At 39.9% G+C, this 228727-nt stretch overlaps 3 protein-coding genes and 1 long non-coding RNA gene across 7 annotated transcripts; 2 read left to right on the forward strand and 2 right to left on the reverse strand.

Annotated features, from left to right (window-relative positions):
• Positions 1-6373: 6373 nt before the first annotated feature.
• On the reverse strand, positions 6374-20265 carry LOC140737098 (nmrA-like family domain-containing protein 1). Its single transcript, XM_073063274.1, has 5 exons — positions 20074-20265; positions 17975-18241; positions 16857-17112; positions 10104-10297; positions 6374-6700 (listed from the first exon to the last, which is right to left on the reverse strand). The coding sequence occupies exons 2-5, from the start codon at positions 18236-18238 to the stop codon at positions 6518-6520; spliced, it is 897 nt and encodes a 298-aa protein (XP_072919375.1). The 5' UTR covers positions 18239-18241; positions 20074-20265; the 3' UTR covers positions 6374-6517.
• A 145-nt stretch (positions 20266-20410) lies between these two features.
• ncf2 (neutrophil cytosolic factor 2) lies at positions 20411-52673 on the forward strand. The gene is made up of 15 exons (XM_073063273.1): positions 20411-20809; positions 23777-23859; positions 24425-24533; positions 26474-26608; positions 27487-27594; positions 29071-29130; positions 33042-33085; positions 35803-35944; positions 38218-38265; positions 39594-39669; positions 41675-41733; positions 43662-43813; positions 45425-45539; positions 47611-47695; positions 51623-52673. Exons 1-15 carry the CDS (start codon positions 20636-20638, stop codon positions 51691-51693), a joined length of 1461 nt encoding a protein of 486 aa, XP_072919374.1. The 5' UTR covers positions 20411-20635; the 3' UTR covers positions 51694-52673.
• A 7834-nt stretch (positions 52674-60507) lies between these two features.
• smg7 (SMG7 nonsense mediated mRNA decay factor) lies at positions 60508-180877 on the reverse strand. 4 transcript variants are annotated; one of them, XM_073063277.1, is made up of 24 exons: positions 180534-180877; positions 153033-153064; positions 150034-150151; positions 144842-144974; positions 144518-144689; positions 142491-142562; positions 136115-136265; positions 135320-135455; positions 133645-133807; positions 133240-133396; positions 132266-132336; positions 129217-129277; positions 125118-125237; positions 114621-115041; positions 102102-102246; positions 95712-96067; positions 94636-94891; positions 93215-93324; positions 88956-89105; positions 71241-71327; positions 68539-68698; positions 67849-68022; positions 67424-67491; positions 60508-62797 (listed from the first exon to the last, which is right to left on the reverse strand). In XM_073063277.1, exons 1-24 carry the CDS (start codon positions 180560-180562, stop codon positions 62684-62686), a joined length of 3456 nt encoding a protein of 1151 aa, XP_072919378.1. In that variant the 5' UTR covers positions 180563-180877; the 3' UTR covers positions 60508-62683. The 4 variants fall into 4 exon arrangements, with proteins under 4 accessions (XP_072919378.1, XP_072919377.1, XP_072919376.1 ...); XM_073063276.1 differs by having other exon boundaries at positions 67343-67491; positions 94636-94882; positions 180534-180876; XM_073063275.1 differs by having other exon boundaries at positions 67343-67491; positions 180534-180876.
• A 24-nt stretch (positions 180878-180901) lies between these two features.
• On the forward strand, positions 180902-220157 carry LOC140737100 (uncharacterized). The gene is made up of 4 exons (XR_012101056.1): positions 180902-181115; positions 195702-195812; positions 218066-218240; positions 219985-220157. It is a non-coding gene; the product is annotated as an uncharacterized lncRNA (long non-coding RNA).
• Positions 220158-228727: the final 8570 nt, after the last annotated feature.

Here is a 228727-nt window from a genome sequence, read left to right on the forward strand (position 1 = left end):
GTGAGTGTTTTGCAGGCTCTCAGTGTTTCTGTGCAGGAATGAAAAGGAACTAAGTGGGCTGATGGAAAACATTGTCGTTAGATGGCTGTAAATGCAAAGGGTAAAGTAATGAGGTGTTGGGGAATATTTTAGGATCAAGGTTTGTCAATTCTACAACTGCTTGGATTTCACCCAATGTACTACACTACGGCTCCCAAGTTGCATTTTTGTGTGCAGTTTATTTTTAATAATGTTTAACATTTCCAAATCTCCAATTGATAATTTCACCAATTATGATATTTTACATAGTGATAGTGTTACCAGTAGTCTCTAAATTATTTGGTTGCTTAAAATACTTTTTAAACTTCAACTGAACACACTCAGTGACTCAGAATTCAGATTGTTTTTTCCACTGGGCACATTTGTTACTTCCTTAACACTTCACTGATGTTTGAGAAATCATTTCACCACTGTGCAAGGGAAGGAACACTCGCACATTAAGGAACACAGCAAGTGCAAACTTCTGAAAGCCTGTGCTCACTGTCAGTGGATATGTATTGCTGTTTGTGGTATTCTTGTAGGGATAGTGTGGCAAAAGAGCTTTCCAGGTACCTTGCGTGGCATGCCAGGTTCACTGATTTTACGTTAGATATAGAAAGTGTTAAATAATCTTAGCCCTAGACCTGGAGGTTGTACAGATGACAATCCTTGTATTGTGAATCATTTTACAGCAGTTCAACAATATGCTCTAAAATTGTAATAATGAATCTTACTGATCTGCCCTTTTACAATAGACTATTCGGCTCCCCCATCCTTGAAAAACACATCTGTTCTGTAACATGTAATTTCTGTTGAATGATTTGCTGATTTTAAAAAATACGTAACAAAACTTATGGGAATGAAATGCATCCAGCTCGTGCCTTTAGGTAATTAAAATAAATTTGGACTAATCCCTTCACCTGGGTCTAGGCAGTCTCACTTCCTCAATGAGTCACCTTCAACCACCCTTTCACACCTTCACTGTTGGTGGGGCTAGTAGCAGGATTGAAATCCCTTTTAATCTTTCTACGCGTCACTAAAATCAGTGCCCCTAGATGGCATCTTGGCTAAAGGAAATGGGTGTTTCCTGTTTGCCGTGTCCTGGTCTCTTTAAATTCAAATCTTCCCTATTCCTGCTTTGTCTAAGAAAACAACCTAGCTTGTGTCCCTGTTCCCTGGCGGTGCACGTATAACTCTCTAAGTGTTGTCACGTACTTGTGCACGTTTAACTGGATGCTAAAATAATATTACAGCACAGAAACAGGCCCTTCATCCTGACTTGTCTATGTTGAAAAGTTACCTAACTGAGTTTGGCCCATTTGCCTGCACTTGGCCCATATCTTTCTGCCTTTCCTATCCAAATAACTACAAATGCCTTTGAAATGTCATAATTGTACCCACATCTCCCGCTCCCTCTGGCAGCTCCTTCCATAAACCTGCCACTGGCTATGTGAAAACATTGTCTGTGCTCTTTCTTTACACCTATGCCATTTGGTTTGGATTACAATACTCTGCGGAAGAAAATAAATTGAACCAATTCTTTGCCATTTTAGTATTTAGTCATATTTCCCATGCTAATGGTAAAAAAGGAATTTGAAAACTATAAATGTTTGAAGTACAAACAAGAGAAAATCTGCAGATGCTGGAAATTGAGCAACACACACAAAGTGCTGGAGGAACTCAACAGGCCTGGCAGCATCTATGGAAAAGAGTGCAGTGGACGTTTCAAGCCGAAACCTTTTGGGGGGGGGGGGGGGGGGGGGCTGGAGAAAAATTTTAAAAGTGGGGGTAGGGGTGGTAGGTGAAACCTTGAGTGGGAGGATGAAGTAAAGAGCTGAAAAGTTGATTGGTGAATGAGACAGAAGGCCGTGGAAAATGACTGGCTGCATCACAGCCTGGTATGGAATTACCAATGCCCTTGAGTGGAAAATCCTACAAAAAGTAGTGGATATGGCCCACATGTTCTTGATATTTATTGCTTATTTATTTATTGTTATTTCTTTCTTTTTGTACGTACACAGGTGGTTGTCTTTTTCACACTAGTTGAATGCCCAAGCTTGTGCAGTCTTTCATTGATTCTGCTATGGTTATTATTCTATTATGGATTTATTGACTGTGCCTGCAAGTAAATTAATCTCAGGGTTGTATGTGGTGACATAGGTACTTTGATACACATTTACTTTGAAATCTGTATGCAGAAGAACATATAAAATGGGAGAATGGGCAAAGAAGTGGCAGATAGAATACAGTGTAGGGAAGAGTATGGTCATGCACTTTGGTAGCAGGAATAAGGGTGTAAACTGTTTTCTAAATGGTGGGAAAATTCAAAAATCAAAGTTGCAAAAGTCCCCGTGCAGGATTCCCTAAAGATTAACTTGCAGGTTGAATTGGTGGACAATTGAAGACAAATGTAATGTTAGCATAAATTTCGAGAGGACTAAAATATAAGAGCAAGGATACAATGCTGAGGATTTATAACACATTGTTCAGACCAAACTTGAGTATCGTAAGCAGTTTTGGGCCTCTTATCTAAGAAAAGATATGCTGGTATTGGAGAGGGTCCAGAGGAGGTTCACGAGAATTTTCCCAGGAATGGAAGGGTTAACATGGGAGTGTTTGATGGCTCTGGATCTATACTCACTGGAGTTCAGAAAAATGAGTGGGGATCTCTTTGAAACCTATCGAATATTGAAAGGCCTAGATAGAGTGGATGTGGAGAGGATGTTAATTGAAAGGCCTAGATAGAGTGGATGTGGAGAGGATGTTAATTTTTGTGAGTGAGTCTAGGACTGCAGGGCACAGCCTCAGAATAGATTCATTTAGAAGAGAGATTAGCAGAAATTTCTTTAGCCAAAGGATGGTGAATCTGTTGAATTTGTCGCCACAGACAGCTGCGGAGGCCAAATCATTGGGTATATTTAAGGCTGATGTTGAAAGATTCTTGATTAATCAGGTGTTAAAGATTACAGGGAGAAGGCAGGAGAATGGAGTTGAGAGGGATAATAAATCAGCCATGATGGAATTTTGGAGCAAACTTGATGGACTGAAAGGCCTAATATTGCTCCTATATCTCATTGTCTTATGATCTTAATACATTGTTTAAGAACCTGTGAATAAACCACTCTCATGCTCAGTTCAAGCCACTGAGTGTTGTACAGCTTCAGCCATATATTGTCTGTAATACAAAATTCAATTATTTATTTTTTTCAGAAGTATTTTGGGTGAATTGTTTAATGCTAGAAGTGAAAGCAAAGAAATAAGCTGCTGGAGTATTTCTCCAGGGTCAGGCAGCACGTGTAGAATGGAACTCCAGGTCATTTGTTCTTACAGAATTGTGTTGAGAGGTGTGTAACTTGAAGTACTGAGTGAAAAGCAAAATGTTTACAGAAGTTACAGTGAAATGGTTGCAGAGGGAACTGGAACTCCCCCCTGGGAAGAGTGTCTTGACAGGAAAGTCAATTCTTTCTATTTGAGAAAGAGGCAAGAGTTCCCTTTTCTTGTTCCTATATAATTGTCAGTAACTGCACAGTGGATGGCCTCATTCAACCGTCCACACTCATTTCCAGCATGACCAGCTGCACCACTAGGAGTGAAAACATATTTTGAAAACTAAGAACTAACTTATTAGAAAATTGCTGAGTGCAAAAATGATGTGGCAACATGAAGGAAAACCAAACGGAAGAAGCCAAAATATCTTTCTACTACATAGCGGTATACAGGAAGGAAGTGCCTTTGCTTGAAACATTGGTCTTTTCTGTCTTTTCAAGTGTGGACAGCTGCCGTATGTTGCCAATGTTTCTTTTTCTCTAGCAATGACGCAGGATCAACCCTTTTAATTAATTTCAGCAAAGTTCTGAGATTGTAGAACAGTGTTGTGAGTCTATACATACTGCCTTGTGCCATACAGAGAAGATTGGATGGATGTAATTGTAACAAAAATACTCGGATTTCTCTGAAATGAGTCTGAGTTTGGTAAATAATGAATTCTGAGGGGCTTAGGAAGTACAACCATGCATCTGAAGGAAAATCTGGTGTAACTTAATCTGTATTTCATACATTCTAATTTGTAATGCTGCATCTCCAGCATTGATTAGAAACTAGGAAAGGCTCACAGTGAAAGCTGGTAAATCATTGTGGGTGAAATCTCAACTACCTCTGACCACACTGAAAGAGAATTACTTAAAGTCCAATACTGTATTTACAAATCTTCATTGTCCTTTTGGGAAATAGATCTGAATTAACTTTTTCTAGTTTGATAATTTCATCTTGTAAACAATTAATAAAAATCCTTAAAGCTGAAAGTTAAAAACAGATTACTGCTTGGAACCCAACATACTAATTTTCTTTATAAACTGTTAACCCTGTTACCTGGTGATGTTTAATTATTATGGCTATGGTGGTGGCACAAAAATCTGTAAAAGGACCTGGGTAAGATTACTCAAATTATTTTGCATTTCTGAACAATACAAAGCACTTTGCAGGTGACGTAGTTAATATAACAAAGGCAACAGCACCAAATCAGGACACAAGTTTCCCCCAAACAGGAATGTGGTCATTACATTGGCCAGGGCTCTGGGTAACTCTCCTTTTCCTCTTCAAAATGGCACAATGTTAATAGTTGAGTGAAAGCAAAAGGTCTCAACTGTAAGGTGGCAGAGCCAACAGTTCACTGAAAATTTGGGTGCTCAGATTTTTGGACTGAGATTTCATAATTAACATTCTGGCTTAGGGCCAGGAGCAATAACAACCACATAAGCAAAAGTTAAACAACTGTAGCAGGGAGGGGATGCATTCTTTCCTGTAAGGGAAAAAGCTCATTGTGAAATCCCACTCTGGAGATCTGAGCAGAAAAATTAAGACTGGCACTTCAGTGCAGTGTTGAGTGAGTACACTCTTCCCACTGAGACTTTTTGCTTCAAATGTCTACTAACTAGTCCATCAAACATGAGAAAATCTGCAGATGATGGAAATCCAAGCAACACACACACAATACTGGAGGAATGCAGCAGGCCAGTCAGCATCTGTGGAAAAGAGTAAACACGATGTTTTGAACCGAGACCCTTCACCAGGACTGAAGGGGAAAGAAGCTGGAAGGTGGGGAGAGGGGTGGAAGAAGTACAAGGTGGTAAGTGATGGGTGAAACTGGGAGGGGGGAGGCATGAAGTAAAGAGCTGCTAAGTTGACTGGTAAAAGAGACAAAGGGCTAGAGAAGGTGGAATCTGGAATCTGATAGGAGAGGACAGAAGACCATGGAAGGGGGAGAAGCACCAAAGGGAAGTGACGGGCAGGTAAGGAGATAAGGTAAGATAGGAAAGTGGGGATGGGGAAGGTGAAGGAAGGAGTGGGCAATTACTGGAAGTTCAAGAAATCGATATTCATGCCATCAGGTTGGAGGCCACCCAGATGGAATATAAGGTGCTGCTCTTCCAACCTGAGTGTGGCCTCATCATGACAGGAGAGGAGACCTTGGGTTGACATGTTGGAATGGGAAGTAGAATTGAAATAGTTTACCACCAAGAAATCCTGCTTTTTCTGGCAGGTGGAGCATAGGTGCTTGGCAAAGCTGTCTCAAATCTATATCAGGTCTCACTGATATACAGGAGACCAAACAGAATAGATAACCCAACAGATCTACAGGTGAAGTGTCACCTCATCTGGAAGGACTGTTAGGGGCCCTGAATGGTAGTGAGGGAGGAGGTGTAGGGGCAGGTGTGGCACTTGTTCCACTTGCAAAGTAAGTACCAGGAGGGAGATCAGTGGGGAGGGACGAATGGACAAGGAAGTCAAGTAGGGAGCGATATCTGTGGAAAGCAGAAAATAAGGGGGAAGGGGAGTGAACAATGTGCTTGCTGGTGGGATCCCATTGGAGATGGCAGAAGTTATGGAGAATTGTGTGCTCAACACAGAAGCTAGTGGGTGGTAGGTGAGGACGAGAGGAACCCTATCCTTGGGATGACGGGAGGATGGAGTGAGGGCAGAGGATGCAAAATGGAAGAGATATGGGTGAGTGCAGAGTTGATGTTGGAGGGAGGAAAGCCCCTTTCTTTGAAGGAGGAGGAAATCTTTCTGGTATGAAAAGCCTCATTCTAACAGCAGATGCGACAGATGCTCTGAGTTCCTCCAACATATTGTGTATGTTGAAGAACTAGTCCATAGTGCCATTTGGAAGGGGACCAGGTATCCTGGCCAACATTAATTTGTTAATGTGCCTAATAAATAGATTTCCTGGTCATAATTACACTGAGGACTATAATAGGTGCAAAGCCTAGAAGCAGTGTGTATGGCCTGCAGGTGGAATTTGAGTTAGCCTTGTACATGAGGGTTGTTAGACTGAGACAAAGTTGTAATGCAGCAATTTCAAAAGAGCCTAAAATATTAACTTTATTTTTGAGTATTTGCTATACAAGCTTAATGGAGACCCACATCATGTCTTGTGGAAACATTTCAGAAACATGCATTTTGTTCCATCCATAGGACTGGCTGCCATGGGTACTGCCAGTTAACTGTCCAGTGAAATGGTGTTTGCTGAAACCCACTGCTGGAATGTTTGTAACTCTGGATAGAGTTCGAAGCTCATAGTGCTATTCATTTTCTGTCCACCTCTCTTCCAAAATTCAAACATGTTCCCAAAGTCTTGAGCCCCTGGCCTTCCATAGGACTCCACAAACTCTCGGACAGAAATCTGTCACAATAAAATAAAAGTGAAAGTATCATTCTGATCACTACAATAATGTTGTCCTGATTGCATGCAGTACTTGTCCCAATACTTAAACAGCACAAATGTAATCCAGGAATATTGAATAGGTTATTATGAGCTGGGAGGATTTATCTTTATTGGCCTTTAATCTATTAGCAGATGTTTCAATCAGCATTCCCAGCATTACTTTAAAGGCCATGGTTTAAAATGGCATGGATGAAAAATTACAAAGTGAGGGGATCGACACTCCATGGTCAGGGTTCATGAATTTGCAGGTTTGAAAAGGAAGGGAAACCTGTTTAAATCTCAATGCAGGTGATGTGATCAATCATGCAAATTAAACAGAGGGCAAGAATGAGGAGGTGCACTAACTAGAATTCTAAAGATCAAGACAATAATGTAGATGCATAGTGATCACAGTATCATTAATGAAGGAGAAGACTGGAGGAGGATTTGCATCAAGGAATCAAGGAATCTTCAAACAAGTGCAGCCATCAATCCTGAGGAAATGGGTATTTTACAGTACATTTTTGTGTTTAATGCTTATTTTTAATTGTTTTATCCAACTTGAACATTTTGTAATGGCTCTGAATGTCACAGATTTTAAAAGTTCAAAATTGCTCAGAATAGTGAACCATCAGAGGTGTCGGCATACTCCCGGGTGGAGCTCGGTGGATGGCATGCCCTCCTTACTTGGCCCTCTATTTCTAATGCCCTTCCCTTGGACAACATCGGTGGCATGGACAGGGGAGACTTGCAGCTTGGGCAACTGCCGGTCTTCCCCAAAAAAAACCCTGGAAACTGTTCAAGGCACAAATCCATGGTCTATCGAGACTAATGGAGGCCTACTATATTTCTAGAGAAGGTTATTTTGGGTGGGTGAATGAGTGAACGCCAACCAAAATGTTGGCAGTCAGGCCCAATGTGATCTTGTTCACTGAATCAGGTCATATTGTGAGTAGTTGCCTGCCTGTGACTTGCATGAGATTATATGAAGTTTTTTTCTAAATATATCTCTGTGAAGGCTTTGCAACACTGGATGAGAATTTCATGTACCCTATTTAGATTCCTTTACCACTCAAGGATAAAGGAGATAAAACTTGCTTGGATACAGAGAATGTGAGTGAGGTACTTAGTGTGGACTTTGCTTCAGTATTTACCAAGGAAAATGATATGGAGGACCAGGAGATCAGTGCTGAGTGTATAAATATATCAGGGCATTTAGAGGTCAAGGAGAGGAAGTGTTGGGTGTCCTAAGGAGTGTTAAGGTGGATAAGTCCCCAGGTTATTGAAGGAGGCAAGCGACAAGATGGCTGGGCCCTCAGCCAGTATCTTTGAGTCCTCTCTAGCCACAGGCAAAGTCCTGGAAAACTGTTGAGTACTTTTATTTAAGAAGGAAACAAGGGGAAATCCTGGGAACTATAGACCAGTGAGTCTCACATCAGTTATAGGGAAATTTATGGAGAGAATTCTTAGGGATAAGATATATGAGCATTTAGAAACCCATGGCCTAACGAGGGAGAGCCAGCATGGTGTTGTGCATGGCAGGTCACGCCTTACCAACTTAAGATTGAGTTTTTTTGACAAGGTGACAAGAGAGATTGATGAGGGGAGGGCAGTGGAGGTTGTCTACATGAATTTTAGTGAGGTGTTTGACAAAGTCCCTCGTGGGAGGCTAATCCAGAAGATTAAGATGCATGGAATCTGCAGTGAATTGGCTGTTGGGATTCAGAACTGGCTTGTCTACAGAAGTCAGAGGGTAGTGGTTGAAGGGACTTATTTGAGCCGGAGATCTGCAATTAGTTGAGTTACATGGGGTTCAGTGCTGGGACCTCTGCTGTTTGCAATGCATATAAATGATCTGAACGAAAATGTAGATGGGTGGGTTAGTAAATATGCAGATGATACCAAGATTGGTGGAGTTGTGTCGCATAGAATAATGGCAAAGAATACAGAGCAATATAGACCAGTTGCAGATATGGGCTGAAACATGGTAGCTGGCATTTAACCCAGATAAGTGTGAGGTGTTGCACCTCAGTAGGGCAAATGCAAGAAGACAGTATGCTGATAATGGCAAGGTCTTTAACAGCGAGATCTTGGGATCCAAGTCCGTAGCTCCTTGAAAGTGGCTACACAGGTGGATAAGGTGGTTAAGAAGGCTTCTGGATTGAGTTCAAAAGTTAGGAGTTTGGGTTGCAACTTTATAAAACTCTGGTTAGGCCACATCTGGGGTATTGCACACAGTTCTGGGTGCCCCACTGTAGGAAGGATGTTGCCGTTTTGGAAAGGATACAGAAGAGGTTCGCCAGGATGCTGCCTGGTTTAGGGAACATGTGCTATCACGAGAGGCTGGATAAAATTAGGGTGGTTTCTCTGGAGCATCAGAGGCTGAGGTGAGATCTGTTAGAGGTTTACAAGATTATGAAAGGCATAGTTAGAATGGACAGGGAGTATCTATTTCCCAGGGTTGAAATGTCCAATATCAGAGGGAATGCATTGAAGGTGAGGGAGGTGGGTTCAAAGGAGATGTGAGGGGTAATTTTTTTTTACTCAGAGAGTGCTGGATGCTTGGTATGTGCTGCCTGGTATGGTGGTAGAGGCAAGTACATTAGAGGCTTTTAAGAGACATTTGGATAGGCACATGGATACAGGGAAGATGGAGGATATGGACATGGTGAAGGTAGGATGTATTAGTGTTTGGGTGTTTTTGATTTGATTTTTAGCTGATTTGGCGCGTTAGTGGGCCCAATGGCCTGTTCCTATGCTGTATTCTACTCTTCTATGTTCTAAGGGGAGCATCCATTATTTCCATGGCCACTTCTTTTGGTAGGCTAGATTCAGATGATCAGCTTTAGGATTTTATCAGCTTTTAGTCCAATTAATTTCTCCAGTAATGTATTATATTTATATAATTTTCCTTCAATTCCTCATTTTCATCACACTCTTAATTCTCTCACATTTCACCCTCTTCCACGAAGACCGAACCAAAATATTTGATTATTTGTTCTGTTATTTGTTTCCCATTATAAATCTTCACTCTACTCTTCCCGTTAATGTTCCTGGGTAAAATGTCAGTGTGTCCTATGCCTCAACCACAGTTATGTCACGTTGTTTTTATCCTGTATGACAATCACAATAAATGAAAATGAACTGCAGATGCTGAACATCTGTGGAAAGAACAAGTTAATGTTTGCAGCCCAGGACTTTGCATTAGATCCCTGCCTGGAGCTGAACCATCAACTGCTTCTCCCACCATAGATGTTGTCATGGATCACAGTAAACATAGATGCGAAATATTCATTTAAGATCTTGCTGAGGAAATAACTAAGTATATCAAGCATTTTCCGTTTGTAATATAATGACACTTGATTTCTTGATAAAATCATACCCGGGAATCTTTAAACTGTTTGGGACGCAGGTGATGAGTCAGGATTTGTGCATATTCCGGGACTGTCAGCCTGCCTGCAGATAGAAAGCAGCTCTTCCCCATCCAGCGCTCTGGGTTTTTAAATAAGACTGTCACGATTGGACCAATCTGTTTGATGCTCATTCCATCCATGGCAACCTCTCCCATTGGAATGGCTGAAAAGAACACACAAGGTCTAAAACCAAAGAAATATGACACTGGAATACTTCCATCTCTTGAAATAATTCAACACTTGTTAAGAAGTTTATAATAATACTGATTCTAAATTTAGCTTTACGTTAAAGCAATTTACATTTATTTTTGCTTCATACCCTTAAAAGGTTAAACTTTCTTTCTTTCGCAGATATATGAAGAATAAAACAGAGAGAATAGGTCTTATTAAGGATCAATATGGCTACCTATGTGTGGAGCCACAGAAGATAGGTGAGGTCCTAATAAATATTTTTCATCTGTGTTTACTATGGAGAAGGTCCTGCAAGCTAAACAAATACAGGAAATGAACAGTGATATTTTGGAACATATCCACACTATAAAAGAGGAAATGCTTATTGATTTACACTAATAGCATATTAAATTACATAGATCTCCTGTACCTCACCAAGTGCACCACAGGATATTGTAGGAAACCAGGGAAGAGATTACAAGGTTTCTAATAGAAGTATCTGCATGTTTTTATTGCGTTGTAGGTAATGCAGGGGAAGACTGCAGGGGGGAATGTCATGCCTTTATTTATATCTGAAATACCTCTTATGGAAATGTTTGTTTTATGATGAACTTCAATAAAAAATAAATTATAAAAGACTACAAGGAAAAGCCAAGAAATGACAGGCTGATGACTCAAAGATCATTAGTGGAAATGTTACTGGAGGATATTCTAAAGGATAGGATCTACCAGCTTTTAAAAAGGCAAGGGATGATTAGAGATAGTCAGCAAAGTTCAAAGTACATTTATTATCAAAGTATTTTATACTATATACAACCTTGAGATTTGTCACCTTACAGGCAGCCACAAAACAAAGAAACCAAATAGAAACTATTTTAAAAAAGACTGCCAAACACCCAATGAGGAGAAAAATATCAAATTGAACAAACAATAATAGCAAGCAAATAACATTCAGAACTGAAGCTCACGAAAGTGAGTCCACAGCCAGTCACAGCCAATCCAGGAGCTTGCTGGTTGCAGGTCGCAGCCTCAGTTCAGTGCAGTGACGAGTAAACCTTGCAAGCAGGCAGCTGAACACCGGCCCATCCCTCTCCTCCTACCCCAATACCCTGACCTTTCAAACTGGCCTGGTGCTTAAATCAGCCAAAGTGTGGGTCATTTCTTGCTCTTGGGCCTGGGCCCTGCCGGCTCACCTCACGTTGGTTCTACCACTCAAAATTGATGCAGTCTGCTCCCGCAATGGTCAAACATTGGCTCATTCCCCACTCTCAGGCCTGGGCCCTGCCTCAATTTGGTATGTATACGCCATGTGGCTACCATCCTGCACCTTCTAGACTTTAGTTCACAATGCAAAAATGCCAGGTTGCACAACTCCAAAAGGGAAGTTGCTGGATTTTGATTGCAGTGACCGTTTCAGAGAAAAAGTGTGATTAATAAGTAATTAGTAGATTTGATGGCTGCCAGTAAGCACAACTTGAATGTGGGAAATTAATTTCACAGACTTGACTGAGTTTTTTTTTTGAATGCAGACAAGTGCAAAGTGTTGCAATTCAGTAGGACCGACCAGGGTGGGTCTTACACAGTGAATGGTAGGGCCTTGAGGATTGCGGTAGAACAAGGAGATCTGGGAATACAGATCCATAATTCGATGGAAGTAGCATCAATGGTTGACGGGGTCATAAAGAAAGTTTTTGGCCCATTGGCCTTCATAAATCAATGTATTTAGTACAGGAGATGGGATGTTATGTTGAAGTTGTATATGACATTGGTGAGGGCTAATTTGGAGCATTGTGCGCAGCTTTGGCCACCTACCTATGGGAAAGATATAAGTAAGTTTGAAAGAGTACAGAGAATATTTACAAGGATGTTGCCAGGTCTGGAGGACCTGAGTAATATGGAAAAATTGAATAGGTTAGGACCTTATTCCTTGGAAGATTGAGAGGAGACTTAATAGAGGTATACAACATTATGAGGAGTATTAACAGGGTAAATGCAAGCAGGTTTTTTCCACTGAGGTTGAGTGGGATTACAAATAGAGGTCATGGGTTAAGGGTGAAAGGTGAAAAGTTTAAAGGGAACATGAGGTGAAACTTCTTCATTCAGAGGGTCATGAGAGTATGGAATGAGCTGCCAGCACGTGGACCATGTGAACTCAATTTAAACACTTAGGAGAAGTCTGGATAGATACATGAATGGTAGGGGTATGGACGACTATGGTCCTGGTGCAGGTCGATAGGAGCAGGCAGTTTAAAAGGCTTGGTAAAGACTAGATGGGCTGAAGAACCCATTTCTGTACTGTACTTTTCTATGACTTTATGACCAAACTGATCAAGAGAAATGATAAGAGCAGGACAGTCAATGTTGTCTTTATGGACTTTAGCAAGGCCTTTGAGAAGGTCCTGCAGATTAGATCACCTGGGGTCCATAGTGAACTAGTCAACTGGATTCAAAATTGATCAGTGGTAACAGACAGAGTGTGGTAGTGGAGGGTTGTTTTTCAGAGTAGAGACCTGTAACCAGTAGTGTCCATATGTGACCAGTGGTGAAGAGGGTTATTTACAATTACAACAGGAAAAAGATCATCTTGGGAAGTGGGTCAAAGAATAGCAATTTGAATAGGTAAATTGGTTCATTGTTGTCATATGTACAAGGTATAGTGATAATCTTTGCTCTGCATGCCATCCAGACAGTTCATTTCATTACAAAAGTATATTGAGGTAGTACAAGGGAAAGCAATAAAAAGTGTACAGTTTCAGAGAAAATGCAGCACAGGCAGACAGTAAGTTGCAAGGCCATAGTGAGGTAGATTGTGAGATCGAGTCCATACCTGGGGACAATAGCCTTACACAGCAGCATAGAAGCTGTCCTTGAACATGGTGGTAATTGCTTTCAAGCTTTAGTATCTTCATCGTGGGGGATAAGAGAGAATGCCTGGGGTGGGAGGGGTCTTTGATTATGCGGGCTGCTTTACCAAGGCAGTGAGAAGTGTGGATAGAGTTCATGGAGGGAAGGCTGGTTTCTGTGATGTGCTGAGCTGTGGCCACAATTTGACGTAGATTCATGTGGTCTCAGGCAGAGCGGTTGCTGTACAAGCTGTAAAGCATCCAAATAGAATTGATAAAGGAGTTGTGCCAGTTTTCTTTAGTCTCCTGAGGAACCATGGGCACTGCTGAGTTTTCCTGATCTACTACGTGGTTGGACCAGAACTGACTACCGGTGATCACAAACAAGAGAAAATCTGCAGATGCTGGAAATCAAAGTAATATGCACAAAATACTGGAGGAACTCAGCAGGCCAGTCTCATCTGTGTAAAAGTGTAAAGAGTCAACATTTTGACTGAGACCCTTCATCAGGACTGGAAAAAAAGTTGAGATGACTACAGGTGATGTTCACTTTTAGGAACGAAGCTCTTAATCTTCTGTAGCTCAGTATTGTAAACAGGAGCATGTGCACTGCCCTTTCCTATGATCAATGTCTTGCTGATATTGAGGGAAAGGCTGTTGTCATGATACCATGCCACTAAGCTCTCTAACTTCTTTGCGTACTCTGACTCATTGTTATATAGTTCTCTGAAAGTGATGTCAGGGGTAGAGAGAATTGTGAGGAACATGTTTGGCATCCTTGCTTCCATCAGTCAGGGCACTGAGTACAAGATTTGGGATGTCATATTACAAGATGCAGGTGAAACCACATTTGGTGTAATGCATGCAGTCTGCACGCCCAGCTATAGGACAGGGTACAGAAATGATTCACAAAGATGTTACTGGGACAGAAGGTGATTAAGTTATTAGCAGAGGCTGGATAGACTATGATTCTTTTCCCCCATGGAAAACAGAAAGCTAAGGAGTTACCTTATATAGATGTAAAAATGAAGAACATAGATAAGGTGACTGGTCATAGTCTTTTTCCTAGGGTAGGGGAATCTAAAACTACAGGGCATGAGGTTAAGATGAGAGGGGAAAGAATTCAAAGGGGACCTGAGGGGCAAACTTTTCAAACAGAGGGTGGTGGGAAAATTGAATAGGGAAACTGCAGAGCAGGGGTTCCCAACTTGGGATCCTTGGACTTCTTGCTTAATGCTAATGATCCATGTTATAAAAAAGGATCTTGACCCTGCTATAGAGGGCTCTGTTTCTGAATGCAGAAGTAATGATTTGGAACATCCTAAGGACAGACAATTCTAGCTACTGATAGACTTAACAGAATCAAATTGCTGCAGGATAAACGTTGATCTGGATACAGAGGGAATATATCTGGATTTCTTTGGAACTTTTACATCTACCTAGTCAGTCAGGGAGAGTGTGACTCAGAAGATCACATATTGGTGGTGCTGATCTCACAGGACATTGCTCTGCTCACTATCAGCTTTGGATGGACTGCATTCTGACGTTTGAAGTCCTCGCTCATTGATTTTTGGCAGTGATTGTCAGAGTGCTGCTACCATGTAAAACTGCAGCAAGTTCCTCGCAACTCGTCTGCCAGTTATCAGGAGCCCTAATTACACTTGCTAAGTTATTCCTTGCCCTGAAACCCATGACAGAAATAACAATCATACCAATCATTGAAAAATCTACTGCTTGAGAAAGCTATAGCACCTGCCAACCCAGCTGACTGACTGTACAGGTAACAGAGATGAACAATTTTGGTTTGGGCCTTCAGTGCATGAAGCAAACCATCAGATACTGAAATAGTGAACAGCCTAGTCTGATTCCCCAATCACGTTGAGCCATTGTTCACTGGCTTGTACCAGTTAGTGCCTCAATGTCAAATTAGCTGATCATCACAACAGTCCAAATGATAAGTGCCACTTGTGGACCAGCTTAAAAAATTACAAGTTCATGTACTCTGGACAGTGAAGAGGACTTGCGCAGTAAATGACAGGGCAGTGGAGACTGCTGTACAATAAAAGGACCTCAGAGAACAGGGATACAAATCACTGAAACTGGAGATCTAGATCCTACTGTAATCTTACATAACCCTTTTCCCTGTCCAGCTGAAAGGGTTTAAGAGATGATTTTCATGAACTTCCGAACCTGAGAGCAATTTCTGACGACTATCTCCCAGGTCGGAAGTGCTCAAAGTGGGTACATGACCAGGTAAGGTAATGTTGTGTCACTTCCCCCTACCACCTGATTCTTTTTCCCAGCCTCTCCCCTCTTCAATGGGGCATTTCTGAGCTTTCATGCAGCTCTTGTGGGTGGCTAGCTGAAATATAAGACCATAAGACATAGGAGCAGAATTAGCCCATTTGGCCCATCAAGATTGCTCTGCCATTCCATCATGGCTGATTTATTATCCCTCTCCTGCCTTCTCCCCATAACCTTTGACTCCCTGACTAACCAAGAATCAATCAGCATCTGCTTTAAATATGTTCAATGAGCTGGCCTCCACAGCCATATGTGGCTATGAATTCCAGATTCTCCACTCTCTGCCTAAAGAAACTTCTTCTCATCTCTGTTTTAAATGGATATCCCTCTATTCTGGGGGTTCCCAACATTTCTTGTGCCATGGACCAATGCCATTAAGCAAGGGGTCCATGGACTCCAGGTTGGGAACCTCTGCTCTACTTTGAGGTTGTGCCCTCTTGTCCTAGACCCACCCAATATAGAAACATCTTCTCCACATCTACTCTATCTAGGCCTTTCAATATTCAATAGGTTTCAATGAATGGCTACAGAGAACCCTACAGTGACTGCTTGCTCCCCTTACCTTTCCTGGTGATCATTCAGCCACTATCTGAAGTCTGCATGCTGGGTGTGACTACCTCAGCAGAAGTCTTATCTAAGAAGTTTTCAGCTTCCCAAATGGTCCTGAGTACATCCAACTTCAGCTCCAGTTTCTTGACCTCATCAGTCCGGAGCTGAGGTTGGGTGCATTTCCTGCAGATGTAGTCATCAGGGAGACTGTTAGGTATCCTGAAATCTCACAACTTAGAGGAGGAGCATTCTACTGCCTGAACTACTATGCTGACTACACTTGTTATATCTCTAACTTCTCAAATTTAGGTTCTAACCTGCACCTGTTCTCGCTGAAGCCTGTTGAGCTACAGCCTGCCCACTCTATCACTGTCCACTCCACTTAAACTTCTTCTCTTTTTATTGGCCCTTGCCAAGTTACTACTAACCCAAGCAATCTCCCACTTGGCAGACAAGTCCTAACAGGATTTGCTCACTTTTTTAAACTGGCACCTTATTTCCACCAAGAACTGTCTCCACTCACTCCGCAACCTCCTGCTCCGTAGAGAAGTCCTGACAGGCCCACCTCGCTTTTTCCAAAGGGTATGTCAGGTCTGCAAGGAACTGTCACCAACTCACTCTGTGATCTCCTGTATCACAGCATGTCTCAAAATATGGGCAACTAGATCAAAAATAAATCCACCTCCTTGCTATTGGTTGCCCACTGCATTTGGTTACAACTCATTGTAGCATGGCTATTAATGATGGGTTGAGGGATACATCATGAACTCTTTGGAATTACCTTCCTTGAAGATTGTAGTAAATAAAAGAGTTTATTCTATTAACAATTCACTAAATTTAAATTTCATTCCTTACCAATTTTGTAAGTATTATTTCCAACTGGCTTTGGTTTAAATTTTGTCAGAAAATGTTCAAAGTAAAATGGAACTATTATCTCGGTCTTGGGCAAATTTATTTCATTCATGTAATCATTAATGCAGGCTTTTGCATCCATGTGCCTGGCTGGGAGGCTGTACTTCCTGTGGACGTGATGAGCCCCACTCAGAACAATATGCCCGATGTTGTGCTTTTTGCATGCATCAGCTATCCTGTATCCCTGCTGAATTTCATCCTGTGGAAAGATGCAAGGGCTTTTGGTAAGAAAGTATGGCTGTTTCCAAACAATAGACATTCAATGACCCAAACTGCTTTTGTTTCCTTCAGAGGATTCTGCCTCATCATCCTAGATGTATGGGAGCACCTGTGATACAGTTTCTACCCAAATGGAAAGGTGATATGGGACATGGTAAAATTGCTAGAGTCACCAGTAACCCCAGAGCCTTTACATTCTGTGACAACATTTGGCTCCTGTAAACTTTCTTAAACTCATGAAGAACATGGACTTTATCTTTCAAAATGGTTAGTTTACTTAAGGGGGAAGGTGTATATTGGGTAGCTGATGTGGTCATTTATTGACTCGGTTATGGGATTGGCAGCTGGATCAATGAACAAGTAACTCTTTCCTGTCCAAGCTATAGTCCTGCTGTTTGTTCAGAGCTCTGCCTTCCCTATCCACTTCTGTCATCTCTGGATTTTAGTCAAAAATAACTTTGATTTTTTTTTTTGTTCTTTCACTTCTTTCTTTCTACTCCACTTGCTAACTTTAAGATCTCCAAAGCTAATAATTCCCAGTCTGTTTTGAAGGCCAGGGTTTCCCAATGCTTCTTCACCACTACCCCAGGACTCAAGGAATTATCACATAGCTATTCCCTGTGCCGACACCATGATGTGAATGTCCCTCTAGCGCCTCGGTAATGCATGCCATGCCTGGCTCTTCACTACAGAAAGGATACTCATTAATAATTCTTCCTTTACCCCCTTTTGTATATTCATTAACATCTCATTAATAAGCTTGTCTAGGCTGTGGTCCTGACTAAAACAACGGAGCTTGCACTCTGTTGAGGTGTTTCACAGTGAACGACAGTCTAACCAACCTGCAGCGGATCCCCGTTGTTAAAGTCAGTGTGTGTGACAGCAAAGCACTTCTGTGCACCGAGCAGAGCAGAGTCCATGCCTGCTGGGTCATTAACGTCAGCCAGTGTGATGTGTGCCCCATCTGCCCGGAGCAGCTGAGCTGTGGGAGAGGTTAACTCTCGCACTACTGCACGCACAGTGAAAGCACCATCCACCAGCAAGGCAGTGGCAACAGCATTCCCCTGCTGCCTGTCAGCACCAAAAACAGTCACAGTCTCTGTCATTCTCTGGAAAGCAAGGTTTCAAAGGTTTAGTTGGGGATATTCAATTCTTCCGGTTATTAACTGTACAGAAAATCACAAAAATGTTCTGCAATCCATTTAAAATATTTTCACCAAAATTACTTATTGTAATTTTTTCAAATATATGCTTCAGAGTACAGATCAAATTCTGTAGCTGCTACCTTAGAGTGTAGTAACTGGGAGCTGGCTGCCTGAGATGGAAATGGGCTTTGGATTGGTGCTGTTGAGCACAGAGATAGAGCTTAAAATGACCAGGCCTGACCCAAGGATGAAGGTGGGGATTGTGGAAGTGCGAATTAGTAAAATTCTTTCATTCTAGATGGTAAATGTCCTTAAGAAAGAGCTGGGTGAGCATTTTACTGAGCAAGGAGACGGCCGGGGCAATGTTTAGGGGGGACAGTGGCTGATCAGTTTGGCTTCCTTCACTGACTGTGTGATGAACGTTGCACAGTGGACACACTGGGTACTGGCTGTGCAAACTGTCAAGCACGGCCGTATATTGGTTGCAGCTTGTGTGCTTTTATTTACCCACCCCAGACATGGATTTGTCTCTCCATGACCCCTGCATTAATGAACGTCTTGTGCCACTCTCGAACTCCACCAATTCAGTCTTTGTCTTTCTTTCTCTTCCCTAATCCCCCTCTTCCATCTGCTCACCAGCTTCCTCGCCTCGCCCTCGGCATCACACTTTCACCACTCCGTCTTTGCCTTCCCCTGTTCTGTGCCAGAACTGGGGAACATGCGCCCCTTTCTCTTGCTGTGAGGTTGTCTGTCTGTCTCTCTCACCACCACTCTGAGCCCCATTTTCCCCCCTGCACTTTGAACTTATTTTCCCTCTCTTTCCTTCAGCAGCAGCTCATTCGCTCTTTCCACCTTCATCTTTGGTTCCTTAAGGTTGTTGTAGGTGGGCGTGGCAATGGGATAAGCTCCCACTACCTATTAAATGCTCCCAATGGTGTGCATCTCAGATAGCCTCTGACAACCAAATCCAGCTCCTGGCTTTCATTTGTGGCTGAAGCACTAAGCCAGCAGACCCATTTCTACAGACAGGAGAGGGCAAAGGCGGGTTACTGGTGCTTTACAGTCACTTTTGTGGTTGAGAGCTCATCAAGGACAAGGAAAGGTCTGATCTCAGTGGCATCATCCGGAGATGGAGTCCCTAAGGCAGTCTTACGTTAAGTTCAGAAGTGAGGAGGAGCCTGCTACATGGGCAGTAGCTTGCTCTCCATATCGTACTGCCCTGGTCTGCGTATCACAAAGACAGGAGGAATGCGAGAGCCATGATCAATTCTGACCAATGGAGGGGCCTCTCTTGCTCTTTCCTCAGCCCCCAGCTCTGCCAGCTCCAAATCTCAGCCTTTTCCTTCCAAAATCTGCTCCTGCTCTCCTTTCCCTCTTCATCTTTGGCATAGAGAAAATAAGGATTGGGCCCACACCTTGGGCCTTGGGATGGTTGTCACCCACAGGGTCCTGAACTCAGGAAGCAAACCCTTCTGTAAATTCGAAGTCCACCTAGGAACTTCAGTGAGCCTCATTAATGAATGAATTCTTGGATCAAGCCTGGAGAGCTTGAGATCATACAGTAGGACCCTAACCATGAGCTAAAGAGCAACTCCAACAATATGTTGACTGTTATGGGAGAAAACAATCTCCTTCCCACCCGTTGCCCTTTTCCACCCGAGATACAGTGAAGTGGACTATCATAAAGTTTGACCTGTCACTTGGAAACATTGAACTATGCAAGTGACTAAACGGAGGCAGGCTCACGCAGCCCACAGTGTGGACGTGAAATGAGACACGTCCCTCAAAGAACTCACCAAATCTCAGCAGCGTCTGCCTCTGGTTCCAGACTCTGGTTGTTCTGGCTTCCGCAGCCGGCTCGGAAGGACTGGGAGGCAGAGTTGGTATTTTTGTTGCCGGGGAAACACGCACGCAGAGCGGTCAGGGTGGAGGCGCAGCCCCGCCGAACGGTGGCACGGCGCGCTCCTCCATGACAATTAGCAGAAGAAATTCAATGCATTGGTTATGAAGTGGAAAATCAAAACAAACAGAAAACGCGTAGGGAGGGGTGGGATTGGCCCACGTCTTTTTCACTTCCCCTCATCCACATTTTTACAATGTTTATATGTTTCGAGCAGTTTGCGGGTTCCCAAGTCTAGCAGACACACTCAGCGCTCTTGCCCATTCACGCTAGTGCACTGAGTCAAGTGGCCAAATCAGTGCTCTGATTTCCTGTGAAATTGGCCCAGTTACGCTTGTAGTTAGACTTGCGTTTGCATTTGATTTGCAACGTTTCAGTCGAGGAAACAGGGCAGAGGCGGCGGTGTCAGCAACCAGTGTAGGACACGCGGTTTCACACTCCTAAACCCCGAGGCCAGCATGTCTCTGACCGACACCATACGGCTGTGGGATGAAGCGATCACGGCAGCGGACAAGCGAGAATGGATAACGGCGCTGGATACTCTCGCTGCAATTCGGGAGCCCAGCTCCAAAATCTGCTTCAACATCGGCTCCCTGCACCTCTTACTGGGCCAGTTGAACGAGGCCGAGAAGGTGAGTGAGTGGCCACTCCGAAGGGCTAACCAGAGAGATTTTGTACAATATTATCCATTCGTTAAAAATAAGCCAAAATATTACACAATTACGTCAACACTGTAAATCTTAGTAGGAGACGGGGGGGGGGGGGGGGGAAGAGAGTGAATCTGAGAGAAAGTTTAATTTATCAAGAATTTAGGAGTCTGCGCTTCCAGGGGAAGGGCGTGGTTGATGTACAGAATTTAATAGATTCAGCTGATTTGATGGAAAGGGGAAATAAAACAGCTCTTGACGCAGATATAAATTTGCTTCAAAATATACCAAAATGCAAGGTGACGGGTCAGTGTTATAAACAAGTAAATTAAAGGAAGGCAAACACGAGGAAATCTGCAGATGCTGGAAATTCAAGCAACACACACAAAATGCTGCCTGGCCTGCTGCGTTCCACCAGCATTTTGTGTGTGTAAGTTAAAGGAAGGGTTATGATAACATCTTTGGAGTATTGCAAATGGCAGAACTGAGCTTGCAAGTGTGGGCAAAGTTCAGGCTTCGTTTATCATGCAACTCCATTTCAGCAATGACCATCTGCAGCAGAAAAGGCCTAAACACTCCTCCCACTCCTGAATCACTATTGCCAGCACTGTCAACAGGAGGTCAGTATTAAACAGAAAACCATCACCTCAAGTCATGTTGCAGATATATCAGCAATAGATAAACATGCTTTAACCTGGTATTCACCTCTTCCACCACCACTCCCTCTTCATTAAGTACTCAGAGATGTTAATCCACTACTGAAATGCCACTTGCAACCATTCGCTAACCCCGCAGCTTTTATTTTCTAATGTTGGCAAATGTTTTCCACAAATTATTTTTTAATTCTCATGCTTATTATAGTCACATGTTACCTAGATAGGTATAGTGAAAAGCTTGTCTTGCACCTGTTAGAGTGATTTTTGGTTTAGGACATATACATTTAACAATTGACTTTGGCTACCAGTCTTCACATCTGAAAATGTACCGTGCATTTAACTTGGAGTGCAGCACTTAACAGTGGGTTCCTAAAAGCTGTGAATCCCATTCCGGAGAATGCTGATTAAAGTTCATCTCTCTGTCTGTAGTGTGGATGTGAATCAGGAGGTGTGGTTGTATGTAGTTTCAAAGGAAGCATTGTAAGTGTGGAGCTGCCTTTTGATGTTGGGCATAGAAAATATGGAGCCTTACGTTGGGCCAGACAGACCTTTCCACCGAAAGTCTCTCCATGTGATGTCTGTTTTGTCGAATAAAGAAGCTGCTTTGTATCTACCAGTAATTTTCTATGGTGATTTCATTCACGCAACAGCAGTACACTGTTCATGCAGATCGTTCATTACACACTGCACTGAGGTAGAACAAGGTAAAACAATAACAATACAGATTAAAGTGTACAAGCTACACTGAAAGTGCAATGCAGGCAAACAAAGATGTATGATCATAAAGGGGTAGACTGTGAGGTGAAGAGTCTGTTTTATTGTACAGGAGGCCTGTTCCAGTGTATGGGGAAGAATATGTTCCACGGAATATTTAGTTAACTGTTACGGTCCTTTGCCCTGAGATCTAAATCACATTTCCAACTAGATACTTAAGATCATTTAATTAAAATAAATGGTCAATGTCACAAAAACAAAAGAGCTGGTTGTGGACTACAGGAGGAGTGGAGACAGACTAACCCCTGTAGACATCAATGGATCTGGGGTTGAGAGGGTGAACAGCTTTATGTTCTCTGCATTAACATCACCAAGGACCTCACTTGGTCTGTACACATCAGCTGTGTGGTGAAAAAGGCACTACAGTGTCTCTTTCACCTCAGACAATTGAAGAAGTTTGGTGTGGGGCCCCCAAATCCTAAGAATTTTCGACAGGGCGCAATTGAGAGCATCCTGACTGGCAGCATCACTGCCTGGTATGGGAACTGTACTTCCCTCAATCACAGGACTCTGCAGACAGTGGTGTGGACAGCCCAGCGCATCTGTAGATGTGAACTTCCTATGATTCAGGACATTTACAAAGACAGGTGTGTAAAAAGGACTCGAAAGATAATTGGGGACCCGAGTCACCCCAACCACAAACTGTTCCAGCTGCTACCATCTGGGAAATGGTGCGGCAGCATAAAAGCCAGGACCAACAGGACATCCGACTGCTTTACTCATGCTGACACAATTGTATCTCTATGTTATATTGACTATCCTGTTGGTCATACTATTTATTATAAATTCTATAAATTGCACATTTAGATGGAGAGGTAACATAGAGATTTTTACTCCTCGTGTATATGAAGGATAAAGTCAATTCAATTCAATACAGTTGCACGTCAGCTGCTTGTACAGTGGTGATTGACGGGGAAGGGATGGGAATTTGTGGCTTGAATTTTGAATCTATGCCCTCTAATCCTCTTTAAAGGATTGCCTTCTTCCTGCAGGCTAGTATATTAATTTAGCACTTCTGTGTTTTGGATCACAAGTTGGTAGGTTGCCGTCAGCAATCCTTGGCGTTGAAGTTGCGTGTTAACCGATGACAATTCAATGGGAGAGTCAAATTCCACAAATTGTAACAGTACTGACAGGGTAAACATTGGATTTATATAGCACTGCTCACAACCTTGTGAGGGCCCAAAGTTGTTCACAGTTAAGTACAGTGTAGAGAGTGCAATAGCCAGCTTCCAGACAGCTTCTAAATGCCGTATTTGAGGAGGGCTGGCAGGGAGAAGAGTGAGCAGCAAGCAAGGCAGAATCCTTTGCTTTTCAGGCTGTCTTTTAACTGCACTTAGAGGCAGATCATTGGTAGACAACCTCTAACAGTACAGTCAGTGTCAGCTATGGCTAAGTCATGTAATGGGAGTTTAATACACAGCCACATGGAAGTGGTACCACTGATGCATACGTGAACTGTAAGGAACCTCAGCCTACTCCGCTGGGAAAGGAAGATTAACTTGCACTCCTTGTTCTCCAGGCATTTGATCAGAGTATCTGCAGGGATGAGCATTTGGCAGTGGCTTTCTTTCAGCGAGGGATAACTTTGTACAAACATGAAAAGTAAGTTCTCTTCCTACATTTTTTTTTGGATTCAGCTCAGTACATTACATAGTGAAGTCGGTAGGTGCCCTAAGGTTTTCACAGTAGGCCAGACTTAGGGCTGCTTGGGAAAACTCTGAATTCAGTTTATCAGATTTTTTTGAAGCTGTATAATGTAGATGAGTACAGCACTAGATAGGCCATTCTACCCATGATCCTGTGCTGATATCAAAACCAGTTTATACAAAATGTCCTCCTCCCTTGTATCATCTATATCCCTTCATTCCCGTCATATGCATGTTCCTATCAAGATTTTTATACTCCACCAAACTGCCTGCTTCCATTACTACCCCGGTATCCTATTCCAGGCGCCTATCACTCCCTGCGTAAAGTACAATGTGTCCCTCACATCAGTCAGAACAAGCACTGCTTGCATTTTGTCATTTTCTTTTGGTTTCACTTGATGTGTGTTTGACAGAACTTGCGAGCCAAGGATCATTGATGGAAATTAAATTACTTGTGTGATGTCTTTTCAGAACTGTTTAATTTTATTGCATTTAATATTGCACCATATTGTGTTGTTCAGATATGAAGAGGCCTCAAGGGACTTTACAGAAGCTTTTAATCTACTGAGAGGCAACCAGTTAATTGACTACAAGCAGTTGGGCCTAAGGTACAAGCTGGGCGCTTGTCAAGTAAGTACAATTAAAGAACAAGTTTGCCTGTGCAAGACTGGCTCAGTTAGGGAAAGAAAGCCCATGAGGAAAGGGGTATCCTTTGGGGTGACAGGGACAGAAAAGAAGTCCAGTTGTTCAGTACATAACGGTAAGTTAGGAAACCAAGAAGATCCTACTACAGGCATTCCATGATAGGGAGGTAGGTTGCTGAGCAAGGGTCCAAACAGGGAAAATGGTGCTCACTCTGGAAATATTTTGGATTACAGAGGTATCCCCAAGCTTCATTCATGATGGCTTCTGCTTCTGGGACCACGGTGAAACCTTTACAGCTGGTCCTTCCGCTGAACAAATTTTAGATGATGGCAAATGAGGATCAAGGATCACACCCCCAAGAAGGCTTCTTGACCCGTCAGGGAGCTTCCGTGTGGGATTGCCGTGTCGGGAAGCCAAGCTTATCCCCCAAAATTCCATATGCTTTTGAAAGAGTCCCGGGTGTGGTGAATATTATGGTTGCTTCTTCTTGGCTAATGGCCTGAAATTCACCTGGTGACTTCTGCAACTGGATGTCACCTCAGTATTAATCCCCATCTATTTCACAATGTTAGTTGAAATGGAGGGTCCATGTTCTCAATACGTATGTTTGACTTTGTGGTAAACTATGTGTATACCCGTCTGGACATGCCCCTCTGCTGACTGCTCCTGTGGCTCCTCCCACAGACCCCTGTATAAAGGCGATTGGAGGCACTGCTCCTCCCTCAGTCTCGGAGATGTTGTGGTCACTTCTGCTGCTAATAAAAGCCTATCGTTTGCCTTCCGTCTCCGAGAGTTATTGATGGTGCATCAGGCTTGTAGTAAATGAAGACAGCAACTAAAAGGCAGAAAGTGTGCGTCATGCATTTTTGCTTCTGACCACAGGGAGACAATTGGCCCTGTGGCCTAATTAAGTTTCATTTATTCTTAGCATGGAGGAGTACACTGCAGTGCAGATAGCTCTGCCAGTTGTTTCAAGGTAGGTTGGAACAATCTAGTTTGAAGGAATACTAACACTATGGTAATGAAAGGAGCACAGACAGGCTTTCTTTGTCCTGACCAGGAACAGCTCCTGGGGTGATGATGCAACTAAAATATTTCGATTGGCTCAACTTGAATGATGAACTTCACCCAGAGATCACTTCTTCCTCGCTCTAGAAATGTTCATTTGATTGATGACAAAGCCTGGAATTTAGATGGGTGAGGAAGAAATATTGTGGGTAGAAAAGTAACTTACTATGTCACATCTGTGATCCTTCAAGCAGGGAGCAGAATTCAGTGAAGTGCATGTGAGAACGCAGATCCTCTCTCTCCACTTTTAAGTGGGTAACCTGAGTTACCTGTTGTTTTAAAGTTAGGCCGATGTTTTGGTGTAATATAGACTAAAGACTGTTGCTTCTAAGCTGTTCACTTAATTGGGTAACTATGGCCCATCTATGGCTGCCGGTGGGGAAAAATCAAACAGGAAGTGCTCAAGGACTCAGCAGGTCGGGCCACAACCGTGGGACAAGAAAGGAGTCAATGTTCCAGGTCAGACACACTTTCCCAGAACTTGGAAGAAGACAGAAGAGGCTGCAGGGTGAGGGGGGGGGGGGGGATGTCCCTGATAGGGTAAAACTGGGGTGGTCTTGAGAAAAGCAGTAACAAGGTTAACTGGTTAGTCAGTGAATGAGAGTAAATTAGGGGGTAATAACATAGATAAAGGAATGTGGGACTTGTGAAGTGCCCACCCATGGCTGTTGTAGTATCAGCTAGAAGTGATCCAAACCATTTGTTCTAAGAAGGTGCTGTAGGATCAGAGCACAGTGTGACAAAGATTTTAATGTTACTCCGTCTATAAGGCAATGCTTGTTTCTTCTTAAAGCCTGATGATTTAAACGTACAGACAATACCAGTTCTCTAACACTTCTGCTCTTCGATCCTCGCAGGTGCTTCACAATTTAGCGCTGGCACACGTTATGTTACAGGAATGGGACAAAGCTGAAAAGGTTATGAAGAAAGCCTTAACTTTTAAAACTGAAGCCAAGAGCAATTTTGTGGACCAGGCTCTGGAAGCTGTTTGGGTATTGTCTTCCTTCTGGTATTTCCCAGTTTATAGATCTTCTGTACTTTGCGTATCCACAAGCCCCTTGTGTGTTAACTGTGATTAGTTAGAGCATAGGAGAGAACACATCCAGTGAACTGTACATGGTTGGTCTCCTTACCCAGGGAGAGGTAATAATGCATTGCAAACAGTTCAGGGAAGGCTTACTTGAAATAGTCAGATTTTCTTAGGAGTGCAAGGACTGCTAGTTTCTTGGAAGGCCTGGGTTTGTAACTGCTGGAGTTTAATAGATTGAGAGGAGGCTTGATTGAAACATACAAAATCTTGAGGATGGCTTCCTCTACAGGAAAATTTAAAACTATAAGTCACTGTCAGTTTTTTTAAAGTTGTAACCAATATAAGACAAAGATGAGATAACTTTTTTTTCTAGGAATGGTACATCTTTGGAATTCTCCTGCTGATACTAAATACCTCAAACAATCACAAACATTAGTCACAATAAAAAAAATTCTTAAAGGTCTTAGATAAAAAATAGAAAACTTTCCAACCCATTGGTTAGTTCCAATGATTATTGCAGGGATAGCTTCTATCACTTTCCCTCCTGTGAAATATATGTGTACGGGCTCTCTGCTCCTCTGGCAGAGAGTTGCAGGATTTCCCATTATAGATGATGGAGAACTCCTGCAACAACCTGCCCCCACATTGATCTCGGCCAGAGATCAACGCCAGAATGCAGTCAGCAAAATGCCAACAAACTCCTGACAGCAAGTCTGGCATTTGTATGTTTTCACTGCTTGTGTTGACATCATGCAGCTGCTAACAGCTGTGCCAGGTTTGAGGTCTATTTGGTGATTCTCTGTCGTATTTGGCTTGTTAGTGACTAACCTGTCTCCACAGAAACGCGAGCCGTTTGACCTCCTGCCATTCCCAGAAGGGGAGTTCTTCAGACCGAAGAAAAAAGTGGTAGCTCAGCTGGAAAAGCAGGACTTCCTGGGAGAGGCCAAGGTAGTGACTCATCTCCATTTAACCAATCCGTATTTTGAATGATTGTCCAACTCAGTTGCCAAGGGATTTGGTTGGTAGGGCTTCAGCTTTCTGCTGCTGGCCTTGCTGCATTTCAGGGGGCCGTATCTCGTGATCAGATCTCTTTGTTAAATCTCCTGTTTGTGAGATTGTAGCCAAAGTTGTGGACAGGGCCAGAAAATTAAACCATATCAGAGGTGCTGTGAAGTGCCTGGTTCTGATTGGGGCGGAATTGATAAGGCCCAGTTCACTTCTATTTAACTCCACCATCCAGACCTTATTCTGAATATCCTTCAGCTGAGCTTTGACATACTCTGATGTTGAGAAGAAGTAGGTGAGTCTTCATCATTATACCCTCCTTTTCCAAAAGCACTTTTTATTTGAGGGAAAAAGGGGTTGTTTGATTATGCTTTAAGAAATATAGGCTAACTGAAAACCCATGGAGGGATAGCAACACAGAATGAAACATTTAGCAATGTTGGACAATTAGATATTACACAACGAAGGCTGATTGAGTGATTTTCGTCACATTTTTTTAAAATGAGTTCAACCTGGAGCAGTTTTGACTCCCATTTTTGTAGCTGGTGCCTTGCTACCTGCAGTAAATGGGGGCCCGACCTGTACCTGAGCCCTTGCCAATGTTGCTGTTCTTCAGGAAAGAAGACAGGTGACCCAGAGAGATAATTGCATCTTCGTAAATGGAAGACTGGTCCGTCTTGAAACGGCTGCTAGGGTAGAGCCTGGGTAGTGGGGTTAGTTTTTACTTTTGAAGCAGATATTGGCCCCCATGGCTGGAAATGTGGTTCCCTGGGAAGTGTTGTTCATAAGACACTTAACTTGAGGTGCTGTACAATGAGGATGCACAGTACAAAGTTTAGACATGATGGTAATAATGGCTTCCAAATTCCATACAGGGTAGGTTATTTTGACAACAGAGATCAGATAAAATGGATGACAGTGAATTCACAGCCCACTCTTTACTTCTCCTGATTTTATTTTTTTCTGATCAAGATCAATAGAGTTAGTGACGTTGAACATTGACAAGTCAATACCACAGCTTTTCTGTCCAGTCCTGCTGAAGGATTTCGGCCCGAAACATCGACTGTACTTCTTTCCATAGATGCTGCCTGGCCTGCTGAGTTCCTCCAGCATTTTGTGTGTGTTACCACAGCCTGTGCATCATCACACCAAATTGACATTTCCGGCTAGTTTCTGACTGTGCATCATTTATTTCTAGAGCAGTTTTAATGCAGTAAAATGTTTTGGCAGTGAGTATTCAAACAAAGCTTGATAGCAAGTCACATGGTGTAGGTATTAAGACTTTTCTACCAAAGCTCAGTCAAAGAGCTAAGGACATTTGAAAGGAGGAAATGATCACTGATGAATATCCTGTCAGGTTAGAAGCCTGTGAAGTCTCTACACACTGAATTCAGCTGCTCTCATTTGCTTGTGTTCTAGGTGGTTGCATCAATCATCGACAAAGATGAATTCTCTGGTTTCGCTCCCTTGCAGCCTCTGGTATGCTTCATTTTATGTATTTTTTTTTAAAAGCAAGAATGTATAACTTGAATCTTTGTTATTAAATGTTCACTGACTTAGATACTATCAACTTGATGCAAATGTTACTTCTGTTAGAATTGTGGGAAAGAATTGCACAGTTTGGGTGGAAGGGGAAGTGAACTTGGCACAGAGCTGGATCCACAGAGAATTCCCTATCTGACCATATCAGAAACTCTTTGAAATTCGAGATGTATAATAAATAGAAATGTCCCAAAAGGACCTAACTGTAATCCCTTCAAATGGAATAATGGGCCAGATTTTAATCTGGTTTTACAGTGCATTCCAGTTAATTGGGTCATCGGTTAATCGGGGCAGATGCTTATTTGGAACAACTCTTAAAGAACAAAAATTAATCGAGAAAATAGCCGGGATTCCCTTCATTTATTTAGGACACTATGCCACTTAATTGGGGCAAGAGACTGTTGCTGATCAGTTTCTAACTAGTGTCGGATGTGTGTACTTGTGTGACGCTACACTGTGCTTAGAGCGAATAGTTTTTAAATATCAGTTGCATGTGCTTGTGTTCAAAACCAGTGGGTTTTTTTCTCTGATAGTTGGTGAGAAATAAGCAGTGAGACAATTCAGAACTGTCTTTCTCACTGTGCTTCCAAGCATTCGGTCTTAGAGGTGACAGAAAAGGCCAGGAATGAATATAAAACAATTGCACTACTTCAGAAAACTTAGGAACTATGAAGAATTTCAAAGCTTCGACAATCCTCTTGAATATTGCAATGAAAATGAAGATTTGGAGGATGCAATCATCGATAGTGTTGTATAAAGGCAGTCCATTATCTGTAGTAGGAGCCTGCATTGATTAAATTTGTTAATTTGCAGTCATTCAAAAGAACATGGCAGCATACACTGAATGAATTCCTCCATTGATGATCATTAGGAACTAACACACAGTTTTGTAGTACTGTTGTAGTATTGATAATGTTCTTATTTGTTCTGTACTTTTAAATACCTATATAATTTGTTACTCAATTAAACAGAAGTTTGTCTTTTTTTTTAATACCTTTTTAACTATTTCAATGAAACTTGGACTAATTGTGGTAGTCGCTTCCTTGGGCCAAAATGTACTGGTCCTAATGTGTCCCAATTAACTGGAATCCACTGTGTATTCAACGTTAGAGTAAACATCTTTTCAAGGTGTTGCTGAAAGTGCAGTTGATGATTTAACAATGAGAGTATCCGATACTCCATATCTCAAAAATCCTGAGTGTAAAGAAGAAGCAACTGTCTGTCTCCTTAACCAATCAGATTGATAGTGTATGGAAGAGAACTGCAAATTAGGTTGGTGAATTTAGTATTGAATTTAGTACAGAAGTTACATTAGAGAAAAGGGAGAAGTGGACAGCAGAGATAGAGATGTTATGTTTTAAAACCAATTAAGATTGGAAAGAATAAGCATGCTTATTGTAAATGTTCAGTGCAGTGAAGGTGTTTGGTAGTTATTAACATGTGTAGGGTATTTCAACTTGCAATAACCTATCCTAATCTTTATTATGCTTGTTTGTATGAGCAACATGTAGTAACCTCAGGCTACTCGACACATTCCACTGATAAACTGGTTAATGATAAACTGTTTCCATGAAGCTAAGTAGCTCCGCCTGGACAAGAAAAAGGGTTTGAGTTTAATTACACATCTCTCCTTACCCGAAGCTACTAAACCGTGAGCCTAAATTACAGTGAATACCAACAGTGCTCCTGTTAATTTTGACTGAAAAGGCTGATATTGTCCAAGAAAGAGTGAAATTTAATTTTGAACTTGTACAGTTTTATTTTGTTTGGAAGCTCGGTTGCTTTGAATTTGTTTTGTAACTGGATTTAGGGAAGAAGTACTCAAACCAGTGCCTTAAGAGGCTTTATTAAAATGAGTGATTTATGTATCCTTTTTAAAAAACGAATGTATTTCCACTCTAAATTTTCTCTTGCTTTGTGGGCTGTGGATGTCACCAGCAATGCTAGCATGTCTATGCCCAGTTACCCCGAACTGAGAGGTGAGTTATTAATGAACCACTTCAGTGAGTCAGCAGTCAGGGAGGATAAATCCCTAGGGCCTGACAAGGTGTTCCCTCAGAACTTGTGGGAGGCAAATGCAGAAAACAGCAGCCTTAGCAGAGATATTTAAATCATCCTTAGGGACAGGTGAAGTACTGGAGGATTAGAGGATAGATAATGTTGTTCCGCTGTTTAATGAAGGCTCTAAAAATAAACAAGGAAATTATAGACCGATGAGCATGACATCAGTAGTGGGAAAGTTATTGGAAGGTAAACTAAGGGACCAGAAATGTAAGTATTTGGATAGACAGGGACCTATTAGGGATAGTGAGCATGGCTCTGTGCATGGTAGATTGTGCCAAAGTTGATGAAGACAAGGCAGTGGATGTTGTCTACATGGACTTTAGCAAGGCATTTGACAAAGTCCCACATGGGAGGTTGGTCAAGGAGATTCAGTCGCTCAGCATTCAAGATGTGATACTAAATTGGATTGGACATTGGCTGTGTGGGAGAAACCAGAGAGTGGTAGTAGATGGTTGCCTCTCTGAGTTGAGGCCTGTGACTAGTGGAGTGTTGCAGCAGTCGGTGCTGGGTCCTTTGTTGTTTATCATCCATATCAATGATCTCGATGATCGTGTGATTAACTGGATCAGCAAATTTGTGGATGACACCTAGATTCGGGTTGTAGTGGATGGTGAGGACGACAATCAAAACTTGCAGTGGGATTTGACCCAGCTGAGAAATGGCAGATTGAAGCGAATGAAAACAAGTGCGAGGTCTTGCAGTTCAGTATGAACAACTAGGACAGGTTTACACAGTGGATGGTAGGGCACCAAGGAGTGTGGTAAAATAAAGGCATCTGGGAATATAGGTCCATGATTAATTGAAAATGGTGACATAGGTGATAGGGTCATAAAGAAAACATTTGACACGTTGGCCTTCATAAATCAGTGTATTCAGTCCAGCAGATGGGATGTTACATTGAAATTGTATAAGATGTTGTGAGGCCTAATTTGGAGTATTGTGTGCAGTTTTGCTCACCTCCCTACGGGAAAGATGTAAATAAGGTTGAAAGAGTACAGTGAATATTTACAAGAATGCTGCTGGGTCTGGAGGACCTGAGTTATAAGGAAGGATTGAATAGGTTAGGACTTTATTCCTTGGAATGTAGAAGATTGAAGGGAGCTTTGATAGAGGGTTATCAAATTATGTGGGGTATAGATAGGGAAAATGCAAACAGGCTTTTTCCGCTGAGGTTGGGTGAGACTACAACTGAAGGTCATGAGTTAAAGGTGAAAGGTGAAGTGTTTAAGGGGGAACATGATGGGAAACTTCTTCACTTAGAGGGTTGTGAGAGTGTGGAATGAGCTGCCAGTGTAAGTGGTGCATTTGAGCTCAATTTGAACGTTTAATAGAAGTTTGGTTAGGTACATGAGTGCTAGAGGTATGGAGGGCTATAGTTCCAGTACCAGTCGATAGGACTAGGCAGTTTAAATGGTTCTGCACAGACTAGATGGGCCGAAGATGCTGTACTTTTCTATGACTTGAATTCTATTTAATGCTCAGTTGTTAGAAACTATGAATGGAAAGCGAGCCCAATATTTGTTTTTACTCTGTGTTTCGCAGCCACCTTCTCTAATAGTTGTTGTGCATCGCTGTGTAAACCTAGTTGTGGTTGGGAGAACATTCTGTGCCCTATTGAAGTCAATAAAATTAAATAACTAGCCACAAAACCTGGAGGCAATGTCAGTGTGGTTTACCTCCTCTGAGAATGTTATTATGCATCTTGAAGCCACCATTTTATTTAGAGCAAAACTTGGTGATTTCAAATATATGAATCAGATCTGTTATTCAAATTTCATTTACAGGCACCAGAACCCGTTCCTCAAAAGAAAGTACCAGAAAAATTCAAGTAAGTTTTTAAAATTTGAGCTCTGCCTGTATTTATATGGGATGCTGGTGAGCAGAGAACTCAGAGGAACTGATGTATGCATGTTTGCCTGTGGTTTCAGACTGCAGTGACTTATTCAGTCATTGGTACCCTTTAAACTGAGTACCAACTTCATAATCACATTCAGGTTTATTAACACTGTCATGTGTCATGAAATTTGTCACTTAGTGGCAGCAATGCAGTGCAGACTCAAAAATTACAATGAATTTGCAGAAGTAAATAGTGTGAAAGACAAGGTAGGTGTTCATAGACCATTGAGAAATCTGATAGTGGAGGCCGAGAGCTGTCCTTAAAACATTGAATGTGGCTCCTGTACCTCTTCCCGATGATGCTAATGCAAAGTGGACGTTTCCCAGATGGTGAGGGTCTTTAATATTGGACCCTGCCTCCATCTTGGAGCTGGCTGCGTCTACAACCGTCTGCAGCCTCTTGTAATTCAGTGCCGTGGAGGTTCCATGCCAGGATGTGGTGCACCCTGTCAGGGTGCTTTCCACCATACATCTTTAGGAATATGTTGGTGACATGCCAAATGACCTCAAGCTCCGAATGAAGTAAAGCTGTCTTTGTGATTGCATCAATGTGTTGGGCCCAGGATAGACACTGACATCAGGAACTTCAAGCCTTACACCACTGACCCCTCAAAGTTCAAAGTACATTTATTATCAAAATATATATACATTATACAACGAGAATTGTCACCTTACAGACAGCCATGAAACAAGAAACCCAAAAGAACCCATTTAAGAAAAATCAACAAACACCTAACGTGCAGAGAGGGGAAAAACACAAATCATGCAAACAATAAAAGTAAGCAAATAGCATTTAGAATGAAAGTGAGTCCTCAGACACAAAGCCGGGAGCAGTTGGTGTGTGCTTCTCCTTCCTGAAGTCCCTGGTCTTGCTGACTCTGTGTGGGAGCTTGTAGAGACACCACTACCAACCGATCCATTATACCTCCTTGTCGCAATCTGTGGCGTGGTTGACAGATTTATAGGAACACATACTAAATGTTAGAGGATCTCAGCAAGTCAGGCAGCATCAAAGGAGGGGGATAAACTATTGATGTTTCGGGCTGAAACCCTTCATCAGGACTGGAAAGGATGGCCATAGAAGCCAGCATGAAAAGGTGGGGGGGGGGGGGGGTGTTGGTAGGGAAACTAACAGGTAATAGGTAAGACCAGCTGAGGGGTAAGGCAGGTGGGTGGGGTAGGGATGAAATAAAAAGCTCCCTTTTCTCAATCTCTTTACTCCACCACTGGAGACAGTCAATCCACTGACTACTTTTACAAACCTATCAGCTCTCACAAATATCCTGACTATATCTCTTTCCACCCTGTCAATTGTAAAAATAGAACATTGAAGAGTACAGCACAGGAACAAGCAAATCAAAAACACCCAACACTAATCCTTCCTACCTACAGCATGTCCATATCCCCCCATCTTCTTACATCCATGTGCCTATCCAAATGTCTCTTAAAAGCCTCGAATATTATTTGCCTCTACCACCCTGCCAGGCAGTGCTTTTCAGGCATCCACTACTCTCTGAGTAAAAGGTTTACTCCTCACATCCCTCTTGAACCTATCCCCTCTCACCTTCAGTGCATGCCCTCTGGTATTAGACATTTCAACCCTGGGAAACAGATGCTCTCTGTCCACTCTAGCCCCTCGTAATCTTGTACACCTCTGTCAGATCTTTCCTCAGCCTCTGGCGCTCTAGGGAAAACAGCCCAAGTTTATCCAGCCTCTTGAGATAGCTCATTACTTCTGAACCAGACAGCATCCTGGTGAATCTCTTCTAAAACCCTCGCCAAAACCTCAGCATCTTTACAGTGGGGCAACCAGAACTGTATGCAACACTCCAGATGTGGCCTAACCAGAGTTTTATGAAGTTGCAACATAATCTCTTGACTTCTGAACTAAATGCCTCAACAAATACTATTCCTTTCTCACAGTTCCTCTGTCTCCGCTGCGTGGATTTGTGGGGGAGGGGGATGAAATCAGAAGCTGCAAAAGGAGTAGTTGCTCCCAGAGCTGAGCAGGGGTCCTGAGAATAAATTACTACAATTAAGCCGATGACACCGTTCACAGATTAACACCCTGCTGTTGTCTGCCTCCCACGCACAGGCGTACTTCTCCCTTTGTGGACTCTGTTTCATTTAGTGTCTCAGATCCCAAAAGGAATAAATCCAGACTTCACATAGTTACTGATGTTTGTGTCTCCGCCACAACCTTGATCTCTTCATTTCCATCAGTCAATTACTCTGTAATTTCACAAACAAGAGAAAATCCACAGACGCTGGAAATCCAAACAACACACACAAAGTGCTGGAGGAACTCAGCAGGCCAGGCAGCATCTGTGGAAAAGAGCACAGTTGATGTTTTGATCCAAAACCCTTTGGCAGGATTGATTCAAACTACACCCAACTAGGCTCATTTTCGAAAGAGTTATTCAGCTTAATCTCTTTGTAAGGGCTTATTCAGTTTCCTTCTTATGATTGAAATCTGTCCATCAGTTCATAGCCTATGAAGTTCGACAAATGATCAGTGGCATTATTTCTTTTTGTAGAGGTGGGCCAGCACATAAAATTATCTTGTTAACTCAGCCGTGATGTTTAAACATTGAAAAATGAACATATGGGGATATGACCAGGTTTAATAAAGTTTCTTTATCTCTGTAGAACACTGGAGGGGAAACCTTACCGTGTGTTATTTAACTTCATCCCTAATAATGAAAGGGAGCTGGAATTGCAGTCGGGAAATATCGTCTTCCTGCAGGAGCAAGGTCAGGACAACTGGGCCACAGTCATGTTCAACAACAAGGCAAGTTTCATGGAGCAGTTCTCAGCAGGGCACAGTGCACCCACTTTAGGAGATCATTGGATGTAGATCACAAACTCAGAACTGTATGACAATTTCTTTTATTCGGAGTACCATTCTGAAGGTTTGTGGTGAAATTATGGACATACGACGAATGGCATTTGAAACAACAAGCTAGCATGTCCATGATGGTTGGTTTGATGCATCCTTGTGTATGTAGAACTCAATGTTTTTAACATGTCAACATTGTCTGCAATAACAGATAGTAATTGAGGAAAAGCAACACAGTAACTGGTCTGAAATATCTACTAATGTAAAAATAATTTATCTTTGGCAGGTTGTTAGTGCCATACCTTGGGTCAGCCTTCACTCCTATGGGTTCTCCTTCAGAGAGTTGATGGGCTTATCCACACTGTCACAACCGGAATGTTAGGATCAAAATAGATTTGACTGTTGGGTCATTCTATGCCCTCAAACTGGCAAACATCCAAAAGTAAAGGATATCACCTCACAAATCTTCTAAACTAACACATCTAATACTGTATAAGCTACATGGTAATGGATGTGTGAATTAGGGGCCTTGAACAAAAGATTCTTCTTTTTTGGGTAACCAGGATGTTCTGTTGGATTCAGAAGATAACTTGGAGACATATTGAAGTGGACTTTAGCTTATTGACATGATGCTTGTTTCACCACAGAATCTGCTCCAGTTTCCACAATGCAGTTCTCAATAAATGTTCTGGTAATGAGTACTTACTCTACATCGTAGTGAACAATTGCACATATTGGAACTGGAATAAAGACCAGAAAATACTGGAAACACTCAGCAAATCAAGCAGCATTTGTGAAGAGAGGAACCATTGTTTCAAATCAGTAACTCTTCCTCCCTCCACAGGAGCTGCTTAACCTTATGAGGTCTCCACATTTTCTTTGATTTTGCCCTTCAGTAGTCATTGGAGAGCTCAGTGCCTGGACCTGTTTGTGCTTCATTTATTCGGTTGGTTCCTGCACCTGAGCATGGCTGACCAAGGGCCCTGATCACTTAGATTTCAGTAATCTGTTTGCTTCCCCAGAACAATTTGCCTCTCACTGTTCAGCTTTGGAGCAGCCTGCAGTTTGGCAATGTCATTGGCAGAGAGAGAGGTGTAAGGGAAGTGAACAAATGGGCTCTATTTCCTTGGTTAGCTGCACTCCCCACCTTTAGTTCCTTGTTCACATAGCTTTCCACCTGTTGTGACTTCACTCACAGAAGTTGCAGGTGCAAAGTTATAAAACCACCAGGGTGCAATTTATCAAAGGGAAATGGTCAGATACCATAAGACTACCGTATGGATACCATAATTGCCTGAATTTATATTTAAAAAATCAAACGTGAGAAATGCCTACAACTGGTGATGGCAACACTATCAAGTACAGATAGTACATCTGGGTGTGGATCTCCATTATCTTAATACATCAAAGGTGGAGGCTGAATCTCATCCTCATGGAAGTTTATTTTCTTATACAAGCATTAACACAGCTTTTGTAGATGACAATCAGCTCCAACTGCGAAGATCAAAATGTTCCCCAACCCCCAAAGATACTGTGACTATCAGTTCTGTATATAGAATATACATACGATTGCATACATTTCTGCAGTGGAAGTTACAGGGTAGAAGCAAGCCAGCTGCAATAAGATGAGCTGTCAATTTCCGGTGCATCTGAAACGGGAGGGAGTATTACCATTTAGAGTCACTGTTTTCTGTTCCTCTTCCTGTCTTCTCCACACTGCCCCATCTAGTGGGCTGGCTGAGAACTATCAAAACTCACCTGAACTGAAATTGAAATAAAAGACAGAAATACTTAAGCTCAAACAGTGTGTATGCAGAGAAACAAACTGGTGTCCTTTAATTGTACCAAAACCGGCTCTGGTTCCAATCCCTGTGCTGCCAGTATCATTTTGAACTTGGCAGGGGTGGTAACCTGACGTTAGCTCTTTGGCGCCTCAGGAAGGCTCACGTGACTGAGGAACGGTGGTGGATGTCGCAGTATCACTGAGGATCACCTCAACTTGAGTTTATTCATACCACTTTTAACTCTCGTAGTAGCATTAATTCTTGTCCAATTGTATAAAACAACATGATGGGTGTTCTTGCACTTTTTCAGCTCAATATTGTACATAAAATTTAATTTTAAAGATCTTCCCAGCAGCCGTTGTCACGTTTAGTTTGGTTGTGTTAACATGTGAAGTATGCTGCTTATAGACATTTGCTAACTCTTTGTTTCTTGTTTGTTAGACTGGGTTAGTTCCCTACAATTATTTGGAACCACTGGAGCCAGTGAAGGTAAAACTGTTTATGAAACAAATGACTCTTTGCTTGATGTTTAGAAACCTTTTATGGAGTTTCAAGTTTTCCCACAATGACTACAGAAATCACAGGGACGTGTAGTATTTGCTCCCTACTCTGTGGTCATCCCACTCAGAGGCAGCAAGCCAGTGTAGCTGGGTTTAGGGAACTCGTGTTGAGTGAACAGTAATCAGTCAGTCCCAATAACAACCTTGTGACAGCACATGAGTATTCTGGTGGTGGGGTGGGGGGGCTCCAAACATCAATTAGTTTTTCAGTGCCCAGGAGAATTGCAGATTGGGCCACCTATTGATGGTGACCTGTGATCGAAAGCAAGAGGCACACTTCAAGTGTCTGAATGCGAAGGTGCCACTGGTAAAACATGGTGACACTTTGCAGGTAGCTAACTACTGACAATTCTACTAAATTTCGGGACTATGATCACTTCAATCTGTGCCTGTAAGTTCCTGCCGGGAGGTATGCTTTTGCGGTGTCTGTACAATGGGCGTTTTTGTCGTATCCTGAAATATTTGGTGAGCTGGACTCTTGAGTATGCAGGTACGGCCATGACAGCCATTGCTGGAGCGGACTTGGGGCCAGACTGAAGGGGCGGGGCCCGGGACCACGAGTGGATAATGAACGATGTTTGACCAATTTCAGCGCTGAGCCTGACTAAACAGATTTAAGCTGAGGAAGAACTGGGATTCAGTTCACCGCTCCATGAGGCTTTATCTCGTCTCAGTGCTAAACTGACTCTCTGACTGTGGCCTGCAGCCTTCGCATTCACCTCAGTGGCTTTGTGGCTGTGGCCTGCTGCCTTCGGACGCCTGGACCAGCTGCAGTACTGAACTGGCTCCAAGGCTCTGGACTTGCTTCCAGGGAGTCTGTGGTTCACTTTCTGTGGATTGTTTGCTCTTTAAAAAAAATGGCTTGCATGATTCATTCTTACTTTTTTTTGCTCTTTTGATGAATGACTGTCTTTGTGGTGTGGGGTCTTTGTAAATTTTGTTGTGTTTCTTTGCTTTGTTGTTGCCTGCAAAGTGAATCGCGAAGTTGTATATGGTATACATACTTTAATAATAAATGTACTTTAAGCTGAATTCAGTTCCCTTCCAGCAGTGGGATGTTACTATAACCAAGTCAGAGAGAGAACTATTGATACTTTGCTAAATGGAATTATAAAGAACAATGCAAACCCACCCTAACTTTATCAGTGCAGAAAAAAGTTTGTAAATACTGTTTTGTGTAGTGTATTTTAAAGAAAACTCCAAGTTGAGCTTTTCTATAAAAGATAACAATTTATTTTGTGTGCACTTTCTGATCAGGCAGAAAGATCACCCCCTCCTGATATCCCTGCACCACCCGACACAACAGCTCCTGACAGACCGCCTGGTGTGAAAGGTGAGTAGTTTCACCGCACAGTGCGATTATAACTACAATTGTCCTAGCTAAAAAAATTTTAACACATTCAATAGGAGAAATTAATCACTTTTCATGAGGAATCGAATAAAATTGCAGGAAACACTCAGGGCACATCTGTGTAGAGAGAAATTATCTTTACAAGTCACAATTCTTAAATTGGTTCAAATAGAAAGTCCTGGATGCAAAACATAATTTTTTTCTTGTATCTCCACAGATGTAAATTGTTGAGTGTTTCCAGCAGTGTTTTTATTTCAGGTTTCTAGCATCTAATGCTGGTGTGGGAGCACAGGATCCACACTTGTTGAAAGGTTCTATAGCAGATTGGTGCCCTTTAATAAAAACCACACTAAGCCTTCCTGCAAAGCAGTGATGGTGTGCATGGCATCCTTGGAAAAACAAGAGAAATGTATGTCTTTTTCCCTTGGCCCTTCTGGCAAGTAAAGGTAATCCTTAATCTTTAATTATAAATGTTACAGTAATCAATTGCACGATTAAACACAAGATACAAGAGCAGAATTAGGTTATTTGGCCCATTGAGTCTGCTGCACCATTTGGTCATGACTGATCCATTTCCCTCTCAACCCCATTCTCCTGCCTTCTCCCTGTAACCTTTCATGCCCTGACTAATCAAGAATCTTTCAACCTATGTCTTAAATACACCCAATAACCTGGCTTCCACAGCCATCTGTGGCAACGAATGCCACAGATTCACCGCCCTCTGGCTAAAGAAATTCCTCCTCGTGTGTTCTAAATGGACATCCCTCTATTCTGAGGCTGTGCCCTCTAGTCCTAGACTCCTTCACTATAGGAAATAACCTCTCCACGTCCCCTCTATCTAGGCCTTTCAATGAGATCCCACCATATTCTTCTAAATTCCAGCAAGTAAAGGCCTAGAATCATCTCGCGCTTCTCATATGATAAGAATTTTCATGAATCTCCTTTGAACCCTCTCCAAAGTCAGCACATCCTTTTTTAGATAATGTACTTAAAACTGTTCACAATCCTCCAAGTGCGGCCTCACAAGTGCATTATAAAACCTCAGCATTACATCTTTGCTTTTATATTCTAGTCATCTTGAAATTAATGCTAACATTGCATTTTCCTTCCTCACTACTGACTCAACCTGCAAATTAACCTTTAGGGAATTTTTCACAAGGACTCCCAAATCCCTTTGCATCTCAGGTGTTTGTATTTTCTCCCCTTTAGAAAGTAGACTCTGCTTTTGTTCCTTCCGCCGAAGTACGCAACTATACATTTCCTGACACTGTATTCCATCTGCCACTTCTTTGCCCATTCTCCGCATCTATCCAAGTTCTTCTGCAGCTTCTGTCTTTCTCAACACTACCTACCCCTCCATCTATCTTCATATCAGCCGCAAACTTGGCCACAAAGCCATCAGTTCTGCCATCCAAATCAGACATTGAACATAAAAAGAAGCGGTCCCAACACTTAACTTGTTAAGCAGCCTCATGTTGTCAAAGGTCTTCTGAAAATCCAAGTAAACAACATCCACTGATTCTCCTTTATCTAGCCTACTTGTTATTCCTTCAAAGACCTCCAACAGATTTGTCAGCCAAGATTTTCCCTTGAGGAAACAATGCTGACTTTGGCCTATTTTACCAAGTGCCTCTGTGTCCCCAAACCTTACCTTTATCAATCGACTCCAGCACCTTCCCAATCACTGAGGTCAGGACAACTGGCCTATAATTTCCTTTCTTCTGCCTCCCTCCCTTCTTGAAGAGTGGAGTGACATTTGCAATGTTCCAGTCCTGCAGAACCAAGCCAGAATCTAGTGATTCTGGAAAGATCATTACTAATGCCTCCACAGTCTCTTCAGCTACCTCTTTCATACGTAGTCCATCTGGTCCAGATAACTTATGTACCTTCAGACCTTTCAGCTTCCCAAGCACCTTCTCTAATCAACCAATTGATTAAGTTAAATTCACAAAATGGTTTCTGAAAAAAAAATCAACTGTTTTTACAGATGAAAATTTACCCAGCATGCCCAGCCCACAGGTGATAGAACCTTCAAAGAAGATTCAGGTAAGAGACTCTATGCGTTAAGAGAAAAGAAAGCAAGTTATTGACTTTGTCCTTTGTCATCATTTTTAAATGTTTCATGCACAACAGGGAGTTAAGCTGTGACCATCATCACGTAGCAAAGGCAGCAGCTGTTACATGGATCACAAAGTTTAAACAACAGCAAAATATTAACTGGGTTTTGGTAGCATTGGGAATGCTGTCCGAACACCAGGTGCAAAATCAGTCGATAATCTCACTCTACTCTAAAAGTGGTAGGAGCCAGCAGAGACTTAGTTTAATGCCTCAGATGAAGAACCACACCTCACGCACTGCATCCTAATTATTGTAATGAAGATCACGAGCTCACGTTCTACAATACTGAACCCACAACTGCACATTACACATGTTGCTTCCTATTCCTGTTCCTATAAGACTGCAGGTACAAAGGATTTAATCTAATCTCGTCAGGGATTTCATTAACTACTAACAGACCTATGGGTACCTGCTCATCACTGGCCCCAGACACCAGATTTAGTTTGGTGATGTTGGTCCAGGAGTTACAACCGGTACAGGAATGGGTGCTGTGCAATTTTTTTTCTAACTAAGAACATGTGTCATGGTGGGAACCCAGGGCTAATCCCTCCACTGGTGCTCTCACACCACTGCATTGTCCAAGGCTTGCAGTGGAGAAGCTGCTGTGGCACTGGGAGTGGGCAGAATGTGGTTACTCTGCACTGAGGTGCGGTGCTCAAGGCTGCCGAGTACACTTTCAGAGGTTGTTTTGTTGATGACCACTCGGGTCCTCTCTCAGATGTGTTGGCAAATGTAGCCTCTCACTTGAACTTGTTACATTAGAGAAATGTATTGCTGTCCAGCCAGACAGAAGAAAGAAGACATTAACTTGCGTCACATTAGACAGGAGGTAATAAATGACATCTGAATATCTAGTGTGTCAATACCTGGAGAAGCTGAATACGATGTCGTATCTGAGCAATCACTTACCATGCTAACCAGAGTACAGGCCTGAACCCTAGACACCAGCATTCAGTGAGAACACCATTTGCCTCAGCCTCTCCACAGCAAAGCATGGAACAATTTAATGTTAGATTTGTGCCAGTTTTCCTGCACCCTGGTGTCTGGTACATATTGCTATATAACAACTCCACAAGTGTTCCTGGGTCTGTATTTTGGATGCTAAGTGCAGTAAGTTCTTTCATTGTTAAAGTTAGGGCTTCTTCCTAAAACTAAGAATTTGTGAATTTCTCCATTCTTCAACTATGATTTAACTCAATTTAAGCAAAATAGTGGAAAGTGATATGCGGAGAAAGGCTTGTGTTCTGTGATAATGTTTTGAATCTGATGTAACTGTAATTTCCTACGATGCTGCTGTCTCTAGCAAAGTCAGAATTTGTTGAACATTGACAGTTGTCTTTAAGGCAGCAGCAGTGAGTCATTTTCTTGAACAATTCAGTTCATCTACTGCTGTTAAGGAAGTATTTCCACAACTTAAGATTTTAGGGGGGTTCTTGGGGGTGATGTAATTCCCATTTGCCTTCTGTCCTTCCTGGTGTCATGTTGTAAACATAGCCTTTTCTAGGTAATGTCTAGGTCACCTCTCCAGGTAATGTCCTCTGTATCCTGATTTGCCTAATAATGGGTGAGAGCAGTGTAGTATAGATGTTTCATCATATTCCTCCTGGCACCTTGGAATATTATCCAGCAGACACAAACATTCAAACTCTACAAAGATTCAATAGAGTGGAACTGGGGCCTGTTGTATAAACTTGCTTTTAACCATTATCTCATTACTTACCACTAAGTTAAGAAATGTGATTATTCCAAACAGTGTGGGTGTTGGTTACTAACCTTAACTTTTCTTCACAAGCCAATCTGAGCTGTGTAATTTAAAATTACAATAATCTGAAATTCTTTTCTTCCTTGTGGAATAGCGCAAGAATCACACCATGCCAAAAGCATGTATAGTCAAAATACACTTCAACTATACGGTGGCTATACGTGCAAAACCAGGGTTGTTGCTCAGTGAGTTGCTGGCTGTCATCGGTCGGAAGTTCAATATATATGAAAAGATCATTGAGCTGAGGTAGGTGAAACTTATCATATATTCCCAATAGTATTGGATAGCCTACAGAGGTACACACATCTTTCTGTACCTACAAATCATGAGGTAGACATCTGATGGAATGAGCTCTGCCCACTGCCCTAGGCACAGAGGTGCCCCATCAGCCACCTAATGTATTATTTCCCCTCAGCAGCAGCACTCATGAATTAAATCCAGTACGGTCTTAGGAAACTCTGTCAACTCCTCCCAAGTCTGTGATCTGTAACAGCAAGGGGACGAGGGTAGATGGTACACTGGGTTTTGACCAGAAATAGCAAACCCACATTAAATACAGTCTGGACCAAGTCATGTTTGTGTGATAGTTTATTGGCACTGCTTCTAAATTGTGTTAATTTCTCCCCAGTAGCATTAAATACCTTCACCAGTAAGACTGCAGTAGTTAAAGGCAGCCCACCTCCATCAACAAGTCAAGGGTAATTAAAAAAGGCAATAAATGCGGCCCTGCCAGTTCCACCCATATCATAAAATAACTCAAAGGATGATGTGCTCACTAATTGCTAATAAAGCAAGTTATTTGAAGGATAAACGTGAGATGGTTGAACGTAAGGTCTGTCCAGTAAGATGGCGGCACACTCGGTTGCAGTGGCTTCTACAGGGCCTACCAAAGGTGGTATTCTTTTTTAAACAAATGTTATGAGTGTAAGACTCTGCTGGACATTAAGAAGTTAAAGCACTGCAAGTCTATCCATCAGTAAATTGCTCACTGGCAGAGAAACTGAAGGAGTAGGACTTGGTGCGGTCCGTGCTGCTGCCTGTGTCAGAGGAGTTGGTGTATGAAGCTGGTGTGCAGTCTAACAGAGAGTGATCGTCTTAATCGTTTTTCTTGTGATCTCAAGACCCTGTTGGATGTTGTTAATATGGAATGCTGCAAGTCTGATTCACTGATTTATTGTTGGACGGCAAGGGTGGATGGCGGGGGGAGCTGCGTAGCCTCGGTCACAGTGAGGACGAGGCCTTAAGCCACAGTGTCACCCGTTTACAGCCACCTGGGAGGGAGATGTGGTGACGGTGCACTGCACCGGAGTGCTGAGGGTGATATGGCAGTGTGTCCAAGCTGGAGTGGGTACTGCCTCACCCCTGCCCCAATATTTGCTTGGCAGAAGACAGGCCATATTGTGTTCGACTGCTGCAACATTTGTGGACGCTGGGTCTTGGGCTGTATTTTACTGATATATTTGTGCATGCTACCTTATAAGTGCTATATGTGCCTTTTGCTGTGTATGACTGTTGGTGTTTTTTGCACCTTGCTGTTTTGTTTGGTTGTATTAATGTTTATTGTATGGTTGAATGACGATTAAATTTGAACTTCTCCAACCAGTAATGTCAGAGATGTAATTGCATAGTAACTTGAGACTAAATCTTAGCATAAAATTTGTGAAGGTGTTGGCAATTTCACTATAGTTAGGCTCACATACATCTTTATGGCTGAGCAGAGATGTGCTTAATGTCTTTTCAAAATCATGGAAATTGGGGTAAAGATAACTAAAAATACAAACTATTTGCCTGAAGTGTTTAATTTACCAAATTTAAGTAAATAGCAAAGTGCTTTTCATCTGTGGTTCTTCTTACTAGTTACAAATCACAAGCGGAGGGTAAGCTTATTCCCATTACCAGTGAAAACAAAATGAAGCAAGTGTGGAGTGAAGTCAGAAATCTCCGTTTGGTCGTTTGGTGCAAGTTTCTGGAGGTATTTATTCTTACTGTGAACATCACGCTTTTCCACGTGCTTAAAGCTCTAAGTGTAACATTATAATGCTCTATGCTGCAGCTCGGAGTGGGAAAGTTTTTGCAGGATTTCTTTAGCAGGTTTAGCGGTGTTAAGCATTTGCAAAATAGGGGACTTCATGGGGAAATATTATCCGGAGCAAAGTTTACTTGACATATTACAGTTAGAAAATAATAAGGTGAATATTATTTTGGAATTCAAGAAGATAATGAAGGCTCAGAACTCACTAAGAGAAATGTAGAAGTTTCCAATTTTAACAATGGCTGGATAGTGGAGAACAAAGATTAAAACAGATTGTGGTAGGTTATCAACAGATAATGAAAGCTCAACCTAGCAAAAAGCCTTAAGGAAAGGGGTGAGATCAGAAGAGAAATTAATGTTAAGAGGATGTATGAAAATAAAGTGGCAAGTAAAATCAAGGAAAATGTTACAGTTTCTATAAAAATGTGAAGGGAAAGAGTGGATCCAGTTGGAGATCAGAACAGTAGTTGTGTACACTTTGAAGAAGTACTTTTTAATTGGCTTTACAAAACAGAAATAAGAGAATGAAATTAAGAAAAAGTGTGAAAAGTGTGAAGATAAACATGGAGGAGGGGAGGGAGAGAACGAGAGCAGGCGCTCACATTTGGGGGTGGGGGGCATGGGGAGAGGGAGGCAATGTTAAAGGGTCCAGCATCCTAAATGAAAGTAATTCACCAGGTTGGATATAAGAAGGAAGGAAATACTCTGAGCCCATGTAACAAGTTTCTTTTTCAAAAATTTTTGCTGGAGTTAATATTGATACTGCTTTTTTAAAAAAAAAGATTGGCTGGACTGAGTAATTACCAACAAGTTTGACCATGGGTAAAGGACATTTTATTGGTAAAATTAGCTGATCTCTCTCCCAGTCATAATTTCCTATTCAAGTGAGTAAAGTCATTAAACCTGGTGCAGTTTCCTGGGTAAATTATGCGAAACTGTAAATTGGTGAATTACCACTGAACTCCATGAAGAGTTAGAAAGTAAATTAGAGTACACAATTAAGGAATCACTTTGTTATTCTATGGACCTTTAGCGTGACCATGATATGAGAGTGCTGGTTACCCATTGGTCCCTTAAAGTTGTCATAGCCGGGAGAGGTAGCGGGGAGAAGCTCCCACTACCTATTAAATGTCCCCAGTGGTATACATCTCAAATAGCCTCTGACAACCAAGTCCAGCTCCTGGCCTTCATATGTGGCTTAGCTACTAAGCCCGGTGGAACCATTTCTGACAGGAGAAGGGGCAAAGGTGGGTTACCGGCATCTTATGACCAGTCAGTTTAAGCAGATGGGGCTTGTCAGTCATGGGTGGCAGCTCATATGGGAGAAGGAAACTCTGATCTCAAACCTCCACTGCCTTGTGGCTGTACCCACTCATGAGGAATCCTGAGGAGAAATCCAGAGCTGGAATCTCTAAGGCAGTCTTACATTGTGTTCAACGCTGACTGGCAGCTTCTGCGACACTGCTAGTGCCAAACTATCAGTCTCTGTTGGTCCTTTGGATTCATCAGCTTGCTTACCATATTGTACTGCCTTGATTTGCATATCATAGATAACTAGGACACAATATCCATGGTTGATTGGTTACCCATTGGATTACCTTGGAATTGTGCAGCCTATTTTCATTTGATGTCATCCTGGGAATAAATCTGATGAGGATGAGTTAAGAAGAACAACCTTATCTTCCGTGAGCTTGAAAAAAGTATGTTAGGTTATGAAAGAAATACCGTACAGAAAAGCTCTTTTCCTTTTGACCGATGAAGTGAGAATCTCAGATATTCTCAGGATAGGGGATGAAAGGATTTGGGAATTCTTCCATGGGTTTGCTAGGAGTCTTGAATATACTTTGGGTTCAACACAAAGTAGTAGATTTTTAAAAAAGTTATTCAAGGGAAAAGTGACTTGATATAGAAGTTCAGCAATGTCATTGTTGAATGGTGGTGTAGGCTCAGGGACATGAACAATTCAACATTTTATTGCAAGATTTGATATTAATTTGTTTTTCCATGATAGGTGGTAGCATTGTATGACTATAAGGTCTCATCTCCTGTTGATCTGAGTTTTCAAGAAGGGGATGTCATCCAAGTCTTAGCACAAGGTGAGAATTATATAACGTCACTGCCAATCACTTAAGATGAAATAGTTAATTTTGTTGGCATTGCCTCTTAATCTTGGGTCAATTGTTTTGTTAGTGATTTGTAAATATATATTGTATTATCAACCCAGCATGTGATATTTAAAGTACATACATCTGAAATGTTATGCGTGTAGTCACATTGGCCATTTAACTTCACAAAAGCCAAAATAAAATTCTGCCTATGTAAGATTAAACAGGTTGATTGGCAAAGTCAGCCATTCCATAAATAGGAACTGAGCATATGGCATCACGGGACAAGTCACAGAATGGATAGCAAGTAGGGTACAGAACAGTAAGGGTTGAAGGTAGTTACTTAGATGGGTAAAAGATGAAGTGCCCTTTCAAAGGAACTTGTATTGTTCACACTTTCATTCCATTCTGTGAAATTAGATGAATTTTTAAATCGGAATCATAGAAAACTAGAGCATGGATCCAGGCCCTTCGGCCCAACCAGTCCATGCTGACCGGCCAGATGCCTGTGTTTGGCCCATACCCTCCAAGTACTCATTAAATCATACTGTTGTATCAGTCATCTCTGGCAACTCATTCCACATACTCACTACCCTCTGCAAGTTGCCCTTCTCACCCTAATCCTATGCCCCTAGTTTTGGGCTCCTCTACCCTGGGTAAAAGACTATTAACAAATTCCTCATCTTTGCCTTTCTCTAAGGTGTCCCCTCTTTCTCCTCTGTTCCAAGGAATAAAGACCTAGCTTGGCCAACCTGCCCCTATAACACTGGCCCTCTAGTTCTGAGAACATCTTCATAAATCTTTTCTGCACTTTTCCCAGTTTAACCACATCTTTCCTCTGACAAATGACCTAAACTACACACAGAACTCCAAATGTGGCCTCACCAACTATTTATGCAAATCTAACAATGTCCCAACTCAATGCCGTGAATGATGAGACCATACTAAATTCTTTTTTTCATCACCATCACCCCACTTTCAACAAGGTCCTTCTGCTCCATTAAATCTTTGTGTCCTACCATTTATAATCCTACAGAAGTTTAACTTTCCAGAACTGCATCTTCACACACTCATCCACATTGAAGTCCATTTGCTGCTTTTTGGTCCACATCCCTAATTGATCAAGATCCCCTTGAACCCGCAATAACCTTCTTCACAATCCACACCTCCAAATCTTGTGTCAGCCATGTATTTACTAATCAAACCTTGTACATTTGCCAAATTATCTATATAAATAACAAATAAGACCCCTACAACACACAGCTAGTCACTACCCTCCATTCTGAGAAACAGCCTTCAACCACCCCCTCTGCTTCATAGCTCCACTTAAGGACATCAAATAGATCAGTGTAATCCAAAAGATGATTAAAAATGCAGATTGTTTATTTAACAGATTAAAATGTAAATAAAAGGTGAGGGAATCCACTTCATTAAGAATAAATAAATCATATACTACTTTGATAACGAGACTCTCGACAGACTGGATTAACAGTGGTATGTCTGTGGGAACAGAATCAGAATCAGATTTAACAACCCGGCATATGTTCTGAAATTTGTCAGCTGAAGTTGAAAAGGCCATCAAAGAAAACATTTCCGAAGTAATTGAGATGGAAAAACCATTGAGCTACATGAAACATATTAAACCTTACAAAGGTAAAATCACTTGCCGATTCTGAAAATCTGAAAACCCAAAAAATTGAGATGGTGTATTGGAAAAACTGTGAAAAGGGAGAGGATTATGTTTAAATTAGTGACTTTACATTGAACCCTTAATTATAACACATTATCGAGACCTATGCAGTGTTTTAATCTTAATACCTTAGTATCTGAACACTTTACTATGAAGCGGAGCTATATGGCCATAAATGTCATACTGAAATGGATACCCTGCTCACAGTGCTACTAAGGAACTTGGTGCAGAGGCCTGCCATAGCCTGCAGCTGTGCCAGGTACAGTACTGTGCAGAAGTGTTAGGCTCATACAGTACATATAGCAAGGGAGCCTAGTACTTTTGCAAAGTACTGTAATTTTATGCATTACACTATTCTGCCGCAAAAAACAAATTCCATGACATATGTAAGTGATGATAAACCTAATTCTGATCTGGGTCTCTATTGTAGATTTGTGGGTAGGAGGCAGGGAGAGGGGGATCATGGTTGGGAAAAGGGGAAGGAAAGAGAAGGGAGCGGCAAGCACCAGAGAGACATTCTGTAATGATAAATAAACCAGTTGTTTGGAAGCAAAGCTTGTCTGGTTTTTTAGGGCTGGGTGCATATGCACCCGTGCCCTCCCCCCCAGCACTCCTTCTCTGCCACCTGTCCCACACTCCTCCCACAGTGCTCCACCCTCACCACTCCCAACATCCTTTACTCACGCCAAATTTACAAACTCGCTCTCCGCTCTACGTTGACAAATACAGTACTGTGCAAAAATCTTAGAAATCCTGGTTACATATATGTGCCTAAGACTTCTGCACAGTCTTGTGCATGCTTGAGAATTCAGCCCACGAATGGCATTCTTTAAACAATGAACAGTTAAAAGTTAAACAAATCTCATTGTCAGGGGCTCTGGATTGAATCACAAAATCAACACCAGGTGTTGGGCGAGCTTTAGTGAGCAAGTGGTACTGAGTACGTGCCTCAGCTGTTCCTTGCCTGCATCTTACATTCTTTCCCATCAACTCTTACTGGATGTAATGAATGTTACCGTTTGTAGTTGCTTTTCATAATCCTTGAGATTGCTTTTTGTTCTTCAACACTAACACCACAGTCTGCTTAGGTTTCTCCATCCTTCCATAATGTTCCTGTAAATTCCAACTCCTACAAAAAACAGTTCAAATTCGTCTTTTTTTCTATTTTTTGCTCAGTTAAAAAATCATTGTGGAGAATATGAGTAATTTCCTTTCAAAGCTTTAATTCTTTATCCTAAATAAAGCACTGTACTCCAATTAACACATATTAACCATAAAATTGCAGTAGTTCTTTTTAAAAATAAAATAATAACATCTTTATCAATGAAGATGGTGCTTTTAGCACACATTAAAAAATCTAACAAATCTTTCATTCCTGAGACCTTTATGATATAATTTCATAAAACAGCAATCCTACTAGCAGAGAATGAATTTCATTTTGCTCAACCACCATATCCTCTTTAGTAACTTTTTTTCCCAGGATTGGACATTAATCATTGATAGTAAGCCACTGCTATCCTACAATGGCAGGATAAATAAATCTTCCTCTTCCAAATTTCTAATCAGCTTCTGTTGTTCACAACTAATCTTCCTCAAGATTACTCCCTGGCATTTTGCATCATTTTAGCTTAACTAAAATTTCCTATAACAGGAAATGCTGCAAGTGTTTAGCAGGTAAGTTGTATCCATGAAGGTCACTCTTTCTTCTTCCAAAGATGCTCTCTGCTGCGCATCTTAAAACTTATTTCATACCGAGAACATCAGTAATATTTTGCTTATTTGCCATAATGATTCACTGTACACCATCAATTATTTCTGAGTTACTCTCTTCAGTAATTCCAGTACAAATACTTTCCAGATCTCTCTATTATCTTTGAGAATCTACAAATTATATTTATTGCCTCTCTGGAATTCAACGTGCTTCTACCTAATCAATGCTTTTCCTTTCAGTGATTTTTTTTTTGTTAAATGTTTGTCATGGACCTTCTCAAATTAACAGAATTTTAAATTGAGATTCAAGGTTCCACCTTTTAAAAAGGAACAATTGTAAATATCTCTTTTCCTGTTAATATTTAGCAGTAGATCTTTTAAATTATGAAAACAATTCTAATTACATCCATAGTCACAGATTTACTTTCACATCAAGCGTAGAAATCTAAATTTATAGAAATGCCTTATCTCCATTCAGTTCTAAACATACTTGAACTGCTTTGTTTTTGTCTTCACAGTGAACAACAACTGGCTGGAAGGGCAATGTAAAGGAAACACTGGAATTTTCCCAGTAACCTTCATCAAATAATTAAGCGTGGCTAAACTTGAGAATCCATGAATCTAGCATGCAAGCAATTGATTTTAAGCCCCTTGAATTTGCACTTCCTTGCTCAAAAAAATGGAAATAAGTTTCCTCCTTTTGTGAGTGCTAAGCTCAAGAAGGGGCTACTTAGTATCAGTAGTTTCTCTAAATTACACTGATCTTTTAGCAATCCCTCAGGATTGAAAATGATACACTTTTCCTCCAGTTCTGGAGGCAACAAAGTGCCTGATCTGAACCAAAGACCCTGCCAAAGGTGAGATTATTGGAGCTATTTCAGATAGTCGGGTACAACTCTGCCATTTTCATTGGCCTTTCACATGCTTCTGAACACACAACTTGTCAGCGTTATCCCAAACCCCTTCATTTTTCAGCCATCTCGTTTTGCACATGTGAATGATGCGGCCCAACACTTGGAGATGGCTGAGTGTAATTAGAACCTCAGTGCTGATGGAAAAGGACATCAACTTTAGTTCACTTGCACCCCAGTAAGTATGGACAATTTTGCAACAGTACCTCTCAAGTTCTTTGAGGGCCCTGTTGCAGATTGTCTCTACATTGATATCATCAGAATCATCACAGACATAGGCTCTATGACTCACAATACCCGTCTACTCCTATTTATCAACATTTGATCCACAGCCTCTATACCTTGGTAATTCAAGAATTCATCTGAATACAACTAAAATGTACCAATACTTGCCACTGTGACCAACTCAGCCAATGTGTTCTGTATTCCAATGACCTTCTGGTGAAAAAGTTCTTTGGACTTGTTTTGGCTTTTTTCTCTTAAAGTGCCTGTACAAGTATGGTGGTAAAAGCAATATATGGCATAGTAAGGAAGCGCCAATTTGATTTAATTTGGCATCATTTTCAGCACAGGCATGGTGTGCCAAAGGGCCTTTTACTGTGCTGTACTGTATGTTCAGTATCCTACCTGTTACAATAAAGCCTCATTTTAGATACTACTGAAATACGTTTCCTACTGTTTACCCAGTCTGTGTCCTTCATAATTTTGTACCCCTCGCCAAGTCCTCCCTCAGCTTCATCTGCTTGGAAAAAAACAAATCCAACCTCATTTCAAATCTTGATAAAACTCCATGCCAGGCAATGTCCTTGTAACACACACAAAATGCTGGAGGAACTCAGCAAGTCAGGCCGCATCTATGGAAATGAATAAACAATCGACATTTCGGGCTGATGTGCTTCTTCAAGACTGAGAAGGAAGGGGAAGATGGCAGAATAAAAAAAGGTGGAGGAAGGGAAAGGAGGCTAAACCTCCTTCATACAGTTACATTGAAATTTTCACCAGATAGAAAACAAGGTGATAGGTTACTATAAATAGGCAGGAATGGGCAACTGATTGTACAAACACCCCACAATGTCCCTATTAAATGGCCAACACCAGGCTTCAGATATGTACACCTACTGCCATTTCTGTAAAATCCTCCACTTCCTTGGGAAGAGTAAGTGATCAACATCTTTCAAGTTTCCCAGGGCAATACCCCCAGCAGAGTGGTAAAATTGAATATATAATCTGTAGCTTGAATACTTAAGATTAGGTTATCCAACTCCATTATGGCATGGCATCTATAGCACTAATACCAGGCCCCCAAAACAGCCTGTTACTCAGAGCTCTATTCATGGAAAGAGATTACTAGGCAGACAGAGGAAAATATGTCCTCAAAACTACCTCTATAATAATGGAGTATCACCAACGACTCCTAGAAAACCTGGTCCATGATTGTTTAAAGTGGGAGAACAGCAATTGGGATGGTATTAGGAACTAAGTCCAAATATCAGGAGCACAAAGCATTGCTTAAAATAGTAAAAGCAGCACACCACTTCACAAACAAATGATTTCACCAGTCTCCTCAGGCACCTTCTACTCCTTCTGTGGGAGTATTGAGTTCAAATTCAATTAATTATCATTCAACCATACATAAATACTCATGAATTCAGCCAAATTAAACAGCATTCCTCTGGGGCCAAGATGCAAAACACAATACCAACATCATACACAGCATTAGGTACATACAGCACATATAAGGTAGCAGTAAACAGTGACAAAAAAAAAATTTCCTAAGCGAAATGTCCTGTAAATCGATGGTGCATGGGTGTTGTCGGAGTGAACACTGGCGCACTGCCAGGAGGGGCCAGCCCCCAATGCGGCGTGCATGCTACATTACACCTCTTACGGCATCTCTCCTCCAGGACTGCTGCAATAGGCACAAGGCCTAGTCCTTGCTACAAATGGGTCCATGTAACTCCCCTGCCGTCAGTCTCACCAATAAACTGGTGAACTGGACTTGCAGTATTTACACTAGCAGTGAACAAAAATGCCCAAGACAACCACTCTCAGTTAGTCTGCACACCACCTCCGTGCATCCATTCAGGCACCTTTCTGTAGCAGGCAGCCACAGGGTTTGCACTGAGTTCAGCTCCTCCGCCAACAAGCAACTCGCTGATGGGGTAGATTGCAATACTTGGAAGTTCTTAATGTCCTGCATTGCCTTATGATTGGAAAAAAAAGATGTTTAAGACAACAAAAAGTCAGAGTTCTCCCCTGAGCCACCTTATACTCCCTAACTGGAGTGGAAGCAGATCATCCTCCATCCCAAAAAACTGTCCAAGCCAGGAATCATAAAGGAAGTTTCAGGGCCTACACCTGCTTCCAATTCTAATGTATGTTAAGAATGATAAACTTAATAAACTCAGTGAATTAATTGCCTTTGCTCTCCTTAACAAGTCTTTAATTGCTTGCTTTATTAAAGTATTTTTCATACTAAACCAACAACTACAGAATCACATGGTCTTAGGGACGACTTGGATGGTACTGTCCATTTTATCTACCTCAAATGGCAGATGAGTTACCTTTCATTAAGATTCTTATTTTAGGTAGCAGGTGCGTAACACATTTTTATAAGTCCTCCAAACACAGGTGAGATAGAATACTTGAGATTTTTTTTCTTCTGTTGATTAAGAACACCAGGATACTCTATTGGAAAGGAATTTAGCAAGCCCACGTCAACAACCATCCAGATGAGCAAAACAACATGATGAAATTTAGCAGTGGCAACTCAACTAGTTTCAGATGTGGGATCGGTTTTATAACATTCAATTTGTTTGATACAGGCAGTGCCATTTCTTCAAATGCGACTTCCCCTCCATTAGACCTTCTCAACTTCATCTGGCCTTCTGGCACTTGACAAAAGCTACTATTACAGTAAATATTTTGGTTCTGTCAGACATCTGGATGAAAGGTGATGACATTTGCCTCTAAATAGTTGTCCAAAGGAAATCATTTTGTTTTAGAGGAAGGAATATGTTGGCAAAATGGGAGAAAACAGGGAGTGGGTGTCCTGCCCAGATCTAATAATAGTGATCTAACAGCATCAGGTATCATAGGAGTCAGCCAGACTTTGCTGCATCTCTGCTCTTTCCTTCCCATCTACCCAATAATAGAGCCACATCCTGTCCTGCTGCCTACTCTATCCCGTGGAGTTTGTATCAGCAGACTCCACATCACCAACAAAGTCCAAAAATCTGACTCCTCAGGATGAAATCCTATTGCCATCCATTTCACTTAGATTCTCATGCTCAGTGTTGTCATCTGACCCAGGGACTTGGCATTGGTTCTGACCATGAGCTTCTCTGCTGAGTGCTCCACTTTCCTCCCAAATCCTGAAGTTATTCTGGTAAGTTAACTGGCGGCTGCAAGTTTTCCTCTTAGTATAACCAGATGGCAAAAACGGGTATTGATGGGTGTGCATGACATAAGTTGCAGGGTTATAGAAATGGATGTTGGGGTGGGGGAATGGGACTGCTCTGCAAGGAGTCAGAGTAGATTGGAATGGCCTCATTAAATGCATAAGACACAGGAGCAGAATTAGGCCATTCAGCCCACTGAGTCTACTCCACCAATACATTATAGCTTGCTTACCCCTCTCAACCCCATTCTCCTAGTAATCTTTGATACCCTGATTAATCAATTATACTCAATGACTGCCTCCGTAGCCAGCTGTGGCAATGATTTCCAGATTCACTACCCTCCAGCTAAAGAAATTCCTCATCTCTGTTCCAAATCGGCTCACAATACACCTAAATGCAGTCTGACTAATCCTGATAAAGCCTCAGCATGATATCCTTGCTTTTGTATTCTAGTCCTCTCAAAATGAATGCTAGAATTGCATTTACCTGACTCAATCTGCAAGTTAAGCATTAGGAATCCTGCACAAGGACTCCCATTCCCTTTGCACCCCTGATTTTTGAATTTTCTCCCCATCTAGAAAGTAGCCCACATCTTTATTATTTCTACCAAAGTGCGTGAGCATGCACTTCCTTACACTATATTCCATCTGCAACTTTGCTCATTCTCCCAATCTCAGAATCAGGTTATGATCACCGGCGTGTGACGTGAAATTTGTTAACTTAGCAGCAGCAGTTCAATGCAATGCATAATCTAGAAGAGAAAAAAATAATAAAAAAATAAGTAAATCAATTACAGTATATGTATATTGAATAGGTTAAAAACATGCAAGAAACCAGAAATACTGTATATTTAAAAAATGAGGTAGTGTCTATGGATTCAATGTCCATTTAGGAATCAGATGGCAGAGGGGAAGAAGCTGTTCCTGAATTACTGAGTGTGTGCCTTCAGGCTTCTGTACCTCTTACCTGATGGTAACCGTGAGAGAAGATCATGCCCTGGGTGCTGGAGGTCCTTAATAATGGACTCTGCCTTTCTGAGACACCGCTCCCTGAAGACGTCCTGGGTTCTTTGTAGGCTAGTACCCAAGATGGAGCTGACTAGATTTACAACCCTCTGCAGCTTCTTTCGGTCCTGTACAGTAGCCCCTCCATACCAGACAGTGATGCAGCCTGTCTGAATGCTCTCCATGGTACATCTATACAAGTTTTTGAGTGTATTTATTGACATGCCGAATCTCTTCAAACTCCTAATGAAGTATAGCCGCTGTCTTGCCTTCTTTATAACTACATCGATATGTTGGGACCAGGTTACATCCTCAGAGATCTTGACACCCAGGAACTTGAAGCTGCTCACTCTCTCTCTCTGCTTCTGATCCCTCTATGAGGATTGGTATGTGTTCCTTCGTCTTACCCTTCCTGAAGTCCACAATCAGCTCTTTCACCTTACTGACAGTAAGTGCCAGGTTGATGCTGCAGTACCACTCCACTAGTTGGCATACCTCACTCTGTATGCCCTCTTGTCACCACCTAAGATTCTACCAACAATGGTTGTATCGTCAGCAAATTTATAGATGGTATTTGTGCTATGCCTAGCCACACAGTCGTGTATATAGAGAGTAGAGCAGTGGGCTAAGCACACACCCCTGATGCGCCACTGTTGATCATCAGCGAGAAGGATATATTATCACCAATCTGCACAGATTGTGGTCTTCCGGTTAGGTAGTGATCTGTCCAAATCCTTCTGCCCCCCACCTATCTTTATATTGTCCGCAAACTTGGCCACAAAGCCAGCAATTCCTTCATCCAAATGGTTGACATACAACATGAAAAGAAGTGATCCCAACACCAACCACTGCAGAACATCACTAGTTACCAGCAGCCAACCAGATAAAGGCTCCTCTTGTCTCCTGCCAGTCAGCAAATCTTCAATCCATACGAGTATCTCTCCAGTAATACCATAGGCTCATTTTACCTCATCAAAGACCTTCTAAAAATCCAAATAAACATTATCCACTGCCTCTCCTCGACTCTGACAAGCCTTTTTTTTTCTCAAAAAATTTCAACAGATTTATCAGGCAAAATTTCCCCTTAAGGAAACCATGCTGAATTTGGCCTATTTTGCCATGTGCCTCCAACCTCATCCTTAATAATGATTCCAACATCTTTCTAACCACTGAAATCAGGCTAACTGGCCTATAATTTCCTTTCTTCTGCTCCCCCTGCCTTCTTAAAGAATAGAGTAACATTTGCAATTTAATGATCCAAATGATCTAATGATTCTTGGAAGATTATTACTAATGCCTTCACAATCTTCAGCTACCTCTTACAGAACCCTGAGGTGCAGTCCTTCCAAATTTTCAGCTTCCGAACCACCTTCTCCTTAGTAATAAGGACACTCACTTCTGCCCTCTGACACTCTTGTATTCCTGGCGTTCTGCTAGTGTCTTCCACAGTGAAGACTGAAATAAAGTTCTTATTAAGTTTATTCGCCAATTCTTTGTTACTACCTCTCCAGCATCATTTCCCAGCAGCCCAATATCCACTCTCAAATCTTACTCTTTATATATCTGAAATAACATTTTATATCCTCTTTTATACTGTTGGCTAGCTTATCTTCATATTTCATCTTTTCTCTCTTTATAGCATTTTTAGTTGCCCTCAGTTGATTTTTGAAAGCTTCCCAATTCTCTACCTTTCCACTGATTTTTGTTATATGTCCTCTGTTTTGCTTTATGCTGTCTTTGGACCTCCCTTGTCAGCCACGGTTGCCTTATGCTCCCTTTAGAATACTATTTCTTCTTTGGGATGTAGATTCCCTGCGCCTTCTGAATTGACCCAGCAACTCCAACCAATGATGTTCTGCCATCATTCCTGCTAGTGTCCCATTCCAGTCAACTTTGCCAGCTCCTCTCTCTTGCCTATGTAGTTGCATTTACTCCATTGTAATACTGATACATCTCATTTTATCTTCTCCCTCTCAAACTGCAGAGTGAATTCTATCATACTATGATCAGTCTCTTCAGGGTTCCTTTACCTTAAGCTCCCTAGTCAAATCTGGTTCATTACACAACACCCAATCCAGAATTGCCTTTTCCTTAGGGGTCTCAACCATTTTGATCTTGGCATCTGAGAGACAACATGTCTCTTTCATGTCCACAAACTCTGCTGTCTGCTTCTCTAACTACAGAATCCCCTATCACTACTGCCCTCTCTTCTCCCCCTTTCCCTTCTGAGCCAGAGACAAATTCAGTTCCAGTGCCCCAGTAAGTCGCTCAACATCCCCGTATCAAAAGTGGAGTGCTGATTATTGAGGGGAATGACCACAGCAGCATTCTGCACTGGCTGACTATTCCCTTTTCCTCTCCTGACAGTCACCTAGTTACCTACCTTCTGCAACTTAGGAGTGACTACCTCCCTGTAGTTTCTATTACCTCCTCATTCTCAGACATGAGCCCAAGGTCACTCAGTTGCAGCTCCAGTTCCCTGCACTTCAAAATTTTTCATACAGCTTTCCATATCATAACTGCACTCTCAAGTCCAGCTAAACAAAGCAATAACCACTAAAAGTATAAGTTTAACAACTGCAGTCCAAGTTTTAAACATATTTATTCAAAGACTGCAAACCTCATGACATTTTTCAAAATGGACTCTTTCAGTATAAAAGTTGCTCCGTTAAAAGAGAAGCTTACAGTAATATAGCATCTTTCCTGACCGCGACATCTGCCAGTCTATACAGTGTATGAAAGCTATGTGTAAAAGCTCCATGAATAGCAATATGATTATAATAAGAACTATTTACTTTTACTCATGTTTATCAAGGGACAATATTGGTCAGACATCAGGGAAAATTTTTCTGCCATTCATCAGTCCAGCGCAACAAGTTCTTTCAAGATCACCTGAAAAGGCAGACAAAACTTCCTCTGAAATAAAACACCTCCCAAAAACATGGCATTTTGAACAGCACTGCAAAGGTGTGTATTTTCAGTTTCTGGTACTCTAGTCTGTGGAAGGGAATTTGGAATACTCAACCTGCCACTCCAGGGATGAGTACACAACATTCCTAAATACAATTCCATGGGAAGCTGTATTATTTCAACCAGGTGGTTCTTTTTATATTCTAACGCAGAACATTGTATAATTTTATTTAATAATAGGGCATTTAAACCAAGCCCAATCCTACTCTTTCATTTGGAGTAGAGATCACCGCATAATGGCCAGGAATTTTTACAGATACAGTGGACTCTGGTTTTTGTTCTTTGTGTTGTCCCAAGTAAGTGGCTATTCTGATTAACCTATGGCCCAATTAACCAATCAACTAAACAGCTGGTATTCCCTTCATTTATTTGGGATTCTAAGATGCTTAATTGGGGACTGTTGCCAAACAGGTTCTAACCAGCGTCAGTTGTGTACTTGTGTGACCATTAGACACTACACCTTAGAGCAAACTGACGCTATTTTTAAATAACATCAGTTGCGTGTGTTTGTGTTCAAGAAGCAGTGATTTTGTCACCGATAGCTGTCAAGAAACAAGCAGTAAGACAATTTGGAACTGTTTTCCTCACTGATTCTTTGAGACTTGAAGATGCCAGAAATATCCAGGAGTGAAAATGAAACCATTTCACTTCAACAAGATAGGAAATATGGAAGAATTTGAAGGTATTGACAATCATTTTGAATGTTAAAATGAAAATGAAGATTTGGTGCATGTAATTGTCAAAAAGATTGTATGAAGGCAGTCCACTATCTATACTAGGTGTCTGTGCTGATTTTTTTCATTTACAGTCAATCAAAAGAACACTGTAGCGTACAATGGATTAATTCCTCCCTCGATTACAATTAGGAAATAATAGTTTTATAGAGTTGATGGTGTTCTAATTTGTTCCATTTTTCCAGTTAAATGGTAGCTTGCCCTTTTTATATCTTTTTAACTATTCACATTAAACTTTGGGCAATGGGGCAGACGCTTAATTGGCCCAACATGTACTGGTCCCGATGTGTCCCATTTAACCAGAACTACTGTATTTCTAACCGGCATGACTTAAAAGATTTAAAAGTTAGAATTTATGAAAAGTTAAACAGCACACAACACGATTTATCTTGCATCTTTAACAATGTTTAATGTAAGTTTAGCACCACACCCATGTTTGTAGGTTTTTCCTTCAAGGATCACCCTTAAAAGGAAAACATCGTGTGAAGAACAAGTGATTAAACATAAACTTTTATTCAGAACATTGTTTCATTTATTGAAGGCAAAGCTGATTCCAGCAATTGCTGCACAAGTTCTTACACAAAAAAGACATGAACACAAAAGCTCAGAACAGAAATGTTTTTGTCCCCAAGGGCCCTATAACCTTTCTTGCAGTGCTCCTGTTCCCCAGAAATTTAATTATTCTGAACAGCATACGTACATGCATGCAGGTTGTGAATTCATGCCCTGGTACTTCTGCTAACCTTCTGGGATTTGTCAGCTCAGTGAGTACACCTGAGAGCAAGGTGATTCAATAGCAGAATTGCTTTGATTTATGTGACCAGAGCAGAATGGTGGAATGTTTCAGTGGGTTGACCGTGGAGCTATACCTCTAACTGGCTGCCAGATTCTTTTTTTTAAAAGAAAAACAGGGAGTGGAAGTTGTCTTAGTTGCTTTTAAGTCTTCATACTGTGAAGTCATTAAATATCATTTCTAAAAAAACACAAGACTTTTTCAACACCTCTCCTTTCTAGTGTTGCACTTCTTAGCAAGCTGACCGGAACAGTCATACCCCCACCTGAGCTCTGTACTTCTCCTCCACAAGCATGAGATTTTAGATTTTGAACAACTCTCAGTAACTCTGACAATGTAACTCTTCAACTGCAAAATAAGAACAGAAAACAGTGATTTCCTGTAATTACATCAGCTTTTGCCACCAGAAGTTCAACTGAAATAGTTTTTACTGTAAGTACTTTTTCATTACTGAAGAATGATTTAACAGACAGTTTTGTGTGAGTCTGCGAACAGTACATTCAGATCTTTCCACAAAGCTCATAAAGGACATATGTTTGTTACATTCAAGAGCCTGAAGCTTACTGATAAGATGACCACAGTGTATGACCCATGCTTTTCATATATTTTTTTCTTTTAAATTGGAGTAGCAGGTGGCCACATGCAGTAACAGACACCCACAAGTACAAGTGGCCCACTTACTCACTCACATACCTGCTTTGTGCCCCGTTTTGCTGAACCAGCAGCATTGCTGGACCCTTTTTCTACTTTGAAAGACACTGCCAAATCAGGAATAAAAATTACCATCAGACAGAAGCTGACAAAAGCTGTTTTTATCTAATAATTAAAAGAAGCCTGAACTAGAACTAAATAGATAAATTAACCCCTTTCAAGGTTGGTATGCTATAGTAAAATTTATAGCTACTGTTATGATCAAAAACCACTAATTTAAAATCCTTAGCAATTACTGCTTTTTTCTTCTTTTAAGCAGAGCTCTCTGCTGCACGTCTTATCAACATTTTAGCTAGGATTGCTACAGAACAGTATCACAAGTATTTAATATTGTAATTACTACTGCAGCTATTGACATTAACAACTAGTTTTTCCTTTTTAAAAAATCTATTAGCTAAAGGTGCAGAGATGTGAAGCTGCTTTCAAACACACAAAACCCTTGCCTGTCTGAAAAGTTGCCTTCATATAAATTTACTAACAGAATGCCTCCACATCCTTATGTAATAGGTTTGAGGAAAGCTGACAAATGGGCCAGTGTCACTACATTTAGAGATTACAAGAACACCTGTTCCTTAACAGAGCAGAAAATGATCACTCTCAAAAACCAAGATGATAGAGGATTTACAAAACTTAACCACATCCTCACTAGCTGATTCATTAGCTGATTCTCCTTTTATTTAACACTACCTCTGCCCACTTGGGATTTCTTTCCCATTTCATCTCCTTCCATTGCTCAACCATATTAGAGATGTATAAAATAGAGAAGAACATAGGACATCGTTCAGTAGGATCGAGTGGTTAGGAGATAACTGAGTGAGGTGGGTGATGGATCTTCCTCTGGAAGTGACAGGAAGCATGTAATGTTCTTTTTTTTGTTTTTTCCTCAGTAGCAGCTTTGTGCACACGCAGCACTGGTGGAGTGCTTACGCCCTCTCTACAGCAAGAAAACACAGAGAAGAGAGGGCTGCCACCTGCAGGGGACCGTGGGTTGTAATGCAAACCCAACATGCCTTGAGTTGTGTAACCTGGATTCACCGGTCATGCCATTGTGCCTCTCAGTGTGGTGGGTTCAGTGTGCCGAGTCCTCGCTGTTGCTTCTGTTTCTGCTGCATTAGCAACTGCTCCAGTGCAGAAGGTCCAGGATGCATCATTGAACTAGACCAGATTGACTGAAGAGTGGGGCAGGGAAAGAAACAAAAAAAAATCCACATGTTATGGTAATTCAACAGTCTTCAACGAATAGTAGTGTACACATGGACACCTCTAGCCAAATCCTACCCCCTGAAACAGCAATTATCCTTCAAGACAACACTCAAGCTATGTCTATGCTTTTCTACTAATGTTATAGCTCAAGATTGAAAAGGTAGAGAGTCAAGTATGATTCATCAAGGCAGCATCATAATGAATTATTCAAAAGTATGACTGTTATTTAAAATGGCAAAACAAGAAACATGACTTTACCATTCAGAATGAGTAAAGGATTGAATGGAAACACACGTCTGAAAGCATTCAAAGGGCAGTTTCACACTTTTAAATGATAAAATTGGCTCCAAAATAACCACTGTGTACAGGAATGTTCTTAATTGTGCATATACAATACAATTACATAATAGGGTGTTAGCTATCAGACTCAATACCCAGAGCCTGGAATGACACCTTGCCCTATTGTCCTGTTTACTATTTATTGTAATGCCTGTTTTTGTGCACTTTTACACAGTCCTGTGTAGGTCTGTAGTCTGGTGTAGCTTTCTCTGTGTTGTTTTTTTACGTAGTTGTCTTGTTTTTGTACTGTGTCATGTAACACCATGGTCCTGAAAAAAGTCTCATTTTTACTATGTACTGTACCAGCAGTTATGGTTGAAATGACAATAAAAGTGACTTGACATGACTATTAGTTTGCAAGACTGCAAACTAATATTAAAATATCAAGTCATATTTCCAACCACTTTCTCTAATATTTTACTGTATGATTTACTGTAGGACTTCAAATAAAAAAAAAAAAAAAATTAACATTAGTTTTTATAGCTATAGACACAATTTAGAATTCTTGCCAATTACTTTTATGAAAAGGAATCACTTAGGGCTTGAAAGTGTAACAATTTCACAGTCTGCGGACATCCAAAAGAAAGTTGTAGCAGTTTCCTGCTCTGGTGCTATGATGAATGAATGAATATCAGTGGGGAATTACATCATAATCAAATCGTTTGTCAAACTCAATATGATAAAAATAAAATCTCTGCTTAATGACCACACGAACTCCCTTAATCCACACTGCCTTTTGCATTTGTCCTTATACAGCTGCAAGAAAATGCAGTTGCAATTACCTGGTTTTCTGCATTAATTACTCATAAAGTGTGATCCAATCTTCATCTAAGTCACAATAATAGATCAACATAATCTGCCTAAACTAATAACACAAACAATTGTACTTTTCATTGTACTCGAAGAGTCAATGGTTAATCTGTTCTGTACCTGACAATATTTAACATTAATGCACTTTAGTTTATTACTTCTGTGTCATTCATCTGTAGAATTTATCCTTACCTTCCTAAGTTATGGTCTGTTATGTACTTTACATCCTAGTTCGAAGAACAACCATCTCATTTCCATATACATTATATACATGCATGTAGTTAAATGACAATAAACTTGACTCTATTGAGCACATTGTTTAATCATTCACAATCCAGGCTGGAAAAACTATCTGAACTCTTGTATTTAGTAACTGGTAGAACCTCCTACAGCAGCAGTCACCTCCACCAAAAGTTTCCTGCAGCTGCTGATCACAATGGCGAGGAGGAATTTTAGACCATTCCTACATTAAAAAAACTGTTTCAGTTCATCAATGCTTCTGGGATACCTTGCATGAACAACCCTCTTCAGGTCATGCCACAGCATTTCAATTGGATTAAGGTCCGGACTCTGACTTGGCCATTCCAAAGTACGAATTTTCCTTTTAAACCATTCCATTCTGTTGTTGATTTATTCTTGTGTTTTGTATCATTGTCTTGTTGCATCATCCAACTTCTATTAAGCTTCAGGTTTTGGAATGCTACCCTGACAGTCTCCTGTAAAATAACTTGTTACAATTTTGTAATACATTGTTCCTCATTGACTGTAAGCTGTCTAGGCCCTGAAGTAGCAAAGCAGCTTGAACCCATGATGTTCCTTCCACCATGCTCAGCATGAGGTTTTGGTGTTGGTGTACAGTGCCCTTTTCTCTCCAAACATAGTAGTGTGCATTTCCGCCAAAAAGTTAAACTTTTGTTTCATCTGTCCACAGAACATTGTGCCAGAGGTATTGTGGAACATCCAGATGGTCTTCTGCAAACTTGTGATGTGCAGCAAAGTTTTTTTTTGGAGAGCACTGGTTTCCTCCATGGTGTCCTTCCATGAACACCATTCTTGTTCAGTGTTTTTCTTATAGTGGACACATCAACAGAGACTTTAGCAAGTTCTAGAGATTTCTGCAGGTCTTCTGCTGTTATGCTTGGGTTCTTCTTCCACGTTCTTTAGCATTACGCATTGTGTTCGGTGTGATCTTTTCAGGACACCCACCCGTAGGCAGAGTAGCAATAGTACTGAATTTTCTTCATTTGGAGACAATTTCTCTTACTGTGGACTGACGAACACTCTTGTCTTTAGAAATGCTTGTTGCCTTTCCTAGCTTCATGCATCTCTACATTTCTTCTAAGGTCCTCTGAAAGTTGTTTTGATTGAGGCACAGTGCATATAAACAAATCTTTCTTGAGAAATGCAGGTTCCGTCAGTAACCTGACTTTGTGTGTCTTCTTTTTAAAAATAGGGCAGAGTACCTCTACAACCCACACCTCCAATCTCATCTCATTGATTAGACCAGCTGACTCCAAATAGCTTTTGTAGAAAGGCACTACCCCAGAGCTTCACATACTTTTTTGAACTTAAGACTGTGACTGTTCAAATGGTGTATTCAGTATTGACAACAATTATGTACAATTGTTTGTGTACTATTAGTTTAAGCAGCTTGTGTTTGTCTATTATTGTGACTTAGATGAAGATCAGACCACATTTTATGAGTAATTAATGCAGAAAACCAGATAATTGCAAACTGTTCACAAATTTCTCCTTGCGACTATATGTTCCCCAAGGCTTTTACAGTAGAGCTTACAAGAAACAATCTATCATTTGGCCTGCCATTCACAATCACATTCATTGTTGTCAACTTCTTCACATTTGAGCATATTGACCAAAGGAAAATCTTCTTTCTGCCCATGCCATAGCATATGTCAGAATAACTTTGTTCCATGTTTAAGGGCTAAGTCTCAAGCATTTATTGCAGCTGCTGTTCACTAGATCTGGCTATATTAGATAAAGTGTTGTTAGGACTGGTAAAACCTGTCAATAGTTTAGGACTATCCTGGAAAAAGGTAAGAACTCTGAAATGTCCATATGAATAGTCTCCTAAAAACACTGGTATGACATTGGCAGTGTGACCGTTGGGTGTTGTGTACGTACGCACACAGAGTCAGCTCTCCTTATCCGTGGGTTCTGCATGTGGGGATTCAACCAACTGCGGATCAGGAAAACCCGGAAGTTCCCTCTCAGCACTTGTTACTTGAGCATGTACAGGCTTTTTTTGTCATTATTTCCTAAACAATACAGTATAACAACTATTTACACAGCATTTACACTGTATTGGGTATTATAAGTAATCTTGAGATGATATAAAGTATACAGGAGGATGTGCATAGGTTACCGCAGATCAGGAATAAAAAAAACCATAAGTTCTCTACGTTGGAACAGGTACATCCGGTATTATTTAGCGTCAGTTAGTCAAATGTTTGTCTTAGTAAATATTTTACTTTTCTATGCATAAAAAACACTTAAGAAACGTTAGTATTTCAATAATTAAACCACTGTGTTGCTTAGTTATAATTGTAGCTTTCATTGGGGCAGGGCCTTCACATGCTCCATTATTCTCACTTTATCCTTTAAAATTGTTCCAATTGTTGACCGACTGTAGCCTAACGCTTTTCCAATGACTGATGGTGTTCCACCTCTTTCCGATCACTTTATTTCCACTATATTTTCAATTGTGATCGTTTTCCGGAACAAAAACACTGCGGGTGGCAGGTCCCAAGCTCCCCCACGTCCTAAATTCCACCGCGCTGAGACAGGTTAAATAAGGTCTGGAACTCCACCGGTGGGGGGGGGGGGGGGGGAGAGAGAGAGAGTCCGGAACAAATCCCCCGCGGATAAGAAGGGCCGACTGTATGTATACACACACACTGTTGGAAGTATGAAAAAAGCACAGGGGCCTAAGTGCATAACTATTCAGTTGGTCAGGCAACTTATAAGTGCTTTAATTTTTTTGTTTTAATTTCATATTCCTTTGAGCTTTAATCTCCTAATTTAATGTCAGAGGAGTTTGATTTCCTGTCACTAACTTCAACATCCTTATATCAAGAAAGATTTGAACAACTGTAGGTAATTGCCCTCCTACTTGCTGTTCAACGACCCATTCTGGAAATGAGTCTCTGAACATAAAGGGCTCCCACTAAATTATGAGGTCAGAAATTCCTGATTAAGTTTCAGGAATAACTGCTTCAGTAACTGTGTTATTTCCTTCTTTGGAACCACATGCCAGCACTAATCATCATCTGGAGAACAAATGAAGGGAAGAAGTTAGAAACTGGACATTGGTGGGAATAGAGAAATCCAATGAAATATCATACCTTGAAACTGTCCATGAGCAGTGTGGATGACTCATCCAGTGTGGTGTTTGGGGCAGCCCAGGTGTTGCTGGGAGTACTGACCTGATGCCAAGTGATGTCTGAAGAGGAAGATGCAGCAGGTAGATAGTCCAGGCCAAATCCACTCATTACTGGGTTCATTTTCCAAAAGAAAAACAGATTGATTTTAATCCATATTTTTAAAAGATGTACATCTTTTTGCTATTTATGTGGTAGAAGATACAATTACATTTTTCATAATTGCTGCAGTCAAGAACAGATAAATGTTGCTTTTTGTTTTCATCTATAGGACATTCAAATTTGTGAAAGTTTGTCAAAATAAGGAACACATTGCCTGAATGATTTCACATTTCTCAACTTATGGTTCAGACAGAAAGAACTGTTACAAAAAATAAATCATGAATGCTGGACATGTACTTCTCTTTAAAGCTGAACAATTTTTGAAACAGGAAACAGAAACCAATACATGAGGATATTAGGTACTCTACCTGATTTATCTGTACGTTTCATGTTCCACCGATCAGTCAGCCTCCTCTCACTGTTGTCAGGAGTTCCAATAGGTCCAAAGCCAGCAAATGAGTTTTGGTTGTGAGTTGGTGGAGAACTTGGCAAACTGCTGGGATTAGAGGAGTGAGGAGACTGGCTTGCTGGTGTTGAGTGGTCTAATCCATGTGAAGGAGGAATAACATTTCAAGTGAGGTTCTTTATTTCAGTATTAGTTCAAAAGAATAGCTGTCATCCCTTCAGTTTAGCCTATCAAGGTAGCGACTTGAACCAAATACCGCAGCTAAAAAGCCACTGTGAAATCTATATTGGTGGCTTCAAATGTGATGTTATGCGATACAAAGTGCAAATCAGTGGCTTTAATTACATTATGATAGGTGATTATCCAAGTCTTTCCACTAATGCCACAGAAGAAACAAAATTCATTCCTGCTGTCCAACTTCCTATGACTTATTTGTTGAATTGAGTAATTTAAAAAAGTAGATAAAAACATTTGAAAAAGTGTTTCCATAACAGCTGAAATAATCCAAAGCACATTTGTGTGCTGAAAAGTAAAATTTATACTGGAAACTCTACTTCATGTGCAACTACCCAGAACCACAAAAGAATGCTTCCACTGACGGAATGTTCTGGTCAAACAGCTTTTATTAAAGTTGGAATTCAAAAATACTAACCTGAGCTGGCAGGAAGAGATGGGGACCAAGGGTTTCCATCAAATAATGAATAACAGGAGGTCTCATGGAATGCTTGTGGTAGCGCATTCTCTGATTTGCCACTTGGTGCTAGATTCTTGCCATAAACCTCACTGAAAATGCTGTTATTCTGAGAGTTTTCCTGAAAAGTAAAGGATAACATACTGACAGATCTACATTTAAGCTAAAGTGTTTCTCTAACGATATGTTTGGTAACTTTTGCAAGATCTATCTATATTTTGTTGAAGCAAAGCATGATCATAACAATAAAAAGCACTTGCAAATATACCTTTACCATTCCAAATTAGGACTGTGACTAGAGCTAAACAGCAGCAAAACACTTTTTTCTTTTAGCCAAAGTTTTTTGACAGGAACTAAAAAGAATTTAGTTGAAAATGAGTTAAAGAGCTGTCAGCCTTGAGCCACTTCATTCAATGGGGTCAGGAAACCTGGCTTCTAAAATATAGAATAACAGAATAGTTACAGTAGGCAAAGAACCCTTACAGCCTGTGAAGTCAGTAATTGCTCTGTGCAAGAGTAATTCAGCTTGTCCTGCTTCCTTACTTTCTCTCCACAGCCCAGCAAATTCTGAGATGCATGTGCAGCTCCCTTGCCAACTTTACAACAGAATCTGTCCTGTTTCACTAGCAGCGCATTAAAAAATGTAACCATCCACTCTGTAATCTCTGAAGCATTGAATTAATTCTAAAGTACAGTGGATTCCAGCTAATTGGGACACAATGGAACAAGTATATTTTGGCCCAAATAAATGAATGACCTAATTACCCAAAGTTTCATGGCAACATATAAAAAAGTATAAAAAAAGGAGAAATTATCGCTCAACTATGTAACAAACTACGTATTTAAATGAAATCAAAAATAAATTAGAACACTACCAAAACTACTACAAACACTATAAAATAGTATTTTCAATACAAGCACATGCAAGAGACGCTATTTAAAAACTGTTTGCTGTAAGCGTGGTGTACTGTCTAACTGCCACATTGATGTAGTTAGAAGCTGTTCAGCAACAGTCTCCTGTCCCAGTTAAATGGCATAGTGTCCCAAATAAATGAAGAGAAACTCAGCTATTTTCTCAATTTGTTTTTACTTTTTTAAAGATTTGTCTGAAATAAGTGGCTGCTGCGATTAACCGTTGGCCCATTGTCTATTGCACACTGCATGTAATTACAATTTGAATTTTTCCCCCAACACATTCAATTTGTGTTTCAAGCGAAATAGTAACTTCTACTAGTCAAAAAGAGTAAAACAAGTCAATTGATTGTTAACATGCCACAGGGTTAACAATAACCTTTTTATAAAGTCAGTATAATGCACCAGTTAAGATACAAATTAACTCAGTGAAGCACAAATACTGAAGGGCTTAAAGCAACAAATATCGGGTTCTGATGAAGGGTCTCAGCCCAAACATCGACTATTTACTCTTTTCCACAGATGCTTCCTGTCCTGCTGAGTTCCTTCAGCTTTTTGTGCATGTTGCTTGGATTTCCAGCATCTGCAGATTTTCTCTTGTTTGAAATATGTTGTTAGTCATAGTCATATATTTAGGGCTATAAAGCATTTCAAATTTCGAAAGCACTTCTTTGGTGCAATTTCTCTCATCATCGATACTGCCTAACCTGCTCAGTATTCCCATCATGAGTTGATTTTTAAACGGACAATCCTTGTAGGCAAGCTCAGCATCCAATTTGCAGACAGCACGGTCTCAAAAATACTAAGTGATAGTAATGATGGGATTTTTAAAAAATAAGTGTTGATGAGAGATGAATGCAGAAACACAGAAAGTGCACAGAAACATGCCCTTTGGCCCATTATATCTGACCATTAATTTACACTAATCTGATATTGATCCCACTTTAAAAAAATTCTCCACTCATCAATTCTTCCCAGATTCTACCTTCTCACCTCCATGCTAGTCAATTTACAGTGATCTACCAATTCACATACAGTTTCCTTGAAAGTAATATGAAAAATATGTTTTCAATCCAAATTAATTGGCTTGATACATCATCTGAAAGCTAACTGCATTCTTGAAATATAATTCCTAATACTTCACTGAGGAACAATCTCAATTACTGACTTAAATCTAGAAAGCAAGTTTGAATCAAATAGCTCAATTACTAGTAACTGTATGCGAACACTTCCAAAACAATTTAAGGAAAAAAGTAGTGTTAAAATATTTCCCAGAAGGCTATCATGGGACAAGATTTCTGTAATATTTGTTTATGCTTGTGTCTCTTTTTTTGTCAACACTGAGATCAAATGACAATAGTAAGAACAGAATAAGCTAGTTGGGCACTGAACAATGAAGTTGAGTGGAGTCTGCTGGGTACAGCACAGACAAGCTGTTATTAGTATTGTCTTTCCACAGAAGCAACCACAGAAACAAAACTAACATAAAAGAAAAAATGGAATGGTATTTGCCCATGCAGTCAGCTTTTTACTCTAGCAGAAGCTGATGATTAGTATTATCTAAACAATACTCTATATCTGGAATTAACATCTTAAACAATACAAAATATATGAAGTAGAATTCGATGTGTCTAAGTATATTTTTGCATTACTTAAGATACTGATCTTAATAGTCGCTGTCCTGTATGTTCCAATAAAAATGCAACTACCAAAAAGCACTTAATTTCCAGAAATAATTTTATTAAACATACCTGATTAAGTGGAAAAGGTGGCAAGGACAATAAGGATGAAGAGGTAATCAGCTCAGAAGGCCTCTCCAGTCGAGATCGATTTGGCATCTACATTGATAGAAGGAAAATGTCACTGAAGTACTATAAAACTTTTTTAAATAAAATAAGATGTTACTGCACATCTTACTCCTGCTCCTATTTCTTATTTCTTATCAAATAGAATTATTCATTTAATGGGTGCTAGCTGTGGCACATTTGATAGGAATCTCATGGTTGTGAGTTCAAATTCTACTCTGAAGTCATGATCAAAATTAAAGTTGAAATCCAGGATTGAGGGAGTACTATACCACTTAAGATCCTATCTCCAATTGAGTTGTTAATCTGAGGCACCATCTGCTCTCTTGGATGGTTTTGAAAGATCCCATAGCATCACTTCAAAGGTATCTCAGATTAGACAACACAGGTTTAAGGCAAAGACTGAGTGGTTTAATGAGGATCTGAGGAATAGTTATTTTTAACTCAGAGGGTAGTTGCAATTTGAAATGAACAACTTGAGAAGGTGGTAGGGGCATGCACTCTCACAACACTTAGCATGTGAACAAGCACTTGAATTACCAAGTGGGATACTTGATGGTGAGCAAGGGCACTGTGGTTCTGTTTCTGTGCTGTGACTCAATCAATCAAAGGAGAATTAGTCCTGGTGCCTTGGGCAATCTTCATTCCTCAGCCAATATCAGTAAAACAAATTATCTGGTAACTATTACACACTATAGTAATATCACACACATCTATAGTGTGTGAATTTTACCATTAACAAATTAGTTGCTGTACCTTTTGCATTAGAACAAGGTACAAGAGATGGAGCAACTCAATGTGGTACCTGTCAGAGTGACAGTGGGGACAGTAGCTTTGATGGCTCGGGTTGAGGAATAAGAGTGGAGAGAGAATGTATAGAGGAGCTGGGGTAGTGAGGCAGGGGCCAGTAGATGGTGGTGGACTGAGAAGGGGTGAAGGATGATGAGCAGATAAAGCTAGTAAGGGAGAGAGTTGGAGTTGGAATACAGAGGCAAGTTGTTGATACGTGGAGTCAGACAGAACAGAGGCAGATGAAGCCAGGTGGGTGGAGGGAAGGCAAAGATAGAGTCCGCTAGGAGGGCGACCAGCAGGTATATGAAGATTACCAGTGCTGATAAGAATGAAAGGTGATAAAAAGAAACATTAAGTAAAGGATAAATGGAACCATATAGGAATGGAGGAGATCCAATAGGTATAATGTACAGGCAGTAGTAGATGATTGAAACCAGGAGTGGCAGTGAGTGGGACAAAGATGGGAGAACAGGAGGCAAGTTGGAGAGGGAAGATAAAGGTTACCTGAAATTGGAAAACTTAACATTCATACCATTGAGCTGGATATTATTAGGCAGAATATAAAATGTTCTCCTTCAAGTTTATGTTGGGATTCATCCTGGCAGTGGAGAAGGGCAGGTATAGACAGGTAGGCATGAAAATGGATGGACGTGTAGAATTGAAAAGGCATTCAACTGCTTTGTGTCCATTTTTTAAGAATGCAACCCCTTCCCTTCCCTCCCATCCCATCCCACTCCTCAAATGTGGGGATTAGCATATCATGCTTAACCTTACAATGTCAGTCCACTGTTGTGGTGGAAGCCATGAAATACAAAGATGCTTATGTAACAAATCTGAACAATGTTTACCAGCTATATATAAAAGAATTCAATATACCATCGTCCCACTTGGTGACGCAATAATATCAACGCTGGACTCTGGAGCCAAAGCTCCCGAGTTCGAATCAAAGTCAGGCTGAGCGTCAAGCTAGCAACTCGGCCTCGTAAAAACAAGAATAGCTTGCTACAGAAACACCGTCAAAAGACGGTGCCCCGATGACTCTACTGCCGAGTTAAGGGCTATTCTTCTTCTTCAATATACCATCGCATTCATGTAACTTGTCCCCCGATTTTGCACTTGCAACCCAAAAAGACCCATTTCATATTGGCTAAATTGGAAATAAATTTAGTAGCCATTCTGATTAAAAACTTAACAATGGCCACACACAAAGAGTACACATGACTACACTTAAGCAGTATTTCAACTGGTTGGAAATGCTCTGGGAAGGGCATTAACAGGGAGAGAAAAATGCAATTTTCCCTTTCTTGAGGGAAGCATAGCAAAATGTATGTAAAATATATATTTGAAATACCTAACATTCAGAGGAATAATGAAAAATATGGTATTAAAATCTTGAACTGAAGTTTCAGGAAAGAGTTGCAAGATAGCAGTGAAAGTTTACAAAATGCCAGAATGGTAGCCTGAGTATTCACCAGCTACAAACTTAAAAATAGATTTGTGCACAAGCAATTGAACCATTGTACATTGTACATTGAACATTGTAGGGCAACTTCAATACAAACAGTTCAATTCATCAAAATCATGCCCACTGAATATACATGAAAACAAACCTACAAATTAGGAGCAAAAGTAGACCACTTATCTCCTCTGCCATTTAATAAGATCAAGACAGATCTAATTGCAAACTTAATCCATGTTCCTATCAACACTTGATAAATTTTCATTCCCTTGCTACTCATGGATCCATTTACTCCACTGTCTTAAAAATATTCAACAACTCTAGTGACACCACCCTTTGCGGAAAAGGGTTCCAAAAATTCATAGCCTTCCAAAATTAAAAAAAAAGTGCATTTCAGCTATCTCTTATTTTTAAAACAGCCAAACGGAGTACCAGATTCTCACACAAGAAAAATTTTCTCTGTATTCATCCTGCAAAATGGGATGGGAACCGGAGTGAAGGGACTCAGGGTAGGATGGATGGTTAAAAAGTAAAGTTAATATGCAGTTAGACTGTTAGGAAGAGCAGGCAGATGATAGGACAAAATTGTAGCCAGCAGCGTGAACATCAGTGCATTATGGCATCAGAATCAAAAAGGGTAGCAAATACAGTACTCAAAGTTATATCTCAATAAGGTGGATAATCTTGTACTTTTACAGATAGTTGGGTATGTTGAATGTCTAAGATTACAAGTTGTATCAGAGGGATTAGAAGGTAGGCAGAAGGGGTGGGGTGGCTCTGCTGGTAAAGAATGGCATCAAATCATTAGAAAGATGTGACATAGGATCAGAAGATGTTGAATCCTTGTGGGTTGAGGTAAGAAAGTGCAAGAGTAAAAGGACCGTGATGGCAGTAATATACAGGCCTCCAAACTGGGATGTTATCTACAAAATGCAACAGGAAATAGAAGAGCTGTGTCAAAAGGGCAATGTTATCATAGTCATGGGAGATTTTAACATGCAGGTAGATTTGGAAAATCAGGTTGGTAATGGATCTCAAAAGAGTGAATTTGTTGAATGCCTACGAGATGGCTTTTTAGAGCAGCTTGTCATTGAGCCTACTAGGGGATCAGCTATACTGGATTGGATGTCATGTAATGAACCAGAGGTGATCAGGGAGCTTAAATAAAGGAATCATTAGAAGGTAGTGTTCACAATAGATTGAGTTCAACTTGAAATTTAATTGGGAGACAGTAAAGTCTGATGTAGCAGTATTTCAATAAAGTAAAGGAAATTACAGTGGTATGAGAGGAGTTGGTCAAAGTACTTTGGAAGGAGATGCTGGCAGGGATGACAGTACAGCAGCAATGGCTTGAGTTTCTGGGAAAATTAAGAAAGGTGTAAGATGGATGTATTCCAAACACAAAGAAATACTCAAATAGCAAAATGCCTGATGAACCTGTTGTAATTTTTTGAGATTACAAATAGAATAGATAAAGGGGATGCAGAGGATATAGTATATTTGGACTTTCAGAAGGCCTTTGACAAGGTGCCACACTTGAGGCTGCTTACCAAGTTAAGAGCCCATGGTGTTACAGTAAAGTTACTAGCATGGCTAACCATTGGCTGACTGGCAGGAGGCAGCGAGTAGGAATAAAAGGATCCTTTTCTGGCAGCTGCCAGTAACTAGTGGCGTTCTGCAGCGGTTGGTGTTGGAACCGCTTCCTTTGCTTAGACGTTGGAATAGATGGCTTTGTTGCCAAGTTTGCAGATGATACGAAGATTGGTGGAGGGGTAGATGGTGTTGAGGAAACAGGAAGGCTCCAGAAGGACTTAGACAAATTAGGAGAAAGGGCAAGAAAGTGGCAAATTAAATACAATTGGAAAATGCATAGTCATGCATTTTGGTAGAAGAAATACATGTGGAAACTATTTTCTAAATGGGGAGAAAATCCAAAATTCTGAGAAGCAAAGGGACTTGGGAGTCCTTGTGCAGAACATCCTAAAGGTTAACTTGCAGGCTGAATCAGTGGTGAGGAAAGCAACTGCAATGTTAGCATTCATTTCAAGAGGTGTAGCATTTAAGAGCTGGGATGTTATGCTGAGGCTTTATAAGGCACTGGTGAAGCCGCATCTTGAGTACTGTGAAGTTTTGGGCTCCTTATCTAATAAAAGATGTGCTGCCATTGGAGAGGGTTCAGAGGAGGTTCACAAGGATGATTCCAGGAACGAAAGGGGTATCATACGAGGTATGTTTGATAGATCTGGGCCTGTACTCACTAGAATTTAGAATGGGGGGGGATCGCAATGAAACCTTTCAAATGTTGAAAGGCCTAGACAGAGTAGATGTGGAAAGAACATTTCCCATAGTGTGGGAGTCTATGACAAGAGGGCACAGCTTAGGATAGAAGGACAACCATTTGAAACAGAGATAAGGAGAAATTTCTTCAGCCAGAGGGTGATGAATTTGTGGAATTTGTTACCGCAGGCAGCAGTGGAGGCAAGGTCGTTGGGTACATTTAAGGTGGAGATTGATACGTTCCTGATCGGCCACGGCATCCAAGGTACAAGGAGGCGGCTGGGGAAGAAAGGATCAACCATGATTGAATAACAGAGCAGACTCAATGGGCCAAATGGCCTAATTCTATTCCTATGTCGTATGGTCAAACAGTCTTAGGAACCTTGTATGCTTCAATGAAGCCACTGCTCATTCTTTTAAACTCCCATTTAAACTACAAACTTGTCCTTCCCCACTAATCTCCCTCCTGGCAACTACCCCTGCAAGCAGAAGTGCTATACCTAACCAGTCACCGCCTCCACACTTTCATTCAGGGCCCCAAAAAGTCCTTCCAGGTGAGGCAACACTGTACCCGCAGATCTGTTGGGGCGCCTACTGTATCCGGCGCTCCCGATGAGTCCTCTTCTACATTGGCGAGAATCGCCGTAGACTGGGAGACCACTTTGTTAAGCACCTTCATTCCATCCGCGAAAAGTAGGATTTCCCAGTGGCAAACCATTTCAATTCTAATCCCTATTCCTACATGATCAATGGCCTCCTTCAGTCAAGCTGAGGCCATTCTCAGGTTGGAGGAGCAGCACCTCATATTCCATCTAAGTAGCCTCCAACCTGAGGGCATGAACATTAAGTTCCCCAAACATCTGGTCCACTCTCCTCTCCTATCAGATTCCTTTTTCTTCTCCAGTCCTTGCCTTTCCAATGTATCACCTCTCAGCTTCTTACTTCATCCCCCTCACCTGCCCACCTTGCTTCACCTATCACCTTCTAGCTTCTACTCCCTCTCTTCCCCCATCTTCTTATTCTGGCTTCTTCCTCCTCTCCTTTCCAGTCCCAATGAAGGGACTCAGCACAAAACATAGTCTGCTTATTCACTTCCATAGATGCGACCTGACCTGCTGAGTTCCTCCAGCATTTTTTGTGTGCTGCTCTTCATTTTCAGCATCTGCAGAACCTCTTGCACTTACATCTTGATTAAATCTTCATTGCTTCCAATAAATTTGTAACTTTTTATATTGAGAATGTAAACAGAACTTCTGATGTGGTCTCACTGATGCCATGTATATAGAAGTCTAATTTCCATTTCTAATTTTCAATTCCCCTGGCTTTCCTAATTAATTACTTTTGTGGATCATGAGCAGCTGAATTGGGTACTCTTGCATGCCAGACCAATCTCTTACCACGTAGCTAAAATACTCATTTTCTGCAGCCAAAATGGCAAATTATACATTTTTCCACATTACATCTTTGATCAACATTTATCTACTCACTTTTTCTATCAATATGCTTTTGCAATATCCTTATGCTGTCTTCACAACTTAAGTTTTTTACCGATGTGGTTTAATATTCATCTTCGCTTATCTTTTTTGCATTGATTTTGTTCAAACCAGTTCACTCAAAACATGTGATCATATTAGTCTGTCAGAGGAGTTGATAGATAGAGATAGATAGATAGATACTTTATTCATCCCCATGGGGAAATTCAACTTTTTTTCCAATGTCCCATACACTTGTTGTAGCAAAACTAATTACATACAATACTTAACTCAGTAAAAAAAAAATATGATATGCATCTAAATCACCATCTCAAAAAGCATTAATAATAGCTTTTAAAAAGTTCTTAAGTCCTGGCGGTAGAATTGTAAAGCCTAATGGCATTGGGGAGTATTGACCTCTTCATCCTGTCTGAGGAGCATTGCATCGATAGTAACCTGTCGCTGAAACTGCTTCTCTGTCTCTGGATGGTGCTATGTAGAGGATGTTCAGAGTTATCCATAATTGACCGTAGCCTACTCAGCGCCCTTCGCTCAGCTACTGATGTTAAACTCTCCAGTACTTTGCCCACGACAGAGCCCGCCTTCCTTACCAGCTTATTAAGACGTGAGGCGTCCCTCTTCTTAATGCTTCCTCCTCAACACGCCACCACAAAGAAGAGGGCGCTCTCCACAACTGACCTATAGAACATCTTCAGCATCTCACTACAGACATTGAATGACGCCAACCTTCTTAGGAAGTACATTCGACTCTGTGCCTTCCTGCACAAGGCATCTGTGTTGGCAGTCCAGTCAAGCTTCTCGTCTAACTGTACTCCCAGATACTTGTAGGTCTTAACCTGCTCCACACATTCTCCATTAATGATCACTGGCTCCATATGAGGCCTAGATCTCCTAAAGTCCACCACCATCTCCTTGGTCTTGGTGATATTGAGACGCAGGTAGTTTGAGTTGCACCATATCACAAAGTCCTGTATCAGTTTCCTATACTCCTCCTCCTGTCCATTCCTGACACACCCCACTATGGCCGTGTCATCAGCGAACTTCTGCACATGGCAGGACTCCGAGTTATATTGGAAGTCTGATGTGTACAGGGTGAACAGGACCGGAGAGAGTACGGTTCCCTGCGGCGCCCCTGTGCTGCTGACCACCGTGTCAGACCTACAGTCTCCCAACCGCACATACTGAGGTCTATCTGTCAAGTAGTCCACTATCCAATCCACCATGTGAGAGTCTACTCCCATCTCCGTTAGTTATAAATATCCCTATTCTCTTTAGTCTAATGCATACTTGTACTTAAAGTTGGTTGTTTTGTAAGTGGGGGTACAGTTTGCATAAGTACAAAGGAAAAGCAAGAAATAGGATGGTTGGAAATGTATAAAATTGACTGAAGACATCAAATGACTTTGCCCATTTGAGAAAAACGGATCTGTGCATGTCAAACCCAAAATCTAATAAAGGCCTTGGGCAAAAGGCATCATGGTCAACTTACTGTCACAAACTGTTTGTGACATTTACAGCGTAAGGAGACGAAGGAAAAGAAAAGAAATTCCAGGCTCAGAGCTGAGTTGTGTTGTATAGGTAACCCACATTTTACAACCACAGTAAGGACAGAATGACATAATTAATGTCTGATAAGACTTACAAAGATACTAAGAAACAGTACTTAAACAGAACTATGAGGCTTCTTCCTCAATTTATGGTCACTAGCCATTAGGGATCACTGACAAGTATTTTGTTCAGTATCAGGATGGTACTACATGTATAACATTAATGTAAATAGCAACTATTATGATTCTTAATTTTACTGCACATTTAGATTCTACTTGCAGCAAGCAAACCACAAACTGGATTGCTGTTATGTCCTCATTTGGACATATCTTGTGCAACTAAGGATGCAGAATTTGCACGACATATAACTGTTATCAATGATCCTAATCATAGAAGTGCAGGGTTTTAACACCATCAAAAAAAGGTGAACTGAGTTCAAATTCATACATTCAGAGGATTTGTTACTTCGACTTATTTTCTTTCCACATATTTCAAATGGACAATGTATGAAAATATAGCCAAGTTATGTACAATAACTTACTAGGTAAAGATAAAAACAGGAAGAATATCCCAATGAAGAGAGCGCATTCCATTATTAGGTTTTCTTTTAAACATTAATCTTCCAACCTCCATATGCAAATAGTACAATCAATATAGTGTAATCAAGAGCACAGTACAATTTCATTTGGAAGTATACTGTTCCTTTAAAGACATTATATGTGTTCATTGCATGCACGCTGGATGATTCAGGTATTTTTCAAATTATGCAATCAGAATGTCACTTCATTCCAACAGCTTAGAGCAGATATTTTGTTGCTTAAATGATTTTTTTTTAGAACTACTACAAAATTTTGATTGCAGTCATTAATATCTTAATCCAATAAAGAAATAATACTTAATTTGCCATGATCAAGCTTCCCCAGGAGTAAAGCATCCTATTTTAAGATAGCTCTCAAACCTGATTATGAGAATTGTCTTAGAACAGAAAACAGAACAGTACAACACAGGAACAGGATATTGAACCCACAATTTTGTGCCGACCAATTAAATTAGTAACTATATAGCCATCTAAATTAATCTCTTCCGCGTACACAAGGTCCATATCCTTCCATTTTACTCAAATTCATGTGCCTATCTATAGGTAGTTGTCAATAATTGACAATAATTTCTTAACTACTCATTGTAAGCTTGCATCTAAATTTACTATCAAATCATGTCTAATATTTAAAACGAATATTCAAAACATGCAACTTCAAGTAGTTTAGGTGGAAAGCAAAGATAAAAAGCTCCAGAATGATGTTTTTTTGTGGGCTTTTTGCATCTTCTGCATCTCACTTTTGTGATATTCTCCTCAATATGCTGCTGAGGAACTGGAGAGACATATTAGACCGTAAGACCATAAGCAATAGGAGCAGAATTAGGCCAGTTCGCCCATCAAGTCTGCTCCACCATTTCATCATGGCTGATTCAATTTTCCTCTCAGCCCCAATTTCCTGCCTTCCCCACGTATCCCTTCATGCCATGACCAATCAAGAAACTATCAATTTGCTTTAAATATGCATGAAAACTTGGCCTCCACAGCTGCATGTGGCAAAAACAATTCCACAGGTTTACCACTCTCTGGCTGAAGAAATTCTTCCTCATCTCTGTTCTAAAAGGATACTCCTCCATTCTGAGGCTGTGTCTTCTGGTTTCAGACTCTCCCACCATAGGAAGCATCCTCTCCCCATCCACCCTATCAAGGTCGTTCATTCGATAGGTTTCAATAAGGTCACCCCTCATTCTTCTGAATTCTAGTGAATACGGGCCCAGAGCCAAAAGCGGATCCACGACCTTCCTCTTCATTTGACAAGTTGTTCAAACTTGGAATCATTTTTGTGAATCTCCTTTGAACCCCCTCCAGGTTCGGCAATCCTTTCTAAGATAAGGGGCTCAAAAGTGCTCATAATACTCAAAGTGAGACCTTACCAGTGCTTTATAAAGTCTCAATATTACATCCTTGCTTTCATATTCTAGTCTTCTTGAAATGAATGCTAACATCACATTTGCCTTCCTTGCTGCAGACTCAACCTGCAAATTCAGCTTTAGGGAATTTTGCATAAGGATTCCCTTTGTGCTCAAGTTTTTGTTTTTTCTCTCCATTTAGAGAATGTCAACCCTCTCATTTTTTCTACCAAAAGTGCAGGACCGTAACTTCCTGACTTTGTATTCCATCTGCCATTTCTTTGTCCATTCTCCTAATCCAAGTTCTTCTGCAGCCTCTTTACTTCCTCAAAACTACCTACCCCTCCACCTGTCTTCATATCGTCGGCAAACTTTGCAACAAAGTCATCAATTCCATCATCCAAATCACTGACATACAACTTTAAAAAGAATCAGTCCCAACATAGATCCATGTGGTACACCACTTGTCACTAGAAAATTCTTTCCTATCAATGGAGAAATAAGTCTATTTTAGAGAGCACGAGCCTAAATACTCAGTACAAGAATTATTTTACTGAATTTGTATACAATTTAGTACATCAACTTGTACCTTCATTTCTTCTGACATGCTCTTGGACATCAAGTAACCACTTCTCCAGATACACCATTTCCTGTGCACTTACCAACATCTCCATTTACATTGACCTTCAACAGAAATGGCATGGTTAGCACACTGCTTTACAGTACCAGCAACCCAGGTCCAATTCCTGCCGCTGTCCGTAAGGAGCTTGTACGCTCTTCCCATGACTGTATGGGTTTCTTCTGGGTGCTCCGGTTTCCTCCCACGGTCCAAAGAAGTGCCAATTGGTAAGTTAATTGGTCATTGTAAATTGTCCCATGATTAGGCTAGGATAAAATCGGGGGATTGCTGGGCAGCATGGCTCGAAGGGCCAGAAGGACCTACTCCGCACCATACGTCAATAAATTGGACAATACTCGTTCTCCCCCTCAACAAATATTGTCCTCAGATAAACATTTGCCATCATATTCATTTGTAAGTCATTTCATGAAAGATAAACAGGTATAGACATATCAAGGAGAAAGAACCAGAAGAACCAGATGACCTGGAAAGGGAAAGGGAATATGCAGCCACTGTCAAGTATTCCTCTGGCTGTTCCTCTCAATAATAAGTATATCACTTTGGATGCTGTTGGGGGGGGGGGTGAATGATCTACCTGAGAACCGGCAGCGAACAAGTCTCTGACACTGAGTCCGGCTCTGTGGCTCAGAAAGGAAGGGGGGAGAAAAGGTGAGCTGCAGTGATAGAGGAAAAAAAAAAGGAGGTTCTGTGGATGAGAAAGAGATTTCAGGGTGGTTTGTTGCCTCCCCAGGGTCAGGAAAATCATGGATCGAGTCCACAGCATTCTTAGGTGGGAGAGTGAGCAGCCAGAGGTTGTAGTCCACGTTGGTACCAATGACATGGGTAGAAGTCACAATGACATGGGTCCTGTCACAATTAAAAAGACAAGGATAACAGTTAATGGAACCTTGGTTTTCAAGAGATATTGAGGCCCTGGTTAAGAAAAAGGAAGTGGTGCATAGCAGGTATAGGCAGGCAGGAACAAATGAAGTACTTGAAGAATATAAGAAATGCAAAAGGAGACTTAAGGAGGAAATCAGGAGGGCTAAAAGAAAGACATGATTGCTCGAGAAGACAAGGTGAAAGAGATCCTAAGGGCATCTAAGGTATATTAAGAGCAGATATATTAAGAAAAAAAGCATTTCAGAATTGCATATGGATACATGCTTTGATAATAAATGAACTTTTGAATTTTTAGATATATGAGCAAAAAGGATGGCAAGCAACAAAATATATCCTCTGGAATATCAGTGTGGTAGTCTATGTGTGAAACCGAAAGAAAGGAGGGAGAAACCTCAAATGGAATTTTGCATCTGTATTGAATCAGGAGATGGACAAACAGCCTATGAGAAAATGCAGCAGTGAGGTCATGGACCTGATACAGATTAGACAGGAGAAAGTGTTCACTGTCTTGAGGCAAATTAGGGTGGATAAATCCCTAGGGCCTGAAAAGGTGTTTCCTCTGATCTTTTGGGAGGCTAGTGCAGAAATTGCAGGGGTCCTAGCAGTTACCAAGAAAGTTGATGAAGGCAAGGCAGTGGATGTTGTCTATATGGACTTTAGAAAGGCCCTTGACAAGATCCTGCATGGGAGGTGGTCAAAAAGGTTCAGTTGCATGGCGTTCAAGATGAGGGAGCAAACTGGAGCAGACATTCAATTCAAACCTTCCATCTGCCACAATACCTTTAGCAACAGCAGCTGGTGTAAGTCACTGACAACTACTTATTTGTCAGAGTCAAGCTCTTCAAGGTGCACTGTTACAGAAGATGCATCAGCCCAGTTGTAACTTTAAACACATACATACACACACATAAGAAAAAGTGTGAGAACACTTTACAATTACCAGGCTTTCTGCATTAACTACTTATCAATGTGGTCACAATAATAGATAAACACAATCTGCTTAAACTAATAACACACGAACAATTATACTTCTCATCAATATTGAGTACATCATTTAAACAATCAGTTTAGGTTCAAAAAGTAATGTGAACCTCTGGGGTAATGCCTTGAACAAAAGCTATTTGGAGTCAGGTGGTCCAATCAATGAGATGGGATGATTTTGGAGGTGTGGGTTGTAGAGGTTCCTTGCTCTAATAAAAGGACACACCAAGTCAAGTTACAGCCAGAGCCTGCTCTTCTCAAAAGAGCACCATGCCTCGATCAAAACAACTTCTAGAGGACCTAAGAAGAATTGTAGAGAGGCAGGAAGCTGGTAAAGGCTATAAAACCATTTCTAAAGACCTGAGTGTTCATTAGTCCACAGTAAGAGAAGGACACCAAAGTGGAAACCACTGCTCTCCCAAAAAAACAAAATTGCTGCACATCTCAAGTTTGCAGAAGATCACCTGGATGGTTCCACAGCACTTCTGGGTAATGTTCTGTAGACAGATGAGACAAAAGTTGAACTTTTGGCAGAAATGCACACCACTATGTTTGGAAGGAAAAGGCCACTATACACCAGCACCAAAACCTTATCCCAACTGTGAAGCATGGTGGAAGGAGCATCAAGTTTGGGGCGGCTTCGCTGCCTCTGGGCCTGGACAGCTTTCAACCATTGAGGGAATAATGAATTCAAAATTGTATCAAGACATTTTACAGGAGAATGTCAGGGTAGCAGTCTATCAACTGAAGTTTAAATAGTTGGATGATGCAACAAAACACAAGTGTAAATCAACAACAGAATGGGATATTTAAAAAAAAAGATATCCTGTAGTATATCTTTGTTGGTTCATGCAAGGTATCCCAGAAATATTGATGAACTGAAACAATTTTGTATCAAGGAATGGCCTAAAATTCCTTCACGCTGTTATGCTAGTCTGATCAGCAGCCACAGAAAACACTTGGTGGAGGTTATTGTTGTTAAAGGAGGTTCTACCAATTATTCAATACAAGGGTTCACAACTTTTTCCAGCCTGGACTGCGGATGATTAAGCAATATGTTTAATAAAGACATGTAATTTATAATTTGGGTAAATTAATGGGAAGTATTCTTAGAGATAGTATTTATAATTATCTGGATAGACAGGATCTGATTAGGAGTAGCCAGCATGGATTTGTGCGTGGAAGGTCATGTTTGACAAACCTTATTGAATTTTTTGAAGTAGTTATGGGGAATGTTGACGAGGGTAAGGCAGTGGATGTAGTCTATATGGACTTCAGCAAGGCCTTTGACAAAGTTCCACATGGAAGGTTAGTTAAGAAGGTTCAGTCGTTAGGTATTAATGCTGGAGTAATAAAATGGATTCAACAGTGGCTAGATGGGAGATGCCAGAGAGTAGTGGTGGATAATTGTTTATCGGGATGGAGGCCGGTGACTAGCGGGGTGCCTCAGGGATCTGTTTTGGGCCCAATGTTGTTTGTAATATACATAAATGATCTGGATGATGGGGTGGTAAATTGGATTAGTAAGTATGCTGATGATACTAAGGTAGGAGGTGTTGTGGATAATGAGGTGGGTTTTCAAAGCTTGCAGGGAGATTTATGCCAGTTAGAAGAATGGGCTGAACATTGGCAGATGGAGTTTAATGCTGAGAAGTGTGAGGTTCTACATTTTGGCAGGAATAATCCAAATAGAACATACAGGGTAAATGGTAGGGCATTGAGGAATGCAGTGGAACAGAGAGATCTAGGAATAACAGTGCATAGTTCCCTGAAGGTGGAGTCTCATGTAGATAGGGTGGTGAAGAAGGCTTTTGGAACGCTGGCCTTTATAAATCAGAGCATTGAGTACAGAAGTTGGGATGTAATGTTAAAATTGTACAAGGCATTGGTAAGGCCAAATTTGGAATATTGTGTACAGTTCTGGTCACCGAATTATAGGAAAGATATCAATAAATTAGAGAGAGTGCAGAGACGATTTACTAGGATGTTACCTGGGTTTCAGCACTTAAGTTACAGAGAAAGGTTGAACAAGTTAGGTCTCTATTCATTGGAGCATAGAAGGTTGAGGGGGGATTTGATCGAGGTATTTAAAATGTTGAGAGGGATAGATAGAGTTGACGTGAATAGGCTGTTTCCATTGAGAGTAGGGGAGATTCAAACGAGAGGACATGATTTGAGAGTTAGGGGGCAAAAGTTTAAGGGAAACACGAGGGGGTATTTCTTTACTCAGAGAGTGATAGCTGTGTGGAATGAGCTTCCTGTAGAAGTAGTAGAGGCCAGTTCAGTTGTGTCATTTAAGGTAAAATTGGATAGGTATATGGACAGGAAAGGAGTGGAGGGTTATGGGCTGAGTGCGGGTAGGTGGGACTAGGTGAGATTAAGAGTTCGGCACAGACTAGGAGGGCCAGAATGGCCTGTTTCCATGCTGTGATTGTTATATGGTTATATGTAAAGTACAATTGCTCGCGTATTATTAGTTTAGGTAGATTATGTTTGTCAATTATTGTGACTTTGATGAAGATCAGACCACATTTTATGAGTAATTAATGCAGAAAGCCGGGTAATTGCAAATTTCATGACATGTATAAACCTGATTCTGATATGGATCTCTATTGTGGACTAAGAGCTTGAAGGAGGCAGGGGGAGGGGAGAATGTGGGAAGCACCAAAGAGACATTTTGTAATGATCAATAAACCAATTGTTTGGAATCAAATGACCTTGCCTGGTGTCTCAAGGCTAGGTGTGTCTGCACTTGCCCCACACCCCTCCCACAGCTTTCCACCCTCGCCATTCCCAACATCCTTTTCTCCCGCTAGATCTATAAACACGCTCTCTGCTCCACGTTGATGAATACAGCACCGTGCAAAAGTCTTAGGCATACTAACTATGTATAGGTGCCCAATACTTTTGCACAGTACTAAAAATTCTGCAGTAGGAAGCCTGCAGCACTGGTGAGGACACAGTCATCTCAAAGCTTCGATCAATTAGCAGCTTAAGCTATATCTTAAGAGCTAATGATCAAAAGGATTGGGCTTTGGGTAAAAGCAGACCAAAGACTACCACTATCTGTAAGTTAGTATTGATAATGCATGAAGAGACACTCAGTTAATTAGATAACTGTTTTATGTTAGTAGTATTATTTGGTTCGTTGTTGGGGAAGAGTGTCCATTGTAGTCTCTGGTCATATAAAGGTATTAGTGCAACAAAGTGAGCTTTGCATGTGGACATTCTTGGAATCCTAGAGCAGACATGTGAACAGCTGGAGATGCATTGCCCTTACTTTCTCATCATCTGTATATTTCTCCACTGGCAGGTATGAAAACAAATGTATATATTGAGTATTCAAGATTATAGATGGAGTAAAACACAGAATTGTCATAAACTTGATATTTTAGGAGTAAACACATAATAATGTACATGTTTTGTTAAGACAGAGGTCATTCATTACTTGGAAGATGTGAGACTAGATACAACAGCAACAAGGGAATATTAGAATTAACCATAGAATGTAATTCACATTAGCCAAGCCATTATTAAAAAACAAACCGAGCACTAGGATTTATCTCGAGGGACAGAATTGAGAAGACAAGTTATGCAAAATCAGTTTAAAACCTTTGTTTAAAGTACCACATATAGTTCATGCAGGTATTTTAAAAGGATGCAGAGGCTCTAGAGAAAGTGTAGAGATTTACAGAGGTGAGATGAGAAATGCAAAACTATACATATCAAGAAAGGATGAACAGATTGGGTTTCACTTTGCTTGAAAAACAAACGGCAGTTGATTGCTTCTAATTTAACTGAGGTCTTTGAGGGTTTTGATAGAGTGAATGCAAAAACCATGATTCAATTTCTAGGGAACAATATATTTACAGGTCATGATTACAATATAATCACCAGGAAATACAATATAGGAAATTCTGCAGAAATTTGTTTAACCGAAGAAAGATGAAAATATCATGGAGTTGAAAACATTAAAGGACAGGCTAGATAAGCATGAGCGAGAAGGGAATAGAGGGTTATGTGATAAGATTTAAATGAGACCATATGGGAGAGGGCTCGAGTAGAATATAAATGGTGGCATGTATTAGGGAGGCTAAATAGCCTGCGTAATCATCTGGAGTGAAAAATGATGGAATCAAAAACAGTATTCATTCTGTACTAAAGGCAGTATTACTACTAAGAGTGAAATTTTCAATTTTGAAGGCTAGATACACCATAATGGATAAGATTTAAAATGGCAGGGTTTACAATGACCTTCCGTACTTTCAAAGTGAAAACAATTCTTTCAAATAGTTTCTCTAATCTACCTTTACACATCCAGCCAATTTTGCTGAGCACTAATTCTCTTGCTCAATTCTTACCACTGATATTTAATATTTATACTATGTGCAGTAATATTTTAATGACAAACCAATCCACAATGGCATAATGGCATTATCTCATGGCAATAAACTGATTTACATCATATAGAGATGATATTAAACTAACAATTCAGTATAGATTAATAAAAACACCATTTTCATTCTAAAAAGAGATTTGAAATATATCATTTATTTCAGCAAAATTTACGAAAAGTGTAGTATAACTGGTATTTATTTATTTTAAACAGTAAATATGCAATCAGAATAATGTTTTAGTTCCTTCTCACTGAACAGACATAAATATAACCCTAGGAAAATTGAGGATTTTTGTACAAATTTTCTTAAAATATTTTCTAAAAATGAATGGAACTCCAAGCTGGAGAAACAATTTACTCATGTATCTAATGAAATTAATAAAGAAATGGATCTGGCTGTCAAGAAAGGAGAGATGCAAAGGCTAGGATAAGGGATAAAAGGGGAAGTAGATGTGAAAAATTACAAGCATAAAGATTAGTGATGCAGATGATAATAGTAATACAAAAGGCATTTACTAACAAATAAATTTATTTCCTGTTGCCCTAACCATCAACAATTAAAAATAAAATCCAAATATTTTTTAAAAAAATATTCAACTGAGTAGGCCTTCAGGATAAAAGGAGTGCAACAATAAAAATACCACGAGAAAGCTGGACAGATATGGACTCGACACTTGTTCTGTAATGCAGCTAACAACAATTCACATCCCAACGTTATTTCAGAAATAGTGAGTTACTGACTTCTACTTCCTTGACTTTTTGTTTACAAATGCACTATTTGGTATCTGTTTTATAATATTAATCTATTTCCTTCCTTATCCTTTTGTTCTAAGTACACTTGTTATCCTTTCCAGTTAACCTCTCATCTTAATTCTTACATTTCTGACTTTGTGGTGGTGTTCGGCTTCCTTCCCTTGAGATTTACCTGGCCTTTTCTCTCAGTTGGCAAGTTTAACTGTTGAAACAAATTCTTGATGACATCAATCTTAAGAACACACTCCTGCAAGTAAACGTGCAGGTTTGCGTTGGGGACTTGAATCACAATGCCATTATGTGCATTATGTCCTGAAGTTTATTGCCCATAAACTCACTTGAATGGAATATTATCTCTAATAAAAAAACAGTAGAGGAGTCAGAATACAGTAATTTACTACCAGTGTAGTTTGAATAACTACAACACTAACAACTATATGCACTTACTCAGAACAGAAATGTAAGAAAGAAAACAGAAGATCAAAGAAGTACATACAAAGAAACCACGCCCCGAAGAACTGCCAAGAGGGCCAGCCAAGGCCTGGTAGAAATCATGGGGTTTGGAAAAAGCCAGCTCTTCCTCCTCCTCAAAGTCAGCAATACTTTTTAACAAATCAGGAGGCAACAGAGGTGAGCTCTTGGCATCCTATAGGCAGAAGAAGAACAGAGGAAGAAAGCATACTCAGAGGGGAATCAAAAATAAACAGTTTTAGATCTGGCCTTAGACCTCCAAATACCGGAAATGCATTCATTCACAAAGATTCCTGGAAAAGCATAAGAATCTTATAATGCATGATTTAACCCATAGAATTACTGGAGGAAAATAGAATATTTAAATGTATTGAAGACTGAATTTAACAAGTAAAAAACAGAATTAGTTTAGGTGAATTTAAATGAACTCTTTAATACAGTTTTTACATCATCTGTTGTCTATAGTTTTTAACCTTAACCAACTACACATGGAAATAGTTTTGTTTTTGTAATGAAGTACATTTAAAGCCAATGAAATCTTTTAAATAGAATTGGTGCTGGAATGACATGCAAAAATTAACAGGATTAGCAAGTGTATTATATTTGTGATTTGAAGTAACTAAAAATTGCAATGTGCAGATCAAAAATTTAACATGATTAACAGATTACTGAACATGAAAGTTCAATGAAATTGCACAAAATTAATCAAACAGAACAGGTACTGAATGAGTTGAGGATATGTAAGGAAGCTGCCTTAAGATTACTCTGCATTAAAAAAAATGTTCATGAACATCTGCAATGAGGTACCAACTCAATGTTTTTTTCTTAATAGGATGTGCAAATTAACTGTAAAGCAAGCATTTATTAGCCAACTCCAACTGGGCTTGGTTATGAGCCACCTTCAAAAATTGAAGCTCTTTGAGGGTTACTGACACAGGGATACCCACGATCTAGAACCATGACATTAAATAAATGTTTTCTTCCAAGTGAAATTCCTGTGCATCTTGGAGAGGAACCTGCAGAGAGTAGCATTCTCATGCATCTGTTACCATTTTCTTTCTGGATAGTAGAGATTGCAGATTCGGGAAATACTTTCGGAACAGACCTTACAAGAGGTCCGATTTTAGACAGTAATCATTACATCTGTGGTGTTTTAAAAGTGGGGACAATGAACATTTAAAGTAGTGTATAGGTAATAATTAAAAGCTTCGTTCACCAACTATGAGGATGTGCCATGTTTCAGTGGAAGGTTCGGGAAATTACGTGATGACTCACAAGTCACAGAATACGTAGCCTCTGGTTGTTCTAAAAGCAATAGTACTTATAGGATTATTTTTCTTTCCTCCACCCACTTTCCTCCTCCCTCATTTTTAATGCTCTAAGCCTTGCTAGCAAGGAAAACATTAATTACACTACCTTAAGTACCCGTAAAGTGAACTATTACAGTGGTAAGGCTACTCCCATAGCATTTTTAGGTAGGGAGAATCAGGATTTAGACTCAACAATGAAGGGTGGAGTGCAACATATAACAAAACAAAAGATGATCACTCTGTGTTTCAGCTCCATTCTGGTTCCTAGCAGATCAATCCCATTAGCCTAATTTTGCTTTATATTATTTCCCCATACCCCTGCTATGTACACACATTCATCAAGTCCCTTTGATTCTTCCAACATTTAACAAACAAAGGGTAACTTACAGTACAAAAGTACCATACCATGGCTGCGGTAGAAACATGCAGGTGGGAGTTCTCCCATACGCTTGTTACTTTTGTCTCCCTTACTATCAGAGGCCGTTTGCTTGGAAGATGATGTTGGATCTATGTAGAGCTGTGCACTGAGTACATGTTACAAACTAAAACAATTGTTCAGTAAAGGTTGAAGGAATGAACATCTAGTGCAGTTAATGGGGTGTTTTGTCCTGGTTGGAGCTTCTTGAGAATTACTGGAGCTGCATTCATCCAGACAATTGAATCACACTCCCAACTTGTGCCCTGTGCACAATGAAAGACTATGGAGCATTAGGGTAGTGGTTCGTTTGCTACAGAATACCCAATCTCTGACCTGCTCATGTAATTATGTGGCTGATCCAGTTAAATTCCTGGTTAAAACTGACCTCCTGAAAGTTAATGCAAACAATTCAAAAATGTAATGCCAGTGAATGTCAAAGGTAAGTTGTGGAACTCTTTTTGTTGGAGAAACTTATTGCCTGCCACCTTAATGGCACTAATATTGTCATTTAGACCATTTTATTGAGGTCTTGCTGCATGCAGGTATTGATTGTTCCATTTATCAAGAAGCTTCAAATGGAACTAAAGATGTGCTGCCATCAACAAACATCCCCACTTATGACTACAGTGGAAGGTCGATGAAGAACCAGAAAATGGTTGGTGCTAAGACAGCCTTGGAGGCTTCAAATCCACTATCATAACCATCTTGTAAATATGCTATGGCTTGCACCACTGCACTGCTTTCCCTGAGGATTATGACTTCACTTTTACCAGGTTGCTTTGCTGTGTTGATGTCACGGGAAGTCATTCTTCCCTCACCTGCAGATTTTAGATCTAACACTCATACTTTCACAACAGCTTTGAGATGTTCTGGAGGCAAGTGGCTCTGGTTAATCGCAAACAGAATACCAATGTGCAGGTAATTACAACTAAATGCTGCTTGTCAGCATTGCTGATGACACTTTACTGATGACTGATTGGGCATTAATTAAGATGGATTATATCTGAACTGCTTTTTGTGAACAGGACATGGCTGAGGAATTTTCTACATTATCAAACGGATGTCAGTGTTGAATTATACTGGAACAGTTTGGCTAGTTGCTCATCTAGTTTAAAATGCTGGTCTTTAGAACTACAACTTTAGTGTAATACCTTGGCTGTATTCTGTACCCTCTAGAGATGGCTGCTCCAGTTAACAATGAACCCAAGATGCTGATGGTGATAAAATCCTGTATGGCAATGTCAATGGTAGATCGTCAGACTCCCTCATTATATCATTATTATGACTCTCTAATTGCATGGCTCTTCTACAAGTGAGACCTAGCTTGCTAGCCATTGCCTACATGATCCTTGTTGCATTCACATACAGATTGCTTAATTAAATAAAGAACTGAAAATGATGACTGAAACTGAGCAGCGCATTATCACTGTTAAATATCCCACTTCTGATACTTTCATGGAGGGAATGTCATTAATAAAAGAGTAGAAGGCTGGGTTTCCTGCAGTGATGTTCCAAATTTCAGGTGACTGATCTCCAGCCACAACCAATTTTCACTGCACATGGCATAGCTCCAGCAAATGAAGTGTTTTCCCTTAGTTACTACTGATGTTAATTTCAACAAAATGTCCTTTTCCAAAAGCCACATGTTAGTAAAATGACCTAAAGCAAAATATACTAAAATAGAAAATCAATTACACATTGGATTAATTTAAAGAGACAAGTTAATAAATGCAATCTGCATTTTCTGCTCACATCTTCTAATACTTTACTTTCATGCACAAAGTTTTCTTACACTGGACAGGTTACCCACAAAAAGCTGTTAAACAAGATGGATTTAAAATCTCAAACTAAATACAGTTTGAGTATCCCTTATCCGAAATCCAAATTTTTTAAGCGATAACACGCCATCACAAATGGAGATTTCCACAAGATGTTGGGAAGGCTCGCAGGCAACGTGCAGGTCTCTGCGCACCACAAATAATTCTGAGAAGTAACTACACATATGTAATGAACAGAAGTTATTGGAAAAAAAAAGAAAACCACTGAGAAAAGCAAAAAAATGAAGATCTCAATTGTGTAATGAAAAAGTGGATTCGTCACCGGAGTGAACATCTGCCACTTAATGACATGCTGATTATGAAGCAAACAAATATCTATCACGATGAACTGAAAATTGAAGGCAATTGTGAATATTCAGCAGGCTCATTGCAGAAAATTAAGAAAAGCACAACATTAAATTTTTAAAGGTTGTGATGATAAACTGTCTGATCACAAAGTAGCAGAAGAATTCATTGTTGACTTTGCCAAGATTGTCGCTAATGAAAATCTAGCACACTAAACAGCTACATCAGTACACACGTGTGGTGAAGAAGTACAAGACAAAGAATGTTTACCCATGCATTTCGGATAAGGGGTACTCAACCTGTACTGAAATTAATCTTTTCTTCTGACAAAAATATAAAGAAACAAACCCAAGACTGAAATACAACTTTATATATACACAGACTTTATTGTGCATAGGGCACTAAATGCTATTTTAAATTATTTACAGCTTACCTCATATGACTGCATTCTAGTCATATTATCTTGGTCTGTTCGGAAAACCCCTGGATGCCGTTTCACCATATGATCATTATTCAGCTGATGTCCCATCATATGTCGCATGTCTGACAGAAGAAACATTTTTAATGACATGAAATCACATGGGCTGTGCTATTTCAGATTATTTACCTACCATCTCAAATTTTCCTTTCAACAATATCAACTTCCCATGCCCTTCTTGATATCCATTAATTTACTATACAGTAATCAAGATGAGAAACATCTTGATGAGGAACTTGAGTTCTTCCTTTCAAAGTTCATATTGTTTCATAATGGTTAATAGAAAATCACTGGATCAACAATTCCCTTTGAAATTTTCCAGAGGGCTCATTTTAAGTATTAGGGATTAAAGCTGTTCACATATAAAATTAGGAAAGCTATGGGGAAAATGAAACATATTTGTACTAAAGTCAGTGTAGCACTGTTTTTTAAAATTCAGTATAAGTAGACAATGTGCTCAAGTGTTATTCTTTAGTTCAACTATTGTAATAAGCCCTATACAAGACAGTATCCTAATAAAGTTACAGTTAGCAGGATAAAACAGAAACTTAAGGAAGTCAATTGGGACATAACAGTGATCAAGAAATAAACAGAATAAGTATTTAAAATGTAATCAAACTTCAGCTCTGCTGCAGAGACAGCAAACACCAATCAGGGCTCTATTTCCACTCTTCATTCTTTCACGACTGTGTGCGTTTCCTCCGGATGCTCTGGTTTTTTCTCATGTTCCAAAGATGTACGGTTAAGGTTAGTGAGTTGTGGTGTGCCTTGTTGGCATTGGAAGCACGGCAACAGTTGCGGGCTGTCCCAGCAATCATCAGGCTGTGTTGGTCATTGACACTAAATGACGCATTTCTTTGTATGCTTCAAAGTATATGTGACAAATAAAATAATCTTTATTCAAACCTGATTAAATAGAGATAAACTAAGCTCTCATTATCTACTGACTTATTATATGCACATTCATATATTAAGTCAACCATGTGCTACTATAAAGGTTGGTAAATATAGGGCACAGCTTGGGATCATTTTCCTATGGTACTCAGTGAATTCTGTTTGCTGTCAGATGGATTGTGCTAAATAGTAAAATATCAATAGCTGGAGCACGGTTGAATTTAGGGTCAGGAATGGTGGCTTCATTTGTGGCTACCAGAGTAAGGTCCCGGTTGATAGCAAACTGAAACATACAATGTGAAACGTGGGATCACGAATAAAGGCCTTGATGGGTTGTGGTTATGAATTAACAACCAAGTAGAAACTGGCCTCCGTAACAACCAGTTTACACATTAATTATGATAAGCTATAGACTTTAATATATTAATCAGAATTGTTCTTGAGGCTCATTGCACAAGGATACCTATATGCATTTAACTTACCATAGTCCCATGCAAAGTCCTGCAATTTTTGCACATCGGAAGGATTCTGGGTAAAAGGCTCCATAGCAAAACTCTTCAGATTCTTTTCCATCTGGACTTGTGATTGTTGAAGTGACTTTTCAAATAGCTTCAGAGGGTCCTGATGCATGTAATAGGGCTGATGTTTCAGAGACATCTGTATAGAATTCTTCTGATGCTGAGAGGAGACTGGATGATGCTGATTCCAAAGCTGGTTGGTCTGATCAGCCTGCAGATACTCATTGAGAGAAAATATAGGACTTTAATTGCAAGGACGCAAAAATTGATCACCCATAACAAGGCCTTTAATCCTTTTATTAGACAAGCATTCTCCAAGTATTGTCTGATAAAAGATCACAACAAAAATCCATTTATCCATCTTATATTGCTGAGCCACAATCTCTCAAATATATTTAATATAAATAAGGTACAAGTAGTAAGCTATTTTCTCAGTTTTTCAAGTCCAAAAAAAACCTCCCAATTGCCAACATCAGAAAGACAAAAACCATTACACTGAGGCCACCTTCTGCAGAATGAGGACACAACTAATCTCAATGCCCATATTGAGATGCCACAAACCATAGGAGTATGGTTAAATAAAAGTGCACAAGGATAGTGAAACAAACATTTATTTTTAATACTTAGATATAAAGGCAGATTTATAAACAACTATTGAGCTTAAAAGCAAATAGTACAAACGTTGTTTATTTCATTATTTATAAATTTCAAATGCATAGATTTCAAACATTCCCAAAGAAGCATTAATATTCATAACCTTGAATCGATGTAACCAAATCTAATCAATGGATAATACCTTTTAAAAATATATAGTAGGACAACAGATTAACAAATAGAAGAACCACATACTACTGCAGATCATTTTCAACACTATCATACAATAGCTTTATGTTGGTATTATCTCAGAGACTGACGATTCTCTGCTCACAAGATAAAGAAATAACTAGTTTTAAAAATTGGATTATTTATAAACCTATAATATTTTTGTACCTACTTGCAGTGCTTTTCATTAATACTTGGATCTACCACACTTGCCTTACCTGCTGAGGTCCGAGATGGTGTTGATTCTTTCCCAATGGCTGCACTGCCTTGGTGGGCGACTGCTGGTTCACAACCTGAACCTGAAGCTGTGACTGGGATGGAGTGACCTGCTGATGTTGCTGAGATTGCTGCTGCTGTTGCTGGGGTCCTTGGTTTATTGGCCCTTGTCCTGAAGGGCGCTGCTGGCTATAGGGGACATGGGATTGCTTTCCGCCTGGTACCTGGTTTCCTGACTGTGGGTGGCCAGTGGCTTGGATGAAAGGTCCTGGTATGGAGACTCCAGGTGGAAATGTATAGCCAGGAGTCATTTGGAAAGTAACTGGTGGCGACACCAGATAAGGAGGTGGAGGAAACCCTGCAATTAAAACAAAGACACTAATACTGATTTTATCAGATATGCCAGTCTATTGGTATTGTAACCAATTCCAAATCCAGCTTTACAGAAATATCTCCTATTAAACCAAAGCAGCTCCATTACTAGAAAATACTGGTAAAACATGAATTGTTTAATAAGAAAGAATTAATCACCATCTATCCAATGAACTGCAGTAAAATTGAGAAAACAGTTATCCAAAATAAAGTTTACACATTCTTCACAAGAACAGATTATGTGAAAGAAAAAACAGAATAGGTAGTAATTGCAGGTTCATTTCATCCAAAATAGCAGGAGGATTTGGGCAAATGAAAAAGGCAAAAAATTGTAAAATTAAGGTGTTAGGTAAAGACTGACAAGGCAGAATAGGGTAATTAGGTTATTGATTCCAAGGGGGAACAACTGAGATCCTCAAGGCCCTCTTTTGTGAACAATAGAATATTCATAGGGCAAGCTCTAATCTTCAGTAAGTTGTAAATCAAGCCAATACTATAGACTGCAAAAGTAATGCAGATGGAAAATAGTTCAAACAAAAAACAATTTCTGTTTTAAAAAAAGTGTTAGGAAAAGAACTCCAAAGAAAAATACATGAGAAGAGGGAATAAAGGTAGAATGATTAGGTAATAGAAGGCCAATGACACAAGAACAACAAACGGAATTGAGGAAAGAAAAAGTTAAAAGAAAGCATCCAGGTTCAAAGCAAACACTAAAATGCCAAGTGAATAACAAAGGAATTTGCATTATGTAGGCACTAAGTTTGTCAAGGAATGGCTTGGTCATAAAAGGGAATAAAGTAAAAGAAATAATGAAGGTGGTCAAATTAAAACCAAAAAGCGCTGCTCAGATGTCCAGTGATTTACCACAAGATTGGCCTTATGTACACCTCTTCATATGCATGGTCATTTCTTCTTAGAAAATTGCTCTTTGTAAAGAGGATTTAAAAGAATGCAAACATTGGTAAAAAAAAATTACCACTTGATGCACATCAGACCATAAGATATAGGAACAGAATTACGCCATTTAGCCCATCAAGTCAACTCTGCCATTTCATCATCATTTTTTCTCTCAGCCCCAATCTCCTGCCTCTCTCCCCCGCCCCCCGCATATCCCTTCACGCCCTGACCAATAAGGAATCTAACAACCTTTGCCTTAAATATACATGGTCTCCACAGCTGTCTGTGGCAACAAGTTCTACAGATTCACCACTCTCTGGCTAAAGAAACTCCTCCTCACCTCCATTCTAACAAGACACCCCTCTATTCTGAGGCTCTGTCCTCTAATTTTAGACTTTACCACCATCAAATACCAAACTGGGTATCAGATGAACAGCTAAAAGAATAGGATGGAGAAAAGGTCCCCTTGTGTTACCTTAGAAGTCATATAGAGTACTGGGTAACTTTAACGATGGCAAAGGAAGGATTAATGTTGGTGTAGTACTTTACGTTCTCCAACACGGAACTAACTTAACCTACCCTTTAAAAAAAGGGTCACAATGTGGGCAATTATCATAAGGTACTTAGATATCCTTAAGTAGCCCACTAACACACGATATTGTTACGACTGGTACTGGGAAAGGGACAGATTTATCAAGTTGCCACAGGGAGGGGGTGAGGGAGACCACTGGGCTTACCCAGAAGTAATGACAAGAAACTTAAAAATTGTGGTTTCAGTACTTATGAAAAGTTTTGACAGTGAATCATCAGTCTTTCTTGTGATATGCAGTGGTGGGACAGACATATTATATAGTCACAGCAGCCCCAGGTTATACCCAGGGTTGGAAACAGTGCCCTATGGAAATTCACAAAGTCGCCACTGGAAACCTGACTTCAAACCTGGCTACTGGAGAGTGAACTTTGCCTCAGCCAGCAGTAGATGTAGTAACAAAGGAGAACCTCACAATACAACACATTGATATGGATCAATACTTGTCGGACTATGTTGTTACCGAGTTACCACTGATTCCTAATTTGACAGCAGATTGGACACAAGTTGTGGAGGATGCAAGAGAGATAATCCATCAATGGTCTAAACAAACTAAAGTAATTAAAACACCCGATGATAAAGCAAATGAAGTATTGGGCAGCTTCGATTTTTGGAGCAAATTTTAGAATTAGGGATCAAATGTTTAAATACATCCATGATGAGAATAGTATTGCATGCTGCTCTAATACTAATTTTATGTATGTTGATAATTATAATGCTTAATGTTTATCAACTTAGAAGGTGGAAGGAAAAAAATTATGTGAAAATTAGATGATGACCCTCTTAGAAAACAGAAGATTACTGTCCATAGAGAAAGTGTGTGAATTCAGTAAGTAAATGTTACTTTTACCTTTAATTTTACTAGTAATCATTTATTTACTAAATTCACACTTTCTATACTGACAGTCATCTTTTCTGTTTTATTTCAGGGTCATCCTCTAATTCTCACACAATTTCAGCTTACACTTTCTAAGTTAATGGGGCTGGGCTATGATGGCACTAGACAGTAGCTTCTTTGAGCTCATCTGTGGAAACAGTTTAGTATCTCTCATTTTCCAGTTCAAAGTGGATGGGGTTCTGTTTAAGACCCTGATCTACAGCTGCACTCAAACTTCGATTCTTTATGATGTTGTTTCCTGTTCTCGGGGTTTGCTGACTGGCCGCTTTTTGATATCCCAAGTTTGCGGTCTAGATGACAAGAGCACATTTGGGGTTCCGAGGCTTTGCAGACCTGGAGACAACCTGATTCTATGCTGGAGACGCTGACTGAAGTGTCGCGAGAAAACGGAATATCAGGAACAATGTATCATCTGTCAGAGGGCTCTGTACTATGGTCACACTCTCTCTGTCATTGGTGGGGGAAAGTTGGTTGTCGATTCTCAAGTCAGGAGAACTTTGGGGGGGGGGGAGAAAAGTGACTTGGCAGACTTTAACACCACAAATCAGCAAGTGTTTTTTTGTCTTGTTAGTGTCCCCTCTTGCTGTGTGACACCTCACTGCCCCTTTATTAGGGAAAGAGAGACAGAGAGAAAGAGAGCCTGTAGCATGTTGGATACACGATTAGTTTTTGTTGTACTGTAGATCATGGTCTTTCTAAGGAGGCTTTGCTGTGCTTGCTTGGGGGGTGGAGGGGGTTGAACCTTTTTTTGCTCAAGTAAGTAGGAGAGGGGGAGGGTCAATTACTGCCGCTTTTGCGTGGGATGTGGGGGAACGGGGGGCTTTGGGGTTCTAATGTTTCTACTGTCGCTCATTCTTTGGGGTATCCTGTTTTCATGGATGTCTGCAAAGAACAAGAATTTCACGCTGTATATTGTATACATACTCCAATATTAAATGGAACTATTGAACTATATAACGTGAGTGCAACACACCTACTGGGGATCCATAGCTGTCCCATGGATAGTCAACAGAATGAGAAGTGAATAATGATCCTAAGATAAATACCTTTGGATCAAGTGGAGGAAGATGTTGGCCAGAAAAAACTCCAATCTACTAATCAGTGAACAGGAATGAGGCAAGTGTAGTGGAAACAGACAAAACAAAAGTCTTTGTTCTTGCCATGTGGTTGCAGGAATGGAGGCTGTCTTTTTGTGAACTAATTTTTGCACTGGGATAACTTAAACAGAGCAGTTGAACATGGACACAAGGAGTTTCTGTTAATGATCTGCTAAACCCGAGACCATTCTCAGATAAGAAACAGTTTATTTCATAAAATGACAATTTTGCAGAAGAAACGGCCTAAGATCTGGTCACCTAGGTGCAGCGTTTGGCTGACTTGGTCAGAGTTGGACAGAGCAAAAGACATTACTTGGGTCACAAGGCTGAAGGGAGAGGCATAAAGCAAGGGAGAGCCATACTGTTTGTAGCCTTGGGCCACATCCAAAGAGAAACTGACACAGGTCGGTTAGATTACCTTGAGTCAACAAAATTGAAACATCATAGTTTGATCTGATATGGAAACGAATAAAACTGGAGGATTTTGGGAGGACAGGCAGCAACGCCTCTGGAGACCAGCCATTTGGGATATGGAAGACCCTATGTCAGCCACATGGAGAATAAATCAGGACCACGAGGAATGCCTGGCCAGCACAGACTCCTTTTCTCAGGTATTACCTTTTATATTCTTTGACTGCTCATGGAGAATCAGGGAAACCTAGTTGATGTGTGCACATTTAGTTCATTTGTAAATTCATGTGCCTATTAGTTCAGACAATAAAGATATCTGTAGTAAATACAGATCTTCTCTGTGCCAAACTGATAATTATTGTTGAGGGTTAATCCTTGTAACAATCCCCTCACCCAAATCACTGGCATAGTTTGAAAAAAAGCTCAGGCCTGCAACAGTCCAATGGTCACAGCCTTCTAACCTGAAAATAATCTATTTACAGGCAGTCCCCGGGTTACATACAAGGTCCGTTCCTGAGTCCGTCTTTAAGTCGGATTTGTACGTAGGTCGGAACAAGTATATCCGGTATTATTTAGCATCAGTCAGTCAAACGTTTGTCTTAGTATATAGTATATATTTTACCTTTCTATGCATATAAAACACTTAAGAAACGTAGTTATTCCAATAATTAAACCACTGCATTGCTTAGTAACAATTGTAGCTTTCATCGGGGCAGGGCATTTCACATGCTCCATTATTCTCACTTTATCCGTTATCCTTTAAAATTGTTCCGATCGTTGACTGACTGTAGCCTAATGCTTTTCCAATGACCGATGGCGTTTCACCTCTTTCCAAACACTTTATTATTTCCACTTTATTTTGAATCGCGATTGCTTCCCGTCAATGGAGCAGAAACACTGCGGGCGGCAGGTCCTGACCTGTGCCAGCTCCCGAGGTCCGCTGGGTCCAGGACCACAGCACTGATTCCTTGGGTGCTAAACTGCACCACACTGAGACAGGTTAAATGGGACAAGTGGGGGCTGTGCTGGGTTTGGGTAATTGATCCTCCACAATATTCCACATGGGAATTTAAACTGGAGGTGGCAGTGTTTTTTTTTTACGAGGTCGAGTTGCAAGCTCGACATCAACCTGGCACAGATGGTACGGGAGTCACTGGATCGATAATCAACCTGGCACAGGACCGGTCTGTCACTAAATTGAACTCGGGAACCTCCGTTCTCTAGCCCGGTGCTGATCTGACTGTGTCACCAGCCGACCGGAATGGGGGGTGGGGGGTGGTCAGGGTGAATCTTACTAAGAAAAATTTAAGCCAAATACAAAATTATATACAGTTACAACGGCAACGACTTAAAATGGCAGACGGTGTTCTCCTTCCTCGGTTCGTAAGTACGAGTTGTCCGTAAGTCGGACGTTCGTAACTCGGGGACTGCCTGTATTCCTATTTTCTGCTCATGAACCAATCCTCAAGTGATTGTGCATGATTTTCTTAGTTAAGATCCCTCCTCCTTAATAACATTCTCTGAAAGTCAGGCTGATTCCACCTCCTTTTCCAATCTGCCAATCTCTTAGAAGTATCCTGGAACATTTAATCCCCAATTTTGTCATTGGCAACCTTATCTATATAATGGCTATAAGATTACACCCATTAATTTCTATATGTGCATTCTGTTCAACAACCTTGATATAATTTACTCTAAAGCAAAATACTGTATAAAATATTTATAAAATACTGAAAGCAAATGAATCTATTATTCCCAAAGGAAGCCACATGAATTTACAGAATATACAATTTAAGTATGGGGTGAGGAGCTGCTTATACATAATTTGGTTTCACTTAACCCTGGACAAACTCTAACAGCCAGACTGAATTTGATATGTGAACTTAACTACGTATGTAAATAAATTCAACTCAGCAAAATCAGCTTCAGGCAGAGTATTGCACAGAACTTAGTAAGTTGAAACATATGGACATCTCTGATTAACACCTAATTGAAATCCACCATTAAATCTGCATACAAACATCAAAGCTCCTTTTGTATCATTTTAAAACATAATCAATAGGGTAAGTTCTCAAATTAACATGCTGAGTGGTGGTTCAGTTTATAATACATCCAACTGCTCACTTACCTGGCCGGCTAGGAAGAGGAGGAAATGCTCCTGGATGGTGAATGGGGATGAACTGTGAATTGCTGGTTTGGTTTGGTGACTGCGTCACTGGTGTCTTCCTTGCCTCTGATACGGGTGTCTTTCGTAATTCAGACTGAGCTTTTACCTGATAAACAAATTTTATATCAGATACTACAAACTTCAATTTTTTCCTTGACCTGTTAAGTTTGAGATAGATTAAGCTAACAGCATAGCCAAAATTCAGATCTCTTGCTAGATAATTCCAAACCAAATGTCCATCAAGGCTCTTTTTAATTGAAAAACAAAGTACGTCCACGAGTTTCAGAAATTATCTTTCATTGTGTCCCAGACAAATCTAATCATGAACTGATTTGAAGTGTAAATGTGTTGGTCGATAAGAATAAGTAGACTCAATTATTCTGTCTGACATCTTATTTTGCTGGCATTCTGGCTACTAGAATTGACAGCTTCAGATACACTTTTAAATTCAAATTCTCTTGTAGATAGTGCAGTAAAAGCTTCTTCAGCCAAAGGTGGCTACAATGTAGTATCCACACATGGAGGTGGTGGTGCTTGACCACGCAGATTGTCTAAAGCTCAATCACTCTTACATTTTATATGGCATGGACTTGAGTTGATAATTAGTGAGGACGTTAAATGTTTTCAAGGACACTCTGGGCCATCTTTAAGCATTTTCGATCCTCCTAGAAATCTCATGTCCTGACAGAGGAATCTTATTGGGAAGGCATGATAGTGTACCAGTTAGCAACGCTTTACAGCACAGGTGCTCCGGGTTCAATTCCACCATTTTCTTTAAAGAGTTTGCGTGTTCTTCTTGTGACTGCTTCGGTTTCCTCCCACATTCCGAAGATGTATGGGCTTGGTTTACTTAGCCGAGGTCATACTATGTTGGTATGAAAAGCATGGTGACACTTGCAGACTGCCTCCGGCAGATCCCCCCACCGTTAGTCGATGATGCAAATGACCTACACCAGTGTATGTTTTGATGTACATGTGACGAATAAAGTTAATCTAAAGTTTAGAATCTCATGTCAGGCATATGAACAATGCAGCTCACCTAACTAGAACCACAATCATGGGGTTGCTGATTCAGCTATTTGATCAATGGACTTGGAGAACTGCACAGATGGTATTGGTTACACTCCCTCATAGTGTCTTGTGATGCCTGCTGTATTGTACCCATCTTTTCAAAGCTTACTGGAGGGCAGGGATCATTTCTGCTCAGTATATTAAATGTTTTCTGTTGAGCTTTGAGGTCCTGATGTCTAAAAATTCTTTTCCTCAGTCAGCCAAAGGCAAGGTAAATTCTATCAATGGTTTCCCATGTCTAACTGTTGAACATGATTGTCAGAGGCATAGCACGTAGTGGAAACTGATTGTGAGAGGAGCTTTGCCCCTTAATGTATAATGTAAGCTCCATCCTCTCATACAATTAAGTCCAGGAGTCAATGCCATCTTGGAGCTTGGCTTTTTAATATGGGCTTGGCACATGCTGCCTGCTTACTGTAAATCAGTACCAAGATTAGGGTGCTCTCGTTTCAGGAATGGAGGCAATGAAGGTTGAACAGTTTCCTGCTCATCCAGTAGGTTCACTCTTCTGCAGCAAGAAGCCTGTTGAAGACAAACTGCAATATTGGAACGATATTGGTTGTTGCAGCGATGACATATACATTAGGTGAAATATTTAAATCAAGACCCACCCACCTGTTCAGGCCAAAGTTGATTTACTAAAATAAGTTCCTGATTTTATTGTTAATCAAACAATAGTTCACTTCATGATCTGAACAACAGACATTTCTAGAATTTTAGTTTATGTGATGGGGTGAGACATATTCAGTAGCCAGATATCAAAAGAAAACACTTTACATTACTATTAGAGATTACTAGTGCATTCCAAGTAAACACTGAATTTGGTAGTTAATGATGATGAGCAGGTAGCTACACTGCAAGTACACTTCCTTCTACAGAAAGATGATTTAATAGTTTTCCATGTTTTCTCACTATTTAAAGCTTATGCTGAAATGGTTTCTTCACAACTGTGTGAAGCTGAATCTTATTTACACTGCAGTCTGTATAATGGATTTTTAAACAAATTAAATGTTTAATCAATTATCTATATGCTTATTGGCCCTTGATTGCTCGAAGGAATATTTTGCGTCAAAAGAGGACAATTATTTTGGGGGGGTAGCATTCCTCACCTTATTACAAAAATCCACTATGTGGATGCACATGCTGAAAATAAAAAACTATTAAAGGCAGGGGAAAAGATGAGAGGTGTAAAAATGAGGCTGAGTTTGAGACAAAGACTGTCTGGGGGCGTCAAGTCAACCATGCAAAAACATGAAGAGGTAAGAGAATTGGTACAACAGGGGCTTATTGATAGAAGAATTTGTAAGTTTAGACATTGAAGAATCGGGAGTCAATATAGATGACTCAGCACTGAAATGCCCGATTAACATAAAAGAATATGGGTAACGGTGGTTAAGATAACCCAGTCAATAGGTAGATTTCTAACTCTGTGGTTGAGGTTTTATTTAAAGTTCAAAGACTGTACACCTTTACCAGTAAATGAGTATCTTCCTAGTGTTTAATTAACTTGCCTCAGACTTCAGTTCAGCATGAACAGAATACCAAAATTTAAATAATCTGGTTAACCTGAGCCATGAACAATTGACAGAAATTCTGGCTTATGCTATACTGGATGGTCAACAAACAATGAGACAATAAAATACAGTACAGAGGACGAGAGAGAGAGGGATACCAGTGTTCATTTACATGTTGACACCACATCAACAGCAGACATACAGAGAGCAATGACTAAAGATGAACCAATGGTGGTCATGAATGTAATGATTCAGATTGTTGGAGATAATCTGGTTAAATAAGGGCACCCCCACCAAGCTGGGCAATGAAAGAAAGGCACTGAGTAAGAAGCTACAGTGAACATCACAGAACTACAAGAAACATTCAGAAGAAATGGTGCATTAGTCTTTTAAATGGTGCATGACTTCTTGGTGTTATTACTACAGAGGAAGTTCAAGAGACACCTTAAAGATGAGACCAACTTTTGAGAAATGCCAAGACATTCAAGTTGTAGAGAGATCTTGCCAAGTATCAGAAAGAAAGTAAACTTGCAATTATTGGATAGAAGAGGCAAGCAAAACTGGTACAGGAGCATGAAGACACAAACTCAATGTTTTAGAAACAGCTTCCTCCCCTCTACCATCAGATTTTTGAATGGATAATGAATCAACCCATGTACACTACCTCATCTCTTTTTGCACTACTTATTTACGATACACTATATTTCTTATTGTAATCTAGTTTTTTATGTATGAACTGTACTGCTACTGCAAAACAACAAATTTCATGACATATGCCAGTGATACTACATCTGATTCTGACTGGTTCTAAATTTGGTTGGTAAAAACAGCCTGGTCAACTAAATATTTTCAAAATGATTGTAGTATAAAAGTAGACATTACCAAATTTGAAATTAATGAAACAATTTCTGCAAAAGTTTCACAGATTCTGGAGATAGAGTGGGGTATGCTTAAGATAAAGGAGGCAGTGTTGTGTCTCTACAAGAAATTCAAGGTGGATAGGACATATCATGGGTTGTTAAGAGAAAAAAGACAAGAAATTTCTGGGATCTTGACCAAGGTCTTTATGTCCTCTCTAGCCACAGGCAAGGTTGCAGAGGACTGGCGAGTAGCTAATGTTGTTCTATTATTCAAGAATGGAAATAGGGATAATCCTGGTAACTTTAGACTGGTGAGTCACGTCAGTCATCCACTGGAAAGTATTCTGAAGCGTAAGATTTTTTGAGAATTTGATAAACCACACCACGGCTTATGCAGGCAATCGTGCCTCACTAACTTGATTGAATTTTTCCAGAGGTGGCACTGAAGGCAATTGATGAGAGCGGAGCTGTAAATGTTGTCTATTCAGATATTACCAAAGTGTTTGACAAGAACTTTCATGGTACATCTTTAACAGTCAAGGAATTGAGTCAGGAAGTTACGTTAGAGCTTCATAAAACTCTGGTTAGGTCTCATCTGGAATATGCATTCAATTCTGATTGTTCCATTATAGGAAGGATATCGAGTCCTTGGGAAGGTTTACCAGGATGCTGGCTAGATTAGAGGACATGTGCTAGGAGGACAGGTTGGATGAACTTGGGTTGTTTTGTCTGGAGCAGCGGAATCTGGTAAGATCTGAGAGAGGTCAAAAAGATTATAAGAGGCATTGATAGGGTAGAGAGCTGCTATATTTTTTCCAGGGTTGAAAAATTTAATAGTAGAAGGCATGCATTTAATGTGAGAGGGAGTGTTTAGAGGATATATGTAGGGTAAGTACTTTTAAAAAAAAAAGAACATGGTGGGTGCCTGAAATGAGTTGCCAGGAGTGGTGGTGGAGGCAAATACAGCATTGTCATTGCATTCAAGAACCTTTTAGATAAGCACATGAATGTGCAAAGAATGAAGAGATACGGACCTTGTGTAGGCAGCAAGGTTTAGTTTAATTAGGCATGTAACTACCAGTTTAATTAGTTTGGTACATCTTTGTGGACCAAAGGGCCTGTTCCTGTATTGCACTGTACTCTGTTCTATGTTATGTTGGTACCAATGACATAGGTAGAAAAAGGGAGGAGGTCCTTAAGAGAGAATTCAGGGAGCTGGGGAGGAAGCTGAAAAGCAGGATCTCCAGAGTAGTAATCTCAGGATTGCTGCCTCTGCCACGTGTTGACGAGCGCAAGAATAGCATGATCAGGCATATTAATGTGTGGCTGAGAGACTGGTGTAGGGGGCAGGGCTTCAGGTTCCTGGATCATTGGGGCCTCTTCTGGGGGAGATACAACCTGTACAAAAAGGACGGGTTACACCTGAACCCAAAGAGGTCCAATATCCAAGCAGGCAGGTTTAACAGCTGTTCGGGAGTGGGACGGGAACAGGAGTGATAAGGCTAAGGAAGGGGAAAACAGAAATAAATCAAAGATAGTGTGCACCAGAGATGACAGAAAGGGCAGGCAGGTGATGAGGCATAATCACAGCCAGTGGGATGAGTTACAGGGCAATAGAGGTGTGGTGCAATTAAAACAGAAAGCAACAAATACTGGACTGAAAATGTTATATTTGAATGCATGCATCATAAGAAATAAAATGGGCTATCTTGAAATTGGAAAGTATGACGTTGTGGCCATCTCTGAAATTTGGCTGAAGGATGACTGCCATTGGGAGCTGAACTTCCAAGGATATACAGTGCATCAGAAAGATAGGTGAGTAGGCAGAGGGGGTGGTGTGGCCCTGTATATAAGAAATAATAGTAAATCATTAGAAATGGATGACATAGGATTGGAAGGTGTAGAGTCTCTATGGGTTAAGTTAAGAATGGCAAGGGTAAAAGGATCCTAATGGCAGTTGTATCCAGGCCTCCAAACAGCTGCCGGGACGTGGATTACAAATTACAGCAAGAGATAGAAAAGGCCGTGTCAAAAGGGCAATGTCATGATAATCATTGGGGATTTTAATATGAAAGTGGATTGGCAAAACCAGTCCAGGACTGGAGCTCAATAGAGAGAATTCATTGGAGGTCTAAGGGATGGCTTTTTAGATCAGCTTGTTGTTGAGACCACTAGGGGATCAGCTGTGCTGGATTGGGTGTTGTGCAATGATCCGGAGGTGATAAGAGAGCTTAAAGTTAAGGCTTTAAAGCTTAAAGAGAACAGTGATTACTATATGATCAAGTTCAATTTGAAATTTGAGAAGGAGAAACTAATTTCCAATGTGTCGGTATTTCAGTGGAATAAAGGAAATTACAATGGCATGAGAGGGGAACTGGCCAAGGTTGACTGGAAAGGGACATTAACAGGAAGGACATCAGAACAGATGGAGTTTCTGCGAAAAATGAGGAAAATGCAAGACGGATATATTCCAAATAAGAAGAAATTTTTGAATGGAAGAGGGACACTACCTTGGCTGACAAGTGAAGTCAGTGCCAAAGTAAAAGCAAAAGAGAAGGCATACAAGGAAGCCAAAGCTAGTGGGAAGATAGAAGACTGGGAAGCTTTTACAAGCTTGCAGAAGGAAACTAAGATCATTAGGAAGGAAAAGATAAATTATGAAAGGAAGCTGGTGATTAATATCAAAGAAGATACTAAAAGCTTTTTTAAGTATATGGGTAACTATAAGACCAATAGAAAATGACTCTGGAGATAGAGACGCAAAGATGTCAGTGGAGCTGAATGCATATTTTGCATCAGTCTTCACAATGGAAGATATCTGCAGTATACCAGACATTCAAGAGTGTCAGGAAAGTGAAGTATATGCAGTGAAAATAACGACTGAGAAGGTGCTCAGGAAGTTTAATGGTCTGAGGGTGGATAAATCTCCTGGACCTGATGGAATGCACCTTCGAGTTCTGAAGGAAGTAGCTATAGAGATCGTGAAGGCATTAACAATGATCTTTCAAGAATTGGTAGATTTTGGCATTGTACTAGATGACTGGATAATTGCAAATGTTACTCCGCTATTTAAGAAGGGTGGGAGGCAGCAGAAAGGAAACTATCGACCTGTTAGCTTGACATCAGTGGTTGGGAAGTTGTTGGAATTGATTGTTAGGGATGAGATTACGGAGTACCTGGATGCACATGACAAGATAGGCTAGCTAATGCCAGCACAGTTTCCTGAAAGGAAAAATCCTGCCTGACTAACCTACTGCAACTTTTGAGGAAACTGCAAGCAAGGTAGACAAAGAAGATGCAGTAGATATGGTGTACTTGGATTTTCAGAAGGCCTCTGACAAGGTGCCACACATGAGGCTGCTTAGCAAGATAAGAGCCTATGGAATTATAGGGGAGTTACCAGCAAGGGGGAGCATTGGCTAATTGGCAGAAAATAGAGTGTGGGAATAAAAGGATCCTATTCTGGTTGGCTGCCGGTTACCAGTGGAGTTCCACAGGGGTCAGTGTTGGGACCACTGCTTTTTACAATGGATGTCAATGATTTGGATGATGGAATTAATGGATTTGTGGCTAAATTTGCCGATGATATAAACATAGGTGGAGGAAGGGGTAGTGTTGAAGAAACAGAGAGCCTGCAGAGACTTAGATATTTAGGGGAATGGGCAAAGAAGTGGCAAATGAATGACAATGTTGAAAAGTGTATGGTCATGCAGTTTGGTAGAAGAAATAAATGGGCAGACTATTATTTTTGATTGGGAGAGAGTTCAAATTGCAGAGATGCAAAGGGACTTGTGAGTCTTTGTGCAGGCTACCCTAAAGGTAACCTCCAGATTGAGATGGTGCTGAATGCAATGTTGGCATTCATTTCCAGAAGAGAAGAATACAAGAGCAGGGATGTGATGTTGAGGCTCTATAAGGCACACGTGAGACCACACTTGCAGTATTGTGTGCAGTTTTGGGCTTCTTATTTTAGAAAGGATGTACTGACATTGGAGAGGGCTCAGAGAAGATTCACGAGAATGAGAGGGGATCTCATAGAAACATTCTGAATGTTAAAAGGCCTGAACAGATTAGATATGGCAGTTATTTCCCATACTGGGGAGTCTAGGACAAGAGGGCATGACTTCAGGATTGAAGGACATCCATTTAGAACAGAGATGCGGAGAAATTATTTTAGTCACCGAAGGTGGTAAATCTGTGGAATTTGTTGCCACGAGCTAGAGACCAACTCACTGGGTGCTTTTAAGGCAGAGATAAGAGAGGTTCATGATTAGCCAGGGCAGCAAAGGGTATAGGGAGAAGGCAGGGGAATGGGGATGACTGGAAGAATTGGATCAGCCCATGATCGAATGGCAAAGTGGACTCAATGGGCCGAATGGCCCACTTTTGCTCCTATATCTTATGGTTATCCTACATTAAGAGGGCTCTGAAATGGACATTAACTATTGACATGCAGTTTGGCATTTTTTTAAAAATACAATGATTTGTCATTAATCATATTCCTTTATCTCAGTGTACATGGAAATGTAGAAAATAGGAGCAGCAGGACATTCAATTCTCCAAGACAGTTTCCCATTCAAAAAGATCACAGCTGATCTTACGTTTCAATACATACACCAACTGTATTTTCATTATCACTTGATACTTTGTGTTTAGAAAAGTATTGGTCTCTTTGTAAACGTATTTGGTTTTCACCACATTATGCATTGAGAAAATTCCACATGTTCATAATCCTACGAGTGAAAATATTTCTTCTCATCTCAGTCCTGTTTTGTACCATATCTTGAGACTGTAATCCCTTGACCTCAACACCATCCAATCAGGAGATATATCCTTGCCATATCCAGTCTGTCTAATCCTGAAAGAATTTTTAGCTGTTTCAATGTGATCTCTTATTCTGCAGATCTTAGTGAACATAGGCTTAGCCAATTCAATCTTTCCCCAAATCACCTACCTGCCATTCTAGGAATCAGTCTGGCAAACCTTGATTATACTTGTTCAGAGGCAGATATATAGATTCTTAAGTAAGGAGATCCTATCTGCATACAATACTCCAGGTATAGTCTCACCAAGGACATGGACAATCTTCGCAAAATTCCTTGCTCCTATATTTGAAAATTGAAAACCCTTGCAATAAAGATCAACATCCTATTTACCTTAATTGCTTGCTGTATGTTTGCTTTCACTAACCAGGATTACCAAATCCGTTAATACATCAATTTTTTTCTATTAGCATTTAAGTAATACTCTAACTTAACTTCATTTATCTCTGTTATGCTGCACCTGCCTTATATTTTTCCATTCATATTGTCTAAATCACTTTAAAAGCTCTTTGCATCACCTCACTACCCCATTAAGTTAAACATTATCAGCAAGCTTACAGGTCTCATTTGACTCCCTCCTCCCTGGTGTATACTGTTAATATCTGGGCACTCTTTTCCCTACCTCATCTGACAATTGGTTTCCTTACATTCCTCTTAAGTTAAGCATGTCCTCTTAAATGAAGATCACAAAGTATTTGTTAAACTGCTCTAGTATTTTTGTTCCTCTTTGTAAGTTCCCGTTTTTCTGACTGCAAGACATTTGCTTTCACTAATTTTTAGAAAACATACTTGCAGATAGTTCTGCAGTCTATCTTCCTTGCAAGTTTACTTGTACTTCTTACTTCCACTTTCCATCAAACTCTTACTCCTTTTTGTAAACTAAATTCTAAACTTCCACCAGTGTTCAGGCCTGCTACATTTTCTGAAAACATCAAGTGCCTCCGTTCTGAATATAAGACTATACATATTTTCATTTGTAAGCCATTAACTCTGTCAAACTTTGCTTTGTACTTTGTTCCAGAAAGCAATGTTCACATTCACTTCTGCAGTTCCTGCATTTTATCCTTAAACGTTAAGCATTGTCAGGCCTTTTAATGAAACTCTCCAATGCAACATGGTCAGCTCACTTCTCTTAACTCCAGTTTCCTGGGTTTAAATTAGACCTTCTTGTCTTCTAGAGTTTCTTGTCTTAAGCATTATGTTTTAGCCATGTTTTATGTTTTGCACATCTTTAAAAGAACAAAAAGACAGATTTTGTACACGAGTGTTCTAGCACATTATAAAGTCAGCTTGTATTATCTTTGCACTTTGTGAAACAGATTCTTCATTGACCACTTCTAAGTTTCTGAGCTGAGTACTAAATTATGATAATCTTTCCTAAAAAATCAAAACAGGTTATAAAACAATTCAGGGACAAATTACAATTACGAATTAAAAACTTATTTTTAATGGAACTAGTAATTTATGCTGAAGATTAAAGATGCAGTAAAATACTTAATCTGTCACACTTAGGACTTTGGTGGTGCCAAATTAGTACACTTTCAAGATAACTGGATGCTTTCCAATGAATACTATTTAATGAGAACAGAGGAACTGGGGCCCCAGTACATAATGTGTATGTATATGGTTCATTTATAACAGGTATGTTTCAAGAAAGAGACATCACCATTCGAGCCATGCCTTCTTCTTGTGGCTGTCATCATGCAGGACAGACAGGAGCTTGAAGACCCACACCTCAAGCTTCAACACAGCTTCCGTCCCAATGCCAACAAATGACCCTGAAAACCTTTGGTCTATTTTTTCCCCTCAAATTGCACTAATGTTGGTACTGCTTCCTCCACCCATGCTGAGCTCTCCAATTTCATCTAATTTAGCTCCACCCTGCCCCCTCTCACCTCTCTCCCCTTTTTGATCTTTGGAGCCAAACTACCTTCTGATAATCCTTTACAAACCTACTGACACTCACAGCTATCTTGACTATACCTCTTTTCACCCTGTCACTTGTAAAAATGCTATTCTCTTTTCTGTTACTTCATCTCAGGATGAGGCTTTCCATCCTAGAACATGCAAAATATTCTCCTTCTTCAAAGAACAGGGTTTCCCTTCCACCACCATCAATCTTGCCCTCACCCACATCTCCTCCATTTCCCACACATTTGCCCTCACCCCATCCTCCCACAATAGGGATAGGGTTTCCCTTGAACTTACCTACCACCTCACAAGCCTCTGTCTCCAGTATATTATTTCCATAACTCCTGCTAACTATAATGGGATCTACCCCCTCCACCTCCCTCTCCACTTTCCACAGAGATCACTCTCCATGTGACTCCTTTGTACATTCATCCCTCCCCAGCGATTTTCCTCCTGGCAATTATCCCTGCAAGCAAAACAAGTGCCACACCTCCCTCACCAACATTCAGGGCTCCAAACGTCCTTCCCAGTGTGGCACCACTTCACCTGTGAGTATGTTGGGGTGGTCTACTGTAATCGATTCTCTCAGTGTGGGTGAGAGCTGACATAGATTTGGAGTTGGCTTCGTCAAGGCACCACAAAAGGCTGGATTTTCAATTCAACTATTCATTCTGACATGTCATTTCACGGCCTCCTTTACTGCTACAAGAGGCCACTTCCAGGCTGGAGGAGCATCACCTTGTATTCTGTCTGGGTAGCCTCTTCCAACCTGATACCATGAACATTGATTTCTTTAACTTTCAGTAATTTCTTCCCCCCTCCCCTTTCACTCTTTCTGGCTCCCCTCTCACCCCTTCTCATCTGTCCATCGCCTCCATTTGGTGCCCCTCCTTCATCTCTTTCTCCCATGGTCCACTGTCTTCTCAGATCATACTCCTCCTTCAGATCATTACCTCTTCCACCTACCACCTCCCAGTTTCTCACTTCATCCCTCTGCTCCACCCACTCAGTTTATCCCTCAACTGATTTCACCTATTACCTGCCAGATTGCACATCCTCCTCCCCCCACCTCTATCCAGATTCTTCACCCTTTCTCTCCAATCCTGATGATGAGTCTTGACCTGAAGCTTCAACTGTTTATTCCTTTCCTTAGATGCTGCCTGACTTAGTGAGTTCCGGCAGCACTTCATGTGTGTTCAAGATTTCCAACAACTGTTTTTATTTATTTCGTAGTGTAGGTTACGTACAATTTAAGTCATGTTTGTATTGTACTGTGCTGCTGGGAAAAAAAGCTAATTTTTGAGCTATTTCTATCCAAGGGTAAGGGTGTCTCATTGTTTTTGGGAGCTCAGAAATCATGGCCCTGGCCTGTTATGAGTATGGACATTAGCACTCAATGTTCAGTTGCTGAACTAGTGGGATTCCCAAATAAATAATGTAACACATTATTGGTTTCACTCTACATTTACATTACGGATTTTCAACAAAATTTAGAAACGTCACTATTTTCCACTTTTTGGAATAGAGTAATCAAAATTGTTAAAATACTATCTAAATAAAAATTAACATCAACATATTCATGCTAGACTTATAAAACTAAAGACTCATAATCTTACTGCACAATTCAAGCTTATAATCTACACTGGCACTTTAACGTGGCACATGCTGTTGTGTCAGTGCCACCTCTTGATGAGAGATTAAACTGAAATTCTGTCTGTTCAGATAAAAGAACCCGATTTTCTTATTTTATATTAGATTTGGCTAATCATGGCCAGTGATCCATGATGATCATCACTGCAACCAGTTAAACAACTTAGCCCAATGCATAAAAAATGCTGGAGGAACCCAGCAAGTCAGGCAGCATCTACGGAGGGAAATGAACAACTTGGTGACCTGATAAATGCTTTCGTTTTGAGTGGTGCTAATGTTGTCATTAAGAGAAGATAAAGTAAATTGCACATTGCAAGCTGCAACAAATAATGAAATAGTGATTAGTTTTAGTCATCAGCCAGGACATCAAGGATAACTATACTGTGCTGCTTTTGCATGAATCAGTGACAGCAGTGAATGCCTTAATTTAATACTTCCAGAACTCATCTGTACGTTGAGATAAATTATGATACAGTAAAACAAATGCACTGACTAGCATGAAAGTGCAGTACACTCTTAGTCACGATCAAGTTATTCAAAATGAGATTTCAACCCTGCCACTGAACTTTTAGAAGCAATTAATTTCTAAATGAAAGATTTATTTCCATCTCAAGAAATTGCATAATTTCAATCTAGAAAGCAAGCCCTTACCTGCACCGCCACATTCTGTTTCCGAGCATGCTCCAGGTTCTTGTCCTGATTATTTTTCTTTGGTTCAGTCTTTCTTTTATTGCTATCTCTTTTTACATCCATTTTATTTGTAATGTCATTTCCTTTGTTAAAGTCCCATCTTTCCTTCATGCCTTCTTTCTGATGATGATTCCGGTTCTGTTCTCGTGGTTTGATATTCTCCTTGAAGGTAACCAGTTTTTCTCCATTTTCTGAACTGTTACTCTGAGTCTTGCCTGATGACAAAACAGACTTTAAACCTTGACTAATCTCAGTTGGTTCTGAAAATGGAGATTCCAGCAAAATCAGACTATCCTTTATTTCAGAAGGCTCTTCATTAGCCAGTTCTGGGATGTCAGTTACGAACATTAGTTTACCTTCTTCATTTCTGCTCTGGATAAGCCTAGGAAATAAAGAAATTGCAAGAAAATATGTACATATAATTTACACTAACATGGAACAGTACAGCTCAGGAAAAGGGCCTTCTTCCCTCAATGTATGTACTGATGCAAATATTAACTTAAACTGCACATCTGCCTGCCCTCATTTCCCTACTTACTCATGTGTCTAAATGCCCCTTAAGCATTGCTACCTTATCTGCTTAAACCAATTTCTTTGGTAGCCAATTTCAAGCACCTACCAATTTCCAGGTTACCAATCCTACCAGGTTAATCTCCTATAACCTTTCTCCCACTATCTCCTCCTGTATTTCATATTTCTATCATATCACTGGCTCTCATAATTTTACATGCCTCATCAAGTCTCTCCTTAGCCCCTCATGCTCTAGAGTAAACAATCAAGTTTGTCCAACCTCTTTATATACAAAGTGAAGCAAAGTGATTATATTATAATTTAAGGGAATAAAAGGATTAAATTATGATGGTTTGCATAAACTGTTCAGTTAATTTTTATTATAGGGCATTATGTCATCATATACAATGTTGAGATTTGTTTTTCTTAGACATATTAAGTAAATCCAAAAGCCACAATAGAATCAGTGAAAGACGGCACTCAACAAGACAAACACCAATGTGTAAAAGACAACAAAATGTACAAATACAGAAGTAAAATAAAGAAATGATATTAATAAATTAGCAATAAATATTGAGAACATGAGATGAATCATTGAAAGTGAATCCAATAGGTTGTGGGAACAGTTCAATGATGAGGCAAGTGAAGTTGAATGAAGTTATCCCCTCTAGTTCAAGTATCTGATGGTTGAGGGGTAGTGAACCTGAACCTGGTGGTGTGAGTAATGAGGCTCCTGTACATTCCTCCTGATGGCAGCAACTAGAAAAGAGCATGACATGGGTGGTGGGGGTCCCTGATGATGGATGCTGCTTTCCCGCGACAACACTTTATATAGATGTGCTCAAAGGTGGGGAGGTCTTTACCCATGATGACTGGGCTGGATCAACTACTTTCTGTAGGAATCACAAATATTAGAGATTTAAAAAACTAACTTCTTCCTCCTTGGTTGCAATATTTGAAAAAAATTAAAGATATGCTTGATCTTTTGATGTTTGGAGACATGGATTGAAGGGCATTGGAGGATAATAGGGGCCAGAAAGTAAAGTGAATGAGACCAGATCAAATGAGGTGTAATCTTACTCAATGTGATGGCAGGTTCAAGGGACTGCTGGCCTGCACCTGGTCATTCTTCTTGGGTTATTTTCTTCAAATAAAGTGTGTGAAAATATGGTAGTGTAGTGGTTAGTGCAATACTATTACAGCTCGGGGCGTTCTGGAGTTCAATTCTGGTGCCTTTCTGTAAGAAATCGCTGTGAGTCCTCTCCCTGGAATACATGGGGTTTCTCTGGGTCCTCTGGTTTCCTCCCACAATCCAAAGACATACTGGGTAGGTTAACTGGTCATTGTAAAACTGTCTTGTGATTGGGTTAATCGGGTTTGTCAGGGATTACTGGGGCGGCATGGTTTGAAGGACCGGCTCCACACTGTATTGCTAAAATAAAAAAATAAAATCTGAAATATTCATTCTCTAAAAGTTTCGAGTGTGTCATTTGATAAATTTGAAAACCAGAACTAAGATTTTTTTGAGGCTGAGTTATGAAGCATGAAGAAAGTAAGAAAGTAAAATAAGTATGCAGATTGAGTTCAGGTATAAAAATGTGGCTTTAAGGGCTAAGTAACCTAGTCCGTCCCGGTTTAAAATACACCCTATTTATAAACTCAGTAAAATGCAGCATACCTCCAAATCAATTCTTTTTAATAAATCCTCAACCTATACATTTGAGATACATTTACAGAATTTATTTTCCATGCATTTCAGTATTATAATATTTTTAAATTGCAAATGTATCAATATAACATCCAGAGCTTAAATGTTATGTAGAGAAGGCAGGGGAATGGGATTGAGAGGGATAATTAATTAGCCAGGATGGAATGACAGGAGACTCAATGGGCTGAATAGACTGATTCTGCTCTAACGTCTTAATTAGAGTAGATTGTTAGATGTACTAAACAGAAAATACTAGTAACAATCAGCAGGCCAAAAAGTATTTGTGGCTAGAGATATAGTGCCTTGAAAACGTATTTAGTCCCCACAACTGTTTTCACATTTATATGTCTCATTTTCTTTATCAATCTTTTTTTATTAAGTTTCAAATAGATAAACATAACAATGATAGTGATACAGAGATCGGGATTACATTAATAACGGTTAACGTAGCCAATGTCTCATTTTCTAAGTTAAAAAAAATGAAGTATTGAAGTAGGATTTGTTGAGCTAATCTAAAAAACAATGCAAATAGTGTCAAATCAAAATTCCAAAACCTTTCAGCAATTTACTAAAAATTAAAAACTAAAATTGTGCAGCTGAAAAAGTATTCATCCCCATTGTAATTACCATGCTAACATTCCTTAGGTATATAATATTACTTTACCAACTCACCCAATTTGTAGATATAGAAAATTGGAGGATCATCTGTTTTCAATGAATTCATAGGAATAAATACCCCTTTTCTGTGTAAATTCAACAGTATGGTAGATTTTCAACAGACCAAACCAAACTGAAGACAATACAGCACTGAACACAAGTTAGGGAAATGATAGAGATGCACTAATTTGGGGAAAGGTACAAGACAATCTCATAAGCACTGAACATACCTCGGTGCTCAGTGCATTCCATCATGAAAAAATGGAAAAAATATGAAACCACAGCTACATTGCCTAGGTCAGGCTGCCCTCTAAACTAACCAAAGGAGAATGGCATTTGTAAGAGAGGCTACTGTAATCCCAACTGTCACTCTGAGGGAGCTGCAGAAGTCAATGGCTGCACCTGGATATGAAGATCATTGTTCCACAATCACCAAGACCTTGCACAAAAAGAGTATTTATGAAGAACGACAAAAAGCAGCCTTGGCTAAGAAGAAAGCATACCTTTGCCCATTAAGACACTGCAAAGCATCACTTAGAAGATGCTGTAAAGATGTGGAAGATTGTCTTGTGATCAGATGAGACTAAAGTGGAATTTTTTGGCCTCACCACTAAACAGTATGTGTGGCATAAATCTAATATTTATACATCAGCCAGGTAACACCATTCCTATTATAAGGTGTGGTAGAGGTAACATCATGCTATGGGGATGCTTTTCAGCAGCAGGGACTAGAAATCTGGTCAGGATTGATGGGACGATGAATGTTGCTAGATACAGAGAGGTCCTGGATTAAAAACCTGCTAACATCTGCTAGAAAGCATAAACTGGGGAAGAAGTTTTTCCTTCAGCAGGACAATGACCTAAAGCACACTGCCAGAGCAACCATGGAGTGGCGTCAAATGAAGAAAATTGATGTCCTTGAGTGGTCCCATCATAGTCCCGATCTCAACCTGATCAAACTCTGGCAAGACCTCAAAATTGTGGTATACTGTCGCTCCACAACTAACCTGACACAGCTTGAGCAATTTGGCGAGGAAGAACGGACAAATCTTGCTCCATCACATTGTGCAAAGCTGGTAAAGACTTATCCGAAGCTGTTACTGTCATTGCTGTGAGAGGTAGTTCAATTAAGTATTGAAAAAAGAGGGATGAATCCTTTTGAACTGCTGACAATTCAGTTTTTGAACTTCTGGTTTTTCATTTTTTACAATTTTCCCTGCTTTTTGGACTCTATTGTGAAAAGGGAGCATATGATTCACAAATGAAAACTCTCAGTTACAATGATCAGAATCCCTGGTTGTAATACTCATTTATATGAACAAAGGATTGGGAGCTGAATACTTTTACAAGGCACTGTATACTCAAAATTTCTGGTCATGATCACTGGAAAAATGTAAAAATTCATGTTTTAAGTTGCAAAGAAAGGGGCGTAGTGGAGAGAACACAGGCTATGTATGACAGGGTCCAGACCCAAATTGTTGTGGTAACACTAAACTTCAAAAAACAATGTTAGATACTGTGTATTTCCCTAATTTTACCACGTTTAGCTTTAAACCTCACCCCAACAGTTGTAGTACTATTTTTTCTCTTATGTCTAATTTCTTAAAGCAATTGTTAACATGACAATTTTGGCCTGCACCCTGTACTCCCTTCAGTACTCATCTTCCATGAGATGAAGATGAAACGGTTTTCTCATTTGCCTAAATTCTAAAGGATTCTTGACCTGAAATATTTTTCTTGCTGAGAGATTCCAGCATTTTTTGGTATTTGATTCAAATTTCCAATTTCTGCAGTTTGTTTTAAACAATCTCCAACTGTTAAGTGCACTTGTGATAGTTTACACTCTTTCATTCTTTTCTTCCGAAGGAGGGTTAGATGAGACCTTATTGCCAAATTATTTCCAAAGTTGTCTATGTTTAAAAGATACAAGGTTGAATATCAAGGACAAATGGGTTACAGCCATTTGAGAGTTGGCCACATTCTACCTTCTGTTGATTATTAGGGTATAAAATCCATTATCTATGAATGCCATATTCTACTGTAAACCTTTTAATTATTTGTGCTATATGTACCTTGTGCTGTGTCTGACTGTGTTTTGCACCTTGGCCCCATAGCAGCACTGTTTCGTTTGGGTGTATTCATGTATGGCTGAATGATAAGTGAACTTAAAAGGCTCTTTAAATGAACAAGACCATCCCTGTTCAATATTGCATAGACAATACCAGTTTGAGCAGTTACATGAGAAAATCTGCAGATGCTGGAAATCCAAGCAACACACACACACAAAATGCTGGAAGAACTCAACAGGCCAGGAAGCATACATGGAAAAGAGTAAACAGTCGATGTTTCGGGCTGAGGTCTTTCATCAGGACTGGGAAAAAAGATGAGAAGTCAGAGCAAGAAGGTGGGGGTGAGGGGAGGAAGCAGTACAAGGTGGTAGGTGATAGATGAAACTGGGAGGAGGGTGAAGTAAAGAGCTGGGAGCTGATAGATGAAAGAGATAAAGGACTGAAGAAGGGGGGAAACTGATAGAAGAGGGTAGAAGACCATGGAAGAAAGGAAAGGGGGAGGAGCACCAGAGGGAGGTGTGAGCAGGTATGGAGATAAGGTGAGAGAGGGAAATGGGAATGAATGGTAAAGGTGGTATGTGGGTGGGGGAGGGGCAATTACCAGAATTTTGAGAATTTGATGTTTGTGGCATCAGATTAGAGGTTACCCAAATGGAACATAAGGTGTTGGTCCTCTAACCGGGTGTGGCCTCATTGCAACAGTATAGAGGAGGGCACGGACTGAGATGTCGAAATGGGAATGGGAAATAGAATTCAAATGTGTGGCTATCAAGAGATCCCGCTTCTTCTGGCGAATGGAGTGTAGGTGCTTGGCGAAGTGGTCTCTCAATCTACAGGAGGCCACACCGGGAGCACAGGATACAGCAGATGACCCCAACAGACTCACAAGATAATTGTTGCTTCACTTGGAAGGACTGCTTGGGGCCCTGAATAGGAGTGAGGGAAGGGTATGGGACAGGTATCACACTTGTTTCACTTGCAAGGATGGAGATCAGTAGGGAGGGATGAATGGACAAGGGAGTTGCTTAGGGAGTGATCCCTGCAGAAAGCGGGGGCGGGGGGGGGAGGGAAAGATGTGTTTGGTAAGGGGATCCTGTTAAGAGACGGTGAAAGTTACACAGAATTACGTGTCGGACATGGAGGCTATTCAGGTGGTAGGTGAGGACAAGAAGAGCTCTATTCCCGGTGGGATGCTGGAAGGATGGGGTGAGGGCAGATGTGTGTGAAATGAAAGAGATGCTGGTGAAGGCAGTGTTGATGATGCAGGAAGGAAATCCCCTTTCTATGAAGGAGGACATCAGTAGATCAGGAATGAAAAGCCTCATCCTAAAACCAGATGTAGCAGAGACAGAGGAACTGAAATAGCATTTTTACAAGTGACAGGGTGGGAAGAAGCATAGCCTTGGTAGCTGTGAGAATCAAAGGGTTTATAAAAGATATCAGTAGATAAACTGTCTCCAGACAGAGACAGAGATTGAGTAAGGGGAGGGATATGGTAAGAGGCCCAGATCATCTCATTTTCACCATGGACATTCAGTCCCTATATTCATCCATCCCCATCAGGAGGGCCTTAAAGCTCTCCACTTCTTTTTAAATAAGAGACTCAACCTGTTCCCCTCCACCACCACTCTCCTCCATCTGGCAGAACTAGTCCTCACTTTCAATCATTTCTTCTTCAGCTCCTCCCACTTCCTCCAAACCAAAGGTGCAGTCACGGGCACTCGCATGGGTCCCAGCTATGCCTGCCGTTTTGTCGGCTACATGGAACAGTCTATGTTCCAAGCCTATACCAGTATCACTCCCCACCTTTTCGATGCATTAAGGCTGCTTCCTGCACTCTTGCTGAGCTCGTCGACTTCATCAACTTTGCCTCCAACTTCCACCCTGCCCTCAAATTTACCTGGTCCATTTCCAACACTGCCCTCCCCTTTCTTGATCTCTGGAGACAGATCATCTACTGACATCTATTATAAACCCACTGATTCTCATAGCTACTGGACTATTCCTCTTTTCATCCTGTTACTTGTAAAAATGCTATCCCCTTCTCTCAATTCTTCCATCTCTGCCACATCTGCTCTCAGGAAAAGGCTTTTCATTCCAGAACTAATGAGATGTCCTCCTCCTTCCAAGAAAGGGGCATTCCTTCCTCCAACATCAATGCTGTCCTCACCCGCCATCTCTTCCATTTCACACATGTGTGCCTTTATCCATCCTCCTGCCATCGCACCAGGGATAGGGTTCCTCTTGTATTCACCTACCACCCAACCAGTCTCCACATCCAGCACATAATTCTCTGCAACTATATATATATATATATATGTATATACATATATAAAACAATTACAGCACGGAAACAAGCCATCTCGGCCCTTCTAGTCCGTGCCTAACGCTTACTCTCACCTAGTCCCACTGACCCGCACTCAGCCCATAACCCTCCATTCCTTTCCTGTCCAATTTTTTTAAATGACAATATCGAACCTGCCTCTTCCACTTCTACTGGAAGCTCGTTCCACACAGCTACCACTCTCTGAGTAAAGAAGTTCTCCCTTGTGTTACTCGTAAACTTCTGCCCCCTAACTCTCAACTCATGTCCTCTTGTTTCAATCTCCCCTACTCTCAATAATTAGTTTCAACTAATCATTCCTGGATTTTGTTGCTTCAGGTGTGATAGAATCTGAGAGGCAAGAGGGGGACGTGTTGCATTGCTTGTCAAGAGAAAATATTACAGTGGTGCTCTGGCAGGATAGATTAGAGGGCTCATCTAGGGAAACTATTTGGGTGGAATTGAGGAATAGGAAAGGCGTAATAACACTTATAGGGGTGTATTATAGACCACCTAATAGGAAGCGAGAATTGGAGGAGCAAATTTGTAAGGAGATAGCAGATACTTGTAGTAAGCACAAGGTTGTGATTGTGGGAGATTTTAATTTTCCACACATAGACTGGGAAGTCCATTCTGTAAAAGGACCGGATGGTTTGGAGTTTGTAAAATGTGTGCAGGATAGTTTTTTGCAGCAATACATAGAGGTACCAACTAGAGAAGGGGCAGTGTTGGATCTCCTGTTAGGGAATGAGATAGGTCAGGTGACGGAGGTATGTGTTGGGGAGCACTTTGGGTCCAGTGATCACAATGCCATTAGTTTCAATATAATTATGGAGAAGGATAGGTCTGGACCAAGGGTTGAGATTTTTGATTGGAGAAAGTCTAACTTTGAGGAGATGCGAAAGGATTTAGAAAGAGTGGATTGGGACAATTTGTTTTATGGGAAGGATGTAATAGAGAAATGGAGGTAATTTAAAGGTGAAATTTTGAGCGTATAGAATCTTTATGTTCCTGTTAAGTTGAAAGGAAAGGTTAAAAGTTTGAGAGAGCCATGGTTTTCAAGGGATATCGGAAACTTGGTTCAGAAAAAGAGAGAGATCTACAATAAATATAGGCATCATGGAGTAAGTAAGGTGCTCGAGGAATATAAAGAATGCAAAAAGAATCTTAAGAAAGAAATTAGAAAAGCTAAAAGATATGAGGTTGCTTTGGCAAGTAAGGTGAAAATAAATCCGAAGGGTTTCTACAGATATATTAATAGCAAAAGGGTAGTGAGGGATAAAATTGGTCCCTTAGGGAATCAGAGTGGACAGCTATGTGTGGAGCCAAAAGAGATGGAGGAGATTTTGAACAATTTCTTTTCTTCGGTATTCAATAAGGAGAAGGATATTGAATTGTGTAAGGTAAGGGAAACAAGTAGGGTAGTTATAGAAACTATGATGGTTAAAGAAGAGGAAGTACTGGTGCTTTTAAGGAATATAGAAGTGGATAAGTCTCTGGGTTCTGACAGAAATATTTCAAATGTCATTAGAAACAGGGATGGTGCCAGAGGATTGGCGTATTGCTCATGTGGTTTCATTGTTTAAAAAGGGTTCTAAGAGTAAGCCTAGCAATTATCGGCCTGTAAGTTGGACGTCAGTGGTGGGTAAGTTAATGGAAAGTATTCTTAGAGATGGTATATATAATTATCTGGATAGACAGGGTCTGATTAGGAACAGTTAACATGGATTTGTGCGTGGAAGGTCATGTTTGACAAATCTTATTGAATTTTTTTGAAGGGTTACTAGGAAAGTTGACGAGGGTAAAGCAGTGCAGTTGTCAATATGGACTTCAGCAAGGCCTTTGACAAGGTTCCACATGGAAGGTTAGTTAGGAAGGTTAAATCGTTAGGTATTAATATTGAAGTAGTAAAATGGATTCAACAGTGGCTGGATGGGAAATGCCAGAGAATAGCGGTGGATAACTGCTTATCCATCTCCAACGGGATCCCACCACCAAGCACGTCTCCCCCCACCCGCGCCACTTTCCGTTTTCTGCAGAGACTGCTCTCTAAGACTCCCTTCTCCATTCATCCCTCCCCACTGATCTCCCTCCTGGCACTTAGCGGTGCAAGTGAAACAAGTGCCATGCCTGCCCCTATACCTTCTCCCTCACTCTTATTCAGGGCCCCAAACAGTCCTTCCAGGTGAGGTAACACTTCACCTGTGAGTCTGTTGGGGTCATATACTATGTCCGGTGCTCCCAGTGTGGCCTCCTGTATACCAGAGACCCGACAAAGACTAGGAGACTGCTTTGCCAAGCCCTTATACTCCACCCATCAGAAATGCTGTAAGGCTCAAACAACGTTGGATCTCCCGGTGGCCACCCATTTCAATTCTACTTCCCATTTCATCAGTCCATTGCCCCCTCTACTGACACAATGAGGCCACACTTAGGTTGGAAGAGCAATACGCTTTATTCTATTTGGGTAGCCTCCAAACTGATGGTATAAACAATGATTTCTTGAACTTCTGGTAATTGCCTCCCCCTCCTCCACCATTCCCATTCCTCTCTCTCTCACCTTACTTGCCCATCACCTCCTTCTGGTGTTCCTCCCTCTTCCCTTTCTTCCACGGTCTTCTGTCCCCTCCTATCAAGATTCCCCTCTCTGCAGCCCTTTATCTCCTTCACCAATTAACTTCCCAGCCCTTTACTTCATCCTTCCCCCTCGCAGGTTTCACCTATCTCCTACCACCGTGTACGTTTTCCTTCCCCCTCCCACCTTCTCGCTATAACTTCTCATCTTTTCCAGTAATGATGAAGGGTCTTGGCCCAAAATGTCGATTGTTTACTCTTTACTCTTCTCCATAAATGTTACCAGGCATGCTGAGTCCCTCAAGCTTTTTGTGGGTGCTGCCAGTCGAGCAGTTGCTTTTTTAAAAAAAAAATTAAGGACCAGTAAACTTAAATAGAGGTTAATGATAGACACTATTTTCATGTAAGTCTGGGATCAAATTAAAGACACTACATGTTTGTACAGTTCAAACAACTTTGGATAAACTTGCTGAGTCATTAGAGAGCAAATATTGTTTTAATTTTGAAAATTCTAAATGATTTCAATTCCCTTTCCTTGGTATATGGCTACGTTCGGCCAAATGTAATTTGCTCACATAAGAAGCGATTATAAGACTCTCATTTTAGTGACAATATACCTGGAATGATTTTCTGCTATCCACTTTCCCAAAGCAAGCAATCGCTGATGGCGTGTCCTTAGTTGCTGTCCTTCTTTGTCACCCACTATTCCTTGGTGCCCGCTCGAGAAATCCAGATTTCTTTACAAGAATGAAATACATCAACGTATAGAGCATCTTGAACAGATTAATTACACAAAACAGAAACAGTGATAAAAGTAAAAAAAAGTCCTTAGATAATTAAAGATAAATGTAAACCCAAACAGCAATCTGACAGCTTCAGTAAAGAAGAGCATTTTGCAGGAAAAAAAGATTAAAAGCCATGCAAAAAAACAAGACGGGCATAATTTAACTTTGGGATCCTATCATTTCCAATTTTAAAGATCTTACTTTAAGACTTCTCTACTACTCACCCTCTCCAAAGTCAGAAAAGCATCAGAGAATAGTCGAATTAATAATTTCAAAGCAATGTACAAATAGAGGTATTGGAAACTGACATTCAATAATACAATTTTATGGGTGCATGGAGGGAGAGAGTAAAAAACACTGAAACAAGGTTCAGGACTTCGACCCATGGATTGGAGAACTTGTGGCTATGTGCCTGGAAGATATTCAATAATGTTCTATTCAAGAATTAAAAAGTAAACAAGACAACATAAGAATCTGATTGTGAAGTACATAACAGTGAGATTTAAAAGGATAATTGGCAGCAATAATATTTGGTGCTCCAAAGGGACCTTCACCATGGTTAAATAAAAATGTTTATTTAAATTTTGAGACATTAAGTTAGGAAGACCAAAAAATAACATGGCAGATGGAGTTCAACCCAGATAAGTGTGAGGTGGTTCATTTTGGTAGGTCAAATATGATGGCAGAATATAGCATTAATGATAAGACTTTTGGCAATGTGGAGGATCAGAGGGATCTTGGGGTCCGAGTCCATAGGACACTCAAAGCTGCTATGCAGGTTGACTCTGTAGTTAAGGCGGCATATGGTGCATTGGCCTTCATCAATCGTGGGATTGAGTTTAAGAGCCGACAGGTAATGTTGCAGCTATATAGGACCCTGGTCAGAACTCACTTGGAGTACTGTGCTCAATTCTGGTTGCCTCACTACAGGAAGGACGTGGAAGCCATAGAAAGGGTGCAGAGGAGACTTACAAGGATGTTGCCCGGATTGGGGAGCGTGCCTTATGAGAATAGGTTGAGTGACCTCAGCCTTTTCTCCTTGGAGCAACAGAGGATGAGAGGTGACCTGATAGAGGTATACAAAATAATGAAAGGCATTGATTGTGTGGATTGGGAGAGGATTTTGCCGAGGGCTGAAATGGCTAGCACAAGAGGGCATGGTTTTAAGGTGCTTGGAAGTAGGTACAGAGAAGCTGTCAGGGGTAAGTTTTTTTATGCAGAGAGTGGGGAGTGCGTGGAACGTGCTGCCGGCGGCGGCAGTGGAGGCAGAAACAATAGAGTCTTTTAAGAGACTCCTGGATGGCTACACGGAGCTTAGAAAAATAGAGAGCTATGAGTAAAGCCTAGGTAGTTCTAAGGTAGGGACACGTTCAGCACAGCTTTGTGGGCCAAAGGGCCTGTACTGTGCTGTATGTTTTCTATGTTTCCATAAACTGAAGGCAGATTGACAAAATAAGAAATATTGTGGGAGCTGGAAATTAATTTGAGGTCATCAGTGTGGAACCAAGAAAAGCAAAATATTTTCTAAAGAGCTGGAAATCAGAAACTGTGTGAAGACACATATGTACATCAAGGTACTCATATTAGAGAGCTAGATCAGAGCTATACGATTTAATACCAAAAATCAACAGAATACTAATCTCTATTTCAAGGTCAGTTGCCAAAAAAATGCCTCAATTATAAAGAGCCTCGGTTAGTCTACTCATTAAGTTTTGAACTTAGCTCTGACCACTGATTTCAACACAGTTAAATTAATGTATTGCACACACTTGGGTTTATTCCCACAAATTTAAATTATGAGATTACCTAATTAAGGCATTTCAAATAATACTAGGGCCCAAAACTATGGAAATACCTCCTCTCATGTAGAAAACCAGAAAAAAAAGTCAGTATAATATTAAAATGCCACACGGCAGCTAAACTGGGAAACTGATATAAAAACAAAATGTAAATGTACTATTTAATCCTTCAAAAGCTTCTGTCCGTTGCTTCCATTCTATTGGGTAAGCAAATGGAAAAAAGTTAAGGCCAGGTAAATATTATTGTAATAAAGTTTAGCAATTACTTATTGAACAGAAAAATAAGTAAGGCTTTGAATTAATTATGCCTGTTTTTAAACTTGAGAGGGAGCAGAATTACCTGGTGTAATTTCAAGTTACACAAATTAATGCCAATCCCTAAATGTAATGAAATTCAGTACATTTAGACATATTCAGTATACTTTAGATTCAATAGATCTTTCAAACAAGATGACCCTGATGCCATTAAAATCAGAAGCATTCTTTATTACTAGAAATTACCTAGTCCTTTTAGACAGCAAAGTACGTTTTGTGTACTTCTACTGTGTGCATCTGAACAAAGCTTAAAAATCCAATTTCTTTCTTGCTGAACCCTGACCTACAATCAACAACAAATTAATACAAGAACAGTCCATGAATCAATAATTTACAATGCAATGAATTCTAAACTTTATTTTCTTTCACTGTTCTTTTATGTTTAGGAGTGCTCCACTGTTAAAACTGAAGAGCAGTCCTTAGGTAACTAAAAGAACAACTACAAAGTTGGACCAGAGGAGAAGGGAACTGCTTCCTGGGGAGATTATACCAGCTGGTTATGGTATTATGGCAAGCCCACGTATGGATTTAAACAAATATAAAAAGGTTTTGAACTTTAGCCTTGGGAGCTATGAGTTTTCTTTGAAAAAAACTTGCAGACAGAATATTGCACAAACAGATTTGACATGTGATCACATTATCAACCTAGTACAAGAAGAGCTGAAATTTACACCACGTAAAGAAAGGACAATGGCTATGAAATCTCTGTAATAATTAAATGTGGAGTTAATCAAGGCATGAATGGGTTTCAGTGACACATAGCTGACGTGCAGGTGGAGGGAAGTAAAGGAGCTGATATTAAACAATTAATTTTAACAGAAGAGTCTAAAATGAGCCTAAAAGATTAAAATACTATTCTTCTGAATTTGAGCTGTTAAATTTAGAGGCACAAATGCAGCTGGAGGGGGTGTTATTTAAAATAATTAGATAATCGGGATATAAACTTTACGCAATTGATCTGTGCCTATTTCAAAAACATCCTACAGTAACTTGCATTAAATCAGATGCACACAATTCACTTTTACGGAGGTTATTGAATATAGTAGTAAAAATCAACTAACAAGAATACAATTTTACAATATCTGGGGGAGAAATTGTTCCTTTTTGCCATTTCAATCTGTTAAACAAATCATTTCAGTAGAAGACAATAAGCACAAAAAACTGTTGGGAGAACATATAAAATACTTAAATTAACACTGAATTCTATACTGCTCCTTGCTTAAGGTAGTTTCAGAATGAAGTACATCATTAGGCATAAAGCAATACTTAAGACTATATAAATCTAGACTGGTAAGGTAGCTTACGAATAAAGTGTCGAGTGTGACAGTAAAGTTTAAAAATAAAAATTAAAAGGAGATTGTCTAGGATACAATGATTTCAGCAGAAACAATAGGGAGAACAGAGTCAACTTTTAAGAGTAGATAAAAATTAAAATATTCAAAAGATAGATGGGGAGAAACAGCAGAACAATGGAAATAGTTAGCATTACAGGTACCAAATTGCCTTCAACAATATAAAATTCTATAACTAAAATCAGATCAGAAGCATTATCATAGGTATTAAATATCCTGTAGTTCCATGCTAACTTTTTCAAATGATCCACCTGAGGTTTTAGGGCAGGTTAGAAGTTTCCCAAAAAAAAGTTTGATTTTAAGCTATTGACGTGGCACATTGGAGAGGAGAGTCAAGATCATGAGTTCATTTTTCTGTAAAGTCTATAACATTTGTCATGATAATTAAAATATTTTAGAAGGTCCAAATATCAAATCATGTGCAAATCATTTTATGATTGTTTCTTTTAATAAACTTTTTTTTACCTTAGTGAAGGTCTGAGAGCAAGAAATCCCTGCAATTCAAATTCTTCAGGAAGAGGAGTAGCTGTAAAGGAGGGAAGAGATGGGAAAGGGATAAATAATATAATTGCAGCAGGGAAAACATTACACAAAACTGTTACTTATAGTTTTACATATTGTAGAATGTCTAAGTCCTAGTTAATCTCCTCTTACAGTTGCAAGAAAAGTTTCTGAAACGTTTACAATTACCCGGTTTTCTGCATTAATTACTCATAAAATGTGGTCCGATTTTCACCTAAGTCACAATAATAAGACAAACACAATCTGCCTAAACTACTAATACACAAACAAATGTACTTCTCACATCTTTATTTAACACATTGTTTAATCACAATCCGGGCTGGAAAAAATAGATGAACCTTTGTATTTAATAACTGGTAGAACCTCCTTTAGCAGCAATAACCTCCACCGAACATTTTCTGTAGCTGCTGATCAGACTTGCATAAAGACTAGGAGAAGTTTTAGACGATTCTTCCATATAAAACGGTTTCAATTCATCAATATTTCCAGGATACCTTGCATGACTTTGATTGCTTAAATGGTGTGCTCAATATTGACTAGAAGTAGCACAATTGTTTGTGTGGTATTAGTTTAGGCAGATTGTGTTTGTCTTCTATTGTGACTTAGATGTAGACTGGACCACATTTTATGAGCAATTAATGCAGAAAACCAGGTAATTGCAAAGGGTTCATAAACTTATTCTTGCAACTGTACTTAATACTTACAAGTATAAGCTCCTCTCTGAGGTGGTGCTTCAAGATTGAAAGAAATCTACCATACATGGGTCAGGAGGTACCAGACAGGATGTACAGTTGGATAGTTTCTGTGTGCTTGGCTTCTGTCTTCTCTGACACATGACAAAAATAAGAATGGTGGTGATCTTGCTGAAATGCACAACATTCTAACAGTACAAGACAAAGTAGATATCAGTGTAGATGCTGCGATGGGTTTACTATATTGGAAGTCTCAAAGAAGGGAATATTGTTACAAGGGAACGGTTATTTAAAATTGAGGTGTAGGAATTCTTTCCTCACAAAGTATAGTGAATCCCCAGACTTCGTCTTAGATGGTTGTGGAGGCTAGTTCAACAGAGGCATGAGAAAGTAGAGCAATTTTTGAAAAATTGAGTAACCGAGAGCTCTTGGGAACTAGCACAGAAAAGAACCGAGGGCCCAAGGCATATTGGTTGCAACCACATTGATTGGCAAAGCAAGCTTCAGAGCCAGGTGTTCATATTTTCTTGTGATGCATCAATTTGAGATTTTCAATGCCATCATCATCTTTACCTCGAGCAGTTATGGGCCAGGTGTTCTCAGGAGACAATGGGGTATTGCACATTTTCCAAGTTTTCAGCACATTTCAGGCAAGTAAAGACAGGGCTGCCCAAAAGAACAAACTAAATGTAATGAGGGACTAAATGCCGGAGATATTAGTCTGAGAGAAAACTCTATAATTGGTTCATTTACTCTACAATAGATTTGGGGTACTTGACTCAAGGAACCTGCTTTAAGTAGTCTAAGACACAGAAACATGAAAGGGCAGAAATATCTGCTATCAGTAGACCAGAAGGATTTTGTGCCATGTCTGAAAGTCCTGTAGTGAGAGACTTCCAGAAGGCAAGGCATAGAACAGCACTGGCAAGGCACAGTATGGCTTAGTTTTGCACTGAAAAGCATTAATACAAAGGCATGGTCATGCTTGATATTAGTCTATCAAGCTTTCTGGTCTGGGATCTTCACAGCTCCTCCTGTGAAACCCTCACATCCCTCTAACTCATTCCAAAACAGAACCAATACACTAAAGTCTAAAGTTATCTGTTAAAATGCCCCAATACTGAAAACATCAGATAAGTGCAAAGAGAACTTCTACTCAGATCTTAGGAGGACAGGGCAGGGAAGAGAAAAAAAAATACTGGCTTTTGTCCCCGAGGGAGACATCTGACTCTCCTAGGCAATGTCAATGATGGAGTGAGAGCAGATGTAACCCTCTTGTTAGCTGTGACTAGCAAGGAGGGGGTGGGGAATGATAACTCTAAAAGGGCTAACAACATGTTTGAAGTGCAGTTTTGTTGTCTTCAATATCTTGATTCAAAAGTACAAGACCTCATGGCAACATTTCCAACTTGGCACTGGCCAATCTTACATTATATCATCGTCCAAGTAAGAATCTCCAAGGTTACTCCTAGGTACCGATGAGTTTTGGATTGTTCATTGGCTAATCTACTGTTATCTCCACAAACATGACCACAAATCTCCAGTGTTCATAGAAAAGTTGGAGCAAGAAATTCAATGTAATACAATGTTTCCAAAATCATTTCATCAAATGGGAACTTTCAGCACATTTTCTAAGTTCTTCGTGTTGGATATCTGTTCCAGCATAATTGTGTACGTACAATAGAAAGTCACACTTGCCCAGATATGATAATGTCCAAAATCCTCTGTAAATTACATATATCAAAAGGGATAGTTTGTATGTTTAGGAAGCTAACCAACAAGTAGCAGCAGACGTTGTAGCCCAGAAACAATGGCTCACCGTCAAAATGCTCCAGGCGTTCCTCCTGATTTTTGGATTTCATACCCCCAATATTAAATTTTACATGAGCAAAAAGGTCTAATGCACCAAGCTACAGATATACTTAATACACAATTGAAGGAAAACTCCACTGTACAGCTCTTAGGCAACTCCAAAGAGCCAATAAGAATAACAATGCCTACCTGCCTTCTTGCTCGTAAGGGAATTGGTTTAGATAAGAAAATTTCATCAGGGTCAAGCAGTACACTTATGCAGAGTTATACCAAACATGTTTGGAACATTTCATAGCAATGAGTGTTTGGCCAACTCCAACATTAAATTGTTTTAAAGACGAGCCTGTCTTTTCCTAATATCTGATATATTGTTGGATTAAATTAGTAAATACAGGTGAAATAAAATACCCTCATATTCACATTAAAATTCAAATGCATTCATTTTTGCATTCACAATTACTATTTTCAAAAGCAGAAAGCAGTCTTACCATTAAAACTGGACAAATCATCCTCCTGTGGATGAAAACTGTTCAGCAATGATACAATCCAGGGCCAAATGCTGAGGAAAAAAATGCAATAAGAAATTTGAATTCTAAGAGCCACACACTTTTTGTGGGAGCTATATATAGTTCACGAATGATTATATCTTACATAATTATATGAAAGATAAAGGAAAAGCTTAATGAGGAGCAAAAGGTGCTTGCTTCATCAATTGTTAGATCAAATCAGAATATTTTCCACCCAGTCTAAGCAGAAAACAAAAACACGGAAGTGCAGTGTAGCCCTGATAAAGGTACAGGAAAACAACAGATATATGACTGTCTAAATCTCACATGTCAAGATGCATCATTTGGTCAACCAATTTAAAAAATTAACAAACAACATGTTGGCTCAGTAAATGAACATCTCTATTTTCCAGACTGAGCTACCTATAACTACAATCCCATCCTTCACAACGTGGGTAAGAAAGCAATTCAGTCTTAAGATCAATTTTTGATAGTATTTATCTGAAGTCCCATCAGGCTTACTCACTTGAAGATCAAACAAAAACTGAACTGTAAAACTGTGCACAAAGTGTCCGTTATTATATTTCACTCATGGGAGCTTTATTTTTAGTTTTATAGTTATATAGCAGACAAACAGGCTCTTCAATTTTCAAATACCCCCCTAAATTATTTCTTAGATCTGAGCATTAGCTCAGAGTATGGTGCTCCAGAAACATTTGCATGGACATCGAATTTGCAGTAGTTCCAAAATGTTCTTAAAAAAATGTACATTCAGAAAGGTACGTTAACAATTCTACCTACGAAGTGTATGGGGGAGAAAAAACAAGAAGACTAGCATCAACGCCAGATAAAGAACACAAATGAGTTATCATTTAAGTATTGCAGGACTTTGGGTCACTTAAAAGATCTACCAATAAATTTCTTAACTGCGCTAGATCTGAATAAGGAATACTTACTGCTGCCTTTCTTCTAATGCACTCTCCTGAAAGACATTGGGTCTGAGTTTCAGCCAATCCAATGAAACTTTAACAGCTGGCAGAGGGCATTCACCCAAGGCTTCTTTGAGGTTCTCATCCTGCAGTGCACACTTGCACATTACTCCAAGAAAAGACACTGGAGAATTGAATGAGAATAGGGATTTTCACAACTACTTTACTGCGGTAGTCTTCACCTCATTGCATGCCATATATTTTAAAATAATCACATTTCTTCAATCAAATATAAAATGATTTAAACAATTACTTCAACTGGCACAGCAAAGTCCAGGTGTTCCTCACCCAACAACCAATGACAAATGAACAAAAGCTAAAACCAATAAAACAAATGAACAAAAAGTAAAACCAAATTAAGATGCTACTTACTGAAGAGACCCAGGAGTTGTGTCCAACACAGTAGTTCTTCCTGACTATAGCAATGGTCGTCAGATTCAGTACTGAAATCACGCAGATGGTGTAACTCAAACAGATTAATGACTGTGAGGTGTACGAGTTGCTGAGAACTAAATGCCTTCTGAGGAAGAAGTCTCTGAAAATATCAAAATCTATATCAGAATTATGACTGCTGCAGAGAACTCCTGAAGAGTAGTGTTTCCAAGCCACAAATGGAAAAAATTGGCAATCACAAGGGATCAATGTCCTAGAAGAGGGTATGCACTTCATATTGAAATAAGTTATCCAGTATTCAAATTTGATATGAAAACAGAAAAAAAATTTAGACCTATTAGCTTTAAAAATTACCATATTACCACACAGAAATTAAACAGTACTCATCCCAACAAATAGAATCACAAATTATTTTTGTATTTACCTCCTGAAAAACATAGATTTGGGACAAAATGTAAGAGTTTCAGAATGAGCAGAAGCCAGGTGAAGGTGGTGCAACGGTACATTCTGGGAAACTAGATAAATTTTCAGTTGTAAGACTCATTTTCAATGGTTGGAAAGTTGTGAACATTTATGGAACAAGCAGAGATTATGGGAGGTAGAAGATTATGAACAACACAAGCAGCAAATTTAGCTATCAAAAGTGGAAGAAAAACAAACTGCTGATGCTGTAAATCTCAATTAAAAACAAAAAATATTGGAAATAGTCAGCAGGTTTAAGCAGCATCTCTTTTATAAGTGTTCCTTTCTAACCCTAACCCAGAAATTCCTTGTTGGATCAGAGGCAACAGTTTCACTATTCTCATCTGCTTGAGTCAGGACCTAAAGTTCTTTTCCAAAGTGGGGCAGGGCAGTGGGCTGAATCAAATTCTCAACAACTGATTATTCTGAAGAGAACAGCTGGGATTCAGCTGCTTCCAGAAAGGCTAGTCCCAGTCTTACACACCAAAAGTAAATCCAGGATGTGGTGACTCCCAGTTACCACTACATATATCACTACAGTCTACTGCCAAACTCCCAAGCCCAGCAGTGGAGCCAGATTCCATTATGAATCCCAAGTCTACCGCTGACATAGTAGCAGTCATCTTACTTGTTTCAAAAGAAATTTACAGCCTTTTGGTATAGATGGCAAAAGGAGTAACTTCATATTAATCTTCTGTGTTTTAAATATTTTACCTTGCAAGAGTTTTTCAAAAATCAAAGACTTGAGAGGCTCTTGTAGTCAAGGCTTCACCTCTAACTTGGCCATTTGTAAAAGATACAGTGATCAACTCATTCAGCCTTCTGCAATCAACCCAGGTCAAGCAGGCAGCTAGGAGACCTTGAGGCAGCGAGCCATATCCATCCGAATTCAGGTAAACCATTAACCGCCAAGGCAAACTTACCAGTGTGAACAAGGAATTTGAAATGAAAATACTGTGGCCCATTCCCCTCAAGTTTTTAAATATTTACATTGGCAGCCTCCCAACATTTTAATCTTAACTCAATCTCTCTCCCCTTATATTTCCTTAAACGTTAAGTAAATTGCTCAAACTATTTTGAGACCTTCACTGTCACAAGGGGTACAAAAAACAGTAAAACATGAATAAATTTCATATTCATAATTAATAAATAACTTAAAACATCAAATTGCCAAAGCATAGTTTCATCGTACCTTGAATTGGTCTTCCAGCTTCTCTCTCAGCATACACAACTTCTCTAAACTTTTAGTCAAATACACATGACCATGGAATTTAATAAAAGCCTTAATGAAGTCAGAAACATTCCACTTAGTCTTCACATCATCACGGCTATATAACAAAAATAAAAAATCAAAGTGTTTGTGTGCATATTTGTGACGTATATAACCAAAAGCATTAAAGTTATGGTTTCCTCAAATGCAGTGAATACATGATATAGATAGGCTAACCAAAATGTTTCTTAAACCCCAGGAAAGCCTTCAAATATACTACTGAGAAATACTGCAAAAGGAAATTAGTTATTTTGAAGTAGTTGAAATATGCATTACCCAGGGATGACTTGGCATTGATTGTACATGAATCTTTTAAATAGAGAATTACTTAACATAAAATCTATAAAGAAAAATGTCACAATAATTTCCCCCTTTTTCTTCGTTATTTCAACCCTCTTCACAACCCATTTTTTAAAAAATTTATTTTGTGTTCTGCATTTGATTTGACATTCAATTTTACTATTCTAACTTCAGGGATTGGACTCTGCACCTTTTATCAATAATCCTTTACTTATTGGTTATACACAACATACGGTAGTTTGCCATTGTCTATGCCCCAAGTGTCCTGTAGAGGGAGCCATGACACTTGATCTTTAACATGCAGTAATTACATACAAGCGATATTGGAAATTAAAAGAGCAAGTAAAATTCTAACAAACTACATCATTATTCTCCAGTCGCAGTATTTATGCTGCTTCTAGGTGCAATTTTGCTCACCTTTCCAAAGCTTTAGAAAGCGCTTTTTGTAGATTAGTAGAAGCAGCTGGGAATGGAAACTTGACAGCAATACTTCTGCAATAGTAGAAAATGGTAGTAAGGTGATCACCTTTAGAGGAAGCCAGAATTGCCAGCTGATTGTATGGTTGACCTGAAAAAGTGACATATTGTAATTTAAATACTTCATTAAATTCATTAATAGTTTGCAATTAGGTTATTAAACCCATTCTTGCACTGTCAAATCCACTAGTACTTGACATAAGACAGACAATCTTCTTCCTCAATCTATGCCTATTATATACTTTTGTACTGTCCTTCAAATCCTATCTTAACTTCAAATTAGAAGTTGTTATAAACACTGGATAAAAAAAATCTTAAAAATTGCTTTAAATCTATACTTTTTAAAAATAATTATTCCACTCAATCGGAATTCTCGCTGGTACTCTTGATCTTTAACCATTTCTCTTTTGGTAGACAATTGGCTTTTGATAATTGCCAATAACATTTATCTGCCCTGAAGAAGGGTCTCGACCCGAAATGTTGACTGTTTATTAATTTCTGTAGACATTGTCTGACCTGCTGTTCCTCCAGCATTGTGTGTGTGTTACTTTGGATTTCCAGCATCTGCAGAATTTCTCATGTTTACTATAGTTAGGACAAACTCAGCATGGTTTCCTTAAGGGAAAATCTTGCCTGACAAACCTGCTGTAATTCTTTGAGGAGATTACAAGTAGGATAGATAAAAGGGATGCAGTGGATGTTGTATATTTGGATTTTCAGAAGGCCTTTGTCAAGGTGCCACACATGAGGCTGCTTACCAAGTTAAGAGCCCATGGCATTACAGGAAAGTTACTGGCATAGTTAGATGATTGGCTGATTGGTAGGAGGCAATGCATGGGAATAAAAGGATCCTTTTCTGGTTGGTTGCCAGTGATTGGTGGTGTTCCGCAGGAGCTGGTGTTGGGACCGCTTCTTTTTATGTACATCAATGATTTAGATGATGGAATAGATGGCTTCGTTGGTGGAGGGGCAGGTAGTGTAGAGGAAACAGGTAAGCTGCAGAAGGACTTGGACAGATTAGGAAAATGGGCAAGAAAGTGGCAAATGAAATACAATGTTGGAAAATGCGTGGTCAAGCACTTTGGTAGTAGAAATAAATGGAAAATGTGAAATAAGGGGGGAGAAAATCCAAAAACCTGAGATACAAAGGGACTTGGGAGTCCTTGTGCAGAACACCCTAACGGTTAACTTGCAGGTTGAGTCGGTGGTGAGGAAGGCAAGTGCAATGCTAGCATTCATTTCAAGAAGTCTCAAATACAAGAGCAGGGATGTGATGCTGTGTCTATATCAGGCACTGGTGAGGCCTTGCCTTCAGCATTGCGAGCAGTTTTGGGCTCCTCATCTAAGAAAAGATGTGCTGGCATTGGAGAGGGTTCAGAGGAGATACACAAAGATGATTCCAGGAATGCAAGGGTTATTACATGAGGAACGTTTGATGGCTCTGGGTCTGTACTTGGTGGAATTTAGAAGGATTGGGGGTGGGATTTCTTTGAAACCTTTCAAATGTTGAAAGATCTAGATAGAGTAGACGTGGAAAAGATGTTTCCCATGGTGGGGGTGTCTAGTACAAGAAGGTACAGCCTCAGGATAGAGGGGCGTCCATCTCAAACAGATGTAGACAAATTTCTTCAGCCAGAGGATGGTGAATTTGTGAAATTTATTGCCACAGGCAGCTGTGGAGGACAGATTGTCGGATGTGTTTAAGGCACAGCCTGATCTGTTCTTGATTGGACACGGCATCAAAGGTTACAGGAAGAAAGCTGGGGAGTGTGGCTGAGGAGAGGGAAAAAAAGATCAGCCATGATTGAATGGCGGAGCAGACTCAATAGGCCAAATGGCCTAATTTCTGTTCCAGTATCTTATGCCCTAAATGTCAATTTTAAATCAGAAGAAGCAAAATTATATAGTGGAAATATGAAGCAAGCAAACAGAAACATAAAAAAGTGAGTATTTCAACAGAATATTTCAGTTAACATGGCAACGCTGAAGAAAAAATCTGTACATTAAACATCAATGTATCAAATGCCTTCACAGATGTTCACTGTACTACCACTGAGTTTAAGCTGCTTTTAAAATATCTAATATCAGATTTAACTATCACCAACACAGACAAGAATGCACTGTGGTAATCTAGGATTCTTTATTAAGAAATAGATTTTCCTATTCTGTAGCTATCTCAACAAATGGAAAACACTTGAATTTATTTCCCATGTAAAATGCATCATGCCAAACTTGGAAATGTCAAATCTTGCAAAAAGTTCAAGCGTAAGGCTCACTTGTAACACCAGTATTCCTTTAAATCAAGAACAAGTTTGTGGTGTTCAAGTGAAAACCCTGGTGTGAAGTGCAAAACATCACCATCAGAAGGGAACTAATTCCTGTTTAAGAGGTTTGAAAATCAAGTCTGATTGTGACTGATTAGCCTACACAAGTATTGGCTTTTTCATTCATAAACAAAAACCTGCCAAGGAAATAAACTTGATTCCAAACCATTCACCGAGAGAACACTAACATGTCATTGTCTTGCCTTTTCTAATCAGATAATTTCTCTCTGCTTTATATAGATAATCCAGTAACAAATGAGAAAATCTGCAGATGCTAGAAATCCAAGCAACACACAAAAATGCCTGCCTGCTGAGTTCCTCCAGCATTTTGAGTGTGTTACTTATTATAGGTAATGCCTGGATCTGGGAAGTAACCCTAGTTGCACAAATTATAACAATGCATACAGTACATATCCAATTAACCAATGGCTGAAAATGGATCACCCAAAGTATAGGCATGGTAAAAGCACTGTAACATGAAGATTACAATATAGATAATAAACAATTAAAACTAATAGTGAGATTGGAAAAGCCAAGATCTTTTGATTGTCTTAATCACTGATGTCTACCCTGAGCCCAAGCAAGATGCTGCATCATAGATGGTGTCAAAAAGTTCCACTCCTCAAACAGCTAACGACAAAGAGGTGCAAGAAAATGGCCAGATCTTAATCCAAGAATTACTGCATTTGTAGACACACAGTGGGCAACAAACTTGAACTGGAACACTAAATTAGTAGTAAATATATGTTGAACTAAATTGCTACAGCAACTCCTTAAATCCAATGCATATGTCCACAAGACAGCTCTGTCGTTTTCCCCTATTGATAATCTCCATCATGACTACTGAATAGACTAACAGGCCCTTCAGCCTATGATGCCAATCTACACTAATCCCATCAGCCTGTACATGTGATATTCCTCCATTCCCTACCCATATGTGTGCCCTTCTATGTCTCTTAAATATTGCTATCATGCCCACTTTCACCACTTCCACTGACAGCATACTCCAAGCATTTAACACTGAGGAAGAAATCTTGACTCATAAATTTCCTTTAAATTTTCCTGTCTCTAAGTAATACCCACTAGTATCTGACATTGGGTAGACAGTACTTTTCCACTATCTATGCCTCTATATACTTCTATCACATCACCACTAAACTTCAAAGGCTCTACAGAAAACAAGGAGACACAAGAGACTGCAGATGCTGAAAATCTGGAGGAATTCGGTGGGTCAGGTAACATCTATGGAGGCAAATGGACAGTTGACATCTCGGCTGAAGATGCTTTATTAGGACAGGAAAGAAAGAGGGGAGATGACCAGTATTATAAGATGGTGTGAAGGGGTGAATCCAGGTGAGGGGGGTGGGGGTGAAAAGCAGGTGACAGGGGGAGTGTGGGAATGGTGCAAGAAGCTACTAGGTGGAAGTGAAAAAAGGCTCAATGTGGTGGGATCTGATAAGAGAGAATGGCAGACCACGAAATAAGAGAGAAACCATGGGAGGAATGTGTGGGTAGGCAGGAGAGAATGGGGAAGGAGAAAGAAATAGGGTGAAGGGGCGTCAAGGGAAAAATACAGAAGAGAGGGGAATGATTACAAGAAGTTAGAGGAATTTATGTTCATGTCATCTGGTTAGAAACTATAAGAGGTTTGTCCAACCTCTCCTAACAACTGATACCTTCTATCTAGACAACATCCTGGTGTTGTCTAAGCACATCTTTACCTCCCCCCCCCACTTCTGCTTTCCGCAGGGATCGCTCCCTACGTGACTCCCTTGTCTACTCGTCCCCACCATCCCTTCCCACCGATCTCCCTCCTGGCACTTATCCTTGTAAGCGGAACAAGTGCTACACCTGCCCTTACACTTCCTCCCTCACCACCATTCAGGGCCCCAGACAGTCCTTCCAGGTGAGGCGACACTTCACCTGTGAGTCAGCTGGTGTGGTATACTGCGTCCGGAGCTCCCGGTGTGGCCTTTTATATATTGGTGAGACCCGACGCAGACTGGGAGACTTTCGCTGAACACTTACTATCGGTCCGCCAGATAAAGCAGGATCTCCCAGTGGCCACACATTTTAATTCCACATCCCATTCCCATTCCGATATGTCTATCCATGGGCTCCTCTACTGTCAAGATGAAGGCACACTCAGGTTGGAGGAACAACACCTTATATACTAGCTGGGTAGCCTCCAACCTGATGGCATGAACATTGACTTCTCTAACTTCCGTTAATGCCCCTCCTCCCCTTCTTACCCCATCCCTGACATATTTAGTTGTTCGTTTTTTTTCCTCTCTCTCTGCCCATCACTCTGCCTGTTCTCCATCTCCCTCTGGTGCTCCCCTCCCCCTTTCTTTCTCCCGAGGCCTCCTGTCCCATGATCCTTTCCCTTCTCCAGCTCTGTATCGCTTCTGCCAATCACCTTTCCAGCTTTTAGCTTCACCCTCTGGTCTTCTATCATTTCACATTTCCCCCTCCCCCCCACTACTTTCAAATCTCTTAGTATCTCTCCTTTCAGTTAGTCCTGACGAAGAGTCTCGGCCCGAAACGTCGACAGTGCTTCTCCTTATAGATGCTGCCTGGTCTGCTGTGTTCCACCAGCATTTTGTGTGTGTTGTCTGAACATCCTGGTGAACCTCTTCTGTACCCTCTCCAAAGCTCCCACAAATTTTCTTTAATGCAGTTATTGAAACTGCACATAGTACCTGCCGAAGGGTCTCAGCCGAAACATCAACTGTATTTCTTTTCCCATAGATGCTGCCTGGCTTACTGAGCTCCTCCAGCATTTTGTGTGTTCACAGAACTCTAAATGTGGCTGAAACAAACCTTATACAGCTGCCACATGATTTCCTTGAGTTTTATACTCAACATCCCAACCAATGAAGGCAAGTATGCTGTGCGACTTGTCTAACTTTTCTACTTGTGTTGGCACTCTCAGGGAGCTATGAATTCAAACCCCATGATTCCTCTGCATTAATGCTTTGCAGGATCTTGCCATTAAGTATACACTTTTCTCTCTATCCTCATTTCCAACTGATCTATTTCCTGGTGAATGCTTTGACAACCTTTCTCACTATCTGGAACTCTGACAATTTTTGTTTTCGTCTGTAAACTTAGATCTATATATCATTCATATTTTGTTTATATATAACCCATCTAGATATCATTTATCTATCTCACAAACAGAGATTCTAAGTCAGATTCTTGCAGAACACCACAGTCACAGGCCTCCAGTCAGAAAAGCACATTTCCTCTTCTATGGCTAAGCCAATTTTGAATTGAATCTATTAAGTGGATTCCACCATGAGGGACCTTGTCAAATACCCTACTAAAGTACATACAGAAACCTTTTACTGTCCTACCTTCAATCAGATCGGTCACCTCTTCAAAAATTATATCAAATTTCTAAGTTGTGACCTGCACTATATAAAGTCCACAAGACCATAAAATATGGCAGCAGAATTAGGCCATTTGGCCCATTGAGTCTGCTCCAAAATATCATGGCTGATCCATTTTCCCTCTGAGCCCCAATCTCCAGCCTTCTTCATGTATCCCTTCAAGTTTTGACTAATTAAGAATCTATCAACATCTGCCATAAATTTACCCTATGACTTGGCCCCCACAGCCACCTGTGTCAATGAATACCACAGATTCACCACTCACTGGCTAAAAAAAAACTCCTCATCTCCATTCTAAAAGGACACCCTCTAATCTGAGAATGAGCCCTCTGGTATTAACTTCCCCCACCATAGGAAGCATCCTCCCTACATCCACTCTATTGTAGTCTTTCAATATTTGATAGGTTTCAATGAGGTCACCTCTCATGCTGACTATCCCTAATAAACCCATGCTTTTCCAAATGAGAACAAATCGTATCCCCAAGGATCCTCTCCAATAGTTTTCTGCCACTGTTGTAAGGCTCACTGGCCTGGTCTTTTTTGGTTCCAGCATATAAACAAGTTATTGATCAGTATTTAAAAAGAAGTGCATCTTACCATTTGAAGGAACAAGTTGAGCTGCATGTCTGTAGTATGACTCAGCCTGACTAGTCTGATTCCTGTATCGAGCTGTGGAGTAAAGGTGTGGATATATCAGAGGCAGACATCTTTAACATTCAATCAAATATGCCTCACCCCAACTGAGTTTCTTGCTTATTTTCTTTCCATTCATCTAACTACTTTCCACTCAAAAATCGGAATCCTGTCACTCACAGAAATGTTATTGTTTTACACTCACTGTCATGTTTATTTCATGATAAACTCAAATAAATCAAAGGATTATGCTAATTATTACACTAGAATGAAGAGATCGTGAGCCAGTTGATAAGACAGAATGAACTATTTTTAATTAAAAATATTAGAGGAAATCAGTAACAAGGTTCTCTTCAAACATGATGATAAACACATTTATTCCAATGTCATTAATCTCCCTGGTTGTTTCAATACCACTCTCTTCTTTAGCACACCTACAAAGCCCCATGTAACTTCAGTATCTATTCAGAAAAAAAATGGATTGGGTACAAATTATAACCTCTAAAATCAAGAAAGTTTGAAACCTAAGAGGGATGCTGGTACAAAAGAAAAGTAGTACTGTTCACTTCAGTTATCCAAATCCAGGATAAAGTAAATCTCAGCCGGGCTGTACACAGAGAAAGCTCATGACAGGTTTCACCTCTAGCTTGGACAACATGGCATCCAGAGAGTATGGAGTTGCTTGATGAGATGTAAGAATGGGCTGAATGGACTAGACAAGGAACAGCATGACCACTTCAGCCATTCTTAGTATACAGCATCTTACCTCAATTTAAACTGCAGGCTAACATTAACTTTATTACTCAGTAACTATCTACTGATCTACAGAATCACACAGAACCAATTAACAACAGAATTATGAGTGCTTTGTCAGGCAGATTACTGCAGAAAAAGAAACAAGATGCTACCACCATAATTGTAAACGATCATTCAGTTTTGATCTAAATATTTAGTTCAAAATAAATATATTATTTAGTGTACTAGATTTTCTCAAAGATTAAGAAAAAGATTGGATGAAGATAAAAAAAATTAAAATGTGGAATAAGCCCCCACACTTAAAAGTTCCTCAACTTCAATGCTAGAAGGTGGACTGACAATACATAATATTTTTTGTATGATAGTTTTTGCAGTGTATTTAGACTGCAATGGCATCCTTGGCAAATTTGGTTTATATTTGCCAACTAAATGTAGTATATTTATGTTCCATAACTTATAAAAATGTGATAAAACAGCAAAATAAACTTTCACATAGGTAATACTAGAACAAGGCAGTGCAACAGCAAGTTGTAAATATCTGAGTTTAACTGCATATCCAACTCATTCATGAAATTGTTCTTCCATTGCCACATAAACACCAACAAGCCTCATCATTATTTAAATCTAGCCTGCTTTTAAAAGCAAATCTTCAAGGTATGTCAGTAAGAAAAGACAATATACATTAATGAAAGCACTATTTTTCTTTTTTGATACATGTTACTAAATTAATCTTTCAAAACTCTGTGCAAATGACCAGATGCTGAAGGCAATTTACCAGTTTCCTCAAGCGATACTCCAGCAGTTAGCTTACAGCATCAACTGATATTCACACCACCTCTGATGTATGCCCTGGAATGGGCACAAGTTGGCTGATCTCCCAAAAGAAGGGCTTTGGTATCAAGGAAGAGTGATATTAGCAACATCAGCAAACTCAAAGGTTTGTCTGCTGAACACACAGAAGTACTAAAATTAGCTCCAGAAAATCTGTCCCTTGGACTGCTCTGTGTTTTCAACTCAAACACAGGAAAGTGGTTATGCACAAGAAGAAACAAAACTTCACCATTGTGATGATAACATTGCCTTTACATTAAATTACAGAGCCTGGCAGAGAACTGCACTGTGCTAAAAATACTATTTTGATTTTTCTGGTTGTAAATTTAGAATGGAGTTAGGTCTGCATAAAGTGTCAACATTATTAAAGAACTTTTAAACAAACATTTCTCTAGGTGACATACCTATGTCTCCAAGATGTACAAGGCAGTGCTGGCAGATATATGAGCAAGAGCTGGGTTGGGGTTTCACAATTCCACCGGTGCTGCATTGTTTATTGCTGATGATTCCAAGCTGTGAAGATTTAACACGGCAAGGGAGGTCCACATTGAACACTGTGCACAACTCTTGCAACAGCTATAATGAAACAAAAGAACATCCCCAAATCACACTTAAAAGATGTCTTTTTAGAATGTTACACAAATCAACTCAAATTTGGTTTCAAAAATTAATTTAGGCTACCATGAAGGACTAAATATTTGAATATTTTCAACATTTTGCAAACTCACCTGTGTGTAAAACCCACTAGCTGCCTCTAAGAAGAGCGAAAGGTTGGCCTGTACCTCACTGCGGTTAGGATTGGCTCGGTTCTTGGCCTGACCCTGTAGTGTTGTAATCTGATTTTTGAAGGCATGGTTCCAGCTACAGTGAATAACAGAACTATTACTGCAAGTCACAGTATATCCTTTGAAAAAAGAACTTCAAACAAAACCTTAAATATTTTTAATAAGGTTGCATTTTTATTAAGTTCATTTGCATATTATTTGGATCCAAAACCTATTGATGTACACAAAGCCAAAACAATACTAAAAATCTCAGACACAGCTAATTTTTAAAAAACACAAACCTGCTAGTTCTCTGGTACCTTTATAAGAACCTTTATTGTTTCTCAATATGCCAACATAGAATAATGGAAGAAAATAACTATTGGAATGCAGTTGGGATGGAATGAAGAGGCCTGAATGGCCTTGAGTTACAGCTACTCATGATGTCAAGGAATACAATGCAAACCATTTCCTAATCATACATGATCAGCCTCCATATTCCATAATACTATTACAATGAAAGTAAATGAAAAATAGACAATCAGTCCAAATCAGCACTCAATTCACCATTCACATGATTTGAATCAGGACAACTGGTAATATATTGAGCCTTCCCACAATCCATATTGGTTTTTTTGAGGAAAAAATCATTTACAAAATTTAGGTACCGTAGATTCCGGATTATAAGCCGCTACTTTTTTCCCACATTTTGAACAGCTTTGAACTCTGCGGCCAATAATCCAGAGCGGCTAATACATGTTTTGTTTTCATGCCGCCTCGTAAACATTTTGCCTCGTAACAGTAGACCAATAAAATTGATGAGTAGTTCACAGAGGTCCAATGAAATTGTACGATAAATCAAGCGCACTTTCACAATTAAATTATTGTAAATCAGTCATTTGTACTCACCCTCATCAACATGGAAAATACTCGAAGCAAGACCCGATTAGACCCGATCGCAATGCGCAAGCGTCAGACCCGATTAGACCCGAGCGCATTGCGCAAGCGTCAGACCCGATTAGACCCGATCGCAATGCGCAAGCGTCAGACCCGATTAGACCCGAGCGCATTGCGCAAGCGTCGGACCCGATTAGACCCGAGCGCATTGCGCAAGCGTCAGACCCGATTAGACCCGATCGCATTGCGCAAGCGTGTCAGACCCGATTAGACCCGAGCGCATTGCGCAAGCGTCAGACCCGATCGCATTGCGCAAGCGTGTCAGACCCGATTAGACCCGAGCGCATTGCGCAAGCGTCAGACCCGATTAGACCCGAGCGCATTGCGCAAGCGTCAGACCCGATTAGACCCGATCGCATTGCGCAAGCGTGTCAGACCCGATTAGACCCGAGCGCATTGCGCAAGCGTCAGACCCGATTAGACCCGATCGCAATGCGCAAGCGTCAGCCCCGATTAGACCCGAGCGCATTGCGCAAGCGTCAGACCCGATTAGACCCGATCGAAAACGCTGCTTTTAAGTTAAAGTCGATCAATAACTTTTCCTGGTAGGCTGCAATATATATATTTTTACCAGTCGCTAGGAGATATTGGAATGTTGTTCGTGCTGTTCAGTAAAAAAGTATATGCAACGTAATTTGTGTTACCGATACGTATGTATATTTAAAAGTAGCGGTGCGGCCTAAAATCCGGTGCGGCCTTTACAATTAAAAAATTGATTTTATTTCTAAAATTAGAGCCAGCGGCTAATAATCAGGTGCGCTCTGTAGTCCGGAATCTACGGTATATGATACACATCCCCAATTGTCCTTGTGCTAAATGAATTTAGAGGCCATTTCAGACAGCAGTTAAAACAATCGTATAAAGGCTAGGTTCATTTCCTAGGGGATTGTCTTGCAACAATCCAATACTTGTTACAGTAATTTTTACTGATACTGTTTGCTTTTCATTCCAAAGTTATTTCATTATTTGAATTTAAATTTCCAAATCTGTGTTAGGATTCGAACTCATGACTTTACAGTCTAGATGAATGTCACTGATACAAATCAGGTAACCATACTTTTGGCAATCATACCCTCAAAATAAATTGTATTTAATCCAACATGAAATTAAAATAAAGCTGGTGAAAGCTGGAATATGACTGACTAATCAAGATCCAAAAAAAAGTTTCTGAAGAAAAAAATGGATTCAGGTAAACAGGACTCATAAAAATTCTCTCTGGTGCATGCAAGAATTACAAATTTAAGTTCATATGCATCACCAAGATTTAAAAATAATTAAATGAAAACTTGATCAAAACTACTTTACCAATGCAAGATCATGGAAGTAACATCTGAGTTGAGAGCAAATGACTTACAAGTCCCATAGTATTGCTCTTTGAAAACTGATTTTGCATTCATTTCATTTCCCTTCTACATGAACTCTATAAATTACAAGCTGTCTAATCAAAAATGGCAAGCTGTTCCTTTCTTCTGGAGTTCATCAAATGCAACAAGAAGCAATGAAAGCTTCCACTTGCTACTGAAACTGGTTTAGTTTAACATTAGAGCTTTGATAATTATTAACACAAAACTGTGTTATTTTGTTCTTACTAAAATATTTGGTTTGTTGATATATAGCTAGGCACCTAAAAATCAGTAGCAACACTCACAGTGACTTAGGCAAATCACTGTTTTATTTTCAGGACATTCTCTTCATACTTTGTTGACTAATGAATTGAAATTCTGTTTAAAACTGATCCGCTTACTTTGTGTATTTTAAATGCTGGCTGCAAATTTTCAGTCCAGGGTTACTGAAAGTAAGTGTGAGTTCTGCCCTTTAAGCTTATATATAAATGAGCAAAGGCAAGCTAATCATTCATGTAATTCTTTACATCCAAGTTAAAAGCTCTCATCTGCAATGCAAAGTAAGGTGATAAAATGCATGAAAAGACCAGATTTTTTTCTGCCTATATCTTCCTATAGTAAGAACCCCACAGAGACAAAAGTATTTGAAAAACATAATTTGAGCAGTGCTCATGGCTGATCTGCCCCAGGCAATACAACTTCTATGTGAGTTCCATATAGCCCTCAATTTTAAGTCTTTCCACCAATTTATCACTAGACCTGAACTACTGAGATTGAGAGAATTGAACTACCACAGTGCAATGACTTTTCCACTTTAAAAACTCTCCAACACAGATTTCCTGCCATCATTGAACACGATGGACAGCCATAACCATTTAAGTACTTTCAGTGATCTAGCAGCCAAATCCTCCAAGATTCAGAGTTCCAAAGATTTACCATTTCTGCTGGTACAAAACCCCTCGGTTTTATCTTGTAACTATGTTCAAAGTTTAAAGCTCAAAGTAAATTTACTATCAAAGTACATACAGCCTTGTGTAGCTGGATCACGGACTTCCTGTCAGATCGCCAGCAAGTGGTAAGAGTGGGCTCCTCACCTCTGCCCCTCTGATCCTCAACACAAGTGCCCCTCAGGGCTGTGTACTAAGCTCCCTCCTTTACTCTCTGTATACCCATGACAGTGTCACCACCCACAGCTCCAATCTGCTAATTAAATTTGCTGATGACACGACACTGATTGGCCTAAACTCAAATAATAATGAGGCAGCTTGCAGAATAATTCATCACCCTATCAGAGTGGTGTCAAGAAAACAACCTTTCCCTCAATGTTGCAAAAACAAAGGAGCCGGTTGTGGGCTACAGGAGGAATGGAGACAGGCTAACCCCTATTGATATCAAGGTATCTGGGGCTGAGCTTTAAGTTCCTTGGCATAACATTGCCCAGGATCTCACGTGGTCTATACATAGCAGCTGTGGTGAAAAAGGCAGCACAGTGCCTCTTTCACCTCAGACGGTTGAAGAAGTTTGGTGTGGCCCCCAAACCTTAAGAACTTTCTATAGGGGCACAATTGAGAGCATCCTGGCTGGCTGCATCACTGCCTAGTATAGTAACTGTACTTCCCTCAATCACAGGACTCTGCAGAGAGTGGTGTGGATAGCCCAGCTCTTCAGTAGATGTGAACTCCCACTATTCAGGACATTTACAAAGACAGATGTATAAAAAGGGCCCAAAGGATCATTGGGGACTCAAGTCAGCCCAACCACAACTGTTCCAGCTGCTACCATCCAGGAAACGATACCACAGCATAAAAGCCAGGACCAACAGGCTCTGGGACAACTTCTACAATCAAGCCACCAAACTGCTTAACTCATGCTGACACAACTGTATTTCTGTGTTATACTGACTATCCTGTCGCACATACTATTTATAAGTTACTATAAATTGCACATTACATATTTAGATGGAGACATAACCTAAAGATTTTTACTTATGTATGTGAAGGATGCAAGTAATAATGTCAATTCAATTTAATATGTCACCATATGCTACCTTGAGATTCAGATTCTTGCATGCATTCACAGTGGAACAAAGAAATACACTAGAATCAATGAAAATCTATGAAGAATGACAAACAACCAATGTGCAAAAACAAATCAATCAATAAATAACAGTGAGGAGATGAGATGTAGAATCAGTTCACAGAGTTGAGATGAGTAAAGTTATTCACGCTAGTTCAGAAGCCAGATGGTTGAAGGTTAAATCTGTCCCTGTATCTGGTGGCGTGGGATCTAAATCTCCTGCATCTCCTTCCAGATGACAGCAGCGAGAGGAGAGCATGGCCAGAATGGTGGGGGTCCTTGATGATGAATTCTGCTTTCTTGTGGCAGTACTGCTTGTAGCTATGCTCAATGGAGGGCAGGGCTTTTCCTATGATGGACTTAGCTACATTCACCACTTCTGCAGCTCCCCACACCACAGCCATTCCTCATTTAAGATTCTCCAACTAGTGGAAATAACTCAACATCTGCTATATTTTACCATTTACCAAATGTACCAGCAGGGAATAAATGTGCCTATTGTCTTGGCAAACTCATTACTTTCTTTTACCAGTGATTAGAGCAAACAAATGTAATGTAAGCAGTTATTATTAGTAAAAGAAGTTGCAGCTGGTCCAGACCTTAGTGAATTGAAGAGAATTCAAAGAAAAATCTTTTAAAAAAAGCTATGCCCTACATTCAATTTTCTTTTATTTACTTTGAGAAGTCCAATTCTTACATGCAGTTGAAGAGAAAATTGGAATTAGAACAAAGGCACAAATTCATTTCTATGACTTAAATTGGTTTCTATTGCATACTTACAGGTCCTGCTCTACCTTCTTATCTAATGCATATTCCAAATCTGTGACCAGCATCTTCTGATAGAGGTCCTGCAGTGCTTGCCTGGAAGTCCAGACTTCAGCCGGACCCAACTTTGAATCTGTTCAGGAAAATGGTACATTATGGCATATGGCTTTTAAAAGATACTCTTACCTTTGTAGCACATGCATGCTGTAACTTTTCACTTCAATCAAATTATAAACATATTATTTGAAAAAGTTTGTCAAGTCACTTTAAAAATATATACACACAAATGAATGCATGCACTGACAATTGACATCATCTGCAAATAAGAGATACAGGAGCCTAAACCAATTAAAGCTGTATTACATATGCAAAGTAAAGCCACTCAAATGAAAACCTATACATTAACTGACTGGAAAAATGAAGGAAGCAGTATGTCTATGAAGGTTCTCAGTCATCCAGGTAATTATATATCTAGCATTAGTAAATAAAGGCAACTGGACTTGCTGTGTTGTCTAGAAGACATTACGCCACTCATCCGAGAGGCTTCTTCAGTCTGATCCATGGTGCCTAGACAGAGCTACCCACTGGAAAACTACCCACCGTAGATCAGAACTGAAGAAGCCACTCGAATGAGTGGTGAAATGTCTAGACAACTCAGCAAGTCCAGTTGCCTTGATTTACTACTGCTTGATATGAAAGTATTATTTTTTAGTGCTACCAAATACTGTGAAAGTACAGAAGCTGTACATTCTAGTGGTAAGGACATATATGCAGCCCACTACTTTGCTCAATGGGAAGATGATGCTTCATCCTCTATCACAAAGTAACTGAGCAGAAATCAGGAGGCATGTCACTAAAATATTGGCTCAGCAGTTACCTATTTAAATGGAAATCCAAGACTTACATACATGGATTGAAAAACTATTGGACAGTTCTCTCTGCCACTGGGCTCCAAGTAGAGTGCAGCAGCAGAGCTGCATCTAGGTAAAATTTCCACAGGGAGGAAAAAGAAATATGGGGATGGGGGGAGAAGGAGAAGAGAGAAAAATAAAATCTCACCTAGGTCCTGTCCTAGAACACTGACACAAGATCCAAAACTAAATTGATTTACATTGGGATTTTACAGCCGTAGATGTAAAAAAAGGAATATCCTGTGCTCTTACAATTTTAGAGATGTGCTTTAATTAACTCTAATTAAAAATATTTTAGAATTTTAAACTCAAAAGTTTTCGCAAAAGGATCTGCTTTGCCAGTTGTCAAGGGTGTTGCGAGTATTTGGGAGCAGGATTTCCTCAGGGTGATATTGAATATCCTGGTGCCATTTTCATTCACTACAGGAGTATAAATTAAAGCCAACAGGATAGGTCAAAAGGACCAGGTCAGCATGGTTGTTGAAAGAATGAGGTGAGCAATTCCAGGCACCATGCAAGTAATTCTTCCCCCCACCCCCCATTATTATAACTAATGGATAACGCAGGAAAGAAACAAGGGATGGGAGAGAAAGCTAACAGCTCAAGAAGAGGAAAATACATAGGGGGAAGAAAACTGAGGCAAAAATAAATTTGAACAAATGGCAATGAAAACCATAAACACAGGGAAAAAAACATATCAAAAGATCTACATATACAGATTTTCCTTGAACATTGACTAGGGGTTCTGCAGGGAATCACATTAGGTATAGATGATATCAGTTTTGAGAGTAGAGAAAGATGCTGATTTATTATGGACGGGCAAATAAACATCTGTCCTGTCTTAACACACACGGCATAAATAAGTAAAATGAGTAAAAAACAGCATATCAAATTCTAGTAAACAATTATTTTTAAATATAGTGAACACCATAAAACAGCATACAGGAAACAAACTGTTTTAGTTATTTAAGATGCACATCATGAGTAAGTGAATATGCACTTATTAGATACACTGTTTTGGTGTTCACGACAAACAGTCTCTAGGTGAAAATTGATGTGATTCATGAATTTTCATTTTGTTATAAGAATTTTTCTATAATGTAACTGGAAGAGCATATACTTCAGCATAACAATTAAGTGTTCTGCTAGGTATCTAGTCTCTATTCCAGTAAAGCCTCCAGACAGACGTACAACATTAATTCAGAAAAGAAATCCTATTTTAAAGAAAAATGCAATGCTAGGAAGGTAAAGTAAAAATAAACAAAGGCTAGAAAGCAGGTCACTGTTACCCATACATAAAAAGGAGAGTTACTTGGAAGGGCAGGGTTAGGTTGATCTTAAAGTGAAAGATCAGAACATCATGGGCCAAAGGGCTGGTACTGTTCTATGCAGTTCAAACCGAGTAGTATAAAGCAACAAAAATAATAGGCTAGAAAATATAAATATCAGGAGCACAAGATGAAAGGGATAGCTCTTTTTAAAACCCCAACATTAATTTTCATCTGAGGTACTGAGAATCCATATTTAAGTCCAATTTTTCAAGTACAGAGTGTTGAATAGTAATTCCTGAAAGCAATACGTCTAAATTTTTCCATAAGTTTGAGTCCTAAACATACAGTACAAATAGGTACTTCAGCCCAATTCTTCCATGCTGATCAGTGCCTTCCTGCACTAATTCTTTGTCTACAGTGACCTATGCCCCTCTAAACATTTCATACCAACGAACCTGTCCAAATGTTGTAATTGTACCCGACTTCTGCTGACAGCTCATACTACATACTTACCCCCTTTCTATGTGAAAAATTTGCCTCCAAGGCTTCCTTTAAATTTAAACCTCATTCTTTTAGATTCAGACTCCTACACTGGAAAATCAAATTCTCTGACTAACAAACATTAAAATTAGCAAAATCCAAATTTAGAATTTAATGAAGTTATCTGTGGGGGGAAAAAAAATAAGCAGGTAGCTTAACACTGTCATAAGGATGTCTTATTTTGTTACCATGACAGGAATTGGGCTGAGTAAATTAATCTTCACAGTCCTCAAAATTCGGACATTACATTTTCAAAAACAGTATAAATTTAAGAAAAACAATGTTATCGTACCTGTCATGTCAGCCTTAAGGGCCTCTGCTTGCCTGCAGACAAAAGAAAAAAATATAAAAACAGAAATGTCAATCCCATCCATCAAAATAGGAACAGACATTTTAAAATCTTCCGCTCAATAATTGTATAACATTATTTCCATTGCCATTCACACCCAAAAGAACACTTTTCCCATCAAACTGAGTCACAAGCCAGTTAGCCAAAAAGTGGATATCAAGCAAGGTCAAGCAAAATCCCAAGAGATTCGACAGGTATTTTAAGAGAGAAAGAACAGCTAGGGTGAGAAAGGTCTACAGGTCTCCTTAAAGATCGGCATGGCAATCCATTTGTACAGCCAAGCAGGGGTGCAACTGATTTTACATATATGCAAACAGACAGAAGAATCATGTTCAGTCAAGTGGATTCTATAGCAACCTCCCAACATCCACCCAATTTGGCTCACATCATCAGTCATTAAAGTGAAGATCCAATAGGCATCCAATAGGATCCAATTGCATCCTAACATTATTATATCCTGTTCTCTGCATCATATAGTCACTCTAGCAAAAGTCTAGCCCAGCTAAATTCCTATTTTATTTCTTGCATATTACTAAATTGAAATTTGTCCAAATGGTGCAACAGGTAAACTGCAACCTTAGATGGTGCAGTGCTTGAGCACTGACAACACCAATCCCAAAATATCTAGCTTTCTACAAGTACACTGATATCTTATTTAGTGTTCAGAAAGCATTCCCACAATGGTGTTGATGGAATCAATGCTAAAATAGATAGGAGCTTCTGTTGCATCCAACATGAGATGTCAAGGCTGTAGGATTGAAGTAGTGCAGTTTCTACCAATTGTCTATAATTACTGACGACAATGCAGCCGAGACCCCACATCCTAGTGGCCAGTGGACATACTGTATGCTCCAGCAGCCTAATGCCACCCTCTCACAGGTAGCCACAGCATTATCAACAGATGGCATACATTCACACTGGACAGTAAAATCAAAGCATTCCTAGCATTGTTTTTAACAAAGTCTAATTTCTGATGTAAATTAATATTTCTGGGAAGGAATCTTTCTTCTTTATCATTTTGTCAGCATATATCTACATTTTTATCAGTTTGAAAAATGAGACTATTTTTGATATTTCCTCAAAAACATAGGCCACATGACTCCAAGATCAATCCTATTTCTACTTTACCTCCCAATTTCCCTGTATTATTCATTCATACATCTCTGCCATCTGATTTTCCCACCAAAATTCCTCCATTAGAGATAATTCACAGTAGTCAATTAACTGAAATGTTTTTGGTTCTGGGAGGAAACCACAACATCCAGGGAAATCTATATGGTCACAGGGAAATATACAAACTCCACAGAGACATCACTCAGTCAGAATTGAACATGGATTACTGAAGCTGTGAGATGGTTATATTACCTGCAATCCCAAAAACATTTATAAAAAAAAATAAATGTTTTTTTTAAAAAATCAAAAACAAAACTGCTGGGTAATTTCAGATCCAGTGAATGCCTACATAACAAAACAGATTTAATTTGATAATTGTCACACTTGCATCCAGGTAAGATGTTTGCAGTTACAATGGCTTCAACCTACTGTGGCGGGGAATAATTTGCCTTTAAGATGATAAAACAATCTGCTCTACCATTCAATAATATCCCAGCTAATCATGTCCCTAAAGTTCAACTCTCCACACCATATCTGTATTCTTTGATTCCCTTAATATCCAAGTATCAATTAGTCTAGGTCTTGAATAGAGTCAATGACTGAACACTTGCATCCCTCCGATGTAAAGGATTTACAACTGTAAAAAAATCCTCTGTAGTTTTATCCTAAATGTCTAATTTCTAGTTTTTTTTCCAATTTCTAGATTCCACAGCATTTGCATTTGCATTATGGATGACACTTGCCTCTCACAATACTAATAAAGAAATTCAAACTGGAGCTAATGAAATCTCCAGAAAAAAAAAATACAAGTTGCTTATAGGTAGCCTCTAAGACAGAAGGCTGGATTGAATTTAAGGAAGGTCATGAGTAGACTTTAGTAAAAATGTTTAAATCCAAGTTAGTGCTACATCACCTCTATTATTGGAATAGGTCCAAAATGAGATGGGGTTTATGAATAAAAGTTTGTTTAGTTATAAAATAATATTCAAGGTCATCAGCTTGGGTAACTAATACTCAAACTTCTCAACTTTCTGCAAACCCCAGATGCTCTGGTTAAATGAGAGAGGAATGAAGGAGACAAGCAGGAGACAGGTTACTATCGATGCAATGCTCCTCAGACAGGATGAAGAGGCCAATACTCCCCAATGCCATTAGGCTTTACAATTCTACCGCCAGGACTTAAGAACTTTTTAAAAGCTATTATTAATGCTTTTTGAGATAGTGATTTAGATGCATATCATATTTTTTACTGAGTTAAGTATTGTATGTAATTAGTTTTGCTACAACAAATGTATGGGACATTGGAAAAAAAGTTGAATTTCCCCATGGGGATGAATAAAGTATCTATCTATCTATCTATCTAAGCAGTTGTTGCATTACCAGTTTTGGTTTCAACTGCAGTGATGGTGGCCAATGGGTTCAGTTTTTCTGACCTAACTGTGATTGGGTCAGGTATTCCAGTAGATGCAGTGTCAACAAAGGAAGTGAGTCACCTCATATCCCCTGCATTCAGGTAGGCATTTACAAACTATATGAGACTCCAGACCCCAAAACTGTGAAGTAACACAAACAATTCACTTCAAAACTCAATAGTTAGTTCAATGCCAAATGGCAGAGATTTCCTCAAACAGTTGCTACACCCTAAATTGCTCAAATTCATTACTAAGGAAAAGAACAAACACCAATTGAAGGATTTCTATTAGATCAGTGTTTGCATTTCCAGCTTTCCTTTATCATAAAATGTTTTCCCTTCTTTAACAGTCAATTGGGAGAGAGGAAAGCTTGCTTCCACTGCTGACCACACAGACTTGGGAGTAGTTGAGCAGCAACAGTCTAGTGGGAACTTCACCCTCCCTCACCCAACTGCACACAGGTCCAGTGATACACAGAAAAAAAAATCCAGGACCATCAAAATGGTAACGTGATGAATGAAGACTGTTGATTCACATTACTTTCACAAAGTACAATTTTAGTTCACTTCAAAATATGCACAATGGTTTGCTTCCCTGACTGTAAAATCAGAGTGTGAAGAATCAACAGTGTACACAATTTTAGACCAAGATTTCCTCCTTTAACCCAAAAATGATAATAGACTTACAGAGATACAACACAAAATCGGCCCTTCAGTTCACTAAATCTGCACCAACTTATCTTTAAACTAATCCCTCACTAACCAAATATTTCATGTCTGATATAGAAATTGTGTCACAAGTACCAGCCTGAATTGTACTTCTTCCCTCATATTTCACTGCACTTGTCAAGTAAGTGGTCTTGGTTTTTTTTCATGAGTTAAGAACTGGTCATGCCTCAGTAAAACCAGAACATCACCACCATGCTGTGGACATCTCTGAACAAGCCAAAGTATTGCATTCTAAATGGTCTGTCAGGTACACTTCAATAATGAGTGCTATTGGCTTCAATATTGTCAGGGCATTTATACAGCTGTCACTGAAATTTTACTTTAATAATATTAAACATGGCATGAAATAAATTGTCTCAGGAACTGAATACAGAATTATAGAATGCTTACAGCACAAGAGACAACTATATGGCCATCGCTTTAATGCCATTACACCACTAATTCCAAATGCCAATCCCTACAAAGAAGCCTTATTCAATTCCCTCTTAATTTGACCAGACCAGATCTGCTGGCACAGCTTTACAAGCTCCAATCACATTTTGCACAAACTTTTCACTTATTGCTCAGGTTATTTTACAGCTGCGATCACTAGTCGTCAACTTCTCCATCAATATGAACAGTATCCCAATAGCAAACCTGTCCGGTCTTTTCATTATTTTACGTACTTCTATATCTCATTAGTCTTCTCTTTAAAAAGTCCCAGCCCCTTTCATCTATTCTTGCCACTGTAGCCTGTCATCACAGAAACTATTCTTATAAATCTTTTCCCAAAGGCATTTGCACATTTTCTATTGTGAGGTACAGTGGCACTAGGAAGTTTGTGAAACCTGTAGAATTTTCTCTATTTCTGTATAAATATGACCTAAAATGTGATCGGATCTTCACGCAAATTCTAAAACTAGATAAAGAGAACCCAATTATATAAACACAAAACATTATTCTTATTCATTTATTTATTGAGAAAAATGATCCAATATTACATACTTTTGTTGGAAAAAGTATGTGAACCTCTATGGTAATGCCTTCTACAAAAGCTATTTGGAGTCAGGTGTTCCAATCGATGAGATTGGAGGTGTGATTTGTAGAGGTGGCCTGCTCCATAAAAAAGACACACAACATCAGGCAACTGACAGAGCCTGCTCTTCTCAAGAAAGATCTGTTTATGTGCACCATGCCTCAATCAAAACAACTTTCAGTGGACAAGAATTGTAGAGATGCATGAAGCTGGAAAAGGCTACAAAAGCATTTCTAAAGACCTCACTGTTCAGCAGTCCACAATAAGAGAAATTGTCTATAAATGGAGGAAGCTCAGTACTGTTGCTACTCTCTCTAGGAATAGGCATCCTGCAAAGAGCACAACGTGAAATGTTGAAGGAGGTGAAAAAGAACCCAAGGGTAACAACAAAAGACCTGCAGAAATCTCCAGAACTTGCTAAAGTCTTGTTCACGTGTCCACTATAAGAAAAACACTGAGCAAGAATGGTGTTCATGGAAGGACACCATGGAGAGAACAACTGCTCACCAAAAAAAATTGCTGCACGTCTCATGTTTGCAAAAGACCACCCGGATGTTCTACAATGCTTCAGGGACAATGTTCTGTGGATGGCAGAATTGCACATTGCTATGTTTGGAGGGAAAAGGTGCTGCACACCAACACCGAAACCTCATCCCAACTGTGAAGCATGGTGGAAGGAACATCATTGTTTGGGGCTGTTTTACTGCCTCTGGGCCTAGACAGCTTGCAATCATTGAGGGAACAATTTCAAAATTCTATCAAGACATTTTATAGGAGAACGTCAGGGTACCAGTCTGTCACCTGAAGTTTAATAGAAGCTGGATAATGTAACAAGACAACAATCCGAAAGACAAGAGCAAATCGACAACAAAATGGTTTCAAACAAAGAAAATTTGTGTTTGGAATGCCAAATCAAAGTCCTGACGTTAACCTATAGATATGTTGTGGAAGGACCTGGGGCAAGCAGTTCATGCATAATAGCCCCACCAACATCCCAGAGTTGAAGCAGTTTTGTAAGGAGGAATGGCATAAAATTTGTCCAAGCCAATGTGTAGGACTGATCAACAGTTACCGGAAATGTTTGGTTGAAGTTATTGTGTACAAGGACATCACATGTTACCGAAAGCAGAAGTTCACATACTTTTTCCAACAACTACTTGTAATATTGGATCATTTTTTGCAATAAATAAATAAATGAACAAGTATAATGGTTTTTGTGTTGTTTATTTAAATGAGTTCTCATTATCTAGCTTTAGGATTTGCGTGAAGATCTGATCACATTTTAGGTCATATTTATGCAGAAATAGAGATAATTCTACAGGGTTCCCAAACCTTCCAGCACCACCATACATGATAGTCCAGCTGAGGCCAGAACAGTAATCACAACTTTACCTATTTTTCCTCTCAATCTCTCTTGATAAAGTCCAAAACAAGGGAAATATATCTGCCACTCTTCAGACTTCTGGCATTCCTCTCATTTTCAAAAGGCAATGAACAATTGTGGTCAGTAATACCATGATTTTGACATGTATTTCCTTGAAATTCCAAAATATATAAAAACAACATATCCCAAACAAGAGAAAATATGCAGAAGTTGGAAATCCAAGCAACACACAAAATGTTAGAGAAACTCAGCAGGCCAGGCTGAGTATGGAAAAGAGTACAGTTGACATTTCTAGGCTGAGACCCTTCAGCAGGACCTATTTTAAAATCCCTTCACCTTTTCTAGCCTTCAATCTACCTGTCACAGTTTACATTCAAACAACTGAAGTCTCCCATTATATATTTTTCTTTTTTCCCCCACACACACACGTTTATCAACATGAAGCGGATAGCGAGTTTGTAAATCTGGTGGGAGCAAAGTATATTGGGAGTGCTGCAGGAGGGGTGTGGGACAGGTGGCAGAGAAGGTGTGCTGGGGCAAGGTTGGTGCAGGTGCAGACACACCCAGCAGCCCTGAGACACCAGGCAAGATCATTTGATTCTAAATAATTGATTTAGAGATCATTACAGAATGTCTCTCTCATGCTTCCCGCTCCCTCCATCTCCCTTCCTCTTTTCCCAGCCATGATTACCCTCTCCGTGCTCGCTTCCCACTCTCAGTCTAAAACCGAGACCTAGATCAGAATCAGTTTTATCATCATTCACGTACATCATGAATTTTTTTTTGCAGCAACAGCAGCAGTGCAGTGTGACACACAAAATTACTACAGTACTGCGCGCATGTGTGCATGATCTCCCTCATCCGTCTGAAGGGCCTCATACCTTTTCCTACCAATGAAATATGCTGACATGGACTACTGCCTTTGGCTGATCAGCTGAGCCACTCACAGTACTACTCTTCTGATTCTGGCTGCACTCCCTGGTCATTAGTTAACTGTTATTTGACACTAGGAACAGTGAGATCTACTCATTTAATGTAACATTGTTTGTATGACCTTGGTATACATTTCTCTGCACTGAGACTTTTAAAAATAACAAGCAGCACTTCGAACTTCAGAATTGTGTTAATATAGAGGACACCTAATTTAAGGTTTTCAATTTATATTTAAACAAAACAAATCCAAGTTTCCAATGAGAGAAAAGTGGCAACTAAAATTTCAATTCCATCACTCCATTATTTTCTGCTCCAAAATGCTTGCACTAATCAGAGTAACTGAATTTAAACAATATCTGCAGGTTGCTGGACACTCAAGTTCCCCCAAAAAATAGATTGAGGATGATGTACAGGACGTAACATTTAAATATACGGTTGCAAGAAAACGTTTGTGAACCCTTTGTAATTACCTAGCTTTCTGCATTAAAAACTCATAAAGTGTGGTCCGATCTTCATCCAAGTTGCAATAATAGACAAACACAATCTGCCTAAACTAATAGTACACAAATAATTGTACTTTTCATGTCTTTATTGAACAAATTGTTTAATCATTTATAGTCCAGGGTAGAAAACTTATGTGAACCTTCGACCTTAATAACTGGTAGAACCTCCTTTAGCAGCAATAACCTCCACCAAACATTTCCCACATCTGCTGATCAGGTTTGCACAATGGCAAGGTCCACTCCTCCATACAAAGCTATTTCAGTTCATCAATACTTCTGGGATACACTGCATGATCTTCAGATCATGCCACAGCATCTCAATTGGGTTATACTCTGACTTGGTCATTCCAAAATACAATTTTTCTTCTTTTAAACCATTCTGTTGTAGATTTACTCTTGTTTCAGATCATTGCCTTAATGCATCATCCCACTTCTATTAAGCTCGAGGTAATGGACCACTATCCTGTAAAATTTCTTAACACAGTTTTGAATTCATTGTTCCCTCAATGATTGCTAACTGCCAGGCCCAGAGGCAGCAAAGCAGCTCCAAACCATGTGGCTTCTTCCACCATGCTTCATAGTTGGAATGATGTTTTGGTGTAGGCTTGCAGTGCCTTTTTTCCTCCAAACATAGTGGTGCGCATTTCAGTGAAAAAGTTAAAACTTTTGTCTCACCTGTCCACAGAACATTATAGTGGACACGTGAACAGAACTTTAGCAAGTTCTAGAGATTTCTGCAGATCCTTGCTGTTTCCTTAGGTTTTTTTTCACCTACTTGTTCATTGCACATTATGTTCTTGGTATGATCTTTACAGAATGCCCACTCCTAGGGAGAGTAGCAACAGTACTGAATTCCCTCCATTTGTAGACAATTTTTGAGGATTGATGAACACTCAGGTCCTTAGAAATGCTTCTGTAGCCTTTTCCAGCTTCATGCATTTCTACAATTGCTCTTCTGATCCTCTGAAAGTTGTTTTGATCGATGCATGGTGCACATAAACAGATCTTTCTTGAAAAGTGCAGACTCTGTCAGTAACTTGACTTTGTGTGTCTTTTTTATAGGGCAAGGCACCACAACAACCCACACCTCCAACCTTATCTCATTGATTGGAACAATGACCCCAAATAGCTTTTGTAGAAGGCATTACCCCAGAAGTTCACATACTTTTTTGAACCTAGGCTGTGATTGTTTAAATGGTAAAAGTATTGACAAGTAGTTGTTCAATTGTTCATGTGATATTAGTTTAGGTAGATTGTGTTTGTCTCGTGTTGTGACTTAGATGAAGATCAGACCACATTTCATAATTAATGCAGAAAACCAGGTTCACAAACTTTTTCTTGCAACTGTAATTGCTTTGATGCCTCCGGCAAAATTGTACCCTGGCACATTTGGGTATTGCTGAGAGATTAGATAAACTGGATGAAATAAATGTTCAAATTATAACACCAACCAATCTAAACTCAAATAATCCAGACACAAATATTCATGTGACCTCAATTGTAGACTTAGCTCCATATTTGCTAATTCCAAATGTCAGTATCAGCAACAGCAAACCTTTAACCTACATAGATCCAAGTATATATATTATAAATAACACAGGGAAATTTCACAATCTACACACATTTCAAACAAGTCTATGTGAATCATTCAGTAAATGTAGCTGTTATGATTGATGTTAAATATAAAAAAATGTGCTAAGTAAACAAATCCAGCATACACTGGACAGCTCCAAAATCAATACCATCAATGCAAACATACATACTTGGCAAATAAATGGGCAATTGTTTACAGGGAAGATCAGCCTCAACTAATCAAATTCATTACTCCTGGATTTGTGAACCATGTCAGCCATAATCAACCTAGGGTTTAGAGTCTCCAAGTTGCATAGATTGGTCTGTACAGCATCACAGTAAGATAATGGATGAATATTTTGTGTCAAACAGCCAATTCTCACTTCTTGTAATGACCCCCATGTTGTTAAAACAGCAACCAGACATCCTGTCATGCTTTGCACCTGCTCACATCTGACATAACAACATTCGTGGAAAGATCCTGCATCGTTTAAGTGTCACACTGAAGCCATTTGGATACAGAATTAACTGCATTAGCACAAACTATTTTGGAGAATAACAAAGTGAATAGATAAGAGATGACAAATTTTCACTTTCAGATGCTGAATTAATGTGTATTTTTTAGCTCATTTAGTTCATACTTTGTGTATCAAAATTTACAGCTTAGAGCATACAAATTTTATACATTAGAGCCACAGTATTTGACTAAAATTTCAGAGGTCAAATTCCCATGGTAAAACTGGAATTCAGGAAATGTAATTTTTTAAAAATACCATTAACCATTCCGTGTTAAAAGTCAAACACCATTTTTGGGACCGTATTGAATGGAAGTGTTTATTAATTGAGTTAAAACTCTGCATTTTGTTACAGTTTTGAGTTCAAAGAATGAAATACAAAATATACCTAGTCAAGGTAGTCAAACAACCAGTTCTAGGGTAGAACCGAATGAAAAATAAGAAGCATTTATTAATTGGGTCAAACATATGTCTAGATGTTTTGATTAAGATTGATAAACTTGCCAAATTCCCAGTAGATTCCAGAAACTATTCTAGAAGTCTACAAGAGAAAATTTGAATATTATATCTATAATTACATCCAATTAAAAGTTGTAACTTAGCATAGCTAGAGACTAAATTTAACCAAAGCTGGCCAAGCGCTATTTAAAAGTGAATTCATAAGCAGATATTATTATAATGAATGGAGCTTGAAAGCAGATTCTACTGCATCATAAAATCAGAATCATGTTTAATATTACTGAGATATCGTGAAATTTGTTGTTTTGCAACAACAGTACTAAGCAATGCACAAAAAAATGAAAAGAGAGCAAAAGTAGTGAGGTAGCATTCCTGGGTTGGTTCATGGTCCGTTCAGAAATCTGATGGCGGGGGAAGAATTTGTTCTCAAAATGCCGAGTGTGTATTTTCAGGCCTATGTAACTCCCCTTAGACGGTAGCAATAAGAGCACATCTTGGATGATGGGAGTCCTTAATAATGGAGGCCACATTCTTAAGCCATCACCTTTTGAAGATTTCCTAGATACTGGCAAGGCTAGTGCCTATGGTGGAATTGCATGAATTTGCAACCTGCTGCAGATTTTTCTGATCCTGTGCAGTGGCCCTTAAGTATCAGATAATGATGCAACCAGCAAGAATGCTCTCTACAATACATCTGTAGAAATTTGTGAGTCTTTGGTGATATGCCAAATCTCCTCAAATTCCTCATGAAATATAGCTGCTGACATGCTTTCTCATTATTGCTTCAATATGCTTGGCCCAGGATAGAACTTCAGAGATGTTGACACCCAGAAACTTGAGAGTGCTCACTCTTTCCACTGATGATCCCCTCGAAGAGAACTGGTGTTTGTTCCCTCAATTTCCCCTCCCTAAAGTCCACAATCAATTGCTTGGTCTTACTTATGTTGAGTGCAAGGTTGTTGCTGTGGCATAAAACAACCAGCCAATCTATCTCACTCCTGTACGTCTCCTTGCCACCACCTGAGATTCTACCAACAACAGTTGTGTCATTAGCAAATTTATAGATGATATTTGAGCTGTATTGAAAGAGCAGAACAGAGGGCTGAGCACACATTCTTGAGGTACATCAGTGATGATTGTTAGCGAGGAGATGCTATTCTTGATCTGCACAAACTGTGGTCTCCCAGTGAGGAAGCAAAGAATCCAGTTGCTGAAGGAGGTACAGAAACCCAGGTTTTCCAGCTTTTTTCATAGGACTGAGAGGATGATGGTGTTGAACACTGAACTGTAATCAATAAACAGCAGCCTGATGCAGATATTGCTGTTGTGCAGGTCATCCAAGGACCAGTGGAGAAACAGTGAGATTGTATCTGCTGTAGACTTATTGTGGCAGTGGGCAAATTGTGCAAATCCAGGTCATTGAGGCTGCTCACCCTGCTTTTCTTTGACTCTGGTATGATTGACATCCTTAGAAGCAGGTTTAAACTTCCGACTGCAGCAGCGAGAGACTATAGATGTTCTTGAACACACTGAGGTTTTCAGTGGCCCACCATGTACACCATCTGACACCATGCGAGGGTTGATACAGCACTTTGTTCAGTGAGTAATCTTAATTTCTAATCTTACAATTCCATGTTCTATCACTCACCTACATACTCAGAGCATGTTATATTGCAATTAGCCTACTAATCCACATATATGAGAAGAAATCTGAGCACCCAGAGGAACACCACATCACCATAGGGAAAATGCTCAACCCCATACAGCACAAGGGTTTAGAATGAACTGGTCACTGCAGCCAAAAGGCAACAGTTCTACTAAATGGGTCATTGTGACCTACTGGAATTGAAAAAAAAATCAAGGGAAACAAATTTATGCTTGGGATATGCAAACCTCAGATGAAAAAGAAAATTACTGTCAAAGTTGGAAATGTGAACTATAAATGTAAAATGCTGCATTGGTCCGGTGGCATCAGTTTAGAACATAGTGACCAGGTCAATTCTGAAGTACAGCCTTCAATCCTGAAACAATAACCCAGTTTTCTCCTCAGATGCCACCAGACTGACAGTGTAATAAATTTTAGTTGAAACTAAATCTTCAACTGAAGTATCGATATGGCACAAAATTATATGTTTTCTATATAATAATTAAGTGCAGCAGGCTCTCAAATAAACTTCCCTAACATCTGGTTGAAAACAGGAATGAATACTTAACAATGAGTCATAAGTGCTCCTGTGCTGAGAATTGAATGCAACTCGAGATAAAGCTGAATACTCCAAATTAATCCCCACAGTCACAAAGTCTCCCAATATTAACACTAAATGGTGGCACTTGCACTGTGCCACCCCAGGAAAGGGAATGAGAACTAAATTTAGATAGAGGAAATTTAAGTGGGCTTGCATTTGCAAATAATCGGGTGGAAATCACCTGGATCAGAGATGCTTAGCACAGAGGAAATAAACAAAACCTTTCAGCGCATTTGTTAGCATGCGTCTCAAAAGAATCTGATCAAGCAAAACATCCAGGTTACCAGAAATGGTACAACTAAATTGTTACAACAATAAATTGATGCAATAATCTGAGCAACATCTTCTTGTGCCCATGGCCAGCTATTTTCAGGTACATCATTTAAGATCCAAGCTTTGTGTGTGACCAGATACCTAATAACCTGTAGTACTGACCAATAATGGCAAGATACCCAGTGACACATAAACATGTACATTAATAGATCACACTCAACACCCTAATTCTTAATCAAGATCAGTAATTAACTAATGCTTAAGCAAAGTCAATAAATAATGTTTCATGACTATTCTGACTGATCAGCTCAACTCAATACGAAACAGAAACTGAACTAAAAATTCCCTAGCTTATGTGATCCAGTAGCAAGCACACGGATCAACAGGCTTCGAACTGTGACTGAGTCATCCAAAAACCCTTAACAACTAATTATGAGGGAAGTTGCTATATAAAATAGGAAACAATTTTACATTTACCAGTTACCATAAATGTGATCTATTACATCTATAAATAACCGTATCATTTCAAATTCCAGCTGGAAGGTAAAGGTCAAGTACCAAAAGAGCTCCCCTGCTGTCCTTCAAACAACAATGGAGCTTTTTCTGCACCTGAGTACCAATGCATGACCTTTGTTTAACAGCTTAACAGAAAGACACATCTTCATACAAACATCACCTCAATACTCTGGACCTAATTTTAAATCCACAATCTTCTGTTTTTATTGACAGCAATGCTGTCAATGAGTGAAGACATCAATGAAATAAATGCTTTTAGTGAAAGTATAAATTATGTTTCTCAGGCATTCAAGAGAATACTCTACTCTCCCCCCCTACCACCACCCGCAAAGTGACCATGATTTTGAATGTCAACACCAGCCAACATGTTCCAAAGATGAGTAAAGGAAACAGAGAAGCTGAATTGACGACATAAAATACAATTCCCTAGCACATTATTAAAAGCTGAAACAGTCCCTGTTTAGGGATACAATATATGTCTACAGATTACCAAAATTATGCCCTTTTAATCTGGGTTCCACTTCTTCCATCACTGTCTAAATAGAAAGTGAAGCAATTTGATTAATGTAACTATAAAAACAAGTCTTAAACATATAATGGATATAATCACTCTGAAAGGTAGCTTGCACTTTTGTCAGATGACAACAATATTTTATAATCTTAATAGAATTTTCATGTGACAGTTTCATGTTAGAAAAATGCACTGGCTTCCTTCAAACAATATCCCTGCCTTTACAAAACAATACATATTTGCAATAGCATAGTAAACATCCTTGTACCTCTTCTTAGCACTCAATTTCAGAAATTGAAATATTTTGTTCAGACACAAATGCAAAGTGCCTACATACTTTGACTGCAACTTTCTTGAAGAGTTTTCTTAGGTATAACTGTTTGTGCATTAACATCAGACTGAATGGAAAAGCAAAAAAAAAAGCTGTGTGAAACAAAAACAGAAAATACTGGGAAATTCAGCAGATTAGTCAACATTGGTGGAGAGAGAAATAATCCTTTCAGATCAAGATCCTTTCATCAGAACAGATGAGTGTGGCCTCAGAGTAAAGGCAATCAGATCACAGAGGAATCATGGAGTGCCCCAAATGATAGTACTAAGTGGCAGCACAGAAGTGAGGAACAGGAAAGAGCAATCACCTGATCCTTTCTAGATTGTGCAAGATAAATAAGACTTGGCATAACTTTCTACAACTACAGCTGATAGGAATGTTAGGCCAGTGCAGTCCTACTCTGTTAGATAATGGATGAAGCATTTTGAAGATGGCTGACAACACGCTCAAAGACTAGTTACAGGAAAAGAAACCAAAAGTGTGCGCACACTTTAGAAAGGAAGGAAAACTGTCTGTGGACAGGGAGTAATTTATAATGTTAATTAGTATGACAGCTAGGAGGGAAAACTTGGTCAAAGGACACATAACAGGAATAAGAACAAGAGGAGAGTTCCATGGGTGACACGAGCTTAGTTATGACAGGGATTTTAACAAACTAGAGAAAGGAAATAAAAATGAAACTAATACAGGGTATATTTTCAAAAAGTTTAATACCTGACGTTACTTTACTCAATCATGAAAATTCATAATACAATGCAACAGATACAATTAAGTGTAGGCTATATAGTTCTCCCTTCCCATAAAAGGAAACGACAACCTTAAACTCAATTTGTAAATCCATTAAGGCAACTGAGCACAAAACACCCATAGAGAAGGCAGAAGAGATTCAGAAGAAGTGGTGGTAGCAATAGGACCTGCCATATGATCTTAGAGATGACTAGCAGGCAGCATAGATATCACCAGGATTTAATAAAGTGTCATCACAATAAATATGGATTACCTCAGAAAGACACTAAAGTATACGGTCAAACAAAGCCAGATATTGGGAGCTAGATCACAAATCAATATGCTCTCAGTAAATGGGGGAATAGGCTAAAAGGTCCAAGTGACCTCTAAAATAAATAAGAACAATTACATTTCAAGAACTAAAGTAAATTCGACATGGGACAATAACATCAAAGATTCAAAATTGTATTAAAATAATAATCTCACAGAAATAATTAACAGTTTGAGAAGTTTAAATGGGAGCATTGACGTAGGAGCAGCCCAATCAGTTTCGTAAGCTTGCTCCATGAGACTAGCTACCGATAATAATTTTTTTCTCCTTTCCCATAAACCTTATTAACTTGGTTTAAGCAAAATCTTTCGAAATTCAAATTTGCTGATAAGCTGCAAACATGTATGACAGGAAGTGTTTTCTGACTTCATCCTGAGAAGTTTATCTATAAAATGTTATCTCCTCTGTAACATTCATGATCTTCTCTGGGATCCTATCACTAAACAAATTGTTTTCCTACCCTCCCACCACCACTCTCCACATGAATCACTCTCTCTATGACTCCCTTGGCCATTCATCTATTCCCCCACCTCCTGGAACCCTGTAATCTGGACAAGTGCTACACCTGCTACTACACCTCCTCCCTCACTACCATTCAGGGCCCCAGTCTTTTCAGGTGAGACAACATCTCACCTGCAAATCAGTTGGTAGTCATCTACTGTATCCAGTGCAGATAATCTATGCTGGTAGTGCTCGGTGTAGATTGGGGACTGCTTTGTCAAGTACCTTTGCTCCACCTGCAAAAGGCATAATTACCTGATGACCATTCATTTTAATTGTACTTCCCATTCCAACATGTTGATCCTTGGCTTCCTCTATAATTCCATGATGAGGCCCATCTCCGATTGGAGGAGCAACACCTCATATTGAAGGGTAGCCTTCAAAATGACAACGTGAACATACAATTTCTCTCATTTCCAGTAATTTCTCTACCCTCCCCTTCTCTCTTTTTCCATTCCCTATTCTGGCCACTTCTTTTTCTCTTTGCCTGCCTATCACCTCTCTCTGGTGTCCCTCCTGCTTCCCTTTCTCCCATGATCCATTCTCCTCTCCTATCAGACTCCTCTTTACCTTACCTATCACCTCCCACCTCATTCCATCTCCTCTTCCCCACTCACCCTCTCCTTCCTCTGGCTTCACCTATCGACTGCCAGCTTGTATTCCTTCTCTCCCCCCCCCCCCATACTTATTCTGCCTTCTTCCCCTATCCTTTCCACTCATGACAAAGAGTCTCAGCCTGCAATGTTAACTGATTATTCCTCTCCATTAATGGTGATGAGGAGGCATACAGGAGTTGGGACAACGTTAGATCCTCAGAGATATTGACACAATAAACTTGAAATTACCAACTCTCTCCATATCTGATCCCTCTATAAGGATTGATTTGTGTTCCTGCTGAGTTCCTCCAGTATTTTGTGCATGTTATTCTGGATTCCCAGCAACTTCAGAATATCATTTTTATCTTTAAATTTGCACATTAGTCCCAGGCTTTCCAAAATATGGAAAAAAGTCTACATTTGTACCTAGAAGTCATGAGAATTTAAATCAAATCACTATTTAATTGCTGAAATTCTAGGGAATACAAAATTTGTTTATTCAGTTTCTCAACATGTGAATGTGGTATACATGTGTATCATTGTAGTAAACCTACTCTCCTGGAGGTCAGCATAAAAGCCCAACAACTGCAGAAGCTAGTAATCTGAAATAAAAAATGAAAATCCTAGGAATATTTAACAGATCAGGCAACATCAATTTAGTCCACTGGATTTTGTGCTCATGATATGTTCTCTAAACTTGATTTGATCATTTTGCAGAAAAAAACATTCAGTGCATAAGGGTGAATCTAAGCTTCCAATTGACTCACCCCTTTAACTTGTCATACCATTCCCACTCTGACCTCCGCCTTTGGCCTCTCACAGGGTTCCAGCGAAGCCTCGGCAGCACCATCTCATCCTCTTACAAGATATATTACAAGCCTCAGGGTTCAACAATTTCAGATGGCCAGCCTTTTCAATTTTAGCAAGAATGGATGAAAGATCATCTACCTGTAACTTAGGATTCCTCTTTCCATGGAGACTACTTAACCTACTGGTTATTCCAACATTTTGCTTTGTAATAAAATTTTCTATGACACGTAGTACTAGCATCTGTCTTGTTCTTCACTCTTCTCATACATCTCCCACAATTAAACAGATCAGCTGCAATTACAAGCCTACATCAATCTCTCTCAGCCGGCACCACCACCATTTGCATTACTGGGTTTCTCTCAGTCAGAAAACTGGCCTTTGTGCGCATACAAATATCATGCACCCATTTATACCAATCCTACACATCCTATTTCATTCCCATTGTACTTAAGATCCTCATCCCCTTTTACACTCTTGGGGCAATCTGCAGTGGTCAATGTATTCAGAGCTATTCCCTTTCCTACCTTTAATACCTAAAACTAACATCCCAGTTCTCCTCCTCTTTTCTAGCTGGGGGCCCCAAACCTGTAATGTTAATTGTTTCTAATTCTTCCAGAACCACCAATGTTTCCAGGATCCTCTGCTTTTACTTTAGATTTTCAGCATCTATAATTTTTTGTTTTATTTTCATTGGAATATTTGGGGAAAGGCAACAGAAATATTTGTTAACCTAGAGTATACTTGGAAGTACAGATGTGTAAATGCATTTAGTGGGACAAATAGGTGCCATGGTAGTGTAGTAGTTAGCGCAACACTATTAAAGCTCCGGGTGTTGAAGTTTAATTCTGATGGTCATCTGTAAGGAGTCTGTATGTCCTCCTTATGGAATGCATGGGTTTCCTCCAGGTGTTCTGGTTTCCTTCCACAGCCCAAATTCCAGATGGTAGGTTAACTTGGTCAATGTAAATTGTATCATGATTAGGGTAGGGTTGAATCGGATTTGCTGGGTTGGCATGGCTCGAAGGGCCAAAAGTGCACTGCATGTTTAAATAAAAGAAAATAAGACTGAATAATCAGAAGTAAGAAAGATCACCAAATTGGAAAAAACCCATATAAGAAATTACAAAGAGCAAACTCAGAGGATAAGAAATCTAATTCTCATTGTTACAAGATATGCAATGAGGAACTATTAAAGCAGAATAGGAGGGTGTGAAAGGCCAAAAAACAGAGTCTGCTTGATCAGAATTAAACAAGAATATACACTGCACAACTGGGGTTAAATACAGGCAACGGCCACATTACAGCCATTCAGGCTTCAGAAATTCATCCTTACAGAATTCACAAATTACTACCCATAAATTTGTGATATAAACGAAATTCACTCTCACACATTCTTCCCCCAAGTTGTGCAGATGAGGCAGCTTTGTGTTACAGAAACTGTGATACAGGCTGCTTGCTAGGAACATAACACCCCCTACCCATCTCGTGGGTTTGCAAACAGCAGAATTTCAAGTAAAGAAAGACTGTAAAGCTATAGAGTAGAAATAACAGGTTTCAATTTACCTTTTTGAAGCTTTAAGGATAGGTTGGTGGGGGAGGAATTCTCTAAAATCCACAAGGGATTCCTGATTAGTATCTACACAGGATGGTACACTGCTAAATTCAGTTCCAGGAATGAATTGGTAAAAAGCAAATTTCTCAGTATGGGACCTCTTTGGGGAAAAATTATATATCAACAGCAAAATGGTAAATTTCCTCACTCTGCATATGCTACTTGCTGGGGTGGGGGGAGCTCCCACCATGTATTTTCTTATCTCTTGTATTTTGATCCCCTGCAAAGTTTTAATCACTTTCTCTCACTTTTCTGTGCTTTCATTCATTTTAAGTTTACATGTTGCACAAAGATCACCTGTGATTAACATGCCTTCAATAAACTCTCATTCAGCAGCACCACCATTTGGATCACTCATTCTCTCTTGACCTCAATGAAATTCCATTTGTTCTTTCCACCTCAGCCACCCTTCTGCAGCTAAAAGCATGCTCTCGTCTCTAATGGAGACATAAGAGATTGCAGATGCGGAAATCTGAAATATTAAAAAATCTGCTGGAGAAACCAGTCTAACCGCAGGGTTTTAACCTGAAATGCTGACAATCCCTTTCCTCCCACAGAAGCTGGTCAGCTCACAGAGCTCCTCAAGCAGATTTGTCAGCTATGATACAAGTTCATTCACAGATGCTACTTGGTACTGAGCACTTTCTGTTTGTGTATCACATGAACAGGTTTACAACAATTATGGAAATGGACATGTAACAGGTAGTATAAAAAATATTCTATCTCTGAATTATGAATTATTCATAATTAGAGATAGGAATGAATTATTAAGAAATCAAGTGAACCAAAAGTAAATGAGCAGTGAAGAGACTAAAAGATGGGTGAGTAATAAACAAGGTATTTTACCCAAACAGAGCTTCCAAGATGACTAAAAAGGTTGATCTTAAAATGAAACAAAAAAGGAATCTAACAAACATACAGCCATAAATTTATATAGCATATAAACAGCCCTTCAGCTCAACCTGTCCATACTAAGCTTCAGAACATTTGCCTGTGTTTGGTCCATATCCCTCTGAAACTTTCTTATCCATGTACCTGTTCAAATGCCTTTTAAATATTGTAATTATATCACCCCAAGTAGCTCATTCCATATATGTCAACCGTGTGTGTGAAAAAATTTGCCCAAGCTCCTTTTCAATCCTTTTGGCTTTGGATTTCTCTGCCTGGGGGAGAAATAAAACTGTAGCTACTTACCTTACCTTATAAGCCTTGAGGTCATCCCTCAGCCTCCTACATTCCAGGGAAAAAATCCTCATCTATCCACTCTCTCCTTGTAGCTCAAGTTCTCTAGTTCCAGTAACATCCTTGTAATTTTATTTTGCACACATTCCAGTTTAATGAGCGGAATCGTATGCAGTACTCCAAATGTAACTGTAGCATGTTTAATGCAACTGTAACATAACATCCCAACTCCTGTACTCAATCTCCTCACCAATGAAGCCACACATGCCGATCAGCTTCTTCACCATTCCATCTAACTATGATGCCACTATCAAGAAACAACGTACCTGCATTAGATCTCTCTATTCTACAACACTCCCCAAGACCCTACCATTCACTGTGCAAGTCCTGCACTGGTTTGTCTTACCAAAATGCAACAACTCCCATTTAGCTGAATTAAACTGTATCTGCCATTCCTCAGATACTCACTTGACCAAAACCTAAGATGGTATCTTAGGTAACCATCTTCAATGCCCACTGTAGCACCAATTTTAATGTCATCTCAAACTAACTAACCATGCCCAATCATTAATATAAAAATAATTAACAACAGTGGACCCAGCTCCAGTCCCTGCAGCACACCACTGGCCTCCAGTTTGAAAACCTAACCTACACCACCACCACTAATAAGCCAATTTTCTACCTATTTGTCTAACTCACCCTGGACCATAAATTGGCTGGTGGGCTCCAAACCATCCTACCATGTTGTATCTCAACTATCCACATATACAATATCAATCACTCTGCCATTATCTATTTTCTGGATTAACTCTTCAAAAGAATTGAATAAAAATGGTGAGAATGAATGTGCCATACACAAAGCCATGCTGACCATTCCCAATCAGTCGTTGCCTTTCCAAATGCATGTAGATCCTGTTCCTCAGAATCCCCTCCAGTAACTTATCAACCACTGACGTCAGCCTTCCCAGTCTGAAGTTCCCAGGCTTTTCCATTAGCTTTTCTAAAATAAAGGCACAACATTAGACACCCTCCACACTCCAGGCATCTGACCAGTGGCTACAAATAATACAAACATCTCCACTGGAGATGCCATAATTTATTCCTCTGCATCCCACATTGTCCTAGGATACATGTAATCAGGTCGGGGATTTATTTACCTCTATGCATTTTATGACCTCCAGTACCTTCTCTTCAGTAATATTCAACATAAGTTTTATTATTAAAGTACAGACATGTCATCATATACAACCCTGAGATTTATTTTCCTGCAGACATACTCAGCAAATCTAAAGAATAGTATCTATAGCAGACAGGATCAATGACAGATCAACCACAGCACAGAAGACAACAAACTGCAAATGCAAATATAAAGAAACAGCATAAATAACGAGAACATGAAATAATGAGATAAAGAATCATTGAAGTGAGATCATTGGTTGAGGGATGGGCAAGTGAGTGTAGTTATCCCCTTTTGTTCAAGAGCCTTATGGTTCAGGAGTATTAACTGTTCTGAACCTGGTGGTGCAAGTCCTGAGGTTCTTGTACCTTCTACCTGATGGCAGCAAAGAGAAAAGAGCATGGCCTGGGTGGTGGCAATCTCTGATGATGGATGCTGCTTTCCTACGACAGTGTTTCATGTAGATGTGCTCAAAGTGGACTCTCTTCAAGATATACTACGTCAATTAAACAGAAGTCAAAATTAACATGGAAATATTTGTCATGCAATTGGAAAGGAGGACATTGCCAATGCAGCATTAAAGAAGATGGAAGTGGTGATATTGAGCAAGGTAAAACTAGTTGAAGAACAAACAACCATCTTGATGGTTGACAATCCTTAATGTTGAAAAGTAACTGGCTATGATGGAAAGCATTCCAGCTTACTGATAAAAGCTAGGGAAAAAATACTTCTCCCAATCCTATAAAAGGGATGAAAGCCTACAAATGTCACACTTGTAAACAAGGAAGAATAAATCTGACAACTACAAGCCATTCATCAATTGCTAGTGCTATTGGGGAGGGTTTAAACTAGATTTGCAGGGGGATGGGAACCAGAGTGCCAGAGCAAATAGTGGAGTGGGGGGGGGGGGGGGTGAAAATAAATGATGTTAAAAGTCCCTGCAAAGTCAGAAATAGAAGGGTTGTGTGTGGTGTTAATAATCTTCTGAGTTGTGTCTATTTCAATGCGGGAGTATTGTAGGGAAGGCAGACGAGCTGAGGGTGTGGATTGACAAATGGAATTTTGACATTATAGCCATTAGTAAAACTTGGCTACAGGAGGGGCAGGACTGGTAGCTTAATGCTCCAGGGTTCCGATGTTTCAGACGTGATAGAGGCAGAGGGATGAAGGGTGGTGGGGGGGGGGGTGGGTTCTGGCATTGCTAGTCAGGGAAAATGTTACAGCAGTGCTCAGGCAGGACAGATTAGAGGGATTGTCTACTGAGGCCATACGCGTGGAGCTCAGAAACAGGAAAGGTATGACCACATTAATGGGGGTTGTATTATAGACCACCCAATAGTCAGCAAGAATTGGAGGAGTAAATCTGCAGAGAGATCGCAGACAACTACAGAAAACATTAAGTTGTGATAGTAGGGGATTTTAATTTTCCACATATTGATTGGGACTCCAATACTGTTAAAGGTGTAGACAGGTTAGAGTTTGTAAAATGTGTTCAAGAAAGTTTTCTAAATTAATATATAGAGGTACCAACTAGAGAGAATGCAATATCAGATCTCTATTTCTATTAGGAAACGAGTTAGGACAAGTGACAGAAGCGTGTTTAAGGGAACACTTTGGGTCTACTGATCATAATGCCATTAGCTTCAACTTGGTCATGGATAAAGATAGATCTGGTCCTCGGGTTGAGGTACTAAACTGGAAAAGGCCAAATTTGAAGAAATAAAAAGTGTGGATTGGGACAGTTTGTTCTCTGGCATGGATGCAATTAGTTAAGTAGGAGGCCTTCAAAGGAGAAATTTTGAGAGTGCAGAGTTTGTATGCTCCTGTCAGGATTAAAGTGAATTAAGAATAAGGAACCTTGGTTTTCAAGGGATATTGGAAATCTGATAAGGAAGAAGAGAGACAGATGTATGACAGGTATAGGCAACAAGGAGCAAATAAGGTGCTTGAGGAGTATAAAGAGTGCAAGAAAATACTTAAGAAAGAAATCAGGAGTGGTAAAAAAGACATGAGGCTGCTTTGGCAATCAAGGTGAAGGATAATCCTAAGAGATTCTACAGGTATATTAAGAGCAAAAGGATAGTAAGGAATAAAATTGGTCCTCTTGAAGATCATAGTGGTCGGCTATGTATGGAACCAAAAGAAATGGGGAAGATCTTAAATGGTTTTTTGCATCTATATTTACTAAAGAAACTGGCAAGGAGTCTATGGAAATAAGGCAAACAAGTAGTGAGGTCATGGAACCTATATAGATTAAAAAGGAGGAGGTGCTTGCTGTCTTGAGGCAAATCAGAGTAGATAAGTTCCCAGGACCTGACAGGGTATTCCCTCGGACCTTGAAGGAGACTAGTGTTGAAATTGCAAGGGCACTGACAGATATATTTAAAACTTTGGTATCCACAGGTGATGTGCCGGAGGATTGGAGGCTAGCTCATGTTGTTCTGTTCTTTAAAAAAGGCTCTAAAAGTAATCCAGGAAATTATAGGCTGGTAAGTTTGACGTCAGTAGTAGGTAAATTATTGGAAGGAGTACTAACAGATAGGATCTACAAGTATTTCGATAAAGTCTCTCAGAGAGCAAAATGCAAAAGTGAAAGGAAAATGGTAAATAATGTAAGTAGTAAAAATAGTGACTTATTAGGGAGAGTCAACATGGTTTTGTGCATGGTAGGTCATGTTTAAACAATCTATTATAGTTTTTCAAGATGAAGGGAAGGCATTTGATGTTGTCTACATGGACTTCAGTAAGGCCTTTGACAAGGTCCCACATGGGAGGTTAGTTAGGAAGATTCAGTCGCTAGGTATATATACATGATGAGGTAGTAAATTGGATTAGACATTGGCTCAATGGGAGAAGCCAGAGAGTGGTAGTGGAGGATTGCTTCTCTGAGTGGAGGCCTGTGACTAGTGGTGTGCCACAGGGATCAGTGCTGGGTCCATTGTTATTTGTCATCTATATCAATGATCTGGATGATAATCTGGTAAACTGGATCAACAAATTTGCTGATGATACGAAGATTGGAGGTGTAGTGGACAGTGAGGAAGGTTTTCAAAGCTTGCAGAGGGATCTGGACCAGCTGGAAAAATGGGCTGAAAAATGGCAAATGGAGTTTAATGCAGACAAGTCTGAGGAACTGCACTTTGGAAGGACAAACCAAGGTAGAACATACAAGGTAAACGGTAGGACACTGAGGAGTGCAGCAGAACAGAGGGATCTGGGAATACAGATACATAATTCCCTAAAAGTGGCGTCACAGGTAGATAGGGTCATAAAGAGAGCTTTTGGCACATTGGCCTTTATAAATCAAAGTACTGAATATAAGAGTTGGAATGTCATGGTGAGGCCAAATTTGGAGTATTGTGTGCAGTTTTGGTCACTGTATTACAGGAAGGATATTAATAAGGTTGAAAGAGTGCAGAGAAGGTTAACAAGGATGTTTCTGGGACTTCAGAAACTGAGTTACAGAGAAAGGTTGAATAGGTTAGGACTTTATTCCCTGGAGCGTAGAAGAATTAGGGGAGATTTGATAGAGGTGTATAAAATTATGATGGGTATAGATAGAGTGTATGCAAGCAGGCTTTTTCCACCGAGGCTAGGGGAGAAAAAAACCAGAGGACATGGGTTGGGGGTGAAAGGGGAAAAGTTTAAAGGGAACATTAGGGGGAGCTTCTTCACACAGAGAGTAGTGGGAGTGTGGAATGAGCTGCCTGTTGAAGTGGTGAATGCGGGCTCACTTTTAACATTTAAGAAAAACTTAGGTAAATGGATGAGAGGGGTATGGAGGGATATGGTCTAGGTGCAGGTCAGTGGGACTAGGCGGAGAAGTGGTTCGGCACAGCCAAGAAGGGTCAAAAGGCCTGTTTCTGTGCTGTAATGTTCTATGGTTCTATGATTATGATGGTATGAAAAACCTTCAGAGGGAATAACGCAAGATGAAACTAATTCACACCTACATTGTTATGAGCTAACAAATGAAGGGCACATGAGTTCTGTTGAAGGCAAATGATGTCTTAACCCAGGCATATAGCAGATAACTTTTTTTTAAATTAAATTTCATGGAAATAATGAGTGCCATTCCCAGAAAATGGTATTTTTAGTTAATAACTTGAACTTCAGAACACACATCAAAGTCAAATGTAATAGACAATGAAGCGGAAGTGAGGGAAAGTGACAATGGTGAAATGAACAAATGGAAAGTAAAATTTAATGCAGATAAGTGTGAAAAGATACACTTTAGCAGGACAAGTGAGTGATCAACTTACAATCAATGCATTATGATCACCAAAATTATAATGCTAACAGACCTTTTCCCTGGAGCATGAAGGTGAACGGATAGCCACAATTTAAACTTCTATCAAGTCTGAAAAACTGTTCATGAAGCCAATTGGTAAAAACCAACCAAAACCTTTACAATTCTGTTGGCAAGAATCTGTTGTCTCATCACACAATATTCATTTCCCGATACCCTGCAGACCAGCATTTGGGTCTCTAAGAATTATTTTGCTCCATGCCTTCTCCGACCTCATTCAAACATTAACTGTCAGCTGAACGTAAGGAGGATTGAACAAATATCAATGGACCATTTGACTGAATAGACAACAAACAGCAATGTCAATGCAAAACATTCAAGAGCCTGCAATCTTACCTGACAAAGTAGGAATACAGTTATGGGAATCAGGAGCCAAATCATGCATTCCAAGGCATTTTGTTCCTGAGCAAGCAACTTTAACTGGGTTGTCAGTTCAGGAACATAACCCTTCATTGACAATAGTACAGTATTCAACACATTCACCAGTTTCCCAGTAGTAAAGCAGATTTAACCAACCCACTCTAAGTGAAACTGGGACACACCATAACCAATGGACTGGCTGATCACATTTATGCCATGCAAGATCCTAGTACTGCCCACCTTTAACATGACCCAACTACTTCTTCATCAGTATGTCCCCTACACCCCATGACCTCAACCACTGACAAGAATCTAAACTGAAAGAAAGTGGAGATATCCAATTTTCTTCCTAATTACTATATCTCTGGCTTTGACCATACACCTCTAATGTTTTGCCATCACCAAGTCAAAATTATGAAATATTCTTTTTTTTTGCTTGAACATTATAGAGTAATATTGCAAAATTGAATCTCTCTACCCATATGCAGAGTGCATGACAGACCGTGGGGCTGGAATGACAAAACATTGTTTTAAAAATGCTCAAATTATTTTAAAATCTGATGCAAAATATCTATGCAATATGTACTGATTAAAAACGTTATATTGTCAAAAAGATTGCTTTGGTAGAGCAATGGGAGGACTCCATGGCAAAACAAAGAAAAATTCTGGTAGTTTTCTGTGGACTTTTTTCAAATATGCCAAAGAACTACTTTCCTTTTTACAACTTCCATTCGTCAATGCAATACTAACTGACATGCTGATTTAGAAACTAAGGTGTCAATCATATTGACAATCATACAAAAGTGAGGAAATAGAATAGAAAATGGTTATTCAACTCATCAAGACAAATTGTACATGCCCTTTAGTCCAAACACCAGACAAAAATGTTCTAAACACTGTCTTGAAAATTGCTAAATAGTTCTCTCTGCTGTGAGAAGTGTCTGATTTTCACACCAGTTATTTCCTTTGAAGTGAAAAGAAAATTTTGATTACATTTCTAATCTAACCTCTAAACTTCACAGAGCAATGGAAATCCATGACATTTATCCAGCTCATTTTGCGATGGCTCCTTCAACTCTTAGCTTGAAAGTCTAAAAAATATTTCTCCGCACAGAAAGCTGCTAGAAAATGTGTTATTTCAAATGATCAATTCTTAGAAGAATTGTCTATTATCATTTTTATAAAATAACAACTTGACAAAAGTTTATGTTATTTACAGCTGCCTCTCCAAGAAATACAAAATTCGTACATCGTGAGAACAACTGGAAAGATTTAATTTGTTCTGGCTACTTTCTGATTTCTTTGATCTCTGTTGATGATGGGAATAAACTTTTGACAGCAATATGCACTGCAGTACAAAACACAAATCAACTCAAGCTTTTGTAAGACAGGAAAACACTGCAAGGTAGGGGAGTAAATAATAGTATTAATAAATTGGACTTGCATTTCCTTAATCTTGGAAAGCAGTAGTCACATTCAGGTGGGAGCAGAGTGTATATCATTTCTCTAAGCGTGAAATAAAATACTTCCAAACAGAGAAAGATAAATTAAGTGTTTTGCATAAATTAATTGCTACAACATAAATGTTTAAGCGTTTGTGGACTCCATTCCCTTGGGTTTTAATCATTCATCTAGACTACATACTTTTGACATCTTCTCACCATTGTCCATCTCACCTGTCAAAAATTTCAGCAATGAAGTTATGTAAACACAAACATATTAACCAGTGCAAGGTAGTAAAAAACGCTGCATGCCTTAAGTCACCTTCCCTTGCAGCAGAACTCCCGATCTGATTCGATTTAACAGACCAGATCACTCTTCAGACAAGTAAATTACTGAACAGAGGTTACCGTTTCTTATACTAATTAGGGATATGAAAGGGACAGCACCAGAAAATATTTACTTTCTGAAACCATGTGTACGTAGTAATACTATGGTGTGTATGTGTCTGTCTGCGTGGAGAAAGCTCGAGGTTACCAGGACTATGACCCAGGACAAGAGCCAAACCCCACCTCCCAACTCCAGCATCGGTGATGGGGGGGGGTTCAAACATTATTTGGCAAGACGCGGCGCGCATGCCCCGATCTGGTGCCAGAGATGGCAGCTCTGTATTTGGTACCGGAGAGGACGAGACGAGGACACTAAGCAACCGCACGGCTTCCACACGCTCCGTTCACCTAGCGCGGAAACCGAGAGCGGGGCTCAGGCCTAATGCCGAGAAGGCGAATAATAACCCATCATTCTACCTACCCCAACATCCCCGGTCAAACACCTCCCACTGCTCCGGCCGCCATTAGCAACAGGCCCGAGCCCCGCTCCAGCCTCTCACCGTAAATACTGCGCGCAGAGCGTGTTCATTCTTCCTGGCTAAAGCCCAGCAGCAGCCGCCATGTAATCTCCCGAGTGCTGAACGATCCGGATACCGTCGGCGAGGAGGAGGTTAAACTCATAGCTCGGCGCTGGATAGAGGGCGGAAAAAAATAAAACCGTCAAAATAATTGCCAAAAACAAGAGACCCGCCTCGGGAGGGGGTGGGCTGGCGAGCGGTGGTGTGCAGGCCGTCGGCGGGTCAGGGGCGCCGGGTGTCGCTCTGCGCGCTGCCCAGAGGCCGCTTTCGACTCGCTGCTGCTGCTGGTGGCGGCGGCTGCTTCATCGGTGTCACCACCGACACCGTCCCCCCCGCTCCTCCGCCCCCTCCTCCATCCCACTCACTTCCGCTTCCCAACCGGTGCAACCCGCATTGCCATCCGGCGGAAACACGCACACAACTCGCCAAACACTTCCTCCCTCCTTCCGAGGGAAAATACATGGCAAACGTCGAGAAGAGGAGTTTGTTATGCATTCGCTCGTTAGAAAGCTGCTCACCTGGAAGAGAATCGTGGACGTAGATTTGTACAGGCAGATGATTAGAGTATGCATCTTATTTTGAACTTGTGCCTACTGTTGCTTTGGCACTTTTTTATTCAGAATTTTCCTAATTTAGAAACGAACAAGGCTCAATAACGGTAGCAGATTTTGAGCCATAAAGTTTGTCAGTTCAACTCTCATTCCAGAAGCAAGACCTAGGTGATGTTCCAACTAGAGGCAGTGTTACACTTTTAATAATGATGTATTTTAGATAAACCATAAAAATAAGATACTAGGTGTAAAAATTCTTGTGGTATTTCGACTAATATCACTAAGCTTCTTGGCCTAAAGATTGTTCCATAGAACAAGAAAAGTACGGTGTAGCACAGGAACAGGATGCACCATGTTTGCACCCACCATGATGCTAATCGAAACTAATTCCATTTACCTGCTTGTGGTTTGGATCCTGTTCCCTGCCTGAGCCTCGCCCCAGCCTCTCATCGTAAGTACTGGGCGCAGAGTGTGTTCACTCTTCCTGCCTAAAGCCTGGCACCGCGTTCCAGCCACTGACACGTCTGTGTTTAAAACAAAACTGACCTCACACACTCCCTTTAAACTTTTCACGTTCTTTTAAACCTGTGCCCCCATATTGACATTTCCACACTGAGAAATAGGTTCTACCCTATCTGTGCCTGTTATAATTTTATGTACTTAGATCAGATTGCTCTTCAGCTTCCAATGTCCCAGTGAAGATAATCCAAGTTTGTCCAACCTTGTGGCAACATGCTCCAATCCAAGCACCATCCTGGGAAACCTTTCCTGTGCCCTCTTCAAAGTCTTCACATTTTTCCTATAGTGAAATTAACATAAGCGCATACAGTACTCCAAATCAGGCCTAACTAAAGTTCTATATAGATGCAGTTGCGTACTTTGTTATTCAGAGGGGAAGCTCACTGTGTGCCTTCTTTGCCATTTGTTCTTATGTGATGCACTTTCAGGAAGATACAGACTTGCACCACAACAGCTCCCCATACATCAGTGTTCCTAAGAATTCTGCCATTTGCTGTATCCTTTCCTCTTGTATTTGACCTCCCATGGTGGAGCACCAGTAGTCAGACCTCCAGTCAGAGAAACAACCGTCTGTCTTGGATGACCAATTAAATTTTATACCCAACTAATCAACTTACCATCGAGGTCATTCTTCTGGACCAGCCTGCATGAGGTACCTCATCAAATGCTTTTCATATATATAACATCAAATCCCTTCCCTTGTAACTTACTCAAAAACCTTAATCAAATTAGTGAGACAGGACCTCCCCTACAGCTGACTTTTCTTAGCATGTACATGCTTTTTCAAGTGAAAGTAAAACCAGTCCATATGAATTTTCACAAATTTCCCTACCAGCCATGTCAGGCTCACAGGCCTAGAATTGTTTGTCCCTGTGTCCCTTCTTAAATAAAACATTCACCAGTCCTCTGGGACCTCATCTGGCTTAATAGATGACTAGGAAGTGCGTTTATTCGATAACGTACAGTAGACCTGTCTTTCCATGGGGCCTTGCTCTGCAAATATACTGTGCACATGCCCAAAGACAGAACCGAAAGAAGCTATTGAAAGTTGTAAAATTAGTCAGCTAAGACATCTTCAAGGATGCCTTGGAAAGACGACATCCATTATTAAGGTTCCCCATTACCCAGGACATGTCCTCTTCTCACTGTTACCATCAGGTAGGAGGTACAGAAGCCTGCAGGCACACACTCAGCAATTCAGGTACAGTTTCTTTCCCTCTGCCATCTGATTCCTAAATAGACATTGAACTCACAAACACTACCTAGCTTTTTAAAATATATTATTTCTGGTATTTTCATTATTTTTAATCTATTGAATATACACTTATATACTCGCTGTAATTGATTTACTTATTTTTTCTTTCTATATTCATTGTGCTGCTGCTGCTAAGTTAACAAATTTCACGATGTATGTCGACGATAACAAACCTGACTCTGATTCTGTTCAATAGAATCAATTATACCAGTAAAAGCATACAACAGCCTCTTCACTGCATCACTTGGCTGTGAGTCCTTCTTAAAGTTACCACTGGTTTGCTGCTGTGCATGCTGTTTCACACACATACACATTCATCTCTGCAATTGGATAGCACTCCTTTTCAATATCAGTTAAATCTGTACCCTTCAATAAATGCCAAGTCAAGATTGCATGATGACTTGGCCGTTAAGCTTTCCTTGTTATGCCTTCCTATAATCCGTTCTCCTGGTCTTGTGTTGATATTCCACATCTATTTGCATCTTCCATCCACTTCCCTCTATCTTCCATTATTTTACATATCCTAAAAACTTTCCTGTCAGCAGCATTGGTACAAAGATTTGCAATGAAAATTATTCAGTTGTGTATTTCTATTCCTGTGAGAATATCTTGTCTACTCAAAATACTAGTAGCACTGATTGAGCAAGTGCATTTTTGAGGAGAGGGAAATTTTAGTCAGCAATGGGTGTCCAGCAACGGGATAGATAAAAGACACAATGAAATGAGTTAACGTGGGATAAAAACAGAAATATTTAGTAGCTGAAACTGCAATTGAGGAAAAATAAACAAAGTTAGTTTTCAGGTTAATGATCTTTTGCCAGAGTTAGATTTTCATTCATCTTTTTCATCCAATTTTGATAAAAAGTTTGCTGAAATGAATGACTTTTTTTTGACTTTTATTTCAAAAAGTAGAGGTTTTTTTAATACAAGCTGCATACTTTCACATGATGATTTCAGCTCCCTTACCGGATATAGGGTGGAACGTATTCTATTTCCCAGTTTATTGGGCTGCTTCAACAGTTTATTTTTTGGTTTACCTTCACAATGTCTGCTGCAGGCTTTGCCAGCATCCCCAGATGTTTGTTGCTGCTGTTTTAGTACTAGTTGTGAGTTTGGCCAATGAGCAAAGGCTTTGACAAACATTCCTGAGGTATGCACGCTATGTTTCCCAGCCAGTAAAGCCTGCAAGATGCCAGCATAGTTTGTACAAAGTGAGAATGGCTCTCTCTTGATGTTCTCTCACTTGTTGATCTCAAGTGATTCCAAGGATTCTTCTGAGACACAGAAGATGGAAACTATTCAATTTCTGCCCCAGCTTTCACACCTGTAAAGAATACAACACTTCTTGCAAATGTGACTTCACTTTTTAAGAAGGAAAAGAGGCAAAAAACAGGAAATTCTCAGCCAGTTATCCTGATTTCAGTGGCTGGGAAGATGTTGGAGGCCACCTTAGGTTTCAGAGTACTTGGAGGCACATGATAAAATAGGCCAAAGTCAGCACAGTTTCCTTAATGATCATCTTGCCTGACAAATCTGTTGGAATTCTTTGAGGAAATAACAGGCAGGATAGACAAAGAAGATTCAGTGGATGTTGTTTACTTTGGTTTTCAGAAGGCCTTGGACAAAGTGCCACACATGAGGCTGCTAAACAAGTGCCTATGGTATTACAGAAAATATACTAGCATGGATAAAATGTTGGCTGATTGGTAGGATGCAAAGAGGGAGGAATAAATATAGAAAACCTACAGCACAATACAGGCCCTTTGACCCACAAATGCTGTGCCGAACATATACTTTAGAAATTACCTAGGGTTACCCATAGCCCTCTTTTTCTAAGCTCCATGTACCTGTCCAGGAGTCTCTTAAAAGACCCTATCGTATCCACCTCCTCCACTGTCACCAGCAGCCCCTCCACACACTCATCAATCTCTGTGTAAAAAACTTACCCCTGACATCCCCTCTGTACCTACTTCCAAGCACCTTAAAACTGTGCCCTCTCATGTTAGCCATTTCAGCCCTGGGGAAAAGCCTCTGACTATCCTCAAGATCCATACCTCTCATCATCTTATACACCTCTATCAAGTCACCTCTCATTCTCCATCGCTCCAAGGAGAAAAGGCTGAGTTCACTCAACCTATTCTCATAAGGCATGCTCCCCAATCCAGGCAACATCCTTGTAAACCTAGGGGATCTCCTATTCTGATCTGGCTGCTGGTGACCAGCAATGCTTCACAGGGGTCGGTGTGGCGAATCGCTTCTTTTCACATTATACATCAATGGTTTGGATGACGGAATTAATGGCATTGTGGCCAAGTTGGTGGATGATACAAAGAAAGGGGGAGAGACAGGTAATGTTGAGAAAGCAGGGACTCTGCAAAAGAACTTAGACAGTTTGGTGGAATGGTTACCACAGTGGCAGATGGAATATAGTGTAGGGACGTGTCTGGTCATGCCCTTAGGTAGAAGGAATAAAGGCATAGACTATTTTCTAAAACAGGAGAAAATTCAGAAATTAGAGATGCAAGAGGACTTGGGAGTCTTTGTGCAGGATTCCCTAAACGTTGCCATGCAAGTTGAGTCGGTGGTAAGAAGGCAAATAAAATATTGGTATTCATTTTGAAAGGACTAAAACTTAAAAACAAGGATGATTATGCTGAGGCTTTATGAGGCATTGGGCAGGCTATACTTGGAATAATGTGAGCAGTTTAAGTCTTACCTAACGGTTGACTCATGAGGAGCATGTGATGGCTCTGGGCCTGTACTCACTGGCATTTAGAAGAATGAAGGGATACTTCATTGAAACCTATCAAATATTGAAAGGCATAGATAGGGTGGATATGGAGAAGATATTTCCCATAGTGAGGAAATCCAGGACTAGAGAGTACAGCCTCAAAATAGAAGCATGTCACTTTAGAACAGAGATAAGGAAGACTTTCTTTAGCCAAAGAGTGGTGAATCTGTGGAATTAATTGCCAGGGCTGGCTGTGGAGGGCAAGTCATTAGGTATATTTAAAGCGGAGGCTGATAGATTCTTGATTAGTAAGGGCAACAAAGGTTACAGGGTGAAAGCAGGAGAATGGGGTTGATAAGGATAATAAGTCAGCCATGATGGAATGATGAAGCAGATTTGATGGGTCAAATAGCCTAATTCTGTTCCTACGTCCTATAGTCTTATGATATATTCTGCATGCTATTATTACATGAAATAAGTTTACCACAGGTGGCACAGACGTTGCAGTTTACACATCACATAATTTATCAAATCTAAGTTAATTAAGAAGAACTGAGTCAAGATAGCAGAAGTCATTTACATTGTCCAGAATGAATTTTAGATGGGACATTGGAACTTCATGACATGACAACTGTTGCAAATGAAACTGATTGCCATATTGCCATGCCCGGATAGATTCTGGCATCAGATGCTTTGTTCCTCGTGATCTGGGGTTCATTGAGTGAGATGGAGAGGAATGCTGCTTCATCAGCAAAGAATAGAATGATAGCACGTCTTTTGTTCTGAAATTGTCAGAAGTCAGCAAGCATTGATATATCAACTAACCCAAATCTCTATTAGCAGAATTTGATAGAGATTGAAATGTATGTTAATGTTTGTCCGTAAACACTTTACATCAATTAACATTAGGACTCCAGTAGAAAATATAATTTGTTCACTTCGCTTGGAATCCCATTCTGGTCTTGGCCCGAAATGTCGACAGCGCTTCTCCCTATAGATGCTGCCTGGCCTGCTGTGTTCCACCAGCATTTTGTGTGTGTTGCTGATACATTTTTATTCATTTTAGATCAGCTGAAGTAGACGTGCAACTGAAGATGAGAATTGGTGGCAAGTAGGGAATGTTCTTGTGTTGTGATACAGTGCTCGTAATAAGGAATTGTGTTGCAATTACAAACCCAACAAAACAAAAGTACATGTTTCTGGCTAAAATTATTCACTTTCCACCTGTGTCTGGTTATAGATGCCATTTGGACCAAATGCAGGAGCATGGATTCATCTTTACCAAGTTGATTAGAAAGTCACTGACTCACATTCCTAAAGGGTTGTGAATTGCAAAAGCATTTCCTTGTATTTATAAAGATCAATATTTTCCCTAATTAATAGTGTGCACATCCATTAGTCGTAACTGAAGGCAATATTTGTTGGAAAAGCAGACTTGATGAATAAGTTTGATATCAAATCCTTTCCTCAGCCATTGGGTATTGACCATTAATCCTGTAAAACAGATAAACCTTATTAATGTCAGGATTTTAAAAGATTTAGTATCATATTTCAAGTACCCTGTGGTGTGGGTGGAAGGAAATTCATATTAATCACATCAACAACGCACACAACATGCTGGAGGAACTCAGCAGATGAGGCAGCATCTATGGAAAGAAACCAACGGTCAATATTTCAGACCAAAACCTTTCATCAGGACTGGAAAGGAAGGGGGAAGGAGACAGAATAAGAAGGTGGGGGGGGGGAGGGAATGAATATAAGTGATTGCTAAAACTAGGTGAGGGTGAAGTTGGGTGGGTGGGGAAGGAGGGATGAATTGAGAATAGAAGAGGCAAAGGGCCACTGAAGAAAGAATCTGATAGGAAAAGACGAGGAAGCATACGTTTTGGAAATTATATTTCTCGCACATCACAGCTGGCTTTCTTTCAGCATTTTCAGCCTCAAGAAAGAAACACAGCCATTCCCAGACCCTCACTGTCAGTCTTAAGCTGGATTTCCAGCATCTGCAGAATTTCTTGTGTTTATGATCCACGTCCTATATTGTGTTTACACCAGAAACCCCACATCTTCATGTTCTGCTTGTCATCCTCGCTTTGAGAAGTTCCTCTTCTTGTGCTGTAGCCACAAAGCCATTACCAACAACCACTGGATTTGACATCTGTATGAGATGTCCACCTACAATGTCAAATGCTAGATAGAGAACTGTGTTGTTGAGAACTTTATGTTCAGAAACTTATATATAGGTAGGTATAATAAACGGTTGAGGAAAAAATCCAGATCATTAAATTACGTTAAAGTCAGTAAAGCGTGAGGGATGCTTGATCGTATAAATAACTGTATTCTCACCACTCAGCAGCCTGCTTTTTCTTAAAGATTCATCCAGTTTAGATACATTCATCTTTTCTCTTCTACATATTTGCATTTTAGGAAGTTCTTTACAGCCAGGGGATCTTTAACAAATAGTTTCAGTTTTATTTAAGTGTTATGTATTATGTATTTATTGACACATTCTTTGTACGCTAAATTGTTAAAATTAAAATGAGTTACATATATTGTTCATGGAAATTCCCCTAATTGTCCTAACTGGTGCAAGACAGTAAAACAAACCCACACCTTTACCCCTGATCTTTTGGGTTTCAGCTAATCTAATCCTCTGTTATCACTATGGTGGAAAATTTAGGGAACTACTTCGGAAATTTCACTCAACTATATGAGGAAATCACGACGTCTGAATTTGCAAAAAAAATTACTTCAACACTGTTGAATCCTCAAATATAGAAATGAAAATCCATCCAAAATGTGTTAACTGAAATAAGTGCAAAATCTTAAACCATTGTACTTTTTATCAGAGTAATGAAGTCATAGAAAAGTGCAGCACATCTAGTCCATGCTGAAACTATTTAAACTGCCTACTCCCATCAACCTGCTTATATCTATAGAAAAAAGTATAGTCGACATTGCCAAAACATCGACTGTACTTTTTTCCATAAATGCTGCCTGGCCTACTGATTTCCTACAGCTTTTTGTGTGTGTTGCCCTCATGTTCCCCTTAACTTTTCACCTTTCATCCTTAACCCATAACCTCTGGTTGTAGTCCCACCCAACCTCAGTGGTAAAAGCCTGCTTACATTTATCCTCCACAGTGCAAAACTGTAAATTCATTAAGTATGTAAGGATCTTATTAGCTGCTTCAGACATCCACTTTCATTACTATTGGCTTTGTGGAACAGTCCATGTTCCAAGCCTTCCCAACTCTTTCTGTGCTACATTGATGACTGCATTTGTCCTGCATCATGCACCCATGTTTAGCTAGTCAATTTCATCAACCTTGTCTCCACTTCCACCCTGCCCTTATATTCACTTAGTCCACTTCTGACACCTCCCTCCCCTTTCTCACTTGCTTTGTCTCCATTACTGGAGACAAACTGTCCTCTGATATCTTTTATAAATCTACCAATTCCTAGTGCTATCTTGACTATACTTCTTCCCACTCTATTTCCTGTAAAAATGCCACTCTCTTTTCTCAGTTCCTTCATCTCTGCTGTATCTGTTTTCCTTCTTCAGACAACAGGGTTTCCCTTCCTCCAACATTGTTTCTGCCCTCACCCAACATCTCCATTTCCCGTCCATCCGTGCTTACTCCACCTTCCTGCCAGTTTAACAGGGATAGAGTTCCTCTTGTCCTCACCTCTGAATCCAGCACATCATTCTCCGCAACTTCTGCCATCTTCAATAGGATTCTACCACCGAACACATCTTAACATCCCCCCCCGCTTTCCGCTTTCCACAGTGAATTCTCATTCCATGATTCCCTTGTCCATTTGTCCCTCCCCACTAATCCCTCTCCTGGCACTTACCCCTGCAAGTGGCAGAAATGCTACACCTGCCCATTCATCAACTGCCTCACCTCCATTCAGGGCCCCCAAGCAATCTTTCCAGGTGAGGCAGCACTTTACCTGTGAATCTGTTGGGGTCATCTGTTGTATCTGGTGCTCCCAATGCACCCCCCTCTTCAATGGTGAGACCTGACATAGATTATGAGACCACTTTGTCGAGCACCTCAGCTCCATCCGCAAAAAGCAGAATTTCACAGTAGCCAACCATTTTAATTCTCATCCCCATTCCTGTTCCAACATGTTGGTTCATGGCCTCCTCTTCTGCCACAATGAGGCCACTCTCAGGTTGGAGGAGCAACACTTCAGATCGATCTATATTATCTCCTGCTCAATGGTATGAACATTAATTTCTCCATCTTCCAGTAATTTTTTCCCTTCTTTCTTCCATGATCCACTTACCTCTCCTATCAGATTCCTTCTTCTTCAGCCCTTTGCCTTTTCCACATCACCTGCCAGCTTCTTACTTTATAACCCCTCCTCCACCAACCTAGCTTCACTTATCACCTTCTAGCTTGTCCTTCTTCCCCTTGCCCCATCTTCTTATTCTGGCACCTTTCCCCTTCCTTTCCTGGCCTGATGAAGGACCTCCGCCTGAATCGTCAACTGTTTATTCATTTCTATAGATGCTGCCTGAGCTGCTGAGCTCCTCCAGTGTTTCGAAGGCATTGCTCTGAATTTCCAGCATCTGTAGGATCTCGTGCTTATTCATAACTATAAATACAACTTCATAGGAAAGAGCCAGAGTATAGCAAGAATATATTTAGGAATAGAAAAATTCCATTAAGTCTGATAAATCTCTCACATTTTGACAACCCTTCTGGCCCTCCTTCTCTCCATATCATTTTAAAACTTCTTCCATTCATTTTGTGTCTTTTATAACACCCAGCTTTCCAAAGCACTTTCAATCAGATGAAATAGTTTTGAACTGACTCTAAATCAGATGCTGCATGATCTGCTGAATGCTGTTATTTTTGAATTTCAGTCAGCGTTGTTACAAAGGAGACAACAGCTAATTTTCATATATTGAAGTACCACAATCACCAATGAGAAAATGACAAACATTATGGCTTAGTGAAGTAGGTTGAGGAATAAATACTAACCAGTATTAGAAAGAGAACTCCTCTGGTATATCAGAAGGTCAATGAGACCCCTGATTCCTTCCCAATAATAATTGTCTTGTGTAATATTGTTGTTCCTTTCCACGCGTTGTGTCTTTTGCATTTTTTTAATGAGGGAAAGTCGCTAGCTCAACACCCAACCCAGCACCAATGGAAAGCTTGCAAGGAGCCAGCTGGATTTGAACCTGCAACCACTCACCTCAAAGTCCAGCGCAGATACCACTAGACCACCTGTAATATTGATAGGGAGCAATCATGGTTAGCTGTCGTATAGCTGTACTACTTTAAGGATTTTATCACATTACAAACTGCTCTCTGTGCTGTAGGATGCTCCATTGGTTGTCTAACTCTAGGGAGAAAGCCATTGGAGGAAATATTGTCATGACATTCTAAGCTTTTGTTTTATTTCAATTACCTTCATTGTTAGTTTGAATTAACAAATATTTCCCAATGCCTTTGTAATGGTACCAGTAGCACTGGTTGGTGAGCACCAGTCCTTCTCTCCCCAAACAGAGATAAAGCATCTTTGTGCATCGCAGATAACAAGCAGTGAGGTGCAGTTTTGAAAGTATATGATAGAACAAATGAATGCACCCAAGCTACTAAGTTTCCAGACAAACAATTTGTCTGAACATTGGAGAAAGTGAAAGGAAATGTATACTGTACACTGTATGTATACTGTATATCAAGTTGGTTTTGACAGATAACCCAGAGTAGTCAGATATTACTGATTCTCAATGATCACAGGGTTTGTAAACTTTACCACTCCAGAAAGACTTTAAACAATGTAATTCATCTAGAAAAAGTTGGTCATCACCAGTTCTTTAGATGCAACCAAGACTGGGGAGAATTCTTTCATACTTCCTTCATGCAGATAAGATTGCTAGAGGGTAATTAGCCTTGCAGATTTGAAAAATTCACTCAACAGTGACTGGATTATTTGTGGAATCTGAGAGTCACACTAACGGATTAGCTACTTAGTGAGAAATAATAACTCTAGAAGCATGTAGAATTTGACTCAAAGCAGTGGAGATTCCTAATGCTAGGCTTGTAATCTTGGTTGACAACAGTATGAAGTAAGTTGCTGAAACACAGGACAAAAAAATTGAACAGGGAAAGCCAATGTAGCTTCGGTGTTGCAAGTAATGTGGATGGCAACATGGCAGGGGTGAAAAACCCTACATTTGAAAATGCATGCAGATAATGGATTGAAAAATAACTCTACAGGAAGTGCATAATTGTGACGACATCAGAAGTCCTTGTGGTGGATGAGTTGACCTGTTGTTAGAATTAGATATGGAGTAGCAGTTGGAAACAATATACTTAATGTCAATGTAATCAGTTCTATATAAGGCACAGTATTAGATGTATTTACACCAATTTATGAACTGATAGTTGAAAATATAATTTTTTTCAGTGAACCAGGAAATATTAATTACCTTGGAGTCCCAAATGAAAGGCAGTAGTCAGCAATTCACCCACCAAGGTATGTTCCAGTGACTGTCAGGAAGAAACTTAAAAAGCCATGCTGGGAAGACTGACAAAGGTAGAGATTATAGCCCAGTAGCCTTGCCAACCTCTTGGGGATCTAACTTGGTATTCAGAGATATACTAGCTAGTCAAGTGTTTGAGCCCACTCGAGGATCAGCTATTCTGGATTGAGTGTTGTGCAATGAACCGGAATTGATTAGAGAGCTTAAGGGAAAAGATCCCTTAAGAACAAGCGATCATAATAGGATCGAATTCATCCTGAAATTTGAGAAGAAGCTAAAGTCAGATATATCAGTATTACAGTGGAGTAAAGGGAATCACAGAGGCATGAGACGGTTGGCCAGAATTGATGGGAAAAGAACACTGGCAGGGATGATGGCAGAGCAGCAATGGCTGGAATTTCTGGAAGCAATTCAGAAGGCACAGGATATGTACATCCCAAAGAGGAAGAAGTATTCTAAAGGCAAGATGACACAACATATATATGGCTAATAAGAAAACTCAAAGCCAACATAAAAGCCAATGAGAGGGCATATAATAGAGCAAAAATTAGTAGAAAGCTAGAGGATTGGAAAACTTTTAAAAAATAACAGAATGCAACTAAAAAAAAGTCACTATGAAGGTAAAGATGGTATATGAAAGTAAGCTAGCCAGTAATATTAAACCAAAAGTTTCTTCAGACACAGAAAGTGTAAATGAGAGGTGAGAGTGGATATTGCTGGAAAACGACACTGGAGAGGCAGTAGCGGGTGACAAGGAAATGTATCAGTCTTCACTGTGGAAGACGGTATGGTGGAAGTTCCGGCTGTCAAGGGTCATGAAGTGTGTGAAGGTACTATTACTAGAAAAGGGTCTTGGGAAACTGAAAGGTCTGGAGGTAAATGAGTCACCTGGACCAGATGGTGTACAGCCCAGGGTTCTGAAAGAGGTGACTGAAGAGATTGTGGAAGCATTAGAATTGATCTTCCATGAATCACTAGATTCCAGAATGGTTCTGGAAGACTAGAAAATTGCAAATGTCATGCCACTCTTCAAGAATGGAGAGAGGCAGAAGAAAAGAAATTATAGGCCAGTTAGTTTGACCTCAGTGATTGGGAAGATGTTGCAATTGTTTATTAAGGATGAGGATTCAGGGTACTTGGAAACACATGATAAAATGGGCTGTAGTCAGCATGGATTCCTCGGGAGAAAATGTTGCCTGACAAATCTGTTGGAACTCTTCAAAGAAATAACAAGCAGGATAGACAAAGGAGAATCGGTTGATGATGTATACTTGGATTTTCAGAAAGCCTTTGATAAGGCTGCTTAACAAGTTACAAGCCTATGGTATTACAGGAAAGATTCTAGCATGGATAGAGCAGTGGCTGATTGCAGGAGGCAAAGAATGGGAATAAAGGGAGACTTTTCTGGTTGCCTAGTGGTGTTCCAGGGGTCTGTGTTGTGACCTATTCTTTTAATGTTATATGTCAATGATTTAGATGATGTATTGATGGTTCTGTTGCAAAGTTTGCAGGTGGTATGAAGGTAGGTAGAGGGGCAGGTAGTTTTGAGGAAGTAGGGAGGCTACAAAAGGCCTTAGACAGATTAGGAAAATGGGCAAAGAAATGGCAGATGGAATACAGTGTTGGGAAGTGTATTGTCACACAGTTTGGTTGATGAAATGAAAGGGCTGACTATTTTCTAAATGGAGAGAAAATACAAAAATACTGAAGCACAAAGGGAGGATTTAATGCTGAGACTTTATAAAGCACTGGTGATGCATCACTTGGAGTATTGTGAGCAGTTTTGGGCCCCTTATCTTAGAAAGAATGTGCTGAAACTGGAGAAGCATTCTCCAGTTTCGAGGGTTCGAAAGGAGAGGGTTCGAAGGAGGTTCAAGAAAATGATTCCAGGAGAGAATGGCTAGTCATATGAAGACTAATAGCTCAGGGCCTGTATTCACTAGAATTCTGAAAAATGAGGGCTGAAACCGATTGTATGGTGAAAGGCCTTGATAGAGTGGATGTGGTGAGGCTGTTTCTTATGATGTGAGAGTCTAAGACCAGAGGACACAACCTCAGAATAGAGGGGTGTCTTTTCGGAATGGAAACGAGGAGGAATTTCTTTAGCCAGAGAGTGGTGAATCTGTGGAATTCTTTGCCACAGGCAGCTGAGGAGGCCAAGTCTTCATGAAAATTTGAGGCAGAGATTGATAGATTCCTGATTGGTCAGGGCATGAAGAGATACAGGCAGAAGGCAGGAGATTGGGGCTGAGAGGAAAATTGGATCAGCTATGATGGGCCAAATAGCCTAATTTTGCTCCTATACCTTATGTGTTATGGTCTTACAAACAAGATATTGCCCAGATACATGTGATCTTAATGAAACTCTCATGAAGAGCCACCTTCTCATGAATATGTTAGAAAATATTTGTCAGACCTGCAGATGACAAAAAAATGTGCAGGTGCAAGATGCAAGTAATGCTTTCTGACACTAGAACTTGATGAGCAGTGCTAGGTGTTAACCTAACTTGCAACATTGATGAAGTGGAGATATTTTGTGAAATAATCAAGAGTTAGTTCCAAAGATGAAGTTGTGGAGTCGTGATAAAAGGTTCAACAGGTTGGGTCTGAACTCTGCAGGGATCATAACAAAATAGACGCTGAGGAGATGTTTCTTTCGGGGAACCTAGAACAAAAGAAGGGGAATAAATTCAAATTAATGGTGAAATATTTAAGGGGAACCTAAGGGGGAACTTCTCCTCTCAGAGGGTGGTTCGTGTGGAACGAGCTTCCAGCAGAAGTGATGGATGTAGGCTCGATAACAACATTTAAGAAAAATTTGGTTAAGTACATACAGTAGATGGGATGGATATCGAGGGTGATAGTCCAGTTCAGCATGGGCTAGATGGGCTGAAAGGCCTGTTCTGTGCTGCAGTGTTCTCTGACTATGAGAATTTTTTTCACAGATTATGTATTTTTGTAATTCTTTACCTTAGAAAGGTGTAAAAATGAAGTCACTGAAAAGATGAAACAAAGGAATGTTTAGTCTATAGGGGAGTAGGGTTTATGGGACTGGATTATGATAGTGTAGTGGTTAGCACAATGCTATTGCAGCTCAGGGCACCAGAGTTTGGAGTTCAGTCTTGGTGTCCTATGTAAGGAGTTGCTGTCAAAACTGTCAGCAGTTCAGGTGGCATCTATTGAAATGAATAGATAGTCAATGTTTCAGGCCACGACCCTTCTTCGGGTCTGAGAAGGAAGGGGGAAGATGCTGGAATAGAAAGGTGGGGGGAGGGGAAAAGGGCTAGCTGGAAGGTGATAGGTGAAGCCAAGAGGGTGGGAAAGCTCAAGGGGTAGAATAGAAGGAATCTGACCAGCAAGGAGAGTGGACCATAGGTGAAAGGGAAGGAGGAGGGGACCCAGAGGGAAGTAATAGGTGAGTGAGAAGAAGTAAAATGTCCACCTTTCTATTCCAGCATCTTCCCCCTTCCTTCCCAGTCCTGAAGAAGGGTCGTGGCCTGAAACATCAACTACCTATTCATTTCCATAGATACTGCCTGATCTACTGAGTTCCTCCACCATTTTCTGTGTGTTCTTTTGTATTCCAGCATCTGCAGACTTTCCTGAGTTTATAAAGAGTTTCTGTACCTCCTCCCTGTGGAATGAGTGCGTTTTTCTCGGGTCCTCTGGTTTCCTCACACAGTCCAAAGACATACCAGGTAAGTTAATTGGTCATTGTAAACTGTTCCATGATTAGGTAAGGGTTAAACCGGTGATGTTGGGAGTTGCTGGGCGGTGCAGCTCGAAGGGCCATTAGGGCCTATTCCACGTGGTATCCCTAAAAAATAAAATAAATCAAGTAAGCCTTGTTCTTACTGAATCATGGAGCAGTTTGAGGCACTTCCTGTTCCCATTTCTTATATTCCAAAGTTCTTAAAATGCATGGTTCAATATTAAAATCATATTTGTCAAATGTAACTAACCGGCTTCTGTAGTGTTTTGATACTGAAATTACATTCCCACCAGTAGAAGTTTTGGACAGCCAACAATGGCAGGAAACTGTAAATTCAGTAAGAGGAATTGCAAGGTGCTGGGTTGGTGAAAGTTATCCCCAATGAAGGACTACTATCGGGAGGATGAGGAAAATTGTGGAGGAAGTACTGTTTACCATTGGATCACAGCAATATATCTACCTATCTCTTCCATTTTCTTTTGTATTGCAAACATTTGTCTCTTCCTAAATAATAGAATGATTTTGTTAGGGATCATTATTGGGAGGATGAACAGTGTTGGATGGCTTAATATGAATGAACTAAATGAGAATCAGTCTTCAGAAAATAAAACCTTGACTTCCAACGGATATTTTGTGGCTAGTGAAACAATCATTTGTAGTGGGACAGTCTGATTCCTTTACACTGAAACTACACAGGGGAAGACAACAGGTGAATGCCCCTGCTATTAACACATTGTTCAGAATAGGTTTACTCTGCCACTTAACCTTCTGGTTCGTTGTATATATGCAGAGCCATCCCTCAACACTGAACAAAAGGGGTATATTTTGAGGGTCTGGAGTTTGTACTCAGAGGCTTTTGGAACCGACACTAGTATTGAATATTCAAAGGGGTTCTGCTAGTTGGGATGTGACACCATTATAAATTATGTTAATCTGAAAATTGACCTGACTATATTCAAAATGTTAAAATTAATAGGTGATTATCACAATTGAAACAGTAGTTAATCATTTATTTTAAAAAAACACAACATGCTGGCAGAACTCGGCAGGCCAGACAGCATCTATGGGAGGAGGTAGTGACGACATTTCGGGCCGAAACTCTTCATCAGGAGTGAACATGGGATGGTCGAGGGGGGATGGGGGATAAGAAGTGGGGGGAGGGATAAAAGTAGAGAGCTAGGAAGTGATAGGCTGGAGGGAAATGGGCTAGGGGGAAGGTGGAGAATTATGGGAAATAAAAGGGAAAGAAAGGTAGGGCTAGGGAGAGATTATAGTGAGGGAAAAAAGAGAGAGAAAGAGAACCAGACTAAAATAATAGATAGGGATGGGGGTGGGGGGGGCAGGGGTATCAACGGAGGTCTGTGAGTTGGATGTTCATACCGGCAGGTAAGAGGCTACCTAGGCGGGAGATAAGGTATTGCTCATTCGACCTGCGTGTGGCCTCATCTTGACGGTAGAGGAGGCCATGGACAGACATGTTGGAGCGGGAGTGGTCTGTGGAATTGAAGTGTGTGGCCACAGGGAGATCCCGTCACTGCTGGAGGACCGAGCGCCGGTGTTTGGCGAAACGGAAGAAGTGCTACACCTGCCCCCACACTTCTTCCCTCACACCATCCTAGGCCCCAGAAAGTCCTTTCAGGTGAGGCACCACTTCACCTGCGAGTCAACTGGGGTGATATACTGTATCCGGTGTTCCCAATGTGGCCATTTATACATTGGGGAGACCCGCCGCAGACTGGGAGACCGTTTCGCCGAACACCGGCGCTCGGTCCTCCAGCAGTGGCGGGATCTCCCTGTGGCCACACACTTCAATTCCACAGACCACTCCCACTCCAACATGTCTGTCCATGGCCTCCTCTACCGTCAAGATGAGGCCACACGCAGGTCAATGGAGCAATACCCTATCTCCCGCCTAGGTAGCCTCCTACCTGCTGGCATGAACATTCAACTCACAGACCTCTGTTGATACCCCTGCCCCTCCCCTCACCCCCATCCCTATCTATTATTTTAGTCTTGTTCTCTTTCTCTCTCTTTTTTCCCCCCTCACTATAATCTCCCCCCAGCCCTACCTTTCTTTGTCTTTTATTTCCCATAATTCTCCACCTTCCCCCTGGCCCATTTCCCTCCAACCTGTCACTTCCCAGCTCTCTACTTTATCCCTCCCCCCACTCCTTATCCCCCCTCGACCATCCCATGTTACTTCACTCCTGATGAAGGGTTTCAGCCCGAAACGTCGTCACTACCTCCTCCCATAGATGCTGTCTGGCCTGCTGAGTTCTGCCAGCATTTTGTGTTTTTTTAAATTTATTTCCAGCATCTGCAGATTCACTCATGTTAATCATTTATTGTTATCTTTGTGTTAAAAGTATAAAATATTGTGTCAGGAGGGTGAGGTTCTCTTTGATTTTTCTGGACTTTCTCTCTCCTGGACGTCTGCTGTCTGAATAAAGATTTTTATATTTCCCAGTTACAGCTTTCAGTTTTAGTCAATCACCTCCGATAAGATCATGATTTATCGGAACGGTCACTGGACAGGGTTATGCTACTTTTCCAACATATGACTGTTTAAAAATGCTTACGTATACTTTAATAAGAAAAGTAAGATGGAAAAGAAAATTAAGATAATTTTGGAAGAACTTATGATTCATGTTTATTTTGATAAAAGTTCCTCTCTCTCTGAAGTACCCCTGTGAGAAACAATGTTTTTTATCATAAGAAAATTTTGAATGTTATATGAGACTGCATCAATAAAGTAAGTATGTAACCATTTAAGAGGTGCTATTTGTTATGTTAGCCTAAAGTTAAGAATGAAAATATTAGGGGTGTTATGGTAGCATAGCAGTTAGTGCAACTCTATTACAGCTTGGGGTGTTCCAGAGTTTAGAGTACATTTCTGGCGCCATTTATAAGGAGTTTGTATGTTCTCCCTGTGGGTGGGTTTCTTCCAGGTGCTCCACTTTCCTCCCACAGCCCAAAGACATACCGGTTAGTAGGTTAATTGGTCATTGTAAATTGTCCCGTGATTAGGTTAGGGTTAATTAGGGGGGTTGCTGGACAGTGCGTCTTGTTGGGCCGGAAGGGCCTGTTCCATGTTGTATCTTTAAATAAATAAATCTATTTAAAAATAGACTTTAGTTCTTAGAGTAGATGAGTTCCTGCAGCCAGTGAAAATATAATGGAGTGTACTTAACTACAATGGAATCCTTTATAAGGAAACCGTCTTTACCATAATGAACTCTTTATTGCATGTCCAACCTGATCCCATCCATGTGCCCTTACATCCACTTTTTTATGAGTATTTTATACACATGTGAAATGCAGAATAGTAAAGATAATTCACCATTGCTCACCATTAATCATGCATTTTCTTTTGTTACATGAGAAGATTTTGTAATTATCTCACTGAACATTTACAAATAAAATGTAGACAGCAGCAACAACAGGTTTGCTCCTGCTAGTCCCTCCTTCCCTCCACCATGCCCTGTCTCCACTGATGCACCTGTGTTTTCCTCATCTCCCTTCCATGGTACCTGTCCTTTGTGTGTTTCTCTGGCCCATTTAGTGCTTGCATACTACCACCTAGTGCATACCAACAGTCTTTCCCCCAACTTTGTATGACTCAGTCCACAGATTAGATTAAGCCAAAAATTCTCCAATCATTTAATAATCATTTTGTGAGACACTATAGTTCTTTTTGATGGAAGAAGCACATGAGTTGGGGCTCTTTCTCAGTCAAAGTTGGGTTCTGCTTGAAGCAGCAACATTTTATGGAACATTTCCAGCATGGTGTCAGACTAGAATACCGACATGGTGAGTGAATGATTTATTTTTAACTGTGGCTCACTGCCCCTCTCCTTGCATTGCCATCTTCACCCATGCACACTTCATCTCTCATCTGTATAACAACATATCCAACTTCCTGCCCAAACAACATCCCAGTTGAAGGTTTCTGAATCCATTGATTTCACATACACACCCCTTTATCCTACACCAAAGAAAATGCTGCCCCCTAATCTTTTTCGCACTCTGAAATATCCAGTTGCCAGTGCCTGGTTCCCCAGTCAGTATTTCCAACTGATGCTGATCTCATTCTCCAACTCCCAATTTCTTCCAGACTTCTGGTCCCAATCCCAGTCTCCTTATTTCTTCCAAAATATCTGTCCTGATCCTGATTTCCCCATTTCCATCTTCTGCAGCTCAGTCCACATCCTGGAACTCAGACAAGGAAAGGAACACAAGGTGGGACATTTTCAGTTCTGAAAGCAACATTTATACATAAGGCCTTTGTTGTTAAGGTGAATTGTCATTTTTGGACATGTTTTTATAATCTTTCTCCCTGTTATACGTGCAGCTTTAATAGAAAACTGACATGATTTGGACCAACAGTCTAAACTCTAACATAGATTATGCAGCTAAGAGAGACAAGGAGAGGAAAAGACAATGTCCTCCACTGCGCGGTGCCTCCTAAAAATCCAAATCTGGAAGCACGCTGTTCAGAGAAAAATGCAAGCTCATATTTATCGCAACCTCTAGCATTTTCTATGCTGCAATAATTTAGTTTCTTATCTCTATTTCCACAAATATGATTTATCACTTAATCTTATGAGAAGACAACATAGTTTATAGGGATTTGATTAAACAACATCCAGGTAATTTATTGCAGTGTGATATGGTGCATAGAGTCATAATTCAAAACCAGCAAAATATAAATATACAGAACTGAGGGCCAGACACACAGATCTTCTTTGTTGTCTAAACAGAGGTGGAAATATATAGCCAGTCTTGAAAAGCACAGAGAGGTTGGATTTGGACTAGAGGAGAATTTCCAGCATCCACTGTCACTGCAACGTACTCTGCTACAAATCACAGGGCTGAATTGTTTAAACATATAGGAGAGTTCTCAAGCATTTCCCCCTTCATTTGGTGTGCCAAAAAAGCATGTTTGGAGTGAGGCTGGGAATGAGGTGTGAGGGGTGAGGAAGAAGAAATGGGGCAGTGTATGAAGTGGTCAGAACTTTCATTTTGCCTCTATGTCAATGCTAGAAAGAAAGCAACAGTAGATTTCCGGCAGAAGGCAGATTAAACATTGTAACACATATTTTAGTATACTTCTATGAAGTAGTGAATTCAGTTTGCAAAATGCATAAAGGGTCCCTTTCACCCAAGACATTCTTTACATTTACCTGTCCATTTTTTAAATAAGAAACTAAACAAAATAGCTCAGACTCTATTAATTGAAGATATAGAATAGCTAAATTACAAATAAATACTAAGACATTCCTTATAACCAGTGTTAACAGTAGGAAACATAGAAATGTGAGCCTCTGGACCCTTCCAGTAATTAAAATGAGCCACCTACCGACAAACTCTAGTGAACAGATTGCCATTGTCCGTAGCATCAGGTGACATATTATGTACTTGTCATGAGAGTACAGACACCCACATTCTATCAGTCCAAATGGAGGTATATCATCAATGCTAAGAATCAAAATCCACCATTCAAGTGATGTATTTCGGACATATCCCTGAATCTTTCACACTTGGAAATTAGATGACCTATTGTGAATTTGCATGTGCAGACAGTATTATCAACTGGAACATCAGGACTGCAGGTTCACAACCTGAAACTACAACTTACTCATTGCCTCCACAGATGCTGTGTTTCTCCAGCCATTTGTTTTTTTTAATCAATTGAAACTGCATCATTCCTTTGCACCAGTCTTCACATAAATTGCTCTTAACAATTAACCTCGATAAGCTTGTTCTCACACCAGGACAAGTTTACATCCTTCTCTAGCACATCTTAAACTTCCCTAAAGTAAATATGCTCCTTAAATGGGTAACATTACTTACAATGCCAGGACAATTTACCACCATTCACCAAGTTAACTAACTGCACATTAAGGTGGCATATATGCATTTCTTTGGTGTACAAAGATAATAGATCTGTTGAAATTTAATGTATTCCTTAATATAATATATATGTTCCTAAATATATAGGGTCACTGCATCCAATAAAAATCTACAGAATTTATTTCTTGCAAAATACTTGCATAATATGATCAAAATAAAACAGATGCTGGAATTCTGAAATAAAAACAAAATGCTAGAAATACACATAGCATCTGGCTGCATTTGTGGAAAGAGAAAGAGATGTAATATTTAAAGTCAAAGATACTTTGCCAAAACTGCGAAAGAGAGTAAACAAATCACCCAGCCCTATGGATATACAAACCTTTTACCCCTCCTTCCCACACAAGGACGGTCTGCGGGCCTTCTATTTCCTTCCACCAATTCACCAGTCTGCCTGGAGACACAAGAGACTGCTGATGCTGGAATCCAGAGCAAGTAAACTAAATGGCAGGAGGAACTCAATGGGTCGGGCTGCATATGTGGCTGGAAAGAAATTATCACAGTTTCAGGTCAAGACCCTGCATCATAGCACGTGATCCATCCTTCACTGTTCCTTGGTCTATCACCCACTGGCTCCTGTAGCTCTCTCCTCCTTCTGGAGCAGGTGAAGCCAAGTTCTGGAGAGGAAGGGGTGAAATTAGGAGACACGAGTGTGTGGTAATAGGTGAAAACAGAAAAAGAAAATAAAAGGACAGGGTGGCAAGCTGCTGGAAGAGGAGGGATAAAATGGGTGGTCAGGAGCTTGGGGCAGAGGGTATGGACAAAGAGACAAAATTAAGATCTGAAGGAGGGAAAAAGGAGAGCATAGGAGGTTAAAGTTATCAGAAATTTAGGAAATAATACCAGGTGAGGACTTGGGGAAGTGCCCCTCCACAACACACTTGTCCATCTAGCAAAACTTGCTCTTACTCTGAACAACTTCCCTTTTGATTCCTCTCACTTCCTACAAATCAACGGCATCACTATGGGCATCTGCATGAGTCCCAGCAACACCTGTCTTTTCAACGGCTGCACGAAACAGTCCCTGTTCCAAATCTTCTCTGGCACCACTCAGCAATTGTTTCTCCATTACATGGACAACTGCATTGCTGCTGCTCCCTGCACCCTTGTCAATTTTACCACTTTTGTGGTTAACCTCCTTCCAGCTCTCAAATTCACTTGGACCACTTCTGATACTTCTCTCCCTTTTCTGGATCACTCTGTCTCTCTGTCAGGAGACAAACTATTCACTGACATTTATTATTAACCTACTGACTTCCTGGACATCTCTCTTCTTCCCCTTCCCATCGATCAGAAAATACAAAAGCCTGAAGCGCATACCATCAGGCTCAAGGGCAGCTCTATATGGCTGTTATAAGACTATTGGAGAGACCTCTTGTAAGACAAGATAGACTTTTGACCTCACAATCTACTTCATCATGTCCATGCGCATTATTTTCTGCACGGCACTTTATCAGTAACAATAGCACTTCAGTCCCCGTTATGTTATTGATTTTCCCTTGTCAGTATACTGAAGTGATTAAATGATCTGTCTGGATGGCATGGTTCTTTGTATGTTGGTACATATGACAATAATAAACCAATTTGTCATTTTTTTTTCTCTACAATTGTAAACTTCTGTTAATCCAGCACACTCAGGACCTTAGTAGTGTTGGACTGGCAAATTTTCCAGACTTGTGGATGTTCATGCTCTTAATATACCAAATTATTTTCAACTTACTTTTATTTTAAAAGAGTCAGAAAGCAGAGCTCCAGCAAGTTCAAAATTAGTATGCAAAACAGAACCATACAAGTTTAAAGTGAGGACTGGAGATGGGGTCAAATTGATTTAAAAGGAGCACAAAAAACATTACCACATGAACCAAATACTTCTTCCAAATGTATATTCTATTTATAATGTGTGCTATAAGTATAAACATGTCAAGCCATTGTACCATCAGTTTGGTATATTCCTTTACAATGCATCAGCGAAGTGTTTGAAAGGCTGTTACAGCAGACCCAGCCCCTCAGTGGCCAGAGGTGGCAGGATCCCAGACAGTGGTCTGGGTCTTTCCCACTAGCCTTTGCTGTGGCTGCACTTAAGTTCTGTGCTTTCCTCAGCACATGGTTCTGTACCTTGGAATGAGGTTTCAACAGCATTTGCTTGTAGACATCTCCTTACACTCAAAGACCAAGCAAGTTTGTAAGTGAGATTAGTAAATTTGCAGAGGACACCCAAATTGTTAATATAGTGGACAATGGAGAAAGTTGTCTATGGCTGCAAACAGATCTGTATCAACTGAGAAAGTGGGCGAGGGAATGGCTAATGGAGTTAAACCAGTCCAGGATAAATACAGTGAAAGCCAGCATCCTGAGGAGAGTTATACAAATCTGCTTGTACTCTAAGTAGATTCAGTATCACACCAAGTTCCTCTCTGTCTTGTTCCCTTGGAGTAAACTTCCTCTTAAGAATTGGCTTCTCTGATAGCACAGATGTAGTTAACTATTTTGGGTTTGGAATCAGATGCTGTTGATCTATGCCTTCTTCTGACATATATTTCCCTTGACGGAACAGATTTACCATTGCATCCATTGCATGAAATCGTGCCCTCATAATGCAGTCCTCATCGTAGGCATAGAGCAAACATCGCCACCTTATGACTTTATATTTCTTTGTGCTCGGTAATGATAAAAATTCCATGTCATTTTCACTGGCAGTTCCATTTATAACCATATAACAATTACAGCACGGAAACAGACCATCTCGGCAATTCTAGTCCATGCCAACCGCTTACTCTCACCTAGTTCCACCAACCTGCACTCAGCCCATAACCCTCCATTCCTTTCCTGTCCGTATACCTATCCAATTTTTTTAAAATGACAAAATCGAACCTGCCTCTACCACTTCTACTGGAAGCTTATTCCACACAGCTACCACTCTCTGAGTAAAGAAGTTCCCCCTCGTATTACCCCTAAACTTTTGCCCTCTAACTCTCAACTCATGTCCTCTTGTTTGAATCTCCCCTACTCTCAATAGAAAAAGCCTATCCACATCAACTATATCTATCCCCCTCATAATTTTAAATACCTCTATCAAGTCCCCCCTCAACCTTCTACACTCCAAAGAATAAAGACCTAACTTGTTCAAACAATTTCCATTGTTTCTCAAGCCAGATCAGAGATCAGGCACTGCAATTTAGGCTTAAACCATTCCCAACTGAATCCACAAATAAATCTATCCCTACTATAGTTTAGGAATTCACCAAGGTTACAAAGTCAGGGTAAATGCATCAACATAACAACATAGTCTTTAACTGCTACCTCCATTCATTAAAATAACCCTCAAATTTCTGCATTGTTTCAGTGAAGGAATCACATGAGGTAGCAGATTTATCAAACAGAAGTGTGCACTTGGTCTCAGAGCCAATTTCCTTCAGTAGGCTGGGCTTTTGTGCTCTCTTTTGGCAATATTCAATGTATCCCCCACTAAAAATATAATAGAATACTATTAGCTAAGTAAAGAATGCTTCGTTACCTACAGATTATACAGTAAAGAAATCACACGCACAATTGTACACACCTAGGCTGCCTATATACACTCAATGGCTACTTTATTAGGTACCTTATGTGCCTAAAAAAGTGGCCACTGAGTGTACAGTATGTTTGCGGTCTTCTGCTGCTACTGTAGCACATCCACTTCAAGGTTGAACATATAGTGCATTCAGAGATGCTCTTCTGTACACCAATGCATGATTATTTGCATTACTGTTGCCTTCCTGTCAGCTTGAGCCAGGCTGGCCATTCCCCTCTGACCTCCCTCTCTCTTTAACAAGGTGTTTTTGCCCACGGAACTGCTGCCCACTGGACGTTTCTCGCACCATTCTCTGTAAACTCTAGAGCAGAGGTTCCTAGCCTGGAGCTCACAGACCCCTTGCTCAAAGGGTATTGGTCCATAGCCTATGCTACAGGGACAAGTTTGTGTGAAAATCCCAGGAGATCAGCAGTTTCTGAGATACTCAAACCACCCCATCTGGCACCAAAAATCATTCCACTGTCAAAACCTTTCAGATCACATTTCTTCCCCTTTCTGGTGTTTGGTCTGAACAACAACTGAACCTCTTGACTATATTTGCACGCTTTTATAAATTGGAGTTGCTGCCACATGATTGGCTAATTAGATATTTGCATTAACGAGCAGTGTACCTCATAAAATGACCACTGAATACATATCCTCTGTACTTAAACCACTTAAGCAGCAACGTCACTGCACTGCATTTAATTCTCTTGTGTTTAGTTCCACTATAAGTCCTCATTTCCAGTTGTGACAGTCCTGGAGGTCATCTGAGAGTCAGTAGTACAGCCTTGATAAGTACTACTTTTAACCACCTTTAGAACTTTAGAACCTGTAGAACTACAAACAAACAAAAAAAACTACCAGCACTTATTTTGGATGTATGAATGATGTTTTTATGCAGAACCCCTATGTTTCCTTTACACATAAGCACAGTACAACTTTTGCATGTAAGGAGAGTATGAAACTGATATGTTAGGGTAGATTTTATCTTGGTGCAGTATTGTAGCACCACTACCTTCAGTGGAACTAAAAACCAGGATGCTGACTCCGATGGCTTGTATTGCCCTGTTGATTGTTCAAAATCTACCCTGTGGTTTCATGTCAATATGACCTCTGCTGGCTCTGTAATTTTGATAGATTGCTGTTCTGATCTTAACCTTCAACCAGTATAATGCAAAAACAAAAGTACACAACACACCATGATACTAATGTGACCAATAGAAACATATTTATCAGTGTGTGAATAAGAAAAAGCTATTAGAGAAAATCTTGAGCAATATCACTGGGGGAAGAATTTTTTTTATCAGGACCAGCAATTTGTTTTTTTTTAGTATGGATCTCAGCATCTGCAGTCTTTTCTTGTCTTCTCTTTATTAGTGTATAGTTCACAGCTATAAAGGAGGGTGGTGACACAGACTGCTTGGTATATGGCAACCTTTGTGGAGGGACGAAGGCTCCTGTTCTGAAAGACTCTATGCCGAAGTCTCCCAAAGGCAGCTGATGGCTGTTTAATGCTGCTCTGGATGTCGTTGTCAATGCCACTATCCTCAGAGAGAATGCTCCCCAGATATTTTAAAGATGGCACCACCGACAGCTTTTCATCACCAACAGTGAAGGCAGATAGGGTGGGTGGGACACTGGTACTCCATTGGCAAACCACTTCTGTCTTGGTGGTATTGACAGTCAGCCCCATCCTGCTGTACGCTCTCACCGCCACAGCAAAGACAGTCTGAAGGTCCTCTGGAGTATGGGCCACAAGAGCACAGTAGTCTGCATAATGCCGCTCCAGGACCCGCTCTCTGCGAAGCTTGGTGGTTGTGTGAAGCCTCCTGATGTCCAAGAGGTTGCCATCTAATATGACGTCCACTGCCACACCACTGCTGTCTTCAATCTCATTGTGGAGAAGCTTGGTAACACACAAGAGAAAGATGCTAAAGAGCACTGGCGCTAGCACTCACACCTGTGCATACAAGGAAGGGCTCGGACTCTTGTTCTTCTATGGTCACCCGAGCAGTCATTCCATCGTGGAACTGGCGGAGGATGTTAACAAATTTATTGCGACAGCTGAACCTGAGGAGGACATCCCATAAGAGCTCTCTTTGCACAGTGTTGAATGCTTTGGAGAGGTCGACAAAGGCCATAAACAGGTCCTGATATTGCTCCTGGCACTTTTCCTGAAGCTGCCGGGCTGTGAAGATCATGTCGATTGTGCTCCTGTTCTTCCTAAATCCACACTGCGATTCAGGCAGCATTGACTCGGTGATGTTGCTGATGAGCCTCTGAAGCATCACCTTAGCCAGGACCTTTCCAGCAACAGAAAGTCCTTGGATTGCCTCCTTCAGAACATCCTGGGAATTACCTGGCGTGAGCAGGTACCTCACACTGAAATACTTGTAAAGACCAACTGCAGAAGTATTGAGGCCATGATCACCCAGTGTCAGCTGCAGTGGCTGGGGCATGTGATGAGGATGCCCCCATGTCGGCTACCCGCAGAGTGTTATACAGCCAGCTACATCATGGTCGACACTCAGCTGGAGGGCTGAAGAAGCACTATAAGGATCAGATGAAGAATGCTTTAAGGAAGTGCAAGATCAGACCCTAGGACTTGGAGGATGTTGCTGCTGACCGTGTCACTTGGCGACAGCTGTGTAGAATGAATGTCTTCTAATTTATAGATTGTTATTAGATCTTGGGAAAAAGCTATGTCCCAAAATGAGACAATTTTATAACTTTTTCAACTTAACCACATAATGAAAACACAAAATTCAGCCTTATTATTCACCAAACCGTATAACTTATTCATAGGCATATAACTAAAGAGCAGCTTTATTAAAGGTAATATAACCCTTTGCTGAAAATTGAACATATTAATCTTATACAATTGGGGCGTTAAAACTGATTAGAATTAAGACTATGCTTCTTTTCTATCTATCCTTTCAATATCAAGATGGTCAAGTCATACATGTCTGCAAGAGACAAAAGCAGCAATGTTATTTGCCACTTGTAAAGTCATTGATGATTTATCTCTCCAGTACTGTTTGTCTTGTGCACAGTGTTCCAGTTTCCTGTGCCTAAATATTAGGGAGATAAAGTTACTGCTTCATTGTTTCTCCTTTGGAATCTGCTTCCATACCCCGCTGTCTGCATCTGAACCATTTTTTTTTTACATTGTCAGTACTTTCTTTGACAGATGAATAATGGGCATGTATCCATATCATTACAATGTCAGCATATTTTCACTCTGCAACATCACCCAACACGGCCTCAGCTCAAGTGTTGCTGAATCTTTCATCCACACTCTTGCTATATGCAGATTTGACCATTATAATTTACCCCTCTCTTATTTCACCCTCCCTAGACTGAGGACATTTGAAGTTTGACTCCCTGTGACCTGGCCAGGCAGTACCCTGATTTTAAAATTCTCAATTTGGATCTGTCCGTGGCTTCACCATTCTCCTGGTTAGGTAGTTTCTTCCAGTCATACAACCTTCCAAGATATTAGCACTCTACCAGTTTAAAGAATGCTTAATTTCAGCTGTTTTACAATTGTTGACAATGTCCTGAACTGCCAAGGCCCTTAGATCTGGAATTCCTTCCCAAAGCCTCTCTGCAGAAGATGCAGATGATGCGTCCTCAAGGGCTACTTAAGCTGGCTAATAGTTTCTGACATGCATTGCTGTCAAATTATATTGATAATGTGCTATTGAATCAGCTTGGGATGTTGAAGGTACTCTATTAAAGTAAGTTGATGTCATTATTTTGTTTTTTGCTTCTCCTCCTTCTTGAACCTATCTTTAAAATAGGGATCTTGATTTACAATGAGAGAAGCTAAAAGATTTTGAGTAATTGTCTCTGTTGTATTTATTCCTAATAAAAATGTTCAGTGGAATATCTATGTAATCGATATAAAGTGAACTAAAGAAGTGTCAGCAACTTTAAATTCCTGAGCAATAACATAGTAGATGACCTGTCCCGCACCCAGTACACAGATGCAGTCATAAGGGAAGTGCACCATCATCATCTTCACTTTCTCAGGATGTTATGGAGGTTTGGCTTATCATTGAACAAAGAAACTTCTACAGATGTATTGTTGAAAGTATCCGGACTGGTTACATCACGGTTTGGTATGGCAATTCAAACCTTCAGGAATGTAAGAAGCCTCGGAGAGTAGGGGACTCTGCCCTATGCATTAGAGGTACATCCCTCTCCACCACTTTAATATATGCAAAAGGCATTGCCTCAGAAAGTCAATACCTATCATCAACGATTCTCACCATCCGGGCCATGCTAACTTTCCACAGCTACCATTAGGCTGGAGGTAGAGAAGTCTGATGTTCCGTAGCACCAGGTTCAAGAACAACTACTTTTCTTCACCCATTTAGTTCTTCAACCAGCTGTAAAACTCTAATCACTCCAGTTTAGCATCACTATAACTACACTGACCACTTTGCACTGAACTGGACTTCTTTTTCTGTTTGTAACTTCTTTTGAAAAAAATGTGTATAATTTATGTTTAATCTATGTCCTTGTAGTGAATGGTGCTTATCTGATGCTTTGTGCCTTTGATGCTGCAGCAAGTAAGTTTTCCATTTCACTGTGCATACAGGTACTTGTACATATGCTAATTAACTCAACATTGACTTTGAAGATACTAATTAAGCTATGGGATGGGCAGTAGAACTTTCTGTTTAGGAGTAAAGTTACTCTTCTGCTGCTTGATCATACATATTGGAATAGAACCGACTTCAATCTAAACTGGTGTAATTTTGTTCAGTGGCTCTTTACTGAAGCAGTTAAGTGGAAGCACATGGAAAGGTTGATTGGTTGCTGGAAGGGATCTTTTCATCTGCCACTTCTATTTCTAAGAGAGAGCTCTGAGGTCAGCTCTAATCATGTTGTACTATAGATTAATCCATGTCTAGGATGTGGATGTTAAGACATGGAGTTTTTTACATTAATCATGTAATAGCCATGAATATCTTGTTATATGAATATTTCAATTACCAAACCATTTGGAATATTATAGAGTTATGCATTAGGAAATTCTTGTAGCAGACACTCATTTTATGGTCTTTATCCTATCAGCTATAAAACACATTCTTCTTTCTATTCTAACAGTGTTCTCTTGACTCCACTAATTTCAGATTTTAAGCAATCTTCCACATTGTACCTCATCATCAGCAGTCCCTCTATTTTTGTGACAGCTGCACGGACTAACCTTTGCTTTTAGCAGGAAATTTTTATACAGCCTGAAAACTGCATGTTTTATTTTTGTAATATGCATTCTATGATATTTATAATGAAAATTGAACATTCAAATAATTTTGATTTTATGTATTAATTGAAGGGTATAATGAAATTCAGTACAACAAAGAAAATTTCATAAACTTTTAACTTAGACATCATTGGCATTCAGTGGGCCAGCGATTATTAACAAACAGCTACCAACTTCCATTCTGTGTTGATTGTTACAATTTGTAACAGTGTTTTAACTTGAAACACTAACAATGTAAGTATGGTGAAGCTTTAAAATGTTACAAAGTAAAGGTTGCGGTACATTTATTACTTATAACATTTATTGGTTATGTTCATTAACATAACTAATTACAAGGTATTTCACAATTATATTAATGTAGATATTGAAATTTTATCAGCATAACTTCAAAATTATATTAACAGTATATAAAAGAAAATTCCAGCTGCACGGCAACAAAGGCTATGTGTGCAGGGGCATTTCAGTCACTGGGCAGTCGTGCAGTTTATAGGGATCAGTACCCATCCTCCAAACTGGATTACTGTATATTTTTTCAGCAGCGTCTGATGTGATGTTTTTCCCAGTTCCGGATATTAAGCCAGCAAACTATCTTAGCTGCTTACGGATCCCATGCCGTTTTGAAATCAGACCAGCCATTCTTCAAGCCTTAAGTAACAATAATTTTAAAGTTAGGAAACAAAATCTTGGGAATACCCTTTTATTAATTCTGGACAAATTCTTCCCATTCACCAACGACATTCAGCTTGAGGCAACTGAGGTTTAGACATTATTCTGGTGGCTTCCTTCGGAACTATCTTAAGGGCTTTTATCATACAAAGAAGATTAAAAATAAATTGGGTACTTTTTATCCTTTAAAAACAATTCTGTAATGTAAAGTATAATTTTTTTTGAAGACCTCAGAAAAGGAATCTCCCTGATGGAGTCAAGTCTGTTAAACTTCTATCCTCCTATCCCTATCATTACACCCTGATTTTTATTCATCAGCATATAGTTCCCCCTACTGTTCCTGTTGTCACTCAGTGAAGGAGCATATGCCAGACTAGATCAGTTCTTATTTAGGTAAACATAGATCATTCTAGTACTTTGTTAGCTTTGGCCACATTTTACAACTGTGCATTTATTATGTTTTGTTGGAGGATAGAACTGTTGGCAAAGCACTAATATTCCTGTAGAGTGTAGCTTTAACTCCTGTTCCAGACTCTCTTGATGAATGGAGACTGAAGCTCTTGCTCCAGATTTTGCATTGACATCATAGGATAATCATTGACATGCATGGTGTTGTAAGGAGCTGAGAATTGTACACAGTATACCTTTCCCTGATTTTGCCCTTTACAGAGATTATATACTTATTTATAACGTTTTCCTCAAGGTTCTCAACCTGAATAAATATTTCTGCTTTTCTATCTATGTATCTTGTCAGATCCTTTGAACGTTTGCTGTATTCATTCATATCTACATAATGCAAGACACCAATTGATGCTCAAAACCTCAAGTAAAAAAATCTACCATTCACGAGAAGTCTTTCTTTCAATTTATGTGTACCTGGGAAAGGTTTCACTGCTAATGTAATGGTTTCTCTGTAGTAGCAGTGTTTGGGTTATGACTAGAGATAACAGGGGCTATGGAGTGTGAGCTATCCAATCATTTCTTTCTTGTGTGTCTGAGAGGAGGTATTCATTTTTGTTGGCAAGAGATGAGGAGAGAAGACGCGAGAGAAGAGAGCTGGTAGACAGCATGATGGAGTGGACTTGAAGTGGGTGTCTGGGAGTCGACAATGCTCAGAGGAAATCGATGGGGGACTAATGGTTGGAAAACTATGAGCTCCAACATGCACTTTAGACTGTTTCATTAAAATGGGCCCTTTTTGTTTTCTTTACTAACCCTCTCATCAAATTAAGAATTATAAAGCTCAATCATTTCATTGCATATAAGACCATAAGATATAGGAGCAGAAGTAGGCCCTTTGGCCCATGGAGGCTGCTCCGCCATTCAATCATGGGCTGGTCCAATTCTTCCAGTCATCCCTACACCCTTGCTTTCACCCCATACCCCTCGATGCCCTGGTTAATCAAGAACCTATCTATCTCTGATTTAAATGCACCCAATGACCTGGCCTCCACAGCTGCTCGTGGCAACAAATTCCACAGATTTACCACTCTCTGACTAAAGTAATTTCTCTGCATCTCAGTTCTAAAAGGACATCCTTCACTCCTGAAGTCGTGCCATCTTGTCCTAGAATCCCCTACCATGGGAAATAACTTTGCCATATCTAATCTGTTCAGGCCTTTTAACATTCGGAATGTTTTATGAGATACGGTGTACTGTCTGATATTTTGTGGTACAGATTTGTAACCGGGCAACACATCACGCAGCATCCACACAAACGAGATTTCACGTTTGGCGAGCTGGAGACTGTCTTCCCCTAGACTAACGCCACTGGCTGAACCTGAGGGTTACATGTAATTAATTATCCCTTCAGTTTACATCTTTATCATAATACTTTAAACGTGAGACCATACCAACCCCGATACTGGGATGTAGATTTGAACCTTACAATCTTTTTGCCCCTAGGGGACCAGATAATAGGTATTTTAAGACATCATTAACAGAACAATCATAATTACTATGTGGTGGCGACGTGCAAATAAAGCAAGTTACATTTTGGGATATTGAACCTATGGCGTCCGGGTCTGGGACATCTCATTTGAACTGCAGAGAAATTTGGAGAGGAGAGGGACCTAAATGGGTGCCGTTGACAGAGGAATAACAAGGAAAGAGGTTCTGCAGAGGGAACTTAAACAACTAGGGATTAAATTGAAATGCAGAACCCAAAAAAGTAATGATCTCTGGTTTGTTACCTGAGCCACATGAAAATTGGCACAAGGTTAGTAAGATTACAGAGCTATACGTGTGACTCAAAGATTGGTGTAGGAGAAGTGGATCTGAATTCATGGGATATTGGTAGAGTGATAAGAAAGGAGAGAGCTGTTTCAACAGGTTGGGCTCCACCTGAACCATGCTGGGACCAGGATTCTGGTGAATCGTATAATGAGGGCTGTGGATAGGGCTTCAAATTAAGTAGCATGGGTGGGGGTGGGGGGAGCTGGTTTCAACATATTGGAAAATCATGGATAAAGTAAAACAGAAGGACAGTGCAGGAGACATTACTGAAGCCTCCAGAATGACAAATAAAATGTGTTTAGAAAGGGGATAAGAATTTAATTTCAGGCAACATGGAGACAAATTTGAAAAGAAGAGTGGCACATATAGGACTGAAAGTGTTATATTTGAATGCATGAGGTGTTTGAAATAAAGTAGATAATTCTGCAGTTAGAAATTGGCAGGTATGACGTTGAGGGTATCACTGAGTCATGGTTGAAAAAAAATCACAACCGGGAGCTTAACATCCAAAGATACACGTCATAATGAAAGGATAGGCAGGTAGGCAGTGGGGCTCAGGTGGCTTTGTTGATTAAAATAAAGAAATCAAATCCTTAGATGATGTAGATTCCTTGTTGGTAGAGTTAAGAACTCCAAGGGTAAATGGACCCTGATGAGAGTTATATACAGACTGCTGAAGAGTTGCCAAACGTTGGGTATCAATTACAATGGGTGATAGAAAGGGCATGCAAAAAGGACAACATGATGATGGTCATGGGGGCATTCAATATGCTGATAGATTAGGTAAATCAGATTGGGACTGGATTCCAAGAGTGGGAATTTGTAGAATACCTATAAGATAGATTTTTAGAGCAACTTGTATTTAAACCCATTCGGAAAAGGGCAATCCTGGATTGGGCGTTGATTAATGAACCAGATTTGATTAGGGCACTTAAGGTAAAGGAACCCTTCATGATAGAATTTACCCTGCAGTTTAAGAGGGAGAAGCTAAAATTGGATGCATCAATATTATAGTTGAGTAAAAGAACTGCAGAGGCATGAGAAAGGAGCTGGCTGAAGTTGACTGGAAGGGAACACTAGCAGGGATGACATCAGAGCAGCAATCCCTGGAGTTTCTGGGAGTAATTCTAAAGAAGCGGGATCAGTTCATCCCAAATAAGAGTAATTTCCAAAGAAAGGTTAATGCAACCACTGAGGACAAGGGAAGGCAAAGGCAGCATTTAATATTTCAATAATATTTGAGTCATATTGTATGTATATTGTTTGATTAAGCTTTCTTGTTATTTAAATAATTAATTAGGATTATATGTAACAATTTGTTAATTGTCATCATGCTACCATGTGATACATGCACACCTCGTTTAAAGTAAACTTGAATTAAACCCATATTCCTGAATTCTTTGGTCTTCCTTTGAACTAATGTAATATTTGGAATTTACAAAACATAGCATTGATGATGAGGTTTTTTTAAAATGAACCCAAGATGGCTACCGACCTGTCAAATGCAGCAAAATGTTCAAAATAAAATAAAACACAGTATGAGCATCGGCGAGTAAATAAGTCACCCCAGCATAGGTGGTCAAGTTTAAAACAAAACTAGCTAACACACGTTCTTCAGAAGGGAAGACGCAATCAAGTTTTTTTAAAAGCAGTAAATGGAAGAATTCAGGGTTCATAAACTGTGAGTACTGCATGAAACTAATCATTAAAACAAATCAGAAATGACTGGATACATCAGAAATATTGCCAAGTTTGATTGTACAGTGGGTAATTGGCTCACATATACTGCGTATTTTGACACAAATGAAATAACTAATGAGAAGCGAGTGCATTAGTGTTAAAGGTATGCAGTTTGTTTCAGCTGTATGCTCCAACCAAACCATTAGAAATTAGCTTTGCTGCTGTTTTAAACCGTTAGTTCTATGTGGTATCAAAAAGATGCAGAGCCCATTTCAGCATATGTGGCTGAATTGAAGAGATTGTCTGAACATTCTCAGTTCAGTAATGGACTCAAGAATATACTGAGAGATCATTTAGTTTGTGAAATTTTACATGAAACCATTAAAAAATAGCCCCTAACTGAAGCAAATTTCAAGAGCAACGGAAATCACTGTTTCAATGGAAACTGCAGACAGAGATGCAGTCAGAACTGAAAGTGAGCCTGAATAAAATTGCAAACAACACACACAAAATGCTGGTGGAACACAGCAGGCCAGGCAGCATCTATAAGGAGAAGCACTGATGAAGGGTCTCAGCCTGAAATTTCGACAGTGTATGTCGACATTGACAAAATGTCAAAATGTCCTTATAGATGCTGCCTGGCCTGCTGTGTCCACCAGCATTTTGTGTGTGTCGTTTGAATTTCCAGCATCTGCAGATTTCCTCGTGTTTGCTGAATAAAATTGTGCAATGTTTTAACAGAAACCAGCCTGGCTGAACAAATTCTGTTACCAATGTGACAGGGGCTCACATACACCAAGCAAATGCAGATTTAAAGGAGAAACTTGCAGAAAATAGTCCGCACAGGGAAGAGAAAATGCTAAAATGTCAAGATGCAGTTTCAACAAGAGCACTAATCTGCATGTTGTTGATGTTCATGCCACAAAATAAATTTGAAAGGCATTTTGAAGATACTAAACTGAAGACTGCAGACATTCAACTAAGAACTTATAGTGGAGAAAATATAACTCCTGTGGGAAGGACATTCATGACAGTGAAATACGACAACCAACAAGCCACATTGTGCTTGTATGTGGTAAAAACAGAAGCACCAGCTTTATAGGGCCATGATTGCCTATGCCAACCAAACTTGACTGGAGAACCATCCACAATTTGTATGTCACATCCACTGCAATGAAGCCAACTGAAAGCTAATTAAGATAGGTACTGGATGATGCCGCACCTGTCTCCATGCGAAACACCAACAAACGTGGCCCAACAGAGGACAACCACTGTGCCTATGGTTGGAGAGCATATCGGACCAAGGAAGGACCGTGCTGCTCAGAGGAATTATGGAAATGTCAAAAGCAGTGCTCTGAAACAGTGTTGAAAACAGCAGTTTTCGTAGGCAACATATCTGAGAAAACCTCTGATATGCTAGTCTGGTCATTATTGTGAAATGTGCTTGGTTTTAAGCTGGAAGAGAGTTCAAAGAGTTTCAGAAAAGTTGGCTTTTGTGAGTATAAAGAAGCAGAATCTGCTCTGAGTGCATTAAGGTTATTGCAAAAACTTCAATTGCAAGACAAAAAGCTGCTTGTAAAAGCAAATATAAAGACCAAAGCCCAGCTGGATGTATAGAAGGCAAAAAAGAAAGGAGTCAATTTATAAATTGCAATAAAATGAATTGCAATAAAATTAATTCCAGCAAGATTCAGACCCATTTTTACACAATTGGACATTGATCTTGCAAGATCTTTATTTTTGTTATTCTAGAACTTTCAGCAAGATTTACTTGTAGTAGCCTAGTTTAAGACTGAGCTTTATTTTATTATACAGTTATGCTGTTGGGCATTTAATTTTTTGCAGATTTCCTCAAAATGCAATCTATACAGTATATTAAAAAAGTGATCCTTTACATACAGTTTAAATCGGTTATTTTATTTTGCTGTTTAAAATGTTAGTTTGATTGATTAATAAGTTAGGCTTGTTGTAATTAACCAGAAGGATTTGTCTTAACACTTTGGCTAATAAGATGCTCTGGAGAAAGAAATGCATGACAGAAGTAGTCATACTTTCATAGAGAGCATGGGAAAAGAAGGGAGTAGCCATTTCTTTCTACACACAGCACGGGATCAAAGAGGTTTTGTAGAAGGAAGGAGAAAGAATGGAAATGGACAATGAAATAGCAGAGAACATGGTGAAACCTTCACAGAAACAAATTTGGCTGGACAGATTCCGATGCCGGAAAATCCACATACAGACTATGATTTCACAGAGAATGTGCAGATAATTTTCTAATAGCAGATGGTACGTGTCATTGGAGAAAGTTCAATGCCTTTTCCTTGGAGCTTGCATGGATATTTATTTATGTTTTGCTTGGACTGATATTTTAGTGCAGAATTGTTTTGATACTGTGCGTAAATGAAGTGAAGCAAACTAGGCTGATTACGCGACAATGATCGCCAACGATTACGTGCATAATATAGACAGATATGTAAGTGATGGGTCCTTTTCTTTATTTTGTTTTTTATAACTTAAGATATTTTGTTAATACAATTTTCAATTTAAGCTTATACTGCTGTGAGCTAAAATATTGCTTCCTGGCGAACAGTAAATTTGCATTAGTGTCGCAGTATTCATACAAGAAATAAGTCTTATTTTTTCCTTAGAAGAAATATACAAACTATAAGTTTTTGCATTTACCCAAATCATATCCATCCTAGACCCATTTATTTACTAGTAATGGTCCTTTCATCGCTATTCCCATGTAGTGTAATGTTATTGTAGTTTGTATTCACAGTTACAGCTAACTCTTTATGACCCTATGGTGAGAAGGTTACATACTCTATTTATCTTATTGTGTGCAACTGCACAAATTAGAACAATAATAATTTTTTCATTATGAGGTCCAGTTACTGATCACAAAATTTGTTTACAGGGTCTGGAACACAAATTATAATGGTTCAGAAGGATGGCCTGACATTTGCAGTATTAATAATGAAAAGGCTACGTGAATTAAAATTGCAACTTCCAAACTGTGAGAAACTGAACTTTCTGTTTCAACTTGTCAGTTTTCACTTCAGGAATATCTGAGAAAGAAAAATTGTAACAAGGTAAGTATTGTAAGCAAATGAATGATTTGTCAGATACAGCAAATGACCACGGATGAAGGCCTAGTATTGTGTATTTGTATTTTTATTAGTAAAACATATTACTTGAAGATGTATCTTCTGTAATATGCAGGCATACAGTTCCTTATTGAAGGTGCTGCCAGTGACATTCTGTTGCTCCAAAGGATGTGCTGATGTAGTTTCAGTAGTGTTAAAAGCATGAAATTCACATTATACATACTATGCACAATATGCTGTACACACTGTTTTCACTGTTAAAAAATATTGAAATTATTGTGAACAGTTGAATGAGATGCACTTGTGCTTTTAATGCAAATACATTTTTATTATTTTCATTCATTATGAAGAACCTTTCAGCTTAACAAAAATGTATCTATTTCCTCCCTTTAATGATTATGATCTTTTAGCTTCTGCTATTTCTTATCCATGCATATATTATTAACTTTATTTTGCCTTACATAAAACATTACCTTCAATATGTTGGTTTTTGCTAGTGTTATGTTTTTAATATTTCAGTAATATTTGAGTAATCTTGTGTATATATATATTGTTTAGGTTTTCTTGTTTTTTTAAAATAATGAATTATGGGTTATATGTAAAAATATGTTAATTGCATACATCATCACATTACCACGTGATACGTGTGCACCTCGCTTAAAGTAAAACCGAAGTTACATCTGTATTTTCAGTCTCCCATTACTTTCTTTGAGTAGGTTTAATCTTTTGAAGTTATCAACCATAACATTAGTGACAAGGTATTTTAAAAATGAACCTGATATGGCTACTGACCTGTTAAGACTGAGTGAGATGTTCGAAATAAAATAAAATGCAACAAGAGCAATGTCAAAACAGAGCAGCGCATGTACAAAAGGAAGACACGATCGAGATTTTTTAAAAAGCCATTAACGGAAGAATTCAGAGCCCATAAAGAGTGAATCCCAGGTGATACTAATCATTTAAAAAACAGGAATAGCTAGCTGCATTGGAGAGATCGATGAGTTTGATTACATAATGGGTAAGGAGCTCATGTATACTGAGCTATTGGAACAGTATTTTGAAGCAAATGAAATAGCCAGTGAGAAGCGAGTGCCAATTTTGCTGAGTGCATTGGGTTTAAAGGAATACAGTTTGCTTCGAAGTTTGACTCCTCCAACCAAACCACTTGTAATGAGCTTTGCTGCTATTGTAAAAGTAACGCTAGAACAATTAGAACCAAAGCCACTGTTGATTGTAGAAAGCTTTAGGTTTCATAAGTGGAATCAAAAGGAAGGGGAGTCCATTTTAGCGTATGTGGCCAAATTGAAGAGATTGTCTGAGTATTGTCAGTTCGGTTATGGGCTTAATAATGCACTGAGAGATCATTTAACTTGTGGGATCTTAAAAGAAAGCATTCAGAAATGGTTCCTAACTGAAGCTCAACTTACATTTAAAAGAGTAGTCGAAATTTCAATAGAAACCGCGGAGATGCAATTAAGTTGCAATCAAGAATGAAAGTAAGCGTGAACAAAATTGCATCATCTAAACAGAAACAAGCCTGGCCAAACAAATTGTGTTAATGTTGTAGCAGGGACTCACATACACCAAATAAATGCAGATTTAAAGGTGAAACTTTCAGAAGAGCAGAGGGTGGAGCTTAGTCAAGATGGCGCTAAACGGCGACTCCTTTGCTTGCATCTTCGGAAACAGTTCTATTTCCATCTTTAATATCTCTGTTTTTCCCTTTCAGGGTTCTTTTGAAGACCCTGACCTGGAGTTACGTGCTGACTTTGGTTCTTTACGGGAATAGGACCCGCTCTCGGGGTGTCATGACTGGCCGTTATCCGACATGCCAAGGGCACAGCCTAAGATTTCAGCTCACCGTTGGAAGCCCAGGATCTCGGGGCTCTGGAGTCAGGCGGATCGAAGGTCAGTAACCCAGATCGGTATGTCGTGGGAGCTGGAAGATATTTGGCTGTGTGCCCAGAGACCTGAGATCTTTGGGCACAGAGCTTGGAAAAAGCTACACAACTGACTTTTAACATTGTTAACCAGTGAGTTGTTTGTTATGTCTCCCCTCTTGCTGTGAAACGGAGACATCTCTTTCTCCCTTATTAGAGAGAGAGAGGACCTGTGGTATGTTGAATACTGGGTGAACGCATAGTCTTTGGAGTACTGCAAGTCTGTGTCTTTGCTGTTGCTTTTGCTGCACGCTTGAGTGCTCAGTGGTGGGTGCCTATGATTTTTTTGCCATTGGGGGGTGGGGGGATTGTTGCTTGCTGCCACTTACACGTGGGAAGGAGGGGAGCTGGGGGGGGACTTTGGGGTTCTAACATTTAACTGTCATTCATTCTTTGGGGCACTCCTGTGTTTTCGTGGATGGCTGTGAAGAAAAAGCATTTCAGCATGTATATTGTATACATTTCTCTGACACTAAGTGTATCTTTGAAACCTTTGAAAAGTAGGGCACACACAAAAAGCATGTTGGGCAGACTAAAATAAATGGACTGCACAGAGAAGAGGAAAAGCTAAAAATTCAAGTTGCCATTTCAAAAAGAGCAGTCATGTATATGTTGTTGATGTAAAATCTGACAATGATGAGAGTGACACAGGATTGTGTAGCCTTGAGATTTATAGTGTAAAAATTAGCAATAGACAAGCAATATGGCTTACACCAGAAGTGAACAGCAAAGTAATTAAAATGGAATTGTACACTGATTTAGCTGTTTCAATTACTCCACAAAATGAGTTTGAATGGCATTTCAAAGATACTAAACTGAAGCCTGCAGATATCCAACTAAGAACTTATCATGAAGAAAATATATCTCCTGTGGAATGACGTTTGTGATAGGGAAATACAACAACCAACAAGCCACATTGAGCTGGTATGTGGTAAAAACAGAAGGACCAGCTTTATGGGAATGTGATTGGCTGAGCCAACTACAACTTAATTGGAGATCCATCCACTACTTGCATTCCATTTCCCCTGCAATGAAGCCAACTGAAAGCAAATTAAGAAAAGTACTAGATGATGCCACAGATATCTCCATGCTGAACACCATGAACCATTGGCCAACAGAGGACAAACAGGCATTGATGCTAATGTCTGTGTCTCTAGTTGGAAAGCACATTGGATCAAGGAAGAACCATGCTTCTCAGAGGAACCGTGAGAATATCGAAAGCAGTGAACTAACTTATCAAACAATGCATTTTCTTTGTTTCAACACAGCAGCAAAGAAAACTAGTTTAAATCTAAACATGGAGCAAAAACACTGATGAGTTGCAGTAGGGCCTGTTTCTCTGCTGTAAAATCAATGTGACAGAGCACTGAAAAAGAGAGTTCACACTGGCCTAGCTTTCTCCTACAGATGCTGACTGTCATGCTATACATTTTGAAGGTTTTTTGTGCATCAGATTTTGAGCTCTACATTGGAAATCTACAGAAGAATATATTTGGTTCATCATGACTGCACCATTTTACACTGACAGGTGAAAAACACTTTAGAAGTAATCAGATACATTCATAGTGGATTCTGATTAAATTTAAAGTAAAATAAAGCAGAAACTTTGCTTCTACAAATTTATCAATGAAAGAAAACGAGAGGGTGCACTGATATGATGAAGACCATTCATAAATTACTTCGAAGGTCTATCAGACAGGCAAAGGAATCATAAAAACACTAGATTATGCAGGGTTTTAACCCAAAATGTCAACAGTTCCTTTCACTCCAGAGATGCTACTTCATCCATTGATTTCCTATAGTACATTGTTTATTGAAAGAGAAACACAGCAAAACTACCCAAGCAAAATATTACAGCGATATAAGTGCAATGGAATTATCAAGGAAGAGATGAGGATCTTAAAATAATGTAAATGCTGTAAAATGAATGAGCATGTTTGTGATTTTTTCCTACAAAAATGCACTAACATGCTTGTTTTCTGCACCAAAGCAAAAATTAGGACTTCATCACAAGTAAGATAAAAGTGTTGTTCAAACCGAGGGATTCCCTGTAAAACAGTGAAATTCCCAAGGTTATGAGAATTTGTCCATAATAGACAGCAAGATTAGTAAGTCAATTTTTGATGTGTTCATTATTATTATGAGATTATTATCATTAATGCTCTGGCAGGAAACATCAATAGGACAAAGGACAATCTGCCATAGAGCAACACCAAAATCACCATGGAGATGAGTTGGAGTAATCTCTGATCAAATGGGTTCATGGAGACAGTTTGAGATTGATACAAAGGCTGCAGTGTACCCTCAAGAAAACTGGAGTGTTGTCCTCAAGATTGTGTTGGTCCTTTATAGCTTAAAGAACATCGCATCTTCCGTCAAATTTTTATTACAATATTTCTGCAACAAATAAGTTGGTATTTTGAATTATTTCTTGGAATGACAACTTTATGCTTGTTGGGCTCTGTATTTAGATTCTTTCTATATCTCTCATTTCCTCTTTATTTTTCACACAACTCCATCTTTTATCATCTTTATTTTCTCTCCTCTCAATGTCAGCAGTACTTGGCTTTGATATTGATGAGAATCATTGGCAAATCACAGAGATCCCCACCACTTACCAAAGACGATCCCATACGAAGGTCTAGTACCAGCAGGAGGTAGCATAAGGCACGATTCCCCACATATTTTAATAGAGGGAAGTGACTCTGTGACACTAAGGCATTATATTCTCCATTTTTTTAAAATGTTTTAAACATTTCTTAATAAAATGATATTAAAAATTAATGTTTTGATAGATTTTGATTGCTTTTGAATGTCTAAATTATTTAGAAACCAGCTTTAATAGTTTCATTTTAAATTTTGGCTTATGCTTAGTTAGCTGTCAAAATCTTTTTTTCAATTTTTGGACAAAGCATGTTTTACTGAACTCCCGTCCTCAATCTGATCTTATTATGGTACAGCAGCCTCCTATACTGCATGGGACTTACGGAGAGGGACAGGTTTTAATATCAACTTCTGAATGGAATGTTGCGGTCAAAGCCACAAAGTAGAGAGCTTGAAGTTATTATGAAAATGAGTGGTTATTGCAGAAGAATGTTTACTTCTTCAAAATATAAGACTATTTCAAAGATTTTTTATTAATCCTTAATATTAAAGTCAGCTGTGTTTCCCTTTGAAAGGCTTGGTGTCTCATTTGAGCACAGGATGCTCATATTCTGGGCATTAGTAAGATTACAGAATTCCACCTCTGATCTTGCCTGAATACTCTCAAGTCTCAGCTCATCTGGAACTGAACTCACCTCCACACGCTGATTCAGTGCGTTTGTAGCCTTCTCCCCTTATTCCACCCTTCATAAACTCCAGGTCTTTCAAGCCTCTGCTGCTGGCTGCAAAACTTACTCCAGGTCTTTCCACGCCTTCATCCCTGTTTTTGCAGCCTGTATTGACTCCCTGGGTTAGACAGCACCTCTCTCTGACATTGCCTATCTTTACCTCTACAATCTCCTCTAGTTAGTCAGTCTTTGAAGATCTCTTGTTTTTTATTCTTCCTCAGATTTATCTGCTGTACCATGGTTTTGGCTGCAAAAGTCATATGACAGAGAATTTCCCCTAAACCTCTCTCTCCTTCCTTCCAATAGACATTCCTTAAAAACCCACATTTGAGCAAGTTTTAAGTAATCTGTCTCTTACCTGAGATTGAGGCTCATTCAGATTTTGTTTGATCATATTCAGGTTGGGGAGTTTCGTTTACAGGTATCAGAACACATTTCAAATGAGGACTGAATGCATGAATATCCCTTTCATGCTCAGTACTCTGAGATTCATAGGGTTTTTCTGGGGGAAAAAGAATCCAGTGTTTTGTATTAGCTCAACGTAAAATTCAGTTCTTTGAATTTTGGTGTGAAAAACCTGGAAAATGTGCAAGAGCATGTTCAGGATGTGAGATTGGCTTTCAGGTAACACAATTCAAGGTAAAGGTATCAAGTATGAATCCAAGCTTTTGACAAGGTTTTAAAGAAGACATCTAATAAAGATATTCTAAAACATAAAGATATTTGAAGATATTCTAATGAAAGATTGATGTCTTTAATCTTTAATCATATAACTGCAAAATATTTTATTTTCTTAAAAACTGTACAGTAGGAATTTAATTACACATATAAAAACAAAAAATCAAAAGCACTTTGAGTGATTTGGTTAATAATTATTTTCTCACTGAGGGCATAATGTGCAACATGTTATTTCTATTAAAAATATTTTATAATTTTTATCAGGTTCAACTTCCCACTAGAATATGTGCTTATTGAGATTTAAAATTTCTGCAGGATATGCTGAGGGTTTCTACGGTTTTTTCAACTGCAACAATACCAATGTTCTTGTAGCTCCCAACAGGAAGGAGGTACAGGAAACCTAAGTCCCACACAAATCAGGTTCAGGAACAATTATTACCCCTCAATCATCAGTTGCCTGAACCAGAGGGGATAACTTCACTTGCACAAACATTGAACTCATTTCATAACCTCTGGATACACTTTCAAGGCCTCTGCAATTCATGTTCTCAATATTTATTTATTCATTACTTTTTTTTTGCATTTATACTATTTGTAGCCTTTTGCACATTGATTATTTGTCCATCTCTGTGTGTAGTTTTTCATTCATTCTATTGTGTTTCTTTGTATTGTGAATGCCCGCAAGAAAATGAATCTCAGGATAGTATATGGTAACATATGTACTTCGATAATAAATTTAGTTTGAACTTTGAACTTTTTTATTGCCACATTTTTTCTGAGACAAGATATCATAAAGAAAATGCAGCAATTACCACTTTATTTTCACCATGGATGTCCAGACCTTATATACCTCCATCCCCCACCAGGAAGGTCTCAAAGCTCTCCGCTTCTTTTTGGAAATTCCAGACCTAGCCAGTTCCCTTCTACCACCACTCTCCTCCGTCTAGTGGAATTAGTCCTTACTCACAATAATTTCTCCTTTGGCTCCTCCCACTTCCTCCAAACCAAAGGTGCAGCCATGCACCCATATGGGTCCCAGCTATGCCTGCCTTTTTGTTGGCTTTGTGGAACAGTCCATGTTCCAAGCCTATATGGGTATCCATCCCCCTCTTTTCCTTCGTTACATCGACGACTGCATTGGCGCTGCCTCCTGCACGCATGCTGAGCTCGTTGACTTCATTAGTTTTGCCTCCAACTTTCACCCTGCCCTCAAATTTACCTGGTCCATTTCTGACATCTCCCTCTCCTTTCCTGATCTTTCCGTCTCCATCTCTGGAGACCGGCTTATCTACTGATATCTACTATAAGCCTACAGACTCTCATATCTACTTGCTCTCTGGATGAGTCTTTCATTCCAGGACAGAGGAGATGTCTTCCTTTTTTAAACAAAGGGGCTTGCCTTCCTCCGCCATCAACTCTGCTCTCAAACACAGCTCTCCCATTTCAGGCACATCTGTTATCACCCCATCCGCCCGCCACCCCACTCGGAATAGGGTTCCCCTGTCCTCACCTACCACCCTACCAGCCTATGGGTCCAACGTATCTTTCTCCGTAACTTCCGCCACCTCCTACGGGATCCCACCACCAAGCACATCTTCCCCTCCCCCCCCCCTTTCTGCTTTCCGCAGGGATTGCTCTCTACGTGACTTCCTTGTCCATTTGTCCCCCCCAACCCTTCCCACCAATCTCCCTCCTGGCACTTATCCTTGTAAGCGGAACAAGTGCTACACCTGCCCTTACACTTCCTCCCTTACCACCATTCAAGGCCCCAGACAGTCCTTCCAGGTGAGGCGACACTTCATCCGTGAGTCAGCTGGTATGGTATACTGCGTCCGGTGCTCCCGGTGCGGCCTTTTATGTATTGGTGAGACCCAATGCAGACTGGGAGACCGTTTCGCTGAACATTTACGCTCTGTCCGCCAGAGAAAGCAGGATCTCCCAGTGGCTACACATTTTAATTTCACGTCCCATTCCCATTCTGATATGTCTATCCATGGCCTCCTCTACTGTCAAGATGAAGCCACACTCAGGTTGGAGGAACAACACCTTATATTCCGTCTGGGTAGCCTCCAACCTGATGGCATGAACATTGATTTCTCTAACTTCCGTTAATGCCCCTCCTCCCCTTCTTACCCCATCCCTGATTTATTTATTCCCCCCTCTTTTTTTTCTCTCTCTCTGCCCATCACTCCTTGCCTGCTCTCCATCTCCCTCTGGTGCTCCCCTCCCCCTTTCTTTCTCCTTGGCCTCCCGTCCTATGATCCTTTCCCTTCTCCAGCTCTGTATCCCTTTTGCCAATCACCTTTCCAGCAATTAGCTTCACCCCACCCCCTCCTGTCTTCTTCTATCATTTCAGATTTTCCCCTCCCCCTCCCCCTCCTACTTTCAAATCTCTTACTATATTTTCTTTCAGTTAGTCCTGACAAAGGGTCTCAACCCGAAACGTCGACAGTACTTCTTCCTATAGATGCTGCCTGGCCTGCTGCGTACCACCAGCATTTTGTGTGTGTTGCTTGCAATTACATTGGGTCAGGTTACGGTGCAAGTGAGATTCTCAATCTTGATTTTTATTGAGAAGAGATAGTTGGATCAGGAAGATTAACAGTATCGAAATCAAAGTTTGAAAAATGTATCATAAGGATATTTCCATTCTTTCAAAGAAGAGAGTGGAATGGTCATTGCATGAATAGAAATCTTCAGCAGCAAACTTACGTGAGTCAGTAAGCCAAGCTCAGCCACATCACTCTGACTCAGTGCTGTGCTCTGACGAATGATAATGACGAAGTGAAGGACAAATTTTATCACACTTTTACATGTGGTGTCAGAGGACGCCATGACTTAGTTATCATCGTAGGTGAACTGGCGCAAACAACACAAATAATGACAGATCGATAGGATGACACAGAAGTGCAAACATGAACAAAAATGGGGAGAAGCACGTCCCATCTCCATATTATGATATAATTACTGGTAGAACATTATTTACACAAGCTGACAATGGTGTTCTCCTCATGGTAGAGATAAGAACCAGAGCTCACAGGTTGGCGAAAAGTGAGAAGGAGAGTAAAGTGATCACCACTTTGTGGGAGTCTCCATCAGGCTAAGAAAGCCACAAAGGAAGGAGAAAGGCATTATGACATTGACAAAGCTAGAGTCCTCGGAATTAGAATTAAAACATTGATTTCCAGTCATCAAAACTGTAATGTATGGATCTATTTCTTTTAGAGCAATGATCCCCCTTAACACTACATATTGATCTGTTATCTGTACATGCGCTGTTGTCTACGCATGTACATCTCCTCTGCTCTCTTTCTCTCTCTCTCCCCCCCTCCAATCTCCCTCTCCCTCCTCTCCCTCTCTCTCAATCTCCCTCTCCCTCTCTCTCTCTCTCTCTCTCTCTCTCTCTCTCTCTCTCTCTCTCTCTCTCTCTCTCTCTCTCTCTCTCTCTCTCTCTCTCTCTCTCTCTCTCTCTCTCTCTCTCTCTCTCTCTCTCTCTTTCTCTCTCTCTCTCTCTTCTCGCTCTAATGTGAATACACCAGTTAAAGCCACCCCCTGCACTAGCACAACAAGTTAGTGAAGAGTATGGACCAGAATGTCAGAAAATATTACGAACTGCACTGACTGTTATGGGACAAAACAGCATGAGAAAGCTGAAGGACCCGTGAATGACAGTGAAAATAACACGCTGAATTTAAAGTGAAAATAACATGGCACAGCTCCAGTCGGGAAAATTGACTAATTTTGATCGTGGTAATGAAAGCTGTAAGTCATATATCGAGAGGGTTGCGCGTATTGTAATGTGAGCAACGTAGAGGAGCAAAAGAAAGTATCCACAATTCTTAGATCAATGGGTACATGGACACACAGTCTCTTACGCAACTTAGAAACTCCTGAAAAGCCAGCAAACAAAATGTTCAATGAAATTGGTACAATTTTACAAAATCACTTGGGCCCTAAAACACTGGGAAATGGCTGAGAGATTTAGATTTTACAAAAGGAACCAGTCAAATGATGAAAGGCTTTCTGAATACATTGTAGAACTGCGTAAACTTTCCCAGGACTGTGAATCTAGAGATGGACTTTCTGATGCATTATGGGACAGGCTTGTACGTGGCGTGCATAGTCAAAGCACTGAAATGAGGATATTGGCTGAAAGAAACCTAACCTTAGAACGGGCGTTGACCATTGCAATATCGTTAGAGACTGCAGCAAAGGATGCAGCAGAACTACAGAAAAGGAGATTGGAATGAGAAATGCATGAGATGTGCCCAAATGGTGCAAAAAAAAACCCAAAAATGTTATCACTATGGCAAATCCTCCCATGATGCAAATGACTATTGGTTCAAGGAAAAAGAGTGCAGTAAGTGCCATTGACAAGGTTACGTAGAGAAAATGTACAAGGCAGACTAAAAGCACAATTGAATGAAAAGTCTCAAATACAAAACTAAGCAAATGCATAAAGTTACTGAATGTAAAACAGAATCAGACAACATAGAGCCTGACAAAGGTGAACTGTCATGCC

This window comes from Hemitrygon akajei, chromosome 12 (genome assembly GCF_048418815.1).
Source record: "Hemitrygon akajei chromosome 12, sHemAka1.3, whole genome shotgun sequence".
NCBI classification, from domain to species: domain Eukaryota; kingdom Metazoa; phylum Chordata; class Chondrichthyes; order Myliobatiformes; family Dasyatidae; genus Hemitrygon; species Hemitrygon akajei.

Coding starts and splice junctions, on each gene's coding strand:
- LOC140737098 (XM_073063274.1), bottom strand. CDS start 18,238: ATGACAGAGACTGTGACTGTTTTTGGTGCTGACAGGCAGCAGGGGAAT. Junction 17,113..17,974: donor ACAACGGGGATCCGCTGCAG/GTTGGTTAGACT, acceptor ATCTTTCCACAG/GATGAAATTCAGCAGGGATA. Junction 10,298..16,856: donor AAATAATACTTACAAAATTG/GTAAGGAATGAA, acceptor TGTTCTTTTCAG/CCATTCCAATGGGAGAGGTT.
- ncf2 (XM_073063273.1), top strand. CDS start 20,636: ATGTCTCTGACCGACACCATACGGCTGTGGGATGAAGCGATCACGGCA. Junction 38,266..39,593: donor AACCACTGGAGCCAGTGAAG/GTAAAACTGTTT, acceptor CTTTCTGATCAG/GCAGAAAGATCACCCCCTCC. Junction 43,814..45,424: donor GAAAAGATCATTGAGCTGAG/GTAGGTGAAACT, acceptor TCTTCTTACTAG/TTACAAATCACAAGCGGAGG.
- smg7 (XM_073063275.1), bottom strand. CDS start 180,562: ATGAACACGCTCTGCGCGCAGTATTTACG. Junction 153,065..180,533: donor CTCTGCGCGCAGTATTTACG/GTGAGAGGCTGG, acceptor TTTTGTCTGCAG/GCAAGCAGAGGCCCTTAAGG. Junction 68,023..68,538: donor ATCTCTTCCTGCCAGCTCAG/GTTAGTATTTTT, acceptor CACATGGATTAG/ACCACTCAACACCAGCAAGC.